Source organism: Bufo gargarizans, chromosome 4 (genome assembly GCF_014858855.1).
Source record: "Bufo gargarizans isolate SCDJY-AF-19 chromosome 4, ASM1485885v1, whole genome shotgun sequence".
NCBI classification, from domain to species: domain Eukaryota; kingdom Metazoa; phylum Chordata; class Amphibia; order Anura; family Bufonidae; genus Bufo; species Bufo gargarizans.
In genome coordinates this window covers 234,562,639-234,850,996 of record NC_058083.1, presented here as the reverse complement: position 1 = coordinate 234,850,996, position 288,358 = coordinate 234,562,639, and the positions used below count along the sequence as shown (strand labels likewise).

Here is a 288,358-nt window from a genome sequence, read left to right as displayed (position 1 = left end):
TGCAGCAAACCAGCAACGCAGGAGAAAGTGAGTGAGGACTGGAGGTGGCCCCTGTGTCCACTGTCCCTGCCAGACACTGAACTTGACACTTGGTATGTTATTTTTTTTTTACTCCACCCATCACCCCAGTCCAAAGAAAAAAGAAAAGAAAAGAAATTAATCACACATCCAGCTGCTATGCTTTGATCTCATCCCTGCTTCTATTGCAGAAAACAGCTCTAAATAGCGCATGTGTACTGCCTCCTATGCTACATGCTAAATGAGGCATTAGTGTACATTTTGATCACCCCTGTCCCCCTCTGGCCCTCCTGTGACTGGCCCTGGCCCACATTCAAGCAGTGGCGTAGCGTGGGTAGCCAGCAACCGGGGCAAGACAAGTATTGCGCCCCCCCCCCCCCCAACCAACCTGTGACCACGCCCCCCCTTTTTTTTTTTACAAATAATGTTATAGATGTCACCTGCAGTCCTATGTAACACCACAGATAACACGGTGATAACTCTGAGTTCAGATAATGTAGTAGATAATACCTGCAGTCCTATGTAACACCACAGATAACACAGTGATAGCTCTCTGAGTACAGATAATGTAGTAGATGGGTGCGAGGCCCCAGAATTCAGAACACACACAGTGTGACCTCAAGTCTGGGGCCAGGCTGAGGCAGTGTGGGACAAATTCTATATCCACCCCCCCCCCCCTCACTCTACTGTGAAACAGATATTTGGATGGACATTACATACATTGCTATGAAATATACAGGAGAATACAGCACCATACATGTTACATCCAGTGACATCTCCTGTGATGTAGACTTTCCTCAATGTACTCATTCGGAGAAAGGACACCTTCTTTCAGCCGCGTCTCGTCTCTGTAAAGTTTCGCAGAAAATGTTTTAGATTCCTCACTTTACTATCATCCTCAGATAACAGACGTCCCCTTCCGTATTATTATTATAATGACCACCTCTGTAGTATTATAGTAATAATTATGACCCCCTTTAGCCCATCCAGCATACAGTCCCATGTAAGATACAACACTCCCCCTGCCTTTAGTCCTTCTTGCAAACAGTCCCATGTAAAATACATCACTCTCCCTTCAGCTCCTCCAGCATACAGTCCCATGTAAGATACAACCCCCAGAGGATGCCATCTGCCTATCTCTCCTGCCCATATACCAGGCCTACCAGTATTACCCCTTCAAATACCGCCTTGTCACCCCACAACTAACAGTCTGAGTCACTTGTCTCCCTGAGTGTTAGGTGGGGTGACCAGGCAGGCAGCTGGTATATCAAGGGCTAATGCTGGTAGACCTGGTATATGGACAGCAGAGATGGGCAGATGGCATCCTCTGGGCAGTACTGTCTCTCTGGTCTTCCTTCACCAGCACCCTGACTGCCACGGTCCTGGCTCTCATGGCACTTCACTGCCTGGTGCTCGGCTATCAGCACTGAGTGACTCAGTCAATGTCGTAGTGTGACTGTCACTCAGCGCTGATAGCCAAGCACGAGGCAGTGAAGTGCCATGAGAGTCAGGCCAAGCAGGACCGTGGCAGTCAGAGTGCTGGTGAAGGATGACCAGAGAGACAGTACTGCCCAGAGGATGCCATCTGCCCATCTCTGCTGTCCATATACCAGGGTAGGCCTGGTATATGGACAGCAGAGATGGGCAGATGGCATCCCAGAGAGGCAGTACTGTCTCAGTGTCCCTGGTCATCCTTCACCAGCACTCTGACTGCAGTGCCATGGTGCCATCTGCTTGGCAGCCTTGGCCTGGCTCTCATGACACTGACTGGCACTTAACTCATATTATCATATATCACCCCTAAAGCCTGCCTGCCCTCAGCCCATGCCAACACAGTAAACTACTGACCAAATTACACACTCAGGGAGGGACTTTGGGACAGTGACACTGACTGTCACTCCCTCTGTCTCAGGGTCGCTTGAATCCAGGGCCGGTGCCACCCATAAGCAGAGTAGGCCACCGCGTAGAGCGCACTCTGCCTGGGGGCGCCGGTGTTCTGGAGTCCAAATCCCGACTAGCCGCCGCCCGCGCCACGCCCCCTACTTGTGATCCATCCATCTAAGTTCTAACATCTTCTCCTGATTCCTAGCCGCCGCCCGCGCCACGCCCCCTACCTGGCTGTCATCGATCTGACTGTCATCGATCTCCTGTTCCTGTACTTTCCGGCCGGCAGGATCATGGTGGATTGTGCGAGGGCATGCGTTTGTTCAGTCACTTAGTAGGGGCACTGGGGGGCAAATTACGTAATGGGCAGTGTGCAGTTAGTTGTGCACTGTCTGTGGGGGCAGTTAGTATTACTTAGTGCGGGCATTGGGGGGCAAATTACATAATGGGCACTGCCCATTACGTAATTTGCCCCCTAGTGCCCCAACAAAGTAATATTGCCCCCACAGACAGTGCACAAACTCACTGCACACTGCCCATTACGTAATTTTTCCCCAGTGCCCCCACTAAGTAATACTAACTGCCCCCACAGACAGTGCACAATGCCCTCCATTATGTTATTTGCCCCCCAGTGGCCCACTAAGTAATACTGCCACAACTGTGCACTGTCTGTGGGGCAGTATTACTTAGTGGGGGCACTGGGGGCAAATTACGTAATGGGCAGTGTGCAGTTCTGCACTGTCTGTGGGGGCACTGGGGGGCAAATTACGTAATGGGCAGTGTGCAGTGAGTTATGCACTGTCTGTGGGGGCACTGGGGGGCAAATTACGTAATGGGCAGTGTGCAGTGAGTTGTGCACTGTCTGTGGGGGCAGTTAGTATTACTTAGTGGGGGCACTGGGGGGCAAATTACGTAATGGGCACTGCCCATTACGTAATTTGCCCCCCAGGGCCCCAACAAAGTAATACTGCCCCCACAGACAGTGCACAATGCCCCCACTAAGTAATTCAAGTTGAATCACTGTCTCTAGGCTCATGGCTGGACTACAGTCTCCTACTGATTCAGCTGCAGCCATGATCTTCTGCTTCTTCTTGCTGCCTCCGGTTCCTGGCTCTGCAGTCTGCACTGTCTTTCCCGCCTGGAAGGTGGGCGGAGCCTATCTGGAACTGCCGTGCATGCCCCGCCCCCTCTCGCCTCCTCACTCTGCTCTGCAGCCGGACGCTGTGTGAAGAAAAAAAACACAGTGTCGGCGATTTAACTTGTGCCAGCCCCGCACACGGCGCCCCCCTGCAGAGTGGCGCCCGGTGCAACGGCCCCCCTGCCCCCCCCCCACGCTACGCCCCTGCATTCAAGTATTTTGCAGTCCGTGGATCGGCAAGATATGTATGTGGTCTATGTGCGATCCGCATATTTTTGCAGTCCCATTAACTTAAATGGGTCTGCAGTCCGCATTTTGTAGAGAAGTATAGGACGTGCCACATTTTCTGTTTTGTACAGAACGGACATATGGATATGGAAAGCATATATAAGTAATTCGTTTTCTGCATCCGTATGTCTGTTCCGCAAAGGATAGAAAATGTGACGTGTCCTATACTGGTCCCCAACATGCAGGCTAGTTAATGGGTCTGCAAAAAAAAGGTAGATGGCACACAAAATGCATATGGTTCGTGTCATGTAAATGGGTTAAAAGTGTTGCTCAGACACTCAGGGGGTCATTTATTAGGACCAGCGTTTTAGACCCCGATCTTAATAACCCCTATATCTGGAGGTGCTTCCGCCGACGTTATGGAGAGGCGCCGGTCTCTTCATAACTTTGGCGGATCCTCCGCCAGTTCTACATGTTCTAGATGTTCCAGTTCTAGATGTAGATCATTCTCTACCCCTAAACCAGGTGTAGAAAATAGTGAGCGGGGCAAAGTCGCAGATTGCGGCGACTGCACCTGAAATATAGGCGTATTTCAGGATAATAAATGACCCCTCAGGTTCTTTTGATCAGACACGGAAAGAGAGCAAAAGCATTTCCGACAGCCAACAATTATCAAATCAGAAGGGTCCATGTAGGATACTTGCTGAGCGTCACATGGTTGCTTTGTCTGGTGTTGCAAATGGCATGCAGCGGTGTCCCTCCACATGTGATGTCAGATTAAATCCTCTTTCAATAGCGAATTTTCCTACTGGATGCGATGTGTGCAACAAATGCATATCATCCAGACTGAATCCAGACCCATTCATTTCAATGGGTCTGTGTGAGGGGGCACATATCAGGGCATATTACTGTGAGGGGCACATATTTGGCATAACTACTGTGAGGGGCACATATCTGGTATAACTAATGTGAGGGGCACATATCTGGGTATAGCTACTGTGAAGGGGCATATATCTGGGCATAACTACTGTGAGGAGCACATATCTGGGCATAAATATTGTGAGGGGCACATATCTGGATATAACTACTGTGAAGGGGCACATATCTGGGCATAAGTGCTATGAAGGGGGCATAGTGTGGGCGTTACTATTATGTGCTTGCCTTGGAAGGAGTTAGAGGCGTGGCCTAGTATGAAAAAAATATCTAAACATATTGACCCATATTATCAAGATTTTTTTATTTTGCGCATATATATTTATATCTGTATTGGTGTTTTTTTTTGTGGGGGGGGGGGCAGGTACATACTTTGCACAAGGGCCCTCTGCTGTCTGTGTCCGCCCCTGTTTGGAGTGCATTTTAAATTATTCAGCATCTGGCTGAACTATTTAAGAAAAATATAGATACAGACTAAAGTCACTGCACATTTACCAATTCGAAAAATTGTAATTTGTGGTGCACTAAATATTGTTAGCAAAGTGATTACCTGATATCTTCTTATATTTATGGTTGCCTGGCAAACAAAATCCTACAAACACCTGAATCATGATTAGTAGCGAGCAGACCATAGCTATAGGTACCTGTATGCAAGAATTAAGCACTACTTTCTCACATTTAGATGGCATGTTGCATCCATCTCTGGTTCAGTACATGAAAAGTACATTTTAAGATTTCTTTTTTAGGACTGAACAGCTAACACGTTTATTTTAAAGCTATTTGGAGTAAAAAAGTGCCCATATCTCATTTCACAGAACAAGGCCCCTCTAAAATGATTCTTCTCCAGTCTTTCATCTCAATATCTGATTTCCATAAAGGATTTAGTTTTATTAGGCAATTTAAATGTAATAGCGTGCATTCTTTATGCTATAAGGTGCTATGATTTGTTCTGATTTCATCATAAAACTAAACAGTTTTTGAAATCAAGCTTTTTAAGTTAGAAACTATAACATCCCTTTAAAAGGGTATCTTGCTTTAAGTGTAGAATGTGCTTATGAAATATGCTGTATAACTATAGTCTCTATCTTAATGATAATGCATTCAGAAACATTTCAGACCCTTTCAATTTTTCACATTTTGGTAAGTTGCAGCCTTGTTCTAAAACAAAAAAAAAATACATTTTTCCAAATCAGTCTGAACTCAGTAACCCAAAAATATAAAGTGAAAACTAAAATCTTGCATTATATAAGTATTCATTCCCTTTACTTAATACTTACTTGAGGCATCTTGGGTATAATGCCACAAGGTTTGCACAAATGGATTTGGGGATTTCCTGCCTTTCTTCTATGCACATTCTTTAAAGATGGCTCAGGTTAGATGGGGAGCTATTTTCAGGCCTCTCCAGAGATGTTCAATTGGGTTCAAGTTGGGGCTATAGCTAGGTCACTCAAAGTTGTCCATAAGCCACTCCTGTGTTGTCTTGACTGTTTGCTAAAGTTCATTGTCTTATAAGAAAGTAAACTTCAGCTCAATCTTAGGTCCAGAGCACATTGGATATGTTTTTTTTATTAAGAATCTCTCAGTATTTTTCTCCATTCAGCTTTCCCCCAACCCAGTCTCCTTGTCTCAGCAACTAAAAAAACAGCCTTTATAGAATTATGCTGCCACCACCATGCTTCATTGTAGGCATGGTATTGGCTAGGTGATGAGCAGCACCTGATTTCCTCCAGACTTGACTCTTAGAATCGAGGCTAACAAGTTTAGTCTTGGTTTTATCAGACCAGAGATCTTGCTTTCCTGAATCTGAGAGTAATTTAGGTGGTTTTTTTTAAAACCCCAAGTGGGTGGCTTTTGATGTGTCTTTTATTGACGACAGGCTTTTTTTTCTGGCCACCCTACCATAAAGACCAAATTGGTGGAGTGCTGCAGTGATTGTCCACCTTCTGAAAGTTTCTCACATCACACAGGATCTCAGCCAAAGTGGCCATTGGGTCCTTGGTCACCTCTCTTACCAAGGCCCTTCTTCCCCAATTCTTAGTTTGGTGGGGCTGCCAGCTCTAGAAAGAGTCTTGGTTGTTCCAAACTTCTATTTAAAAATAATAGAGGCCACTGTGCTCTTGGGAATTTTCAATGTAGTAAAAAATGTGTGTACCCTTTTTCAGATCTGTGCCTCCACACAACTGCCTCTGAGATATACAGGCAGTTCTTTCCTCCTCGTGGCTTGGTTTTTGCTCTGACATGCATTGCAAGCTGCGAGACCTTATATAGACAGGGGTGTGTCTTTCCAAATAATGTCCAATCAACTGAATTTACCGCAGGTGGACTCAAATTAAGGTGAATAAACTTGTCAAAGATGATTAATTTTAGAAGAAGACTGCAACAAAATATAAAAAAAGTGAAAGGTTATAAACACTTTCCAAATAGACTATATATTTATATAGCTTTTATAACATCCCGTTCTTAGGCATTAAATATGGAATCGGTCCCCTCTTTCCAACTAAAACATTTTCCACTGTTCAGGAAAGGCTTTCTACAGGATTCTCGAGTGTGTCTGTGGGAACTTTTGCCCATTCATCCAGAAGAACATTTGTGAGGTTAGACAATGATGTTAGATGAGAGGGCCTGATTCACAATTCCATTCCATTCTAGTTCATTTAAAGTGTTTGATGGGTTTGAGACGAGGGCTCTGTGTGGACCAATCAAGTTCTTTCACACCAAGCTCCCATGCCTTTTTGGACCTTGCTTGGTGCATTAGGCCACAGTCATATTGGAATAGAAAAGGGCCTTCTCCAAAATGTTCCCGCAAGCTGTAAAGCACACAATTGTCCAAAATGGCTTTGTATGTTGAAGCATTAAGTTTTTTCTTCATTGAAAATAAGCAGCCTAGGCCAACCCCTGTATAATAATCCCATATAATTTTTCCTCCTTCATTAGACTTTACAGATGGCACAGTGCATTCAGATAGGTCATGTTCTCCTGTAATTCACCAAACCAAGATCATGTTTCACCAAACCAAGATTATGTTTCCACTGCTCCATGGTGCAGTGGCAGCATTTTCATCACTACTCCATCCTACACATGGCCTTGTGCTTGGTGATGTAAGGCTTGCATGTAGTTGCTTGGACATGGAAACCCATTTTTGTGCTGCTGTTAATGACAAAGGAGCTTTGGAATCAGCAGCACAGTGTTGATGACTTGTGACTCAGCACTCGGAGACCCCTCTTTGGCTGAGGTAATGCTTCCACTTTCTAATAATACCACTCACATATGATCCTGGAATATCTGGGATGAAATAAATTTCATAATCTGACTTGTTGGTGTGGTTGACATGACATCCTATCATAGTTCCTTGCTTGAAGTCAGGGTGCTTTTTAGAATGACAATCTTTGCAAATGTTTGTAAAGGCAGACTGCATGACTAGGAGTTGGATGTTATACAACTATGGCAATTGGACTAAATAAAACACCTGAATTAAATGATTTATCCCTTCAACCCCGGGCCTGTTTTCACCTTCCTGCCCAAGCCATTTTTTGCAAATCTGACATGTGTCACTTTATGTGGTGATAACTTTAAAACGCTTTTACTTATACAGGCCATTCTGAGATTGTTTTCTCGCCACATATTGTACTTCATGACAGTGGTAAAAATAAGTAAGAAATAAATCATTTTTATTTATAAAAAATACAAAATTTACCAAAAAGTTAGAAAAATTGGCAAATTAGCTAATTTTAATTTCTCTCCTCTTATAATAGAAATTACTTTACATTCCCCATATGTCTACTTCATGTTTAGATCATTTTGAAAATGACATTTTACTTTTTGGGGACATTATAAGTAGAGATGTCGCGAACATAAAATTTTCCGTTCGCGAACGACAAACGCGAATTTTCGCAAATGTTCGCGAACGGGCGAACCGCCATTGACTTCAATGGGCAGGCGAATTTTAAAACCCACAGGGACTCTTTCTGGCCACAATAGTCATGGAAAAGTTGTTTCAAGGGGACTAACACCTGGACTGTGGCATGCCGGAGGGGGATCCATGGCAAAACTCCCATGGAAAACTACGTAGTTGACGCAGAGTCAGGTTTTAATCCATAAAGGGCATAAATCACCTAACATTCCTAAATTGTTTGGAATAACGTGCTTTAAAACATCAGGTATGATGTTGCATTGATCAGGTAGTGTAACAGTTACACCCGCTTCGCAGTGACAGACCAAACTCCCTGTTTAACGCACCGCAAACAACCGCAAACAGTCCATTTGCACAACTGCAAACTCCCTATTTGCACAAGGTTGGATACCAAGCTAGCCATGTCCCGTTCCTTGTCCTCACTGATGTCATTGAAGGTCTTTTCCTCCACCCAGCCACGTACAACACCAAGGGTCACCCAAAGGTGACAACAAGCCCCCCTGGGACGCCTGCTGTGTTTGGTCTTCCACCTCCTCAAAGCCACCTTCCTCCTCTGACTCCTCTTCTTCAGACTCCTCTCTCTGCGTTGCCTCTCTCTGCGTTATTATAAGGTGTGTTAAGTAGTACTATTCCTATCAGTTTAATTCCTGTTACTTCCACTAGTATAATTATTATTAATATTATTATAAGGTGTGTTAAATAGTACTATTCCTATCAGTTTAATCCCTGTTACGCCCCCTATCAGGAGACGTGTATATGGCATTGATTTTAGGAACCGGGAGATGGAAAAAGATGCTTGGTCGGTCCTATTAATTCCAATTTGGGGCACTGCGCGTGTGCTGTGTAATGTACGGTGCAATCCCAATATGTGTGGTGTGTTAAGTAGTACTATTCCTATCAGTTTAATCCCTGTTACGTCTCCTATCAGGGGACGTGTATGGAATAGATTTTAGACAACCAGAAAGAGTTGTCAATAGTTGACACACTCATGACATAAATTGTATTCCTCTATGCGTCAATCTTGGTGTAGTGATGACTGTGCTCGTGCGCACGTTTGGGAGATTGCAGGCGATGGGGGTTTTCAAAACCTATGGTTGTGCTGAAGTAGTTCAGTGACAGTTAAGTGACCCAGAAAACAATGATTCTGCAGTGTGGGCCCATTGTTGGCCTAGTAGGCTTTAATGATCACCTTAGATGATCACAAAGAAAATGTTTTTTCTATGCAAAATTATCCAGCCGATCGCTTTTGGTCTGTTCACAATGAAGCAACGACCTTATCATCTGGGGTGTGCCAATATTGCCATTGCCAACACACTCATAGAGGTGGTTGCTTCATTGTGATACGCAAGCCCCTTCACCACAACAAGGTAACGATCATGAAGGGGAATTGACACATGTATGTGCCTTTTTTTTGTTTTGTTTTTGCAGCCACAGTGTAGCACCAGAGGCCAGAAAAATTAGGCATGTACACATGCCTGAAAAATTAGGTATTGTTGCAGCCACTGCTGTAGCAGCGGCCGGAAAAAATTGATGTTTTCCAGGCAGAAAGTGTACTAAAACATTGCGGCTTGAACCCTAGTGGCGGAGAAGTCACACAAATCATCTGGCATGCAGAGATAAAATACAGCAGCGTGGGGACCGTTTTTAGCCCAAGGCAGCTCATCTCAGTCATCAGGCCTTTTTTAGTCGAATGTATCTTAATAAAGGTGAGGTAATCTAGACTTTTTGACCTAGGCGACTTTTCTTCTCAGTGGCAATACCTCCTGCTGCACTGAAGGTCCTTTCTGACAGAACACTTGAATCCGGGCAGGCCAGAAGTTCTATCGCAAATTGGGATAGCGCAGGCCACAGGTCAAGCCTGCACACCCAGTAGTCAAGGGGTTCATCACTCCTCAGAGTGTCGATATCTGCAGTTAAGTCTGCTACCTGACGGTCAAATCGTTCTCTGAGGGTGGACCCCAAAGGGCTGTGGCGATGCGTAGGACTTAAAAAGCGCTGCATGTCCTCCATCAACAACACGTCTGTAAAGCGTCGTGTCCTTGCCGGCGTGGTCGTGGTAGGAGGAGGCTTACTTTCACCTCTTCCCCTGTTAGATTCCCGTTGTGCTGTGACATCACCCTTATATGCTGTGTAAAGCATACTTTTTAATTTATTTTGGAACTGCTGCATCCTTTCCGACTTCCGGTAATTCGGTAACATTTCAGGCACTTTCTGCTTATACCGGGGGTCTAGTAGCGTGGCCACCCAGTACAGGTCGTTCTCCTTCAGCCTTTTTATACAAGGGTCCCTCAACCAGCACGACAGCATGAAAGACCCCATTTGCACAAGGTTGAATGCCGAGCTCCTCATGTCCCGTTCCTCGTCCTCACTGATCTCACTGAAGGTCTGTTCTTTCCCCCAGCCACGTACAACACCATGGGTACCAGATAGGTGACAATGAGCACCCTGGGATGCCTGCTGTGGTTGGTCTTTCTCCTCCTCCTCAAAGCCACATTCCTCCTCTGACTACTCTTCCTCAGACTCCTCTTCCAGCGTTGCCGCAGGTCCAGCAAGCGATGCTGATAAGGCTGTTTCTGGTGGTGATGATGGTGACCACAACTCTTCCTCTTCACGCTCATCTACAGCCTGATCCAGCACTCTTCGCAGGGCACGCTCCAGGAAGAAAACAAATGGGATGAGGTCGCTGATGGTGCCTTCGGTGCGACTGACTAGGTTTGTCACCTCCTCAAAAGGACGCATGAGCCTACAGGCATTGCCATGAGCCTCCAGTAACGTGGCAAAAAAATTCCCAGCTCCGCAGAGGCTGTCCTAGCACCCCGGTCATACAAATACTCGTTGACGGCTTTTTCTTGTTGGAGCAGGCGGTCGAACATTAGTAGTGTTGAATTCCAACGTGTCGGGCTGTCGCAAATCAAGCGCCTCACTGGCATGTTGTTTCGGCGCTGAATGTCTGAAAAGTGCGCCATGGCCGTGTAGGAACGCCTGAAATGGCCACACACCTTCCTGGCCTGCTTGAGGACGTCCTGTAAGCCTGGGTACTTATGCACAAAGCGTTGTACGATCAGATTACACACATGTGCCATGCACGGCACATGTGTCAACTTGCCCAAATTCAATGCCTCCAACAAATTGCTTCCAGTTGTCACACACCACTTTGCCGATCTCCAGTTGGTGCGGAGTCAGCCACTGATCCACCTGTGCATTCAGGCGGACTAGGAGTGCTGGTCCGGTGTGACTCTCTGCTTTCAGGCAAGTCAACCCCAAGACGGTGTGACACTTATGTCGTATCCGGGATGTGGAATAGCCCCTGGGGAGCTGGGGGGGTGCCGTTGATGTAGAGCAAGACGCAGCAGCAGAAGAGGACTCAGCCAAGGGGGTTATTGAAGAGGATGGAGTAGGAGGAGTAGAGGAGGTGGCAGCAGGCCTGCCTGCAAGTTGTGGCGGTGTCACCAACTCCTCTGCAGAGCCACGTATTTCATGCTTGGCAGCCGTGAGCAGGTTTACCCAATGCGCAGTGTAGGTGATATACCTGCCCTGCCCGTGCTTTGCAGACCAGGTATCAGTGGTCAGATGGACCCTTGCCCCAACACTGTGTGCCAGACATGCCATAACTTCCTTTTGCACAATCGAGTACAGGTTCGGGATTGCCTTCTGTGCAAATAAATTTCGGCCGGGTACCTTCCACTGCGGTGTCCCAATAGCTACACATTTTTTGAAGGCCTCAGACTCCACCAGCTTGTATGGTAAAAGCTGGTGGGCTAAGAGTTCAGACAAGCCAGCTGTCAGACGCCGGGCAAGGGGGTGACTTTGTGATATTGGCTTCTTACGCTCAAACATGTCCTTGACAGACACCTGACTGTGGGCAGATGAGCAGGAACTGCTCAAGGCAAGAGGCGGAGTGGCGGGTGGTTGAGAGGGGGCAAGAAGGACAGCAGTGGTTGACGTGGCTGAAGATGCTGGACCAGGAGGAGGATGGTGGCTTTGAGTTTGTGTGCTGCTTTTACTCATGTGTTGATCCCATAGGCGTTTGTGATGTGAGATCATGTTCCTTCGCAAAGCAGTTGTACCTAGGTGGGTGTTGGACTTCCCATGACTCGGTTTCTTTTGGCACAGGTTGCAAATGGCATCGCTGTTATCAGAGGCAGACACACAAAATAAATGCCACACTGCTGAGCTTTGCTATGACGGCATTCTGGTGGTGGCAACAGCATGTGTTGATTGGCGTGCTGTCTGGCTGACCACGGGTGCCGATACATGCTGACTGTGCCACTAGCTCCTTGCGACGACCTCCACCTGCTTCCAACTCATCTCCTCCTCCTCTCTGTCTCCCCAACTGAACTTTCCCCCTGTTCTTCTTCTCTTCGAGCGGGCACCCACGTGACATCCACGGACACATTGTCATCATCAACCGCTTCACTTGTATCTGACAACTCAGCAAAGGAAGCAGCAGCGGGTACAACATCATCATCATCACACCGTACGTCCATGTGTGTAATGCTGCCTGACTGAGACATATCCCTGTTATCTACATCCTCTGGCAATAATGGTTGCGCATCACTCATTTCTTCCAACTGATGTGTAAATAACTCCTCTGACAGATCAAGTGAAGCGGCTGTGGTGCTAGTGTTGGTGGTGGCGGCAGGCGGGCGAGTGATAACTTGAGAGGTGCCCGAAGCTGAGCTGGAGGAGGATGGTGCGTCAAGGTTCCGAGCGGAAGCTGTAGAAGATTGGGTGTCCTGTGTTAGCCAGTCAACTATGTCCTCAGAACTTTTTGAGTTCAGGATACGTGGCCTCTGAACACTGAGCATTAGTCTAGGGCCAAAGGGAATCACAGCACCACAACCACGACGGCCCCTGCGGGGTGGCCTGCCTCTGCCTGTCATTTTTTTTAGATTAGTTAAGTTGTACTATGCGTGCAAGCTACTGTGACACAAGATATGAGTTGCGCTAAAGTGGCACTTTGCACTGCACTGGGCCTTAAACACACAAACACATGTGTAACTGACTGCTATTTATTCAGTCAAAAATTTTTTTTTTCTTTAAATGGAATCGAATGTGACACCAGATATGAATGGTGCTGAAGTGACACTATGCATTGCACTAGGCCTTAAACACACAAACACGTGTGTAACTGACTGCAATTTATTCAGTCAAAATTGTTTTTTTTCTTTAAATAGAATCGAATGTGACACCAGATATGAATGGCGCTGAAGTGACACTATGCACTGCACTGGACCTTAAACACACAAACACGTATGTGCAACTGACTGCTATTTATTCAGTCAAAATTATTGTTTTTCTTTAAATGGAATCGAATGTGACACCAGATATGAATGGCGCTGAAGTGACACTATGCACTGCACTGGACCTTAAACACACAAACACGTGTGTAACTGACTGCCATTTATTCAGTCAAAATATTTTTTTTCTTTAAATGGAATCGAATGTGACACCAGATATGAATGGCGCTGAAATGACACTATGCGCTGCACTGGGCCTTAAACACACAAACACATGTGTAACTGACTGCCATTTATTCAGTCAAAATATATATATTTTTCTTTAAATGGAATTGAATGTGACACCAGATATGAATGGCGCTGGTGACGCTATGCGCTGCACTGGGCCTTAAACACACAAACACGTGTGTAACTGACTGCTAGTTATTCAGTCAAAATATTTTTTTTCTTTAAATGGAATCGAATGTGACATCAGATATGAGTGGCGCTGAAATAACACTTTGCACTGCACTGGACCTTAAACACACCAACACACGTGTGTAACTAACTGCTATTTATTCAGTCAAAATTATTGTTTTTCTTTAAATGGAATCGAATGTGACACCAGATATGAATGGCGCTGAAGTGACACTATGCGCTGCACTGGGCCTTAAACACACAAACACGTGTGTAACTGACTGCTAGTTATTCAGTCCAAATTTTTTTTTTCTTTAAATGGAATCAAATGTGACACCAGATATGAGTTGTGCTGGTGACACTATGTGCTGCACTGGGCCTTAAACACACAAACACATGTGTAACTGACTGCTATTTATTCAGTCAAAATATATATTTTTTTCTTTAAATGGAATTGAATGTGACACCAGATATGAATGGCGCTGGTGACGCTATGCGCTGCACTGGGCCTTAAACACACAAACACGCGTGTAACTGACTGCTAGTTATTCAGTCAAATTTTTTTTTTTCTTTAAATGGAATCGAATGTGACACCAGATATGAGTGGCGCTGAAATAACACTATGCGCTGCACTGGACCTTAAACACACAAATACGTGTGCAACTGACTGCAATTTATTCAGTCAAAATTGTTTTTTTTACTTTAAATTATTTATTCAGTCAAAATAGTTTTTTTTTTACTTTAAATGGAATCTAATGTGACACCAGATATGAATGTCGCTGAAGTGACACTATGCACTGGCACGGGGCCTTAAACACACAAACACGTATGTGCAACTGACTGCTATTTATTCAGTCAAAATTGTTGTTTTTCTTTAAATGGAATCGTATGTGACACCAGATATGAATGGCGCTGAAGTGACACTATGCTTTGCACTGGGCCTTAAACACACAAACACATGTATAACTGACTGCTATTTATTCAGTCAAAATAGTTTTTTTTCTTTAAATGGAATCGAATGTGACACCAGATATGAATGGCGCTGAAGTGACACTAGGCGCTGCACTGGGCCTTAAACACACAAACACATGTGTAACTGACTGCCATTTATTCAGTCAAAATATTTTTTTTCTTTAAATGGAATCGAATGTGACACCAGATATGAATGGGGCTGAAATGACACTATGCACTGCACTGGGCCTTAAACACACAAACACGTGTGTAACTGACTGCTATTTATTCTGTCAAAATTATTGTTTTTCTTTAAATGGAATTGAATGTGACACCAGATATGAATGGGGCTGAAATGACACTATGTGCTGCACTGGGCCTTAAACACACAAACACATGTGTAACCGACTGCTATTTATTCAGTCAAAATTATTGTTTTTCTTTAAATGGAATTGAATGTGACACCAGATATGAATGGCGCTGAAATTACACTATGCGCTGCACTGGGCCTTAAACACACAAACACGTGTGTAACTGACTGCTAGTTATTCAGTCCAAATTTTTTTTTTCTTTAAATGGAATCGAATGTGACACCAGATATGAGTGGCGCTGAAATTACACTATGCACTGCACTGGGCCTTAAACACACAAACACGTGTGCAACTGACTGCAATTTATTCAGTCAAAATTGTTTTTTTTACTTTAAATTATTTATTCAGTCAAAATTGATTTTTTTTTTTACTTTAAATGGAATCTAATGTGACACCAGATATGAATGTCGCTGAAGTGACACTATGCACTGGCACGGGGCCTTAAACACACAAACACGTGTATAACTGACTGCTATTTATTCAGTCAAAATAGTTTTTTTTCTTTAAATGGAATCGAATGTGACACCAGATATGAATGGCGCTGAAATTACACTATGCGCTGCACTGGGCCTTAAACACACAAACACGTGTGTAACTGACTGCTATTTATTCAGTCAAAATAGTTTTTTTTCTTTAAATGGAATCGAATGTGACACCAGATATGAATGGCGCTGAGGTGACACTATGCGCTGCACTGGGCCTTAAACACACAAACACGTGTGTAACTGACTGCTATTTATTCAGTCAAAATTGTTTTTTTTACTTTAAATGTGACACCAGATATGAATGGCGCTGAAGTGACACTATGCGCTGCACTGGGCCTTAAACACACAAACACATGTGTAACCGACTGCTATTTATTCTGTCAAAATTGATGTTTTTCTTTAAATGTAATCGAATGTGACACCAGATATGAATGGCGCTGGTGACACTATGCACTGCACTGGGCCTTAAACACACAAACACGTGTGTAACTGACTGCTAGTTATTTACAGTCAAAATTGTTGTTTTTCTTTAAATGTAATCGAATGTGACACCAGATATAAGTTGCTCTGGTGACACTATGCACTTGCAGGGCTGTGAGCCTGACACACACGCTGGCAGGCAGGCAACTGCAATTTGATTACACAGGAAAATAAAAAAATAAAAAGCAAAGCAGACTGATGTTCTAGCCCTCAAAAAAGGGCTTTTTGGGGTGCTGTCCTTACAGCAGAGATCAGATGAGTCCTTCAGGACTGCAGTAGACACTGAATACACTGACCTAGCTATTGATTTCCATATTAAATCAGCAGCGGCTACACTGTCCCTCCTCTCACTGAGAATGCAGCTTCCGAATGAGTCTAAAATGGATGCTGTCCAGGAGGTGGGAGGGTCTGGGAGGGAGGGTCTGCTGCTGATTGGCTGGAATGTGTCTGCTGACTTCGAGGTACAGGTCAAAGTTTATTCAGTGATGATGTATAGGGAGCGGACCAAACATTGCATATGTTCACCCGCTGCGGCGAACGCGAACAAGCTATGTTCAGGACATCTCTAATTATAAGGTATGGAAGCAAATCAGTTCAGGTCTGAAGTCACTTTGTGAGGCTTACATAATAGAAACCACCCAAAAATGACCCAATTTTAGAAACTAGACCCCTCAAGGTATACAAAACAGATTTTACCATTTTTGTTAACCCTTTAGGTGTTCCACAAGAATTGATGGAAAATGGAGATGAAATTTCAGAATTTCACTTTTTTGGCAGATTTTACATTTTAATCCATTTTTTTGCAGTAGCAAAGCAAGGGTTAACAGCCAAATAAAACTCTATATTTATTAGGCTACTTTCACACTAGCGTTCGGGGCTCCGCTTGTGAGTTCCATTTAAATCCTCTCACAAGCGGCCCCGAACGGATCCGTCCAGCCCTAATGCATTCTGAGTGGATGCGGATCCGCTCAGAATGCATCAGTCTGGCACCGTCTGTCCTCCGCTCAGCTCAGCAGGCGGACACCCGCCTGGCTGTGTGGAGGCAAACGGATCCGTCCAGAGTTACAATGGAAGTCAATGGGGGCGGATCCGTTCGAAGGTGACACAATATGGTGTATTTTTCAAACGGATCCGCCCCCCATTGACTTTCAATATAAAGTCTGGACGGACGTTGCAAACGGTTCCGTCTGAACGGATACCATCATTTGCATTATAGAAGCGGATCCGTCTGTACAAATACCAGAAGGATCCGCTCCGAACTCAAGTGTGAAAGTAGCCTTACCCTGATTCTTCGGTTTACAGAAACACCCCACATGTGATCGTAAACTGCTGTACGGGCACACGGCAGGGTGCAGAAGGAAAGGAATGCCATATGGTTTTTGGAATGCAAATTTAGCTGAACTGTTTTTTTTCCTCAGTGTAATTTTTATTGAGAGTACAGCATTGGAAACATACACATATCAGTATACATCAATGTGTACATGTTTACATAATACCATATATTGCAATTTTGTTTTCCAGCTACACACTCAGAAATTTTTTCCTTTTATTTGTCATGTTTGGAGATCATACTTAACACTGGATCTAATATTAATACACCAACAACCCTAAACAGTGAGACAACCCTCCCAGTAAATTGAGTCTGTGCGTTCTTGCTATATGCAGAACCCATCCAATATCTCCACTGTTGCTTCAAGGACCTCTTTTGCAGACTCATAAAACACCCCCTTTCACCCTAGCTGAACTGTTTTTTAGATGCCATGTCCCATTTGAAGCCCCCCTGATGCACCTCTACAGTAGAAACTCAAAAAAGTGACCACATTATGGAAACTACTGGATAAGGTGCCAGTTTTATTGGTGCTATTTTTGGGTACATATGATTTTTTATTGCTCTATATTACTTTTTTTTTTTGTGGCAAGGTAACAAAAAAATGGATGTTTTGGCACCGTTTTTATTTTTACACAGTTTACATGAGGGATTAAGTCATATGTAGAGTTGAGCGAACACCTGGATGTTCGGGTTCGAGAAGTTCGGCCGAACATCCCGGAAATGTTCGGGTTCGGGATCCGAACCCGATCCGAACTTCGTCCCGAACCCGAACCCCATTGAAGTCAATGGGGACCCGAACTTTTCGGCACTAAAAAGGCTGTAAAACAGCCCAGGAAAGAGCTAGAGGGCTGCAAAAGGCAGCAACATGTAGGTAAATCCCCTGCAAACAAATGTGGATAGGGAAATGAATTAAAATAAAAATTAAATAAATAAAAATTAACCAAAATCAATTGGAGAGAGGTTCCATAGCAGAGAATCTGGCTTCCCGTCACCCACCACTGGAACAGTCCATTCTCAGATATTTAGGCCCCGGCACCCAGGCAGAGGAGAGAGGTCCCGTAACAGAGAATCTGTCTTCATGTCAGCAGAGAATTAGTCTGCATGTCATAGCAGAGAATGAGGCTTCACGTCAGCCACCACTGCAACAGTCCATTGGCATATATTTAGGCCCAGCACCCAGGCAGAGGAGGGAGGTCCCGTAACAGAGAATCTGTCTTCATGTCAGCAGAGAATTAGTCTGCATGTCATAGCAGAGAATGAGGCTTCACGTCAGCCACCACTGCAACAGTCCATTGGCATATATTTAGGCCCAGCACACACACAGGCAGAGGAGAGAGGTCCCGTAACAGAGAATCTGGCTTCATGTCAGCAGAGAATCAGTCTGCATGTCATAGCAGAGAATGAGGCTTCACGTCAGCCACCACTGCAACAGTCCATTGGCATATATTTAGGCCCAGCACACACACAGGCAGAGGAGAGAGGTCCCGTAACAGAGAATCTGGCTTCATGTCAGCAGAGAATCAGTCTGCATGTCATAGCAGAGAATGAGGCTTCACGTCAGCCACCACTGCAACAGTCCATTGGCATATATTTAGGCCCAGCACCCAGGCAGAGGAGGGAGGTCCCGTAACAGACAATCTGGCTTCATGACAGCAGAGAATCAGTCTGCATGTCATAGCAGAGAATCAGGCTTCACGTCAGCCACCACTGCAACAGTCCATTGTCATAAATTTAGGCCCAGCACCCAGGCAGAGGAGAGAGGTCCCGTAACAGAGAATCTGGCTTCATGTCAGCAGAGAATCAGTCTGCATGTCATAGCAGAGAATCAGGCTTCACGTCACCCACCACTGTAAGAGTCAATTTTCATAAATTTAGGCCCAGAACCCAGGCAGAGGAGAAAGGTCCCGTAACAGACAATCTGGCTTCATGTCAGCAGAGAATCAGTCTTCATATCATAGCAGAGAATCAGGCTTCACGTCACCCACCACTGTAAGAGTCAATTTTCATAAATTTAGGCCCAGAACCCAGGCAGAGGAGAAAGGTCCCGTAACAGACAATCTGGCTTCATGTCAGCAGAGAATCAGTCTTCATATCATAGCAGAGAATCAGGCTTCACGTCACCCACCACTGCAACAGTCAATTGTCATAATTTAGGCCCAGCACCCAGGCAGAGGAGAGAGGTCCCGTAACAGAGGATCTGGCTTCATGTCAGCAGAGAATCAGTCTGCATGTCATAGCAGAGAATGAGGCTTCACGTCACCCACCACTGCAACAGTCCATTGGCATATATTTAGGCCTAGCACACAGGCAGAGCAGAGAGGTCCCGTAACAGACAATCTGGCTTCATGTCAGCAGAGAATCAGTCTGCATGTCATAGCAGAGAATGAGGCTTCACGTCACCCACCACTGCAACAGTCCATTGGCATATATTTAGGCCTAGCACACAGGCAGAGCAGAGAGGTCCCGTAACAGACAATCTGGCTTCATGACAGCAGAGAATCAGTCTGCATGTCATAGCAGAGAATGAGGCTTCACGTCACCCACCACTGCAACAGTCCATTGGCATATATTTAGGCCTAGCACACAGGCAGAGCAGAGAGGTCCCGTAACAGACAATCTGGCTTCATGTCAGCAGAGAATCAGTCTGCATGTCATAGCAGAGAATGAGGCTTCACGTCACCCACCACTGCAACAGTCCATTGGCATATATTTAGGCCTAGCACACAGGCAGAGCAGAGAGGTCCCGTAACAGACAATCTGGCTTCATGTCAGCAGAGAATCAGTCTGCATGTCATAGCAGAGAATGAGGCTTCACGTCACCCACCACTGCAACAGTCCATTGGCATATATTTAGGCCTAGCACACAGGCAGAGCAGAGAGGTCCCGTAACAGACAATCTGGCTTCATGTCAGCAGAGAATCAGTCTGCATGTCATAGCAGAGAATGAGGCTTCACGTCACCCACCACTGCAACAGTCCATTGGCATATATTTAGGCCTAGCACACAGGCAGAGCAGAGAGGTCCCGTAACAGACGATCTGGCTTCATGTCAGCAGAGAATCAGTCTGCATGTCATAGCAGAGAATCAGGCTTCACGTCAGCCACCACTGCAACAGTCCATTGTCATAAATTTAGGCCCAGCACCCAGGCAGAGGAGAGAGGTCCCGTAACAGACAATCTGGCTTCATGTCAGCAGAGAATTAGTCTGCATGTCATAGCAGAGAATCAGGCTTCATGTCAGCCACCACTGCAACAGTCCATTGGCATATATTTAGGCCTAGCACACAGGCAGAGGAGAGGTTCATTCAACTTTGGGTAGCATCGCAATATAATGGTAAAATGAAAATAAAAATAGGATTGAATGAGGAAGTGCCCTGGAGTCCAATAATATATGGTTATGGGGAGGTAGTTAATGTCTAATCTGGACAAGGGACGGACAGGTCCTGTGGGATCCATGCCTGGTTCATTTTTATGAACGTCAGCTTGTCCACATTGGCTGTAGACAGGCGGCTGCGTTTGTCTGTAATGACGCCCCCTGCCGTGCTGAATACACGTTCAGACAAAACGCTGGCTGCCGGGCAGGCCAGCACCTCCAAGGCATAAAAGGCTAGCTCTGGCCACGTGGACAATTTAGAGACCCAGAAGTTGAATGGGGCCGAACCATCAGTCAGTACGTGGAGGGGTGTGCACACGTACTGTTCCACCATGTTAGTGAAATGTTGCCTCCTGCTAACACGTTGCGTATCAGGTGGTGGTGCAGTTAGCTGTGGCGTGTTGACAAAAGTTTTCCACATCTCTGCCATGCTAACCCTGCCCTCAGAGGAGCTGGCCGTGACACAGCTGCCTTGGCGACCTCTTGCTCCTCCTCTGCCTTGGCCTTGGGCTTCCACTTGTTCCCCTGTGACATTTGGGAATGCTCTCAGTAGCGCGTCTACCAACGTGCGCTTGTACTCGCGCATCTTCCTATCACGCTCCAGTGCAGGAAGTAAGGTGGGCACATTGTCTTTGTAGCGTGGATCCAGCAGGGTGGCAACCCAGTAGTCCGCACAGGTTAAAATGTGGGCAACTCTGCTGTCGTTGCGCAGGCACTGCAGCATGTAGTCGCTCATGTGTGCCAGGCTGCCCAGGGGTAAGGACAAGCTGTCCTCTGTGGGAGGCGTATCGTCATCGTCCTGCCTTTCCCCCCAGCCACGCACCAGTGATGGACCCGAGCTGCGTTGGGTGCCACCCCGCTGTGACCATGCTTCATCCTCATCCTCCTCCACCTCCTCCTCATCCTCGTCCTCCTCGTCCTCCAGTAGTGGGCCCTGGCTGGCCACATTTGTACCTGGCCTCTGCTGTTGCAAAAAACCTCCCTCTGAGTCACTTCGAAGAGACTGGCCTGAAAGTGCTAAAAATGACCCCTCTTCCTCATCCTCCTCCTCCTCCTCCTGGGCCACCTCCTGTTCCATCATCGCCCTAAGTGTTTTCTCAAGGAGACATAGAAGTGGTATTGTAACGCTGATAACGGTGTCATCGCCACTGGCCATGTTGGTGGAGTACTCGAAACAGCGCAACAGGGCACACAGGTCTCGCATGGAGGCCCAGTCATTGGTGGTGAAGTGGTGCTGTTCTGTAGTGCGACTGACCCGTGCGTGCTGCAGCTGAAACTCCACTATGGCCTGCTGCTGCTCGCACAGTCTGTCCAGCATGTGCAAGGTGGAGTTCCACCTGGTGGGCACGTCGCATATGAGGCGGTGAGCGGGAAGGCCGAAGTTACGCTGTAGCGCAGACAGGCGAGCAGCGGCAGGATGTGAACGCCGGAAGCGCGAACAGACGGCCCGCACTTTATGCAGCAGCTCTGACATGTCGGGGTAGTTGTGAATGAACTTCTGCACCACCAAATTCAGCACATGCGCCAAGCAAGGGATGTGCGTCAAATTGGCTAGTCCCAGAGCTGCAACGAGATTTCGCCCATTATCACACACCACCAGGCCGGGCTTGAGGCTCACCGGCAGCAACCACTCGTCGGTCTGTTGTTCAATACCCCGCCACAACTCCTGTGCGGTGTGGGGCCTGTCCCCCAAACATATGAGTTTCAGAATGGCCTGCTGACGTTTACCCCGGGCTGTGCTGAAGTTGGTGGTGAAGGTGTGTGGCTGACTGGATGAGCAGGTGGAAGAAGAGGAGGAGGAAGCCGAGAAGGAGGAGGTGGCAACAGGAGGCAAAGAATGTTGCCCTGCGATCCTTGGCGGCGGCAGGACGTGCGCCAAACAGCTCTCCGCCTGGGGCCCAGCTGCCACTACATTTACCCAGTGTGCAGTTAGGGAGATATAGCGTCCCTGGCCGTGCTTACTGGTCCACGTATCTGTGGTTAGGTGGACCTTGCTACAGATGGCGTTGCGCAGTGCACACTTGATTTTATCGGATACTTGGTTGTGCAGGGAAGGCACGGCTCTCTTGGAGAAGTAGTGCCGGCTGGGAACAACATACTGTGGGACAGCAAGCGACATGAGCTGTTTGAAGCTGTCTGTGTCCACCAGCCTAAATGACAGCATTTCATAGGCCAGTAGTTTAGAAATGCTGGCATTCAGGGCCAGGGATCGAGGGTGGCTAGGTGGGAATTTACGCTTTCTATCAAATGTTTGTGAGATGGAGAGCTGAACGCTGGCGTGTGACATGGTTGAGACGCTTGGTGACGGAGGTGGTGGTGGTGGTGTTGGTGGTACATCCCCTGTTTGCTGGGCGGCAGGTGCCAACGTTCCTCCAGAGGCGGAGGAAGAGGCCGAGGCGGCAGCAGCAGAATAGGCCGAGGCGGCAGCAGCAGAAGAGGTAGCAGGGGGAGCCTGAGTGACTTCCTTGGTTTTAAGGTGTTTACTCCACTGCAGTTCATGCTTTGCATGCAGGTGCCTGGTCATGCAGGTTGTGCTCAGGTTCAGAACGTTAATGCCTCGCTTCAGGCTCTGATGGCACAGCGTGCAAACCACTCGGGTCTTGTCGTCAGCACATTGTTTGAAGAAGTGCCATGCCAGGGAACTCCTTGAAGCTGCCTTTGGGGTGCTCGGTCCCAGATGGCGGCGGTCAGTAGCAGGCGGAGTCTCTTGGCGGCGGGTGTTCTGCTTTTGCCCACTGCTCCCTCTTTTGCTACGCTGTTGGCTCGGTCTCACCACTGCCTCTTCCTCCGAACTGTGAAAGTCAGTGGCACGACCTTCATTCCATGTGGGGTCTAGGACCTCATCGTCCCCTGCATCGTCTTCCACCCAGTCTTGATCCCTGACCTCCTGTTCAGTCTGCACACTGCAGAAAGACGCAGCAGTTGGCACCTGTGTTTCGTCATCATCAGAGACATGCTGAGGTGGTATTCCCATGTCCTCATCATCAGGAAACATAAGTGGTTGTGCGTCAGTGCATTCTATGTCTTTCACCGCTGGGGAAGGGCTAGGTGGATGCCCTTGGGAAACCCTGCCAGCGGAGTCTTCAAACAGCATAAGAGACTGCTGCATAACTTGAGGCTGAGACAGTTTCCCTGGTATGCATGGGGGTGATGTGACAGACTGATGGGGTTGGTTTTCAGGCGCCATCTGTGCGCTTTCTGCAGAAGACTGGGTGGGAGATAATGTGAACGTGCTGGATCCACTGTCGGCCACCCAATTGACTAATGCCTGTACCTGCTCAGGCCTTACCATCCTTAGAACGGCATTGGGCCCCACCATATATCGCTGTAAATTCTGGCGGCTACTGGGACCTGAGGTAGTTGGTACACTAGGACGTGTGGATGTGGCAGAACGGCCACGTCCTCTCCCAGCACCAGAGGGTCCACTAACACCACCACGACCATGTCCACGTCCGCGTCCCTTACTAGATGTTTTTCTCATTGTTATGGTTCACCACAACAACAAATATATTATTTGGCCCAATGTATTGTATTCAAATTCAGCGGGATATAAATTTGAGGCCTAGTATTTAGGCGCTGGGTGACCGGTATGGATTTAGTGACAGAATTAGACTTGGAAATGCACAGAAGCGTGTGTGTGAAGTTATTCTGAATGACCCTATGTGCACCTTCAATATTATATACCCTTTTAGGGATAGATTTCAAATAGCTCTGATATAGCAGAAACCACTAAATTATGAAATTGCTAAATTGGGAATTGTACTTCAACCCAGAACAAAAAATGTGCTTTGACGGACACTAAATATCTTGCCCAGCAACAACAGTACAGCGGTGGGTAACGAGAGATTTAGAGGGATTTAAATTTGAGGCCTAGTATTTAGGCGCTGGGTCACCGGTATGGATTTAGTGACAGAATTAGACTTGGAAATGCACAGAAGCGTGTGTGTGAAGTTATTCTGAATGACCCTATGTGCACCTTCAATATTATATACCCTTTTAGGGATAGATTTCAAATAGCTCTGATATAGCAGAAACCACTAAATTATGAAATTGCTAAATTGGGAATTGTACTTCAACCCAGAACAAAAAATGTGCTTTGACGGACACTAAATATCTTGCCCAGCAACAACAGTACAGCGGTGGGTAACGAGAGATTTAGAGGGATTTAAATTTGAGGCCTAGTATTTAGGCGCTGGGTCACCGGTATGGATTTAGTGACAGAATTAGACTTGGAAATGCACAGAAGCGTGTGTGTGAAGTTATTCTGAATGACCCTATGTGCACCTTCAATATTATATACCCTTTTAGGGATAGATTTCAAATAGCTCTGATATAGCAGAAACCACTAAATTATGAAATTGCTAAATTGGGAATTGTACTTCAACCCAGAACAAAAAATGTGCTTTGACGGACACTAAATATCTTGCCCAGCAACAACAGTACAGCGGTGGGTAACGAGAGATTTAGAGGGATTTAAATTTGAGGCCTAGTATTTAGGCGCTGGGTCACCGGTATGGATTTAGTGACAGAATTAGACTTGGAAATGCACAGAAGCGTGTGTGTGAAGTTATTCTGAATGACCCTATGTGCACCTTCAATATTATATACCCTTTTAGGGATAGATTTCAAATAGCTCTGATATAGCAGAAACCACTAAATTATGAAATTGCTAAATTGGGAATTGTACTTCAACCCAGAACAAAAAATGTGCTTTGACGGACACTAAATATCTTGCCCAGCAACAACAGTACAGCGGTGGGTAACGAGAGATTTAGAGGGATTTAAATTTGAGGCCTAGTATTTAGGCGCTGGGTCACCGGTATGGATTTAGTGACAGAATTAGACTTGGAAATGCACAGTAAGCGGTGTGTGTGAAGTTATTCTGAATGACCCTATGTGCACCTTCAATATTATATACCCTTTTAGGGATAGATTTCAAATAGCTCTGATATAGCAGAAACCACTAAATTATGAAATTGCTAAATTGGGAATTGTACTTCAACCCAGAACAAAAAATGTGCTTTGACGGACACTAAATATCTTGCCCAGCAACAACAGTACAGCGGTGGGTAACGAGAGATTTAGAGGGATTTAAATTTGAGGCCTAGTATTTAGGCGCTGGGTCACCGGTATGGATTTAGTGACAGAATTAGACTTGGAAATGCACAGAAGCGTGTGTGTGAAGTTATTCTGAATGACCCTATGTGCACCTTCAATATTATATACCCTTTTAGGGATAGATTTCAAATAGCTCTGATATAGCAGAAACCACTAAATTATGAAATTGCTAAATTGGGAATTGTACTTCAACCCAGAACAAAAAATGTGCTTTGACGGACACTAAATATCTTGCCCAGCAACAACAGTACAGCGGTGGTAACGAGAGATTTAGAGGGATTTAAATTTGAGGCCTAGTATTTAGGCGCTGGGTCACAGGTATGGATTTAGTGACAGAATTAGACTTGGAAATACACAGTAGCGGGTGTGTGTGAAGTTATTCTGAATGACCCTATGTGCACCTTCAATATTATATACCCTTTTAGGGATAGATTTCAAATAGCTCTGATATAGCAGAAACCACTAAATTATGAAATTGCTAAATTGGGAATTGTACTTCAACCCAGAACAAAAAATGTGCTTTGACGGACACTAAATATCTTGCCCAGCAACAACAGTACAGCGGTGGGTAACGAGAGATTTAGAGGGATTTAAATTTGAGGCCTAGTATTTAGGCGCTGGGTCACCGGTATGGATTTAGTGACAGAATTAGACTTGGAAATACACAGTAGCGGGTGTGTGTGAAGTTATTCTGAATGACCCTATGTGCACCTTCAATATTATATACCCTTTTAGGGATAGATTTCAAATAGCTCTGATATAGCAGAAACCACTAAATTATGAAATTGCTAAATTGGGAATTGTACTTCAACCCAGAACAAAAAATGTGCTTTGACGGACACTAAATATCTTGCCCAGCAACAACAGTACAGCGGTGGGTAACGAGAGATTTAGAGGGAATTAAATTTGAGGCCTAGTATTTAGGCGCTGGGTCACCGGTATGGATTTAGTGACAGAATTAGACTTGGAAATGCACAGAAGCGGTGTGTGTGAAGTTATTCTGAATGACCCTATGTGCACCTTCAATATTATATACCCTTTTTGGGATAGATTTCAAATAGCTCTGATATAGCAGGAACCACTAAATTATGAAATTGCTAAATTGGGAATTGTACTTCAACCCAGAACAAAAAATGTGCTTTGACGGGACACTAAATAACTTTCCCAGCTACAACAGGACAACGGTAACGAGAGATTTAGAGGGATTTAAATTTGAGGCCTAGTATTTAGGCGCTGGGTGACAGGTATGGGTTTAGTGACAGAATTAGACTTGGAAATACACAGTAGCGGGTGTGTGTGAAGTTATTCTGAATGACCCTATGTGCACCTTCAATATTATATACCCTTTTAGGGATAGATTTCAAATAGCTCTGATATAGCAGAAACCACTAAATTATGAAATTGCTAAATTGGGAATTGTACTTCAACCCAGAACAAAAAATGTGCTTTGACGGACACTAAATATCTTGCCCAGCAACAACAGTACAGCGGTGGGTAACGAGAGATTTAGAGGGAATTAAATTTGAGGCCTAGTATTTAGGCGCTGGGTCACCGGTATGGATTTAGTGACAGAATTAGACTTGGAAATACACAGTAGCGGGTGTGTGTGAAGTTATTCTGAATGACCCTATGTGCACCTTCAATATTATATACCCTTTTTGGGATAGATTTCAAATAGCTCTGATATAGCAGGAACCACTAAATTATGAAATTGCTAAATTGGGAATTGTACTTCAACCCAGAACAAAAAATGTGCTTTGACGGGCACTAAATAACTTTCCCAGCTACAACAGGACAACGGTAACGAGAGATTTAGAGGGATTTAAATTTGAGGCCTAGTATTTAGGCGCTGGGTGACAGGTATGGGTTTAGTGACAGAATTAGACTTGGAAATACACAGTAGCGGGTGTGTGTGAAGTTATTCTGAATGACCCTATGTGCACCTTCAATATTATATACCCTTTTTGGGATAGATTTCAAATAGCTCTGATATAGCAGAAACCACTAAATTATGAAATTGCTAAATTGGGAATTGTACTTCAACCCAGAACAAAAAATGTGCTTTGACGGACACTAAATATCTTGCCCAGCAACAACAGTACAGCGGTGGGTAACGAGAGATTTAGAGGGAATTAAATTTGAGGCCTAGTATTTAGGCGCTGGGTCACCGGTATGGATTTAGTGACAGAATTAGACTTGGAAATACACAGTAGCGGGTGTGTGTGAAGTTACTCTGAATGACCCTATGTGCACCTTCAATATTATATACCCTTTTTGGGATAGATTTCAAAGAGCTCTGATATAGCAGGAACCACTAAATTATGAAATTGCTAAATTGGGAATTGTATTTCAACCCAGAACAAGAAATGTGCTTGAACGGACACTAAATAACTCGCCCAGCTACAGCACTAGGGACAGATTTAGCTGGATATAAATTTGAGGCCTAGTATTTAGGCGCTGGGTGACCGGTATGGATTTAGTGACAGAATTAGACTGGGATATGGCCAAAAAATGAACAGACTATTGCTGGTTAAATGCACTTGGTGTGACAGCTTCACCCTGATGTAGGCTTTAGCCAAAAAACAACCACACCATTGAGGGTTAAATGCACTTGGTGACAGGCGCAGCTTGCCCCTGATTTTGTATATGGCCAAAAAATGAACAGACTATTGCTGGTTAAATGCACTTGGTGTGACAGCTTCACCCTGATGTAGGCTTTAGCCAAAAAACAACCACACCATTGAGGGTTAAATGCACTTGGTGACAGGCGCAGCTTGCCCCTGATTTTGTATATGGCCAAAAAATGAACAGACTATTGCTGGTTAAATGCACTTGGTGTGACAGCTTCACCCTGATGTAGGCTTTAGCCAAAAAACAACCACACCATTGAGGGTTAAATGCACTTGGTGACAGGCGCAGCTTGCCCCTGATTTTGTATATGGCCAAAAAATGAACAGACTATTGCTGGTTAAATGCACTTGGTGTGACAGCTTCACCCTGATGTAGGCTTTAGCCAAAAAACAACCACACCATTGAGGGTTAAATGCACTTGGTCGCAGCTTGTGCTGGCGCACCACAAGACACAAAATGGCCGCCGATCACCCCAGAAAAATGAGACTGACAAACGGTCTGTGCAGCCTAAAAACAGTGAGCAATTGAGGATCAGCAGCTCAATGATCCACAGCTGCAGATCGATCAGTTAATCAAGTCCTTTGGAGGAGTTAATCTGCCTAATCTCGCCCTACTGTCGCAGCCGCAACCTCTCCCTACGCTAATCAGAGCAGAGTGACGGGCGGCGCTATGTGACTCCAGCTTAAATAGAGGCTGGGTCACATGGTGCTCTGGCCAATCACAGCCATGCCAATAGTAGGCATGGCTGTGATGGCCTCTTGGGGCAAGTAGTATGACGCTTGTTGATTGGCTGCTTTGCAGCCTTTCAAAAAGCGCCAAGAAAGCGTCACAAAAGCGCGAAGAAAGCGACGAACACCGAACCCGAACCCGGACTTTTACGAAAATGTCCGGGTTCGGGTCCGTGTCACGGACACCCCAAAATTCGGTACGAACCCGAACTATACAGTTCGAGTTCGCTCATCCCTAGTCATATGACTTTTTTTATAGAGCAGATCGTCATGCACGTGGCAATACATACATTTTTTATGTATTTCACTTTAGCACAATAATTGCAGTTTTGAAACAAAAAAAATGATGTTTTAGTGTCTCCGTGTTCTATATATATTTTTTTTTTGGGGGGGGGCAATTGTCTTAGGTAGTGGCTCATTTTTTGCAGGATGAGGTGACAGTTTTATTCATATCATTTTGGGAGGCATACGCCTTTTTGATCGCTTGGTGTTGCACTTTTTGTGATGTAAGGTGACAAAAATGACTTTTTTTTTTACACTGTTTTTATTTTATTTTTTTCATAGTGTTTATAGGACAGGGTGGATCATGTGATATATTTATAGAGCCGGTCATTACGGATGCGTCGAGATCTCGTTTTTTTTTTACTTTATTAATTTTATTACTTTATAAATTTTATTAAAAACACTTTTTTTTTACTTTTTTAAACTTTACTTTATTTATGACATTCACTTTTAGGGGTCTGATCCCCTCTGCAATGCATTACAATACATCTGTATTGTAATGCATTGCCTGTTAGTGTATGCCACTGAGTCATACACTAACAGGTTGCCTAGGAGACCAAGCCTGAGGCTGGATTTCCTCAACTCTCGTAGAAGGCAGTTACCGATGCCATGCCGGGCTGCCTTGTGTCACATCGGGTCCCCGCCACTGCAGTGCGGGGACTCGATGCGATCGTTCACCTGACACTAACCTCTTCTATGTCGCAGTCAACGTCATAGAAGGGGTCAATCCGCCAGCATCGGACTGCCATGCCCCTGCAGTGATCGGGCACGCAACGCTCCGATGCCCGCGCGATCACTATGGCGTACTATTACGTCAAATGGCGGGAACTCAGTGGTCGGGAAGGGGTTAAGAGGTATGTCCCAAAACTTTTTCACATGCAGTATATCATCACCACAAGTAGGGACATCACAAAAAAGGACTCAATTAGTAATGAGCAAACCGGTTTTGGGCTGTTTTGACAAACCCAGCGGATCTTTAGAGCTGTACATAGCTTAAAATGTATTTCCTCCAATGAGGCTCTATCAAGATGACACCTTGTAACGTAAGATTTCAGTAGCCTCGTGCATGTGCCATAACTTTAAATTTCGTAATATCACTCATTAATGCATGCGCTGCCACTTACAGTAACGGGGTATGCACGAGACTACTGTAGTCGCCAGGTGCCATCTTGAGAGAGCCTCATTGGAGGCAATACATTTAAAACATGTATGGAGCTAAGAAACAGGGGTTATGTAGATAAACAAACCAGGTTAGTCAGAACAGTGCAAACCAGTTCTTTCTTCAGTTGCTCCAAACTTCCAGTGTCATCAATATACAGAGCAGCAAGTGATGTTTTAGGCAACCCTACCTCTTAAACTTATTGTTGCAGCCAAGTCAGTAGCTCATGGTGCCACCGATGCATATCACAGATGGACAAGTGTTAAAACATAACTTTTAATATTTATTATAAGAACATATAGAAATAATGTACATATATTACTAATTGAGAAAATACTGTAGGTTGTTTTATACACAGTTGATAAATGACAGCTTGATGGTTCCTATATAAAAAAAATATATATATATATGCCAAGTGTTCAAGAGAAGGGATAGGTCTCGATTAATTATTCCTAAACTGCATCTTTGCTAACCCCTTGAAGTGCAAGACTTAATAAAGCCAAACATCCTAGGGGACCCTCTTGGTAAAAAGTATTTTGTATTCCCAGTCCCAAAAGACGCAATAGAATTTTAAGATCAGAGCACACATTCTATTAACACATTAAAAATTGATGAGGAGGTCGACAAAGTTTATTTTAAGTTGTGGAACATTTGTCGCCTTCATTTTATTCTTAAATAAATATGATTGGGATGGTTATTATGTTATATTTTCTTTCCTTTATGATGTTGTAATAGCTGATAGATGTGTTCATTGTTCAAACACAGAACAACATTAAAGGGTACAACATTAAACGGTTGTTCAGTCGTTAGCTGTTAGAAGAGGATCAGCTGTTAGAAGAAGAGGCGCTACTCCATGTGAGCGCCACTTCCTGGTCATTACACTGCATCTCGTTTTCTGTGGAGTGGTGGCATAGTGTAATTACAAGCACTTGCTACATTTACTTGAAAGGAGCAAGTACTTGTATGACACTACACCTCAGATACGATGTGCAGTGTAATGAAGAGGGAGCGATGCTCGCTTGGAGCGCCACATCCTCTTCAAACAGCTGATTGACGTGGGTGCTGGGTGTTGGACCCCCATGATCAGATGTTGATGACCTATCCTGACAAAAGGTGATCAATATTAATGGTTGGAAAACCCCATTAAACACATTTTTTGTTCCTATTAAGTATGCACATGATACAATAGTGCTTAAAGGACCTCTAAACTAAAAAAAAAAAAGAATAACATGCAAAGTAAAGTTTGTCTATATGTCTTTTTGCATGGCCATCTGTAAACTGCTACAGAAAGCAGTTTTAGCAGATTTCCTGCAGTGAGAGAAATGCCTCCTTCCTTCCAGCTTCTCCACCTTCGGCAGGGGACCCACTCTGTATGTTATATAGTACTAAAACAAGTAAGTGCTACCCAGTTTCCCTATTTGCTTGAATGTCACGTTTAACTATATAGATAGATTTTCACAGTCTAGGCAAATTTGACATTCTTCATGTTTGAAAGGCATATTACAAGTCTTGTGGAGCTATACACACTGTCCATATATTGTTACCCTTACAGTGGTCTAGTAACTCATCTTTCCCGAGATCATAAAATAAAAGCTGCCTAGCTATGGCACTATTTAGGAGTGAGGAGAGGGATTTATCTTTGAAGATTTCTTATGCTGCAGTCTCTATTACAGTTCCACATGGTTGTACCCTAGCTTCTCCAGGACCCTGAAAGGCAAATCTGCCTAGCTATTCTACTATTTCCCAGTAAGGAGAATGATATATTTAGGTAGACTAAAGGTGCTTTTGCATGACCAAACAGGCAATTATCGGGAAAGGACCGTTCTTTCCTGATATTTGCCTCCTCATCAGTGGAGGAAAGTGCATGCAACAATCCCATCCACTGTATGGGGATGAGTGTCAGCTATTGCTATCACTCGTCCTCATACAAATTTACTTTTTCTGGGCACGAGAGTGCTGTTTATATAGCATGATCTGCTGCCCAGAAATGAAGGTTATGATATCCATGTGAAAGATCATTTCACCTGAAAAAACTAAAGAGTTTTATTTGTTCATCAGGTGATCTGAGGCACCTTTCACAGGCAAATTGTCTGGAACAAGAGTTTATACTAACATTTTTTCCTGATAATTAGCCCAACAATTGTGCAGTGTAAATCCACTATTAGTAGTTGGAAGTCTCTATAACAGCTCAACATGATTTGTTACCCAACTTTCCTGGAACTCTGAATGGCATATCTGACTAGCTGTGCTACACTATGGAGCATCCATGTTGTGTGCTGAAACAGTACATACGTGACAAACACCAACAAGCAAGTTTTAGGATGGGCTAAACGGCAGCAGCAAGTTTGTTAAAAGGCGTATAACTAAGAATATTTGTGTGGCTTGTTTGCAACTTGGCTATCACACAGTATTGATTTAGCTGTATAAAAAAATGCCAAATTACAAAAGGTCTTAGGTGATATGCATTGTCTATGATGACAAAATCACGTGCAAATCCAAACTGAAGCCACTGAAGCTACAGTTTCATCAGGTTGCATGCTGCATCTCAACCCCATAGACAAACATGAAATGCAACATCAACATTATCACTAACAAATGTTTGTAGTAATGCTTGTTAGCGATGATCTGGCTGCGTAATACTGCCACCGATTACTCATTCATGGGATCATTGAAATCTTTCAGCAGGCTTAAAAATCCTTGTCTGTGGCAGATTGTGCTGTGTAATCACAGTCTGCTGCTGGCAAACAATGATTCAGTATGGGTATGAGCAATGGCATTAGCGATCGCTCCTCATACACATACTGAGGAGGAGATTGCTGCATGAAATAGCAGTGGTCCCCACCGCTGACAAGCAGGCAATTGACGGGAGGGAATGTCTCCCTCCCGACAATCGCCTGCACAATCTGCAGGTGTAATATAAGCTTTACTCATGGCACTGATCCCCATGCCGTTTTCTCTCCTATACCCCTACTCCTGTTTCTTCAGTGTGAATTTAGCTGGTAATATTCCTTCAGCATAAACCATGCCTCCTTCCTTAAAGGAAATGTGTCACCAAAAATAGTTTCTGCCAGTAAAATCCAAAATAACAAAATGTATTCTATTTTTCTAATCTGTTAGTATTTTCTAACAAGAGAGAGAACCAGGGGCGGCACAGTGACGTTAGACAGTCTAACTGTAACAGCGGAGAGCATGTAGTAGGCTGCTTGGAATCTTCACATTAGCGGTGGTGCTCAGCTACTGACAGTGAAGAGGTAGTCACAAATGCTGCACTGACAGCCGCGAGTGCCGCTATTTAAAAGGGTGACGCGCAATACATGCTCCGACGCAGAGCCTGAGGAAGCTCTTGTCCGTGCGAAACGGACGTCTCTCTCCACATGCGTGCATAGATTTGTCTGCCCCCTGCTACCTGGAATAAAGTACCCGTTTTATTTTCATCACACTGGTGAGCGCCACTACTTATTCATTCTCCTTCACTGCATTTGTTATTATTTACTGATTACAGATTTTTTTATTCTATTTCCTGAACATTATTATGGGGGCGGCCATCTTGCCTGAGCTGTTCTTAACAGCATTTAGCAAGCATTAAGAAAGTTGCTTTACGGCAGCCACATGAGCCATAGACACAATGGACAGGAGGGACCTCATTGACTTTTATGGATGAGTTTTCTAGGCATGGTCTGTGACCTGTGTAGAGGTCATTGTACAAGGAAAAAATAGATAAGATTTGACAATCACCTACTGTGAATGGCGGATTCTGTCTTATCTGTCATTCTAATCCTGCCTGAAATGATATCACCTATATGTGTAGATAAACAGGTAACTGCAGTATAATGACCTGTACAGACCAAGAAGTGGCACCTATTATTAGGCTTAGTGGCCAGTGCCAAAACTGCAGGATTTTATGTTTTTTGTTTAAATATAAATATTGACATGGAAATTTTAAAATAAAGTCATCAAACTAATTTAAAGATATGTCAAACATAAAACCATGATTTAAACAATAGGTCATTTTCTGATGACACATTCTCTTTAAAGCCCAAGCAAAATCCCTTAGGCTCCTCTCATTGGTTTAGCTCTGCCAGTCCAAATGAAAAGCCTAAAATGTTGAAAAGTGATACTACTAATGGGAGCTAGAAATTAAACACAAATATTTTTATAAACCTTTTTCACCCTCTCAGTGTAATTACATTTTGATAAATGTAGGAAGCCATTTTATTTTTGTCTGTACATAAATTATTCATCACATTTTTTATTTAATAAATACGTAGTTAGTTAGATTTAAATAGTAGCAAATTTCAAGCATGTAAGGTACATATTTATTATGGTCTGAGAAGAATGAATCACCAGGGTCAGGGATTTTTTGTTATTTACCAGTGACATTTAAAATAAGTGAATTTTGGTACCTTAAGAAATGTGTGTGGTTAAAGTAAACTATTAATATATTCACAATCAACAATCTCGTCAAAATATCCTAGAGCAACAAATAGTATACACCCACTAGTATCCAAAAATAACTAGGAACCAAAGATAACAGTTAGTATGCAACTTCTTTTAAGCTTACCACTACTTTATGTGAGTGAGGGCAAGCATTTGCTTGACTATTTATTCTAAGATACATTACCGTGTATGGTTTGATTTTGATGAAGCTGTGTCTTATTTCAACATTTGAACACCCCAAAAAATGTGCATAAGCTTTTGTCATGATCTTAGAAGGATTCTTACTTGGCTGAAAAGATGAACATGACAAAATATGGTTTTGCGGAGTAAAGCAGTTATGATAAAAATGGCAAGATAGCAAGGGGACATTGTCAATGGTGCTGACACCAGAGTACATTAGAAATGTGATTTGGCTGGACTTTACCATCAAACTATCGTGAGTGCTAGTGTTGAGAGACGCAAAGCTTAGCATTCAAAACAGAAGTTGGCCTGAAGTTTAGGAAAACTTTGATTCACAACAAATCCAAATTTCCTTGCTCTTCTGGGGAACTAATCAGTTTTTCCAAAATGACAGCTACACATGTTACAAAGTGAAAGTAAGAAGCCTGGGAATGCAATATAACCCATAATGCCATGCAGCCAGCAAATCTGCAGATCCCCTGTGATGTCACAACCCTATAAAACCCTCATACTGCGCTGTCTCCTCCACTGTCCTGTGAGCTGAGCATAGGGATAGACGTGGCAAGTGCTCATGCGCTACGGACAGTGTTGTTGAAAATGATTAATCAAAAAATATTGGAGAGAGAGAGAGTGCAGGGAGAATTATTCTGCATCAGCTTTATTTATGTTTTCTAACATTTACTTATTCCTACATCCACAATAAATGTACTTTAATACCAATAAGATGGAAGCCTTTATTATTCCAATACCAGTGTTCAGAGCAAATATTCTAATAGCAAATTTTTATCTCGTATATCGCAACTTTGAGAATTCGCTAATATTTTTAATATAGTGCTATATATTCGTTATAGCGAATATTCGTCATTTTTTCCCATCTGAACACATGATTCCTCCCTGCTTCTTGATTGTGGGCCAATGAGTAATTGGCCCACAAGCATCTGAAGCAGGAAAGAATCATGACCTTGGATGGGAAAAATGACGAATATTCAAAAAAATGAATATATAGCACTATATCGAATATATTCGTTTTTTTAGAATATTCGTCTTTTTTTTTTTTTTAATCTGTACAGTTGCTCCACTTCGGCATACTCCTCCCTGACAAACGTCCCCATCACCATGGGAATGCCTGGGGGTTAGTATATACTATCGGATCTGAGTTTTCACAATCTCAGTGAGATCGTGAAAACTCAGATCCGAAGGTATATTCTAACCCCCAGGCGTTCCCATGGTGATGGGGACGCTTGCCTGGGGTTTATAATATACCATCAGATCTGAGTTTTCACGATCTCACTGAAATTGTGAAAACTCATCCTATGGTATATTCTGCAATATCTGCAATTAACAAAACAAGTGTGAAAGTAGCCTTACAGTTCAATTCCAGCTACCTTAAAAAGACTGTTATCGTTATAAAGACTGCTAGAAGTGTTACACCATCATTCAGTTCCTTCCAATATTAAGAGTGATAGACAATAGACAAATATCCATGGTCCCACCTCAGGGGAGGAAGTAGTGTATCCATAGCTCTCTCCATTTACTGTGACTTCAAAAAATAGCTGAGCGCACATCCTCCAATATTTTTGGCAGTCACATAGTACTGAATGGAGATAGCCATTAATGTGTGGCCTTCTCTCCATTCTTTATGGTGCATGATGGGTGATGGGGTCCCGTTCTTAAAATGGGAGCAGGTCACAGAAGTGGGACATGCACCTAGGGGACATTTATGGTACATCCTGTGGATATGTTATAAATGTCTAGATCAGGGGTTCTCAAATGGCAGACCATGGTCCAAATCCAGGCCGCGATTGCCAGCTGTCCGGATCCCTGTGCAGTGGCATGCTAAGGGGGTGCCAGAGTCCAGAAGCAATGAGCGCTTCCATGAATACAGATGTAAGCACTCCTTGCTGGAGTGCAGGGAGCTGCGGTCCTGTCACTCACAGCTCAGGTCTCCGCGCTCCTCCCCTCCTTCAGGCCAGCGGCGCTCTGAATGGTGAAGCAGGTAGACTTCTCCCCGCTCCATCATTCAGCCTGCATTTCTACTCTGGAGGGGGCACAATGGGCATTTCTACTATGGAGGGGGCACAGTGGGCCTTTATACTCTGGAGGGGGCACAATGGGCATTTATACTATGGAGGGGGCACAGTGCACAGAGGGCATTACTACTCTGCAGGGGGCACAGTGCACAAAGGGCATTGCTACTATGAAGGGAGCACAGAGGGCATTATTCTGTGAAGGGGAACAATGGGCATTACTAGCACTGAGGGCATTACTATTAAGGGGGCACAATAGGGATTTCTACTATGGAGGGGGCACAGAGGGCATTATTACTGTGAAGGGGAACAATGGGAATTACTAGCACTGAGGGCATTACTATTAAGGGGGCACAATAGGGATTTCTACTATGGAGGGGGCACAGAGGGCATTATTACTGTGAAGGGGGCACAATGGGCATTATTACTGTGAAGGGGCACAATGGGCATTACTACTATTAAGGGGGCGCAATGAGCATTATTTCTGTGAAGGGGCACAATGGGCATTATTACTATTGAGGGGGAACGATTGGCATTATTTCTGTGAAGGGGTACAATAGGGATTACTACTATTAAGGGGCATTATTACTGTGAAGGAGGCACAATGGGGATTATTACTATGAAGGGGGCACAATGGGTATTATTATTATGAAGGGGGCACAATGGGGATTATTACTATGAAGGGGGCACAATCAGGATTATTACTGTGAAGGGGGCACCATGGGGATTGCTACTGTGAGAGGGCATTTATTCATTTTCTGTGGGGAGGAGCTAAGGAGGCATCGCAATGTGTCAGGGGCACTAAGGAGCATCATAATGTGTGGGGGCAACAAGGGATCACCCTGCTGTGAGAGTGCACTTAGTGGTATCATACTCTTTGGAGCACTAAAGGGATATCATACTGTCTGAGGGGCAATATTGTTAGGGGACACTGAAAGGACATTTTTACTGTTTGGCCAGCAGAAAGAAGATTAGGTGGGCTTGGAGGTGTGGATTATTGTAAAAAAAATAATTTTGCAGATCGGACCTTCACCCTACAGCAGACTCAGGTATGTGGACCTTTCCAAAAAGTACTTTAGTACCCCTGATCTAGATGGCCCACACCTTTAACTGCATGATGTAATTATGATTGCCACCAATTAACCCACACCTTACAGTATCACCATCATGGAGGATGTTGGCATAAAGGGTTTTATATAAATATACAGTAAATCAAAAGAAGCTCTTAGAATTAGGGAATATATTTCTAAACTCCCAATACAATTTGACATAAACTAATGCAATTAACAATTATATTTATATAGTAGTCTAACATTTCACTTTCCAGCTTCTCTTAATAAATTACTATTAAAACAACTGTTGTTTACTTTCACTTCATACTGATTTCATCAACAGATAGACTAAGATGATGACATTTCTCAAATATTATTTGTGATAGGAGATTCCATTGACATTCCTGTATTCTTTTTAAAGTATGAGAGGGAGACTTTTCTGGCAAACCCCATGGATCTTATTTAAAAAAATTAAAATAAAATTCCAAATGTGGCTCTTCAAAAATGGGCACATTGATTCAGTGCCTCTCATTATTCCAAACTGATTCAATACTTCTGATCCGGTTAAGGCTACTTTCACACTAGCGTTCATAGGTCCGTTCGTGAGCTCCGTTTGAAGGAGCTCACGAGCGGACCCGAACGCCTCCGTCCAGCCCTGATGCAGTCTGAATGGAGCGGATCCGCTCAGACTGCATCAGTCTGGCGGCGTTCAGCCTCCGCTCCGCTCGCCTCCGCACGGACAGGCGGACAGCTGAACGCTGCTTGCAGCGTTCAGCTGTCCACCTGGCCGTGCGGAGGCGAGCGGATCCGTTCAGACTTACAATGTAAGTCAATGGGAACGGATCCGCTTGAAGATGTCACCATATGGCTCAATCTTCAAGCGGATCCGTCCCCCATTGACTTTACATTGAAAGTCTGAACGGATCCGCGCAGGCTACTTTCACACTTAGAATTTTTTCTAAGTTATTAATGCAGACGGATCCGTACTGAACGGAGCCTCCGTCTGCATTAATATGATCGGATCCGTTCAGAACGGATCCGATCGAACGCTAGTGTGAAAGTAGCCTAAAGCTGTCATCAATTTAATCTACGAGAAGCCATCTATTGTTTGTAATGTAGTCATTTTTTACCCCTTGCTCTTGATGTAAAACATATGACAATAATTTTTGTAATTATATTATAATTTCTTATATTTGAAATGCTTGGCATATGTCAAGGTTGATAAACAGAACAAGTTATTTTAGAAAGGGTTTAAGTGATTACATATTATGCACTCTTAGTTTTTTTTATCATCACTTTCTGGGATCCGCAGATACATTTTAATAACTTGTGACAGTTGTGTATTTATAGCTTGTTTTTACGGTTAGATATATTTACTTAAAGGAAAGAGACTCAGAAAGCATTAAACAAATAATATCTTTCATGTTTCAAAACTGACCACAGTTTTCCAGATGCTTCCCCGTTTCATTTTGCTATATTTCTTTTTTTGTGAATGCTAACCTGTTATTAAATAGTGGGACATCTATTGTGAATTATGAGCTCAGACAGTAAACCTACATTATTCTTAGCAACTGCAGTATGTGTTACCCTGCTTAATATACTACTAGAGAGAAGTAGTTCTCAATGAGATCAATAGCTGCCTGGTATCAAAAACACATTTTCATGCATCTTATTTGTGCATTTTGGGCCAGTTTTAACATTAGTATAGAATACACCACATTTGTGGTGTGAAAAAGTCAAACTGCACATTTGCAAAAAATTTTTAACTGTACTTGCACAATTGTTTTTGCACAACTGCTGTTTCTTCACCATCTTGATTAAAGATCTTGCACGAAATCCCATGTTCTGTGACATATGACGCTACCACACCGGCCGACGTGATGACGTCATCACTGGCCGTGCAAGATTTTGCGGTAGATCTTCAATCAAGATAACGGCTACAGGCTCGTTGAGATCAAATGGATGAGGCAAGTATGATTAATTTTTTTTTTTTTTTACACTGTGTTATTACTGTCAGACACCACAATCAGCTATGAATGTGGCAATCGCCGCTCCCTGTCATTGCGCCCACTACTTACAAAGAAATGCGCTTTGTGACAAAGTAATTAGTCATAAAGCAAACTTTTGTGTAAAATTTGGCGAAGCAGACAAATACTTCGCTCATCACTAACCTCTGCTATTTTTTCTGCAGTATATTTTTGGGGCATTTGGGAGCATAGCAGTCACAGTGTTGATTTGGCGCAAAGATGACACTGTTGGGGCAATAGGTTTGGGTTTTTGTGTTGAGAAGGTGGTTAGTAGAGATGAGCGACTCAAAGCTGATGAATTGGAATTCAATCCGAATTTCAGGAAAAATTAGATTCGCAACAAATGTGAATTTCCTCTTGCTTTGTGGTAACGAATTGCAATTTTTTCCTAAAATGGTGGCTACATGTGTGAGGACTGAGGACATGGGGCAAGGAACTCTGGGAAGGCGGGATCACCCAGATTGACATGCCTGTATGCAGCCAATCAGAAGCCAGCCAGCCAGCCCTGTGATGTCACAGCCCTATAAATACGGCAGCCATTTTAAATTCTGCTATTTTCAGGGACAGATGTGAGAAGGCGCTAGGGACAGCAATTGGAAAAACCTCTATGTTTAAGAAAAAAAAAACTGAAACAATCATTTGGAAGTGCAGGGAAAAATAGGGAGGACTCATTTCAAAGCATCTTAGTGCAGGGGGAGATGTCAGAAGGCACTAGGGATATTGATAGGAAAGCGATTTACAAGTGCAGGGAACGATTATTTGGGGATCCAAATAGCCATTAGACAGCTCTGTCATTACAGCTATTTGTTATTGGGGTGAAAGTGTTATGTTGAAAAGCCTTTAGTGGCTCTTATCTTAGTATCTTATTCAGTACGACAAGAAAAATATATACACATTTCACTTCTGCAGTTATTTCTGTTGAAAGCGTATAGGGGCGTATTTCAGTACAACAAGAAAAATATATACGCACTGCACTGTTGCCATTATTACTGGTAAAAGCATATGGGGCGTATTTGATTAAAATAAGAAAAATATATATGCAATGCACTGCTGCAGTTATTTCTGGTGAAAGCGTATAGGGGCGTATTACAATAAAAAAAATAAGAATATATACTAACTGCACTGTTGCAGTTATTTCTGGTGAAAGCATATAGGGGCATATTACAACTAAAAAAAGAAAAATATATACGAACTGCACTATTGCAGTTATTTCTGGTGAAAGCGTATAGGGGTGTCTTACAATTAAAAAAAGAAAAATATATACGAACTGCACTGTTGCAGTTATTTCTGGTGAAAGCGTATAGGGGCGTATTTCAGTCCAACAAGAAAAATATATACGCACTGCACCGTTGCAGTTATTTCTGGTGAAAGTGTATAGGGGCATATTACAGAAAAAAATAAAAATATATATAAAATATATACGCATTTTACCGGTGCACTTATTTGTGGCAAAAGCGTTCAGTGGCTTATTTCAGTACAGAAAGAAATATATATACGCACTTCACTGCATTTATTTCTGCTAAAAGTGTTTACTGGCCTATTTCAGTACAAAAAGAAAAATATATTCTCAGTTCACGTCGGCGGTTATATGTGTTGAAAGCATGGCTGGGAGTCAGCAGGGTGGCAGCAGTGGGAGGTCGGAAGCCAAACGTGCCCGGGGTGGGTAGAGTACCTGCTTCGCAGCAGCCTACCTACCCGGTAAGTAGTGGTGCAGGGGTTCACGGAAGTAGCGGCGGTAGCAGTCAGTCAGTGCGGCGGTTATATGTGTTATTTTGTATTTCAATACAAAAAGAAAAATACATTCTCCGTTCACGTCGGCGGCGGTTATATGTGTTGAAAGAATTTAGTGGCCTATTTCAGTACAAACAGAAAAATGCATTCTCAGTTCACGTCGGCGGGGGTTATATGTGTTGAAAGCTTTTAGTGGCCTATTTCAGTACAAACAGAAAAATGCATTCTCAGTTCACGTCGGAGGAGGTATTATGTGTTGAAAACGGTTAGTGGCCTATTTCAATTCAAAAAGAAATATACATTCTCAGCTCATGTCGGCGGTGGTTATATGTGTTGAAAGCGTTTAGTGGCCTATTTCAGTACAAAAAGAAAAATACATTCTCAGTTCATGTCATCGGTAGTTATATGTGTTGAAAGCATTTAGTGGCCTATTTCAGTACAAAAATAAAAATGCATTCTAAGTTCACGTTGGCAGCGGTTATAAGTGTTGAAAGCATTTAGTGGCGTATTTCAGTACAAACAGAAAAATACATCCTCAGTTCACATTGGCTGTTATATGTGTTGAAAGCATGGCTGGGATTCAGCAGGGTGGCAGCAGTGGGAGGTCGGGAGCCAAACGTGCCCGGAGTAGAGCACCTGCTTTGCAGCAGCCTACCTTCCCGGGAAGAAGTGGTGCAGGGGTTCTTGGAAGTAGCAGCGGTAGCAGTCAGTCAGTGCGGCGGTTATATGTGGTAAAATCTTTATTGAATTATTTTGGTCGAAAAACAAAATTTACTCAGTGGTCAGTGCTGCAGTTATATGCGGTTAAATCTCCATGATGTCTCCATGATAAATCTGCAGTGAGGGGGCCACATGTGGCTTCTACACACTTTAAAAATAATCCTTCACGGAGCAAATAGATGGAGGATGTCGGATGACCGGCAGATAGATATCGGATGACCGGTTCATTTCTGAGACGTCCATATAGTGCGGGGGGAATCCGAAGACCCTTTTCATCTCTGTGCTCCGTTATATGTGGTAAAATCGTTATTGAATTATTTATGTGGAAAAACTAATTTCATTCAGTGTTCAGCGCTGCAGTTATATGTGGTAAAATATTTTGTTACTTACGGTATTTCAGTGGAAAAAAATATTGTAATCAACGTTAAGTGCTGCACTTATATGCAATAAAATATTTTGTGACTTATTTCTGTGGAAAAACAAATTTTCACCTCCTCCATTAACTTCCTCCTCTCTTCATTCTCATCCTCAGCACACACACTGAATTGACACCCCCCAACCAGCTATATATATAAGTGGTGCCAGCACCACATAGGGGCAAATAAAGGTAAATGGCACTGCCAGCCTGGTAAAGGGAATTACAGCATGATACCACAATACATTTGATATGATATTTAGCAACCGTTTAAAGTGCCCACATATAGCACATAGTGGGACACTGCATCAAGACGAATCAGGCGTGGATCAGCCAGGATTTCCACATACCAATGCCTGATGCATCAGAGTAGATCATCTTTGGTGCCACACCAACACTTTGACAAAAGAGACCAGTTTCTTCTGGCTACCTGTCTCAGCTACTATTCTGATGCTGTTACCTGCCTGATGCCACACATCTGATGCCAAGTGCTCCTTCTTTCACACACCATCTTTAGCGGGTACTGGTATTGCCACAAACCTCCACACCTTGCCACTCTGTGGCCTCCTGATGCTGTCGCCACCTCCAGACTCTGTCAATGTGCCACTCTGTGGCCTCCTCCAAATGCTGCTGCTGCCTCCACCTCCAGACTCAGTCATTGTGCAACTCTGTGGCCTACTCATGCTGCTGTCACCTCCACACTCTGTCATTGTGCTATTCTGTGGCCTACACCTAATGCTGCTGCTGCCACCTCCAGACTCTGTCATTGTGCCACTTGGTGGCCTTCTCCTAATGCTGTTGCTGCCGCCACCTACAGACTGTCATTGTGCCACTATGTGGCCTACTCATGCTGCTGCCACATCCAGGCTCTGTCATTGTGCCACTCTGTGGCCTACTCCTGATGCTGCTGCTGCCACCACCTCCAGACTCTGTCATTGTGCCACTCTGTGGTCTCCTCATGCTTCTGCCACCTCCAGACTCTGTCAATGTGCCACTCTGTGGCCTCCTCCTAATGCTGCTGCTGCCTCCACCTTCAGACTCGGTCATTGTGCAACTCTGTGGCCTACTCATGCTGCTGTCACCTCCACACTCTGTCATTGTGCTATTCTGTGGCCTACTCCTAATGCTGCTGCTGCCACCTCCAGACTCTGTCATTGTGCCACTTGGTGGCCTTCTCCTAATGCTGTTGCTGCAGCCACCTACAGACTGTCATTGTGCCACTCTGTGGCCTACTCCTGATGCTGCTGCCACCTCCAGGCTCTATTATTGCGCCATTCTGTGGTCTCCTCATGCTGCTGCCACCTCCAGACTCTGTCATTGTGCCACTCTGTGGTCTACTCATGTTGCTTCCACCTCCAGACCCTGTCATTGAGCCACTCTGTGCTCTCCTCATGCTGCTGCCACCTCCAGACTCTGTCATTGTGCCACTCGGTGGCCTACTCATGGCCTTTTCCTAATGCTGCTGCTGCTGCTGACACCTACAGACTGTCATGCTGCTGCTACATCCAGGCTCTGTCATTGTGCCACTCTGTGGCCTACTCCTGATGCTGCTGCTGCCACCTCCAGACTCTATTATTGTGCCACTCTGTGGTCTCCTCATGCTGCTGCCACCTCCAGACTCTGTCATTTTGCCGCTCTGTGGTCTACTCATGTTGCTTCCACCTCCAGACCCTGTCATTGGGCCACTCTGTGTTCTCCTCATGCTGCAGCCACCTCCAGGCTCTGTCATTGTGCCACTCTGTGGCCTATTCCTGATGCTGCTGCCGCCACCTCCAGACTATGTCATTATGCAGCTCTGCGGTCTACTCATGCTGCTTCCACCTCCAGACTCTGTCATTATGCTACTCAGTGGCCTTCTCCTAATGCTGCTGCCACTTATAGATTCTGTCATTGTAACACTCGGTGGCCTCCTCATGCTGCTTCCACCTCCAGACCCTGTCATTGGACCACTCTGTGTTCTACTCATGCTGCTTTCACCTCATCCACTATTTCATAGGTCCACTCTGTGGACTTCTCATGCTGTTCCCACCCTCCCCACTTCATGACTGGTCCACTATTTTGGCTTTTGGCCTGGCTGACATAATCATTTATTTGACACTTCTTCTGATCTGTCAGAAGGAAGGAAAAATGAGACGTACAATGGAACCTGTCTGTGTAGCAGCTTTAAGGCCTGTATGGTCCCGTCAGATTTGGCTTATGATTTGGTAGCCAAAAGTAGGAGTGGGTAGAAAACACAGAAGGCATGCAAATATTCCATTCACGTGTCATCTATGTTTTAGATCCACTCCGGATTTTTTTGCCTTTAGCAATACAAATGGATTATTGAGAAAATGCTGACCGAGTGAAGGCATATGCTTCACAGATACGATCCGTTTTTTTTCTGGGTAATTGTTCTGACGGATCAGAGAATAGGGAAATTAATCAGTGACGTTAACAGAGACTTTCTGCTGACACCCTCTCCACTCTGGGGGCTCTACTTGTATAAGCATTTATTAGAACAGGTTCTGTAGACAACTATGTGGAATCAGCTGACGACGGTGTAAAAGGAGTGCGCTCCCACTTGACACTAACATCTACCTGTAAGGGCTCATGCACACGACCGTTGTTGTTTTGCAGTCCGTTTTTCATGGATCCCTTGTTCTGTATCTGAGTTTTTTTCCTCTGATTTAAGTCCTCTTCCGTTCCGTTATTGCACAAAACATATCTGTATGGTTTCCGTATTTAATCAGTTTTTTGTGGATCGTATACGAAGACAGTAACTTATTAATCACCAAACACATGAGCAATATGTGCTCGGCATAGCATTTATACAGTATGGATCCGCAAAATATGGATGAAATACGGATGACATACGTGTTTTTTTGGACCCATTGACTTGAATTTGCGGACAATAACAGGACATGCACTACTTTTTTGCGGAACAGCCAAATGGACAAACGAAAATGGAATGTACACGGTGTAACTTCCATATTTTCTACAGCCCTATTGAAGTTAATGGATCTGCATACGGGCCTCACAAAAAATGGAATGGAAGCAGAAAGAAAATACATTCATATGCTTGAGCCCTGAGGCTGAGTTCACGCTTGAGTTATTTGGTCAGTTTTGGCCCCGTGACCACCCAAAGTGAAGTATGCAGTGATTCTAAGAGCGACGCCTGTCATCTGCATGTCATACTGACTCACAGTATTATTTCACTACCATAGCAGACTTCCTATGTATGTTACTGCAAGGCACAGTGTTCTACACCACTATACAGGCTACACATTTTTTTAACCCAATTTGCTGCGAATAAATTCGTTTCGAAGCAAATTTTTCATAAAAATTTGGCGACTCAGTCGAATCGAATTTTTGAAAAATTCGCTCATCTCTAGTGGTTAGAATGATGGAAAAGTAAGGAATCTAAAATGTCTGTGTAACAACCTCTACTGATATGAGATGTGGCTGAAAGACGTTGTCATGGCAGTGGGTCCACTTGAAGAAAATGAGGAAAGAGAATGTTTACATTAGAGAATAAATCTGTGAATGATGGTATGACAAGGCGGACATCTCACCTCCTCAGCACTGGACACCAAGAAGCAGTAGATTCTGATGAAGTATTTTGAGATGCATTGTGGTATTTGAGTCTCCTGGGACAGTATTTTTATGCTGCATTGAGATATTTGGTAGGTTGTATTGCTAGCCCCACTGGCATGCATTGGTCACACCCAATTGCGTTTGTCCCATCGTCTGTCAGTTTTGACCCACATACAACATGAGTCCGGATTTCGTTTTTTTATTATTTTGATTTTTTCTAACAGGGTTTCTAGTTTGTGACCTGTGAATGTCCCAATAGTGGAATAATATAATAAATCTATAGTCAGGGAACAAGGAAGATTTCTATAATTATGCTCCTAGAGATTCTAGAAGTTGAGATATAATATGTTGTTTGATAGGTTACTTACATTTTAGTGCATGCCTATGGAATACCCTGTGGTCACTGATTATGCTGTAATTTTTACCTCTTAATGACTTTTCATTTTTGTTTTTTTTCCTCAGCACGTTCCAAGAGCTGCAACTTTTTACATTTTCAGTTCACAGCAATATGGCTTATTTTTTGTAGGACATGTTGTATTTGTTAATGGAACCATTTAATTTACCATATTTTGCATTGGAAAATGGGAAAAAAAATCTTTGTGGATTATAGTTAAAAAAACAACAACACAATTCTGCCAAGGTTTTTTTTAAGTTTTTGTTTTCACAGCATTGTCTACTAAAAATGACATGACAATTATATTTTGTGGGTCAGTACTATTATAATTATATCAAATTTATTTTATTTAGTATGTTTTGCTAAATAACACTTGCATCACCATATTCTGGCATGCATAACTTTTTTATATTTCCATCTATAGAGTTTTTTTGGGCGATTTTTTTTTCTGAGGAGAGTGTGGTTTTATTGGTACCAGTTGTATTGGGTACATACAACTTTTCAATCACTTTTTATTAAAATTTTTGGGGAGACAAGGTGACCTAAAAATCTTGTGCATTTATATTTGTTTGTTTTTAGTTATGCCCTGTGGGTGTCTGCTACCGTATATTACACAGCTCGTACCTGCGGTGTATGGAGCAAACAAACTAAACAGTATTACGGCATTTTGCATTAAAGGATTATAGAGGTGTTCCAGGATTTTTATATTAATGACCTATTCTCAAGATAGTCCATCATTATCAGATTTACAAGGGTTCAACATCCCACAACCTGCCAGTTAGCTATTCCTGAGTAGCCAGAACTACACAGTTCCATCTAGTGGATGGAACTATTTAGTGCACTGTTAGTCCTGTTGAAGTGAGAGCGGGATACGGAGCAATACCAGACATAGGCTGTGGATGAGTGGTGCTCTTTTTGGAAAAAATATACCCTTTTTTTTGCTTCTGACAATACCTTTAGACTTGAAAGAGTTGCATATTTTACACATATGTATTATTATACATATTATATCTGATGGTTTAAATACATTTTGTCTCAATATTGTAACAAGGGTATTCATTCTTAAAGCATACCTAAACTTTCAGATAACATTTCAGAATAAGCTACCATATTTGTTTACATGAGTGATATCACTATTAGAGATGGCCTTGCGGTTCGCCCGGCGGTCATTTCTCTGCAAACTTTACTCGTTTGCGGCAGGTGTCATATTCTTTTACATTGTGAAGAACTTTGACCCATGACACATACATCAGGTGGTAAAGGACAGCCAATTGAGGTGTTTCAGCACATGGACATACCACCTACTTTATAAATAATCCCATTTTACATTCAGTCTTTTGCCTGTGTAGGGAGAGGTTGCTGTGTGGAGCAGGGACACACTGTTCTGGGCACCAAATGCTAGCTAATAGGGCCACAAAAGTTCTTTTATGGACTGTTAAAGGTGTGCTATCGATAGGTGAGACTTACTGAGGGGTGTAATATACTTTCTAAGATAGAAGGAATATTATAGTGCATTTGTATTGTGCAGCAGTTGTGTGCGGTTCTGCTGCGATACTGCAGCTACACAGAGTGCCAAATGTTCTTGGAACAAATAATTTCTACTGGTGTGATATACCAGTTGCACCCCCCAAAATCAGGGGTGTTATATAAATATAATATACTTTCTGTATAGTGCATTTGGGTAGTGCAGCATTTGTTTGCGGTTTTGCTGCATTATCGCGTGACAAACGCTATTGGAACAAATAATTTCTACTGGTGTGATATACCAGTTGCCCCCCCAAAAACCTGATTGAAGCGGGGTGTGATATACCAATAATATACTTTCTATATAGTGCATTTAAGTAGTGCAGCATTTATTTGCATTTTTGCTACGTTACCGCAGCTACACAGAGTGACAAACACTTTTTTAACAAATAATTTCTACTGGTGTGATATACCAGTTGCCCCCCCAAAAAACTGATTAAAGCAGGGGTGTTATATAGCAATTATATACTTTATATTCAGTGCATTGAATTATTTTCCCATCCATTACAAGACCTTACCGATGCGCAGCCATTCTTGGCATTGATTCAGGATGAGGAGGTATCAATTGTCGCCACCCAGCGGTCTGACAACAGTACTCAGATCAGCCCAAGGAGGGTGGTCCCCTCTGTTGCTGCCTACTCCGAGATCTCTAATGTCAGTGGTGGTGAAGGTGACAATGATGACGTGTTGATGGACGTCACGTGGGTGCCCACAAGAGAGGAAGAGGAGGGGAGTTCAGAGTGAGAGAGCAGCAGATAGGTAAGTGAAGGAGGAGAAGCAGGCAGAAATTACAGTGCATAGGAGGCAAAAAGCAGACTGCTAATGTATCTGGAATTAATCATCCACCATGCACACTCACATCTGGCTCTCCCAGGATGCCGGCACATGGCTCCGCAGCATGGGCTTTTTTAAAGTGTCCGCTGCTGACAATAGTGTTGCCATCTGTAGCCTGTGCTTTCAACGCATAAGTCGCGGTAAGCCCAACACTCACCTAGGGACGACCGCCTTAAGAAGGCACCTGGCCTCCTATCACCAAACCCAGTGGGAGCAACACCGTCAGAACCCACAAAGCCACGCTCCTGGCGCTCCACGTCCTGCCTCTTCTCCTTCTCCTCTCTCTTCCCATTTGTCTTCCACTCCACCTTCCACCGTGTCGTTGTTGCGTTTGTCTGGCAAAAGGAAGTCTTCCATGGCCCAAATGTTCGAGCGTAAAAAGATGATGATGCCAGATAACCATCTTGCCCAACGGCTGACCCCTGGCTTGTCGGAAATGCTAGCCCACCAACTACTCCAATATAAACTGGTAGACTCTGAGGCCTTTAGAAAATTTGTGGCCATTGGCACACCGCAATGGAAGGTCCCCTGAAGGAAATATTTCTCCCAGAAGGGCATCCCGGAGCTATATGGACACGTTCAGCGGCAAGTTAATGTATCTCTGGCACACAAAGATACATTTGCTGATGTGCGGTGAAGTGAGAATATTACAGCCCTTTTTTGGCATGTATTACTGACCCCAAATTTTTTTTTGCCGTTCAGCTGTGCAGTTATATGTTCTAAAGCCCTTTTTGGCGTTTATTAGTGGCAAAAAATATATTTGCTGTTCAGCGGTGCAGTTATATGTTCTAAAGCCCTTTTGACGTGTATTAGTGGAAAAAATATATATATTATTTGCCGTACAGTGGTGTAGTTATATGTTCTAAAGCACTATTTGACGTGTATTAGTGGCAAAAAAATATACTGTTTATTTTTTGCTGTTCAACGGTGCAGTAATACTGTATGTTCTAACGTCTTTTGTGGCTTGTATCAATGGAGAAAGATAAGGGCCTATTTGCCGTTCAGTGGTGCAGTTATATGTACTAAACCCCTTTTTGGCGTGTATTAGTGGAACAAAAATATATATTTGCAGTTCAGCGGTGCAGTTATATGTTCTAAAGCTCTTTTTAGCGTGTATTAGTGGCACAAAATTATATATTTGCTGTTCAGCGGTGCGGTTATATGTTCTAAAGCCCTTTTTAGCATTTATTAGTGGCACAAAAAAATATATTATTTGCCGTTCGGCGGTGTAGTTGTACATTCTAAAGCCTTTTGTGGCGTGTATCAGTGGCAAAATTTTTTATATTATTTGCTGTTCAGTGGTGTAGTTATATGTTCTAAAGCCCTTTTTGGTGTGAATTAGTGGCAGAAAAATATATATTTGCCGTTCAGCAGTGCAGTTATATGTTCTAAAGCACTTTTTGGCGTGTATTAGTGGAAGAAAAAAAAAAAGCATTTGCTGTTGTGTGGTGAAGTGAGAAAATTACAGCCCTTTTTGGTGTGTATTTGTGACAAAAAAATATATATTTGCTGTTCAGCTGTGCAGTTATATGTTCTAAAGCCTTTTGTGGAGTGTAAGGGGAACAAAAATATATATTTGTCGTTCAGCTCAAATAATAAATATTATTTTCCGTTCAGCGCAGGTGCAGTTATAGCGTTTATTAGTGGCACAAAAATATATATTTGCTGTTCAGCGGTGCACTTATATGTTCTAAGGCCCTTTTTGGCAAGTATTAGTGGCACAAAAAAATATATTATTTGCCTTCAGAGGTGTAGTTATACATTCTAAAGCCTGTTGTGGCGTGTATTAGTGGCAAAAAATATATATTATTTGCCGTTCAGCGGTGCAGTTAGATGTTCTAAAGCCTTTTGTAGAGTGTATAAGCGGAAAAAAATAAGGGCCTATTTGTCGTTCAGCTCAAATAATAAATATTATATTCCATTCAGCGCAGGTGCAGATATATATTCTAAAGCCCTTTTTGGCATGTATTAGTGGCACAAAAAAAGTATTTGCTGTTGTGTTGTGAAGTGAGAAAATTACAGTTCTTTTTGGCGTGTATTAGTGGCAAAAAATATATATTTGCCTTTCAGCAGTGCAGTTATATCGGTTAAAGCCATTTTTGGAGTGTATTATTAGCAGAAAAATATATTTTATTTGTCGTTTAGCTGTGCAGTAATATGTTCTAAAGCCCTTTTTGGCGTTTATTAGTGACACAAAAATATATACTATTTGCCGTTCAGCAGGGCAGTGATATGTTCTTAAGATCTTTTTGGCTTGTATTAGTGGCAAAAAATATATATATTTGCCGTTCAGCGGTGCAGTAATATGTTCTTAAGCCCTTTTTGACAAGTATTAATAGCAAGATAATATATATTTGCTGTTCAGCGGTGCAGTTATATTTTCTATTGCCCTTTTTGGCATTTATTAGAGGGACAAATATATATTTGTCATTTAGCGGTACAGCTATATGTTCTAAAACCCTTTTTGGCATGTATTAGTGGCAATAAAATATATATTATTTGCCTTCAGTGGTGTAGTTATATGATCTAAAGCATATTGTGATGTGTATAAGTGGAAAAAAATAAGGGCCTATTTGCCATTCAGTGGTGCAGTCATATGTTCTAAAGCTCTTTTTGGCGTTTATTAGTGGCAAAAATATATATATTATTTGTTGTTGAGCGGTGCAGTTATATGTTCTAAAGCCTTCTTTGGCCTGTATTAGTGGAAACAAGGGCTTATTAGCTGTTGTGTGGTGAAGTGAGAAAATTACAGTATTTTTTGGGGTGTTCTTTTTTTTAGTAATTTGATCTAACAGTATGTCAGACAGAGAAGTGCCATGCCCTACACAGGGTAGAGGCAGAGGCCTAAATGGTCGCAGCAGAGTAAAGGGCTGTGGCAGCAGGGGTCACTTCGAGAGGCCTGAGCTCCCAGTGTCAGCTAGCGGTCGTGTCCAGCAAACCAGCGGTTCTTGAATGGTTGACTCGATCTTCGACTTCGTTGCAAGTGACATCAGACACCCCCAGCCAAGAGTCAGTGGGTTTGCCAGACACAACCCTTAGTTGGCATGGCCCAGGAGCAGGCCCTGTGCCCTCACCTGTCCACAACCTGCCTCTGTCCTTTTCTGTTCCCTCAGCCAGAGAAATATTGTATGCTGTGGGCTCAGCTCTACTATACAGTGAGAACGAACTACTAGAAGACAGCAGCTACTAGCAAGCCAATATGTGGAGGAGACATCCACTGCTTCCTCCACTAGGTGGGCAAGTAGTGATGAGGAGAGTGGAATGGGAGCTGGTGTTGTGAGCGGTCAGGCTCCTGACCCAGAGACGGTTGAGGAGGACATCATTGATGTGCAGACAGTACTTGATGATGATGATGTTACTGATCGCACTTGGGAGATGGGTGACGAAGGGGCTTCATTATCACTGGGAGAAGAGGGTGGCAGCTTTTCTGTAATCACGTTAAAAAATGTAGGTCCCAATTGACAATATTAATATCTAAAACCAGCAATCTGCCAAGCCTCTGATGGTTTGAAATATTTGCAGAAAAATAATCGGCCAGATGAAATGGTCAATGATACCCAATGTTCGATGGTATAAATAATCGATGGAAAAATTCTATAGTAAAGCTCGATAATCAAAGTTCGCAATAGAACAACAGGACCAAGTTCTTCCCAGTGTCTCGACAATATATCAAATACTTCTCGATTTTAAGCACAGGTAGGAGTTGATAGCATATGGAGCGGCTTCCCACTCATTCGATGCAAACAGTGGTATCCCGCTGTATATTAAACAGAATGCAATTGCTTTTTGAAAAGGAACTGACACAGTCTTACCGGGAGGTCAGGTTTCTTCTGCCTACCTGCCTCAGCTACTATTCTGATGCTGCCACCCACCTGATGCCACACATCTGATGCCAAGTGCTCCTTCTTACACTCACCATCTTCAGCTGTGGTCTCCTGATGCTGCTGCCACCTCCACACTATGTCACAAAAAATAATAATAATAAAAAAACTCAACCACTGGATGAAATACATTGTTTAGTCTTTTTGATAAAGTTGCAATGTACTAGTTTGTGCATAAGATTCACTCTTGATTGATGCCTGGGAAAGGACTTGGACCCATTATCCATAACATTAAACCGCCTACTTAATATTCTGTAGGTCCCCCTTGTTCAGCCAAAACAACTCTTAGCCCATTATCCTGCTGAAGGAGGCAACTGTCATTAGAGAAACAGTGCACAATGCAGAGTAGCACAAGAAGCTCAGCTATTTCCATAATCCTGACTACCTCTGTTTTCAATCACAGACTGAATGTGGCAGCCAGCCGCCGTTTGGACCTCTGTTCTTACAATAAGTGTAGATCCCTTAGGTAGGACCTGTATCCAGCTGACATTTATTGCATGTATGTGATCCTGAAAAAAAGAAAACAACATGCATATAGATAAATATACAAATTGGAAAAAGCCTGTTTTGAGATAATCATATAAATCCACTACTATTAGATGTGCAAATAAATCTGCTGTCATGTGTACCTTTATACAATATATAAGTTTACAATTTTTAATCTAACGAGGCACAGTTATCTTTGTTTTTTACATTAATATTTGGTGCTATTCCTTTCAATATCTAGTCTCATTCTAAAACGTGTTAGTTTCTGAAAACAAAACACTTGTCTGCCTTTTTATAGAAAGCTGAAGATACTGTGGCATTTCCCTTTTAAGTAGCTGTGTATACCTTGCCCCTTTAAGACGGATGTGATAGCATCTCTAGCTGAGCATGCCTATTGCAGAACTGTGATACAGTCAGGAAATCTGTGCAGGCAACCTGATGGAGTAAAACGTACACAGCAGATTACAGATCTGTATATTATGGGTAAGAATAAAAGCAAATACAAAGGTGATCTCTGCAATTCATTATCATAGAAAATTCAATTTACTATAATGTGTTGTGTATGCCTTCAGAGAGCTGAAGGAATGAGCACATTACAGAAAGATAAGGCAGGAAATAATCATTTTATTGGTTCTTTTTTTTTTTTTTTACAAGAGAGGTTTTCTTGGAAATCTTATAGAACAAAAAAAATATATTGAATTCTTAGGGTCCAGATGGAGCAGATCAGGGGAAGCTGAGCTGGAAAGTGATGCAGTGATGGCATACTAATTAGTGTGAGGCATTACAGGGCAGAAACCTACACATTCTTCAGGCGGTATTGGTGTAATCACCAGTGCTGAGAATTAGATTTCCACATTACAGGTATTGAAAATTATCAGAATGTTATACAGTATTATTCTGGTTTGTATACATCCTCCTAGGAATAAATGATTTCTTAGCTGTGAAGCAGATTGCAGCAGGTAATATGTTCTGTCATAATCTGTAGGTTGATTTTCTCACATATAACCAAGAGCAATTATATAACTCAATTTTCTATTCTAATTTATTTCAGTCATTTGCTAATTAAAACCTGCCTGCATGACTATACATTGTTGCTGATGGGTAACGTCCCAACTGCAGTCAAGCATTGTCTCAGTTACCAACACCTTCTAAAAGATCAGATCTGGCTTGGAGATGTGACAACCTCTGAACAGGTAGAGAACAGATTTAGTGTTTGTTCATGTACTGTTTGTACTTATGTATCTGCGTTTCTGTAGGTGATTTTGTACGTGTATGTACATCTGTTAATTCTATCAATGTGAATGAAAAATTGAGTTTTTCTGAGAAGGCATTTATTGAAAGGAATGAGTGTGGGGAAGTTTGTGGGAACTTTTGGGGAAGTTCACAAAATTGCTGCAAAATAATGTTATTTAACCATGACGTGAACTTACGCTATGAATGGTGTACCCATTTATTCAACGTCATACATCAGCAGGTGTATTTTTGCCATAATATGATTTCAATTTGATTTGATTGTCCCCACCTCAGTCTCCAATCCCAACACTCTGCCAAACAACAATTGCTCCCCCTAGTGGTTATGTAACACCCCAGAGTGGTGTTACCACTCCTGCACCCTGCTACTATCTTTATTGGGCTAACACCAATGTAATTTATGTATTTTGTCCAGGTCCTCCACACTATGCATTCCTAATCTGTTTGCAACTGTTATGTTCATGTAATGTGCCTGGTTCACCAGCAGGTAACAGCAAACACAGCAGAGCTGTACTTAGGTAGAATGGAACGTTCCATTCCATTCTAACTCCCCTCTGTATGGAAGTGGGCTAGCCCTACTTCCTAAAGAAAGGGTGGGGACTAGCTGGAGTCAGTCAAGCTTACCCCCTGCTAGGGGAATGGTAGTGCATCGACACGTCTCTGATGGACGTGCCCACACCAGCCAGAGCACCTTAAGCTCTGCTGGCGAGGCCAAAGCTTTAAGCCTCAGGAGCCAGGAGGAAAGTTCCCTTGCATAACATAGAGTAAATTTACAGAGAAGAAGTGCAGCATACAGAAGAAGCTGAGTTAAAAAGCCAGCCTGTCAGTACAGCAGACTCAGAGAGAAACAGAGATAGCAGAGTTGAGTTTGCCTGCCAGTTTCATGCCAAAGCCTGCTGGAACCAAAACAAAGGCTGTAAACCGTTTTGAAGAACGTTTATGCAAAGTAAAGCTGCCATTGAACTTCATCTCAAAGTCTGGGCTCCAGTTTATCTTTTATCCCTCAATTACTCCCCCTATTTATTGCTTTGGAGCCAAAGCCTGGGGTCCAGCGGTATCCAGGTAGGAGCACTGTGACATGCAATAAGAGACATTTTAGGCCCCACTATAACACTCGGCATTCCTATACCTAGGACACATTTCTTTTTATATATAGAGGGCCATGGGGGAAGGCTGCCCGTTGCAGTTATTTATTCTATTTCTACTCATAATGGTTGCACACATGTAGCAACCTTTTTTGGCTCAGTGGTTAAATGGGTTTTTCAGGCTCCTGATATTTATGACTTATCCTTAGAATAGGTTATTAGTATCTGATCAGTGATGGTCTCACTGACACCAATCAGCTGTTCCCTGCATCCTTCTGCACTACATGTATAGTGCTGGTTGGGAAGGGGTTAACCGGTTCCGGTTCTGGTGAAGAGCCTGTGAGATCCAGCCCCCTGGATCTCACAGGCCGGAAGCTATATGAGTAATACACACTGTATTACTCATACAGCCAATGCATTCCAATACAGAAGTATTTCTAATGCATTGTAAAGGATTAGACCCCCAAAAGTTCAAGTCCCAAAGTGGGACAAAAAATAAAGTGAAAAAAAAGTTGAAAAAATAAAGTTTTCCCCCCCAAAAAAACATCATTTTCCCCAAATACTGTAAAGTTAAAAGAAATTGGTAAAAAATAGGGGGAAAAAAAGTATACATATTAGGTATCACCGCGTCCGTATCGACCGGCTCTATAAAAATATCACATGACCTAACCCCTCAGATGAACACCATAAAAAATAAAAACTGTGGTCACCTTGCATCACAAAAAGTACAACAGCAAGCGATAAAAAGGCGTTTGCCCACCAAAATAGTACCAATCTAACTGTCACCTCATCCCGCAAAAAATGAGCCCCTACCTGAGACAATCGCCCCAAAAATAAAATAAAAATATGGCTCAGAATATGGAGACACTAAAACATCATTTTTTTTTTGTTTTAAAAAAGGTGTTATTGTGTAAAACTTACATAAATTTAAAAAAAGTACACATATTTGGTATTTCCACGTTCGTATCGACCGGCTCTATAAAAATATCACATGACCTAACCCTTCAGATGAACACCGTAAAAAATAAAAATTAAAACTGTGCTAAATAAACCATTTTTTGTCACCTTACATCACAAAAAGTGTAATAGCAAGCAATCAAAAAGTCATATGCACCCCAAAATAGTGCCAACCAAACCGTCATCTCATCCCGCAAAAATCATACCCTACCCAAGGTAATCGCCCAAAAACAAAAAAAATTATGGCTCTCAGACTATGGAAACACTAAAACATGATTTTTTTTTTTTTTATGATATTATTGTGTAAAACTTACATAAATAAATAAAAAGTATACATATTAGGTATCGCCGCATCCGTATCGACCGGCTCTATAAAAATATCACATGACCTAACCCCTCAGATGAACACCGTAAAAAAATTTAAATAAAAACTGTGCTAAATAAACCATTTTTGTCACCTTACATCGCAAAAAGTGTAATAGCAAGCTATCAAAAAAGCTATCAAAAAGTCACATGCACCCCAACATAGAGCCAATAATACCCTACCCAAGGTAATCGCCCAAAAACTAAAAAAAAATTATGGCTCTCAGACTATGGAAACACTAAAACATGATTTTTTTTTGCTTCAAAAATGAAATCATTGTGTAAAACTTACTAAATAAAAAAAAGTATACATATTAGGTATTGCCGCATCTGTGACAACCTGGTCTATAAAAATATCACATGATCTAACCTGTTAAATGAATGTTGTAAATAACAACAAATAAAAACAGTGCCAAAACAGCTATTTCTTGTTATCTTGCCTCACAAAAAGTGTAATATAGAACAATCAAAAATCATATGTAAGCTAAACTAGTACTAACAATACTGCCACCCTATTCTGTAGTTTCTAAAATGGGGCCACTTTTTTGGAGTTTCTACTCTAGGGGTGCATCAGGGGGGCTTCAAATGGGACATGGTGTCAAAAAAAACAGTCCAGCAAAATCTGCCTTCCAGAAACCGTATGGCATTCCTTTTCTTCTGTGCCCTGCCGTGTGCCCGTACAGCTGTTTACGACTACATATGGGGTGTTTCTGTAAACTAAAGAATCGGGGCCATAAATATTGAGTTTTGTTTGGCTGTTAACCCTTGCTTTGTTACTGGGAAAAATTGATTCAAATGGAAAATTTACCCAAAAATTTAAATTCATAAATTTCATCTCTATTTGCCAATAACTCTTGTGGAACACCTAAAGGGTTAACAACGTTTGGAAAAATCTGTTTTAAATACCTTGAGGGGTGTAGTTTCTTAGATGGGGTAACTTTTATGGAGTTTCTACTCCAGGGTTGCATGAGGGGGGCTTCAAATGGGACATGATGTCAAAAACAACGGTACAGCAAAATCTGCCTCTCAAAAACCGTATGGCATTCCTTTCCTTCTGCACCATGCCGTGTGCCCGTACAGTAGTTTACGACCACATATGGGGTGTTTCTGTAAACGACAGAATCTTTGCCATAAATATTGAGTTTGGTTTGGCTGTTAACCCTTGCTTTGTAACTGGAATTTATTTTTTAAAATCTGCCAAAAAAGTGAAATTTTTAAATTGTATCTCTATTTTCCATTAATTCTTGTGGAACACCTAAATGGTTAACATAGTTTGTAAAATCAGTTTTGAATACCTTGAGGGGTGTAGTTTAGAGAATGGGGTCATTTTTTGGTGGTTTCTATTATGCAAGCCTCGCAAAGTGACTTCAGACCTGTACTTGGGTTTTTGAAAATTTCTGAAAAATTTTAAGATTTGCTTCTAAACTTCTAAGCCTTGTAACATCCCCAAAAAATGCAAACATGAAGTAGACATACGGGGAATGTAAAGTAATAACTATTTTTGGAGGTATTACTATGTATTATAGAAGTAGAGAAATTGAAACTTGGAAATTTGAAATTTTTTAAAAAATTTAGGTAAATTTGGTATTTTTAAAAAAATAAAAATGATTATTTTTTACTTCATTTTACCAGTGTCATGAAGTACAATATGTGATGAAAATACACTCTCAGAATGGCCTGGATAAGTCAAAGCGTTTTAAAGTTATCAGCACTTAAAGTGGTCAGATTTGCAAAAAATGGCCAGGTCCAGAAGGTGAAATAGGGCCGAGGCCTTAAGGGGTTAAACATTGTTGCCTTCCAGCATTGGGGTCCTGGGTTAAAATTCGAAAAAGGCAACAGTTGCATGAAGTTTGGTGTTCTCTCTGTATTTGCATGGGTTTTCTACTGTGGTTTCCTTCCACACTCCAAAAGTATACCAAGGTAAATTGGCTTTCTGTGTAATTGAGTATAGTGGGTGTCGGGGATGAGCCTATATGGCAGCCACTGACTCCCCTACTCCACAAACGTCCCTGCGAATTGAATCCTTTGTATGAGAAAAGTACATAAAAAATATTTGTCATTATTGTTTTTATTTATATCGTCCATTATTTCTACTAATTAAAAAAATCTCTTCTCCTTAATTTACCATACTATAGACCAGTGATGGCTAACCTCCGGCACTCCAGCTGTGGTGAAACTACGACTCCCAGCATGCTCCATTCAGCCAAGCAAGTGTACATCTTGGTAGTCGTACTTTTGCCACAGCTGAAATGGGGCCACACAGTTTTTGTCATCACTGATTATTACCAGTGATGGCCAGTTCGCATTGTTCGCCCGCTAACACATGCGGGCTGCCATATTTTCTCACAAGTCTGGCGAGGTACAGGTAAGTCCTTACCTGTGCCTGTGCGCGAGTCGGTCTGAAATCAATTGCGGTCACCGGGAGCAGGCAGTTCCCAGAACAGCCGCTGGGGGCCTTCATCGGGCTGTTCTCGGAACTGGCTGCTCCCGCATTTGATTTTAGACCGCCTCCCGGCACAGATAAGGGCTTACCTGTGCCTCGCCGGACTTGTGAGAAAAGATGGTAGCCCGCATGTGTTCGCGGGCAAACAATGCAAACTGGCCATCACTGATTAATACCACTTCTCAGTAATGACATCCATTAATCCATTAATAAAAAAATAAAAAAAGTTTATTCTTAAAGGCAGTACTTGTCATAAAATAAAATGTACTTACTAATTTCACCCTCTGACTGACCCTTCCAGCTGCATATTTATGATCATCCCCTACACTGCAGTCAAGTTGTCATCATCTTGGTTGCAGCATTACCATATACTGTATATCCTGGATGCCACTGCAGCCAATAACTGGCCTCAGCAGTATACAGCACATGACTGCTGGGGAGGATCAAAGTGGCAATGCTCAAAATGTTGGAGGGATAAATTATTTTATTATTTTATGACAATTCCTGCCTTGGGGGATTTTTTTTTCATAACTTGAACTACCCATGGACATACACTTTAGATTAATATGAACCAGCTGACCATCTAATCTGTATGGGGTGGTCCTGAGTCCCCTTTCTCCACAACAGATGTCAGAGAAGAGAAAAACCTACTATTGGATTTCAACCTGTGAGTCCTTTCTGCTGTTCAGGGAGATAAACCACTGGTAGCGGCTTGTTCCCTCTCCACATTCAGTACATATGTGCTAGTGTGTTTATGTATGGAGGGGTGGCTGGAGGGATAGCTCTTAGTCTAACACCTGTCTAAAGTTTATGGCCAACCTTAAAAGGGTTTGTCTGGGAATGCATTGCTTTTAACAGTTGCTGGCATCCTGCATCCCGAACTGAAAGGATCATATTAAACTCAGGTCCTCCACGCTGGCTCCTGTGCAGGGGTGTACCTAGTCTTTCTGTTGTCTGAGATGAAGATTTAAACTGTTCCCCCCACATGCTGAATTCTCATCCTAATCCCTTCCTTCCAGCCCTACTGTTAAGAACATACTTGGAAAACTATACTACAATGATAGGGTAATACAGAACCACATACCTCTTACATCCAGTAATGTCTCCTCTGATGTAGATATTGTCTTTCCTCATCTTCTCCATTCAGACCAGACCGTCATGATGATTTCCTTCAGCCATCTCTTGTTTCTGAATAGGTTGACATACAGACACTACTATTTTTCTATCATCCTCCCACCTTCTTAATACACCATCCTACCACCCTCAATATTTTGCTCACTGCGCTCCCCAATACTATACTGCAGGAACAGATAATCCCCCTGAAAATACCATTACCACACAGACAGTGCCTCTTCAATAAGTATTGGCACACAGTGCCCTAAAAAATAAATGTACCCAGCAAATAGTGCCCTGAAATGAATAGTACCATACTGTCACGAGGGTGTCAAGAGCCATGCCTGACTCCGTTGTACCCGGGGTCAGGAGGTCGCAGCGGTTGGCTGCACGCTCTATGTCAGATAGGGAAGTTTCCTTATTGTAGCTTTCTGGGTTTGCTTTACAAACCCTTTTGGCTCACTCAGGGATCCGTAGCTCCTTCTCTCAGCTGTTCCTTGTCCAGCACTCCCAATCCTCCTTATATTCCCCTCTCACACTTCTCTGGTTGCCAGATATAGAGCCTCCTGCCTGGACATCTATTCTGACCCACTGGAGCTGTGTTGCTGCGTTCTCTGAGTGTTGCCTTAGAACGCTACCCTCCGGATCCCTGTTGGACCTTTGTGGACAATTGTTGCCGTCCACCTGGGTGTTTGTGTTTGTCTGTGTTTGTCTGTCCTCTCCCTGGTGTTTCCCTCTTAGTGCAGTGGTGAGGACTAGCGATCCCACCGGCCCGTTCATTATCTAGGGCTCATTTGAGGGAAAGCCAGGGTTTAGGCACGTGATCGCCGCACGGGTGAGGAACCCGTCTAGGGACGTCAGGGCAGGCAGGTGCCAGCTGCAAGGTGAGTTAGGGGTCACCACCTTTCCCTCTCCCTTGGGCAGGGCTTTCCCTGTTTTCCTCCCTGTGCGTGTTGCCGGTCATTACATTATATCTGGCCCTTATTTTTGTGTAGGTAAAAAAAAAAAAAAAAAAAAAAAAAAAATTTTTTTACCTACTTAGAATCCAGTATGGATCAAATTGCTGCTCTGTCCGAACAATTTCATGGCCTGTCTTTGGAGGTGGCAGGATTGAAGGCGTCGGTCCTCCAGCAACAGCAGCAATTACAACAGACCGCAAGCCCAGCGGTTGCTACTGGTAACCAGGTTGTTGCGGAACCCAAGGTCCCTCTCCCTGACAGATTTTCTGGGGGAAGGGACAAGTTTTTGACGTTCCGTGAGGCCTGTAAACTATACTTTAAACTGCGTCCTTACTCCTCTGGTAATGAAGAACAGCGGGTGGGTGTTGTTATTTCCCTGCTGCAGGGGGACCCGCAGTCCTGGGCGTTCTCTTTACCTACTGATTCCCAGGCTCTTCGGTCAGTGGATGAGTTTTTCGGGGCCTTGGGTCTCATATATGACGACCCTGACCGAGTCGCACTGGCTGAATCAAAATTACGGAGACTCCTACAAGGAGAGCGGCCGGTAGAGGAGTATTGCTCTGACTTCCGTAGGTGGGCTACGGATACCCAATGGAACGACCCGGCTCTCAGGAGTCAGTTCTGCTCTGGGTTATCCGAAAGGGTTAAGGATGCGCTTGCATTGTATGAGACCCCCTTTTCCCTTGATGCAGTTATGTCCCTTTCTATCCGTATAGATAGACGCCTTAGGGACAGGTTGAAAAAACCGGAGCCATTGGTAACCCCTCCCAAGCAGCAGTTAGTCTGTACGGACTTAGACGAGCCTATGCAGCTAGGAGGAACTACTCGTCAGGTCCGTCCTCCTGAGGTTCGCCGTAGGCGTGGGGGTTGTTTTTTTTGTGGGGAGAGGGGTCATTTCATTAACGTCTGTCCTTCTTTCCTCAGAAACAAAAAAAACCGTCGGAAAACTACTAACCCCAGGCTGTGTGGAGGATGTCAGCCGGGGGGTATACGTTTCCTCCATACGTACATCGCAATTTGTGTTGCCAGCGGTTATTGTTTTTGGTGATAAGACAGAGACTGTTTCTTTCTTTCTAGACAGTGGAGCAGGGGTAAATTTGATAGATGCCCATTTTGCCCGCACTATGGGTTTGTCTCTCTGTACGTTACAGAGACCTATTCCCATATTTGCTATAGATTCTGCTCCTCTGTCTCAGAGAAACCTCACCCACATCGTTCATAATTTACACCTTCGGGTAGGGGACCACCATAACGAGATGCTCTCATGTTATGTTCTGGAGGGGCTTCCCACTCCGGTGGTGCTGGGCCTTCCCTGGTTGGTAGCGCACAATCCAGTGGTGGATTGGCAGGCCAGGGAGATATTGGAGTGGAGTGAGCCGTGCAGAGAAAATTGCTTAAATAGCAATTGCTTAGTCGCCTCCATAACTACCCTACCTACATTTGTTTCGGACTTTGAGGACGTTTTTTCTGAAAAGGGTTGTCAGAAGTTACCACCTCATCGTCCTTATGATTGCCCGGTTAACCTTATTCCCGGCGCAAAATTACCCAAGACCAGGTTATATAATCTTTCAGGTCCAGAGAGACAAGCCATGAAGGATTATATCTCCGAGAGTTTGGCTAAGGGACACATCAGACCCTCTTCTTCACCCGTGGCTGCAGGGTTTTTCTTTGTTAAAAAGAAAGATGGGGGCCTGCGTCCTTGCCTAGATTTTCGTGAATTAAATCGGATAACCATCCGAGACCCATACCCTCTTCCTCTCATTCCTGACCTGTTTAACCAGATTGCGGGTGCTAGGTGGTTCTCCAAACTCGATCTTAGGGGGGCCTACAATCTGATTCGTATTAAAGAGGGGGATGAGTGGAAAACAGCTTTTAACACCCCTGAGGGGCATTATGAAAATCTAGTTATGCCTTTCGGCCTGACCAATGCTCCTGCCGTCTTTCAACATTTCGTTAATGACATTTTTAGTCATCTAATCGGCAGGTTTGTGGTAATATACCTAGATGATATTTTAATTTATTCGTCTGATCTGAGAACACATGAGGAGCATGTCAGACAAGTACTACAGGTCCTACGGACGAATGAATTATATGCTAAGATTGAAAAATGTGTCTTCGCCGTTCAGGAAATACAATTCCTAGGTTATTATTTATCTGCGTCAGGTTTCCGTATGGATCCTAGGAAGGTCCAGGCAATTTTGGATTGGGATCTTCCTGAGAACCTCAAAGCACTACAACGGTTCTTGGGCTTCGCGAATTTCTATAGGAAATTCATTAAAAATTATTCGGTGATCGTAAAACCCCTTACTGACATGACTAGGAAGGGGACTGATTTTTCTAAATGGTCTGACGCCGCTAAAGTTGCTTTTTCCTCTCTAAAAGAGAGGTTTACCTCAGCACCTGTACTAGTCCAACCTGATGTCTCTCAGCCATTTATTGTTGAAGTCGATGCATCAGAGGTGGGAGTGGGGGCTGTGCTGTCTCAGGGTCCGTCTCCTGGCAAATGGCGTCCTTGTGCTTTCTTTTCTAAAAAACTATCTGCAGCAGAACAGAACTATGATATTGGCAATAGGGAACTGTTAGCTATTAAACTTGCGTTTGAGGAGTGGCGTCACTTTTTAGAGGGGGCAGTCCACCCCGTCACTGTGTTTACGGACCACAAAAATCTGCTGTACCTCGAATCAGCTAAGCGTCTCACCCCTAGACAGGCTAGGTGGTCGCTATTTTTTACCAGGTTTAACTTTGTGATTACCTATCGTCCTGGGGTAAAGAATACCAAGGCTGATGCACTATCTCGTTGTTTCCCTGGAGGGGGTAATGTGAGTGATCCGGTACCCATTCTACAAAGAGGAGTGGTTGTTTCTGCGGTACACTCTGCTTTGGAGGGGAAGGTGTTAGAGGCCCAGGGGGACGCCCCGGTCTCTTGCCCCTCAGAGAAATTGTTTGTACCGTTGAACCTACGTCTCGAATTATTAAAGGAACATCATAATTCGGCACTTGCTGGGCACCCGGGTAGTAAAGCAACCTTAGAGCTATTGTCTCGTCATTTTTGGTGGCCAAGGTTGCGTCAGGATGTAATGGATTTTGTGTCCTCTTGTTCTACCTGTGCGCGCGCAAAAGTTTCACATACACGTCCTGCAGGGTCTCTATTACCACTCGTCATTCCCAATAGACCATGGACACATCTGTCTATGGATTTTATCACTGACTTACCTTTGTCTGCGGGTAAAACAGTGATTTTGGTAGTAGTGGACAGGTTTAGCAAAATGGCACACTTTATTGCGTTACCCGCACTACCTAATGCTAAAACTCTTGCTCAGGTATTCGTCAGTGAGATCGTGAAGCTTCACGGGGTCCCCTCCGATGTTGTTTCGGATCGGGGAACCCAGTTTATTTCTAAATTTTGGAAAGCTTTTTGTTCCCGTTTGGGGGTTCACTTGTCCTTTTCCTCAGCTTTCCATCCTCAGTCGAATGGACAGACTGAGCGTACCAACCAAAACCTGGAGACATATCTAAGATGTTTTGTGTCTGAAAACCAAGAGTTGTGGTCGTCATATTTACCGTTAGCTGAGTTTGCCATAAATAATCGCCGTCAGGAATCCACTGGCAAGTCACCTTTTCTTGGTGCATATGGTTTTCATCCCCAATTCTGTACTTTCAAAGAGGGGGGGTCTTCTGGGGTTCCCGAAGAGGAACGGTTTTCGTCATCTCTTTCATCAGTATGGCAGAAGGTGCAAGCTAACTTGAAAAATATGGGAGGTAAATACAAATGCATGGCTGATAAGAGACGGTCGCCAGGTCCGGACCTAGGAGTGAATGACTATGTGTGGTTGTCTACTAGGAATATCAAGTTGAAGGTTCCCTCTTGGAAACTGGGTCCTAGGTTTATTGGTCCTTACAAGATTGTAGCCATCATCAACCCCGTGGCTTTTCGCCTGGAGTTACCTCAGACTTTTAAAATCCATAATGTCTTTCATAAGTCGTTACTCAAAAAATATGTTCCACCTCTAGAACCGTCACCGCTGCCACCCCCTCCTGTTGTCGTGGATGGTAGTTTGGAATTTCAGATATCCAAAATTGTTAATTCTCGTCGGGTCCGCCGCTCTCTCCAATATCTGGTGCACTGGAGAGGTTACGGTCCCGAGGAAAGAATGTGGGTTCCTGCGTCTGAGGTAAACGCCGACAGGCTAGTCCGGATTTTTCATGCCTCTCATCCTGAGAGACCTGGTCCTGAGTGTCCGGAGGCCCCTCGTAGAGAGGGGGGTACTGTCACGAGGGTGTCAAGAGCCATGCCTGACTCCGTTGTACCCGGGGTCAGGAGGTCGCAGCGGTTGGCTGCACGCTCTATGTCAGATAGGGAAGTTTCCTTATTGTAGCTTTCTGGGTTTGCTTTACAAACCCTTTTGGCTCACTCAGGGATCCGTAGCTCCTTCTCTCAGCTGTTCCTTGTCCAGCACTCCCAATCCTCCTTATATTCCCCTCTCACACTTCTCTGGTTGCCAGATATAGAGCTTCCTGCCTGGACATCTATTCTGACCCACTGGAGCTGTGTTGCTGCGTTCTCTGAGTGTTGCCTTAGAACGCTACCCTCCGGATCCCTGTTGGACCTTTGTGGACAATTGTTGCCGTCCACCTGGGTGTTTGTGTTTGTCTGTGTTTGTCTGTCCTCTCCCTGGTGTTTCCCTCTTAGTGCAGTGGTGAGGACTAGCGATCCCACCGGCCCGTTCATTATCTAGGGCTCATTTGAGGGAAAGCCAGGGTTTAGGCACGTGATCGCCGCACGGGTGAGGAACCCGTCTAGGGACGTCAGGGCAGGCAGGTGCCAGCTGCAAGGTGAGTTAGGGGTCACCACCTTTCCCTCTCCCTTGGGCAGGGCTTTCCCTGTTTTCCTCCCTGTGCGTGTTGCCGGTCATTACACATACACATAGTGCCCCCAAGAATAATTCTAGTAATCATGCTCCCCATAGAACCACAGCAGTAACAAAGCCCACCATAATGCCTCCCAGGAGTAATAAACCCTCTTCTAGTATGACAGAAAAAATGACCCCTAATGTGTGCCAGTGCAATAAATACCACCTTATAATGTGTGTCATTACACAAATAACCCTTTATTATGTGTGCCAATACAAAAAAAATACCCCATTATAATTGTCTTCCAGTACAATAAATACCCTCTTATAATGAGTGCTGGTACAAAAATACCCCTTAAAAAGTGTGCCAGTACTAAAATGCCCCTTATAATGTGTTCCAGGACAAAAGAAGGCCCTCTTATGTGTGGCAGTACAAAAATACCCCTTATGTGTCCAGCTCCTGCTTCTACATTTTCTACATTTTCTTGTTTGTTTTCTTCCTCCCTGGCATGGGCATGGTCACCTGATTCTTCAGCTAACCGCTGACGTAATCCGTGATGTATCTCTTATTGACACGTCATTCATGTTTCATAACATCACATAAAGTTTCTTAAAGGGGTTGGCAACTTTCTGGCTACTTTTGACTAATCTGTTTGTAAGCTGACTTTATATCAATTGTTAATATAGCTTTTGTTGAAATTCTGCACCATTTTCTATATTTTATAAGGTATGCACCCTTGTTTGCCAAGTCTTTGGTGCTGTCCACACAGAGGACCTGTCCACAAGATGGCTGCTAATGGAGGTTCATATAACCAGACAAATCACCTCATGTGATGTCTCCTGCATTCCAACACGCTACACCTGTACCAAACTCCCAACAAGTGCAGTTTGCAGATGCAGTGTACAAACCGGATTCCAAAAAAGTTGGGACACTATACAAGTCGTGAATAAAAACTGAATGCAATGATGTGGAGGTGCCAACTTCTAATATTTTATTCAGAATAGAACATAAATCACGGAACAAAAGTTTAAACTGAGAAAATGTACCATTTTAAGGGAAAAATATGTTGAATCAGAATTTCATGGTGTCAACAAATCCCCAAAAAGTTGGGACAAGGCCATTTTCACCACTGTGTGGCATCTCCCCTTCTTCTTACAACACTCAACAGACGTCTGGGGACCGAGGAGACCAGTTTCTCAAGTTTAGAAATAGGAATGCTCTCCCATTCTTGTCTAATACAGGCCTCTAACTGTTCTTTGTTGCACCTTCCTCTTTATGATGTGCCAAATGTTCTCTATAGGTGAAAGATCTGGACTGCAGACTGGCCATTTCAGTACCGGGATCCTTCTCCTACGCAGCCATGATGTTGTGATTGATGCAGAATGTGGTCTGGCATTATCTTGTTGAAAAATGCAGGGTCTTCCCTGAAAGAGATGACGTCTGGATGGGAGCATAAGTTGTTCTAGAACCTCAATATATTTTTCTGCATTGATGGTTCCTTTCCAGACATGCAAGCTGCCCATGCCACACGCACTCATGCAACCCCATACCATCAGAGATGCAGGCTTCTGAACTGAGCGTTGATAACAACTTGGGTTGTCCTTGTCCTCTTTGGTCCGGATGACATGGCGTCCGAGATTTCCCAAAAGAACTTCGAATCGTGACTCGTCTGACCACAGAACAGTCTTCCATTTTGCCACACTCCATTTTAAATGATCCCTGGCCCAGTGAAAACGCCTGAGCTTGTGGATCTTACTTAGAAATGGCTTCTTCTTTGCACTGTAGAGTTTCAGCTAGCAACGGCGGATGGCACGGTGGATTGTGTTCACTGACAATGGTTTCTGGAAGTATTCCTGAGCCCATTCTGTGATTTCCTTTACAGTAGCATTCCTGTTTGTGGTGCAGTGTCGTTTATGGGCCTGGAGATTTACGGGCATCCAGTATGGTTTTACGGCCTTAACCCTTACGCACAGAGATTGTTCCAGATTCTCTGAATCTTCGGATGATGTTATGCACAGTTGATGATGATAGATGCAAAGTCTTTGCAATTTTTCGCTCTGGGTAACACCTTTCTGATATTGCTCCACTATCTTTCTGCGCAACATTGTGGGAATTGGTGATCCTCTACCCATCTTGGCTTCTGAGAGGCACTGCCACTCTGAGAAGCTCTTTTTATACCCAATCATGTTGCCAATTGACCTAATTAGTGTTAATTGGTCTTCCAGCTCTTCGTTATGCTCAAATTTACTTTTTCCAGCCTCTTATTGCTACTTGTCCCAACTTTTCTGGGATTTGTTGACACCGTGAAAATTTGAATCAACGTATTTTTCCTTAAAAATGATACATTTACTCGGATTAAACGTTTGATCTGTCATCTACGTTCTATTACAAATAAAATATTCACATTTGCCATCTCTACATCATTGCATTCAGTTTTCATTCACAATTTGTTTAGTGTCCCAACTTTTTGGGAATCCGGTTTGTATTTAAATGGAGGAGACATCACATGAAGGTGGTTTTCTTGATCAAATGACCCTCCATCAGCAGCCATCTTATGGACAGGACAAAAGACTTGGTAAGCAAGGGGCATAACTTATACAATATAGAAAATGGTGCAGAATTTTAACAAAGGCTATATTAGTAAACACAATATAATCATACAAACATATTAATCAACAGTAACCAGAAAGTGGCCAACCCCTTCCAAAATTCATTATGATTATTCAGTTTAATTGCATTAATTTTTATATTTTGCTAGGAGCCAAGTGCACGTGGTCTTCCAAACTATGTGAAAGTAGTAGAAGTTGGACCAAGAGATGGTTTACAAAATGAAAAGGTAACATATAGGAACTCCCTCGAACATTTTCATATTTGTTCTGTGCATCAATATTGTATGGTTATGGATTTAAAGAGGACCTGTCCTCACAATGTAATCTAAAAGCACCATGTTAGAGAGCAGGAGAAGCCAAGCAAATTAATATATATATATATATATATATATATATATATATATATATTAATTTTTATGGGAAAAGATCCCGTAAAATCTGTATTTTGTCCATTTACAGTACATCTTGTCTTTGCAGAAGTTCCATAGCAATAAATGCAGAGTATGCCGTGCATGCACAGTAGTGGTGGCATACCAAGCTTATTACATAAGTGCAGCACCAGAACAAAGTACGGCACATATATAAAACACCAGAACCAAGCTCATTAAATAAATACAGCTCCAATACCAATACAATGTATATATCCAGCACCAGATTACAAACAGCTCAATACAGATAACATTGGCACATTCAAGTTAGGCCTTGCTATGTAAGTATAAAAAGTGTGAAACTACAGGTCCCAGTATGACTTGAAAAGGTGTAAAAGTATGCTGGGAGTGTTAGTTTCAGAAAAGATAATGCTACCACCCATCATCACTCTGTAGACCATGCAAGTGACTACACCGCTAATCAGATACAGTACGTGGCAGAATAAACATTTGCATTTAGTTACAGGTGACGTCTTTTCTGGATCTCTTCTCTTTCCTTTTCTTTCCATCCAGTTCAGACACTGTGATGATTTTTCCCTGCCATGACTCTCTGCAGAGTTTGCCACCTCGATGTCTTCAGCTTCTCACTTTACCAACACATCGGCAACTTAAATACTAACACAAACTCATCTTAGTTCCGTGCAGGAATAAAAAAGAAAAAGTGTAACCTCTGTATCGGCGCTGTCAGCAGGAGTCTGATACCAGGCGAGTATTGGTACAAAAAGTTAATATTTTTTATTTTCAGTCGCTTTTCAAGAGCTTTTCTGTATCTGCGCTGTCAGCGGGAGTCAGATACCAGGTGAGTATTGGTACAAATAGTTAATAATTTTTATTTTCAGTCAACGCGTTTCAAGAGCGGAGTGCCCCCTTCATCAGGACAATAATCAGATGACATTCACATACAGCGGTATTTAAAACCATTTTTGGCGCGCAGGCCAGGGGGTGGAAGAGAAAAGAGCCCTCTCTCCTCTCTTCTCTCCTCTCTCCACTCTTTTTTCTTCCACCCCCGACCTACGCGCCAAAACTGGTTTCAAATACCGCTGTATGTGAATGTCATCTGATTATTGTCCTAATGAAGGGGGCACTCCGCTCTTGAAATGCGTTGACTGAAAATAAAAATTATTAACTATTTGTACCAATACTCACCTGGTATCTGACTCCCGCTAACAGCGCAGATACAGAGGTTCCACTTTTTCTTTTTCTTCCTTTTTCTTCTCGATGTCCCCATTCATGGCACGGTAGGAACCCAGGCAGCAGCACAGGCACCCCGGACGCTGATCAGGTAATATCAGCCAAGCCAAATATAGTTGTTGTGACTCCTCACAACAAAAGTTGGTAAGTGCAACTATTTTATCTAAATGAAACAGCACCACACATGAGGCGCTGCCTCCTTCTCCCTCCTTTTTCTCTCTACACAAACTCATCTTAGTGTTGCATGCTGTACCCTGAATAAAAAATCAGCACACACTGTGCCCCTAAACATAGTAATGTCACATACTATGTCCCCTGAAAATAAAGCACCACACACAGTGCTCATAACGGTAGTGCCTCCTTATATAGTGCCACACACTCTGTGGTCCATGTATTTATAGCCTCATGCCCTGTGCCCCCTGCATATAGTGCCATATGTGTTGTGCCCACTGGATACATTGGCAGGTTCTGTTCCCCCATATATAGTGCTAGAATCTGTGCTCCCTTTATAGAATGTCAGGATCTGTGACCTCTTTATTTAGTGCCTAGTGCCCACACACAGTAGATATGTGACTTAAGTGTCCTCAAAGAGTAACATGTCTCCTTAGTGTCCCTACACGGTAAAAGTCTGCCCCCATCCTGCCTGCTTAGTGCCCCCATCCAGTAGTGAGGACCGCTTAGTGCCCCCATCCAGTGGTGCTGCCTTTTATTACCTCCATCCATTATTTCTGCCCCCTTAGTGACCCCATCAGCTAGTGCTGCCTGCTTAGTGCCCCCATCCAATAGTAATGCCTGCTTAGTGCCTCCATCCAGTAGTGCTGGCCCTTAGGGCTGCCATCCAGTAGTGCTTCCCTCTTAGTACCCCCATCCAGTATTTCTGCTCCCTTAGAGCCCTCATCCTGCAGTTTTGCTCCCTTAATGCCCTGATCCAGTAGTGCTGCCTACTTAATACCCTATCTAGTAGTGCTGCTCCCATGCAGTAGTTTTGCCCTCTTAGTGCCTGCATCCAGTAGTGTTGCCCCCTTATTGCCCCTAATCCAGTAGTGCTGCCCTCTTAATGACCCCAATCCAGTAATGCTGCCCTCTCAGTGCCTCCAATCCAGTAGTTCTGCCCCCTTAATACCCCCATCCAGTAACCTGCCCTCTTATTGCCCCCAATCCAGTAGTGCTGCCCTTTTAGTGGCCAGAATCCAGTAGTGCTGCTTTCTTAGTGCCCTCATCTAGTAGTTCTGCCCCCTTAGAGCCACCAGTCAAGTAGTGCTGCCCTCTTAGTACCCCCATCCAGTAGTGCCACCAGCTTAGTGCCTGCACCCAGTAGTTCTGCCCCCTTAGTGCCCCTAATCCAGTAGAGCTGCCCTCTTAGTGCCCCCAGTCCAGTAGTGCTGCCCCTTAGTGTCCCTATTCAGTAGTTCTGCCCCATTGGTCCCCCATCCATTTTGTTCTACCCCATTGATTTCCCCAATCCAGTACAGCAGCCTTCCAGTGCCCTCATATAGTAGTTCTGCCCTCTTGGAGCCACCAGTCAAGTAGTGCTGCCCTCTTAGTAGCCCCATCCAGTAGTTCTGCCAGCTTAGTGTTACGAAAAAAAAAAAAATCTAATACTTACCTACCAGTCTCTTTTCCCCTATGAGTGAAGAACATCCCATGCTCTCCACATCACGCCTGCTGAGCTGGAGAGTAAACAGGCTGATTCCTAGCTTGTGCGCTCCATCTATACAGCTTGGCAGGCAGAATGTGCCACTGCATCGTGCCTGCACAGGTAGGCCAGTTTATGGTGAAGCAGGGAGCATAAACCATGGTATTTAACTATATATGCATCCTGTGAATACAGATACAATTGAGTGCAGGGAAGCCAGAAAAATGGGTAAATCGTTCCGTGACCAGGTGCCTTGAAAAGGGAACACTTTCGTGCCCCCTTCAGGAGCCCAGTGTAGTGTGCTCTGTGTGGTTGCACAGGTTGCACAACCCTAGGACTGATCCTGTTGACAGCTATCTCTGTATGCAGAGTTATGCACGCAATGCTGTCAATCACTGATAACACCTCCTTCATGTACCAATAGCAATTAATAGGAGGTGTAAAAAGCAAAGATATACAGTAAATGTATAAAATACAGTTTTTACTGAATCTTTTCTAACAAAAATATAAAATATTTATCCACTCAGCATGCAGAGGTTTTTGTGCAGCCGATTGTCAGCATATTATAGTTAATGGAAACGGTGGGCAATGCCGGATACAGAGCGCTCTGGCAGGCTGTTCTCTGCTGGATCTTATTTAAATACTTTTCCTTTTTATACTAATAATAATGCTGGAACATACTTTTTATAATGCTAAGCTGTGCTATGCCTCCTTTTTTTCGCTAGGAATGGGTGAAGAAATTGACAACTGCATGCTATGATTGCAGTCTACATATTTTCAGCATTGATTGGTCAATGACCGAGCATGTAGAGTTATTCATCCTTTCTTCTGAACAATGCATGCATAAACTGATTACTAAGTGTTCCTATTGAAAAAGGAACTAATAAAACCTAGTAGTAGAAATGAAATGCCACTGAAATTGAGCCCTGGAATTTTAAAACAGATAGGCCCACTTACTGTGTGGTGAATGTGAATTATGTATTGCCCCCAGTAGTTAAAGTGACCCTCTGCAGTGTCCTCAGTATTTATAATGTCCTCTTGTAGTGCCCCCAGTAGTTATAATGCCTCCTTGTGCAACGTGCCAGTCCGCAGGGGTAGAACACGTGAGGTTCATGGTGGGCCGGAATGTACATACAGTTCATTGGTTTCTCACGGTTTAGCAGATGCCTCCCTGGGCGTGCAGTGAAGGGGAGAACAGCACTGGATTCTCCGGGGCACACTCTATTACAGGGGACACCGGCCAGGTGGTGATCGAGGTGCCCTTTATGGTGATTGGGTTTCTGAGTGCTTGTGCGGCTGGGCCCCTGAATTAAGCAATGTTGTGACGCCAGCACCTTGAGGAATGAGGCAGGTTTAACTCCAATGATAAACTTTACTGTAACCAGGTTCTTGATAACAGTTTACATCCAGCAATAAAACAGTCTCTGATCTACAAGAAATTCACTTGTTACTCCTGAAGAATGAATGTAGACTTCCCTCTGCCTGTCTTCCTTCCTGGCTTTGATGCTGAGATGCACGATGGCTTCTCTGGGCCGTGGAGCTCCAGAGAGCTGGGAGGAGAGGGAACCTCTCCTTCCCCTTTAGCTCCTCACTTCATCTACTTCACACTTCCAACTCTAAACAGAGAGAACAACCCCTGACTAGGCCTGAACTGCACTATTTATACTATGGTGCTACCCCATCTAGTGGTGGATGTATGTAGTGTACCTGCCAGCCTGGTAAAAAGGAATATCACAGGATAACACAATACAGCATGATATTACAGATGATAAAAAGCTTTTGCAGTTTGCACATAAGCTAGTGGGACGCTGCACTTGCAGTGCCTCAGTACTTATAATGCCCCCTATATAGCCACTATCAGTTACAGTGTCCCCTGTAGTGCCCTCAGTAGTTATAGCATCCCCCATCCCCCTGTACACCTTCAATTACTTTTCAATGGCTTTTATTTCAAGATAATGTAATGAGTTAAAAAATTTGAGTAAAGAGTTTGCCCAGTACTTTCTTATAACAATAGTTCTGTATTGCCCCAGTATTTAAAATGCCTTCCTTTAGTGCTCCCTGTGTTTATAATAGGGCTGAAACAATTACTCGATTGAGTCGAGTAATTTGACACAAAAAATCCTTGATGCAAATTTTTTGCATCGAATATTCGTATGCGTCACTTGACCATGGAGCGGGAGTAGTCTCCTGCTGGCCTGCAATACTCACCATTGCAGTAGGGGACCTCCGGACACATGACAGCACATCTATGGTGCACTGACCTCCTGACATACACACGCCGTGACCTGACGCAATGTGTGACATCAGACGCAGAGCAGACCGGAACGATGGAGTGTCGGAAAGGTAAGTTCGTGCGACTAAGGCCGGGCGCTCGGAGTGCACAGCGTCATAGCAACCAATTACGCCATGCACTTCGGGTGTCAGAAGTAGCAGGGGGAGATGATTTCACAAGGGGAGGGCTGCTGGCACAAGGGGGAGGAGCTGCTGGCACATGGTGTTGGGGGAGCTGCTGGCACAAGGGAGAGAGCTGCTGGCACAAAGGGGGGAAAGCTGCTGACACAAGGGGGTAGAGCTGCCTGCACAAGGTGGGGGGAGAGCTGCTGGCACAAGGGGAGAGAGCTGCTGGCACAAGGGGGAGAGCTGCTGGCACAAGGGGGGGGAGCTGCTGGCACAAAGGGGGGAGAGCTGCTGGCACAAGGGGGCGGAGCTGCTGACATAAGGGGGAGAGCTGCTGGCACAAGGAGGAGAGCTTATGGCTCTGGGGTGGGGGAGAACTGATGGCTCTAGGGTGGGGGAGAGCTGATGGCTCTGGGGTGGGGGAGAGCTGATGGCTCTGGGGTGGGGGAGAGCTGAAGGCACTGGGGTGGGTGAGAACTGAAGGCACTGGGGGAGTGGAGCTGATGGCACGAGTGGGGGAGAGCTGAAGGCACTGGGGAAATGGAGCTGATGGCACTAGGGGATAGTGGAGCCGATGGCAATGGGGGCAACTGAAGCACTTGGGCTTATCACACGGGGGAACAAAGGATGTTGGGGAATGATGGCAGGGGTTCTGATGAGATTTTATAAAGGAAAGCAGTCTATTAATTCATTTTTTTCTTATTCGAGTACTCAATTAATCGTTAAAAATAATCGACAGAATACTCGATTTCTAAAATAATCGTTTACTGCAGCCCTATTTTATAATGTCCTTCAATAGCACCCCTAGTAGTTATAATGTGCCCCTGTATTGCCACAGAACCAATAAAATCATCCTGTGGTGTCCCCAGTATTTATGATGTCCCCCTGTAGTGTCCCCAGTAGTTATAGGGTCACCTTGTATTGCTCCTAGTAATTATAATCACCCCCTGTAATGCTCAAAGTAGTTATATTGCCCCCTGTAGTAAGCCAGTAGTTATAATGCCCATCTGTATTGCCTCCAGTATATTTAATGTTCCCCTGTAGTGCCCCCAGTAGCTATAGGCAAGTACTTATAATGTCACCCTGTAGTATCCTTAGTAGTTATACTGAACCTTTGAATTGACCCAAAAGTAACAAAAAAGAAAACTCAATCTACCTGTGGCCTGAGTAGCCTGCGTCCCAGTGATCTGCCTGAGACACAGCGCAAGTAGTATCACTGCTTGCACTGCTTCTTAGGCTTCAGGCCTAGTTAATGAGAATGGTTGACCTGCGAACCATTTTCTTTCTTTCAGGACCCTGGGCAAAACTTCCAGGGCCCAAGACCTGGATATTTTGGCTGAGCCTAAGGCAAAAAAAAAAATCACAGAAAACAAATAATAATGCACTAACACAATAGATGCAAGCATTATATATAGACTAAATCCTCACTCTGATATAATAAAATCTGAGACTCTTAGCCAATATATTTTGATCAAAACACATCTGTGCCCACCTACCCAGCGCCACGGTGGTCTCAGTCAGGCAGGTCCTACGCTAAAAGTACCTATGCCGTTGGGCATCTATGTTCAGGAAAGCAGACTCTGCACTGTGTACTACTCCTAGTCACCTCTATGTACATCCAGCAACCAATGAGAGGAGGGTCAAGCACAGCTATGTGTACCATGTATTTTCTGTGACTTTATAAATGTAGCCATACACATCCGCACATTTATTATCATATCGTGCAGGATGTTTTTATCTCTTTTCCGTGAATTTTTTCCATTTGTCTTGAAGGAGTGGCACCTTCATTTGTGAATACGCTCCTATTTTGGGAGTAGTATTCATGTGCACTTTCGCCCCTCCTATCTAATAGGCGACCTTGATTAAGGTGGTAACTAGGAGCAACACACTACTTGTGCAGGGTCTGCTCTCCTAAACATAGATGCACAAGTGCATAGGTAGGTATAGAGTAAGGACCTGCCTGAGCTAAGGCCACCTTGGCACTGGGTAGGTGGACACAGATGTGTTTTGATCAAAATATTTGGCTAAGAGTCTCAGATTTTATCATTAGAGTGAGGTCTTAGTCTATATGTAATGTTTGCATCTATTGCAATAGTGTATTATTTTCTGTGACTTTACACATGTGTTTTGATCAAAATATATTGGCTAAGAGTCTCAGATTGTTTCATATCAGAGTGAGGGCTTAGTCTATGTATAATGGATGTATCTATTGTGTTAGTGCATTATTATTTGTTTTCTGTTATTTTCTTCATAAATATAGCCATGGAAATCTGCATATTTATTTATCATATTGTGCAGGATGTTTTTATCTTTCTTTTGTGATTTTTGTCTAGCCTAAGGCAACCCATTCCGGCACCAGCCAATTTAGCATTTGCCAGAATTGTCAGATGGGTAGTCTGCCCCTATCTAGTAGTCACTTTATTCATACATTTTTCAAGAGGAATAACAGGAATGGCCAAATTACAAAATGATGGTACATGCAAGAAGTGTGTTAGGGTGGAAACAGATTTTTTTTCACAAAAGGAAACAACAGTGTGTATCTGTCACAACCAGACAGCTGAGAAGCTCTGACAGAAGCCTTTCAGAACCTCCTCCTTGAGTTTTCTTTGTTGTAGTGTTCAGTTCCTCATCTCGTTAGCCTCTCTCAGCTGTCATGTAGTTGGACTGATTGCTTCCCTTTAAATTCCTCCCCATAATGCATTACTGGGCGGCTTATACTTCTTCCTGGAGTGTGTGTGCATGCTGATCCGATTTCCCAGTCTGCTACTAAGTTAAGTGCTGTACATTTATCTGTTATTTTCTGTTTGCTGGATCCCGGGTGACGCTGACTCCCTCCGTGTCTGGTGTAGGGAGCCGGTGGTCGTGTCCCCTCACTATTGTAGGGTGTTCAGGTGTTATATAGTCGAGGTACGTGGATATGCAACCATCCACCTCTGGGATTTTTGCATAGGCTGAGCAGCCAGGGAAAGTGCCAGGTTTTGTGCAGGGGTCTCCCTTTTGGTTTTGGATCCAGTAAGTCATATATGCATGTTGCATTGTCTTGTTTCCTGTACACCTTCCGTGACATTATAAGCCGCCAAAACCGTCTCAAGCATGGATCCGGTTTCACTTTTGGCTGAACGCTTCCAGGGTCTTTCATTGGAGGTAGCTGATCTCCGTAAGACTTTTTCTCAGCTTCAAGTGACTGGTTCAGCTTGCGTTCATGGAGTTTGTTCTGAGCCTAAGATCTCGCTCCCGGATACAGTCTCCAGGGGTAATGAGAATTTTGTGCGTTTTAGAGAGGCTTGCAAACTCCATTTTTGCCTTTTTCCCCATTCCTCTGGTGATGAGGAACGGAGGGTGGGGATCATTATATCGCTGCTCAGGGGTAACGCTCAGTCTTGGGCCTTTTCGCTGCCGGAGGGGGCACGGCCTCTCCGTTTAGTGGATGAATTCTTTTTAGCCCTGGGTCAGATATATGATGATCCGGATCGTATTGCTCTGGCTGAGTCTAGACTACGTCTATTATGCCAGGGTAAACAATCCGCAGAGATATACTGCTCAGAATTTCGGAGATGGGCAGCTGATACTGGTTGGAATGATGCTGCACTCCGAAGTCAATTTTGCCATGGTCTTTCAGAGGGATTGAAAGATGCATTTGCCTTTCATGAGAGGCCTATTTCCTTGGACTCTGCTATGTCTCAGGCCGTTCGTATTGACAGGCGTCTTAGAGAGAGAGGAGAGATATCTCCTTCCTGTCATACTCAGTCCCAGGACAGTGCAGCAGTCTCATTCTGTGCGCAGGGGTCTCGGTCACTGTCAGCTCCTTCTGAGCAGGAGCCCATGCAGCTGGGGTTGATTGCTTCTGACAATAGAAGATTCAGCTTGCATGGGAGGGTTTGTTTTTGTTGTGGAGGTATAAATCATTTGGCAAATGTTTGTCCCTCTAGGAGATTCAGGCAGTTTTCTGGGAGTAATAAAGAAACAAACAGGAAAAAATCTTTTAAAAATGTTCCATCTGTTACTATTGGCAGGGTTGAGGCGGAAATTGAAGGTTTTCCGTTTGCTTGTAGTTCCCGTTTTGTCCTGCTAGAGAGCAAGAGCATTTTTTGTGAGATTTTTGTGGATAGTGGAGCAGCTGTCAATCTCATTGATAATCAATTTGCAATAACTCATGGTTTCCAGGTGCACACTTTGGGAAAGGATATTCCTGTTTTTGCTATTGATTCCGCTCCACTTTCTCAGAAATCATTAAAGGGCATAGTTCACAATATCCGTTTAATTGTGAGTGATGCTCATGTTGAGGATGTGTCATGTTTCGTCCTTAGCGGTTTGCCTACTCCTCTAGTGTTGGGGCTACCCTGGCTCACTAAACATAACCCCACCATTGATTGGCAAGCGAGGCAAATAAATGGTTGGAGTGAGTTTTGCAGAGAGAATTGCCTCACAACATCTGTTTCTGAGGTTGCTACAAAGACTGTACCATCTTTTCTCTCTGAATTTTCGGATGTCTTCTCTGAGAGTGGAGTTCAGGATTTGCCTCCGCACAGGGAGTACGATTGCCCTTTTAATCTAATCCCAGGCGCCAAGCTGCCTAAATCTCGTTTATACAATCTTTCCCAACCTGAGAGGATCGCTATGCGTGCTTATATCTCTGAGAGTCTGAGAAAAGGACACATACGACCCTCAAAGTCACCTGTTGCCGCTGTTTTTTTCTTTGTTAAGAAAAAAGATGGTTCTTTAAGACCTTGTCTGGATTTCAGGGAGCTGAACAGTATCACTATTCGTGACCCTTATCCGCTTCCTCTGATCCCGGACCTGTTTAACCAGGTTGTTGGGGCTAAAGTCTTTTCCAATTTAGATCTAAGAGGGGCATACAACCTGGTCAGGGTCAGAGAAGGAGATGAATGGAAGACGGCCTTCAATACCCCTGAGGGCCATTTTGAGAATTTGGTTATGCCTTTTGGTTTGATGAATGCCCCAGCCATTTTTCAGCATTTCGTGAACAGCATTTTTTATCATTTGATGGGAAAATTTGTATTAGTGTATTTGGATGACATTTTGATTTTTTTCTCCTGTTTTCAAAACTCATAAGGAACATTTACGTCAGGTCTTGCTCATCCTGCGGGAGAATAAATTATATGCAAAACTGGAAAAATGTGTGTTTGCGGTTCCAGAAATTCAATTTCTGGGGTTTCTTCTCTCCGCTTCTGGTTTTCGCATGGACCCCGAGAAGGTCCGCGCTGTGCTTGAGTGGGAGCTTCCTGAGAATCAGAAGGCGCTGATGCGTTTTTTGGGCTTTGCCAATTATTACAGGAAGTTTATTTTGAATTATTCCTCTATTGTTAAACCACTCACTGATATGACCAGAAAGGGGGTCGATTTTTCTTCTTGGTCAGTAGAGGCGCGTAAGGCTTTTTCTAATATCAAGGAGAGTTTTGCTTCCGCTCCCATCTTGGTGCAACCTGATGTTTCTTTACCCTTCATAGTTGAGGTTGATGCTTCTGAGGTGGGTGTGGGGGCGGTCTTGTCTCAGGGTTCCTCTCCTGCCAAATGGCGACCGTGTGCCTTTTTCTCAAAAAAACTCTCCTCCACTGAGAGAAATTACGATGTGGGAGATAGGGAATTGTTAGCCATCAAGTTGGCTTTTGAGGAATGGCGCCATTGGCTAGAGGGAGCCAGACACCCTATTACCGTATTTACTGACCATAAAAATCTGGCCTACTTGGAGTCAGCCAAGCGTCTGAACCCGAGACAGGCCAGATGGTCTTTGTTCTTTTCTAGGTTTAATTTTGTTGTCATGTTCCGCCCTGGAGTTAAGAATGTGAAGGCAGATGCCCTGTCACGTTGTTTTCCGGGAGGCGGGAATTTTGAAGACCCGGGTCCCATTTTGGCTGAAGGTGTGTTGGTCTCTGCTCTTTTTTCTGAATTGGAGGCAGAGGTGCAGGCAGCCCAGTCAGAGGCTCCTGATCTTTGTCCTCCTGGGAGGTTGTTTTTGCCTCTCGCTTTAAGACACAAGATTTTTAAGGAACACCACGATACGGTCCTTGCTGGGCACCCGGGGGCAAGAGCCACACTGGATCTCATCGCTCGGAAATTCTGGTGGCCTGCGCTTCGTAAGTCGGTTGAGGGGTTTGTGGCAGCCTGCGAGACTTGCGCTCGTGCCAAAGTCCCTCATTCACGGCCATCAGGTCCTCTCCTTCCCTTACCCATTCCTTCCCGTCCTTGGACACATCTGTACATGGACTTCATAACGGACCTGCCTCGTTCCTCGGGGAAGACTGTGATTCTGGTGGTGGTGGACCGTTTTAGCAAGATGGTGCATTTCATCCCTTTTCCTGGTTTGCCCAATGCTAAGACGCTGGCGCAGGCATATATTGATCACATTGTCAAATTGCACGGTATTCCTTTAGACATAGTCTCTGATAGGGGCACGCAGTTTGTTTCCAGATTCTGGAAGGCTTTCTGTTCTCGCTTGGGGGTTCGGTTGTCATTCTCTTCTGCTTTCCACCCGCAGTCGAATGGCCAGACAGAGCACGTCAATCAGAATCTGGAGACATATCTGCGCTGTTTTGTGGCGGAGAATCAAGAGGATTGGTGTTCTTTTTTGTCCCTTGCTGAGTTTGCTTTAAATAACTGTTGTCAGGAGTCCTCTGATAAGTCACCATTTTTAGGTGCATATGGGTTTTATCCGCAGTTTGGGACTTTCTCGGGAGAGGCGTCTTCTGGTTTACCTGATGAGGACAGATTCTCCTCGTCTTTGTCATCTATTTGGCAAAAGATTCAGGATAATCTAAAGAGCATGAGCGAGAGATATAAGCGTGTGGCAGATAAGAGACGTGTGCTTGGTCCGGACCTGAATGTTGATGATCTGGTGTGGTTGTCTACCAAGAATATCAAATTGAAGGTTCCCTCCTGGAAGTTGGGTCCTAGGTTTATTGGGCCTTACAAAATCCTGTCTGTCATCAATCCTGTTGCCTACCGTCTTGATCTTCCTCAGACTTGGAAGATCCATAATGTTTTTCATCAGTCCTTATTGAAACCTTATGTTCAACCCATTGTACTCTCGCCTTTGCCTCCTCCTCCGATTATGGTTGATGGGAATCTTGAATTTCAGGTCTCTAGGATTGTGGATTCTCGTCTTTTCCGCGGTTCTCTTCAGTACCTTGTTCATTGGGAGGGTTATGGTCCTGAGGAGAGGATGTGGGTCCCAGTGACGGACATTAAGGCCTCTCGTCTCGTCAGGGCTTTCGATAGGTCCCATCCTGAGGAGGTGGGCTCTGAGTGTCCGGAGTCCACTCGTAGAGGGAGGGGTACTGTCACAACCAGACAGCTGAGAAGCTCTGACAGAAGCCTTTCAGAACCTCCTCCTTGAGTTTTCTTTGTTGTAGTGTTCAGTTCCTCATCTCCTTAGCCTCTCTCAGCTGTCATGTAGTTGGACTGATTGCTTCCCTTTAAATTCCTCCCCATAATGCATTACTGGGCGGCTTATACTTCTTCCTGGAGTGTGTGTGCATGCTGATCCGATTTCCCAGTCTGCTACTAAGTTAAGTGCTGTACATTTATCTGTTATTTTCTGTTTGCTGGATCCCAGGTGACCCTGACTCCCTCCGGGTCTGGTGTAGGGAGCCGGTGGTCGTGTCCCCTCACTATTGTAGGGTTTTTAGGTGTTATATAGTCGAGGTACGTGGATATGCAACCATCCACCTCTGGGATTTTTGCATAGGCTGAGCAGCCAGGGAAAGTGCCAGGTTTTGTGCAGGGGTCTCCCTTTTGGTTCCTTAGCTTTGGATCCAGTGAGTCATATATGCATGTTGCATTGTCTTGTTTCCTGTACACCTTCCGTGACAGTATCCTGAGCGTCACATCTTTGTAGTAGCTTCTCTAACTGCTACAGAGGTAGTTTGGAGCCTGCAACTAGCAATTGCAACCCTAGTTTCTACACACCTCCCAACGGTCTGGACTCTGGAGGGACAGTCTTGTGATCCCAGAGCACCTGAGGTATGTCCCGCTCTCAGCTGTCTCTGTATCCATAAGACGCAGAAGCTGTTGCTTGTAATAGTAAAGCAGGGAGCCGTTCACTCCCCAATTTGCCATTCAGCTCAGCTGCCGGCACTCCCCAGCAGCAGGCAGGATACGGCAAACATCCCACTACTGGGCAGTGTAGGAGGAGCATGCAGGCCTGGGAATATGCCTGTTTACACCTCCAAAACAGCACAGCGGAGCGATGTGTGACTGCATGGTGTCTGTGGGGGAGCTCAAGATGAGCTCTGATGATCATCGGAAAAATGCTCAGGTGAGTATTTACGGTTTTGTTTTTTTACTTTATTAAGAAAAAGGGATGGGGGCACATAACTACTGTTAGGGGGGCATATCTTGGCTTAACTACTGTGAAGGGGACACATCTGTGCATACGTACTGTGAAGGAGGCACATGTGGATATAACTACTGTGAGGGGGCACATCTGGGCATGTCTACTGTAAAGGGGGCACATATAGGAATGACTCTTATGAAGGGGGCACATGTGGGTATACCTACTGTGAGGGGGCACATATGAGCACTACTACTGTGAATAGGGCACATGTGGGCATGTCTACTCTGAAGGGGTACAAATGGGCTTAACTAGCATGAAGTGGGAACACTTGGGCATAACTACTGTGAGGGGTCACAATATGGGCATAACTATTGAACCATTGAGATAGGGACACAATAACTACTGTGTGGTGGCACAAAAGGGGTATAATTACTATAAGCGGACACAAAAGGGACTGGGTCAGATTAGGTGTATATAGTTATGTTTTGTGCACAGTTCGAGGTGCCGCACATATTCTCCCTTTTTGTTATTTTGGGAAGTTGGATGGTATGATTTCTGTTTACTCCTTAATAGATTAACAACATAGTAGACAGCAGTGTAATGATCATTTTAGCTTGAGTTTTAAAATGATGACACTACCAGATGGGAATAAGTAGACAACACCTTAACACCCTATGATGTTCTATTACAGCATGGTAAGTGGGTTGTTCCCTCTAATTGATATAATTTAACATCTTGGTGATGGTGTGGGTACTGATCCTGCCCTCCCCTGCCATCACAAGTGCCTACTATTATGTAAGTATAATATAATAAAACATACAGACAGACTTCTGATGCAACAACTGTGATCTGAAATCATTATAATCCTAGTTGCATAACCCTTTAGGTGCTGTGGTCAATGCTGGCCATAACATAAATGGTTAGAATAAAAGGGTTTCCTCTGTCACCCTATTATCTCCTTTCCCCACCCCAATGTGTGTCATTACGGTAGAGGGCCTAATAATGGTCCTCAGGCTTACTACATCTATTAGGCCCTTATATCATGTCCACAACAATATAAAACTTATTTAACAGGTGTAAACTGCTACAAAAAAAAAAAGGTCAAACAGTCATATAAGCCAGAAAATTGTACCAATAAAGAGTACTCCTACAAAAAAATAGCCTTTGACTGTTATCCCCCTCCTGACACTCAGTAAAGCAAATTAGTATGGCATCCTGGTGCTCTACAAGCTACTTCCCTTTTTTGGCTCCTGCTCCAGCCGAAGAACAATTTCCTATGGCTGCTACTTCTTTCAGGTCCTCTCAGGGCCAATATCGAGTCTAAACTGGAACAAACTAGAACTGCAGCCTCTCACTTCTGGTAGGAAGCAGGACTGGACCACTTATGCCCAAAGGGGGGTAGAATGGAATGGTGAGTTTCATTCTATCTAAGTATAGCTCTGCCAAATACGCTGCCAACTGCTGGTGAACCAGGCATATTACATGAACATAACAGTTTCTAGATGATAATATCAATGCACACTTGTGAAGGAACTGGAAATAGCACCGGTGTTAGCAATATGAGACAGTAGCAGAGTGAAATTATAGTAACACCACTCTGGGATGTTACAGGTGTGGGTCCCAGATGTGGGACATGCACCTATCTGACATTGGTGGCATATCCTAGCGATACGTCACCAATGTCTCAGATGAGACAACCTTTTTAAGTTGAAATTCTGCATTCCACATCATTAACTTTACAGTGCACAGAAATAGTAACTTCTAATTTTCTGATATTGCATATCGTATGAAGGTATAGATGGCTGAATGACAATGACATGTAATTATAAAAAGAGGATATAAAATGATTATCTGTAAGAAATATGAGTAAAAAAATAGAATGCTGATGATAGATTTTTCCTTCTCAGGCATTTGTACCCACTGACATTAAAATTGAGTTAATCAACCGCCTCTCAGAAGCAGGTTTACCGGTCATAGAAGTCACCAGTTTTGTGTCTTCCAAATGGGTGCCACAGGTAAGATATTTCTGGATAGAAAATATTTCTCTTACTTGTATTATGATGCAAGGTTTATTAACAAAGGATCTTAAAACAGAATACACGGAATATCTAGAGATGCACGTTAGTGTAAGTGGTTAAATATTGCATTAGCACTTAAGTTTATCTAAACTATCTTATTTTCATTTAATTTTCTGTGGAACTCAATCAAGTAGCCGGAAACCTGGCTCCAAGGAAGTTATCTGTATTTTCAAATGGACATTGCACAATCTAGTTTGGCATGATAAGGCGTGCATGGCCAGAAATGTGATTATAAATGTCATAAAGAAAAAATTATGATTCTAATTATCAGACTTAACATACCTTCTAAACTAAAAAGTACGAGAAAATGAGCAAGAAAGAAACCAGTCATATTCCGACACAGAAATCCCATGTATCTTATGAAAGGTTTTATTAAATGATAACTATTAGTGTTGTTCAAAGCGAAGTGAAATTAATTGACTTAGATCCGAATTTCTGGAAAAAGTCGATTCACCACAAATCCAAATTTCCTTGCGTATCGTGGTAACAAATCATTTTAATCCCTAAAATGGTAGCTACAGCTGACATTTCACTATGAGCTGAGCATAGGGAGCGACGTGGCAAGTGCTCGGGACAGTGTTTTGGAAAGCTTTAAATTGTAGAATATTGGATAAGGAGAGTGCAAGAACAGAGTAGGGAGAACATAGGGAGAGTTTTTACACACTGTAGGGAGAGCATAGGGAGAGCATAGAGAGTCTGCATAGACAGTGCAGGCTCAATATAATCGCCCTGTGCATCTTGTTCAACTGCTGCGTCATTCATTCTTAATCTGTTCTGTTATACATAGACTTACTGTGCATCAGACTCAGTGTCAACAGGCACTCTAATATATAGGCATGTTTATCTAGTTCACCTTCATCGCCATTAGGAATTCTATGGGCTTTTAATATTGATGACCTATCCTCTGGATAGGTCATCAATATCAGATTGATGGGGGTCCCAAGCCTGGCACCCCCACCAACCAGCTGTATGAAGAAACGGTGCATGTAGTGTGCATATGCCGTAATCCGTCTCTTCCTGCCCGATGCTGCTTTTACTATGGTAAAGCAGTCGCGAACAGGAAGAGAGATGGAAGACTGCACATGTACACTGCATGCTGTTTATTTATACAGCTGATCAGCCAGGGTGCTGGGTTTTGAACCCTTATCAATCTGATATTGATTACCTATTCTGGGGATAGGTCATCAATATTAACAGACCAGAGAACCCATTTAATCTGTTATGTTATACAAAGACTTAGTGTGCATCAGACTCAGTGTCAATAGACGTTCTAATTAGAGATGAGTGAATTGAAGTTGACGAAGTGGAATTGAATCTTAAAGGGAACCTGTCATGTGGATATTTAATTATAATCTAACTAATTATATATAATCATTAACTACTAAAAAGTACCTTAGATGTATTCACTTACTGGTGTGACAGATGGTTACCTCATAATATACACACAAAGATGCCACATGCAGCATGCTAATGAGCTTATTTGAGTCCAGCGTGACACCACTGAGTCCAGCGTTTTTAAAATTCAGAGATATAGCCACTCCCCTGCCCACTTGCTGCTGATTCATATGGAAAAAAAAACTGTCAATCAGCAGCAAGTAGGCGGGAAGAGTCAGGAGCTCATAAATAGTCATGACTCCTCATTATCAGCTGGAGCTTTTCAATACAAGATGTTGGCAGATTAAATAATTAAAGAAAGTGACCCAGCATTTTGCTAAGAGAATCAGTCACTTATTGCCCTTAGTTAGGACACCATAAAACTGGTGACAGGTTCCCTTTAATTTCTGAAAAAATTCGATTAACACCAAATCCAAATTTCCTCACACTTTGTGGTAACTAATCAATTTTTTTTTCTAAAATGGCTGCTGCACGTGCTAGGACATGGAGCAAAGAACTCTGGGAACGAGGGGTCACCCACAATGCCATGCATGCAGCCAATCGGCAGCCAGCCCCTATGATGTCACAACCCTATAAATAGCCTCAGCCATTTTGGATTCTGACATTTTCCAGTATGCTAAGTGCAAGGAGAAACGCCATCTGGCACTAGGGACAGTGCTAGGAAAGACTTTATTGTGCTGAAAAAATTTGTTAGAAGTTCAGGGAAAGATTACTCAAGGTGTAGGGAAAGGATAGGGAGGCATCATCTACACTACAAAAGGAGAACAGGGTGCAATAGGAGAGTGTACAGCCTGGATAATAGGAGCGATTCTATTACACCTTGCTGCACTAATTGGGGATGAAAATTGGTGTTATACTGCTGATTTTAGGTTGTTTGCACTATATCATACATCACTAATTCCATCAAACCTTGCTTGTGATTGGGGTCCAAGTTCTGTGTGATACAGCCATTTACAGGGTGTACTAATAAGAAAGATACGTACATCCTATTTGCAGTTCTGTGTTCATTTTACATTGTTTTACTTATTTTTGTAGGGGGTGTATTAATAGGAAAAAAAAAGGGAAAAATATACACTCACCTAAAGAATTATTAGGAAGGCCATACTAATACGGTGTTGGACCCCCTTTTGCCTTCAGAACTGCCTTAATTCTACGTGGCATTGATTCAACAAGGTGCTGATAGCATTCTTTAGAAATGTTGGCCCATATTGATAGGATAGCATCTTGCAGTTGATGGAGATTTGAGGGATGCACATCCAGGGCACGAAGCTCCCGTTCCACCACATCCCAAAGATGCTCTATTGGGTTGAGATCTGGTGACTGTGGGGGCCATTTTAGTACAGTGAACTCATTGTCATGTTCAAGAAACCAATTTGAAATGATTTGAGCTTTGTGACATGGTGCATTATCCTCCTTGAAGTAGCCATCAGAGGATGGGTACATGGTGGTCATGAAGGGATGGACATGATTAGAAACAATGCTCAGGTAGCCCGTGGCATTTAAACGATGGCCAATTGGCACTAAGGGGCCTAAAGAGTGCCCAGAAAACATCCCCCACACCATTACACCACCACCACTAGCCTGCACAGGGGTAAGGCATGATGGATACATGTTCTCATTCTGTTTGCGCCAAATTTGGACTCTACCATTTGAATGTCTCAACAGAAATCGAGACTCATCAGACCAGGCAACATTTTTCCAGTCTTCAACCGTCCAATTTTGGTGAGCTTGTGCAAATTGTAGCCTCTTTTTCCTATTTGTAGTGGAGATGAGTGGTACCCGGTGGGGTCTTTTGCTGTTGTAGCCCACCTTTCTTTCCCATTCTGACATTCAGTTTAGAGTTCAGGAGATTGTCTTGACCAGGACCACAACCTTACATGCATTGAAGCAACTGCCATGTGATTGGTTGACTAGATAATCGCATTAATGCGAAATAGAACAGGTGTTCCTAATAATTCTTTAGGTGAGTGTATATATGTGATCTGCCTGTCATTCTGACACGCAATAACTGTTTCGCTGCCAGATAGGACTAGCTATGCATATAACTGCGCTGCACAGTAGTGTATATCAACATACATTCTCTCAAAGTTTCACCTGCAGCACGGGATAGACCTTATTTAGCATGCTTTGTGATTATTTAATTCGTAACAAAGCACATTTTTGGGAGAAATTCGGCAAAGTGACCGAATGGAATTTTTGAAAACTTCTCTCATCTCTAGTTATCACCAATGCAGCTAAATAGTGTTATCATTCAGCTTGTCCAAGACCCTGAAAGATTTGTAATTTAACAGTGTGGGTATACTTTCACATACTTCCCAGTATTTCAAAGCTACTAAAAGGCAAATCTGCCCAATTATGCCATGAAAGATGGAATTATAAACATATAAACAGTCAGATGTGCTATTCGGCTGTGTAGAAAACTTAGGTGAGTTTCCCTTTAGAGCTCTGATGGAAGCCTCATTTTGCCATGCGGACACTACTTGGTACTATGGCTGAAACTATATGCATACTACAGATGGTACTATGGCTGGCATTGTTTCCAAATCAGTTTCTTACTATTGCCAACTAGAAGATTCCCTTCAACATAATGACTACACACTGTGTAGACAAAAAGTATGTAGACTAAATCCAGCCCCTCTTCTTGATTCACATGCACTAGCACTGGTAGGGGCAAAGTGAGGAGGGAGATGACATGACTGCAGCCTGAGAGAACAATGCACTGCTTTTCTATTTTATTATTCATGGTCTACAATTATGGTCTAGGACAAAATCAGAGCAAGAAAAAAAACACCTGAGGATTAAATAGGTTTTGTCGATTTGTTTATTGTTAGAATTTTGTGTTTAATGTTCCTTTAATTATGGCTTTATCATAGACTAGAGTTTTATCATAGCCTATGCTATCCCCTATATTGCCTGGAGGATGAACCTAATTTATAATGAGGTACATGCCTTATTATAAATCCGGCACATCCTGTGACTGTTCTTTTTCCTAAACTGAAATGTACGCTTGCAAGGAGCTGGTGCAGATTTCAGTCTTCTTTTGCACCAGAAAACTGATGTAAAGAATATAAATGTGCTGGGCTGTCTTCTCTCACCACAGCCCTTTTTAGGAAAGTAGCAAGGGCAATGTAACATCACCACTTGCACCTAAATTTAGATGCAATGGCATTTAAAAAGTTGCTAACATAAGGTTTGCAACTATTCACGACAGAAAACTAGTGTGGAGAAATGATACATTTCCTATATGGGGTTCTGTATAAAAAGAATGCAGTTACAAAGACAAATCATGAGATTAATAAGGTTAAAAGATATTATTTTTAACCTGAAAATTGTGGTATAAATTAAATCAACTCAATATCTACTTTTTAAAATGTTAACAATAAAGCTCTAGTAATGTAGTCTCAAAAAAAATGTCTTTGAGATATTTACTACATTTTACATTTGCTGAATCATCGACTTCAAACTTTAATTTCTTTGACTGTCTGTTATATGTCTTCAAAATCTATTTTTATAGATATTAGGTGCTAAAAATAAATCTACCTGCAAATGAGGCAATATTGTATAGTACATATCTACAAAGGGAAAAACCTTTGACATGGAAACCTGAAGCAGGCAGGGCAAAAGGTTTAGTGGCACAGACAATAAGCTTTTCAATTGATTTTAAATTAGAGTTCTTGCCTTACTGAATACCTAGCTAGAAGGGGACTGAGAAGTTAACCTTGAGGTCAGGGAAGAGATATCATCTAACTCAGATAACAGATTACATTTTCAAAAACAAACATGCCTTCAGGTATGGGAATAGAGTAGCATTGACTTGACCGACTTAAGACTATGAACATACAGTACTTGTTTTTTATTTATCTAGCGGCTTTGACTTTTGTTCAATATCTGGTCAAATACAATGTAGGAAGCAAAAATCAAATCACCTTATAAATCAGACACAAATATACACTGTGCCATGCCAACATTATAACTTCTAGCTCCTTAGAAGATTTTTAAAATGATTCCATGATATCTGGTCAAAGATCACTTTATTTAGGCTTTCATAATAAATGTTAATATAATTTTAGATATGAATAAATATCCACTATACAGTTTTTTAATTGTTTATTAAATGATTTAAAGAAGACAAAAAGATAAGTCCTGTACATATGCTCTATTAGGACATATAGGTGTTACAGAGCAGAGATACCATGCTTGGGACCCACTCCTTTTACAAAGAACAATTTTTCTAGTGGATCTAGTTTATGCATATTTTACAGTCAGGCCACTGGGTTGATTTCACATCATATAAAACTAATTTCCCCCTGTAGCAGCTGTTGCCAGAAAGAGTATAGATGGATGTATAGATAGCGATCTTCAACTCCTTAGTAAGATAGGATCCTTTTTTATGCTTGCAACAATTCTGTAGGGTGGTATGGTCACATCTTTTAGGGAAAATCATTTTTTTGCACTTAGTGGTAGGCATTTTCCCCAGTATAGGATGGTAGAGGAAACTAGTTGAACACTGTTGTAACTTAACTTCTTCCAGACATGCATGCACAGAACAGTGTAAAGTTAGTTCCCACATTCTGCTGTACATGCACAGTGCGCTGATCAGACAGGATGTCTTAGATGGCACAAGCTGGGCACAGCATATTTGGGCAGTAATGTCCTATTTGTAGAAATTTTGCAATCTTCATATTGTAAAGTCACCTTCTCATTATTTTGTGCAAAATACCTGCCATGTCAAAATGTTGACTCTACCCATTCACAAGTAACTTGAGGGGTGTACTTTTCAAAATGGGGTCATTTATTGGGAGTTTTCACTGTATGGGTACCTCAGGGTCTCTGCAAACATGATGTAGCATCCAAAAACCATTTCAGCAGAATCCAAAAGCCAAATGGCACTCCATTCTTTCTGAGCCTTACCATGCACCCATACAGCAGCTTACGGTTTATGGCATTTCTATACTCAGCAGAACTCACCTATGACTTCAAGAAGTGTGGTGTGAGTCTCAGGTGGCACACACTGGGCACTGGGTATTGGGCATTGAAATGCCATATTTGATGAAAAATTTTCAATTTTTATTTTGCACGTTCTGCTGTGAATTCATATCTCAAAAATACCTGTAGCGTCAAAATTATCACTCCACCCCTTAATACCTTGAGGGGAGGAGTTTCCAAAATGAGGTCACTTCTCAGTTGTTTAATTTATTATTTTAATCCTAATCCAGATCCTATAGTTTTCAGCACAAGTGTTGTAAATCATCCCATTGGATCTCAAAATGTGCATGGTGGGGGTCATTTATTAGACAGAAATATGCCTATATTAGGCATATTTCTGGCGCAGATTGCGATGCAAAGGTCCTTCGCGCCGGAATCTCTGACTTTACCGATGACGCCAGGTCTGAAAAAGTGAGCATAATGTGGGCGGAAAGGGGACAGGCTGGCAGGCCCATCTCATTTACCATTTTATACACCTGTTTTAGGTGTAGAAAATTGTCTAAATGTAAGACAGCTTAGAAGATGTATTACATGTGGAAGCAATGGCCTTTACATAACTTTGGCAGATCCACCACCACTGCAGGGCCTTATTAAGACCAGCGTCTAAAATGTCTTATTAAATGTGCCCCGGTGTTCTTATTCTCCTGGACCCTCTCATACGTTTGGGCAAAAAAATAAGACAACATGTACAGTAGGTGTCACTGATAGTTCTGTGAGAAGGTCTATTAGACGTTCTTCTCTACCTCTTGCATAACGTTCTTTGTTTTGATTTCACTTTGTCATCTCCTTTCCTTCTCCCAGCTGTCACCTATTTACACTAAGTGTCTCCCTTTATATTACCTCCCATACGGCCTCACTTTGCGGTTTATACTTCTTCCTGGATGAGTTGTTCACTGCTGGAGGCTGCTACTGCTGATTCCTCAGATAAGTCGTTTTCCTTTATTTGTGTTTCCTTGCTGGCTTGATTCTAGGTGACCCTGACTCCATCCGTATTAAGTGCAGGGAGCCAGTGGTCATGTCCCTTCACTATGACAGGGTTTTCAGGTGTCACACAGTATTAGGTACGTGGGCATGCAATTGTCTAACATAAAGATCTTTGCATGGGCATAGCAGTCAGGGAGAGCTCTAGGGGTTTTATAGGGCTCACCCATATGCTTCTTAGTTTGGGATCAAGCCAGTCGGATGTTTATTTATAAGTTCCAGCTTTCTGCAACACCATCCATGACATTATAAACTGCCGTAACCGTATTAAGCATGGATCTGGTTTCAGCCTTGATTGACCGCATGCAAGGTCTTTCTCTGGAGGTAGCAGATCTCGGTAAAACTGTGTCTCAGTTTCAGGTGATCGGTTCTGCTGGCATTCATGGAGTTTGCTCCAAGCCTAAGATCTCGCTTCTGGATACGTTCTCTGGGGGTAGTGAGAATTTTGTTTGCTTTAGAGAGGCTTGCAAACTCCATTTTTGCCTACTTCCCCATTCCTCTGGTGATGAAGAGCAGAGGGTGGGGATCATCATCTCGCTGCTCAGGGATAACGCTCAGTCCTGGGCCTTTTTCGCTGCTGGTGGGGGCACGGCCCCTCCGATCGGTGGATGAATTTTTTGTAGCCCTGCAGCAGATATATGATGACCCAGATCGTATTGCTCTGGCTGAATCTAAACTGCGTCTTTTATGCCAGGGTAAACAGTATGCTATAGATATATTGTTCTGAATTTCAGAGATAGGCAGCTGATACTGGTTGGAATGATGCTGCAGTCCCAAGTCAATTTTGCCATGGTCTTTCGGAAAGATTGAAAGATGCATTTGCTTTTCACGAGAGACCAGCCTCGTTAGAATCTGCCATGTCTCTAGCTGTTCGTATTGACAGGCGTCTTAGATAGAGAGAGGAGACTACTCCTTCCTGTCATATTCAGTCCAAGGACAGTGGGGCTGTTTCATTCAGTGCGCAGGGGTCTCAGTCGGTCTCAATCCTCTCTGAGGAGGAGGCCATGCAGCTGGGTTTGCTTGCCTCTGATATTAGAGGATTCAGCTCTCAGAGGAGGGTTTGTTTCTGTTGTGGGGGTATAAATCATTTGGCTAATGTTTGCCCCTCTAGGAGATTCATGGAGTTTTCTGAGGGTAAGAAAAAAATGACAAAAAGAAAAAAAAACTCTAAAAACTTTCCATTTTCTACTATTGGCAAGGTTGATGCGAAGATTGAAGGTTTGCCATTTACTTGTAGTTCCCGTTTTCTCCTACCTGCCAGGGTGGCGCTAGACAGCAATAACATTGTTTGTGAGATTTTTGTAGATAGTGGAGCAGCTGTCAATCTCATTGATAATCAATTTGCAATAACTCATGGTTTCCAGGTATGCACTTTGGAAAAGGAAATACCGGTTTTTGCTATCGATTCCGCTCCACTTTCTCAAAGATCGTTAAAGGGCATAGTTCACAATATCTTTTTGATTGTGGGTGACGCTCATGTTGAGGATATGTCATGTTTCGTCTTAAGCGGATTACCTACTCATCTAGTGTTGGGGCTACCCTGGCTCACTAAACATAACCCCACCATTGATTGGCAAGCAAGGCAAATAAATGGTTGGAGTGAGTTTTGCAGAGAGAATTGCTTCACGGCGTCTCTTTCAGAGGTTTCTAACAAGACTGTGCCATCTTTTCTCTCTGAATTTTAGGATGTGTTTTCCAAGAGTGGTGTCCAGGAGTTGCCCCCTCACCGGGAGTACGACTGCCCTATTAATCTCATCCCAGGCGCCAAACTGCCAAAATCGCGTTTATACAATCTCTCCCAACCTGAAAGAGTCACTATGCGTACTTATATCTCTGAGAGCCTGAGAAAGGGACACATCCGACCCTCAAAGTCACCTGTTGAGCTGGGTTTTTTTTTTGTTAAGAAAAAAGATAGTTCTTTAAGACTTTGTCTGGATTTCAGGGAGCTGAACCGTATTACGATTCGTGACCCATATCCGCTTCCTCTGATCCCGGACATGTTTAACCAGATTTTTGGGGCTAAGGTTTTTTCTAAGTTGGATTTAAGAGGGGCATACAACCTAGTCAGGGTCAGGGAAGGAGACGAATGGAAGACGGTATTAAATACCCCTGAGGGTCATTTCGAGAATTTGGTTTTGCTCTTTGGTTTGATGAATGCTCTGGCCGTCTTCCAACATTTTGTGAACAGCATTTTTTATCATTTAATGGGGAAATTTGTACTGGTGTATCTAGATGACATTTTGATATTTTCTCCTGATTTTAAGACTCATCGGGACCACCTACGTCAGGTCTTGCTGCTTCTGCGGGAGAATAAATGTTTGCGGTTCCGGAGATTCAATTTCTTGGTTTTCTTCTCTCCGCTTCTGGTTTTAGCATGGACCCTGAGAAGGTCAGCGCTGTGCTTGATTGGGAGCTTCCTGAGAATCAGAAGGTGCTGATGTGGTTTTTGGGTTTTGCCAATTATTACAGAAAGTTAATTTTGAATTATTCCTCTGTTGTTAAGCCACTCACTGATATCACTAAAAAGGGGGTAGATTTTTGTTTGTGGTCGGTAGATGCGCTTAAAGCCTTTTCTAGTATCAAAGAGAGTTTTGCTTCCGCTCCCATTTTGGTACAACCTGATGTCTCTCTACCTTTTATTGTTGAGGTGGACGCTTCTGAGGTGGGTGTGGGTGCGGTCTTATCTCAGGGTCCATCTCCTGCCAAATGGCGACCGTGTGCCCTTTTTCTCAAGGAAACTCTCCTCTGCAGAGAGAAATTACGATGTGGGAGATAGGGAGTTGTTGGCCATCAAATTAGCTTTTGGGGAAAGGCGCCATTGGTTAGAGGGAGCCAGACACCCTATTACTGTGTTTACAGACCATAAGAATCTGGCCTACTTGGAATCGGCCAAGCGTCTGAACCCGAGTCAGACCAGAAGGTCTTTGTTCTTTTCTAGGTTTAATTTTGTTGTTACGTTCCGCCCTGGTGTTAAAAATGTGAAGGCGGATGCCCTGTCACATTGTTTTCCGGGAGGGGGGAACTTTGAAGACCCGGGTCCTATTTTGGCTGAAGGGGTGCTCTTTATCCTGATTTGGAGGCAGAGGTTCAGGCAACCCAGGCAGAGGCTCCTGATCTATGTCCCCCTGGGAGGTTGTTTGTGCCTCTCGCTTTACGATACAAGGATTTTAAGGAGCACCACGATACTGTTCTTGCTGGGCACCCGAGGAGTAGAGCCACAGTGGATCTTATTGTTCGGAGATTCTGGTGTCCGGCTCTTTGTAAGACGGTTGAGGGTTTTGTGGCAGCCTGCGAGACCTGCGCTCGTGCCAAGGTCCCTCATTCACGGCCATTGGGTTCTCTCCTCCCGTTACCCATTCCTTTGCGTCCTTCGACGCATCTGTCCATGGACTTCATTACGGACTTGCCTTGTTCCTCGGGGAAGACTGTGTTTCTGGTAGTAGTGGACTGTTTTAGCAAAATTCCGCATTTCATTCCTTCCTGGGTTACCCAATGCTAAGACGCTGGCGCAAGCGTTTGTTGATCACATTGTTAAATTGCATGGCATTCCTTCAGACATCATTTCTGATAGGGGCACGCAATTTGTTTCCAGATTCTGGAAGGCCTTCTGTTCTCGCTTGGGGGTTCGGTTGTCATTCTCTTCTGCTTTTCACCCGCAGTCGAATGGTCAGACCAAACGCGTGCTGCGATGGTCCTCCCATGTACTCATCTTGAAACACAAGTGGTTGAGTATCGGTGCACTCAATCTCTTCCACTTCTGGGGCAGGGCTAGTAGATGGCCCTGGGAAACCCTGTTAACAGAGTCATCAAAAAGCAGAAGAGACTGCTGCATGACTTGGGGCTCAGACTGCTTGGCTGATTTGCAAGGGGTGAGGTGACAGACTGATGGACATCGGCTGCAGGTGCCAACTCTGATCATTCAGCAGGAAACTGGGTAGGAGACAATGTAAAGGAACTGGCGCTTTCAGCAACCCAATCTACTATCGCCTGTTCTTGTTCCGGCCTTACCATACGTAGAGCCGCATTAGGCCCGACCAAATACCGCTGCAGGTTCTGTCGCCTACTCGCACCTGAGGAAGGTGTTTCACTTGTGCGTGTAACTGGCACAGATCGAGCACATCCTCTCCCTGCAACAGGAGCTCCACTAGCAGCACCATGACAGGGGCCATGTCCCTTATATGACACCCTCCTCATATTTCTCAAATTTAGTATCTTGCCCAAAATGTGTGTTTTTTTAATAGCAAAATATAACAACAGTATCTAAAGGGTGTATCTCACATGTACAGATGCAGACAAGGCCACAAATTAAGATTTTTGCCCAAAATTGGTGTTTATTTAATACCAGAATAGCACAGCCGTATCTAAAGATTGTATCTCACAATGACAGATGCAGAGAAGGCTGCAAAATTAATTTTTTTGCCCTAAATGGGTGTTTTTTTTAATAGCAGAATAGAACAACAGTATCTAAAGGGTGTATCTCACACGTACAAATGCAAACAAGGCCACAAATTAAATTTTTTGCCCTAAATGGGTGTTTTTTTTAATAGCAGAATAGAACAACAGTATCTAAAGGGTGTACTGCACATGTACAGATGCAGACAAGGCCACAAACTAAGATTTTTGCCCAAAATGGGTGTTTATTTAATACCAGAATAGCACAGCAGTATGTAAAGGTGTCACGCTGGGTAGGATAGAAAATACAAAAACACACAGAAAGCCACCAAACAAGCGTCTAGGCCAGAAGCTGGGAATAAAGGTCACCTCCTGCCAATTCCATACCAGCTCTCCCTGGACATCTGTGCCCACGTTCAGACTCTAAAGATGGGAATAAACGTGCCCCCGTGCCTAAGGCTGAAGATTCCCTAAAGTCCCTGAAATGGTGGAAAGGGGGAAAGAGGCAGCCTGCTTCCTCAGGACCTGGAGCAGGCAGGTGTCTCTCTAACGGCCTAGACAGACAAAAAGGAAAACAAAAAACAACTCATCTTGTATCTGAGCAGAAACAGCAGATCCACCTTTCCGCTGAGCAAGATAGAAGCTATTAACTGCACCGGACACTGGGAAGGGGTGTAATTTAAACTCACACAAACGACCCCACCCAGTGCACCTGAAGGGAGGCGGATACAGCTCAACTCCAAGCAAAAAACTACACACGTGCTGCTAACCTGGCAGACCTCTGCACATAATCTGAGCAGGGCATGACAAAAGGTTATATCTCACAATGACAGATGCTACAAAGGCTGAAAAATTTAGTTTTTTGCCCTAAATGGGTGGTTTTTTTTTAGTAGCAGAATACAACAACAGTATCTAAAGGGTGTATCTCACACGTAGAAATGCAAACAAGGCCACAAATTAAGATTCTTGCCCTAAATGGGTGTTTTTTTAATAGCAGAATAGAATAACACTATCTAAAGGGTGTATCTCACAATGACAGATGCAGCGAAGGCTGCAAAATTAAGATTTTTGCCCTAAATGGGTGTTTTTTTAATAGCAGAATAGAACAACAGTATCTAAAAGGTGTATCTCACAATGACAGATGCAGACAAGGCCAGAAATTAAGTATTTTGCCCTAAATGGGTGTTTTTTTAAACCCAGAAAATTGTAGCTGTATTTCTACCTTAAATTGCACACTGACTAATGCGGCAGAGGCCCCAGATGGAGGGTATTGCCAAAAATTTTTGTTTTTTCAAAGCCAGGAAATTATTGAAGTGTTTCAAGCTTGTTTTAACAATCACAGATGCAGCTAAGGCTGCAATATTAAGTATTTTGCCCAAAATGTTTTTTTTTTATAACAGCAGTATATGACAGCAGTATATAATGCTTGAATTTCACACTGACAGATGCAGACAAGGCCGCAAATTAAGTATTTTGCCCAAAATTTGTTTTTTTTTTTGAATAACAGGATATGACAGCAGTATATAACGCTTGAATTTCACACGTACAGATGCAGCAAGGGCTGAAAAATGTAGTATTTTGCCCAAAAAGGGTGTTTTTTAAAACAAAGAAAATTCTAGCTGTATTTCTAGCTTAAACTGCACACTGACTAATGCTGCAAAGGCACCAGATGTAGGATATTGCCAAAAATGGGTGTTTTTTTAAACCCAGATTATTATTGCAGTATTTCAAGCTTGGATTTCAATGTCACAAAAGCACATATGCTGTTCTGGTGCACTAAGATTGCATAAATTGGCCACTGCCACCCACCTAACTAACAGACGGATAAAAGTTATTTTTCTCTGTCACTGGGCTCAGGGCAGGGTAAAAAGATTGTGCACTGCATCCACACAACTAAATCTATGTAGATCGCTGAGTTCAATTGTAGTTCTGATTAAAGTTTCTTTCCTAGTCTCTCCCCCACAGCAGCAGCATCCTCTCCCTACACTAGTAACAGCAGAGTGACATGCACCGCTACGTGACTCCAGCTTATATAGAGGCTGGGTCACATGCTACACTGGCCAATCACAGCCATGGCATTTGGCTTCTAAGGGCACAGAGTTAAACGCTTGTTGATTGGCTGCTCTGCAGCCTTTTAAAAAGCGCCAAAAAATCACTGAACACCGAACCCAAACTTTTACTGAAAAGTTTGGGTTCAGGTCCGGGGTCCAAAACTCCTAAAGTTCAGTACTAATCCGAACTTTACAGTTTGGGTTCGCTCAACCCAGAATTAAGATCAATTACCCTATGGGGCCTATTTATATGCACTGAGCACCATTTGTACTTTGTAACTGCTTGAGAAAATTCCCAGTAAGAAGACTGTAACGTCACTTCTGGTGTTTAAAGAACACCACTTTTAATTTACTTTTTGGGGAGTGTCGTGGAATTTTTTTGAATATATATATATATATATATATATATATATATACATACAGGTGAAACTTGAAAAATTTGAATATCGTGCAAAAGTTAATTTATTTCGGTAATGCAACTTAAAAGGAATTGCATTAATGCAGCTTAAAATTAGAATATTGTGAAAAGGTTGAATATTCTAGGCTCAAATTATCACACTATAGTCAGCTAATTAATCCATACCCCCTGAGAAAAGGGTATATGAAATAAATGAACTTTGCATGATATTCTAATTTTTTTAGTTTCACCTGTGTGTGTGTGTATATATATATATATATATATTAGTATTTACAGTACATAAAAGCAAAGGCATTTCGCTTGTAATGGTTGGTTGGTCTTTAGTGTCAAGATTGGACGTTCTTTAGTAAATTAATATAAAATATATTAATAAATGTTATATAATATAAAGATTATTTTGGCTAGAGAATATGGAAATATAATAGATGTGACAATAAGTACTTTGTGAATAGGAAATCTATATATGCTAACCACCATGAACAAATCATAAATGTAACTGGGAAATAGTTATACTTCTGGGAAAACAGCCAGAAAGAATGATTTCCTGGGGATGAAAGGATTTCCAAGCCACTGGAAAATTAAACAGTGATGCAGAATATTAAAAACAAAAAAGGTGGGCCTATAATTCCTTCTAGATAAAAAGCGTGTATTCCTCCTTGTAGAATAAAGCACATGTATGATATATAACACATAAGACTTTACTTTTCATACAGACTATTTTGCTCCTGTTATTGAATAAGCAACTTTAGTGCTTAAAGAGAAATTTCTCTCGAAAGCAGAAGCATTGCCCTTATTTATCAAAACTAATGGAGAAAATGCCATGTTCACCAAAGCAGCCAATTAGAGCGTAGCCTTCATTTCTTAAATTGTTCTTGAAAAATAAGAGCTGCCCAGCAATTGTTTACCCATTAAAGGGTTTTCTAGCACATTACTAAAGCTCTTCCATGGCCTGCAAATGGTTAAACAAATAAAGAATCTGATACTGACCATGCCAATCTACACAATGACCATTTTCTGTCCTGTAAAGACAGGAAGTCAAGTGCAGTGAGACCCTGGTACCATTGAAACAGCAGAGATGGGGATCAGCGAGGTGAGTATAACCTCCTTTTTTAACCATTTGCAGATCATGAGAGAGCTTTGTATAGTGCTGGAATATCCCATTAATGGATCTTCTTGGGGTTTTAATGGGTAATTTAGCATTAATTTGTTTCTCGGTATAGTGGCTTCATAATTTCCCATTGTTTATAGCACTAAAAAGAGATTGTTACTTGTACTTAAGATTTATATGGAAAAATGGTTTTGGATAGAGGAGATCATTAATATTTTTATTCCCCAAAGTATAAATATATCTAAAGTCCACATCATTAAAATCACTAGGTCAACTTTAAATTCATTAAACTAAATCAACAATATAGGAATGATTTCATCAAGCCTCCTGCACCACAAAAATAGCATAAAAAAGTAACCAAGTTTTGCTCACTGCCTATATCTGGCCAGAACATGTATGACTTTTTGCCCATACAGGCTGTGCTCGGGAGATCTTTCTAAGACGTGGGTAGGGTGTGAGTGGGGTGTTGTGGCATCTATGTGGCCTGACAGATCCAAATTATTTATACCATAAACTTGGCATAAGTTACACCTAAAATCTATATAGGCTCCTAGCTGGCATATATTTCAGTTTCTGGTGCACGGACCTCAAAATTATTAAGATACATGCTCCTATTAATAAATTGGGAACATCTCACACCAGCACAATTCAGATTGGAGCATGAAAGGGCAGTCTGGATAAATGCCTCTATAGTCTTTTGAGGTGCATCAATCATTCACTGCCAACTAGTATCGGAGATGATGGAGTGGTTAAGATATAAATATATTACAATATGGCTATTAAAATATAACTGTTAGGGGGTACTAAGGACACTGTCCGAAGCACAGCCAGTGAACCCCCAAACTGATACCACCCTTCAAATACCACTCAGGGTACAACAGAGAACACCACAAGGCTGGATGGACAGTGTTGCTAGGGACCCAGATTATACTTTCAGAGCTGATAAAAGAAAGCTGGTGCTTACATACTAGTGGCAGACCTTCCAGAATGACCAAGGAGGTACAAAGGGGAGTAATCAAGCAGACAGACATAATAAATGTAATCCATGAGGGGTTAATCCTGGACAAGCTAAGGTCAATACCAGGAGTGTCCACATAAGCAGGAACAGCAGACACAGCGTAATTCACAAACAAGCCAGTAGTCAGTCCACTGAAAGATCAGTAGGAAGTTGCACAATAGCCCTTATACAAAGCACAACCATAGGCAATGTTTATAGCAATATGTAGTCTTAAATTCTATGCCTCGCTTTGGGATTGGACACAGAGTCAGAAACCTGATTGACTCAATTTCCAGAAACACTGGCAGGTCCAGCAGCAGGGGTTTGGCTGGTAGACAACATAACCCTCCAAGCACAGCCCTTCACAGTGGTTTGAGTTAATTACTGAAAATAATTCACTTCAACTATTGGCATTCAGTTTCCAAATTCTAAAAATTACTCCCTTGTGGGTTGACTTCATTAATTCATTTCTATCTCTTTACCCACTCTTTAGGTTAATGGTGCTGTCATAGTATGAATTAAGATGATGTACCTGTAATGTTAAATTCTGGCTATACAAATGAGATACCTGTCAGTTGAACACCTGTCCGCTGGACAGCTAAGTCTCCCAACCTACCCCTACACTTGCATTATGAACTTTGCCAAGCATGTATGCCTCCTGAATGGGAGACATCTGGTAGCCGCTTACGCAAGCCTGATTATCCTATTCTTATCACCACTGACTTCTGCTGGAGAGGGTGAGTCAAGAGACCCTGATTATACATTAGATGTTCGGCAAATCCCAGCAAAATTGACAGGTTTAGACGACATTTACCGAATATGTATGGCCTATTTTAAGGTCTGTTAATAAAGCTAATGACCTTTAGGGTACTTTCAGACTAGCGTTATTCTTTTCCTGTATTGAGTTCCATCCTAGGTGCTCAATACTGGAAAAAAAACTGATTCGTTTTATCCTAATGCATTCTGAATAGAGAAAGTACCTCTTACATATTTTCGCCGGAGAAAAAACTGCAGCATGCTGCAGTATTTTCTTCGTCCAAAATTCTGAAATACTTTCCGGAATGCCAGATCCGGCATAAATTTCCATTGAAATGTATTACTGCCGGATCCGGTATCAAGTGTTCCTGTAAAATGGATCCGGATTTTCCAGTCTGCACATGCGCAAACCTTTAAAAATTTATTTTTTTTATATATGATCCGTTTTTCCGGATGACACCTGAAAAAAATACCTTAATCTGTCAATGCACTTGTCAAACTGATCAGGATCCTGATCAGTCTGCAAATAACATGTGTTTGCATACAGTTTTCCTGATCAGGCAGGCAGTTCAGGCAACGGAACTGCCTGCTGGAATCCAACAACGCAAGTGTGAAAGTACCCTTACTTATACAGTACAGACCAAAAGTTTGGACACACCTTCTCATTCAAAGAGTTTTTCTTTATGTTCAGGACTAAGAAAATTGTAGATTCACACTGAAGGCATCAAAACTATGAATTAACACATGTGGAATTATATACATGACAAAAAAGTGTGAAACAACTGAAAATATGTCATATTCTAGGTTCTTCAAAGTAGCCAACTTTTGCTTTGATTACTGCTTTGCACACTCTTGGCATTCTCTTGATGAGCTTCAAGAGGTAGTCACCTGAAATGGTTTTCACTTCACAGGTGTGCCCTGTCAGGTTTAATAAGTGGGATTTCTTGCCTTATAAATGGGGTTGGGACCATCAGTTGCATTGTGGAGAAGTCAGGTGGATACACAGCTGATAGTCCTACTGAATAGACTGTTAGAATTTGTATTATGGCAAGAAAAAAGCAGCTAAGTAAAGAAAAACGAGTGGCCATCATTACTTTAAGAAATGAAGGTCAGTCAGTCCGAAAAATTGGGAAAACTTTGAAAGTCTCCCCATGTGCAGTCACAAAAACCATCAAGCGCTACAAAGAAACTGGGTCACATGCGGACCGCCCCAGGAAAGGAAGACCAAGAGTCACCTCTGCTGCGGAGGATAAGTTCATCCAAGTCACCAGCCTCGAAAATCGCAGGTTAACAGCAGCTCAGATTAGAGACCAGGTCAATGCCACACAGAGTTCTAGCAGCAGACACATCTCTAGAACAACTGTTAAGAGGAGACTGTGTGAATCAGGCCTTCATGGTAGAATATCTGCTAGGAAACCACTGCTAAGGACAGGCAACAAGCAGAAGAGACTTGTTTGGGCTAAAGAACACAAGGAATGGACATTAGACCAGTGAAAATCTGTAAAGATAAATGGGTGGTTGGCTCTCATCTGGTGGCTATGCCGGGTGCTGCTAACTCACAAATCGGGTGCCCGACACCAAAGTAAGATAAACAATGGAAAAAAGAAGAGGAGTGAGCACTCACAACACTTGGACCATAGGATATGGGGATATATTAATATATTTATTATAGTAGGACGTGCGACAACCAATAAATAAAACAATTGCAATCACACAAAATTCATACACTAAAATACAATAAAAAATAATTGGTACCAATACATAAAGGTATACTGATTTCGGGTGGGAACCCTTTTGCCACAACCCTTAGACAATTGGTGTTCCAAAATGTCTCTTTGAAATACCTAATTTCTGGCAATAAAAATCACTTGCAGTGAAAATCGTTATAAGAGCTTGTGGTGCCGCAAACCGCAAGTCAAATGGAAGTGTCCCAAAAGTGCCTGTAACAAGTCACTCCAAATATTGGTTTATCTTCTAGTGCATACAGATATTGAAAAGTTCTAGTGCTGTACCACAGTAAATACCTCCAAAGTTGTCTTCTCCCAGCTATTAGTATGACCGCTCAGGATGGTAAATTTTAAGCTGCTCCATGCTCAGATTAGCAATTCAGGTTCCTACCTGGTTCCTAGTACCGCATCCCGCTGTTGCATCTCACAGTCCTTCCACGAGAGGCGAGCGGTGCCGGCTGCTTCGCACGTCTCAGACCGATGATGTCACAATATCGCGGGACTACACAGGCAGGAATAGTACCTTATCAATAAAGTCTGTTGCTGTATGCTGGAACGGTGATAGTAACTGGAGATTTTAATCGCATGGTCATGCAATACTTTAATAGAGGTCCAGTAGATTAGGTGGGCGCGTTTCGGGGCGTCTACACCCCTTCCTCAGTGGTAAAGCGCCAACCATCCCTCTCTACCTTTTATAGTTCGTTTGGTAATCCAAAAATTCTGGATTGTTTAAATATAATCCCTCCAATGAGGTTTTAATGCGGTATAAGTGGAAATCTGTGCTTTGATCTGATGAGTCCAAATTTGAGATCTTTGATTCCAACCACCGTGTCTTTGTGTGATGCAGAAAAGGTGAACAGATGGACTCTACATGCCTGGGGGTGCTTTGCTGGTGACACTGTTGGGGATTTATTCAAAATTGAGGGCATACTGAACCAGCATGGCTACCACAGCATCTTGCAGCAGCATGCTATTCCCTCCGGTTTGCGTTTAGTTGGACCATCATTTATTTTTCAACAGGACAATGACCCCAAACACACCTCCAGGCTGTGTAAGGGCTATTTGACCATGAAGGAGAGCGATGGGGTGAATCGAGATGGTTTGGTGTGAGCTGTGAGGCAAAAGGGTCAACAAGTGCTAAGCATCTCTGGGAACTCCTTCAAGAATGTTGGAAGACCATTTCAGGTGACTACCTCTTGAAGCTCATCAAGAGAATGCCAAGAGTGTGCAAAGCAGTAATCAAAGCAAAAGGTGGCTACTTTGAAGAACCTAGAATATGACATATTTTCAGCTGTTTCACAATTTTTTGTTATGTATATAATTCCACATGTGTTAATTCATAGTTTTGATGCCTTCAGTGTGAATCTACAATTTTCATAGTCATGAAAATAAAGAAAACTCTTTGAATAAGAAGGTGTGTCCAAACTTTTGGTCTGTACTGTATATTCTACGGCAGCAGTCCCCAACCACCAGGCTACAGACTAGTACCGGGCCATGAGTACTTTGTTCTTTTTTTTTTAATTTGGTTTAGGGACACTACTTAGGGCACTGTATCTTAAGAGGCACTACTGGGTGGGGGGCTAGAATGAAAGACATCACAATGGGCAGGGGATAGGTCCCTGCTCATAAAACCGTATAATCTAAATGGAATAGATGAAGTTGTACAATAGGTAAAGGGTTCTAATATTTTTAGCAGGGACCAGGATTTTGTGTGATCAAAGAAATTGTAAATATCCTGCATGAACCAATCACCTAGTCAGTAAATGAGCCAACAAGAATATCAAATACAGAAGGATCCACCAATGGTAGGTAGCTGAGGACATAGCAGATCGGGTGGTGTATAAACCATGGACTATGGTTTTCTGACACGTGCCTACCTGACGATTTTAATAAATAAAAATAAAATATGAAATTAATCATGAAAAAAATAGGATACAAAACATCCTGCACAATATGATACTAAATATGCAGATGTGCATGGCTACATTTATAAAGTCACAGAGAATAATGCACTATAGTAATAGATGCAACATAACATATGGACTAAGCCCTCACTCTAGTAATAAAATCTGAGACACTTAGCCAATACATTTTGATTAAAATTCATCTGTGCCCACTTACCCAGTGCCAATGTGGTCTCAGTTCAGGCGGGTCCTACGCTAAACCTACCTATACCGTTATGCATTTATGTTAAGGAGTGCAGACCCCGCACATATAGTGTGTTGCTCCTAGTTACCTATATTTGCATCAGCAACCGGTGAGAGGAGGAGCACACACCTATATGTACCACCTTCTCAAGGTCGCCTATTAGATAGGTGGGGCAAAAGTGCACATGAATGCTACTCCCAGAGTAGGAGCGCATTCACACCTGAAGGTGCCACTCCTTCAAGACAAGTCAAACAAATCATGACAAAAAAGGGGATACAAAACATCCTGCACAATATGATACTAAATATAAGGATGTACATGGCTACATGTGGAGGAGCACACACACCTACTCTGGGAGTAGCATTCATGTGCACTTTGCCCCACCTATCTAATAGGCGACCTTGATTAGGGTGGTACATATAGGTGTCTGTGCTCCTCCTCTCACCGGTTGCTGATGCACACAGAGGTAACTAGGAGCAACACACTCTATATGTGCAGGGTCTGTGCTCCTTAACATAGATGCATAACGGTATATGTAGGTTTAGTGTAGGACCTGCCTGAACTGAGACCACCTTGGTGCTAAGTAGGTGGGCACATATGTATTTTAATCAAAATGTATTGGCTAAGTGTCTCAGATTTTATAACTAGAGTGAGGGTTTAGTTCATATGTTTTGTTGCATCTATTATTATAGTGCATTATTCTCTGTGACTTTATAAAACTGTTATTAAAACACTCTCACATTATGTACAAAATGAATATCAGAAAATACACAAGATGTTCTTACATTCTTATCACAAATAAGACATTTACAGTACTTTAAACAATCCTTATTGAAAGTTGTTAATACAAATTTGCTCTATTATCTCAGTAACAAAAGAGGATAGCTGAAGGAAATGAGACGGACCCATTATAAATTTGTACAAACAGAAATGTCATATGTAACTCATATAAAAATGAAAGCCAAGACACAAGTAGGAGAACAGTCTTTTATGAGTTTTTATAATTAAAGAAAAGGGCATCAAAGTGTGAATATATTTAAAGGGATTTTCCAGGAGTTTAATATTTATAATCCATCCTGACACCCTTACTGATTAGCTGTTAGAAGAGGCCATGTTGCTCCAGTGAGTGCTGTGGCCTTCTCACAAACTACGAAGCACATTGTATAGTGGCTGGGCTTAGTATTGCAGCCCAGGCTCTTACTTAAATGGGACTGAGCTGTACATAGGCTATGTGACCAATGAACGTGATATCACTGGTCTAGGAAAAGGATGCAGCACTCACCAGAGCGCTGTGGCCTCTTCCAATATCTTATCAGTAGGAGTGCTGGACATTGGACCCCCACCTATCAGATATTGATGATCTCTCCTGAAGATAGGTCACCATTACTGTACTTTTGGAAAAACCCTCTAATGCAAAACATCTACAGTCTATCTATCTATCTACAGCGCTGCCCATAATTATTCATACCCCTGACAAATTTTAACTTAAAGTTACTTTTATTCAAACAGTAAGTATTTTTTTTTAACGAGAAATGACATAGTTGTCTCCGAAAAGATAATAAGACGATGTACACGAGGCATTATTGTGGAAAAAACACATTTCTCAGCTTTCATTTACATTTGAGCCAAAAATATGAGATGTTCCGTACTGTGGAAAATCTCAGAGGACGTGGTCAGAAGCCAAAAGTGACACCTGTGCTGGCCAGGATAGTTACAGAGGTGAAAAAGAATCCAAGGATCACCACCAAGGCTATCCTGGTATATTTGGGCTCTGTTGGTGGCAATGTCTCAAGGCAGACAATACAACGGACACTGCACACTGCTGAGTTCACCGGATGCAGACCAAGGAGGATGCCACTTCTCCAGATAAGGCACACAAAATCTCACTTGGCCTTTGCAAAAGCTCATCTGGACAAAGTCTTCTTCTTTGGTCTTCTGTGTTATGGTCAGATGAAACAAAAATGGAATTGTTTGGTCACAATGATGTTTCCTTCATTTGGCATGAAAAAGGAGAAGCCTTCAACCCAAAGAACACCATTCCCACTGTCAAACATGGTGGTGGGAACCTAATGCTTTGGGGGTGTTTTTCAGCCAATGGACCAGAGAACCTAATCACAGTAAACAGCACCATGAAAAAAGAGAAATACTTGAGGATTATCAACGACAACATCAGGCAGCCTGCAGAGAAACTTGGCCTTGAGCACCAGTGGACATTTCAACATGACAATGACCCAAAACACACAGCAAAAGTGGTGAAGAAATAGTCAGCAGACAACAACATTAACGTAATGTAGTGGCCCAGAGTCCAGACAGAGTCCAGACTTGAATACAATTGAGAATCTGTGGAGGGAGCTAAAGATCAGGGTGATGGCAAGAAGACCCTCCAACCTGAAAGATTTGGAGCTCATTGCTAAAGATGAATTGGCAAAAATACCTGTGAAGTCATGCAAAAAGCTGGTCTGCAATTATAGGAAGCGTTTGTTTGCTGTAATAGCCAATAAAGGCTTTTCTATTGATTATTGAGAAGGGTATGAATAATTTTGGACTGGACACTTTTTTGCTCAAATGTAAATAAAAGCTGAGAAATGTTTTTTTTTCCACAATAATGCCTCTTGTACATCGTCTTATTATCTTTTGGGAGACACCTATGTCATTTCCCATAAAAAAATTACTTGCTGGTTGAATAAAAGTAACTTTAAGTCAAAATTTGCCAGGGGTATGAATAATTATGGACAGCACTGTATCTATCTATCTATCTATCTATTTGCCTAACTCACAGATATAACACTTTAAAGGAGTTTTCCAATATATATATATATATATATATATATATATACAGTACAGACCAAAAGTTTGGACACACCTTCTCATTCAAAGAGTCTTCTTTATTTTCATGACTATGAAGGCATCAGAACTATGAATTAACACATGTGGAATTATATACATAACATACAAGTGTGAAACAACTGAAAATATGTCATATTCTAGGTTCTTCAAAGTAGCCACCTTTTGCTTTGATTACTGCTTTGCACACTCTTGGCATTCTCTTGATGAGCTTCAAGAGGTAGTCACCTGAAATGGTCTTCCAACAGTCTTGAAGAAGTTCCCAGAGATGCTTAGCACTTGTTGGCCCTTTTGCCTTCACTCTGCGGTCCAGCTCACCCCAAACCATCTCGATTGGGTTCAGGTCCGTTGACTGTGGAGGCCAGGTCATCTGGCAAAGCACCCCATAACTCTCCTTCATGGTCGAATAGCCCTTACTTTCAAAGTTTTCCCAATTTTTCGGCTGACTGACTGACCTTAATTTCTTAAAGTAATGATGACCACTCGTTTTTCTTTACTTACTGCTTTTTTCTTGCCATAATACAAATTCTAACAGTCTATTCAGTAGGACTATCAGCTGTGTATCCACCTGACTTCTCCACAACGCAACTGATGGTCCCAACCCCAGTTATAAGGCAAGAAATCCCACTTATTAAATCTGACAGGGCACACCTGTTAAGTGAAAACCATTTCAGGTACCTCTTGAAGCTCATCAAGAGAATGCCAAGAGTGTGCAAAGCAGTAATCAAAGCAAAAGGTGGCTACTTTGAAGAACCTATAATATGACATATTTTCAGTTGTTTCACACTTGTTTATTATGTATATAATTCCACATGTGTTAATTCATAGTTTTGATGCCTTCAGTGTGAATCTACAATTTTCATAGTCATGAAAATAAAGAAAACTCTTTGAATGAGAAGGTGTGTCCAAACTTTTCGTCTGTACTGTGTATATATATATATATATATATATATATTTATTTATTAACCCCTTAGGGACCCATGACGTATCGGTACAGCATGGTTCCCGAGTCCTTAAGGACCCATGACGTACCAGTACGTCATGTGTTGTTACGATCACCGCCGCCCGGCGGGCGGTGATCAGAACAAGGTGCCTGCTCAAATCATTGAGCAGGCACCTCGGCTAAATGTGCGGGGGGTCCCGGGACACAGTATTACTCACTCAGCCAATGCATTCCAATACAGAAGTATTGGAATGCATTGTAAAGTATTAGACCCCCAAAAGTTCAAGTACCAAAGTGGGACAAAAAAATTTAGTTAAAAAAGTTACAAAAATAAAGTTTTCCTCCCCAAAAAAGAAAAGTTTCAAGTAAGAATAAACAAAAATTTCATTTTCCCCAAATAAAGTTAAAAAAATTGGTAAAAAATAGGGGGGAAAAAAATTATACATGTTAGGTATCGCCGCGTCCGCATCGACCGGCTCTATAAACATATCACATGACCTAACCCCTCAGATGAACACTCCAAATTAGCCCCTACCTGGGACAATCGCCCAAAAAAAAAAAAAAAAACTATGGCTCAGAATATGGAGACACTAAAACATTATTTTTTTTGTTTTAAAAATATAAAAACGCAAAAACACAAATGCAACCAGCACTCTGCCCTGCCTCTATGCTGGATGTTGAATGAGGCATTAGTGTACATTTTGGCCAAAGCGTACTAAGCCACTCACCACGTCAAGGTCGCCTCTATGAGTGGTACCTAACACTAGTTCCTACCTATTATGTGCCATGACAGCCACACAAAGTCCAGGGAGCGCAGGTACAGCATGCACACCAGGCACACTCTGCTTTTAACCCCGTGTGGTGCCATCACAGCTTTCATCGGATCCAGGGGTGCAAGTACCAACATGCATGCTGAGCCCACTATATACTTCTGCTGGAGCCAAATGGCAACTGGTAGGCGCTATATAAGAAGACTCAGTTTTATACTGACTTTAAAACCAGCCTCCAGGGCAGACTAACTGGTCAGGTGTGCATGACTGCATGGAGATCGCCACGCCTCCAATATATACTACAAAGAAAAAAATGTGGGGGGTTCAGTCAGCTATTCAGAAATGCTATTGCATTTGTGTTTTTACGTTTGTATCTGTATTTCGCCATAGCAATGTGCACCTGCATACAGGGTTGTGCTGACTGAATCCCCCACATTTTTTTCTATAAAAATATCACATGACCTAACCCCTCAGATGAACAATGTAAAAAATTAAAAATTAAAACTGTGCTAAATAAACAATTTTTTGTCACCTTACATCACAAAAAGTGTAATAGCAAGCGATCAAAAAGTCATATGCACCCCAAAATAGTGCCAATCAAACCTTCATCTCATTCCATAAAAAGTGAGACCCTACCTAAGATAATCGCCCAAAAACTGAAAAAACTATGGGTCTCAGAATATGGAGACACTAAAACATGATTTTTTTTAGTTTAAAAAATGATATTATTTTGCAAAACTTACATAAATAAATAACAAGTATACATATTAGGTATCATCGCGTCCGTATCGACCGGCTCTATAAAAATATCACATGACCTAACCCTTCAGATGAACACCGTAAAGAATTTAAAATAAAAACTGTGCTAAATAAACCATTTTTTGTCACCTTACATCACAAAAAGTGTAATAGCAAGCGATCAAAAAATTACATGCACCCCAAAATAGTGCCAATAAAACCGTCATCTCATCCCGCAACAATCATACCCTACCCAAGGTAATCGCCCAAAAACTGAAAAAATTATGGCTCTCAGACTATGAAAACACTAAAACATGTTTATTTTTGCTTCAAAAAATGAAATCATTGTGTAAAACTTACATAAATTTAAAAAAAGTATACATATTAGGTATCGCCACATCCATGACAACCTGGTCTATATAAATATCACATGATCTAACCTGTCAGATTAATGTTGTAAATAACAAAAAATAAAAACTATGCCAAAACAGCTATTTCTTGTTATCTTGCCTCACAAAAAGTGTAATATAGAGCAACCAAAAATCGCGTACCCTAAACTAGTACCAAGAATACTGCCACCCTATCCCGTAGTTTCTAAAATGGGGCCACTTTTTTGGAGTTTCTACTCTAGGGGTGCATCAGGGGGGCTTCAAATGGGCCATGGTGTAAAAAAAAACAGTCCAGCAAAATCTGCTTTCCAAAAACCGTATGGCATTCCTTTCTTTCTGCGCCCTGCCATATGCCCGTACAGTAGTTTACGGCCACATAAACTGTTTCTGTAAACTACAGAATCAGGGCCATAAATATAGAGTTTTGTTTGGCTGTTAACCCTTGCTTTGCAAAAGTAAAAAAAAAAAAATTTAATTTAAAATCTGTCAAAAAAGTGAAATGTTATCTTTATTTTCCATTAATTCTTGTGGAACACCTAAAGGGTTAACAACGTTTGTAAAATCAGTTTTGAATACCTTGAGGGGTGTAGTTTCTTTGATGGGGTAACTTTTATGGAGTTTCTACTCTAGGGGTGCATCAGGGGGGCTTGCTTTGTAACTGGAAAAAAATTATTAAAATGGAAAATCTGCCAAAAAAGGGAAATCTTGAAATTGTATCTATATGTTCCATTAATTCTTGTGGAACACCTAAAGGGTTAACAAAGTTTGTAAAATCAGTTTTTGAATACCTTGAGGGGTGTAGTTTATAGAATGGGGTCATTTTTGGTTGGTTTCTATTATGTAAGTCTCGCAAATTGGGTTTTTGAAAATTTCTGCAAAATTTCAAAATTTGCTTCTAAACTTCTAAGCCTTGTAACTTCCCCAAAAAATAAAATATCATTCCCAAAATGATCCAAACATGAAGTAGACATATGGGGAATGTAAAGTAATAACTATTTTTGGAGGTATTACTATGTATTATAGAAGTAGAGAAATTGAAACTTGAAAATTTGCAATTTTTTACAAATTTTGGGTACATTTGGATTTTTTTTATAAATAAAAAAGATTTTTTTTTAACTTCATTTTACCAGTGTCATGAAGTACAATATGTGACAAAAAACTTTCTCAGAATTGCCTGGATAAGTCAAAGCATTTTAACGTTATCAGCACTTAAAGTGACACTGGTCAGATTTGCAAAAATTGGCCAAGTCCAGAAGATGAAATAGTGGCGAGTCATTAAAGGGTTAAATTTGACAGATAACAGAAGACTGTATAAAATATAATGTCCTTTTAAATGTCCCACCGCTCTTGTAACCTATCTGTGATTCCTGTTGGATCATGCGCCGTTCACATGACCACTGCAGTCAATCACTGGCATCAGTGGGTGCATTCCATTCATGCAACATGACTACTCAGTGTAAAAGATCTCCTGGCACCCCGACCGGGTACCTCCATTAATGGATGCTCCCAGTGCCTCCCGAGGACTCCAAGCACTCCACTTGACACTGATACCACCACAGGAACTGGGAACAGGAACAGCTCTTATAAGAGCTAGGAGTAATAGCCAGGGGAGTATACACGTATAGCAATCCACACACATGAGGCGAGGCTCTATGTTGAATGTAAAATAGCAACTCTTTATTTGAACACACATCATTGATTTATACCCATCTTCCAACAAGGTTACCACCCACAGGGTTTTGTAAAAACAGCCAATCACATGCATTTACAGTACTGACACCTTCCCAGCAATTGTACACAAAACCCCCTTCCCTCTGTCTGTAACGCAATCAACAAAATACAATGAGCATTGTCTTTGACGCAATTAACTAACACACTGGCATTGTTTGAGACGCAATTAACAAAATACAATTACCAAACGTAATGGGCTGACTAAATCACTCACAGACAGAAACCACACATTTTTCCCAAAACACAGAAAATACCTCAAACCCCCACATATTCCCATAATGTATACATCCATTGATAGCTTTGATCTGGGTAAACAACATATCCAAAAATCACCCAGATCCGAGCAGGGGTTCCCGAATTCCATGGAAGTCACATTTGGCTGGCTGCAAGCATGGCTTTCCTGCCCAAAACAGTTCCACAGATTTAAGCTGTGCGGCCGGTCTACCTTCTCCTTCAAAGTTAGTATGGGCCATAATCCTGAGGCTGGCAAACAGGCCCCTCCAAAACCCAGTGGCGAGGTTGGTTTCGCCACACTCAGGCAAGTAATTGGCTACATTAGTAACGAGAATGATTGGAGTGAGGATTGGAGGCCCTAAAAAAAGTAAGCAAGGTTATTTTCTTAATTTTTTACCAACATTAATTACATAGAGATAGTAGAAATGGCAGTTCCTCAGCTGTTTTCCAATAATTATTGAATCTTCCAGAATATAGTGAGAATATTCAATTGTAACTTTTATTTCATATCCCATAAAAAAAAACTATAATATATATAGTCCAACTAACATTAATTTTCTATTTCTTCAGATTGTTAGGGAAGGATATTTAGCCAGCAAATCAGCAATGTATTCTATGGGTACCCTACTATAGTGCTTAGTGTCTCACTGAGTGTACAGTTGTGGCCAAAAGTTTTGAGAATTACATAAATATTGGAAATTGGAAAAGTTGCTGCTTAAGTTTTTATAATAGCAATTTGCATATACTCCAGAATGTTATGAAGAGTGATCAGATGAGTTGCATAGTCCTTCTTTGCCATGAAAATTAACTTAATCCCAAAAAAACCTTTCCACTGCATTTCATTGCTGTCATTAAAGGACCTGCTGAGTAGAGATGTTGCGAACATAAAATTTTCCGTTTGCGAATGGCGAACGCAAATTTTTGCAAATGTTCGCGAACGGGCGAACCGGGCAAACCGCCATTGTTTTCAATGGGCAGGCGAATTTTAAAACCCACAGGGACTCTTTCTGGCCACAATAGTGATGGAAAAGTTGTTTCAAGGGGACTAACACCTGGACTGTGGCATGCCGGAGGTGGATCCATGGCAAAACTCCCATGGAAAATTACATAGTTGACGCAGAGTTGGATTTTAATCCATAAAGGGCATAAATCACCTAACAATCAAATTTTTTTTTGAACAACATGGTTTAAAACATCCAGTGTGTGTGTATCGATCAGGTAGTGTAAGGGTTACGCCCGCTTCACAGACGTTGACAGACCAAACTCCCCATTTAATGCACCGCAAACCATCGCAAACAGTCCATTTGCCCAACCGCAAACTTCCTATTTGCACAAGGTTGGATACCAAGCTAGCCATGTCTTGTTGATGTCATTGAAGGTTTCTTCCTCCGCCCAGCCACGTACAACACCAAGGGTCCCGGAAAGGTGAATTGAATTGATTTTTCGAATGGGGAGATGGTTAAAAAATTGCTGGCTCCCTCCCCTTTGTTTGAATCCACGCCACGGTCACTGCGTCTCCGCCATGCAATTTACTGTCCCACCCGATATGAGTGCTATTTTCTGTAGTTCTCTCTTCTCATCAGTTTAATCCCTTTTACGTCCCCAATCTGGGGTCCATTTATTAAATAGATTTTACGAACGGGGAGATGGTTAAAAAATTGCTGGCTCCCTCCCCTTTGTTTGAATCCACGGTCACTGCGTCTGCGCCGTGCAATTTACTGTCTCACCCGATATGAGTGCTATTTTCTGTAGTACTATTCTCATCAGTTTAATCCCCGTTACGTCCCATATCAGGGTGGGATTGCCTTTTGTGAAAAAAATTTAGGCCGGGTATCTTTGACTGCCTTCACAGTGACAGACCAAACTCTGATACACCAAACTGAATTGTTTTTAGGAACCGGGAGATGGAAAAAGCAGCTTGGTCGGTCCTCTTACTCCCAAGTTGGGGCACTGCGCATGCACGGAGCAATGTGCTGTGACACCCTATATGAGTGGTGTCTTAACTAGTCCTATTCCTATCAGTTTAATCCCTGTTACGTCCCCTATCCAGGGACTTGTGTCGAATTGATTATCCATTGTCGAATTAACGAACCAATACGACATCCTGGAATAATTTAGTTCTGAGCTTTGTACTTGATTTGTATTGAAATTGTTGGGGATTTTTTAAATTGTCTGCATTATTTCTATTAGACTATTAAGAGACCTTATTGTGATTTTTTTTAATTTTATTATTAAAAACCCACCCATACAACTTAAAAAAAGAGAAATAATAAAATGTAAGTTTTTTTCTATGAAAAAACATCCAGCCGCCCGATCGCTTTTGGTCTGATCATAATGAAGCAACGGCCTTATCATCTGGGGTGTGGTAACATTTCCAACACACTCAGAGGTGATGATCGCTTCATTGTGATACGCAAGCCCCTTCACCACAACAAGGTAACGATCACGAAAGGGGAATTGACACTTGTATGTGCCTTTTTTTTGTTTTGTTTTTGCAGTAACAGTGCAGCACCAGAGGCCAGAAAAATTAGGCATGTACACATTCCTGAAAAACAATGTTATTGTTGCAGTTGCTGTTTTAGCAGCAGCCGGAAAAATTAATGTTTTCAAGGCAGAAAGGTGACTAAAACATTGCGGCTTGAACACTAGTTGGTGGCGGAGAATTCACGAAAGTCATCCGGTATGCAGACATTAAATACAGCAGCGTGGGGACCATTTTGAGGCCAAGGCATGTCAGACCTTTTGTTAGTTAAACGTATCCTCTACTGTCAGTCCCTTCGGGATCCATGCCTCATTCATCTTAATGAAGGTGAGGTAATCAACACTTTTTTGACCAAGGCGACTTCTTTTGTCAGTGACAATGCCTCCTGCTGCACTGAAGGTCATTTCTGACAGGACACTTGAAGCGGGGCAGGCCAGAAGTTCTATCGCAAACTGGGATAGCTCAGGCCACAGGTCAAGCCTGCACACCCAGTAGTGAAGGGGTTAATCGCTCCTCAGAGTGTCGATATCTTCAGTTAAGGCGAGGTAGTCTGCCACCTGTCGGTCGAGTCGTTCTCTAAGGCTGGATCCCGAAGGGCTGTGGCGATGTGTAGGACTGAAAAAGCTCTGCATGTCCTCCATCAACAACACATCTGTAAAGCGTCCTGTCCTTGCCGCTGTGGTCGTGGTAGGAAGAGGATTACTTTGACCTCTTCCCCAGTTAAATTCCCGTTGTGCTGTGACATCCCCCTTATAAGCTGTGTAAAGCATATTTTTTTGTTTGGTTTTGAACTGCTGCATCCTTTCTGATTTCCGGTAATTTGGTAACATTTCCGCCACTTTCTGCTTATACCGGGGGTCTAGTAGCGTGGCCACCCAGTTGCTGAGCTACTCATTTCCCGTTCCTCCTCCTCACTGATGTCATTGACTGTCTATTCTTCCCCCCAGCCACGTACAACACCACGGGTCCCAGATAGGTGACAACAACGAGCACCTGGGATGCCTGCTGTGGTTGGTGTTCCTCCTCCTCAAAGCCACATTCCTCCTCTGACTCCTCTTCCTCATACTCCTCTTGCAGCGTTGCCGCAGGTCCGGCAAGCGATGATGACAAGGCTGTTTCTGGTGGTGATGGTGACCACAACTCTTCCTATTCACGCTCATCTACAGCCTGATCCAGCACTCTTCGCAGGGCACGCTCCAGGAAGAAAACAAATGGGATGAGGTCGCTGATGGTGCCTTCGGTGCGACTGACTAGGTTTGTCACCTCCTCAAAAGGACGCATGAGCCTACAGGCATTGCGCATGAGCGTCCAGTAACGTGGCAAATAAATTCCCAGCTCCGCAGAGGCTGTCCTAGCACCCTGGTCATACAAATACTCGTTGACGGATTTTTCTTGTTGGAGCAGGCGGTCAAACATTAGGAGTGTTGAATTCCAACGTGTCAGGCTGTCGCAAATCAAGCGCCTCATTGGCATGTTGTTTCGGCGCTGAATGTCTGCAAAGTGCGCCATGGCCGTGTAGGAATGCCTGAAATGGCCACACACCTACCTGGCCTGCTTGAGGACGTCCTGTAAGCCTGGGTACTTAGACACAAAGCGTTGTACGATGAGATTCAACACATGTGCCATGCACGGCACATGTGACAACTTGCCCAAATTCAATGCCGCCAACAAATTGCTTCCATTGTCACACACCACTTTGCCGATCTCCAGTTGGTGCGGGGTCAGCCACTGATCCACCTGTACGTTCAGGGCGGACAGGAGTGCTGGTCCGGTGTGGCTCTCTGCTTTCAGGCAAGACAACCCCAAGACAGCTTGACACTGTCGTATCCGGGATGTGTAATAGCCCCTGGGGAGCTGGGGGGGTTCGGTTGATGTGCAGCCAGACGCCACAGCAGAAGAGGACTCAGCCGAGGAGGTTATGGAAGAGGATGGAGTAGGAGGAGTAGAGGAGGTGGCAGTAGGCCTGCCTGCAAGTCGTGGCGGTGTCACCAACTCCGCTGCAGAGCCACGCATTCCATGCTTGGCAGCCGTCAGCAGGTTGACCCAAAGTGCAGTGTAGGTGATATACCTGCCCTGACCGTGCTTTGCAGACCAGGTATCAGTGGTCAGATGGACCCTTGCCCCAACACTGTATGCCAGAGATGCCATGACTTCCTTTTCAATCACTGAGTAGAGGTTTGGAATTGCCTTATTAAAAAAAAAATTTGTCCGGGTACCTTCCACTGTGGTGTCCCAATAGCGACAAATTTTTTGAAGCCCTCAGACTCCACCAGCTGGTATGGTAAAAGCTGGCGGGCTAAGAGTTCCGTCAAGCCAGCTGTCAGACGCCGGGCAAGGGGGTGACTCTGTGACATTGGCCTCTTATGCTCAAACATTTCCTTAACAGACCCCTGACTGTGGGCAGATGAGATGGAACTGCTCAAGGTGAGAGGCGGAGTCGCGGGTGGTTGAGAGGGGGCAAGGAGGACAGCAGTGGTTGATGTGGCTGAAGAAGCTGGACCAGGAGGAGGATGGTGGCTTTGAGCTTGTGTGCTGCTTCTACTTGTCATCATGTGTTGATCCCATAGGCGTTTGTGATGTGCGATCATGTGCCTTCGCAAAGCAGTTGTACCTAGGTGGGTGTTGGATTTCCCACGACTCCGTTTCTTTTGGGACATGTTGCAAATGGCATCGCTGTTGTCAGAGGCAGGCACACAAAAAAATGCCACACTGCTGAGCTTTGCAATGACGGCATTCTGGTGGTGGCAACAGCATGCGTTAATTGGCGTGCTGTCTGGCTGACCCCGGGTGCCGATACATGCTGTCTGACTGTGCCACTTCTCCTTGCGACGACCTCCCCCTGCTTCCAACTCGTCTCCTCCTTCTCTCTGTTCTCTGTCTCCCCTTCTGAACTTTCCCCCTCTTCTTCTTCTCTTCGAGCAGGCATCCAAGTGGCATCCACGGACACATCGTCTTCATCAACCGCTTCACTTGTATCTGGCACCTCAGCAAAGGAAGCAGCAGCGGGTACAACATCATCATCACACTGTACGTCCATGTGTGTAATGCTGCCTGACTGAGACATATCCCTGTTATCTACATCCCCTGGCAATAATGGTTGCGCATCACTAATTTCATCCAACTGATGTGTAAATAACTCCTGGTGGTGACCAAAGCTGAGCTGGAGGAGGATGGTGCGTCAAGGTTCTTAGCGGAAGCTGTTGAAGATTGGGTGTCCTGTGTAAGCCAGTCAACTATTTTCTCAGAATTTTTTGTGTTCAGGGTACGTGGCCTCTGAACACTGGGCATTATTCCAGGGCCAGTGGAAATCACAGCACCACGAACACGACGGCCCCTGCGGCGTGGCCTGCCTCTGCCTGTCATTTTTTATTAGATAAGTGTTACTATGCGTGCAAGGTACTGTGCCACTCTATATAAGTGGTGGGCAGTAGGCACAGTACAGTCTGTGTGGGCCTGGCTGACACACACGGGTTTGCTAATGTGATTAGATCACAGTTAAATTTTAAATATAATTTTTTTTTCTGAAAGGTATTTGGGCGAATGACACCCTGTAACGATATGAGTGCAGGCCTAACCAGCCACTAGCCAGTGGACACAATAGAGTATGTGTGGGCGCCTGACACACACGGGCTTGCTAATGTGATTAGATCACAGTTCAATTTTAAATAAAAAAACATTTTCCTGAAAAGTATTTGGGCGAATTACTTGCTAATGTGATTAGATCATAGAAAAATATTATATCGAATTTTTTTTATCTGCAAGGTATTTTCTGTCACACACTGTATGAATGGTGTGCACGTGCTGTCTATGACTGAGCCTGCAGCCTCTCACACACGGGCAGCCAGGCAACTGCAATATATATATATCTGGAAAAAAAAAAAAGCAAACTGATGTACCAGCCCTGAAAAGAGCTTTTTGGGGTGCTGTCTGGATGCTGTCCTTACAGCAGATGAGTCTGTGGACACAGAACAATGCCCTAGCTAACGCTTTCCCTATTGAATCAGCAGCAGCTACACTCTCCCTCCTCTCTCTGTTAATGCAGATTCTGAATGAATCTAAAATGGATGCTGTCCTGGAGGTGGGAGGGTCTGGGAGGGAGGGTCTGCTGCTGATTGGCTGGAATGTGTCTGCTGACTGTGAGGTAGAAGGTCAAAGTTTACTCAATGATGATGTATAGGGGGCGGACCGAACATCGCATATGTTCGCCCGCAGCGGCGAACGCAAACAAGCTATGTTCGCCGGGAACTATTCGCCGGCGAATAGTTCGGGACATCACTACTGCTGAGATCATTTTAGTAATTGTCTTGTTAACGCAGGTGAGAATGTTGATGAGCACAAGGCTGGAGATCATTATGTCAGGCTGATTGGGTTAAAATGGCAGACTTGACCTGTAAAAAGGAGGGTGATGCTTGAAATCATTGTTCTTCCATTGTTAACCATGGAGACCTGAAAAGAAACGCGTGCCATGTATGTAACATCACTGCCTCACCCAGTTCCCTCCGACATACAGTCTCATGTAAATAACATCACTTCCTCCCACAGCCACCTCTAACATACAGTCATATTTAAATAACATAATCCCCTCCCACAGCTGCCTTCAACATACAGTCCTATGTAAATAACATCACCCTTTCCCAGCCCCCTCCAACATTCAGTCCCATGTAAGTAGCATCACTCCCTCCCAAAAGCCACCATTCAATATACAGCCCCATGTAAATAACATCACTCCCTCCCTGGCCCCTCCAGCATACAGTCCCATGTAAATAACATTACTCCCTCCTACAGCCACCATCAACATACAGTTCCATGTAAAAACCATGACCCCCTCCCCTGAGGACGGCAATACAGTTGTATCTAGCTAGCAGGCAGGACATTCGGGGCCTGGGACAAAACATCAGGCCCAGGCCCGAATGTTTTAAACTACTGTAGCAACGCCCCTGCATAGCGGATCAAGCTAACATTTTCATTTTGGTACAATTTATGCCAAAATCTAGGTGCACTCATATTAGTAGATGTAGGTCAATGCACTTTAAAGTTTTTTTCTCTTTGTTTCAGATGTCAGATCACACAGAAGTAATGCAAGGCATAAAGATGTTCAGCGGCGTACGCTACCCTGTTCTTACTCCAAATATCCAAGGGTTTCAAACTGCAGTAAGTATTACAGGCAGGTAGTTAATATCAACTTGTCTTCTTTCTTTCCTTGTAATGTATGTAATATTCCATGATTATGGCATAACTGAGATGACCCTCAAATGTATTATGGATAATAAATATTGCCTTCTATATTCCAGAAAGTGTATGTGAACCGTTACAAGGAAATGCTAGAAAAAATTCCCACTGACTACTATGACCTCCCCCCACCTCCCCCGCCCCCAAACACACACCAATTGCCTGGATAAAGTTTCAGCAGAAGCCTTTGTCTCCAGTTGGCTCTGTTCAACATGGGTTGACCATGCAGTCTCTGAAGGCTAGGCGGTTTTCCAGTAAGCAAGAGATCAAGGTGCAATCAATTGTTAGCAATCAACTTGATGTTATAGTGGTTTGACATTGGAGACATATACAGTATATGTGCAGTGGAGCCTGACAGGGGAGAGTGAGAGGACAGGACAGGAGTGGTGGTGTGGATGGTGGTAGTAGTACACATGGTGGCCATGGTCTTCTGTTGTGCTCCCTGGGCCAGTGCACAGTAAAGAGAAGGGTGTACTATTTCTTCCCCTCGGGACACACCTGCACAATGTAAAATGTAGTTCCCAGGTTAGAACAGTGCATCTGCCAGGACCTGTGATGACATCATCTTCAACATCACAGGTCCTGCAGGATCTAGCAAAGGAACTGCACCAAAAATGGTGTAGTTCCTAGGTTTAAAAGGTACATCTACCAGGACCTGTGATGACATCATCACAGGTCCTTCAATCCCTAACAGCAAGTATTAAAAGTTCACAATCAGCTTTGCATTGATCCATACAGACTGGAATGGAGTGGTAAGAGGAGGTCCTTGTTGTGGTAGATCTAGGGTCAGTCAAGTGATGATCGATCCATGTGTTCCAGGTGAAGGACATTGATGGAGGAAAATGACAGAAGCCAGCACACAGGTTAAAATCTGCCATGTTCCCAAATTGGGAGTGTCCTAGGCCCTTTATTTATACCTATTACAAGGGTGTAGCCTCTTAAAATATTGATTGGTTTACAAATATTCCAACAATAACTTATGATTGATACACAAAATAATACTTCTAATTGGTTAGAACTGAATCCATCTATTGAATGGTTAGTATCCTATGAGCTTCCTATTTTCTACTAACAGGTTAATTGCTGAGACCATGCTTCTTTAGCAAGAAATGCATATTGGCTACTTAGCACTTACAAACCTTATCTTATTTCAACACACATTACTAACTTTTAAAATTTAAGCTTACACATCATTGTCATCTTTTTATGGTGCACACAGAAATTGAACTCAAGTCTATCTGTAAAATGGAGTCTCAGAAAAGCTGAGCATCTCCCCAACATTTCCCTCCTCTTGTTTCAATTTCTGAAGGCACTGAAGAATCTCTTCTGTTTCCTCTGAAGGCTCCATTGTATCATTTGTGTATCTAACTACTAACCTACCTAAGCAAACAAATGACACATTAGACAGCCCGTATATCACAGAGTATACAGATAAGCTGCATAGACCATGCGATGCAAGCATCAATTCCTATCTGCCAAAGATGTGCCTCCATCCGAACTTCTACTTAGGTCCCGGAGCTACTTAATACAGATCAGAACACCACTATAGTGTCTCCATGCTGTTGAGAGTGTGCAGAGCTTGTGTGATCCTTAGGGTCTTCAGTATGTGGCCCATTATCTCACCAGTGAAGTGAGTTCCTCTGTCTGACTTTATCACCTCTGGAATACCATATCTGCAGACTACTTCTGACAATATTTTCTTAGCAGTGTTTTTGTCTGTAGCCGTAGTTGCTGGCTAGGCTTCTGGCCAACCTGAGAATACACCAATAGCTACAAGGACATACTCATATGTGCCCACCTTGGGTAGCTGTATGTAATCCATCTGCACTCTTTGAAACTGGTACAAAGGTTTGGGAGTGTGTTTCTTGGGGGTCTTTATGAACCTCCCAGGGTTATGTCTGGCACATGTAAGACAACCCTGAACCAACTTTTCAAAGAGGGTCTGAATTCCAGGGGCAAACCAATGTTCTAACACTAGTGCACTCACAGCTCCTTTTGACAAATGAGTAGGGCTATGTGCAAAATTGGCCATCATTGGATACAAACTCAGAGGCAAACATGTTCTGCCATTTACCTGCCAGAGCTCTCCTGCCTTTGTGGCCCCTGCCTCTATTTATACCTTTTTGTCTTGAGGCGTTAGCTGAGCCTATAGTTCTTGCAAGAGCAATAAGTCTGGCATAGTTGGCAAAGACATCGTCCGGAATGGCAGACCGGCTGCTTGTTTGGCTGCTTGGTCTGCTCAAGCATTTCCCATGTCTAGTGGATCATCTTTCTTCACGTGGGCTGGTACTTTAATAATGGCTACCTCTGTGGGCAGCTCTAGGGCCTCTATGAGGCTCTATACTGCTTCTGAATTCTTAATTGGTTTGCCTGATGAAGTCAGAAATCCCCTCGTTTTCCAGATAACACTAAAGTCATGTGCTACCTCGAAAGTATACCTGGAATCTGTGTAACCATTTATTCTCAGTCCCTTACCCAATATACATGCATCAGTGAGTGCCTTCAATTCCGCCTCCTGTGCAGAAGCACAGGATGGGAATGTTTTTTGTATAATTACCTCTTGGATTACCGCATACCCGGTGACAAAGTGTCCTTGTTCATCATTCCACCATCTGGAGCCATCTACAAAATACATCAGGGTTAGTTAATGGTGTTTCAGTAACATTTGGTAAGCCTTTTGCAATCATCAATTCATGACAGTTATGATTTGCAATTGGATCAGACATTTCTACTACTCCCACTTCCCCCTCCTCTTCTAAATCCACTGGCAACAAAGTAGCTGAATTTAGAACTGCATATCGCTGTAAGGTAATGTGGGGACTGAGTAGTGTCATCTCATATTTTATGATTCTGACTTGAGGCAAATGTTTAATCTTGGAGGGGTGTAGTAGTTCAGCAACTGAATGTGGTACTTGTAATTTAAGAGGGTGTTGTAGTACCAAGTCTTCTGTTTTTAGCACTAATTCAGATGCTGCAGCAAAAGCTCTGAAACATGTGGGTAGTGCTCTGGCAATACTATCCAAAATGGTAGAATAGTATGCTATGGGCTGCATACGGTCCCCGTATTTTTGTGTCAGTACACCTGAGGCAAATCCCCCTTGCTCATGACAATACAATATAAAAATGTGTTTGTAATTAGGGATATATATATATATATATATATATATATATATATATACACAATATAAGAAGAATAACTGATAGCAGCTAGGCCAAGAAGCTAGGAAAATGAAAGCAAGTCACCTCCTATAGCATCCCTAACTCCTCACCATATGAGTGGACCCCGATGGTAGGACGGCTCATACCCTAGAAACCTGGACCCTGAGTTGCCCATTTTGTGTCTTGTGGTACGCCAGCACAAGCTGCGACCAAGTGCATTTAACCCTCAATGGTGTGGTTGTTTTTTGGCTAAAGCCTACATCGGGGTTAAGCTGTCACACCAAGTGCATTTAACCAGCAATAGTCTGTTTATTTTTTGGCCATATACTACATCAGGGGCAAGCTGCGCCTGTCACCAAGTGCATTTAACCCTCAATGGTGTGGTTGTTTTTTGGCTAAAGCCTACATCAGGGTGAAGCTGTCACACCAAGTGCATTTAACCAGCAATAGTCTGTTTATTTTTTGGCCATATACTACATCAGGGGCAAGCTGCGCCCGTCACCAAGTGCATTTAACCCTCAGTAGTGTGGTTGGTCAAGCTGTCACACCAAGTGCATTTAACCAGCAATAGTCTGTTCATTTTTGGGCCATATACTACATCAGGGGCAAGCTGCGCCTGTCACCAAGTGCATTTAACCCTCAGTAGTGTGGTTGGTCAAGCTGTCACACCAAGTGCATTTAACCAGCAATAGTCTGTTCATTTTTTGGCCATATACTATATCAGGGGCAAGCTGCGCCCGTCACCAAGTGCATTTAACCCTCAGTAGTGTGGTTGGTCAAGCTGTCACACCAAGTGCATTTAACCAGCAATAGTCTGTTCATTTTTTGGCCATATACTACATCAGGGGCAAGCTGCGCCTGTCACCAAGTGCATTTAACCCTCAGTAGTGTGGTTGGTCAAGCTGTCACACCAAGTGCATTTAACCAGCAATAGTCTGTTCATTTTTTGGCCATATACTACATCAGGGGCAAGCTGCGCCCGTCACCAAGTGCATTTAACCCTCAGTAGTGTGGTTGGTCAAGCTGTCACACCAAGTGCATTTAACCAGCAATAGTCTGTTCATTTTTTGGCCATATACTACATCAGGGGCAAGCTGCGCCTGTCACCAAGTGCATTTAACCCTCAGTAGTGTGGATGGTCAAGCTGTCACACCAAGTGCATTTAACCAGCAATAGTGTGGTTATTTTTTGGCCATATCCCAGTCTAATTCTGTCACTAAATCCATACCGGTCACCCAGCGCCTAAATACTAGGCCTCAAATTTATATCCCGCTAAATCTGTCGATACCGCTGTACTGTTCTGGCTGGGCAAGTTATTTAGTGTCCGTCAAAGCACATTTTTTGTTCTGGGTTGAAATACAATTCCCAATTTAGCAATTTCATAATTTAGTGGTTTCTGCTGTATCAGAGCTATTTGAAATCTATCCCTAAAAGGGTATATAATATTCAAGGTGCACATAGGGTCATTCAGAATAACTTCACACACACGCTACTGTGCATTTCCAAGTCTAATTCTGTCAGTAAATCCATACCGGTCACCCAGCGCCTAAATACTAGGCCTCAAATTTATATCCCGCTAAATCTGTCGTTACCGCTGTACTGTTGTGGCTGGGCAAGTTATTTAGTGTCCGTCAAAGCACATTTTTTGTTCTGGGTTGAAATACAATTCCCAATTTAGCAATTTCATAATTTAGTGGTTTCTGCTATATCAGAGCTATTTGAAATCTATCCCTAAAAGGGTATATAATATTCAAGGTGCACATAGGGTCATTCAGAATAACTTCACACACACGCTACTGTGCATTTCCAAGTCTAATTCTGTCAGTAAATCCATACCGGTCACCCAGCGCCTAAATACTAGGCCTCAAATTTATATCCCGCTAAATCTGTTGTTACCGCTGTACTGTAGTGGCTGGGCAAGTTATTTAGTGTCCGTCAAAGCACATTTTTTGTTCTGGGTTGAAATACAATTCCCAATTTAGCAATTTCATAATTTAGTGGTTTCTGCTGTATCAGAGCTATTTGAAATCTATCCCTAAAAGGGTATATAATATTCAAGGTGCACATAGGGTCATTCAGAATAACTTCACACACAGGCTACTGTGCATTCCCAAGTCTAATTCTGTCAGTAAATCCATACCGGTCACCCAGCGCCTAAATACTAGGCCTCAAATTTATATCCGGCTAAATCTGTCTTTACCGCTGTACTGTTCTGGCTGGGCAAGTTATTTAGTGTCCGTCAAAGCAAATTTTTTGTTCTGGGTTGAAATACAATTCCCAATTTAGCAATTTCATAATTTAGTGGTTTCTGCTGTATCAGAGCTATTTGAAATCTATCCCTAAAAGAGTATATAATATTCAAGGTGCACATAGGGTCATTCAGAATAACTTCACACACACGCTACTGTGCATTTCCAAGTCTAATTCTGTCAGTAAATCTATATTGGTCACCCAGCGCCTAAATACAAGGCCTCAAATTTATATTCAGCTGAATTTGAATACAATACATTGGGCCAAATAATATTTTTGTTGTTGTGGTGAACGATAACAATGAGGAAAACATCTAGTAAGGGACGCGGACGTGGACATGGTCGTGGTGGTGTTAGTGGACCCTCTGGTGCTGGGAGAGGACGTGGCCATTCTGCCACATCCACACGTCCTAGTGTACCAACTACCTCAGGTCCCAGTAGCCGCCAGAATTTACAGCGCTATATGGTGGGGCCCAATGCCGTTCTAAGGATGGTAAGGCCTGAGCAGGTACAGGCATTAGTCAATTGGGTGGCCGACAATGGATCCAGCACGTTCACATTATCTCCCACCCAGTCTTCTGCAGAAAGCGCACAGATGGCGCCTGAAAACCAACCCCATCAGTCTGTCACATCACCCCCATGCATACCAGGGAAACTGTCTCAGCCTCAAGTTATGCAGCAGTCTCTTATGCTGTTTGAAGACACCGCTGGCAGGGTTTCCCAAGGGCATCCACCTAGCCCTTCCCCAGCGGTGAAAGACATAGAATGCACTGACGCACAACCACTTATGTTTCCTGATGATGAGGACATGGGAATACCACCTCAGCATGTCTCTGATGATGACGAAACACAGGTGCCAACTGCTGCCTCTTTCTGCAGTGTGCAGACTGAACAGGAGGTCAGGGATCAAGACTGGGTGGAAGACGATGCAGGGGTCGTGCCACTGACTTTCACAGTTCGGAGGAAGAGGCAGTGGTGAGACCGAGCCAACAGCGTAGCAAAAGAGGGAGCAGTGGGCAAAAGCAGAACACCCGCCGCCAAGAGACTCCGCCTGCTACTGACCGCCGCCATCTGGGACCGAGCACCCCAAAGGCAGCTTCAAGGAGTTCCCTGGCATGGCACTTCTTCAAACAATGTGCTGACGACAAGACCCGAGTGGTTTGCACGCTGTGCCATCAGAGCCTGAAGCGAGGCATTAACGTTCTGAACCTGAGCACAACCTGCATGACCAGGCACCTGCATGCAAAGCATGAACTGCAGTGGAGTAAACACCTTAAAACCAAGGAAGTCACTCAGGTTCCCCCTGCTACCTCTTCTGCTGCTGCCGCCTCGGCCTCTTCTGCTGCTGCCGCCTCGGCCTCTTCTGCTGCTGCCGCCTCAGCCTCCTCCTCCGCCTCTGGAGGAACGTTGGCACCTGCTGCCCAGCAAACAGGGGATGTACCACCAACACCACCTCCGTCACCAAGCATCTCAACCATGTCACACGGCAGCGTTCAGCTCTCCATCTCACAAACATTTGAGAGAAAGCGTAAATTCCCACCTAGCCACCCTCGATCCCTGGCCCTGAATGCCAGCATTTCTAAACTACTGGCCTATGAAATGCTGTCATTTAGGCTGGTGGACACAGACAGCTTCAAACAGCTCATGTCGCTTGCTGTCCCACAGTATGTTGTTCCCAGCCGCCACTACTTCTCCAAGAGAGCTGTGCCTTCCCTGCACAACCAAGTATCCGATAAAATCAAGTGTGCACTGCGCAACGCCATCTGTGGCAAGGTCCACCTAACCACAGATACGTGGACCAGTAAGCACGGCCAGGGACGCTATATCTCCCTAACTGCACACTGGGTAAATGTAGTGGCAGCTGGGCCCCAGGCGGAGAGCTGTTTGGCGCACGTCCTTCCGCCGCCAAGGATCACAGGGCAACATTCTTTGCCTCCTGTTGCCACCTCCTCCTACTCGACTTCCTCCTCCTCTTCTTCCACCTGCTCATCTAGTCAGCCACACACCTTCACCACCAACTTCAGCACAGCCCGGGGTAAACGTCAGCAGGCCATTCTGAAACTCATATGTTTGGGGGACAGGCCCCACACCGCACAGGAGTTGTGGCAGGGTATAGAACAACAGACCGACGAGTGGTTGCTGCCGGTGAGCCTCAAGCCCGGCCTGGTGGTGTGTGATAATGGGCGAAATCTCGTTGCAGCTCTGGGACTAGCCAGTTTGACGCACATCCCTTGCTTGGCGCATGTGCTGAATTTGGTGGTGCAGAAGTTCATTCACAACTACCCCGACATGTCAGAGCTGCTGCATAAAGTGCGGGCCGTCTGTTCGCGCTTCCGGCGTTCACATCCTGCTGCTGCTCGCCTGTCTGCGCTACAGCGTAACTTCGGCCTTCCCGCTCACCGCCTCATATGCGACGTGCCCACCAGGTGGAACTCCACCTTGCACATGCTGGACAGACTGTGCGAGCAGCAGCAGGCCATAGTGGAGTTTCAGCTGCAGCACGCACGGGTCAGTCGCACTACAGAACAGCACCACTTCACCACCAATGACTGGGCCTCCATGCGAGACCTGTGTGCCCTGTTGCGCTGTTTCGAGTACTCCACCAACATGGCCAGTGGCGATGACGCCGTTATCAGCGTTACAATACTACTTCTATGTCTCCTTGAGAAAACACTTAGGGCGATGATTGAAGAGGAGGTGGCCCAGGAGGAGGAGGAGGAGGAAGAGGGGTCATTTTTAGCACTTTCAGGCCAGTCTCTTCGAAGTGACTCAGAGGGAGGTTTTTGGCAACAGCAGAGGACAGGTACAAATGTGGCCAGCCAGGGCCCACTACTGGAGGACGAGGATGAGGAGGAGGTGGAGGAGGATGAGGATGAAGCATGGTCACAGCGGGGTGGCACCCAACGCAGCTCGGGCCCATCACTGGTGCGTGGCTGGGGGGAAAGGCAGGACGATGACGATATGCCTCCCACAGAGGACAGCTTGTCCTTACCCCTGGGCAGCCTGGCACACATGAGCGACTACATGCTGCATTGCCTGCGCAACGACAGCAGAGTTGCCCACATTTTAACGTGTGCGGACTACTGGGTTGCCACCCTGCTGGATCCACGCTACAAAGACAATGTGCCCACCTTACTTCCTGCACTGGAGCGTGATAGGAAGATGCGCGAGTACAAGCGCACGTTGGTAGACGCGCTACTGAGAGCATTCCCAAATGTCACAGGGGAACAAGTGGAAGCCCAAGGCCAAGGCAGAGGAGGAGCAAGAGGTCGCCAAGGCAGCTGTGTCAAGGCCAGCTCCTCTGAGGGCAGGGTTAGCATGGCAGAGATGTGGAAAAGTTTTGTCAACACGCCACAGCTAACTGCACCACCACCTGATACGCAACGTGTTAGCAGGAGGCAACATTTCACTAACATGGTGGAACAGTACGTGTGCACACCCCTCCACGTACTGACTGATTGTTCGGCCCCATTCAACTACTGGGTCTCTAAATTGTCCACGTGGCCAGAGCTAGCCTTTTATGCCCTGGAGGTGCTGGCCTGCCCGGCGGCCAGCGTTTTGTCTGAACGTGTATTCAGCACGGCAGGGGGTGTCATTACAGACAAACGCAGCCGCCTGTCTACAGCCAATGTGGACAAGCTGACGTTCATAAAAATGAACCAGGCATGGATCCCACAGGACCTGTCCGTCCCTTGTCCAGATTAGACATTAACTACCTCCCCTTAACCATATATTATTGTACTCCAGGGCACTTCCTCATTCAATCCTATTTTTATTTTCATTTTACCATTATATTGCGAGGCTACCCAAATTTGAATGAACCTCTCCTCTGTCTGGGTGCCGGGGCCTAAATATATGCCAATGGACTGTTCCAATATTGGGTGACGTGAAGCCTGATTCTCTGCTATGATATGAAGACTGATTCTCTGCTGACATGAAGCCAGATTGTCTGTTACGGGACCTCTCTCCTCTGCCTGGGTGCTGGGCCTAAATTTATGAAAATGGACTGTTACAGTGGTGGGTGACGTGAAGCCTGATTCTCTGCTATGACATGCAGATTAATTCTCTGCTGACATGAAGCCAGATTCTCTGTTACGGGACCTCTCTCCTCTGCCTGGGTGCTGGGCCTAAATATATGCCAATGGACTGTTGCACTGGTGGCTGACGTGAAGCCTGATTGTCTGTTACGAGACCTCTCTCCTCTGCCTGGGTGCTGGGCCTAAATATCTGACAATGGACTGTTGCATTGGTGGCTGACGTGAAGCCTGATTCTCTGCTATGATATGAAGACTGATTCTCTGCTGACATGAAGCCAGATTGTCTGTTACGGGACCTCTCTCCTCTGCCTGGGTGCTGGGCCTAAATTTATGAAAATGGACTGTTACAGTGGTGGATGACGTGAAGCCTGATTCTCTGCTATGACATGAAGACTGATTCTCTGCTGACATGAAGCCAGATTGTCTGTTACGGGACCTCTCTCCTCTGCCTGGGTGCTGGGCCTAAATTTATGACAATGGACTGTTGCAGTGGTGGCTGACGTGAAGCCTGATTCTCTGCTATGACATGAAGACTGATTCTCTGCTGACATGAAGCCAGATTGTCTGTTACGGGACCTCTCTCCTCTGCCTGGGTGCTGGGCCTAAATTTATGAAAATGGACTCTTACAGTGGTGGGTGACGTGAAGCCTGATTCTCTGCTATGATATGAAGACTGATTGTCTGCTGACATGAAGCCAGATTGTCTGTTACGGGACCTCTCTCCTCTGCCTGGGTGCTTGGCCTAAATTTATGACAATGGACTGTTGCAGTGGTGGCTGACGTGAAGCCTGATTCTCTGCTATGACATGCAGACTGATTCTCTGCTGACATGAAGACAGATTCTCTGTTACGGGACCTCTCTCCTCTGCCTGGGTGCTGGGCCTAAATATATGCCAATGGACTGTTGCACTGGTGGCTGACGTGAAGCCTGATTGTCTGTTACGGGACCTCTCTCCTCTGCCTGGGTGCTGGGCCTAAATATCTGACAATGGACTGTTGCATTGGTGGCTGACGTGAAGCCTCATTCTCTGCTATGATATGAAGACTGATTCTCTGCTGACATGAAGCCAGATTGTCTGTTACGGGACCTCTCTCCTCTGCCTGGGTGCTTGGCCTAAATTTATGACAATGGACTGTTGCAGTGGTGGCTGACGTGAAGCCTGATTCTCTGCTATGACATGCAGACTGATTCTCTGCTGACATGAAGACAGATTCTCTGTTACGGGACCTCTCTCCTCTGCCTGGGTGCTGGGCCTAAATATATGCCAATGGACTGTTGCACTGGTGGCTGACGTGAAGCCTGATTGTCTGTTACGGGACCTCTCTCCTCTGCCTGGGTGCTGGGCCTAAATATCTGACAATGGACTGTTGCATTGGTGGCTGACGTGAAGCCTGATTCTCTGCTATGATATGAAGACTGATTCTCTGCTGACATGAAGCCAGATTGTCTGTTACGGGACCTCTCTCCTCTGCCTGGGTGCTTGGCCTAAATTTATGACAATGGACTGTTGCAGTGGTGGCTGACGTGAAGCCTGATTCTCTGCTATGACATGCAGACTGATTCTCTGCTGACATGAAGCCAGATTGTCTGTTACGGGACCTCTCTCCTCTGCCTGGGTGCTTGGCCTAAATTTATGACAATGGACTGTTGCAGTGGTGGCTGACGTGAAGCCTGATTCTCTGCTATGACATGCAGACTGATTCTCTGCTGACATGAAGACAGATTCTCTGTTACGGGACCTCTCTCCTCTGCCTGGGTGCCGGGGCCTAAATATCTGAGAATGGACTGTTCCAGTGGTGGGTGACGTGAAGCCAGATTCTCTGCTATGGGACCTCTCTCCAATTGATTTTGGTTAATTTTTATTTATTTAATTTTTATTTTAATTCATTTCCCTATCCACATTTGTTTGCAGGGGATTTACCTACATGTTGCTGCCTTTTGCAGCCCTCTAGCCCTTTCCTGGGCTGTTTTACAGCCTTTTTAGTACCGAAAAGTTCGGGTCCCCATTGACTTCAATGGGGTTCGGGTTCGGGACGAAGTTCGGATCGGGTTCGGATCCCGAACCCGAACATTTCCGGGAAGTTCGGCCGAACTTCTCGAACCCGAACATCCAGGTGTTCGCTCAACTCTACTCTTGTCCTCACATGTGGATGTGATGATTAGTTGTGGACCTGGGGATGTGTCAAGGGGATAGTTAATGTTGAGGGAACTCACAGGATTGCCTCATTCAGAGGCCTGGCCTCTCTAGGGACATTTAAATGACTAATGCCCCTTTTTCCCATAATTCCAACATGTTACTTGGTCCCAGTTTCGTACCTTTGTCTGGAAGCTACCCTTTGGTTTGAAAGGTTGGTTAGCCATTATTGCCTTCTTTTTATTTTGTAAGTCTAGGTTAGCTCCCTTTGCTATGGTCACTAGGTGAGGGAATCGGCACGTCTGCCAATAAGGGCAAGCCTTTTTTACAGCATCCTGTATGGGTGCTTTTAATCCAGACATGAATGTATGTTTTAGTAGTCTCATGTCCTTCCTGTCTCCTGTCTCCTACCCATAGTCACCCCAGAGCTGTTCTAAAGCTGTGGCATAGTCGGCTACAGTCTGCTTAGCATCTTATGTTTGCATCATAAAGGTATCAGTCTGATTGTCCTGTTGCTCTTTCACCCAGGGCTTTAGGGCCATGATAAATCCCTGGCCCAACTGTGGCCTTATATATAGGGACAGCACCAGGGGCCTTTGCCAACATTTGATTCTTAAGTACCTCCCCTCCTTTTGTTTCTAGAAGACTTTCCAGATCCGCCCAAGTGGCTTTAAATGTGGTCTGGATACTTTCCAATTTATGAAGGAAGGTACTGGGGTGTGACAAAGAGTTACACATGGCCAGCAACTCACTAGGGGTCTATGGCTGATAAACATTTTAATCGTGTGTTTCCACTTGCCCAGCTCTGACTGTGGGGAGAGTCTTATTGACCAGTGGGTATGAGCAGGCCCGTCGCTAAGGGACAGGCAAAACAAGCAATTGCTTGGGGCCCCGAGCTGGTTGGGGCCCCGAGCTGGACGGGGCCAAACAGAGTAACTCAGAAGATTCGATGGTATATTCTAACCCCTTGCCTGGGGGTTAGAATATACCATCGGATCTGAGTTTTACGAGCTCAGTGAGATCGCAAAAACTCAAATCCAATGGTATATTCTAACCCCCAGGCGTTCCCATGGTGACGGGGACGCTTGCCTGGGGGTTAGAATATACAGGGCCACGCCGCTCACAGCAGTATATTTTAAACCAATCAGTAACTACTTTAACTTTATTCATTGCTCATTGCTGAGCTCTTACTTTGTCTTCGCTCCGGTAACTAACAGCAGGCAGCGGGGGGCGGCGCTCACTCACTGTCACTGACGTCAGGCGCCTGCTCCTCCCACTAGGCGGGGCAGGCGCGTGACGTCAGTGAGTGAGCGCCGCCTGCACTGCCTGCTGTTAGTTACCGGAGCGAAGACAAAGTAAGAGATATCCAAATAATCCAAGTTAAGAGCTCAGCAATGAGCAATGAATAAAGTTAAAGTAGTTACTGATTAGTTTATAAATATACTGCTGTGAGCGTCGGGGAGGGGGATCTGTGGATGGCACTGTAGGGGGATCTGTGGATGGCAGTGCCATCCACAGATCCCCCTACAGTGCCATCCACAGATCCCCCCCTCCCCTAAACAGTGCCATCCACAGATCCCCCTACAGTGCCATCCACAGATCCCCCCTCCCCTAAACAGTGCCATCCACAGATCCCCCTACAGTGCCATCCACAGATCCTCCCTCCCCTAAACAGTGCCATCCACAGATCTCCCCCCTAAACAGTGCCACCCACAGATCTCCCCCCTAAACAGTGCCATCCACAGATCCCCCCTAAACAGTGCCATCCACAGATCCCCCCTAAACAGTGCCATCCACAGATCCCCCCTAAACAGTGCCATCCACAGATCCCCCTCCCCTAAACAGTGCCATCCACAGATCCCCCTACAGTGCCATCCACAGATCCCCCCTCCCCTAAACTGTATGGCTATACTGTGGTTCCTGTAGGCTTTGCGTGCGTAAGGTGGGGAGGGCGTGGGGGGGGGACCTCCATGTCTATTTTGCTTGGGGCCCCCAAATTCCTTCAAACGGCCCTGGGTATAAGTCCACACAGGGGTGTGGCTTAGGCTCCCCACAGGCTGAGCATCTCTCTCTCGTGTCTGGGTTTTGTTGTCCACACTTAGGACATATCCACCCCTCCGGGCCATTATATGGAGGTGGTGTTGTTGGACACAGAGATTTTTGTGGGTTCGGGGCTAATAGACCGTACTTCATAAGGTATGGTTAATTCTTTTGTTGGCAATTTAATCACATCCCATATGTCATACACAGTCCTTTTGTCAGTGTATTTTGCCTTATGGGCAATTAGTAAGGGGCATTAGTAAGACCTTTCTGCCATACTGATTCCTCCAATGGTCACACCTGCGCCTAATTTCTTTAACATTTGTCTACAGTCTTTGGTTGCTTCAGTGCCATTTATGCATTGCATAATTTTAATTGCAGAGACCCATTTCTCTGCTTCCTTCTCAGAGGAATGCTTACTCTGTGTTTCCCCCACAGAATAAGTGTTTGGCTCCTTGAAATTCACTATCCAGGTACTCACACACCTGGTGAATTACACTTCTGAGGCAGCACTACCAGTGGTGCCATGGACACACTTCCGAGGCAGCACCACTTTTCTCAGCTACCAGTGGTGCTGTGGGCACACTTTCGAGGCAGAACTATGCATGGGTTGGCAACACTAAAGTATAGTCTTGCCCATACACAGAGTAACTCACAGGTCCTCTCTGGGGTTATGCGCTGGAAATCCCTTAAACCCCTCTACGTTCTTTCTATGGCACAGGAAGCACACAAACATTGCTATGCAAATTATTATAACTGCAACCAGCCAATTCAAACTGGTATCATAATATCCAAGCATGTATACAATATGCAGTACAGAAGTTAGCAGTAACTCAGTAATTCTTCCTCATACAGTATCAGCAGGCACTTAGTACGTGTGAAATCACACAATATGACATAACATTGGAACAACCCCTGACCTCTGGAGCCTTTTCAGGTATCAACAAGAAACTGTAGGGCCCCTATCCAATCATACTGGACAGCTTTATACACTGCCAATTCTTACAGCCTACTCTAAGATAAGTCTGTCAAACTTTTTCTCCACCAGAACCAGAGGCCTCCAGAGACATGGACCGGACAAGCCAGTCAGCGAGCTCTAGACTTTCAGCTTGGCTCAGGGGAGCAGGGTCAGACCCTTCTTAGCTTATCTCAGCCACTCACACATTCGTGCATTCAAACGCCTAGAGACAGTTTCCACATATAGGGGAATTAAGTAAACTTTTACCAAAACACAGGCACCACGTTCACACACTACATTGCAGAACAGCGATCAGAGCTCAGGAGACAGGCAGTAACACAATGGGTTACTTACCACGGTCTTCCTGGGTCCTGGTCTCCGTATCAGGGTCTGCAGCTAGGAGCGTTGTTGTGATGCACACATCCTCCACCAGAAAAGTTTGTGGCAGACCTGGGGTCAGAGACGTGATGATCGAGCCACGTGTTCCAGTTGAATGACATCGACGGAGGAAAATGACAGAAGCCAGCACACAGGTTAAAACTCTGCCATGTTCCCAAATTGGGAGTTCCCAAATTGGGAGGCTCTTTATTTATACCCATTCCAAGGGTGTAACCTCTTAAAATATTGACATGATTGGTACACAAAGTAATACTTCTAATTGTTCAGAACTGGATCTATCTATTGATTGGTTAGTATTCTATGAGCTTACTATTTTCTACTAATGGGTTAATTGCTGAGACAATGCTACTTTAGCAAGAAATTCATATTTGGTTACTTAGCACATACAAACCTTATCTTATCTCAACACACATTGCTAACAATTATAGTTTTACACATCATTGTCATCTTCCTATGGTGCACACAGAAATTAAACACAAAAGTCTCTGCAAAATTGAGTCTCAGAAAAGCTGAGTATCTCCCCAACAGTCCTCCACTAAATGTCATTTTCCCCATGCCGTTTTTACTCATTGCTCACTTATGTATAATACTTCAGTCACTTACAGTGACCACTACCTCATGTACCTCACACATACAGTGACCATAATGTATAACTGACCACATATTTCCGTAAACACTGCATCTATAGTATTATACCTTGTCTCACATCAATACACTGCTCTGTAAATATATATATATATATATATATATATATATATATATACACATATATATATATATATATATATAAACATATATACACACACACAAACTGCATATATTACACAGTATTATAGATGCAATGTGTACAGATATATAGTATATACAGCAGTGTACTGATATGTTAGGTACGAGGTACAATAGATGAAGTGTGTACAGATATACTGCATATACAGCAGTGGACTGATATGTCAGGTATAAGGTATAATAGATGCAGTGTGTACAGATATATTGTATATACCGCAGTGGACTGATATGTGAGGTACGAGCTGTAATTTATACCTCATATCTCATGTCAATACACTGCTGTATTTGCTATATAGGCCTGTACATACAATGTACAGTCAGGTCCAAAAATATTAGGACATCGACACAATTCTAACATTTTTGGCTCTACTTACCACCACAATGGATTTGAAATGAAACAAACAAGATGTGCTTTAACTGCAGACTGTCAGCTTTAATTTGAGGGTATTTACATCCAAATCAGGTGAACGGTGTAGGAATTACAACAGTTTGCATATGTGCCTCCCACTTGTTAAGGGACCAAAAGTAATAGGACATAATAATAATAATAATCATAAATCAAACTTTCACTTTTTAATACTTGGTTGCAAATCCTTTGCAGTCAATTACAGCCTGAGGTCTGGAACTCATAGACATCACCAGACGCTGGGTTCCATACCTGGTGATGCTCTGCCAGGCCTCTACTGCAACGGTTATAAGTTCCTGCTTGTTCTTGAGGCATTTTCACTTCAGTTTTGTCTTCAGCAAGTAAAATGCATGTTCAATCGGATTCAGGTCAGGTGATTGACTTGGCTATTGCATAACATTCCACTTCTTTCCCTTAAAAAAAACCTCTTTGGTTGCTTTTGCAGTATGCTTTGGGTCATTGTCTATCTGCACTGTGTAGCGCCGACAAATGAGTTCTGAAGCATTTGTCTGAATATGAGCAGATAATATTGCCCGAAACACTTCAGAATTCATCCTGCTGCTTTTGTCAACAGTCACATCATCAATAAATACAAGAGAACCAGTTCCATTGGCAGCCATACATGCCCACGCCATGACACTTCACTGCTTCACTGATGAGGTGGTATGCTTAGAATCATGAGCAGCTCCTTTCCTTCTCCATACTCTTCCCTTCCCATCTCTCTGGTACAAGTTAATCTTGGTCTCATCTGTCCATAGGATGTTGTTCCAGAACTGTGAAGGCTTTTTTAGATGTCGTTTGGCAAACTCAAATTTACATCTTTTGGTGAACCCTCTGTATTCATTTTGGTGAAGTCTTCTCTTGATTGTTGACTTTGACACACATACACCTACCTCCTGGAGAGTGTTCTTGATCTGGCCAACTGTTGTGAAGGGTGTTTTCTTCACCAGGGAAATAATTATTCAGTCATCCACCACAGTTGTTTTCCGTGGTCTTCCGGGTCTTTTGGTGTTGCTGAGCTCACCGGCGCGTTCCTTCTTTTTAAAAATGTTCCAAACAGTTGTTTTGGCCACGTCTAACGTTTTTGCTATCTCTCTGATGGGTTTGTTTTGTTTTTTCAGCCTGATGATGGCTTGCTTCACTGATAGTGACAGACCTTTGGATCTCATCTTGAGAGTTGACAGCAACAGATTCCAAATGCAAATAGCACACTTGAAATGAACTCTGGACCTTTGATCTGCTCATTGTAATTGGGATAATGAGGGAATAACACACACCTGGCCATGGAACAGCTGAGAAGCCAATTGTCCCATTACTTTTGGTCACTCAACAAATAGGAGGCACATATGCAAACTGTTGTAATTCCTACACCGTTCACCTGATTTGGATGTAAATACCCTCAAATTATAGCTGACAGTCTGCAGTTAAAGTACATCTTGTTTCATTTCAAATCCATTGTGGTGGTGTATAGAGCCAAAAATGTTAGAATTTGTGTAGATGTCCCAATATTTATGGACCTGACTGTATCTGTACACACTGCATCTATTATACCTCGTACCTCACATATTACTCTACTGTATATACTATATATCTGTACACACTGCATATATTATACCCCGTACCACACATATCAGTACACTGCTGGATATACTATAAATCTATACACACTGCCAATTTAGATTCTTGCTACGGGGCCCAGTGATTTCTATGTACACCCCTGTCCAAAGGGGTGAGATTTATCTCTCTTTCTCAATGTCTGTAATGCCCAACAAGTGTGTCACCTTCACTGCATATTTGTCCACACACTGTCCCTTAACATGGCCTTCAATCTACTGCAAAATTACAGTTTCTCTCTCACACAAAAGCTGGTCCTTCTTACAGTCACTTTCTTGGCTGCTTTTGGCTCACAGGGCTGGTATCCCCCTGTCTGCTGTGCAAACCTACTTACTACCCGCCCCCATTCCCAAGGAAGCTCTTTACTAGGGGGTGGGACTCTCCCACACTGGGCAATTGTCTCTGAGGCCTGGTGAATTTACTATATCCCCCATATACATGCTTTGGGGTACAAAATGCACAATAAAGACATGGTAGCCAATTTAGCAGTGAACACAATACTTTTAACCCTTATTGCAGTGAACCACCGGGTCACTGCATATGCACTACTAATGTTACTCCTGAGACTGTGTCAATGCTCTTACGTTCCATGACAAATTCACATGTTCCTTAGGTAATTGTCTAATGCACTACATAACCTCACAGAACTGCTGTAATGGCTAATGGTATCTTGGCAGAGCAATCATACAGTATGAATAGATTTTTCTATGCCTTTCTATTCTGTAACAATAACGCTACCAGGGAGGCTGCATGTACAGTAAAGGATGCCACTATGAGGACCTGCCTAAAGGACCCTGCTATATAATACCCCTAACCCTAAGGCCCTGTTATCTCTATTGCAAGGCATGAAGGGGGTGATGCGGTTCAAAGCACATCAAAGACAGGAGTCGTGCACTTTATCTTAGGCCCTAGACTATACATAACAGTGTGTACAAGTGTTTCCAGAAGTGTTTCTTCAATCAGAATACGAAGAGCTTTGCAGGATCAATGTTTCTCATGAGTGATAGAGAAGTGCTGATTTCCTGTGGCGAAAAAGCAACCGTACAGCCGTGCACTCACAGACACTCAAGTACCTTCATCCCTGTACAGTATATATTCCGGGCTGCCCTCCCAATTCCCTTCTTTTCATTTTCATCATTATAACCAGGATACTGAAGCTTCCAGTTTTGAGTCTAGGGTGTGATGATGGTCCCATAACAAGTAGGTATTGTGTATTAGGGTTATATGGGGTAGTTAACCTTCTATTAGTTGTAACATACCTATGACGTTCTGCTATGATGCATGTTATACCAGTAGCAATGCCACCCTGAATGTATGTGATGACATAAGTTTTCACCAGTAATCACCACATAGAAAGTCGCATTGTGCGTGATATTTCTCCTACATTCTCAGGAAACAGCTCGCACACTAGTGGTATTGGACACGACACAAGCATGAAATGTTGTTTAATCTGTTTTCAGTAAGTGAGGGCTTTTCCAATAAATTGGAGTGCTTTCTAACAGCATTGTTGAAATGTATCTTCCTAACTTTGTCTGGGTTTATTTTTATGCATGAAGAACTGAATCTCCTTTGATGCATGACTCCGCTACACTGTCTAATATCTTAGACACGTTAGCAATTGTAATGTTTTAAAACAATGGCACGGTTTGGTATCATTAAGTCCCAGATGTTGTGCACATGTGTTTCGTATTGCGCTGTACTGTACAAAACACAATTCTGCTCTTAGCCATCCAGGATTGGAAAACACTAGAAATAAAGAGAATGTCTGAATAGATTCACATGAATTACATTCTATTTTACTTTTTATTTTTATTTTTTATGTTCGCCTATAGGCCCTAGTACTGTAGATTGCAGAATGATCCAACATAATTGTATGTCTAACATTTCTACCTGCACAGGTAGGGCACACTATTCAAGGTGTAGTCTATTCCCATAGAAACCTTACAAGGGTATTCCCATCTGGAACATTGATGGCATATCAATAGGATAAGGCATCAATGTCACATAGATGCAGGTCCCACTTCTGAGACCCGCTCTTATCTCCAGAACGAGGCCCAAAAAGCGAAGGAGAGCACACACAGCTTGCCAAGTGAGCTATTCATTCAACACTATGGAAATGGATATGGCCATAGCATTGAATAGAGAGTGGCAATGCATGTATAGTTGCTCTCCCTTTCTCAACATTGGAGCAGGACACAGAGTTGTGAAACAATGAAAAAGACCACTTGTCTGAGAGAAGTGTGCCTTGGCAATACTCCCAGAGAACTGCACCATCAAAGTATTAAATGAGAGGGGCAGTAACATCAATAAAACATAACCTTTAATGGAAATCACGTAAAGTGTAGCCCCTACAAGCACTGACAAACAAAAAAATAGACAAAAACGCATACTGCACCCTTGGGACCTAACCTAGGTCGCCGGGCGCTAGACATGGAGCTCAACAAAAGGCCACAACCGGAAATGATTAGCAAAAATTCACCGTAAGGGTGACTGGCTGGAAACACCTATAAATACAGATGTTATACAAATAAAGAGAGAAGATTAGCCAAATTTCACCGTAAGGGTGACTGGCTGGTAATACCTATAAACACAGATGTTATGGAAGTCAAGATGTATATGGGTGGATATTACCAGTCAAGCTGAATGCTCTCACGTGGAAATGAAGAGGCAACTTGATTGTACTCGTTGGTCTCAGTGTAGGTCACAAACCGGGGTCGGGCAGCGGGAAATGTCCGCTGATGTGCCCTACTTGCACTGTGTTGTCCCTAGTTTCCTCCTAACACGGAGTCATCGCCCCGAAAACCTCGGCTGAATTGTCTATCCTAAGTACCTCCCTCGCTAGGTTTAACTGTAGCAGAGAGGAAAGACAAGCTATTAAGACACTCGAAAAGGATAAAATGATTACTGTTAAGCCTTCGAATAAGGGAGGGAATGTGGTAATCATGGACTCTTCGGCCTACAGAGAGATATGTCTGAAAATCCTTAAAGATAAGACAGGGTATGAAATCCTTTCCTCAGATCCCACTGTACAGTTTTAAGGGGAACTACGGGATATTCTCAGCAGGGCCAAAAACTAATGGCTAATCAATAACGAAGAATTTGACTTCTTTCCCCCCCCCCACCCAGTGACAGCCATGTTTTATTGTCTCCCTAAGGTCCATAAGGGCACCTCTCCTGTGAGAGGACGCCCTATGGTTTTGGGTGTAGTCAGTATCTCCCAGAACAGCCGAATATATACAGTGGAGGAAATAATTATTTGACCCCTCACTGATTTTGTAAGTTTGTCCAATGACAAAGAAATGAAAAGTCTCAGAACAGTATCATTTCAATGGTAGGTTTATTGTAACAGTGGCAGATAGCACATCAAAAGGAAAATCGAAAAAATAACTTTAAATAAAAGATAGCAACTGATTTGCATTTCATTGAGTGAAATAAGTATTTGAACCCCTACCAACCATTAAGAGTTCTGGCTCCCACAGAGTGGTTAGACACTTCTACTCAATTAGTCACCCTCATTAAGGACACCTGTCTTAACTAGTCACCTGTATAAAAGACACCTGTCCACAGAATCAATCAATCAAGCAGACTCCAAACTCTCCAACATGGGAAAGACCAAAGAGCTGTCCAAGGATGTCAGAGACAAAATTGTAGACCTGCACAAGGCTGGAATGGGCTACAAAACCATTAGCAAGAAGCTGGGAGAGAAGGTGACAACTGTTGGTGCGATTGTTCGAAAATGGAAGGAGCACAAAATGACCATCAATCGACCTCGCTCTGGGGCTCCACGCAAGATCTCACCTCGTGGGGTGTCAATGGTTCTGAGAAAGGTGAAAAAGCATCCTAGAACTACACGGGAGGAGTTAGTTAATGACCTCAAATTAGCAGGGACCACAGTCACCAAGAAAACCATTGGAAACACATTACACCGCAATGGATTAAAATCCTGCAGGGCTCGCAAGGTCCCCCTGCTCAGGAAGGCACATGTGCAGGCCCGTCTGAAGTTTGCCAATGAACACCTGAATGATTCAGAGAGTGACTGGGAGAAGGTGCTGTGGTCTGATGAGACCAAAATAGAGCTCTTTGGCATTAACTCAACTTGCTGTGTTTGGAGGAAGAAAAATGCTGCCTATGACCCCCAAAACACCGTCCCCACCGTCAAGCATGGGGGTGGAAACATTTTGCTTTGGGGGTGTTTTTCTGCTAAGGGCACAGGACAACTTATTCGCATAAACGGGAAAATGGACGGAGCCATGTATCGTGAAATCCTGAGCGACAACCTCCTTCCCTCTGCCAGGAAACTGAAAATGGGTCGTGGATGGGTGTTCCAGCACGACAATGACCCAAAACATACAGCAAAGGCAACAAAGGAGTGGCTCAAGAAGAAGCACATTAAGGTCATGGAGTGGCCTAGTCAGTCTCCGGACCTTAATCCAATCGAAAACCTATGGAGGGAGCTCAAGCTCAGAGTTGCACAGAGACAGCCTCGAAACCTTAGGGATTTAGAGATGATCTGCAAAGAGGAGTGGACCAACATTCCTCCTAAAATGTGCGCAAACTTGGTCATCAATTACAAGAAACGTTTGACCTCTGTGCTTGCAAACAAGGGTTTTTCCACCAAGTATTAAGTCTTTTTTTGTTAGAGGGTTCAAATACTTATTTCACTCAATGAAATGCAAATCAGTTGCTATCTTTTATTTAAAGTTATTTTTTCGATTTTCCTTTTGATGTGCTATCTGCCACTGTTACAATAAACCTACCATTGAAATGATACTGTTCTGAGACTTTTCATTTCTTTGTCATTGGACAAACTTACAAAATCAGTGAGGGGTCAAATAATTATTTCCTCCACTGTATATAGAGCATATTCTGAGACCAGGTTGGTTCCTCGAATTTGTGCTTTCCAAGAACTTCTTCCTTTTTGGCGGTAAGCTCTACCACCAGCTCAGGGGCACCACCATGGGCAGCTCGTGTGCGCCATCATATGCTAATCTGCAAACCTACGGTGACTAACTCTCTACTCAGCTGGAATAGCTGCCATCCTTTCCTGCTCAAACATGGGATACCAACAGGACAATACATGAGGCTGAGACGAAACTGCTCGGATGACAGGGAATTTAAGCGTCAGGCAAATTACCTCAGAACAAGATTCCATGACAGTGGTTATCCTGACAAAACACTGCTTTGGTCATTCCAGAAAGTACAGGGTCTTACATGTACCTCGCTGCTTCACCCTGTGGCTTGGCCTATGACAGACACACATAAAATCACATGGGTCATAGCCACTTTTGACTCGACAGAATCTGAAGTGAGGGACATCATAGTCAGCCACTGGGAGATCCTGTTGATGGATCCAGATCTAGTAGAGGTACTCAGCCCCCAACCATCATTGACATGTAGGAGGGGTGCTAATTTGAAGGTTTACCTTGTTCACAGCCACTTTGTTCTACCCATGATACCACAATCATGGTTAGAAAACCCAAGGGTCAACAGTTGTTTCAGGTGTGGTAACTGTAGTTTCTGCAATTTCCTAGTACCCGGAAAATCCTTTAGTGACACATCCATGGGGTACACGCATTATATACGGGATTTCATCAATTGCCACACCACGGGCATAGTATATCTGATAACCTGTGAGTGCAGCATGCGATATGTTGGAAAGACCTGCAGGGAATTCTGCAAACGCATGGGTGAACATTTGAATGACATCCGTAACAAAAAGGACTTACCGGTGGCCAGACACGTACGGACCATCCATGACGGATGGGTGTCAGCCATTAAGTTCAAAGGGATCGAACATGTTAGGAGATCACAGTGAGGGGGTGACTGGGATGAGCGCATTTTGCAAAGGGAATGCTGGTGGATATTTAAACAGACTACCTCCAGCCCCTCTGGCCTCAACGAACAACTTAACTTTGGATGTTTCATCTAGATGGGCCCGGCTTAATTTGTCCTCAACCCCTCTTTATCCCTTTGCCATAATGTTTTCCTTTCACTATTTCGCTGGAGGTGTTGCATCCCTTTATGCCATTTATGTCATTCTTGTATGATATTTTTCACATAATTTGCTCATATTTCTGTGTCCTCCCTCCATATGTTTTATATGTACCCGCCCTTATTATTCTGTATCCTGTGTCCTCTTGTCTTTCCTTCAGCATTTGGCATTTATTTTAATCTTTGTCAGTAGTCAGGGATCGTACCCATTAATTCCCCCTGTACGCCCTTAATATGTTAGGAGACCTTTACTTCATATTTGGCCCTCTTATTTTGTACATAGGTGGGGTTGGGGAGCCGTGCACACCTATTTCAAGGCCCTTCATACCCTTCTGTTTACATACATCCCTCTTAGCCGCGCCTTCCAATAGTGGTGCATAGAATTCACTCATTATACATGCGGTGCATGGGCTGACTTTCGTTCCTGGGCTCCGATGTTTTGGGCACTGGCAACTTCAATTTTTCTAGTGCGCAGGCGCGGGTATACATCACGGTTCACTGACTTTAGTGTGTATGTGCGTTCATACCGCTTGGCCCCTCAAGTCTTTAAAAACACACGTTGTAGGCACGTTTACTGCTGCCATACCACTAAGCCCTGCAGAGACACAACTTATTTTGTTGTCTCTGCTGACTGGAGCCCAGCCATATGCTTGCCTACAGATCAATACATGTAAGTACCGTATTGGTTATTTTCACTTTGATTATTCTAGGCAACTATATAGTTTATACACTTTGGACTCTGACTGCCTCCCCCCCCTTTTCTTGTTCCCACTAGGAACCGGGTGAGCATAGTCACCTGCATCGTTCCTCACCGATTCTCCCAGCCCCATGTCCCCTGATGCTTCGTGGGGCTTATTCTAATTGATGAAACGCGTTGGTAATCATTGTAACTGCACTTTTACTGTGTGAATTTCTCAAATGTTAACGAGATTTAAAAGTCATCTCAAAAGGGAACTATGGCGCTAACCGGCCAAATTTTGCGGTATTCATCCTCTGCATGATTTTTTTAGGGTACTCTTGGGCCGTTAGCTCAGGGGTAGGTTCCAGACGGGGCCGCCCCTTTTCAAGGCGGTGACTCTGTGTTAGGAGGAAATTAGGGACAGCACAGTCCAAGTAGGGCACACTAGGGATATAAATCTTTCCCACTGGCCAGCCCCGATTCCAACGAGACCAACGAGTACAATCAAGTTGCCTCTAGATATCCACGTGAGAGCATTCAGCTTGACTAGTAAGATCCACCCATATGTATATCTTGACTTCCATAACATCTGTGTTCATAGGTATTACCAGCCGGTCACCCGTACTGTGAAATTTGGCTAATCTTCTCTCTTTATTTGTATAACATCTGTATATATAGGTGTTACTAGCCAGTCACCCTTACAGTGAATTTTGGCTAATCATTTCCGGTCGTGGCCTTTTGTTGAGCTCCATGTCTAGCGCCCAGCGACATACGTTAGGTCCCAATGTGTTTTTGTCTAATTTTTGTTTGTCAGTGCTTGTAGGGGCTACGCTGAACACGGCACCGAGGACCATGGCGGTAAGAAGGGGAACAGCGGCGCACAGAAGCAATTCTACCGACCAAAATAAATTTTGGTAAAAATCGCTTAACACTAGAAATTGCACTTTTTAGTGGTCATAATTTCTATAGGGGAACTAGTCACCATTCGCTATTTATTACAAACCGAATTCCAAAAAAGTGGGGGAAATATACAACTCGTGAATAAAAACTGAATGCAATGATTTGGAGGTGCCAACTTCTAATATTTTATTCAGAATAGAACATAAATCACGGAACAAAAGTTTAAACTGAGAAAATGGACCATTTTAAGGGAAAAATATGTTGAATCTGAATTTCATGGTGTCAACAAATCCCAAAAAAGTTGGGACAAGGCCATTTTCACCACTGTGTGGCATCTCCCCTTCTTCTTGCAACACTCAACAGACGTCTGGGGACCGAGGAGACCAGTTTATCAAGTTTAGAAATAGGAATGCTCTCCCATTCTTGTCTAATACAGGCCTCTAACTGTTCAATCGTCTTGGGCCTTCTTTGTTGCACCTTCCTCTTTATGATGCACCAAATGTTCTCTATAGGTGAAAGATCTGGACTGCAGACTGGCCATTTCAGTACCCGGATCCTTCTCCTACGCAGCCATGATGTTGTGATTGATGCAGAATGTGGTCTGGCATTATCTTGTTGAAAAATGCAGGGTCTTCCCTGAAAGAGATGACGTCTGGATGGGAGCATATGTTGTTCTAGAACCTGAATATATTTTTCTGCATTGATGGTGCCTTTCCAGACATGCAAGCTGCCCATACCACACGTACTCATGCAACCCCATACCATCAGAGATGCAGGCTTCTGAACTGAGCGTTGATAACAACTTGGGTTGTCCTTGTCCTCTTTGGTCTGGATGAAATGGCGTCCCAGATTTCCAAAAAGAACTTTGAATCGTGACTCGTCTGACCACAGAGCAGTCTTCCATTTTGCCACACTCCATTTTAAATGATCCCTGGCCCAGTTAAAACGCCTGAGCTTGTGGATCTTGCTTAGAAATGGCTTCTTCTTTGCACTGTAGAGTTTCAGCTGGCAACAGCGGATGGCACGGTGGATTGTGTTCACTGACAATGGTTTCTGGAAGTATTCCTGAGCCCATTCTGTGATTTCCTTTACAGTAGCATTCCTGTTTGTGGTGCAGTGTCGTTTAAGGGCCCGGAGATCACAGGCATCCAGTATGGTTTTACGGCCTTGACCCTTACGCACAGAGATTGTTCCACAGTTGATGATGATAGATGCAAAGTCTTTGTAATGTTTCGCTGGGTAACAACTTTCTGATATTGCTCCACTATCTTTCTGCACAACATTGTGGGAATTGGTGATCCTCTACCCCTCTTGGCTTCTGAGAGACACTGCAACTCTGAGAAGCTCTTTTTATACCCAATCATGTTGCCAACTGACCTAATTAGTGTTAATTGGTCTTCCAGCTCTTCGTTATGCTCAAATTTACTTTTTCCAGCCTCTTATTGCTACTTGTCCCAACTTTTTGGGGATTTGTTGACACCGTGAAAATTTCAATCAACGTATTTTTCCTTTAAAATGATACATTTAGTCGGATTAAACGTTTGATCTGTCATCTACGTTCTATTACAAATAAAATATTGACATTTGCCATCTCCACATCATTTCATTCAGTTTTTATTCACAATTTGTTTAGTGTCCCAACTTTTTGGGAATCCGGTTTGTATTCCCAATGTATGGAAGTCAAGTATTCATCTTGTTTGTCTGAAAGAGAAAGAGAGTTAGAAGCGACTTTTTTTTAGGGTGCGGTGGTGGGAGAGATATAAAACTGTTAAAAAGGGGGAAAAGGGGAAAAAAAGGGAAAGCAAAATAGCAATAGTATGTAAGCAAAGCGGATTCCTGCTTTTACTTTACAAAGAACAAAAAACAAACGAGAAATTAATCTGATTGGTTACTATGGGTAACTATTAGGGTTGAGTGAATTCGAACTGCAAAGTTCGGGTTCGTACTGAACTTTGCAAGTTCGGGGACCTGGACTTTTTCACTGATGTTCAAGTTCGGTGTTTGGGTGATTTTTATTATTTTCCATTATAACGTGGTTATAACGGATTATAATACAGTCCTGATGAAAAGTTTAGGACCACTTAAAAAATGGCAAAAAAATCATATTTAGCATGGCTGGATCTTAACAAGGTTCCAAGTAGAGCTTCAACATGCAACAAGAAGAAATGGGAGTGAGACAAAACATTTTTTGAACATTCAATTTAATGAAAACAACAAACTGAAACAGGCTGTTTTTCAGCTGATCAAAAGTTTAGGATCACGTGCCTTTAAAAGGCCAAATCTGTGCAAAGATGTGGATTCATTGTCATTTTCTGTTAGGTAGTCACACGTTGTGATGGCAAAGGCAAAAAAACTCTCCCTTTTTGAAGGTGGTCGGGTTGTCGAACTGCATAAGCAGGGTCTCTCACAGCGCGCCATCGCTGCTGAGGTGGGACGCAGTAAGACAGTAATTTGGAATTTCTTAAATGATCCTGAGGGTTATGGAACAAAAAAGTCAAGTGGAAGACCGCAAAAAATTTCACCAGCACTGAACCAGAGGATCCAATTGGCTGTCCGTCAAGTCACTGGATGATCCTCGACCCAAATTAAGGCCCTTACTGGAACTGACTGCAGCCCCATAACTATCAGACGGCATCTGAGACTGAAGGGCTTCAAAAACAAAAAACGTCTTCAAAGACCTTGTCTCCTTGAACGCCACAGAACTGCTTGTTTGGACTTTGCAAGAGAGCACCAAACATGGGACATTCAAAGGTGGAAGAAAGTTTTATTCTCTGATGAGAAAAAATTTAACCTTGATCGTCCTGATGGTTTCCAACGTTACTGGCATGACAAGCAGATCCCACCTGAGATGTTTTCTATGCGCCACAGTGGAGGGGGCGCCATAATGGTCTGGGGTGCTTTTTCCTTCAGTAGAACAATGGAGCTTCAGGAAGTGCAGGGGCTTCAAACGTCCGCTGGCTATGTCCAGATGTTGAAGAGAGCATTCCTCATGACTGAGGGCCCTCGTCTGTGTGGTTACGACTGGGTTTTTCAACAGGACAACGCTACAATACACAATGCCCGCAGGACAAGGGACTTCTTCCAGGAGAATAACATCACTCTTTTGGCCCATCCTGCGTGTTTCCCTGATCTAAATCCAATTGAGAACCTTTGGGGATAAATAGCAAGGGAAGTTTACAAAAATGGACAACCGTTCCAGACAGTAGATGGCCTTTGTGCGGCCGTCTTCACCACTTGGAGAAATGTTCCCACTCACCTCATGGAAACGTTTGCATCAAGCATGCCGAAACAAATTTTTGAAGTGATCAACAATAACGGCAGAGCTACTTATTACTGAGTTCATGTTTGGAAGTTGGATTTCTGTTTTGGGGGTTTTAGTTTTTTTTGGGAGGTGTGGTCCTAAACTTTTGATCAGCTGAAAAACAGCCTGTTTCAGTTTATTCGTTGTTTTCATTAAATTGAATGCTCAATAAATGTTTTGTCTCACTCCCATTTCTTCTTTTTGCATGTTCAAGCTCTTCTTGGAACCTTGTTAAGATCCAGCCATGCTAAATACTATTTTTTTCCATTTTTCAAGTGGTCCTAAACTTTGGACTGTAGCATTCTTAAGACATAATGCTAAAAAGGCTGACAGGCTGTAGTCGGAGCACTCGCCCTTGCAAGGGCAACCCCAAGCTGCTGGAACCTCGGGTCTGATCTAAAATACCATGCTTCTCCTACCAAACTGAACAAGCATCTAAGCAGTCATCCAACGTGTTTCGCCAGATTTAATGGCATATCAGGGAAAGAAATTCTTAGTGCTTTGCAGCGCTCAGTGCAGTGGCAGCGCTACATTTGTTTGTTAGAGGCAGTGGCGGTAGTGCTCCGACTACAGCCTGTCAACAATTCTAGATTAGTATAGTAGGAACGGACAGGACTTGCAAGATAGTGAGCCTGGCACTCCATGTGACGTCCCCTCCCTCACCCGCAAACAGTAAGACAAGGCAACTAGGTCTGATAAGTTCCAGTATTTCTTCTCCTCCAAAATAAGAAACTTTTATTTAGATTTTAGTATGCCTCAATTCATTTTAATGATTAGATAAAGTAAAAGTTACATTTAATTTTTTCTTCAAGGTACAGTCAGTCATATTTAGTTTTTCATACCAGAAACTACTGAGGTGAATTTTAGGTCACAATTGACCTTTCAATAATTGTGCGACTCTAAGTTTAGATATATTTTCTCAATAGTATTTACCTTCAACTCATGCTTTCCAAATTGTTTTTATTCAAAGGGAAGTAGCACCTTAGCAAAACTTGTTATTTTCTACATTTTAGATAGCTGAACATGCCTGTAAAGATGTCTGTTAACTTTTAAAAGAGAAAGAGTCCTCATACAGTATAATGAATAAGATGTGATATTATCACTAGAGAGTACTTGACTGTTCTTGTTATATTACTAACATCCGGTTCTTCAATCAGTTTTGATATTTCAGACAATGCCTGAACACATTGTAAAAAGTGAAGTTCTATAAACAGAAGGTCAACATGGCAGCATGCAGAGACCTTGAGAATAATGAGGGACTGAAACCTAAAGTTGCAGAATATATACAGTTACACAAAGAAAACATTTTAATCACTTTTAAGGGATTGTCCCACAAAAAATATTATACATTTTCCAAACTAGCGCCTGGATCTGCATACTTTTGTAATTAAATGTAATTAAAAATGCATTATAGCTATTGAGTCATTCACTGAAATGTATATGTATAGTGCCCTTTTAAGTGATTGTCCCATTAAAAATATTCTACAGTTTTCAAACCAGCACCTGGATCTGAATACTTTTGCAATTGCATATAATTTAAAATTTTGCATACTGAGTTCTTCAATAAAATGTATCTGCAGGCTCGGACTGGCCCACGGGCTACAGGGGAATCCCCCGGTGGATGCCCTCCTTTATGTTTAATAAAGGGTGTATTGGAGTGCCGGGTCCTTGTAATTTTTGGCGTACTACTTGGACAACATCATTCCCAGCAGCGACCTGGGAGTCAAAGATGCATCCAGACATCCTCCCCATGCTGTTCCTGAACCATTTTAGCGGTGTTTCCATCAATTTCTGACCTTTTCCTATAAACCAGACACCCCCACCTCTTCAGAGCAGGGGGTACCTGGTTTAACCACTTCAGCCCCGCTAGCTAAAACCCCCTTCATGACCAGGCCACTTTTTACACTTCTGCACTACACTACTTTCACCGTTTATCGCTCGGTCATGCAACTTACCACCCAAATGAATTTTACCTCCTTTTCTTCTCACTAATAGAGCTTTCATTTGGTGGTATTTCATTGCTGCTGACATTTAACGATTTTTTGCAAAAAAATGAAATTTTTCACTTTCAGCTGTAAAATTTTGCAAAAAAAACGGCATCCATATATAAATTTTTCGCTAAATTTATTGTTCTACATGTCTTTGATAAAAAAAAATGTTTGGGCAAAAAAAAATGGTTTGGGTAAAAGTTATAGCGTTTACAAACTATGGTACAAAAATGTGAATTTCCGCTTTTTGAAGCAGCTCTGACTTTCTGAGCACCTGTCATGTTTCCTGAGGTTCTACAATGCCCAGACAGTAGAAAAACCCCACAAATGACCCCATTTCGGAAAGTAGACACCCTAAGGTATTCGCTGATGGGCATAGTGAGTTCATAGAACTTTTTATTTTTTGTCACAAGTTAGCGGAAAATGATGATTTTTATTTTATTTATTTTTTTCTTACAAAGTCTCATATTCCACTAACTTGCGACAAAAAATAAAAAATTCTAGTAACTCGCCATGCCCCTCACGGAATACCTTAGGGTGTCTTCTTTCCAAAATGGGGTCACTTGTGACATAGTTATACTGCCCTGGCAATTTAGAGGCCCAAATGTGTGAGAAGTACCTTGCAATCAAAATGTGTAAAAAATGGCCTGCGAAATCCGAAAGGTGCACTTTGGAATGTGTGCCCCTTTGCCCACCTTGGCTGCAAAAAAGTGTCACACATCTGGTATCGCTGTACTCAGGAGAAGTTGGGGAATGTGTTTTGGGGTGTCATTTTACATATACCCATGCTAGGTGAGAGAAATATCTTGGCAAAAGACAACTTTTCCCATTTTTTTATACAAAGTTGGCATTTGACCAAGATATTTTTCTCACCCAACATGGTTATATGTAAAATGACACCCCAAAACACATCCCCCAGCTTCTCCTGAGTACGGCGATACCAGATGTGTCACACTTTTTTGCAGCCTAGATGTGCAAAGGTGCCCAAATTCCTTTTAGGAGGGCATTTTTAGACATTTGGATGCCAGACTTCTTCTCACACTTTCGGGCCCCTAAAAAGCCAGGGCAGTATAAATACCCCACATGTGACCCCACTTTGGAAAGAAGACACCCCAAGGTATTCAATGAGGGGCCTGGCGAGTTTATAGAATTTTTATTTTTTTTTGCATAAGTTAGCGGAAATTTTTTTTTTTGTTGTTTTTTTCTCACAAAGTCTCACTTTCCGCTAACTTAGGACAAAAATTTCAATCTTTCATAGACTCAATATGCCCCTCATGGAATACCTTGGGGTGTCTTCTTTCCGAAATGGGGTCACATGTGGGGTATTTATACTGCCATGGCTTTTTAGGGGCCCTAAAGCGTGAGAAGAAGTCTGGAATATAAATGTCTAAAAATGTTTACGCATTTGGATTCTGTGAGGGGTATGGTGCGTCCATGTGAGATTTTATTTTTAGACACAAGTTAGTGGAATATGAGACTTAGTAAGAAAAAACAAACAAAAAATATATATATATATTTCCGCTAACTTGGGCCAAAAAAATGTCTGAATGGAGCTTTACAGCGGGGGTGATCAATGACAGGGGGGTGATCAATGACAGGGGGGTGATCACCCATATAGACTCCCTGATCACCCCCCTGTCATTGATCACCCCCCTGTAAGGCTCCATTCAGACGTCCGTATGATTTTTTACGGATCCACGGATACATGGATCGGATCCGCAAAACGCATACGGACGTCTGAATGGAGCCTTACAGGGGGTGATCAATGACAGGGGGGTGATCAGGGAGTCTATATGGGGTGATCACCCCCCTGTCATTGATCACCCCCCTGTCATTGATCACCCCCCTGTAAGGCTCCATTCAGACGTCCGTATGATTTTTACGGATCCATGGATACATGGATCGGATCCGCAAAACACATGCGGACGTCTGAATGGAGCCTTACAGGGGGGTGATCAATGACAGGGGGTGATCAGGGAGTGTATATGGGTGATCACCCCTCTTTCATTGATCACCCCCCTGTAAGGCTCCATTCAGACGTCCGAATGTCTTTTGCGGATCCGATCCATGTATCCATGGATCCGTAAAAATCATACGGACGTCTGAATGGAGCCTCACAGGGGGGTGATCAATGACAGGGGGGTGATCAATGACAGGGGGTGATCAGGGAATCTATATGGGTGATCACCCGCCTGTCATTGATCACCCCCCTGTAAGGCTCCATTCAGACGTCTGCATGTGTTTTGCGGATCCGATCCATGTATCCATGGATCCGTAAAAATCATACGGACGTCTGAATGGAGCCTTACAGGGGGGTGATCAATGACAGGGGGGTGATCAATGACAGGGGGTGATCAGGGAATCTATATGGGTGATCACTTGCCTGTCATTGATCACCCCCCTGTAAGGCTCCATTCAGACGTCCATATGTGTTTTGCGGATCCGATCCATGTATCCGTGGATCCGTAAAAATCATACGGACGTCTGAACGGAGCCTGACAGGGGGGTGATCAATGACAGGGGGGTGATCAATGACAGGGGGGTGATCAATGACAGGGGGGTGATCAGGGAGTTTATATGGGGTGATCATGGGTGATCAGGGGTTCATAAGGGGTTAATAAGTGACAGGGGGGGTGTAGTGTAGTGGTGTTTGGTGCGACTTTACTGAGCTACCTGTGTCCTCTGGTGGTCGATCCAAACAAAAGGGACCACCAGAGGACCAGGTAGCAGGTATATTAGAAGCTGTTATCAAAACAGCGTCTAATATACCTGTTAGGGGTTAAAAAAAATCACATCTCCAGCCTGCCAGCGAGCGATCACCGCTGGCAGGCTTGAGATCCACTCGCTTACCTTCCGTTCCTGTGAGCACGCGCGCCAGCGTGCGCGCGTTCACAGGAAATCTCGGGTATCGCGAGATGACGCGCTGATGCGTCCAGGAGGAGTAAATCAACCACCTCCCGGACGCATCGGTGCGTTAGGCGGTCGGGAGGTGGTTAATGCTCTGGTTCTCCCATTGATTTCCATTGTGCTTGGGTGCTCTGTAGAGCAGCCGAGCATCCTAAGGTGTTCTACTTGAGCACCCGAGCACTTTGGTGCTCGACCAACTCTAGTAATAATGCTGAGATATAATGTGTATATTAAAACATTATTTAAGTGATCCATTATAGCATGGTGAAGCCCCCTAAACAGACTAGAAAATAAGTTAAGTAAAGTTTTATTTAAAAAAAAAGTGTCCTCCTTAAAAAACAAACCATTTTTCAAAAAGTAACTGGCTTTGTTTTACAAAAGTATAAGAAACAAGTATGTTTTGCCAGAATGATAATGTCTCATAGAAAAACCAAATTGTCATATCTCACATTCCACCAAAACAAAAATAAAAGCTAAACATTACTTTAAATGCACTTCAAAATGATAATTTTGAAATATGCAAATCATCCCACAAACAACAAGTCTACTGTTATATACAGCTATCAATGGAAAAATAAAAAGTTATGGCATGCAGTAGTAAAACCTAAAAAAACTATACATACTCATACAAAATCATACGAATCTAGATGTAACATTATTTATGCTGTATGTGAATGGTCCTAAGTTTATAATGTTTAATTATATTATTATAATATAAACGATGGTGGAATAGTTTTTTTTAGTTCCCCACATATATGTACCCCAAAATGCTACCATTTCAAAATTAAGCATCCAGCAAAAAAAAAAAAAAAAGTTCAAAATGCTTGTGGATGAGAAAAAATAAATATGGGTAAAATATCATAAAGTCCAAAATTGGCTGTGATAGCCCAGGGTTAGTTACATATCATGGACCAAAATTTTCTTGCACTTTTTATTAAGATAGTTAAAGCATCAGTATTATAGATGTAGGAGGTCATTTATTATTTTATATTTTTATTTACGTGTTTTGCAACAAAATCTGTTACTTTAAACATTTCACGTAACTTTTTCAAAGTAGTGGAAAAAGTGGGCGTGGAGTGGGCAGGAAAGAGTTTATGGTGTGAAAAATTGCCATAAGCAAGCTGGCATAGATTAAACAATGTCACACGGCCGGTAGCAGCAAGGCACAGGCCTCTACATAACTTTGGCGCATCCACTGGCAGCAGAGAGCGATTAAGACCGGCATCTAAATTGGCGGTCTTAATAAATGTCCCCCATGTTCCCTTAAACACTAATTATGAATGATGGCCTGTATATTTTTTCAGTAGATTTCATAATATTAACTCCCTAATATTTGTTTTATTTGTGACTTGTCTTCCAGATTGTGGCAGGAGCTAAAGAAGTTTCTGTATTTGGAGCAGCATCAGAGTCATTTAGTGAGAAGAACATTAATTGTTCTATTGAGGAAAGCATGGAAAGATTTGAGGAAGTCATAAAGTCTGCTCAGAGTGTAAATGTCCCAGTGCGCGGGTAAGCATTTACAATTTCCTTACCCTTTTCCTTAACAGCCTCATTACTGGAGTGTTTATCCCCTTCTTTACCAGGCCATTTTTTTAAGTTGTAACAATGGGGCTATCTAATTGCAAATAACTGATTAATTTCTGAGCCAACCTACATGTATTTTACTATTTTTCACTGGTTACCTTAGACCTTTCTTTTGTGCCATTAGATGATGGATATAATATTTAAAAGAATATTTAAGGAAAAATGTGAAAATTATAAAAAAATACATATTTTACCTTTCTTATCAATTTGTATTCTATTACAAATGGTTTCAAGACATAGAAACATAGAAACAGAATGTGTCGGCAGATAAGAACCATTTGGCCCATCTAGTCTGCCCAATATACTGAATGCTATGAATAGCCCCTGGCCCTATCTTATATGAAGGATGGCCTTATGCCTATTAGTGATGTTCCGAACTATTCGCCGGCGAATAGTTCCCGGCGAACATAGCTTGTATGCGTTCGCCGCTGCGGGCGAACATATGCAATGTTCGGTCCGCCCCCTATACATCATCATTGAGTAAACTTTGACCCACTACCTCACAGTCAGCAGACACATTCCAGCCAATCAGCAGCAGACCCTCCCTCCCAGACCCTCCCACCTCCAGGACAGCATCCATTTTAGATTCATTCGGAATCTGCATTCACAGAGAGAGGAGGGACAGTGTAGCTGCTGCTGATTCAATAGGGAAAGCGTTAGCTACGGCAGTGTTCTGTGTCCACAGACTCATCTGTTGTAAGGACAGCATCCAGACAGCACCCTAAAAAGCCCTTTTCAGGGCTGGTACATCAGTCTGTTTTTTTTTCTGAGGCCTTCAAAAAATTTGTCGCTATTGGGACACCACAGTCGAAGGTACCCGGACAAATTTTTTATTCTAATAAGGCAATCCCAAACCTCTACTCGGTGATTGAAAAGGAAGTCATGGCATCTCTGGCATACAGTGTTGGGGCAAAGGTCCATCTGACCACTAATACCTGGTCTGCAAAGCACGGTCAGGGCAGGTATATCACCTACACTGCGCATTGGGTCAACCTGCTGACGGCTGCCAAGCATGGAATGCGTGGCTCTGCAGCGGAGTTGGTGACACTGCCACTACTTGCAGGCAGGCCTACTGCCACCTCCTCTACTCCTCCTACTCCATCCTCTTCCATAAGCTCCTCGGCTGAGTCCTCTTCTGCTGCGGCGTCTGGCTGCACATCAACTGAACCCCCCCAGCTCCCCAGGGGCTATTCTACATCCCGGATACGACAGTGTCACGCTGTCTTGGGGTTGACTTGCCTGAAAGCAGAGAGCCATACCGGACCAGCACTCCTGTCCGCCCTGAACGCACAGGTGGATCAGTGGCTGACCCCGCACCAACTGGAGATCGGCAAAGTGGTGTGTGACAATTTTGTAATTTGTTGGCGGCATTGAATTTGGGCAAGTTGTCACATGTGCCGTGCATGGCACATGTGTTGAATCTCATCGTACAACGCTTTGTGTCTAAGTACCCAGGCTTACAGGAAGTCCTCAAGCAGGCCAGGAAGGTGTGTGGCCATTTCAGACATTCCTACACGGCCATGGCGCACTTTGCAGACATTCAGCGCCGAAACAACATGCCAGTGAGGCGCTTTATTTGCGACAGCCCGACACGTTGGAATTCAACACTCCTAATGTTCGACCGCCTGCTCGAACAAGAAAAAGCCGTCAACGAGTATTTGTATGACCGGGGTGCTAGGACAGCCTCTGCGGAGCTGGGAATTTTTTTGCCACGTTACTGGACGCTCATGCGCAATGCCTGTAGGCTCATGCGTCCTTTTGAGGAGATGACAAACCTAGTCAGTCGCACCAAAGGCACCATCTTTCTTCCTGGAGCATTCCCTGCGAAGAGTGCTGGATCAGGCTGTAGATGAGCGTGAAGAGGAAGAGGAAGAGCTGTGGTCACCATCACCACCAGAAACAGCCTTGTCATCATCGCTTGCCGGACCTGCGGCAACGCTGCAAGAGGAGTATGAGGAAGAGGAGTCAGAGGAGGAATGTGGCTTTCAGGAGGAGGAAAACCAACCACAGCAGGCATCCCAGGGTGCTCGTTGTTGTCACCTATCTGGGACCCGTGGTCTTGTACATGGCTAAGGGGAAGAACAGACTGCCAATGACATCAGTGAGGAGGAGGAATGGGAAATGAGTAGCTCAGCATCCAACTTTGTGCAAATGGGGTCTTTCATGCTGTCATGTCTGTTAAGGGACCCTCGTATAAAAAGGATGAAGGAGAACGACCTGAACTGGGTGGCCACGCTACTAGACCCCCGGTAAAAGCAGAAAGTGGAGGAAATGTTACCAAATTACCGGAAGTCAGAAAGGATGCAGCAGTTCAAAACCAAACAAAAAAATATGCTTTAAACAGCTTATAAGGGGGATGTCACAGCACAACGGGAATCTAACAGGGGAAGAGGTCAAAGTAATCCTCCTCCTACCATGACCACGGCGGCAAGGACAGGACGCTTTACAGATGTGTTGTTGATGGAGGACATGCAGAGCTTTTTCAGTCCTACACATCGCCACAGCCCTTCGGGATCAAGTCTTAGAGAATGACTCGACCGACAGGTGGCGGACTACCTCACCTTAACTGCAGATATCGACACTCTGAGGAGCAATGAACCCCTTGACTACTGGGTGTGCAGGCTTGACCTGTGGCCTGAGCTATCCCAGTTTGCGATAGAACTTCTGGCCTGCTCCGCTTCAAGTGTCCTGTCAGAAAGGACCTTCAGTGCAGCAGGAGGCATTGTCACTAACAAAAGAAGTCGCCTCGGTCAAAAAAGTGTTGATTACCTCACTTTCATTAAGATGAATGAGGCTTGGATCCCGAAGGGACTGTGAGTAGGGGATACGTTTAACTAACAAAAGGCCTGACATGCCTAGGCCTCAAAATGGTCCTCACGCTGCTGTATTTAATGTCTGCATACTGGATGACTTTCGTGAATTCTCCACCACCAACTAGGGTTCAAGCCACAATGTTTGAGTCACCTTTCTGCCTTGAAAACATCAAATTTTTCCGGCCGCTGCTACAACAGCGGCTGCAACAATAACATTGTTTTTCAGGCATGTGGCCTCTGGTGCTGCACTGTGGGTGCAAAAACAAAACAAAAAAAAGGCACATACAAGTGTCAATTCCCCTTTCGTGATCGTTACCTTGTTGTGGTGAAGGGGCTTGCGTATCACAATGAAGCGATCATCACCTCTGAGTGTGTTGGCAATGTTGCCACACCCCAGATGAGAAGGCCGTTGCTTCATTATGATCAGACCAAAAGCGATCGGGACGGCTGGATGTTTTTTCATAGAAAAAACGTACATTTTTTTACTTATCTTTTTTTAAGTTGTATGGGTGGGTTTTTAATACATAAAATAAAAAAAATCACAATAAAGTCTCTTAATAGTTTATTAGAAATAATGCAGACAATTTTAAAAATCCCCAACAATTCCAATACAAATCAAGTACAAAGCTCAGAACTAAATTTTTCCAGGATGTCGTAATGGTTCGTTAATTCGACAATGGTTAATCAATTCGACACACGTCCCCGGATAGAGGACGTAACAGGGATTAAACTGATAGGAATAGGACTAGTTAAGAGACCACTCATATAGGGTGTCACAGCACATTGCTCCGTGCACGCACAGTGCCCCAACTTGGGAGTAAGAGGACCAACCAAGCTGCTGTTTTCATCTCCCGGTCCCTAAAATCAATTCAGTTTGGTGTATCAGAGTTTGGTCTGTCACTGTGAAGGCAGTCGAAGATACCCGGCCTAAATTTTTTTTCACAAAAGGCAATCCCACCCTGATATGGGACGTAACAGGGATTAAACTGATGAGATGAGAGAACTACAGGAAATAGCACTCATATCGGATGGGACAGTAAATTGCACGACACAGATGCAGTGACCGTGGATTCAAACAAAGGGGAGGGAGCCAACTTTTTTTTAACCATCTCCCCATTCAAAGAATCAATTCAATTCACCTTTCCGGGACCCTTGGTGTTGTACGTGGCTGGGTGGAGGAAGAAACCTTCAATGACATCAACGGGACATGGCTAGCTTGTATCCAACCTTGTGCAAATGGGAAGTTTGCGGTTGGGCAAATGGACTGTTTGCGGTGGTTTGCGGTGCCTTAAATGGGGAGTTTGGTCTGTCAATGTCTGTGAAGCGGGCGTAACCCTTACACTACCTGATTGATACAACATCATACCTGATTGTGTATACACACACTGGATATTTTAAACCACGTTGTTTAAAAAGAAATTGGATTGTTAGGTGATTTATGCCCTTTATGGATTAAAATCCAACTCTGCGTCAATTATGTAATTTTCCATGGGAGTTTTGCCATGGATCCCCCTCCGACATGCCACAGTCCAGGTGTTAGTCCCCTTGAAACAACTTTTCCATCACTATTGTGGCCAGAAAGAGTCCCTGTGGGTTTTAAAATTCGCCTGCCCATTGAAGTCAATGGCGGTTCGCCCATTTCGGCTGTTCACAAACGGAAAATTTTATGTTCGCGACATCTCTAATGCCTATCCCATGCATGCTTAAACTCCTTCACTGTATTTGCAGCTACCACTTCTGCAGGAAGGTTACTCCATGCATCCACTATTCTCTCAGTAAAGTAATACTTCTTGATATTTTACTTTTAAACCTTTGCCCCTCTAATTTAAAACTATGTCCTCTTGTAGCAGTTTTTCTTCTTTTAACTATTCTCTCCTCTTTTATCTTGTTGATTCTCTTTATGTATTTAAAAGTTTCTATCATATCCCCTCTGTCTCGTCTTTCTTCCAAGCTATACATAGTAAGTTCCTTTAATCTTTCCTGGTAAGTTTTATCCTGCAAACCATGTACTAGTTTAGTAGCTCTTCTCTGAACTCTCTCCAAAGTATCAATATCCTTCTGGAGATATGGTCTCCAGTACTGAGCACAATACTCCAAGTGAGGTCTCACTAGTGCTCTGTAGAGTGGCATGAGCACCTCCCTCTTTCTACTGGTAATGCCTCTCCCTATACACCCAAGCATTCTGCTAGCATTTCCTGCTGCTCTATGACATTGTCTGCCTACTTTTAAGTCTTCTGAAATAACATTTCTAAAACCATTACTATATGCTTGTACCCTGAAAATGGATGCTATTTATTTAATTTATCTATTGGCTGGGCCCACCACAAGACTTCAAAAGACTGTAGCGTATTTGATGGCCTATTTCGTATTGCTGGTTCTATGGCACCATACTGCCAGAAAACTGTTATACAGTGCCAAAACATTTCAAGCCCCTTCAAAGTGATTTTTTTGTATGTTGTTTCCGTAAGGTATCTTGGGGAAATGTGGACATTTTATTTTTTATTTTTTTAAATATTTTTTTTTTTATAATTGCAAAAAGTACATTTGTATGTGTTATGCAGAAAAAACACTGCTTTACAAAGTATTGCTAAAACGAATACCTGGATTTTTAAAATATAAAATGTGTGTATGTTTGTATATTTTACACTCACAAATTCCACTATACTGTTGCTAAAACTAATAAATATATAAACTAATACATTTTATGAATAAAAAAGGGGGGGGGGAGTTTGTATGGGTATACCATTGCTAATAGTAGTAACTATTGCTATAACTTTTTATTTTTCATTTTCTTTATTTCTCTTTATTATTTTAAAAAATATATATAATTATGAATTTATTTATTTTTTACCTTGTTATTTTTTTAAGTGATTTAACCCCTTCCTGTCACAGTCAGGGCAGAAAGGGGTTAATTCACATCCTGCAGATGAAAGTTCATTTTACAGCCACCAGGTGGCACTTTTACATAAGGAAAAGCGCTCCCTGACTGATTTTACATTTAACACTGTGATATATCCTTGTAGAAGGGTGCTGCAAGGATCTATCAAAGGCTGACTGCTCCTGCTGACTTCTGGAGTTCTCCCTGTGACTGCAGCTAAATGCAGCATGGTCACAGCAGACTGCAGTAGCAAGGGCCGTCTGCAGATTGCGATGTAACCTGGAACTTTTATACGTCGGGTTACAAATAGGAGCTCTTTATATCTTATACGTCGTGGGTACTAGGCAAAAGGTTAAAATAAGGAATTTTGGCCTCTACCTAACAGGATTTTTCGCTTTCCTCTGGATCAGCTTTGCAAGATAATAAGCTGAAGTAGATGACGTATGTCTTTTTTCTGCCTTACAAACTATAGGGGTCATTTACTATCCAGAAATATGCCTATATTTGGCGTATTTATGGGGCAGATTGCAACACAAAGCATGGAAGAGGCAGGCCGGCAGGTCCGTGTCATTCATCATTTTCTATGCCTGTTTTAAGCATAGAAAATGGTCAAAATTTAAGACAGCTAGGAACCATTCTAACATTTAGACTGGCGCTAGATGCACCTAAATTATGTAGAGGCTGGCACCTCTTCGTAACTTTGGCGGATCCATAGCCAATTATAGGGGTTATTAAGAAAGGAGTCTAAAATGCTGGTCTTAATAAATGCCCCCCCCCCCCATGTTACTATATTACTATTTGTCAATTCACAGATTATTAATTTAGGATTGATAGTGTGGCTCTATTCACACCATTCCTGGTGTATTCTGAACCACATCTGGTCCCAGAAGTCTCGTTGTTTTAGCAATCGTCACCTACGTGTATGCTGCAGATAGGTATAAAATATATTTGCATTGACAAAACTTATAAACCAGAATTAACAACACAATATCTCGAAAAATATTTCTAAAATGTTATGTTTTATTAAAAGGAAATATACATTTATGAGGTAATGTGAAACAAAGTACATTAATAGTTTGAAAAAAGATATGCCATTGAAACGAGATTAAAAAAAGTACATCTGCAAGTTTAAAAATTTTTCATAACATTTAACTAATTAGTTAAACTCTAAAGGTCATAACTCAATGAAGAATGAAAATTATAAATGTAAATTTATACAAGCACACAGAGCATTTAGGAAAGGTTCTTTACTTGTACAATGTGCTGCCCCCCAGGGCCAATCGCGTCCCAAGTTTATAGGATGCTGAGTGGTGTGGTGCGGCCTAATAGTCTCTGTGTATCATGGTGCTCCTCCCCAGGGCTTGGCTCCGAAGCAATAAAAGGGATGAGAAATGGTGGAGATGGAGAATAAATCGAGCCCAGATCTTATAAAGTTGAACAGCTTTACTTGAGTAAACTTGCATCTAGACAATATTTAGTCTTTCTCTTGGTTCCAGCAGGTTTTTGCATAAACTGTCAACCAAACTTGAGTACTCTGCTTTCTCTCTCTGCTGTGCTTAACTTGGCTTTATTCTGGCAGCTGGACTTTAGGACTGTTCTGGTATCTCTGGAGTGGGGTGCCTATGGCTGTTGATCCCCTCGCAATATTCTGTAGGTAAATCTGCAAGGAGTCATGGTACTGTATGAGCTGCTTCCCTCTGGAAGGACTCCTGCTGCAGGAGGGGGAACTTTCCTCTCATTGCTACATCTTGGCAAGCCTTTTCTGCTCTACTGTCTAAACTAGACAGGAATAAACTAGAACTGCAACCCCTCCCTTAGGTAGGAAACAGGACTGGACCACTGCTGCCCAAAATGGATAGAATGGAATGCAAGTTCCATTCTATCTAGAGATCTCTCTGCCATATATCTGAACCAGGCACATTACATGTACAAAGGGCCTTGAATAAATAAAAAGATAACATTATAATTAGAGTAGCAAGGTGAAGAAATGTTAATACCACTCTGGGGTATTAAACTTATAACTAACTGGCTTTTAGTCTAAACACGAAGTTGGGAGTGCATTGGCATTATTTAACTCACCTCATTGGTCCTGGTACTCTAGATGACTTAAAGGCTATGTATACCTTCGGAGGCAATTTTCTTATGATTTTATGATTTTACTCATTTTTGGCTAAAATAAATTTTTTAATTGACCTATATAAAAAATATTGAGATGTTCTCTCACAAAAGGTTAACTGTTTTATTAGCTTTGTGACTGGCACTTTCATTGTCATCTAATAAACCCTATCTCTAAACTACTGAGAGGTCATAAACACATATTAAAATCACATTCTTATCAGTAAGATAAGAACTGAGCTACAGTATAATGAGTGTTCATAATGTCAGTGAGCAGAGATAAGGAGTCCGTGAGCTCCCCAAATGATGGAAAATACTGAAAATCCAAAGGATGCTACTTGAGCATCTCAGCTCTGTACAGAAAAAGGACTCCATATTTTTAATAAAGATCAATTAAAAAATATATATAAATTTGTTTAAAATGAGTACAATGCAATAATAAAAAACATTTCTCCCATAGGTGTACATAGCCTTTAACATTATATGGAACTGGGGCCACTCTTAAGTGCCCATACATAGGTCTGGATGCCATATTTTTAACCCCATACAGGAAATATGTCACAACAATTTTGGACTATTATCTGAAATAATGCATGAGTGGTACCGCAGTCCAGATCACCATTTTTATTTTCCTTCTGCCCACCCACCTTCCCCCACTGTCATCACTCATAGTTGTGCTGAAATACATAGTCAAGACTGCTGTGCAGTGCTGACATAATGGAGAGGACTCCTGTGTGCATGCATAGCAGTCCTGTAATGTATTTAGCACAGGTCTAAGTGTGGGGAGGGCATACAAGGGCCAGAAGGAAAATAATATAAAATGTCAATCTTAATTATGCATATTTTATTGCAAATAATAGTCCAAACCTGGTTACAGACACCCTTCAAGGACCAAGGCAAATTTGGCACTGAGGTTATTGCTTTTCATTCTTACCTTCAAAGAACTCTAACTATTTGTCTATGAATATAGCCCTATGAGGAGTTGTTTTTGTACCTTATTTTTCTGACACCCATACCTACTTAGATATTTTTCTCATTTTCAGCAATAGAGATCTGTAGTTTGCAAAATAAGCTGTAGTTTCATTTTTTTTTTATATTGTGCCACTTTTGAATACCTGTACATAGGACTTTTTGATCTTGTTTTATTTAATTGCTCAGTTTATCAGATGGGGTAAATAATATCCTGGAAATTTTCAAGTGTGGTGATACCAGTTATGTATATTTTTATATTTTGTAATATGTTAATAGAGAATTTATTTTATTTTTTTCTAGATTTTTTTTAACATTTCTTAAAAACTTTATGAAATATATTATTTTTTACATCATGTCATTGGTTGCTAAGGTATTACAGCAAATACGGTAATTAGCCTATCACATCTTGCACCTATTTTTTGGGCTGGTGACTGACCCCAAGAATCCAACATGATTACTCACATCTGATACAATTCAGCTTCAGTCTTGAAGTACCGGAACATCCCACATGACCGCTGACATCAGTGATTGGCTACAATGGTCATATGGTGTAGTCAGGGATGTCAGCATTGCAGAACTGGAAACAGAGATTGCTGGAAGCAACACAGCAGCATTGCTGGAGTATTGGGAAATTGAACTGGTGAGTAATGCTTCCCTGTCTTTAACAAAATAGTTTGGGGTTTTGCTTTAAATTAAAATTTGTATTGACATTTTATATTGCCCCATATTGATGGGGTTTTTTTGCCACAAGAACAACGAAGACTGTCTGCATAATAATCTAATAACCCACCCCTATCAGCACACTGGTCTCGAAAGTGGCCAGCAAGCCCACACTGAACCAAACATGGAACAAATAGACAACCACAAAACATTGGGGTGACGCATGTGCTGGCCCCAGCTTTATTAAACAAAACCGTATAAAACATTTTCAACTTTATTTAATTAAAGTGCAAAAAGCAGCAGAGATTTATCTACTGTGCTATCCAAAACATGGCCTTATGCCAGCTGTCACTATAACATTGGGTACCATACTCTCTATGGCCCTTCAAGGGTTACCAACCTACTTGCTGTGACATTGAAAGCAACACTGACTGAATCACAAGAAAGGAACAAGGAAAAAAGGGGGCGGGTTGGAGGGAAATGTAAACCCTGGCCAATTAACTCCTGCCTTAACTCCCTAAGTAGCCCTTTCCGTGACTTAAAGAGATTTAAAGGGGACAATACCCAAATTGCTGCCAGTCATGGGCCCTTACGTTATTTGCTAATGGGCCCTAAATAATAATACAAATTTCAGCCAGAATGTATTTGGAATGTTTTTTTTTTTATGATTCTGGTAATTTTTAGAAATTTCCAAAATGCTGAATAACTAGAAAATCCAAATCCCATCTGTGCAGCTATTTAGGCACTTTCTGGAACATATCCAGGTCTTTAATCTAACATTTTTTATTGTATAGAATATTTTGAGACATAATAAGGAATAACACATTTCAGCCATCTGGACTGGTCTTCTGCTTCATGCTCTGACATTGTAAATTCTATTCTAACAGTACTTATTCTGTTGTAGTTTTTCTGTGGTATGCAAAACTGAGCTTAAAATATATGTTCACAACCGACCAAAATGTAGCAAGAAAAAAATGAGGAACTTTAGGTTCATCCAACTTCACCACAGACCTTTACACTTGTCGCTCTGGCATTAGTGTATTTCCTTGTACAACAAAGAATAAGGCATGAACAAATTCAGTCCTTGTTTGCCCCAACATCCGTCATCTAGGACAGTAGTGAGAACCTTGTTGATCTAATGGAAAAATCGGAAAGGTGTTGTCTATAAGCTGTAACAGGGAGCTGTCTTAATGGGTATATAAGGTGTGCACAGGGGTGGGATTAAAATTTTTAAGAACAGGTTCCCTACTCAACGGCAAATATGCGGCAACACAACACAGCATACATAAACAGACTATATAGACACTACACTCACATAAACACATATACAATATACACCATACAGTATATAAATGACCCCTAGGCTACACTTACAGTAGATTTACCTACACCATATACATTTTATACACATTTGTACCTAGCACTAAATACATATTTGCATACATATTATATTCTGTGCTATCCAGAATACAGCACCACATATCAAGTGACTTCTCCTCTGATGCAGACCTTCTCTTTCTTCATCTTCTCCTTTGAGAGCAGACCGCCATGATGATTTTTCACCCATCTCTTGTCTCTGCAGTTTGACAAAAGACATCTTAGGTTTCTACTTTTCCATCATTCTCATACCTTCTTAACAACTCACCTACCACCTTCAATAATAATAATAATGTGCACTAGTTCAAAAATGCTCCCGTTCTGTGTGCCAGTACAAAACATTTCCTCAGTGCCCCCAGTTGATCTAATGTCCCCATAGTGCCTCCATAATGTGTGCAAGTATAAAACACCCCTATATAATGTGCCTGGTAAATGCCCCCATAGTGCCCACATGTACCAGCAATGTTCCCAGTAGATGCCCCCATAGTGTCCACATGTGCCAGCAATGCCCCAGTAGATGCCCCCATAGTGCCCACATGTGCCAGCAATGTCCCCAGTAGATGCCCCCATAGTGTCCACATGTGCCAGAAATGTCCCCAGTAGATGCCCCTATAGTGTCCACATGTAACAGCAATGTCCTCAGTAGAAGCCCCCCATAGTGTCCACATGTGTCAGCAATGCCCCAGTAGATGCCCCCATAGTGCCCACATGTGCCAGCAATGTCCCCAGTAGATGCCCCCATAGTGTCTACATGTGACAGCAATGTCCCCAGTAGATGCCCCCATAGTTTCCCCAATGATGTGCCAGTAGATGACCCCATAGTGTCCACATGTGCCAGCAATGCCCCCAGTAGATGCCCCCATAGTGTCCACATGTGCCAGCAATGTCCCCAGTAGATGCCCCCATAGTGTCCACATGTGCCAGCAATGCCCCCAGTAGATGCCCCCATAGTGTCCACATGTGCCAGAAATGTCCCCAGTAGATGCCCCCATAGTGTCCACATGTAACAGCAATGTCCTCAGTAGAAGCCCCCCATAGTGTCCACATGTGTCAGCAATGCCCCAGTAGATGCCCCCATAGTGCCCACATGTGCCAGCAATGTCCCCAGTAGATGCCCCCATAGTGTCCACATGTGCCAGCAATGTCCCCAGTAGATGCCCCCCATAGTGTCCACATGTGCCTGCAATGCCCCCAGTAGATGCCCCCATATTGTCCACATGTGCCAGCAATGTCCCCAGTAGATGCCCCCATAGTGTCCACATGTGCCAGCAATGTCCCCAGTAGATGCCCCCCATAGTGTCCCCAATGATGTGCCAGTAGATCACATAGTTGTGGAGGGAAAATACTGGCCAGCATGAGAATTTTTCGCAAAGTCACAGTTGAATGTAAGTGTGGCAGTATGCAGGATATGTGGGCTGATGGTGATACACGGCCAGAATGCTAATGTAGGCACGTCAGCCCTACGTCAACACATTGAGCACCACCATAAAGTGGTGTGGGAAAACCATGCCACTCATTTAGTGTTACAGCCAGATGCAACAACTACTGCATCTCGTACCAGGCTGCACCCCTCTCCAGCTGGCAGGGCTTGTCAACGTCACAGAAGGAAGCTGTCATTCTTTCCCATCGACTTCAATGTCGTCTTTTGCTCTGATGCTCCTCCTTCTTCTCATCACTTGTTTCGACAGCAATCAATCACCGAGGCAATTGCAAAAAGGCAACAGTATGCGTGCACTTATCCAGTGGTGCAGAAGCAGAATGTGCACCTGGCCAAGTTGCTGGTATTACAGTCTCTCCCATCTCATGTACTATGGTTGTCCTCATGGCTTTAGTCCACCCAAGGTGGAGATTCCCAAGCTGACATTACTTTCCAAAAAATCTGTACCAACCCTGCACACGTACGATGAACAGAAAGTGGGCCAGTCCTTGGGTCTCTTGGTGTCTGGTAGAGTTCATGCTAGCGCTGACATATGGAGTAAATATGGTCAAGGACAATATAGGTCGTTCACAGCTCACTGGGTAAATGTCATTTTGGCCCAGTGACTTGGCCAGGTGATGACAATGCCGTGTTCTAATGCTGGGATTTCTACTCCATTGTCTTTCTCTGCCTCCCCATCCTCCACCTTATTCTTACTCCCTCCTCTAGGCACAGTTCACAGTGGTCTTCCAGCCTCGTCAGCCTGGCTGAATGGAGCCACACTGGGGAGGAACTGCTCAGTGTCATCAGTAAAGAAATCAAACACTGGATGTCTCCTTGCCAACTGGAGATAGGATTCATGGTTACTGATAATTGGAAGAACATTTTGTCTGCTCTGCATCAGAGGCTGACCCATGCACCCTGCCTTCAATCTCATTGTCACTCAGTTCCTCAAGTTTTCCACTGAACTACAAGAGCTGTAAATAATGCAACGTTTTCACCCCTTTGGAACTCCACGCTCCTTATGTTAGACCACTACCACTGCTGCTGCTGCCACCCACCCCACTCTGGCATGGGGCCACTACTTGAATATTGGTGCACTGCACAGTTATGTACATGGCAATAAATTGTAGCAGAGTCTGTAGTTCAGCAGTCTCCTACATACTCCCTGCAGTTTAAAAACCAAGCCTTCACACTGAGATTGGTATGGATATGATCAGTCAGATTGGGCTGGGTATACCAGATTTATAGCGATTTGTGACAAATTAATTTCGAACTAATCAAATTTCTGCATGAACTTTGGTGAAGCTGCCAAATCACATTTTTCAAAACTTCGCTCATCTCTAGTTGGCATGTCAAGCGAGAAACATCAGAAAACAAACTCCCTGCAATTATTGCTACAAGAACTGAAGCTGTTGGTGGCACACTCATCCATGTGGACAGCATTTTGAAATGATTTGGGTATGAATATATCCTTGCAGACCATGTACACCCATACATGCTGATTGTCTTTCACATAAAATATCCAACATTAGTAGGAATATCATGGTTATACTGTTTTTGTAAGCTTTATGAGAAACACCTAGGTTTTAGAGGAGAAAAAAAAATAGAAATAAAAATCAGACCTCAGATCAGACGACCATATCAGATTTCCATATCATGCCTTCTATGGGCTCGATGGAAATTTTCACCGGACCCATAGAAAATTAATGGAGGGCGGCTGCGCTTGTGCAGTGCACCCTCCTTTACTTTTGGGGCTCCATTCTCTATATAGGTGCGGGTCCCAGCGGTGGGACCCGCACTTATTAGACAATGGGGGCATATTCTAGCGATATGCCCCCATTGTCTATGATGAGACAACCCCTTTAATTAAGGTCTAATGATTTAGAAAGTAATGCTTGTAATTAGATGAAAAAATTGTATCCGGATATTCATCCTCTGAATGGTATACCGCAAGATAAAGTTTTGAGACCACAATTGCTCAACTTATTTGTTAATAATACAGAGAATGGGATTTAATAACACATTTTCTGTCTTTGCAGATGGCACCAAGCTGTGTAATGTTAGGCAGTCCTCAGTAGATGTCTGCAAGTTAAAAGCTGAGACAAATTGAATGTTTTCTGGTTTTATGTAAATAATACTTAAAAGTTGTATAAAAGAAGGGGACCGGAGCTAGCCGCATGCTGTGATGGCTGCCTGAGTTCAGAGCTCCTCACCATAGCTGCTGCTTATTTCAGCATAACGAGCTTAAATCCCTCATGACTAGTGATGAGCCTCAGGGGCAATATTCAAATTTGCTATATTTCGTGAATATTTGGTAGAATAATCGACATATATTCGTGAATTAGAGATTATTTTCTTGATCACGAAAAATTGGCAATGTAATGCGGACAAAATACAGACGTGAGTCACTATAGCTAAATTTTACAAGCTGCTAGAATTTTCCAGAGACTGGGGAAAATGGTTGGCACGGCAGAACATTACAATAGCTTCATATACAGTTAGAGTGCTCCAATATATTCGCAATTGCAAAATTGCCACTAATGATGCAAATATTTTGGGCAATACGAGCAACTACACATTTTAACAGGTCTGACTACTTATTAGTGATTGGTGCACTAAGTATTGTTGTGAACTTGGGACCTCACAGCACTATGTATGTATGTATGTAGCGTACATACATACAAACCGGATTCCAAAAAAGTTGGGACACTAAACAAATTGTGAATAAAAACTGAATGCAATGATGTAGAGATGGCAAATGTCAATATTTTATTTGTAATAGAACGTAGATGACAAATCAAACGTTTAATCCGAGTAAATGTATCATTTTAAAGGAAAAATACGTTGATTCAAATTTTCACGGTGTCAACAAATCCCAAAAAAGTTGGGACAAGTAGCAATAAGAGGCTGGAAAAAGTAAATTTGAGCATAACGAAGAGCTGGAAGACCAATTAACACTAATTAGGTCAATTGGCAACATGATTGGGTATAAAAGTGTCTCTCAGAAGCCAAGATGGGTAGAGGATCACCAATTCCCACAATGTTGCGCAGAAAGATAGTGGAGCAATATCAGAAAGGTGTTACCCAGCGAAAAATTGCAAAGACTTTGCATCTATCATCATCAACTGTGCATAACATCATCCGAAGATTCTGAGAATCTGGAACAATCTCTGTGCGTAAGGGTCAAGGCCGTAAAACCATACAGGATGCCCGTGATCTCCGGGCCCTTAAACGACACTGCACCACAAACAGGAATGCTACTGTAAAGGAAATCACAGAATGGGCTCAGGAATACTTCCAGAAACCATTGTCAGTGAACACAATCCACCGTGCCATCCGCCGTTGCCAGCTGAAACTCTACAGTGCAAATAAGAAGCCATTTCTAAGCAAGATCCACAAGCTCAGGCATTTTCACTGGGCCAGGGATCATTTAAAATGGAGTGTTGCAAAATGGAAGACTGTTCTGTGGTCAGACGAGTCATGATTCGAAGTTCTTTCTGGAAATCTGGGACGCCATGTCATCCGGACCGAAGAGGACAAGGACAACCCAAGTTGTTATCAACGCTCAGTTCAGAAGCCTGCATCTCTGATGGTATGGGGTTGCATGAGTGCGTGTGGCATGGGCAGCTTGCATGTCTGGAAAGGCACCATCAATGTAGAAAAATATATTCAGGTTCTAGAACAACATATGCTCCCATCCAGACGTCATCTCTTTCAGGGAAGACCCTGCATTTTTCAACAAGATAATGCCAGACCACATTCTGCATCAATCACAACATCATGGCTGCGTAGGAGAAGGATCCGGGTACTAAAATGGCCAGTCTGCAGTCCAGATCTTTCACCTATAGAGAACATTTGGTGCATCATAAAGAGGAAGGTGCAACAAAGAAGGCCCAAGACGATTGAACAGTTAGAGGCCTGTATTAGACAAGAATGGGAGAGCATTCCTATTTCTAAACTTGAGAAACTGGTCTCCTCTGTCCCCAGACGTCTGTTGAGTGTTGTAAGAAGAAGGGGAGATGCCACACAGTGGTGAAAATGGCCTTGTCCCAACTTTTTTGGGATTTGTTGACACCGTGAAATTCTGATTCAACATATTTTTCCCTTAAAATGGTACATTTTCTCAGTTTAAACTTTTGTTCCGTGATTTATGTTCTATTCTGAATAAAATATTAGAAGTTGGCACCTCCACATCATTGCATTCAGTTTTTATTCACGATTTGTATAGTGTCCCAACCTTTTGGGAATCCGGTTTGTACATACATACATACAGCACTGTGTGTAGCATGTATGTATGGACAGCAGAACCTATCAGCTACATTATATCACTATCTAACCTACACTGACTTTCTCCCATTAACTATCCGTATTATATATATAAGCTAACTAATTAACTATCTAATGTATCGACACAGTAAAGCAGAGAGCACAGCAATAACAATGCTGTCTCTCTGAGATCTGCAAAATACTGCATACAAGGGCTGCTGGGGAGGTTCTTATATAGTAAGGGGTAGGCAACTTTCCTATTGGTTGCTAGGGATGTTGCTTAACTCAGACAAAGACGTTGCAGCCTTCTCATTGGCCCACAAGTAATAAGGGAGGTTACTGATGAAAAAATTTTGGGAATATTTGAAATTACGAATATATATCACTATATTCTAAATATTTGTGAATTCTAGAAGTGCCAATGTTCGTGATTAATATTCGCTATTCGAATATTCATGTCCAACAATACTCTTAGCATGGTTAAATCTGCCCGGGAGAGGAACGAGAGCAGATTGGGAACATCGCAAGTGGGAAAGAACCTACCAGACATGGATAAATTCCTCAAGAAACGAGGTGCATCCCCAGCATGTAGAAGTAAGATGGCGCCAGGAAGCGGCAGACCTGCGTCCTCACACGAGGAGTCAGATGGTGAAAGTTCCTGCACCATGTCGGAAGCTGCCGGGGACACTCAAGACTTACCTCTCTCCAGAGCCACCACCTTCAAGAAAATCCTATATAAAGCACTATCTCCGCTACAAAGGGACATCGGGGGCATCAAAACCGACATCAAACAAATCGGGAACCGCGTAGTGGCGCTGGAGGAGGACCAAGCTGCCGTGATACAACACAGTGTATCATTGGAACTTTTATTACATTCATACCAAACACACCTCGAATGCAGTTTTATTGCAAATTGAGGATCATGAGACTAAATGCAAGAGGAAAAAGAGGCGTACCGGCACATGCATCAGTGGAGGGCCTACCTCGAGCGGTATCTACCATTTTTCCTCGCTAGTCGGAGAAGAGAGAGCTTACTAAATAGTGGTAGAAAGGTCCCACAGAGGATTAGCGCCTAAAACCCCTCCTGGTGGCCCGCTGAAGGATGTCATTTGCGGTTTATTAAACTTCCTAAATACAGCTGCCTTGCTACAAGCTGCTAAAGATATGAGGGCATTTCGTATAATCCAAATATTTCAAGATCTGGCCCCAAATACTGTAGCTAAAAGAAGAGCGATGAAACTGCTCACAGACGCTCTTAGGGCACACAAGCTCATAGTGAGATGGTTGTTTCCCTTCTGCCTGTCCACAATCAAAAATAACCAGTAAATCATTATTAGAACACCATCTGATCTAGCGGAGGCGTGGGACAAGTTGGGCATTAATCCGGCGGAAGTTTCTCCATGGCTTCTGGTGTCTTATGTTTCACAGCTGCAAGACCTACCCAAACCCCATCGTGGCAAGTGGTTCGGAAGGCAAAATCTCCCAAGACAAAGAAGATCCAGCATAAGCGTACTGTCCCCTGAGACATCAAACTGACTGGAAGGTGTAAAGCTGCTAGATATGTGGACTTTGAAAGTTCCCGTACAGTCAAGTCTCCATATCCTTTACAATTATTGTAGGACTAAAGCCTTGGTTTAACATGTTTATTTTACAATATCTCTATTATTTTATTTGCCTATATTCAAGAGTGCTTCCTCTTAGAGAAGGAATTAGTCCCAAGAATCTACCTTACTTTATAGTACATGTCTCTTGGAGAGGGTTAGGCATTATAGCACAGTCTTAACTTGCACAAATTGCTTTTCTGCTCTACTCTTTCTATCTTTCCTTTCTTCTTTTTTCCCTATCTAAAGTGCGTTATAAATGCAACACTTTATATCCACATGGATCCCCAGGCCCAAGTAAAAATGTAAATAGGCAGTCGACTATTAGGCTGATAATGGTTCCCCCCCACTTGGTGCTCGTTGTCTCTCTTGGCTGGGGCTCTGAGGCTATAAGTTTGGCTGTAGTTAATGGAAGAAGGAGATGGTGTCTGCTGGGAGAGATGAGAGTACCCTATATGTTTATCATATCATCAGCAATTCAATGCAGAATGCTTGGTTTGCGTTCTTGTATATATTTGTTTCTGTTTTCCAGAGTCGATGGTGATACCATATCAAGAAACATCACACAGTTGTTCGATGGCTGACTTACATATCTGGTCACATAATGTCAATGGCCTGAATGGTCCACAAAAACGTAGACAGATGTTCAACTTATTATATAAACAGAAGGTGGAGATTGTTTTATGGCAGGAAACTCATAATCATATACCAAGTCTCCCTTCTTCAGCATATTCCTAATGGTATCAAGTTACCCATTCATCAGCATCTAAGGGAGTTTCAATAGCAATCAAAGATTCTATTCCATTCAAACTATCCAAATTATTTGCAGATCCAGAAGGTAGACTCCTAATCATACAAGGGACACTTTACAACACTAAAATTACTATTGCTAATTTTTATGCGCCAAATAAAAACCAAGTCCATTGGTTAGTGGCTGTTCTGAGGACATTGAAGGAATATGCTGAGGGAGTGATTATTGTGGAACGGGATTTTAACATATCTTTAGACTCAACTTCACACAAAATTACAAAGATATCCAAAAGGCAAATGTTGAAACTGAACAGGGCAATAGCAGAAACACACTTGATTGACATGTGGAGGCTTGTGCACCCTGATGAGAAAGATTATGCTTATTTTTCCAGAGTACATAACTCATATCATCGCATTGATTATTTATTTTTATCTGAGCCCCACATTCAATCGATTCTCAAAGCAGACATAGGAGCCATGGTTATTTCTGACCATGCACCAGTGATGATGACTATATCTTTAAAATGTTTACCTAACAGGTCATGGACATGGAGACTTAATAATACCTTTTTGGAGTCACCCATATGTTTGCAAAACTTGGGCAAAAAAATAGAGGAATATTTCAACATCAACAATACTCCAGATGTGTCTAAACCCCTGATATGGGAGGCACCTAAGTCATTTATTAGAGGAGAACTTATAGCCCAGGGCACACATGTCAAAAAACAACGCACAAATGAGCTTTACTCTGTTATAGCCCAGATTCATAGACAGGAAAGGCTTCACAAGGCCACCCAATCAGAAGCCCATTTATCTGCTTTAGGCTCGCATAGGCGGAGGGTTAAAGATCTACTAAATATCAAAATAGCTAGATCCATGCAGCTTTTAAAATATAAATTGGATGCTCATGGAGACAAAGGTAATAAAATAATGTCTTGTTTCATAAAAAAGAGAAGGGCAAAGACCTTTATACCCACAATTAAAACTTCAGAGTCAAATAAGGCCTCTACAACCTTGTCCATAACGAAGGCTTTCCATGCATATTATGCCAAACTGTATAACCTTTCTGAAGGGGAGTTGGAAGAATGTAGTGTCAAGGAGACATTATCAGAAAGGATAACATCCTTTCTTCACTCCATTAAATCTCCTAGATTATCTAAAGAAGAGAAAGATGCACTTTTAACACCTTTTTCATATAATGAAGTAGAAAAAGTACTCAACTCTATCCCCTCAGGGAAAAGCCCAGGCTCAGATGGACTACCAATTATTTGCTATAAGAAATTTAGGAAACATTTACTGCCACACTTTGTTGATGTGTGTAATTCTCTCCTCAAAGGGGCTTCTCTACCACAACAAACCTTGAGAGCTTACATCATGGTTCTCCATAAGGAGGGCAAAGACCCAGAGGAATGTGGGAATTATAGACCCATTTCACTTCTTAATTGTGACTTCAAGTGGTGGTCAAAGCTCTTAGCCCATAGAATATCTGCTCTTTTATCTAAACTTATAGATCCTGAGCAAGTATGAAGTTTTGAACCAGGAAGAGAGGGGAAACATAATATATGTAGAGTAACTCATGTAATTTCTGCTGCTAAACAGAGGAAATCTCCCCTTCTACTCCTTGGGACTGATGCCGAAAAGGCTTTTGATAGAGTTAACTGGGAATTTATGGTTGAAACGATAAAGAAATTCAACTTCCCCAACAATTCATCACAACTGTCCTCTCGCTATACTCTCAACCCACATGGCACACTGTAAAACATTATTTGTGAGTGCCTGAGGGTGAGCTGACCCTGTAATACATTATATGCAAGGGCCTGCAGCTGAGCTGACCCTCTAAAAAATTCCATACGAGAACCTGTATGTGAGCTGACCCTGTAAATGATTTGAGTTGCGGGCCTGTAGGTGAGCTGACCCAGTAAAATATTTTAGGCGCGGAATATACTATCACTGAAGTCAACTACCTAAAATATAACTTTTAATGTAGAAATGCAAAAAAATCACAACGAGCCCCTCACATGGGGACTAATATACATACAGACAGACAAGCAATAAGGGGCTTGATCAGGACCAGAAGAGGTATAACGGTGATGGAGTAGGGGCAAGGCCATAGGGGTCCCTAGTATATCCCTAGGGTGTCCCTTACCTATTCTCTGCCCAGAGATGCACCCAGATGGTGGGAGCACTCTGTCCCCGTACCTAACCTATCTGTCCTTAAAACACCCTTGCAACAAATACTGACCCTTATGGATGCCTGGGTCATTTAATATAATCCAAAATATACAAGATATACATTTGTCTAAATGAATGGTTCTCGTCTCTACGCGTTTCCCCTTATGGATAAGGTTCATCAGGAGACAACCAGTGAACAACCAAGTCAAGCGCTGCCCTTCCGCAACAAATGCATATTGACAATCGAAAAACGGAACACAAAATAAACCAAAATGCTGGAGCACCCACAAGACGGTACTCAGCTGTCAGACATAAAATGAGTTGCACAACGATAATGCAGCTAAAGAGGAACTGTATAGACTGAGCTTGCAAAGAAAATGCAAATACCAATATATATATATAAAGATAAGCAGTGCTATACTCATCCGATGATGTGTGTCCTTTCTGAACAGCGGCTTGGAGTGCTCTAGGGGGCACTAAAATGAGGCCAGTTACGTATTTTTTCACCGTCGATAATATTTTAGGCGCGGGCCTGCAAGTGAGCAGACCCAGTAAAAGATTTGAGTTTTGGACCTGCAGGTGAACTGACCCTGTAAAAGATTTGAGTTTCGGGTCTGCAGGTTAGCTGACCCTTTAAAAGATTTTAGGTGCGGGCCTACATGTGAACTGACCCTTTAAAAGATTGCAAGTGAGCTGACCCAGTAAAGTATTTGAGTTGCGGGCCTAGAGGGGAGCTGACTCAGTAAAATATTTTAGGTGCGGGCCTGCATGCGAGCTGACCCAGTAAAAGATTGTAGTTTCGAGCCTGCAGGTGAACTGACCCTTTAAAAGATTTGAGTTGTGGGTCTGCAGGTGAGCTGACCCTTTAAAAGATTTTAGGTGCGGGACTGCTAATGAGCTGACCCTCTAAAAAATTATATGCAAGGGCCTGCTGGTGAGCTGACCATTTAAAAAATTGTGTAGATGAGGGCCTGCTGCCGAGCTGACCATTTAAAAAATAGGGTGGACGAGGGCCTGCTTCCGAGCTGACCATCTTAAAAATTTTGTGGATGAGGGCTTGCTGCTGAGCTGACCATTTAAAAACATTTGTGGTCTAGAGCCACAGCTCAGTCTGGTCCCTTATTCCCTGCCACAGCTTTGCGGCCGTGTGCTGTTTGTCACCTAAGCAAATACGTTTCAGCACCGCCTGTTGCCGATTCCTCACTGCAGTGCTACACTGCTTCCAGCTACTGACCGATGGCTGACTGGTGCTGCAAGATAATAAATCAGGTGGAAGTGGAAGAGGAGGCGGAGGAGGAGAAGGGGAGTTGCAGCCACTAACCTTGGTGGCGGCAAAAACCCTGATGGAAGTAGGGCACGCAATCTTTGGTGTCGGTAACACTTGTGCCATCCCAGGGTACGACTCGCCGCAAAGTTCCGGTCTCCACAAAGTTCACCCAGTGTGCCGTCAGGGAAATGTAGCATCACTGGCCAAAAGATTTTAGGTTTGGGACTGCAGGTGAGCAAACCCTCTAAAAAATTATATGTGAGGGCCTGCTAGTGAGCAGACCCTGTAAATAATTATATGTGAGGGCCTGCTGGTGAGCTGATCCTCTAAAAAATTATATTTGAAGGCCATATTTGCGAAGGCATTATATGTGACGAATAAGAAATGCTTTTTGATATGACAAAAAAGGAGGAGGAGGATGAGAAAAGGAAGATTCAACCATATACCCTTGTTTCTGGTGGAAGGGGTGCATGGGAATAAAGTCTATTAACTACACTAAAACCAGCACAAGTAAAGTGCCTTTATGTTCATCAGCATTCCCCTGGTGGAGTTGAGAAGTCATGGTCAATCCAGGCCTTGTTTATTTTTATATGAGTCAACCTGTCACCATTTTCAGTTGACAGGCGGATACGCTTATCTGTCATAATGCCACCAGGAGCACTGAATACACGCTCAGACAAAACGCTAGCGGCAGGGCAGGCCAGCACCTCCAAAGCGTAGATCGCCAGTTCATGCCACGTGTCCAGCTTGGACACCCAGTAGTTGTAAGGCACTGAGGGATCATTGAGGACACAGACACAGTCTGCTATTTATTGCTTCACCATCTTCTAAAATGTTTCTCTCCTTGTGGCAGTAGGCCGCACATCAGGGTGAGGGTGCTGGAAGGGTGTAATGAAACTGTCCCAGGCTTTAGAGAGTGTTGCCCTGCCTCTGTTGGAACTGCTGTGTGTTCCCCTTGTATCCCCTCCTCGGTTGGCCAAGGAAGTATGGCCTCTGCCACCAGCGTTGTCAGATGGAAAATTTTGGAGCAATTTTCCAACAAGGATCTTCTTGTATTGCACCCTTTTGCTTGTCATCTCCACCAGAGGAATGAGAGATAAGAAGTTCTCTAGCGGGGGTCGAGAAGGGTCAACAACCAGTAATCCGCATTGTTTAAAATGTGTATAACGCTTGGGTCGTGGGAAATGCAGCCTAACATGAAGTCAGCCATGTGTGCCAGAGTACCAACAGCCGAGACTTCGCTGTCGTCATAAGGAGGATCACTCCCAATCTCTTCATCCTCTTCCTCCTCTTCTGCTCACCCAAGCAGAAAAGATGGAATTAAACTTCTATGGGTACTACCCTCTGTAGCGGAGGCAACCATCTCCTGCTCCTCTTCAGCCTCCAATTCACGCTGAGAAGATGAACTGAGGGTGGTCTGGCTATCATCAACCTGTGTAATGTCTTCCCCATTTCCACCACTTCCACATGCAAAGTGTCATTCTTAATTTTAAGCAGCGAGCATTTGAGAAGACACAGAAGTGGTATGGTGACGCTGATAATACAATTATCGATGCTCACCATCTGTGTTGATTCCTCAAAGTTTCATAAAACCTCACAGAGGTCAGACATCCATGCCCACTCCACGCTTGTGAATAGCGGAAGCTGACTGGAAAGGTGATGACAATGTTCCAGCTGGTATTCCACAACTGCCCTCTGCTGCTCACAAAGCCTGGCCAACATGTGGAACGTGGAGTTCTAGTGTGTGCTCACATCACACAACAGCCAGGGAGCTGGCAATTTCAAGCACTGCTGCAGCATTGACAAACCAGCTGAAGCTGTTGGTGACTTGTGGAAATGTGCACACACGGGGCACACCTTCACCAGTAGCTCAGGCAAATTGGGGGATGTTTTTAGAAACCACTGAACCAAAAGGTTGGATACATGGGTAAAGCATGGGATGTGTCTAAGGTTGCCCAGCTCCAAAGCCGCCACCAAGTTGCGGCCATTATCAGACACAACCATGCCTGGTTCTAGGTTGAGCGGCAAGAGCCACAGCTCAGTCTGATCTCTTATCCCCTGCCACAGCTCTGCAGCGGTGTGCTGTTTGTAACCTAGGCAGATCAGCTTGAGCATGGCCTGCTGCCACTTCCCCACTGCAGTGTTACACTGCTTCCAGCTACCGACTGATGATTGACTGGTGCTGCATGCAGATAATTCGGAGGTGGAAGTGGAGGAGGAGGAGGCGGAGGGGGAGAAGTGGTGGTTGAAGACACTAACTTAGGTGGTGGAGGAAACCCTGATGGAATTGGGGCTCGCAATCCTTGGCATCGGTAGCCCCTGTGCCATCCCAGGGTACGAGTCGCTCCTGGCCTCCACAACATTCACCTAGTGTACCGTCAGGGAAATGTAGCGTCCCTGGCTGAATGCACTTGTCCATGTGTCCGTTGGTAAGTGGACCTTCCCAGTAAATGTGTTGGTCAGGGCACTTGTGACGTTAAAGGGGTTGTCCAGGTTCAGAGCTGAACCTGGACATACCTCCATTTTCACCCAGGCAGCCCCCCCTGACATGAGCATCGGAGCAGTTCATGCTCCGATGCTCTCCTTTGCCCTGCGCTAAATCGCGCAGGGCAAAGGAATTTTTCTGAGTTCCGGTGACGAACCGGGCTCACCATGGGGCTGACAGGCAGCCCGGTGACGTCACCGGCACTGATGGGCGGGATTTGGCTCTGCCCTAGCCAGTAAAACGGCTAGGGCAGAGCTAAAGCCCGCCCCTCAGAGCCGGTGACGTCACCGAACACACTGCTGGGCGGAAGTTACCGCCCGGCAGTGTGTTATTGAAAACACAAGAGCCTGTGCCCTGCGCGATCTAGCGTAGGGCACGGGAGCGCATCGGAGCATGAGATGCTCCGATGCCAGGCTCAGGAGGGCTGCCGGGGTGAAAATAAGGGTATGTCCGGGTTCAGCTCTGAACCCGGACAACCCCTTTAAGGGACACATGTTGGTGTAAGGCTGGCACGGCACACCTTGGAAAATAGTGGCGGCTGGGGACTGCGTAATGAGGGACGTCTGCCGACCTCATGCTGCGGAAGGCCTCAGTGTCCACAAGCCTAAATGGCAACATTTCCAGGGCCAGTAATTTGGAAAGCTGCACATTTAGTGCTATGGCCTGTTGGTGGGTGGCTGGGTATTTGTGCTTGCGTTCAAATGCCTGGGGTAATGACATTTGGACACTGTGGTGGAACAGGTAAGTGGATGTGGTCACTGATTGTGCTTGCAAAGGTCCAGGTGCAGGGCGGGAGGCATCCAGGACTCGTCCTGGACAGGGGATTGGCCAGCACATAACACGGGGAAGAGGAGGCAGTCGTGTGACCCACAGACACAGATTGTGGACCCAGGTGTTCGGCTCACCTATTAGGGTGCTTTGATGCCATGTGGCGGATCATGCTGGTGGTGGTGAGGTTGCTACTGTTCACGCCCCGGCTCATTTTGTTGTGGCACAGGTTGCAAACTACTATCCTTTTGTTGTCCGCACTTTCCTAAAAAAAGCGCCATACTGCCGAACACCTACCCCTTGGCAAGGGAGATTTACGCAGAGGGGTGCTCCGTGGAACAGTTGCGGGCCTGTTCAGTGGTGCCCGCCTTCTACCTTCTGCCACCCCACTGCCTCTTCCAGCCTGTTGCAGTGCTGCAAATCCCTCCCCCTCTGTACTGCTCTCCATCTTCCCAGGTTAGGTCAGTGACCTTGTCGCCCAGCACCTCCTCTTCCACTTCCTCACTCTGATCATCCTCCTGATTTTTTTACCTAACCCCAACAGTGATTGACAACTGTGTGCCATCCTCTTCCTCAACCTCTTGAGACAGTAATTGCGGTTGAGTCATTGGCAACTGTGCCTCATCATCATTTACCTCATTAAACACTAATTGTCGTTCCCAGCGTCATGTTCTTGTGACTCTGGATGCTCAAGAGGTTGGGAATCTGGGCACAAGATCTCAGGTCCCTCTTCAAGCGTGCTTGGCGAGTGGGCCAAATCAATTAATGGCAATGAAAAGAGGTCCTCTGAATATCCAAGTGTGGGATCACTTGTTTGGCCAAACTGTAAATGGTGGGAGGAAGGAGGATCAGGGTGAGGATTGTGTGGACCAGACTCCTGGCTACTGAGACTGGAAGCACTATCTGCTGCAATCCAACCGACTACCTGCTTGCACTGGGCTGACTATAAGAGTGATGTCCTGTGCCGCCCTGCAAACTGGGACATGAATCTAGGTATCTTGAATTGTTGTTTTTCTTGTGCTCTGGCAGCAGGCACAGTTTAAACGTGCCCAGGGCCACGGCCTCTGCGTGCACCATCAGCATCATGGCCACTTCCCCATCCTTTAAATCTTGCCTTCTTCATATTAAATGTTATATGCACGCTTGACACACAATCTGTGGCATGGATTTCACAGTTCACAGCAAGCACAGTATATGGAAAAAGTATGCAAAAGTATGAAAAACGGAAAAAAGATTTCATTTATATTTTTACTATCTCTTGTCCTGACACACACACGCTATTGCAGCGCAAATGTGACAATTCACTGCAGACACCGTTTATAGGCAAAGTGTGGATAAATTATGGAAAAAATATTTTTGTTTTCACTAATATTTTTCCCAATATCTGGGCCTGACACACAGACGCTAATGAAGTACAGATGTGACAATTTACTGCAGGGACCGTTTATAGGAAAAAATGTGGATAAATTATGGAAAAAATATAATTGTTTTTGCTATTTTTTTTTTTGCAATATCTGGCCCTGACACACACGTGCTATTGCAGCACAGATGTGACAATTCAATGCAGGGACCGTTTATAGGAAAATTATTGATAAATTAGGGAAAAATATAATTGTTTGCAATAATATTCTTTCTATCTCTGCCTCTGACACATAGAAGTCACTGCAGACACCCTCTTTAGAAAAAGAATTGCAAAGTATGGAAAAAATAATTGAAGACTACTTAAATTGCTGCCACCACACACATAGTTCTTAAAAGGACTTTTAGATCTTTTAAACTTTCTAAAATTGAATAAATTGCAATACAAACTCCATACACTATCTGTCCCTTCCTAAGCGCAGCTCTCCCTGACTCACAATGAGCCGAACCCGCTTCATTGGGTGTTATATAGCACCCGATGACGCATTTCGGCCGGCCAATCATTGTAATGCCAGTAGCCAACACGGCAACTAGCAATACAGTGATGGCAGTACTTACCTGCATGTTTATTGGCTGCTTAGCAGCCACAAAACGTGTGGGGAGGAGACTCAAGCATGGAGCTTGAGCACATGCGGTACTCGACCTAGTACCGCCATGTGCCGAGCATAGCGATGCTCGAGCCAAACAGGTGTTCGGCTGAGCATGCTCACTCAACACTACTAATAACCTATAATTAAAGATCAAACAGATTATGATGTGCAAGAAGTCTCTTGCAGAGGGTAGGCAAGTCTTCAGCGGGTAGTAGTACAGTTGTTCACCAAGCAAAATCTTAGAGTGAGGTTCACAGAGTGGATCGTGAGCTGCTGAGGACAAACAGCACACTGCCGCAGAGCTGTGGCAGTGGATAAGAGACCAGACTGAGCTGTGGCTCTCGCCACTCAACCTAGAACCAGACATTGTTGTGTCTGATAATGACCGTAACTTGGTGGCGGCTTTGGAGCTTCGCAAGCTCACACTTATCTCATGCCTTGCCCACGTCTTAAACTTAGTGGTTCAGTGGTTTCTCAAAACCTACCCCGATTTGCCTGAGCTACTGGTGAAGGTGCACCACGTGTGTGCACATTTCTGCAAGTCATAGACAGCTTCAGCCAGTCTCTCAAAGCTGCAGCAGCGCTTGAAATTGCCAGCTCACCGGCTGTTGTGCGACGTGAGTACACGCTGAAACTCCACGTCCACATTTTTGCCAGGCTTTGTGAGCAGTAGAAGAAAGTAGTAGAATACCAGCTGCAACATGGTCAATGCCTTTCCAGTCTGCTTCCGCTATTCACAAGCGAGGAGTGGGCATGGATGTCTGACCTCTGTGAGGTTTTAAGAAACTTTGACGAATCAACACAGATGGTGAGCTGTGATAACCCTATTATCAGTGTAACCATCCCACTTTTGTGTCTACTCAAATGATCGCTGCTCACAATTAAGGATGACGCTTTGCATGTGGAAGAGGTGGAAATGGGGGAAGACATTACACAGAGTGATAGCCAGACCACCCTCAGTAAGTCTTTTCAGTGCAAATTGAACGATGAAGAGGAGGAGGAGGAGGAGAAGCAGGAGACGGTTGCCTCCGCTACAGAGGGTAGTACCCATGGAAGTTTAATGCCATCTGTTCAGCGTGGGTGGGTAGAAGAGGAGGAAGAGAATGAGGAGAATGAGAGTCATCCTCCTGATGACGACAGCGAAGTCTTGCCTGTTGGTACTCTGGCACACATGGCTGACTTTATGTTAGCCTGCCTTTCCCACGACCAGTGAGTTACATGCATTTTAGACAACATGGATTACTGGGTATTCATCCTTCTCGATCCCCGCTACAAAGAGAACTCCTCATCTCTCATTCCTCTGGTGGAGATGACGAGCAAAACAGTGCAATACCAGAAGATCCTTGTTGAAAAATTGCTCCAAAAATTTCCATCTGACAACTCTGGCGGCAGAGTCCGTAGTTCCTTGGCCAACCAAGGAGGGGAGACAAGGGGAACACACAGCAGTTCCAAAAGAGGCAGAGCAACACTCTCTAAAGACTGGGACAGTTTCTTGACACCCTTCCAACATCTTGACCCTGATACGCGGCCTAGTGTCACAAGGAGGGAAACATTTTGGAAGATGGTGAAGGAGTACATAGCAGACTGTGTAAGCGTCCTCAATGATCCCTCAGTGCCTTACAACTACTGGGTGTCCAAGCTGTACACGTGGCACGAACTTGCGCTCTACACTTTGGAGGTGCTGGCCTGCCCTGCCGCCAGTGTTTTGTCCGAGCGAGTATTTAGTGCTGCTGGTGGCATTATAACAGATAAGCGTATCCGCCTGTCAATTGAAAATGCTGACAGATTGACGCATATAAAAATTAACAAGGCCTGGATTGACCATAACTTCTTTACTCCACCAGAGGAAAGCTTAAAGGAACCTTAAATGTGTTGTTTATAATGTACTGAATACACTGTATTCCCATGCACCCCTTCCACCACAAACATGGTTGAATCTTCCTTTTCTCATCCTCCTCCTCCTCGCATATAATGTTTTACAGGGTCAGATCATCTGCAGGCCCTTGTATATAATTTTTTAGAGGGTCAGCTCACCAGCAGGCCCTAACCTGCAATGTTTTACTGGGTCAGCTCGCCAGCAGGCCCTTGCATATAATTTTTTAGAATGTCAGCTCACCTGCAGGCCCATACATATAATGTTTTACAGACTCAGCTCACCTACAAGCCCTTGCATATAATTTTTTAGAGGGTCAGCTCACCAGCAGGCCTTCACCTACAAGTCAAGTCTCACTATCCAAGAGTCTGGTCAACACAATCCTCACCGCTGGGGGTCGCTTAACTAGTTATTACGGAGGAGTCTCATTTGTTATCGGAATTAACCAGACAAATTGCTCCAACAACCAAGAACGTCCATGCACCACCACCTACAGAATCTAGAAAGAGCTAATAATCTGTCAATCCTTTCCATGTCCAGGCCAGGTGAGGTTTCCCGTGTGGAATCAAATTAAGCCCCAGGCTCCACTCCTAGTTGTGCCCTTCCATCTATTCCTTTAAGTTTCAGCTTTGCAACCATACTCCCCCGGAATCCAAAGAATTTGGTTTCCCAGAAGCTGCTCGGCGGGTCATGGGAATAACGCCGCCCGGATCACCGGTCGTCATCATTTATTATCGGAACTACGACAGTATCTAATCGCCTTCGAACCTCCGACTTTCGTTTTTGGTTAAGGAAAACATTCTTGGCAAATGCTTTCACTTTGGTTCATCTTGCACCGATCCAAGAATTTCACCTCTAGCGGCACAATATGGATGCCCCCGGACGTCCCTCTTAATAATGGCCCCAGTTATGAAAACAAACAGGAGTCCTATTCCATTATTCCTAGCTGAAGTATTCAGGTGACCTGGCCTGCTTTGAACACTGTAAATGTTTTCAATGGTCAGCTAAGCAGCAGGCTCTCTCCCTTAATATCTAAAATGGTCAGCTCAGCAGCAGGCCCTCAACCATAATGTTTTAGAGGGTCAGCTCAGCAGCAGGCCCTTGCATATAATTTTTTAGAGGGTCAGATCACCTGCAGGTTATCACATATAATGTTTTAAAGGGTCAGCTCACCAGCAGGCCCTCACCTACAATCTTTTACAGGGTCAGTTGACCGGCAGGTCCTCACCTAATTATACCAAAAAGGTAATTTGCGCGCATGCTGCCTTGCTTGGAAGTGGTAGTTGTAGCTGTTTCTCAGGCTCCCTCTCCGGAATGAAACCCTGATTCCCTGTTACCCATGGTCACTGTGGTTTGCACTGAAAATAACATTGAAAGTTGATAGGGCAGACATCCGAATGGATCGTCGCCTTCACAGGGACCTGCGATTGGGTCCAGGTTATTTAGAGTCACTATAGCGGCAGCAGGCCCTCGGCCATAATATTTTAGATGGTCAGATCAGCAGGCCCATGCTTCAAATGTTTTTGAGGGTCACCAGCAGGCTATCAATCATAATTTTTCAAGGCTGTGTATGATGCCCTCCTTTATGTGTAACAAAGGGTGTATTGTAGTGCAGATTCCTTGCAATTTTTGGCAGCCCTTTCACATAGTACATAGGCTTTATGAATGTAGGAGTCCCACTACCTGAACAATTGTACCACAATGTGAATGAGGCCCTCCTTTATGTGATATACAGGTTGTATGGGAGTGCCTCTTCCTTGTAATTTTTGGCAGCACTTGCACTTTATATACAAGTAAATATACAGGAAAGAATGTTTCCTAACAATTTTATCTCTAAAATCTTATTTTATCTTTGGTTTTGTGCATATTATTGTCAGTCTGTAAAAGTGGCGTACTACTCGGAGAACATCGTTCCCAGCAGCGACCTGGTAGTCCAAGATGCATCGAGACATCCTCCCCATGCTGTTCCCAAACAATTTGAGTGGTGTTTCTATAAATTTCTGACTTTTTCCTATGAACCAGACACCCTCCCCTCTTCAGAGCAGGTTTAATGCTCGGGTTCTCCCATTGACGTCCATTGAGCTCGGGTGCTCAGTAGAGCACCCAAGCATCCCGATGTGTTTGGCCCGAGCACCCAAGCACTATAGTGCTCGATCAACACTACTATCTGTGTGTGCAACTGAGAGCACATTGCAGACCTGAGGTTTGTCCTGCATATTGGACGTATGGTGCATGCCTCCCAAGTTTCCTTTTTTTGCAGGGACCTCTTTTTGACCCAAGTTCCTCTGCCCTCTATGATTTTTGGTTGCTCTATATTAAATTTTTGTGAGGCAAGGTTACCAAAATTAGACATTCTGAAATTTCATCTCCATTTGCCATAAACTGTTGAGGATCATCTAAAGGGTTAATAAAGTTTGTAAAATCAGTTTTGAATACCTTGAGGGGTGTAGTTTCCTAGATGGGTTTACTTTTATGGAGTTTCTACTCTAGGGGTGCATGAGGGGTTCTTAAAATCGGACATGGTGCCAAAAAAAGGCCATCAAAATCTGCCTTCCAGAACCATATGGCGTTCCTTTCCTTCTGCGCCCTGCCTTTTGGTCATACAGCAGTTTACAACCACATATGGGGTGTTTCTGTGAACTGCAGAATCAGGGTAATAAAGGTTAAGTTTGGTTTGGCTGTTAACCCTTGCTTTGTTACTGGAAAATGTGCCCAAAAATAGCTGTTTTGGCACAGTTTTTATGAAAAAAAAATTCCGGGTTCATCTCAGGGGCTAGGTCATAGGGTATTTTTATATAGCAGATTCTTACGGACGCGGCAATACCTAATATGTCTACTTTTTAAAATTTATTTAGGTTTTACACTATATTATACTTTTTTAAACAAAAAAAATACATTTTAGTATCTCCATATTCTAAGAGTCAGTTATTTTTTAGTTTTTAGCCGATTAACTTAGGTAAGGGCAAATTTTTTTCTGGATGAGAGGACTGTTTTATTGCCACTATTTTGGGGGGCATATGACTTTTTGATTGCTTGCTATTACACTTTTTGTGATGTAAGGTGACAAAAGAATACCTTTTTTTGCACCGTTTTTTTTAGATCATGGGGTATTTTTTCAGAGCAGATTCTTATGGACACGGCGATACCTAATATGTCTACTTTTTAATTTATTTTAGGTTTACAAAATAATATTTTTAAAAAAAATATTGTTTATGTTTTAGTGTCTCAGGTTTGAGAACCATAATTTTTTTTCGATTGTCAGTGGCTAAATGGAATTAAAATTGGGGAAGGGGATTATAAATTTAGTACTCAATGGAAGTATGGTACTCCCTGTAGCAACCAATAATGCAGAGGCCGGATGATCGGGGCACGTGTCCCACTGAGTGGTGGTGTCCTTCCGTATCCCCCTCCTGTGACACACTTTGCACCTTTTTTGTGTCCGTCCCTTCTTTCCAGTATGGGGGACCACACCTGGAAAGTGTTGGCCAGGGACGATCCGGGCGCCTCCAGTTCCTGAGGTTCTCCGGCCTGCTCTTTACCAGTCAGAAAAGATCAGGGCCTTGAGGACTGCCTCATAGAACTGGAGGAATTTCCCTGTATTGCCAGTGCTCTGGGACAGAACAAAAAAGTTGTACAAGGCAACCTGTACCAAGGAGACCACAACTTTATTGTACCATTCCCTGGTTTTGCGCATGGAGTTATATGTTTGAGGACTTGATCAGAGAGATCAACTCCTCCCATATACCGATTGTAGTCGACAATACAATTGTGCTTGAGGAGCGTTGCTGCGGTACCTCGCACAGGGACAGATGTGATGCCGTTACCGTGAATTGTGGACAGTACAAGGACATCCCTCTTGTTCTTATATCTGACCAGCAACAGGTTTCCACTGGTAAGGCCCCCAGACGAAGGTACGCCGAAACGCGCGTTGGGGTTGGCGCCATCCTGGAGGAGAAACAGCATGGGTAAATGTCCAAATGTTTACTATTTATAATATATTCATCATTTTGCTGCACATGCACTTTAGTGAATGAGAATCATGTTAATAATGGACTTGGATCCGCTGTAGATCTCCTCCAGTGATGTCGTTTTTTATCTCCTGCACTTTGTTTTAATCATGTCTGTATTTAATCATGCAAACATATTGTGATTTTTGTAATAAAGAATTTGATTAGTATAAGCTGTCTGGCATTTTTCTGTGTAGGTTTTATATTCCACTGGTAAGGGCACGGGTCTAACCCCTGGGGATAGGTACCTGGAGGGGGTGGGTAGGGAGGCCGTGTAGATTTTTCTGCACGGTCCCACAAGCGGACGTGGATCTGGTGGCGAGGGACTGGAACAAGGGGATGCTAGTATAAAAGTTATCCACGTACAGGTGGAAACCCTTATCTAGTAGTGGGTGCAAAAGGTCCCACACAAATTTCCCGCTAACACCTAGAGTGGGGGGACATTCTGGGGGTTGAATACAGGAATCTCGCCCCTCGTACACACAAAACTTGTAAGTGTACCCTGAGGTACTCTCACGAAGTTTATACAGCTTCACGCCATACCTCGCCCGCTTAGAGGGAACATACAGGCGGAAAATGAGTCTCCCCTTGAAAGCAATGAGAGACTCATCAACCGCGACCTCCCTTCCAGGTACATAGGCCTCCAAATATTTGGCCCCAAAGTGATCGATGACCGGCCTGATTTTGTACAGGCGGTCATAGGCAGGATCACCTTGGGGGGGGACGACGACATGTTGCATTATCTGCATAATGCAGGCATTTCCGAATGGCCTCAAAACTGGAGTGTGTCATGGCCGTACTGTAAAGTGGGGTCTGGTAGAGGATGTCCCCACTCCAGTACAGCCTGACACTGTTTTTTTTTACTAGGCCCATGTGCAGCACGAGGCCTCAAAACATCCTCATCTTGGCTGCACTGACCGGAGTCCAGCCACTAGCCCTAGCCAAAAAGTTTGTTTGCTCCACCAACTGGTTAAGGACCCAGGAAAACTAAAAGAGCAAAAATGCACAAAAGCGTGTACAAATTACTCAAATTATACAAGTAGATTAATCAAAACAATGGTAAAGGGGTGCTTTAGCTTCACTCATCACTACACTATACATATGTATATGCAAATTAAGTAATATCTTAATATAAAATATGAAACATTTTATATATGGATTAACCTTTTTAAAGGGTTTCCCAGATAACAATATTTACAGCCTATGCTTAGGATTGATGGAAGTACAACTCGGGATACTCCCCATCATCTGAATGAAAAGACCATTGTACTGCAGCCTCGTCATTGCTTACATAACTCTGTGTACACATTGTAGCAGCTCTTCCGGGTATTAAAGCTTTGTCTTATTCACCAACCATCAAAAAACCTGATAGTGATATCCTATCCTAAGAATAGGCCATATTATTATCTAAGAAAAACCTTTTAATTATATTTTGAAGTAGGAAAACACTAGGAATATAATTCAGCATTCTCACCAGATGTCCACAATAAACATTTTCCAAGGAGGATATAAAATAACTAAAAACAGGCATAAGACTAAATGGAAATATTATAATGAAAATCATATTTTAATGTGTCAAAATAGATGACATCATCAGTGTAATGATGGCTTTCAGCTTACTTTGAGCTTTTTCAATAAGCAGTTTTGGTTGACACAGTGCACTTGTTTAACTAGCTATATGAACAAATTTAAAGGTGCATTCACATTGCTCTTGTTCTTTTTTATTTTTTATACAGTATTTAATTCTGTTTTTGTTTTGTTTTTTCGCTTTAGATTTTTTTTGTAGCTAATCCAACTCAATGGAATGAGGTGGCAATTTTGTAATACTGCATTAGCCAATATTTTGGGCCTGCTTCTATTTTCAGGAATTCAGGATCCAAGCACATAGTGAGGAATATGTGCACACTGAAGATTGATATAATTTGTTACAGTTTTAGGCTTGACTAAGGTTTTGTGTCTCATGCTCATTAACCAAAGGGAGATTAATAGAGTCCAATAAAGGCATTAAATAAAATGGTAAAGTAATAGGATCCTGAAAATAAAACAAACTAAGCTGATTTATTTTTCCATAATTTTACACCGATCAGTCAAATGGCAAAAGATTAATTTATGTTCTTTTTGTTTTTAATACTTTTTTAAAAGCAAGGATGTGAAAATGTGCATCATGTTTGATTAGGCCTCATGCACACGACCGTTGTTTTATTCCGTGTCCATTGCGCCATTTTTCGGGATATTCTGCGGACCTATTGATTTTCAATGGGTCCGTTGGAAACTTGGCTAATGCACCGTTTGCCATCCGTGTCCGTGATCCATGGTTCCAGTCCGTCAAAAAAATATTTAACCTATACTATTATTGTTGCTGAAAACGTTTTGCGGACCCATTCAAGTCAATGGGACCGCTAAAAAACCCGGAGGCACACAAGATTGTCATCCGCGTCCGCGCATCCGTTTTTTTCCTATCATTTGAATGGCAAACCTGTCTTAGACTTTTTTTTACATTCCTTTATGTCTGGTGGTCCTCCAAAAATAAAGGAAGACACACGGAAACAAAAACGGAAACTGAACACAGAACAACGGAACCCCATTTTGGGGAAAAGAACACAAGAATGGTCGTGTGCATAAGGCCTAAGGATAAGGCCACACTGAGCTGCCTACAGTGGGCAAAAACCACGCTAAACAGCATATGGGCATGATTCTCAAATTGATCGTTAATAGTCATGCAGTTTTGCATGTTTACCCGTAAAATTACACAGTTATTAATAAATGGACTCATAATGGTAGTACGATTTTGCTTTTCAGCATGATTTTCTACTGCATTGAGGCCTGCAGCTCAGCAGCTAGTTCATGTGTCCTTACCCTTAGGCCTCCTGCGCACGTGTGCGCCCAGTTGCCGTATTGCAGACCGCATTTGTGGATCCGCAATACACCGGTGCCGTTCCGTAGGCATTCTGCATCACGGATGCGGACCCATTCACTTCAATGGGTCCGCAAATCTGGAGATGCGGAATGGTAGGGGACGGAAGAACTGAACGGAACCCTATGGGAGCACTACGGAGTGCTTCCGTGGGGTTTTGTCCCGTACTTCCGTTCTGCAAAAAGATAGAACGTGTCCTATCTTTTTGCAGGAACGGCCGGATCGCGGACCCATTAAAGTGAATTGGTCCGCGATCCGCTGCAGCTGCCCCACGGGCGGTGTTCGTGCATTGCGGTCAGCAACTTTTGGGTCACAGCACGACCACGGGGCGCACACGTTCGTGTGCAGGAGGCCTTATCAGTATAGTCCTTAACTTTCTTCTGTGGTTGTATCATTTTGAAAACCTTGATTGGAGGAGTAATTTGAAGTTAGACTTAGGCCTCTTTCACACGACCGTTTTTTTTTTCCGTTTTGCGGGCCGTTTTTTGCGGTCCGTATACGGTCCGTATACGGAACCATTCATTTCAATGGTTCTGCAAAAAAAACGGAATGTACTCCGTGTGCATTCCGTTTCCGTATTTCCGTTTTTCCGTTCCGTTTAAAGATAGAACATGTCCTATATTTGGCCGCAAATCACGTTCCGTGGCTCCATTAAAGTCTATGGGTCCGCAAAAAAACGGAATGCATACGGAAATGCATCCGTATGTCTTCCGTATCCGTTCCGTTTTTTGCGGAACCATCTATTGAAAATGTTATGCCCAGCCCAATTTTTTATATGAAATTACTGTATACTGTATTTGCCATACGGAAAAACGGAACGGAACAACGGAACGGAAACGGAACCACAACGGAAGCAAAAAACGGAACAACGGATCCGTGAAAAACGGACCGCAAAACACTGAAATGGACATACTGTCGTGTGAAAGAGGCCTTAAGGCTACTTTCACACTCGCATTTGGTGCGGATCCGTCATGGATCTGCACAAACGCGTCTATTCAGATAATACCACCGTCTGCATCCGTTCAGAGCGGATCCGTTTTTATTATCTGTATTATAGCCATAAGTAGACATATTAGGTATCGCCGGATTTGCCACATACGTAACAACCTGCTCTATAAAAATACCACATATACCAGCCCTCAGATGAAGACCGTAAAAAATAAAAATAAAAAAGGTGTCAAAAGCCATTTTTTGTCACCTTACATCACAAAACGTGCAATGGAATGCGATCAAAAAATAATATGCACCTCAAAATGGTGCCAATCAAACCGTAATCTCATTCCACAAAAAATAAGCCCCACCTAAGACAATCACCCAAAAAATATAAATACTATAGCTCCCAGACTATGGAGACACAAAAACAGGATTTTTTTTTTCAAAAACACTTTTATTGTGTTAAATATAAAAAAAAAAAAAAAAATAGACATATTAGGTATCGCCGGATTTGCCGCATAGGTAACAGCCTGCTCTATAAAAATACCACATGACCTAACCCCTCAGGTGAACACCGTAAAAACAAAAGTGTCAAAAGCCTTTTTTTGTCACCTTACATCACAAAAAGTGTAATAGAAAGCTATCAAAAAGTAATATGCACCCCAAAATAGTACCAATCAAACCATAATCTCATTCCTCAAAAAATGATATTCTACCTAAGACAATCACCACAAAAAAATAAAAAAAATATGGCTCTCAGAATATGAATACACTAAAACATGATTTTTTTTTTAAATGATGTTATTCTGTAAAACTTAAATAAATAAAAAAGTATATATATTAGGTATTGTCACATCCGTAACGACCTGCTCTATAAAAATATCACATGACCTAACCCCTCAGATGAACACCGTCAAAAAATAAAATAAAAACGGTGTCAAAAAAGCAATATTTTATCACCTTACATCACATAAAGTATAATACCAAGCAATAAAAAAGTTATGCGCACCCTAAAATAGTACAAATCAAACCGTCATCTCACCCCGCTAAAAATGATATTCTACCTAAGACAATCGCCCCAAAAAATAAAACAATGGCTCTCAGACTATGGAGACACTAAACACAAAATGCTATTATTGTGTAAAACTTAAATAAATTAAAAAGTATACATATTATGTATCACCGCGTCCATAAGAGCCTGCTGTATAAAAATTTCAATAAACTAACCCCTCAGGTGAACACCATTATGATGTCATTATGATGTCACCTTACATCACAAAAAGTGTGATACCAAGCAATCAAAAAATCATAGGCACCCCAAAATAGTGCCATTCAAACTCTCATCTCATCCCACAAAAAAATGAGACCCTACCTATGACAATCGCCCAAAAAATAAACAAAACTATGGCTCTCAGAATATGAAGACGCTAAAACATGATTTTTTTGTTTCAAAAATGCTGTTATTGTGTAAAACTTAAATAAATTAAAAAAGTATACATATTAGGTATAGCTGTGTTCGTAAGAACCTGCTATATAAAAATATCAAATGAACTAACACCTCAGGTGAACACCGTAAAAAGAATAAAAAATAAAAACAGCATGAAAAATCCATTTTTTGTCACCTTACATCACAAAAATTGCAACACCAAGCGATCAAAAAGGCATATGCCCCCTAAATAGTTCCAATCAAACCGTCACCTCATCTCGCAAAAAATAAGCCCCTACCTAAGACAATCGGTCAAAAAATAAAAAGCTGTCACTCTCAGACAATGGACTCACTAAAATGTGATTTTATTTTGCTTCAAAACTGCTTTTATTGTGCCAAAGTGAAATAAATAAAAAAAGTTGACATATTAGGTATTGCCGCATCCATAACAACCTACTCTAAAATATCACATGACCTAACCACTCAGGTGAACACCGTAAAAATTAAAAAATTAAATACTTTTTTTGTCGCATTACATCACAAAAAGTCCAATACCAAGCGATCAAAAAGTCATATGCATCCTAAAATAGTACGAATCAAACCATCATCTCATTCTGAAAAAGATGAGCCCCTACATAAGACAGTCACCCAAAATTTATGGCTTTCAGAATATGGAGACACAAAAATATATATTTTTAAATGCTTTATTATGTAAAACTGAAGCAAACAACCCAAAAATATTTGGTATTGTCACATCCGTAACAACCTGGTCTATAAAAATACCTGTCAGGTGAACAATGTAAATAAAAAAATAAAAAATTGTGCCTAAACAGCAATTTTTTGTTACCTTGCTTTACAAAAAATTTAATATACAGCAACCAAAAATCATATGTACCCTAAAATAGTACCAACCAAGCTGCCACCTTATCCCATAGTTTCCAAAATAGGGTCTTTTTGGGAGTTTCTACTCTAGGGGTGCATCAGGGGTTCTTCAAATGTGACATGGCAGCTTAAATTGATCCCAGTGAAATCTGCCTTCCAAAAACCATATGGCGTTCCATTTCTTCTGCGGCCCTGCCATGTGCCCGTACAGCATTTTACGACCACATATGGGGTGTTTCTGTAAACTACAGAATCAGGGCAATAAATATTGAGTTTTGTTTGGCTGTTAACCCTTGCTTTGTTAGCGGCAAAAAATTGCCCAAAAAGTGAAATTCTGAAATTTCATCTCCATTTTCCATCAATTCTTGTGGAACACCTAAAGGGTAAACAAAGTTGGTAAAATCAGTTTTGAATACCTTGAGGGGTGTACAGTCATGGCCAAAAGATTTGAGAATTACATAAATATTGGAAATTGGAAAAGTTGCTGCTTAAGTTTTTATAATAGCAATTTGCATATACTCCAGAATGTTATGAAGAGTGAACAGATGAATTGCATAGTCCTTCTGTGCCATGAAAATTAACTTAATCCCCCCAAAAATTTCCACTGCATTTCATTGCTGTCATTAAAGGATCTGCTGAGATCATTTCAGTAATCGTCTTGTTAACTCAGGTGAGAATGTTGACGAGCACAAGACTGGAGATCATTATGTCAGGCTGATTAGGTTAAAATGGCAGACTTGACCTGCTAAAAGAAGGGTGATGCTTGAAATCATTGTTCTTCCATTGTTAACCATGGTGACCTGCAGAGAAACGCGTGCAGCCATCATTGCGTTGCGTAAAAATAGCTTCACAGGCAAGGATATTGTGGCTACTAAGATTGCACCTCAATCAACAATTTATAGGATTATCAAGAACTTCAAGGAAAGAGGTTCAATTCTTGTTAAGAAGGCTTCAGGGCGTCCAAGAAAGTCCATCAAGCGCCAGGATTGTCTCCTAAAGAGGATTCAGCTGCGGGATCGGAGTGCCACCAGTGCAGAGCTTGCTCAGGAATGGCAGCAGGCAGGTGTGAGAGCATCTGCTCGTACAGTGAGGCGAAGACTTTTAAAAGATGGCCTGGTGTCAAGAAGGGCAGCAAAGAAGCCACTTCTCTCCAAAAAACCCATCAGGGACAGATTGATCTTCTGCAGAAAATATGGTGAATGGACTGCTGAGGACTGGGGCAAAGTCATATTCTCCGATGAAGCCTCTTTCCGATTGTTTGGGGCATCAGGAAAAAGGCTTGCCCAGAGAAGAAAAGGTGAGCACTACCATCAGTCCTGTGTCATGCCAACAGTAAAGCATCCTGAGATCATTCATGTGTGGGGTTGCTTCTCATCCAAGGGATTGGGCTCACTCACAATTTTACCCAAAAACACAGCCATGAATAAAGAATGGTACCAAAACACCCTCCAACAGCAACTTCTTCCAACAATCCAACAACAGTTTGGTGAAGAGCAATACATTTTCTAGCACGATGGAGCACCGTGCCATAAGGCAAAAGTGATAACTAAGTGGCTCGGGGACCAAAACATTGACATTTTTGGTCTATGGCCTGGAAACGCCCCAGATTTTAATCCCATTGAGAATTTGTGGTCAATCCTCAAGAGGCGGGTGGACAAACAAAAACCCACTAATTCTGACAAACTCCAAAAAGTGATTATAAAAGAATGGGTTGCAATCATTTAGGAATTGGCCTAGAAGTTGAGAGCATGCCCAGTCAAAATGCAGAGGTCCTGAAAAAGAAAGGACAACACTGCAAATACTGACTCTTTGCATAAATGTCATGTAATTGTCGATAAAACCCTTTGAATCGTATGAAGTGCGTGTAATTATATTTCAGTACATCACAGAAACAACTGGAACAAAGATCTAAAAGCAGTTTAACAGAAAACTTTGTGAAAACTAATATTTGTGTCATTCTGAAAACTTTTGGCCAGGACTGTAGTTTCTAAAATGGGGTCATTTCTGGGTGGTTTCTATTATGCAAGCCTCACAAAGTGACTTCAGACCTGAACTGGTCCTTAAAAAGTGGGTTTTGTAAATTTTCTGAAAAATTTCAAGATTTGCATCTAAACTTCTAAGCCTTCTAACGTCCCCAAATATAAAAATGGCATGATTCAAACATGAAGTAGACATATAGGGAATGTAAAGTAATAACTATTTTTGGAGTTACTAGCTATTGTAAAAGTAGAGAAATAAAAATTTGCAAATTAGCAAATTTTTCTAAATTTTGGGTAAATGTGTTTTTTTTATAAATAAAATAAAATGTTTTGACTCAAATTTACCACTGTCATGAAGTACAATATGTGACTATAAAACAATCTCAGAATGGCCTGGATAAATACAAGTGTTTTAAAGTCATTACCACATTAAGTGACACATGTCAGTTTGCAAAAAATGGCCTGGTCCTTAAGGTGAAAAATGTCAAGGTCCTTATGGGGCTAATAAAGAGTCTGTTATTGTTCAAATATTTTATTTGACATATACAGTATTTGTTTTTCAGGTATGTATCTTGCGTAGTTGGTTGCCCATATGAAGGAAACATTGAAGCTCATAAAGTAGCCGAGGTAAGATTTAGTTTATAGTAGAACATTTATTTGTACTGCTAATAATGTTAGTACTCTTGTCTCGTAGCACTGGGGTCCAGGGTTCAATTCATACTAAGGACCACATTTACATAAGTCCTTGAGTGGGTTCCCTTCAGGAACTATGGTATCCTCTTCCTCTCCATTAACAAATTGACATGTTAATTGCATCTTATAAAAATGTCCCTAGAGAGTGTGTTTGGGATAAAGAAATTAGATTATAAACCCCACTGAAGTCAGGGACTGGTGTGAGCGTTGCCACTGCTGATTATGTTGCTGCTATATAAGCGTCCAGAAATAAATAATACATACAGTAAAATATTATGGCATTATAATATTGATGCAGCAATCTTTGCAATGTTTCCCGCAGATTCTGGGCATGATTAAGTATATGTTCTTACACAAAAGATTTGCCAAAATTTCTGCAATTGTCCATTTCATTTGAAAGGAGCTTGCAGATATCCATGCCCCAGTTGGAGAAACATCCCAGTATGGATCCCTACACACATGAATTTGTTTCTGTTTTTTAATTTTTATTTTATTTTTACCAGTAAAAAGACGATCTATGTTTTATTTGCTGCGTTTTTTTAGGCAGTTTTTCAATGTGTCGTGCCAGTTTTCTTCATGTTGTTTTCTGGATATAGAGAAGGTGATGTGAAAGCGCCTAAACAGCTACAGCATGCAACCTTTTTAAGGAGAACCCAGAAAGCTAAAAAAAAGCCACATAATTAGCAAAAACAAAAAAATTCAATGCTGTGAGTCCTGAGCTACATATTTTTCATAGACCTTCAGCTAACATCTGGAACTGGCGTTTTTACCTAAAAAAAATGCTATAAAAACATAGAAGTGCAGAAAAATGTCACAAGTCAGGCTGAAAATGTCTGCAACAAATTTGCCCCATGAGAACATACCCTAACACCTACCAATAGGTTTAGATGGGTATATGATTTAAATTACAGGAATAATACAGTAGGATGGTAATCCCTAGGAATATGGTAATCAGGTCTGGTCACTACTAACTTTCACACTAGCGGCAGCCTTCTCCGGCAGGCTGTTAAGGTGCACCGTGCTGCCAGAAGTCCGCTCCAGCCCCATTCACTATAATGGGGCCAGGCCGGAGGTCCGGCCGCAGCACGGCAAGCATGCCGAGAGGCGGCCGGAATAAAACTGCAGCACGTCATTTGCTTTGCTAATTACTATTCAGAAAAACCATGCACAATTTAGGGTGGGTTCACATCTGCGTTCTGGATTCCGTTATAAAATGGTTATAACGCAAAATAACGGAATCCATAAGATGGAAGGATGGATCCGTTATGCTGCTCATAGACTTGTATTATGACGGAATGCAAAACGGAAGCCTTTAAAAGGATAGAAGTCTAACGGATCCGTCTGGTTTCCGTTATGCAGAACAGAGAAAAAAGTCCTGTTTTCCGTCTTCCATAACGGGACCCAGATGGATCCGATATGATTCCCATAGACTTCTATTAAGACGGATCAAAACAGAATGCCTCTTAAGGCTTGTGTTTTGACTTCCGTCTTATGGATTCCGTCATTTTCCGTTATAACCATGTTATAATGGAAAGCCATAACGGAATCAAGAATGCAAATTTAAACCCACCCTTAGGCCTCATGCACACCGCCAAAACTGCGGCTCGGATGCGGACCCATTCACTTCAATGGGGCTGCAAAACATTCGGACAGCACTCCGTGTGCTGTCCACATCCGTTGCTCCGTTCCGTGGCCCCACAAAAAAATAGAACATGTCCTATTCTTGCCCGCGCTTTGCAGACTAGAATAGGCAGTTATATTAAAGGCTGTCCGTGCCGTTCCACAAATTGCAGAAAGCGCACGGACGCCATCCGTGTTTTGCAGATCCGCGATTTGAGGACCGCAAAACACACCATGGTCATGTGCATGTAGCCTTACTGTGGTTTTTCAATGCCGCTTGTTCCTTCAACTTGTTTCACCTATACAAGTCGTGCAGCCAAAACCATGTTGCAAAAACCAATGAAATTTGTAGTAAAATGCACATGATTTTGCCAGGTACTAAAATGATTGTGCCATTACACAAGCTTAATCCTTTCAGCCCTGGAGGTTTTTCATTTTTGCATTTAAGTTTTTCACTCCCTGCCCTTCAGGGGCGATACCTTTTTTTATTTTTCTGTTCACATAGCTGTAGGAGTTTTTTTTTTTTGCGGGATGAGTTGCACATTCTAATTCCACCATGAAATATTGCATTCGATATAGTGGGGAGCTGGAAAAAATTCCAAATAGGGTTAAATTTGAAAAAAAAAAAAAACATTTCTGCCAGTTTTACGGGTTTTGTTTTTACGGCATTCCCTATACGGTATAAGTGACCAGTTGCTTTCATTCTCCAGGGAAGTATGATTACAGCAATACCACATATAATGTATTTTTTGTCTGTGTCCTTTCTGATTTCTTTGTGGTCTGTATGCAGAACCATTCACTTTAATGGGTCTGCAAAAAAGGGAAATTATTCCATGTGCATTCTATTTCCGTATGTCTGCATGGCTCCACAAAAAACGGATGCAATATGGATGTGACACAGACATCTGTATTTTTTGCGTATCAGTGTTTTGTGGACTGCAAAATACATACGATTGTGTGCATTAGGCCCTAAGGAACAGGGAGCCCTCATAATGTGTTTAAAGGGAACCTGTCATGTGGATATTTGATTATAATCTAACTAATTATATAGAATCATTAACTACTAAAAAGTACCTTAGATGTATTCACTTACTGGTGTGACAGATGGTTACCTCATAATATACACACAAAGATGCTGCATGCTAATGAGCTGATTTGAGTCCAGCGTGATGTCATTGAGTCCAGCGTATATTTAATTCAGAGACATAGCCACTCCGCTGCCCACCTGCTGCTGATTCATATGGAAACAAACTGTCATTCAGAAGCAGATGGGCGGGGAGAGTCAGGAGCTCATGAATATTCTTGACTTATCATTATGAGCTGGAGCTTTTCAATACAAAATGCTGGGTCACTTTCTTTAATTGACCCAGTCAGGGTCAATTAAAGAACAAGATCCAGCATTTTGCTAAGAGAATCAGTCACTTATTTATGTTGCCCTTAGTTAGGACACCATAAAACTAGTGAAAACTTAGCTTTCCACCGCGATAGCTACTTCACTTAGTGTGCTGCTCACATACTGTACTATAAAAAGCAGTGCTTTTTTCTTAGCTTTTTTTTTGTAAAATACAGCATCCACATGTTAAATTTTTTTTTTTTTTAATTAGTTTTATCTAAGGCCTCTTTCACACAAATTTATTTTTTTCTGTTTCTGGAAACTGAATGTACTCCATGTGCATTCCGTTTCCGTATTTCTGTACATCCATTCCGCTACAAAATAGAACTTGTCCTATTATTGTCCGCAAACAACGTTCAGTCGATCCATTCAAGTCAATGGGTCCGCATACAGAACAAATACTTATGTCATCTGTATTTTGCAGATCCATGCCCACTTTGCCCATGTGTTTACTGTTTACAAACATTACAGTAAGGCCTCTTTCACATTACCTTTTTTTTCCGTTTACGGGCCGTCTTTTGCGTTCCGTATACGGTCCATATACGGAACCGTTCATTTCAATTGTCCTATTATTGCCGTCTCCATTCAGTGTCTCCATTCAAGTCAATGGGTCCGCCCAAAAAATTGAACACATACGGAAATGCATTCGTATGTCTTCCGTATCCGTTCCATTTTTGCAGAACCATCTATTAAAATTTTTATGTCCAGCCCATTTTTTTCGATGTAATTGCTGTATACTGTATATGCCATTTGGAAAAACGGAACGTAAAAAATGGAACAGAATCATAAACACAACGGAAACAAAAAACGGAACAATGGATTAGTGAAAAAAAGAACCTGAAAAACACTGAAAAAGCCATACGGTCGTGTGAAAGAGTCCTAATGATTACAAATTCTCTGTTTCTGTTTGCGATCCACAAAAAAGGATCGCATACAGAAACCAAACGAAGATGTTTTTGCGGAAATACGGAATGGAAACTGAAGCACGATGGAAACAAAAAATGGAACAACGGATCCGTTAAAATACAGACTGCAAAATACAGCAAAGTACATACAATCATGTGAAAGAGGCCTAAGTTTAAAGTACTTTTTTTTTTTTTTCAAATTGCAGCATTCTCTGATTGTGGTGCTTTTTCAGGTGTTTTTCCGTTGTCGTTTCTATAGCTTGAAATATTTGAAGAAAGAAAAACGTTGTGTTAAAACACTTAAACACCACATGAATGTCATGCTGTTTTTTACAAGCCAAAGCCCCCTAAAATTGTGTGGAAGCACGTTTATAAAATGTCAAAGGCTGCTTTCACACAAGCGAGTTGTACACTCTGGAGTGTGAAAGCAACCAAGCATGTTTTGTGGCCTGAGGAAAATGTGGTCCACATAGAAGTGCGTTGTCGTGTGTCCTTTTCTTAATGAATTTGGAATTTTGGAATATCAACAGCGCCGATTCTTTTTCTGCACCCAATATTATCCAGTGATCGTCACGGATGGCTAGCTCCATACCTGGCTGCAGCCGATTCTCCTTGCCTGAATTGCACAACGTTACAAAGTGGCCATAATATAGCCCCCCTTTCCCTTCTCTGCTGCTACAGTTCATGCGCTATGTTGCGCTGTGTATCTTTTTTCTTTTAATTACAAAGAGTACAAGTGAGCAGAGACAGAAACACATGTGCAATTTGATCTCATCTATAAAACTGTATGTAAGTAATGGAACATTTTGTACTGAAGTTTAACACATATGAACTACTATATTGACTACTTCCATTGATGACTAGCAGGGCAAACCTTAATGAGCACAGTAATGGACATGAATGTCAATGTATTTAATTGATGATGAATGCTAATGAGGAATGTTATTGATGAATTCTCTGAAAATATTGATTTGTAAGTAAAATGATCTGAGTCATTGAAAGTTCATACTTTTTATAGGATCAGAAATTACTATATTTTGAAAATGGCTTTGAATATTAAGTGCAAATATGTTGATTATGTCTGTTCCTATTTAAAGTAATATGTCAATGAAAATTAGGGATGGTTAGTTGATAAAAAATGTAATCAGTGTCAGATGTGTTGGGGGTCTTACCACTTTGGAAGTAGCCTATGTTGTGGTGCATCTGTGCTAAAATATTTCATTACAATCTACTGGTAGTACCATGTACTTTGACTACCATAAGGGTGCTTCGAGACTTTGTGTGTGTGTGTGTGTGTGTGTGTGTGTTGGAGGGGGGAAATAACTCAGCAACCCTACCACCCCTGGGAAGATCAGATCACAACTTGGTGCATCTTTGACCTGTACATAGAGAACTAGCTGTCACCCGCACAGTGAGGATATGGTTTGAAGAGAGACAGGGATTGTTTCAACACAACTGCTTAGGAATGTACTACATTAACTTTTGTGTGTACAGTACCCCAAAAAATAGTGAGGTACATCTATAACAAAATCCCTGGAATAACCTTGATATAAAAGATTTTCTCAAGTCGAATAAGACGGTCTATATATCAGGTGATAAGGAAAAGTTGAAGGATGTGACATTCATGGAGACATTCAGGAAAGGCCTCATGCACATGGCCGTTGTTTTGGTCCGCATCCGGGCCGCAGTTTTGGCGGCTCGGATGTGGACCCATTTATGTCAATGGGACCGCAAAAGATGCCTATTCTTGTCCGCAAAGACCGGACAAGAATAGGACATGTTATATTTTTTTTGCGGACCACGGAATGGAGCAACGGATGCGGACAGCACATGGAGTGCTGTCCGCATCCGTTGCTCCATTTCGTGGTCCGCAAAAAAAAATTACATGTCCTATTCTTGTCCGGTCTTTGCGGACAAGAATAGCCAGTTATATTAAAGGCTGTCCGAGCCATCCGTGTTTTGCAGATCTGCCGTTTGCAGACCGCAAAACACACAACGGTCGTGTGCATGAGGCCAAAAAATGATATATATTCGCAACAGTATTGAGATAACTAATTAACTAATTAAGGCCTCATGCACACAGACATTGCCCGGCTGTGGCCGTATTCACTTGAATGGGTCCCAAATCCGGAGCTGCAGTGTGGAATGGAGGCATGGAACCCCAGGGAAGCAATATGGAGTGCTTCCGTGGTGTTTCTGTCTGTGCCTCCGCAACATGTTCTATTTTTTTTCTGTTTATTTTTTTTTTCGCTATCCCCAATGCACAGAACGGCAGCACAACAGCTGTGTGCATGAGGCCTAAGAGACGAAAATTCTACATGGCTATATTCCTTTTGGCTATATTCCTGATACATGTTGAATGACTTGTGGTTGGTGTAACCAAAATAGTACCATCAAAGAGATTACAGTGGATATATGTTTTAAAGTTATATGTTGTTTTATATAATTTATTTGATATTTATTTTTTACTAGCAGAAGGACCCGGCTTCGCACGGGTATATTTCCATGTGTCGTAAAAAGATATCAACAGTTTTACACATAACAGTGACCGCTACAGTAACTGCCCCTTTAACAATTACCTCCACAGTGCCCGACCCTTTAACAGTGATCTTCACAGTGCTTTCCCCTTTAACAGTGACCTCCATAGTGGCCGCACCTTTAACATTGACCTCTATAGTGGCAACCCCTTTAACAGTGACCTCCACAGTGCCTGCCACTTTAACATTGACTTCCACAGTGCCCGCCCCTTTAACAGAGACCTCCACAGTGCCCCCTCCTTTAGCAGTGACCTCCACACTGTCCGCCCCTTTAACAGTGACCTCCACAATGCCCGCCCTTTTAACGTTGCCCTGCACAATGCCTGACCCTTTAACAGTGACCTCCACATTGCCCATCCCTTTAATAGTGCCCTCCCCTTTAACAGTGACTTCCACAGTGCCTGCTCCTTTAGATTTCCACCATAATAGTGACCTCTATAATACCCGCCCATTTAACAATGACCTTACCAGTGCCTGCCTCTTTAACAGTGCCTGCCCCTTTAACAGTGACCTCCACAGTGCCCGCCCCTTTAACAGTGACCCCTCTTTAGCATTGACCACCCCTTTAACAGTGACCTTCATAGTGGCCGCCCCTTTAACAGTGACCTTTACAGTGCCCGCAAGGGGGTGCCAGAGAAGGGACCTGCCCCGGGTGCCAAACACACTAGGCACGCCACTGGGAAGCATCATCCAATCTGAACTCTGGCACGGCAGGCACGTGCTACCTAGTTGCCAGCGTCACTGCAGGAATGTGAAGCAGGTGCCAAGAGAAGTTTCTATATTGCCCTTCCAGTGTCTGTCTCTCTGACCACCACATTGACGAACTCAGTGAGTAGCAAAGGCTGGAGGTCTGCTGCAGCAATCTTGATCACATTGTGTGTGAGTGACTGACTCTTAGTGTAATAATCACTCATTCACACTGTGCTGCAATTCCTTAGGGGAGGGAGCTGTTAACCATAGCCTCTGTCTGTTGTATATGTCTGTATACATATACACTTTATTTTCATGACTATTACAATTGTAGATTCACACTGAAGGCATCAAAACTATGAATTAACACATGTGGAATTATATACATAACAAAAAAGTGTGAAACAACTGAAAATATGTCATATTCTAGGTTCTTCAAAGTAGCCACCTTTTGCTTTGATTACTGCTTTGCACACTCTTGGCATTCACTGTGGAGGCCAGGTCATCTGGCACAGCACCCCATCACTCTCCTTCATGGTCAAATAGCCCTTACACAGCCTGGAGGTGTGTTTGGGGTCATTGTCCTGTTGAAAAATAAATGATGGTCCAACTAAACGCAAACCGGATGGAATAGCATGCCGCTGCAAGATGCTGTGGTAGCCATGCTGGTTCAGTATGCCTTCAATTTTGAATAAATCCCCAACAGTGTCACCAGCAAACACCCCCACACCATCACACCTCCTCCTCCATGCTTCACGGTGGGAACCAGGCATGTAGAGTCAATCCGTTCACCTTTTCTGCATCGCACAAAGACACCATGGTTGGAACCAAAGATCTCAAATTTGGACTCATCAGACCAAAGCACAGATTTCCACTGGTCTAATGTCCATTCCTTGTGTTCTTTAGCCCAAACAAGTCTCTTCTGCTTGTTGCCTGTCCTTAGCAGTGGTTTCCTAGCAGATATTCTACCATGAAGGCCTGATTCACACAGTTTCCTCTTAACAGTTGTTCTAGAGATGTAGCGCTTGGTGGTTTTTGTGACTGCACTTGGGGACACTTTCAAAGTTTTCTGACTGACCTTCATTTCTTAAAGCAATGATGGCCACTCGTTTTTCTTTACTTAGCTGCTTTTTTCTTGCTATAATACAAATTCTAATAGTCTATTCAGTAGGACCATCAGCTGTGTATCCACCTGACTTCTCCACAACCCAACTGATGGTCCCAACCCCATTTATAAGGCACAAAATCCCAGTTATTAAACCTGACAGGGCACAGCTGTGAAGTGAAAACCATTTCAGGTGACTACCTCTTGAAGCTCATCAAGAGAATGCCAAGAGTGTGCAAAGCAGTAATCAAAGCAAAAGGTGGCTACTTTGAAGAACCTAGAATATGACATATTTTCAGTTGTTTCATACCTTTTTTTATAAGTATATAATTCCACATGTGTTAATTCATAGTTCTGAGGCCTTCAGTGTGAATCTACAATTTTCATAGTCATGAAAATAAAGAAAACTCTTTGAATGAGAAGGTGTGTCCAAACTTTTGGTCTGTACTGCATATATATTTTTCCACATGCAACATCTCTCAAGTGCAACTATTAAGTGCACAGACTGAATTATACCAGAATTGGACCAGAAGGGGACCACAGGTAATTACAGACATAGTCAATGCTAACAATGTTTACATTTTTCCTCTTACTCCTCCTACTTTTCCACAACCTCCTGAAATACCCCCACATCCATTCACCCAGCAAGGAACTATTCATCTCTTCCTCCATCTTACCTTCTCATCTCATCGCTTGCACAAATCTGTTTGCCAACATAAAACACTTCCTTCCCAAACACACACAGACACCTCATGCTCTCTCTTATTCTCATCTATTAACACTTTCTCTGCTTCTCCTTACTGTTGGTGATATTGCTCCAAATCCAGGACCCCCTCTATCCCCACTATCACCTCCATGTCCCACTACAAATCTCCATCTGCAAATTTCTGCAACCCCTTAAACCTAATTACCATTCCTCTGACCCCTGCTCCTTTGGTTCCTCTTGCAGGAGCATTATGAAACGCGCGCTCCGTCTGTAACAAACTGTCGTACATTCATGAACTGTTCATCTCTCAAAACCTTTCCTTTCTTGGTCTCACAGAAACATGGCTGACACCCTCAGACACCTCCTTCCCTGCTGCACTTTCTTATAGTGGATTTCAATTCACTCACACCCCCCGCCCCGGCTGCAAACATGGTGGAGGAGTTGGTCTTCTCCTATCAGACACCTGCTCCTACAGCCCAACTCCACTGCCACCCTCCATTACGCTCACCTCATTGGTAGTACACTCTGTTGGCATCTACTCTCCCTCCAACATTCAAGTAGCAGTCATTTACCGCCCCCTACAGGCCCAGCCACCATCTTTCTTGACCATTCAACACCTGGCTACTACACCTTCTTTCTGCCGACATTCCCGCTATCATCATGGGTGACTTCAACCCCCTATTTACACATGCCACTCGGCCGCCTCTAAACTCCTGTCACTCTCTTCCTCCTTTGGCCTATCACAGTGGTCCTCAGCTCCCACCCACAGAGATGGTCACACTTTGGATCTGATCTTTACCCGCCTCTGCTACCTATCTAACCTTTCTAATTCGCCTCTCCCCCTATCCGACCACAACCTACTCACCTTCTCTTCATTGGTCTCTTCTGCAGCTCCCCCAATCCACACACTAGCACACCCCCGCAGGAACCTCAAACATCTCGACTTTTGCTTGCTTTCTGACTCTCTTCTCCCACTCTCTACCATCTGTTGCCTCCAAGACCCAGAAGCTGCTACCACCCTATATAACACCACATTAAGTACAGCTCTGGACACTGTTGCCCCCCTCACACACAACAAAATCCGGAAAATCAACAGACAACCCTGGCACACCAACCTGACCCAAAAACTCAGACAAGCTTCCAGGGCTGCTGAGCGGCGATGGAAGAAATCCCATTCTAAAGATCATTTCACCGCATACAAGCAATCCCTTCTCATATTCAAATCCTCATTCGCTGATGCAAAACAGGCCTACTTCTCCTCTCTCATATCTTCCCTGTCACACAGCCCTAAACAACTTTTTAGCACTTTTAACTCCCTTCTCCGTCTCCCAGCGCCCCCACCCTCTCCTCTCTTCTCGGCTGAGGACTTTGCCAAATATTTCAAACATAGTCCACATCAGAGAAAGCTTTACTACACAGTCCCCACAGACCCTCTACACAACTGCTCGGTCCTCTTCTCCCAAAACCCGCTTCTACACCATTACAGAAGAAAAACTCTCCACTCTACTCTCCAAATCTCATCTGACCACCTGTGCACTTGACCCAATCCCATCCCACCTCATCCCACCTCATCCCTAACCTCACCGCAGTGTTTATCCCAGCCCTAACTCATCTCTTCAAACTATCACTAAACTCTGGTGTCTTCTCCTCTGCTTTTAAACATGCTACCATTACACCCATCCTCAAAAAGCCTTCACTTGACCCATCTTCCTTGCCCAGTTATCGCCCCATATCACTTCTTCCGTATGCCTCAAAGCTACTTGAACAACATGTCCATTCAGAACTGTCCTCCCACCTCTCCTCCTGCTCCCTCTTTTACCGCCCACAATCTGGCTTCCGACCCCACCACTCGACCGAGACTGCCCTTACCAAAGTCACCAATGACCTACTGACAGCCAAAACCAAGAAACAATACTCTGTCCTCCCTCTCCTTGGCCTGTCCTCTGCCTTCAACACTGTTGACCACTCCCTTCTGTTGCAAACTCTCACATCTCTTGGCATCACTGACCTGGCCCTCTCCTGGATTACATCATACCTCATAGACCGGATGTTTAGCGTCTCCCACTTCCACACCACCTCCTCGTCTCATTCCCTCTCTGTGGGTGTCCCGCAAGGCTCTGTCCTAGGATCCCTGCTCTTCTCTATCTACACTTTTGGCCTGGGACAGCTCATAGAGTCCCATGGCTTTCAGTATCACTCCTACGCTGACGACACACAAATCTACCTCTCTGGTCCAGACATCACCACCTTACTATCAAGAATCCCACAATGTCTATCTTCTATATCATCCTTCTTTGCCTCTCGCTTTCTTAAACTTAACATGGATAAGACAGAATTCATAATCTTTCCCCCATCTTGTTCAACCCCCCCCCCCAACAGACCTATCTATCATGATCAATGGCTGCACACTCTCCCCAGTCAACAAAGCCCACTGCCTTGGAGTGACCTTTGATTCTGCCCTTTCCTTCCGACCGCATATCCAAGCCCTTTCCACTACCTGCCGCCTCCAACTCAAAAATATCTCCCACATCCGTGCTTTCCTTAACTTTGAATCTGCAAAAATACTTGTACATGCCCTCATTATCTCCCGCCTAGACTACTGCAACATTCTCCTCTGTGGCCTTCCATCTAGCTCTCTCACACCCCCCCAATCTATCCTCAACTCTGCTGCCCGACTAATCCACCTCTCACCCTATTACTCCTCTGCCTCTCCCCTTTGCCAATCCCTTCACTGGCTCCCCATTGCCCAACGGATTCACTTCAAAGTACTAACAAATACATACAAGGCTGTCCATAACCTGTCTCCTCCCTACATCTCTGAGCTACTTTCCCGATACACCCCCACACGCACTCTCCGATCCTCACAAGACCTTCTTCTCTCCTCTCCTCTTATTGCCTCTTCCCACAATCGACTCCAAGATTTCTCCCGTGCATCCCCCATACTCTGGAACTCGCTACCCCAACACATCAGACTCTCACCTACAGTGGAATCCTTCAAAAGAAACCTGAAAACCCACCTCTTCAGACAAGCCTACAACCAGTGACCATGCTGCCTCTATACCGCCATGACCAACTTAACCCGCACCTACTGTGTCCTTCTCCCATACCATGTAGATTGTAAGCCCTCATGGGCAGGGCCCTCTCTTCTTCTGTACCAGTTTGTAACTCATCTTGTTTATGATTAGTACAATTGTCTATATTATGTATGTGTACCCCTTATTATATGTACAGCGCTATGGAATTAATGGCGCTTTAATAATAAATAATAATAATAATAATATATACAGGGTGGGCCATTTATATGGATACACCTTAATAAAATGGGAATGGTTGGTGATATTAACTTCCTGTTTGTGGCACATTAGTATATGTGAGGGGGGGGGGAAACTTTTCAAGATGGGTGGTGACCATGGCGGCCATTTTGAAGTCGGCCATTTTGAATCCAACTTTTGTTTTTTCAATAGGAAGAGGGTCATGTGACACATCAAACTTATTGGGAATTTCACAAGAAAGACAATTATGTGCTTGGTATATCTTATATATATAAAAATGAGTGTCTGTCTAGACGTCTGTCTGGACGTTCTTTATGCGCGACCAAACGACCGCACACAGGTACATCAGGTGTCCGGGAAGGTTTTAGACTGGGTCTGACCTCTTTAGGACGTACCGTTCCTGAGATATTCCCAAACAATGAGCCCCCCAAATAGGCACAGTGGAGTTCACTGTTATTAAATGGGCGGGCACTGTGGAGATCACTGTTATTAAAGGGGCAAGCTCTAAGAAGGTCCCTGTTAAAGGGGCAGTCACTGTGAAAGTCACTGTTAAAGGGGCGGCCACTGTGAAAGTCACTGTAAAAGGGATGGTCACTGTTAAAGGGGCGATGACTGAAATTCACTGTTAAAGGGGCAGTGGCTGTGAAAGTTACTGTTAAAAGGGCTGTGACTGTGAAAGTCACTGTTAAAGGGGCGGTCACTATGAAAGTCACTTTTAAAGGGGCGGCCACTGTGAAAGTCACTGTTAAAGGGGCGGTAGCAGTGAAAGTTACTTTTAAATGGGCAGGCACTATTAAAGGGGCAGGCACTGTGAAGTTCATTGCTAAAGGGGAAGGAACTGTGGAGATCAATGTTAAAGGGGCAGCCACTGTGGAAGTCAATGTTAAAGGGGCGGGCACTGTGGAGGTCATTGTAAAAGGGGCGGGTACTGTAGAGGTCACTGTTATGGGGGAAACTCAATATCTTTTTACGACACACGGAAACATAAAATGAAATAGATTAGATTAAATATACCAGTGCGAAACCAGGTCCTTCTGCTAGTATTTTATACAGTTGCAAGAAAAAATATGTGAACCCTTTGGAATGATATGGATTTCTGTACAAATTGGTCATAAAATGTGATCTGATCTTCATCTAAGTCACAACAATAGACAATCACAGTCTGCTTAAACTAATAACACACAAGGAATTAAATGTTACCATGTTTTTATTGAACACACCATGTAAACATTCACAGTGTAGGTGGAAAAAGTATGTGAACCCTTGGATTTAATAACTGATTGAACCTCCTTTGGCAGCAATAACTTCAACCAAACGTTTCCTGTAGTTGCAGATCAGACGTACACAACGGTCAGGAATAATTCTTGACCATTCCTCTTTACAGAACTGTTTCAGTTCAGCAATATTCTTGGGATGTCTGGCGTGAATCGCTTTCTTGAGGTCATGCCACAGCATCTCAATCGGGTTAAGGTCAGGACTCTAACTGGGCCACTCCAGAAGGCATATTTTCTTCTGTTTAAGCCATTCTGTTGTTGATTTACTTCTGTGCTTTGGTTCGTTTTCCTGTTGCAACACCCATATTCTGTTGCGCTTCAGCAGGTGGACAGATGGCCTTAAGTTCTCCAGCAAAATGTCTTGATAAACTTGGGAATTCATTTTTCCTTCAATGATAGCAATCCTTCCAGGCTCTGACGCAGCAAAGCAGCCCCAAACCATGATGCCCCCACCACCATACTTCACAGTTAGGATGAGGTTTTGATGTTGGTGTGCTGTGCCTCTTTTTCTCCACACATAGTGTTGTGTGTTTCTTCCAAGCAACTCAACTTTGGTTTCATCTGTCCACAGAATATTTGGCCAGTACTGCTGTAGAACATCCAGGTGCTCTTGTGCACTGTAAACATGCAGCAATGTTTTTTTTGGACAGCAGTGGCTTCCTCTGTGGTATCCTCCCATGAAATCCATTCTTGTTTAGTGTTTTACGTATCGTAGGTTCGCTAACAGGGATATTAGCATATGCAGAGACGTTTGTAAGTCTTTAGCTGACACTCTAGGATTCTTCTTCCCCTCATTGAGCAGTTTGCACTGTGCTCTTGCAGTCATCTTTACAGGATGGCCACTCCTAGGGAGAGTAGCAGCAGTGCTGAACTTTCTCCATTTAAAGACAATTTGTCTTACTGTGGACTGATGAACAGCAAGGCTTTTGGAGATATTTTTATAACCCTTTCCAGCTTTATGCAAGTCAACAATTCTTAATTGTAGGTCTTCTGAGAGCTCTTTTGTGCGAGGCATCATTCACATCAGGCAATGCTTCTTGTGAAAAGCAAACCCAGAACTAGTGTGTATTTTTTATAGGGCAGTGCAGCTGTAACTAACACCTCCAATCTCATCTCATTGATTGGACTCCAGTTGGCTGACACCTCACTCCAATTAGCTCTTGGAGATGTCATTAGTCTAGGGGTTCACATATTTTTTCCACCTACACTGTGAATGTTTACATGGTGTGTTCAATAAAAACATTGAATTATGTGTGTGTTATTAGTTTAAGCAGACTGTGATTGTCTTTTGTTGCGACTTAGATGAAGATCACATCACATTTTATGACCAATTTGTGCAGAAATCCATATCATTTCAAAGGGTTCACATACTTTTTCTTGCAACTCTATATATAAAAATGAGCTTCTGTCTGTCTGTCTAGACATCTGTCTGAACGTTCTTTAAGAGTGACCAAACGACTGGACCAATCATCCCCAAAACAGGTACATCAGGTGTCCAGGAAGGTTTTAGACCATGTCTACGCTCTAGGATGTACCATTCCTGAGATATTCCCCCAAAATGACCTTCATTAGCCAATAGAAGCCAGCAAGCCTTTCACTTAAATCAGAACTGCCATTTACACGGTCACATGTCCCTTATTAGCCAATAGAAGCTCGCAGGTCCTACTCCAGGATGCCTGATTACAGGTTTTAGCAGTTCACAGACCCTTAAATATTCAGTCATATGACGTATGACGGCACAACAAAACTGCTACATGCATGGGGGGCAGGGGCCACTATTAAACGGACGGGCGTTGTGGAGTTCACTGTTAAAGGGGCGGGCACTGTGGTGGTCACTGTTAAAGGGGCATGCACTGCAGAGGTCACTGTTAAAAGGGCGGGCACTGTGGAAGTCACTGTTAAAGGGGTGGGCCCTGTGGAGGTCACTGTTAAAGAGGCAGGCACTGCAGAGGCCACTGTTAATGGGGCGGGCACTGTGGAAGTCACTGTTAAAGGGGCGGGTACTGTGAAGGTCATTATTAAAGGGGCGGCCACTATGAAGATCACTGTTAAAGGGGTGGTCAATGTTAAATGGATGGGCACTGTGTAGGTCACTGTTAAAGGGGCGGGCACTGTGTAAGTCGCTGTTAAAGGGGCGGGCACTGTGGAGATCACCGTTAAAAGGGTGAGCACTGTGGAGGACTCTGTTAAAGGGGCGGGTACTGTGGAAGTAACTGTTAAAGGGGCGAGCACTGTGAAGGTCACTGTTAAAGGGGCGGTCACTATTAAAGGGATTCTGTCACCTCCCCTCAGCCAAAAAACGATTTAAAAGCAGCCATGCAGCACAGCTTACCTGGATTAAGCTGTGCTGTTTAATCTTGAAATCCGTCCAGCAGTTACTTTAAAAAACGACTTTGATCAATAAGGAAATGCGTCCTGAAGGTGCCCAGAGGGGCGTTTTTTTCTTCCTAGTGAGCCCAGTACCGCCCCTCTTTCAGTGCCCAGCCCGCCTTCCTTGTACTTTCTAACCGCCGCCCCCAGCCTGCCACAGCCTCTCCTGCCTCTCCTCCCCCTCCCTCACGCCGAACGAAGTCTCGCACAGGCGCAGTACCCACTGAGGGCTGCGCCTGTGCGATCATCAGGAGACTGAGGGCAGCAGCTTCATCTTCGTCACTGGGCATGCGCCGAGCCCAGTGACGTCCGATGCTCGCTCTTCCCTCAGTCAGCAGGGAAGAGCAAGCATCGGACGTCACTGGGCTCGGCGCATGCCCAGTGACGAAGATGAAGCTGCCGCCCTCAGTCTCCTGATGATCGCACAGGCGCAGCCCTCAGTGGGTACTGCGCCTGTGCGAGACTTCGTTCGGCGTGAGGGAGGGGGAGGAGAGGCTGTGGCAGGCTGGGGGCGGCAGTTAGAAAATACAAGGAAGGCGGGCTGGGCACTGAAAGAGGGGCGGTACTGGGCTCACTAGGAAGAAAAAAACGCCCCTCTGGGCACCTTCAGGACGCATTTCCTTATTGATCAAAGTCGTTTTTTAAAGTAACTGCTGGACGGATTTCAAGATTAAACAGCACAGCTTAATCCAGGTAAGCTGTGCTGCATGGCTGCTTTTAAATCGTTTTTTGGCTGAGGGGAGGTGACAGAATCCCTTTAAGATCACTGTTAAAAAGGTGGTGAATTTTAAAGGGGCGGACACTGTGGAGGTCATTGTTAAAGTGGCGGGCACTGTGGTGGTCACTGTTAAGGGGGCGGGCACTGTGGAGGTCACTGTTAAAGGGTCGTTCATTGTTAAAGGGGCGGGCACTGTGGAGGTCACTTTTAAAGGGGCGGCCAATGTAGAAGTCACTATCAAAGGGGTGGGTACTGTGAAGGTCACTGTTAAAGGGGCAGCCACTATGAAGGTCACTGTTAAAGGGGTGGTCAATGCTAGAGGGGCGGGCACTGTGAAGTTCACTGTTAAAGGGGCAGGCATTGTTAAAGGGGCAGTCACTGTGCAGGTCCCTGTTAAAGATGTGGTCACTGTTAAATGGGTGGGAACCGTAGAGGTAACTGTTAAAGAGGCAGGCACTGTGGAAGTCACTGTTAACGAAGCAGACAATTTGGAGGTCAATGATAAAGGGATAGCCACTGTGGATGTCAATGTTAAAGGGGCGGCTACTCTGGATGTCACTGTAAAAGTGGCAGGGTCCTTTTTCTAGTATATATATATATATATATATATATATATATCCTGCATAATTATATTGAACCCCACAAAAAGGATTTCTGTGAAAATGGGGGGGGGGGGGGTGAAAGTATTTGCTTGCAGGTAGTTCTGCTTTTGAAGTGCACCTGCAATTCTGATAGCAGGCACAGGCAGCCACAGCTTCTGTCTCCTTTTTCCCTGTCTGTCAGCATCCCTGCTTCTCTCTATTGTACACAAAACACACAATTCTTCTTTGGAATCCTAGCCTTTCCCTTTACTTTCCCTGGCAATAAGCTTGATTGATTTCTGACTGTCCCTGATTGATTTCTGACTCTCCCTGACTCCCTAAGATCACACAGGAAAATTGTGATTATATGACAGCTCTTCAAATTCTTAGCTATAGGTGATTCAAATTCAATTCATGTAGAACCAATTTGCTCGTATCTATTTGTCAATAGAAGCCCTCTTCTAATTTCTCTCAGTAGTCTGGTTATATGCAATAGTACCTTCATAAAATACTAAGACTAATGCTAAGATGTCTGGTAAAGGTCTCTTCAATTTCGGAATAAACTAAATGTGATCTATTTAATGAGTTTCATCATGTCAATTAATATAACACTTTCTTTACAAATAGCAGAAAACAATGATATCATAAGCTTGGTACTTGTGAAACAATAAAACGTGTTATTTTACTCAGGTATCTAAAAGACTGTACAGTATGGGTTGCTACGAGATCTCACTTGGGGACACTATTGGAGTTGGGACACCAGGCAGCATCAGAAAAATGCTGGAAGCCGTTATGAAAGAGATTCCAGTGCATGCCCTGGCTGTTCATTGCCATGATACTTATGGACAAGCTCTGGCAAATATTCTTACAGCCATGCAGGTATAGTAAATTATAAATTATATAAGAATGTATGTCAATGTCACAGATACATTACATACCTTGTATAGAAAAAAAATATTTAAAGATGTTGTCTGAGTTTTTTTTTTTTGTTTGTTCTTTGTATGTTTCTATCTAGGCAAATGTAAGGACAATTCACTTACTTTATCTCCAGTTGCTGCTTTCTCAGATTTCACTGAGGGTCTCTTAGAACTGTATAGTTCTAAGAGATCAACACAAAAGTGTTTGTTTATTAAACAGAAATAAGCCTATATTAGGCATATTTCTGGTGCAGATTGCGGCGCAAAGGTCCTTTAGGCGGCAATCTGCGACTTTTCCCCACTCACGCCAGGTCTAAAAAAGTGGGTGTGACGTGGGAAGTCTCATTTACCATTTGCTACGCCTGTTTTAGGCATAGAAAATGGTCTAAATGTAAGACAGCAAGGAAGCTTTGGAACCGGCGGTCGATCTGCCAAAGTCATGTAAAGGCCAGCCCCTCTTCATAACTCTGGCGGATCCACCGACAGGTATAGGGCTTAATAAGGCCATCATCTATAACACCGGTCTTAATAAATGTTCCCCAAATTGTTTCTCTCCTGCTAAATTTCAAAATCATATACAGACGTGGACAAAATTGTTGGTACCCTTTGGTCAATGAAAGAAAAAGTCACAATGGTCACAGAAATAACTTTAATCTGACAAAAGTAATAATAAATTAAAATTCTATAAATGTTAACCAATGAAAGTCAGACATTGTTTTTCAACCATGCTTCAACAGAATTATGTAAAAAAATAAACTCATGAAACAGGCATGGACAAAAATGATGGTACCCCTAACTTAATATTTTGTTGCGCAACCTTTTGAGGCAATCACTGCAATCAAACGCTTCCTGTAACTGTCAATGAGACATCTGCACCTCTCAGCAGGTATTTTGGCCCACTCCTCATGAGCAAACTGCTCCAGTTGTGTCCGGTTTGAAGGGTGCCTTTTCCAGACTGCATGTTTCAGCTCCTTCCAAAGATGCTCAATAGGATTGAGGTCAGGGCTCATAGAAGGCCACTTTAGAATAGTCCAATTTTTTCCTCTTAGCCATTCTTGGGTGTTTTTAGCGGTGTGTTTTGGGTCATTGTCCTGTTGCAAGACCCATGACCTGCGACTGAGACCAAGCTTTCTGACACTGGCTAGTACATTTCTCTCTAGAATTCCTTGATAGTCTTGAGATTTCATTGTACCCTGCACAGATTCAAGACACCCTGTGCCAGACGCAGCAAAGCAGCCCCAGAACATAACAGAGCCTCCTCCATGTTTCACAGTAGGGACAGTGTTCTTTTCTTGATATGCTTCATTTTTTCGTCTGTGAACATACAGCTGATGTGCCTTGGCAAAAACTTCGATTTTTGTCTCATCTGTCCACAGGACATTCTCCCAGAAGCTTTGTGGCTTGTCAACATGTAGTTTGGCATATTCCAGTCTTGCTTTTTTATGATTCGTTTTCAACAATGGTGTCCTCCTTGGTCGTCTCCCATGTAGTCCACTTTGGCTCAAACAACGACGGATGGTGCGATCTGACACTGATGTTCCTTGAGCATGAAGTTCACCTTGAATCTCTTTAGAAGTCTTTCTAGGCTCTTTTGTTACCATTCGGATTATCCGTCTCTTAGATTTGTCATCAATTTTCCTCCTGCGGCCACGTCCAGGGAGGTTGGCTACAGTCCCATGGATCTTAAACTTATGAATAATATGTGCAACTGTACTCACAGGAACATCTAGTTGCTTGGAGATGGTCTTATAGCCTTTACCTTTAACATGCTTGTCTATAATTTTCTTTCTGATCTCTTGAGACAGCTCTTTCCTTTGCTTCCTCTGGTCCATGTCGAGTGTGGTACACACCATATCACCAAACAACACAGTGATTACCTGGAGCCATATATATAGGCCCAATGGCTGATTACAAGGTTGTAGACACCTGTGATGCTAATTAGTGGACACACCTTGAATTAACATGTCCCTTTGGTCACATTATGTTCTGTGTTTTCTAGGGGTACCATCATTTTTGTCCATGCCTGTTTCATGAGTTTATTTTTTTACATAATTCTGTTGAAGCATGGTTGAAAAACAATGTCTGACTTTCATTGGTTAACATTTATAGAATTTTAATTTATTATTACTTTTGTCAGATTAAAGTTATTTCTGTGACCATTGTGACTTTTTCTTTCATTGACCAAAGGGTACCAACAATTTTGTCCACGTCTGTATATGTTCTTCTTTTCTATCTCTGGCAGCGGAGTGCACTACCAATCTCCAACTCTAACCTGTAACCTGTATGTGTGCTGTTCACCATGTACACTGAAAAATGATCAGATAGGAAGTATAAAATCTGGAAGTTCCTTCAAATATGGGTTTTGTGGTCCCCAAGCACAAGTTAAAAGGAGTAGGATAATACTATTTAAAGCACCAATCTATAGCAGGCACTGTCCTTTGCAAATGCCATCAGTAGCGTCGATAATCATTTTTTGCATCATATAAATGGTGTGAAAAATGTATTCTTTAATAAAAAAGAATATTAAAGGAAAAATAAAGAATGTGGTATAATAGATGGATCTATGGAAAATAGCAGAAATCATACAAAGTGTTTTGTTATATATCACAATGCAATACTTTTATTTTATAATTGTAATTATATCCAAACTTGTAATCCAAAGCCTGTTTCTTTGTATACATGCTATTCTATTCACTATAATTTTCAGTGCTTATAGGGATGGATGTTTAAAGCATGATTTAATAGAATGTTTGAGAAATGTTGTAGTTCTACTTTATAGCTACTAGAGGGCAATGTTGGAACAAACATAGTACTGATGGTTTCCCTATAATTTGATACTTGTTCTTTATACTTTATTGTTATATTATAAATCATGACTTTGATTTTGAAAATGCTATTCATTCTTTTCAGTCTCCAAATATTTAGATTTATTGACAAAAGTGGCAGCTGTTTGAATAACTATACTGCACAGTCGAGTCAAATTATTATGACCACTTTCTACTTTCGATATTGGCAGCATGTAACTTCTGAAGGAAGTCAAGTGTCATGAGATAGATTGAGGTGAACATTGGCTATGAAGGACTGTGAGGGTGGACCGACATGCTAAAGGGGAGCAGCTCACCACCAAAATGAACAAGGTGGCTCAGTAGAGTGAAGTAAACTTTACTGTGTATGGGCTTCTGAAGCAGACAAATGGTCACTGCTCCTCTGCTAACGAAATTGAATCTGCAGAAAATCTTCAATTTTTATGGCAATATCAGAACTACACCTCCGCTGAAGTGTAGTCATGTTTTGTGCTTCATTGAATGGGAACACCCTACGACCATTGCTGGAAGAAAACAAGCTGGTGGTGGTAACATTATGGCATTCTCTTGTCCCATTCATCCATGTGGAAGGCACTCTCGACTGATTTGGATGTGAATCTGGAGTACCCCAGACCTGGGTGTTTCTGCAAAGTTTGGTTTATGTAATGTTTGTAATGTTCTGTCATATTTGCACTGTACACCAGCAGTTGAGATATGGTTGGCATAGAGGTGGGACTAGCCACCCCATTCCTCACCTATTGGTAGGAGATGTTGGTCTTATTGCCTAAACATCTAAGCCTTGTAACATCCCCAAAAAATAAAATGCAATTCCCGAAATGATCTAAACATGAAGTAGACATATGGGGAATGTAAAGTAATAACTATTTTTGTAGGTATTACTATGTATTATAGAAGTAGAGAAATTGAAATTGAAGTATTTGGTAGATTTGGTATTTTTTTATAAATAAAAAAGATTTTTTTTTACTCCATTTTACCAGTGTCATGAGGTACAATATGTGATTAAAAAAAACAATCTTAGAACGGCCTGGATAAGTCAAAGCGTTTTAAAGTTATCACCACATAAATTAACACTGGTCAGATTTGCAAAAAATGGCCTGGTCCTTGGGGTGAAATGAGCCTGGTCCTTAAGGAGTTAAACAGAACATAAAATCCTACCGTTTTTGCACTGGTCACTATGTCTAATAATTGGTGCCAATTTCTGGTTTGTACAGATTAGTTTACTGCAGTTACGTTAACTGATTCTAATCCTGCCTGTAATGATTTCACCTCTATGCAGGATCCACTATTTACAATAGGTGATTGCTAAAGCTTATCTATTCTTTCCTTGTACAATGACCTCTGCACAGGTTGCAGAGCATGCCTAGAAAACTCTCCTATAGAAGTCAAAGAGGTCCCCACCCTGACCATTGTGTATATGACCATGGGGCTGCCTTAAAGCAATATTTTTTTTTTGCTGTGTAATTGCAGTTAATGACAGTGCCCATAATCATTTTTAGGAAATAAAATAAAAAATCTACAATTAGGAAATAAAAAGAGAGTAGATAAAAAGAATATGTGTCACTATCAGGTTCCCTTACGTCCTACCAGCAGCACAGATGGGGTTAACTGCCCCTGTGGACTGGTAGGACCGGCGGAATTTTAATGAGCCCAAGAACCAATAAACGATCTTCAGCTCCCTGAAAAGGAGGAGATCACCCCCCAGCCCACCGTGTTTTTTTCTGTCCTCTGGACAGGTGGACTGGCGTATCGCTCCCCCTCAGGGAGCTGAAGAGTGCTTAGGGGCTCTTTTTTTCCCCTTAAGCTAAAGCATCGCTTTTTTTCCTGCTTTCAGTGCCTTTATATTAGGCCTGATCGCGGCGATTTTTTGTCGCTGGGGTACCGTCGGGGAAGGGGGTGTCCCCTCCCCTCTTCTTTCATCTCAGCATGCGGTGTCCCGTCTCTCCAACCGCATGTTCAACCTGACAGCCTGGAGGTTGATCAGTCCCTTCCCAACATAGAAGGGCTTTCCGAGTCGGTCCTGAGAACGTTGTCGCATTCCCGAGCAGAGTCTACAAAGAAGGCCTACTCCAGGATCATGAGAATCTTCGTGGCATGGTGTGATTCCAAACAGGTTGCGTCCGCAGATCCGCCCCTTCCTGCAATACTACAATTCCTTCAAGATGGATTAGACAGAGGCCTATCTCCAGCTACCTTGAAGGTACAGGTTTGTGCCATCTCGGCCTGTCTCAACAGGCCATATTCTCGGGACCCACTCATCAAACGCTTCCTGAAGGGAGCTTAGAGACTAAAGCCTACTATACTGAAACCTATTCCCCAGTGGGATCTTTCAGTAGTGCTCAGGGGGCTAGCATCTCCCCCCTTCGAGCCTTTGGAGGAGGTAGATTTCAAATTTTTAACTTTAAAGATGGTCTTTCTTCTGGCTATAGCTTCATCCAAAAGAGTCTCTGAATTGCAGGCTTTCTCTGCAATTCATCCATACATCATCTTCCTACAGGATAGAGTGCTCCTGAAGTTTTTACCATACTTCAGACCTAAGGTGCCTACCTTTCAAAACATCAACCAGGTAATCTCTTTACCAGTTTTGTTTACAACCTCCTCCTCTGATACTCCAGCTAGAGACCCGCTGGATATTTCAAGATGCCTCCAGATCTATGTGGATAGATCCAGAGAGTTCAGGATAGATGAGAATCTCCTTATCCTGTTTGCCGGTAAGTCTAAAGGCCGTAAAGCGTCTAAAGCCACCATTAGTCGCTGGATCAAGGAGGCCATTAGGGAAGCCTTTGTCTCCCAATCCTTAGATCCTCCCGAGTTTGTGAGAGCCCATTCTACTAGGGCGGTCTCCACCTCGGTTGCGGAAAGAAGCCTTCTCCCCTTAGAGTTGATCTGCAAGGCGGCCTCCTGGAGCTCTGAGTCAACCTTCATCTCCCATTATAGGATAGATGCTAGGATGGCAGAGTTTTCGGCTTTTGGGCAGACTGTTCTTAGTTCTGCCAGGCATGAGGACCCTCCCTAGGGGATTCTTCTTGCTATTTCCCCATCTGTGCTGCTGGTAGGACGTAAGGGAATCAGCACACAAATATCCCACCCTAGATACATTATGCTTGTTAAAAACACGGTGGGCTGGGGGTGATCTCCTCCTTTTCAGGGAGCTGAAGATCGTTTATTGGTTCTTGGGCTCATTAAAATTCCGCCGGTCCTACCAGTCCACAGGGGCAGTTAACCCCATCTGTGCTGCTGTTAGGACTAAGGGAAAACAAATTATCATTAGAAATTAACGATTTTAACTAGCAGATACAATTATGGGTGACACATTTCCTTTGAGGACTTGTTTTACAGTATATGATCTGGGTATTATGCCTGTTTTTGTTTAAACTTTACTGTTTCTTATTCTGCAATAACATTGTTGTGCTTTAGAACCAATTACTGTTTTTCCATAGAGTTATGGACTCAATCCCACTAAGTTACAATGGTTTCAACATATAATGCTCGTCCTTGAACTAATGAATATTGCAACTTGAGGGACCATTGTAACTGAGCTAGACTTAAATCAGTGGTCTGTAAAGCTGTCTCCTTGTATCTATAATTACTTATATTACAATAAAGACTAATTGTTAAAAATATTACATATTAGATTATTGACTATATATTTTTTTCCTAATTTTACCCTTTTCTGAATACAGTATGCGAATTGTGAAAAAAAAAAAAGATCTTTCTCATTTCTGTGCAGATGGGTGTGAGTGTTGTGGACTGCGCAGTTGCTGGACTTGGAGGATGCCCTTATGCAAATGGTGCAACAGGAAATGTTCCAACAGAAGAAGTATTATACATGCTGAACGGCCTTGGTATTCATACGGTAATCTCTTTACTATCCATTTTTCTGATTTTATTATTAAGTGCAGATATTGATATTTGAGTACAATTTCTAGCTACATATAAAATCTACATAAAATGTTTAGTAGCATTGCTAAACTTATGTTGTGCTGATGTGGAGTAGAGATGAGCAAATCGAAGTTGACAAAGTGGAATTCAATCCGAATTTCAGGAAAAATTCTAAAATTTTGTGGTAATGAATCACATTTTTTCCTAAAATAGCTGCTGCACGTATTAGGACATGGAGCAAAGAACTCTGGGAACGAGGGATCACCCACAATGCCATGCATGCAGCCAATCAGCAGCCAGCCCCTGTGATGTCACAGCCTTATAAATAGCATCAGCCATCTTGGAATCAGTCTTTTCCATTTAGTGCAGGGAGAGACGTTAGCAGGTGCTAGGGAAAGTGGTAGAAAATAATTAAAAACTTTTTTTTGGGCTGAATAGAAGTTCAGGGAAAGATCAATAGAAGTGCAGGGAAAGGATAGGGAGGAATTATTCCAAACTATAAAATGAGAACAGGGTCCAATAGGGGGGTTTACAGCCTGGGTAATAGGAGCAATTCTATTACACCTTGCTACACTGACAGGAGATCCAAATTGCCATCATACTGCTACATTTAGGTTTGCAATAGATGATACCTCTGTAATTCCAGCAAACCTTGCTTGTTATTGGGGTGTAAGTGCTGTGTGATACAGCCATTAACAGGATGTATTACTAGGAAATATTTGTATGTATTATTAAGCGTTGTGCGGTGCAGTTATATGTTTTAAAGCTGTTTTGGGGGTGTATTAGTGGAAAAAAGTGCTTATTAGCCATTCAGCGGTGCAGCTGTATGTTTTAAAGACTTTTTTGTGGTGTATAAGCAGGGGGAAAAAAAGGGCTTATTTGCCATTATCTGGTGAAGTGATAAAATAACAGCCTTTTTTGGAGAGTATAAGTGTAAAAAAAGGGCTCATTTGCCGTTTAGCGGTGCAGTTATATGTTCTAAAACCTTTTTTGTGTTGTATTAGTGGAAAAAAGGGCTTATTAGCTTTTGTGTGGCGAAGTGACAAAATGACAGCCTTTTTTCGGGTGAATTAGTGGGAAAAAAGTCTTATTAGCCGTTCAGCGGTGCAGTGATATGTTTTAAAGCCTTTTTTGTGGCGTATTAGTGAAGAAGAAAAACTTGTTAGCCGTTGTGCGTTGAAGTGACAAAATTACATCCTTTTTTGGGGTGTATTAGTGGAAAAAAGTCTTATTAGCCGTTCAGCGGTGCAGCTATATGTTCTAAAGCCTTTTTTGGGTTGTTTTAGTGTAAAACAAAGACTTATTTGCCATTCAGCGGTGCAGTGATATGTTCTATAGTATTTTTTGTGGTGTATTAGAGGAGAAAAAAAGCTTGTTAGTCGTTGTGCGGTGAAGATACAAAATTACAGCATTTTTTGTGGTGTATTAGTGGATAAAAAAAAAATCTTATTATTCGTTCAGCGGTGAAGTTATATTTTCTAAAGTCTTTTTTGTGGTGTATTAGTGGAAAACAAGGGCTTATTTGCCATTGAGTGGTGCAGTGATATGTTCAAAAGCCTTTTTTGTGGTGTATTAGTGGGAAAAAAAATTGTTAGCAGTTGTGTTAAAATTACAGCATTTTCTGGGGTGTATTAGTGGGAAAAAAAGTCTTATTAGTCGTTCAACAGTGAATTTATATGTTCTAAAGCCTTTTTTGTGGTGTATTAGTAGAAAAAAGGGCTAATTAGCTTTTGTGCGGTGAAGTGACAAAATTACAGTGCTTTTTGGGGTGTATTAGTGGGGAAAAAGTCTTATTAGCCGTTGTGCGGTGAAATTACAAAATTACAGCCTTTTTTGGGGTCTATTAGTGGAAAAAAAAGTCTTATTTGCCGTTGTGCTGTAAAGTGAAACAATTGCAGCCTTTTTTGGGGTGTATTTGTGGGGAAAAAAGTCTTATTAGCTTTTCTGCGGTGCAGTTATATGTTCTACAACCTTTTCTGGGGAGTATTAGTTGAAAAAAATGGCTTATTTGCAGTTCAGCGTTGCAGTGATATATTTTAAAGCCTTTTTTGTAGTGTATTAGTGGGAAAAAAAGCTTGTTAGCCGTTGTGCAGTAAAGTGACAAAATTACAGCCTTTTTTGGGGAGTATTAGTGGACAAAAAAAGTCTTATTTGCCATTCAGCGGTGCAGTTATATGTTCTACAGACTTTTTTGCAGTGTATTAGTGAAAAGAAGTCTTATTATCCTTAAAGGGGTTGTCCCACTTCATTAAATCGGTTTATCCTAATTTATTGTCCCCCAGTGAACATTTCTTCCTATATATGTGTTTAAAAAAAAAACTTTCCTTCACCCTAAAACAGCTTATATTACTATCCTTTGTTTACTAGGATCTCCCCTGGATACGGCCGCTTTTCGCCGGCCGCATCCTTTTGCCGCGCCTGCGCACTATAGTGGAGTAAATTTATCGTCCGCCCTCTCCACTACATGAACGCGCACGACCGCGCATGCGCAGTATATCCGCCGCGTCTTGGATAAAGCTGCGCATGTGCGGGCGTCACAACAGTTCGGGCGAGTCAGCGGAGTGAGCGGACGGACGTCGGAGGAACAGGATACTGTAAGTATAATATCTGCTGTCCCACTAATCGACCAACGATAATTGAATATTCTGCAATAAAGGGGTTTCATAGGAAATTCCATGGGGGCATTTTTATGTACACTGGGGGGGGCAAATGTATTCTATCTATGGACACTGGGGGCAACTATATTATATTTATGCAAACTGGGGGCAACTATATTATATATTTGGACATTGGGGGCAACTATATTATATGTATGGACACTGGGGGCAACTATATGAATTTTATGCAGACTGGGGGCCACTATATTATATCTATGGACACTGGGGGCAACTGTATGAATTTTATGCAGACTGGGGGCAACTATATTATATGTATGGACACTGGGGGCAACTATATGAATTTTATGCAGACTGGGGGCAACTATATTATATCTATGGACACTGGGGGCAACTATATGAATTATATGCAGACTGGGGGCAACTATATTATATCTATGGACACTGGGGGCAACTATATTATATGAATGGACACTGGGGGCAACTATATGAATTTTATGCAGACTGGGGGCCACTATATTATATCTATGGACACTGGGGGCAACTGTATGAATTTTATGCAGACTGGGGGCAACTATATTATATCTATGGACACTGGGGGCAACTATATGAATTTTATGCAGACTGGGGGCAACTATATTATATCTATGGACACTGGGGGCAACTATATTATATGAATGGACACTGGGGGCAACTATATGAATTTTATGCAGACTGGGGGCAACTATATTATATCTATGGACACTGGGGGCAACTATATGAATTTTATGCAGACTGGGGGCAACTATATTATATGTATGGACACTGGGGGCAACTATATGAATTTTATGCAGACTGGGGGCAACTATATTATATCTATGGACACTGGGGGCAACTATATTATATGAATGGACACTGGGGGCAACTATATGAATTTTATGCAGACTGGGGGCAACTATATTATATCTATGGACAGCAGGGATAACAGGGATATTACAGGTGTAGGACTGAGATAACAGGGATATGTAGCAGAGCTAGGTATGTGCTGGTACATTCTCAGTGATCGGTGAGGTGGGGATTATCAATATATGGCATATAAAGAATGGTGGAGAGATATTACAGGTGTAGGACTGAGATAACAGGGATATGTAGCAGAGCTAGGTATGTGCTGGTACATTCTCAGTGATTGGTGAGGTGGGGATTATCAATATATGGCATATAAAGAATGGTGGAGAGATAGTACAGGTGTAGGACTGACATAAAATGGATATGTAGCAGAGCTAGGTATGCGCTGGTACATTCTCAGTGATTGAAGAGGTGGGGATTATCAATATATGTCATATAAAGAATGGTGGAGAGATATTACAGGTGTAGGACTGAGATAACAGGGATATGTAGCAGAGCTAGGTATGCGCTGGTACATTCTCAGTGATTGGTGAGGTGGGGATTATCAATATATGGCATATAAAGAATGGTGGAGAGATATTACAGGTGTAGGACTGAGATAACAGGGATATGTAGCAGAGCTAGGTATGCGCTGGTACATTCTCAGTGATCGGTGAGGTGGGGATTATCAATATATGGCATATAAAGAATGGTGGAGAGATATTACAGGTGTAGGACTGAGATAACAGGGATATGTAGCAGAGCTAGGTATGTGCTGGTACATTCTCAGTGATTGGTGAGGTGGGGATTATCAATATATGGCATATAAAGAATGGTGGAGAGATATTACAGGTGTAGGACTGAGATAACAGGGATATGTAGCAGAGCTAGGTATGCGCTGGTACATTCTCAGTGATCGGTGAGGTGGGGATTATCAATATATGGCATATAAAGAATGGTGGAGAGATAGTACAGGTGTAGGACTGACATAAAATGGATATGTAGCAGAGCTAGGTATGCGCTGGTACATTCTCAGTGATTGGTGAGGTTGGGATTATCAATATATGGCATATAAAGAATGGTGGAGAGATAGTACAGGTGTAGGACTGACATAAAATGGATATGTAGCAGAGCTAGGTATGCGCTGGTACATTCTCAGTGATTGGTGAGGTGGGGATTATCAATATATGGCATATAAAGAATGGTGGAGAGATAGTACAGGTGTAGGACTGACATAAAATGGATATGTAGCAGAGCTAGGTATGCGCTGGTACATTCTCAGTGATTGGTGAGGTGGGGATTATCAATATATGTCATATAAAGAATGGTGAAGAGATAGGGTAATACACTGATATGTGGCCGAGTTCCATATAAGCTGGGTAATAGGTCAGTGATAATATCAGACACCGGGAAAGCTGGGTAATAAGTCTATAAGACTTATTACCCAGCTTTCCCGGTATCAGATATTATCACTGACTTATTACCCAGCTTTCCCAGTATCAGATATTATCACTGACTTATTACCCAGCTTTCCCAGTATCAGATATTATCACTGACTTATTACCCAGCTTTCCAGGTATCAGATATTATCACTGACTTATTACCCAGCTTTCCCGGTATCAGATATTATCACTGACTTCTGACTTATTACCCAGCTTTCCCGGTGTACAATATTATCACTGACTTATTACCCAGCTTTCCCGGTGTACAATATTATTACACCGGGAAAGCTGGGTAATAAGTCAGTGATATTACCCAGCTTTCCCGGTATCAGATATTATCACTGACTTATTACCCAGCTTTCCCGGTATCAGATATTATCACTGACTTATTACCCAGCTTTCCCGGTGTACAATAATATTGTACACCGGGAAAGCTGGGTAATAAGTCAGTGATAATATTGTACACCGGGAAAGCTGGGTAATAAGTCAGTGATAATATCTGATACCGGGAAAGCTGGGTAATAAGTCAGTGATAATATCTGATACCGGGAAAGCTGGGTAATAGGTCAGTGATAATATTGTACACCGGGAAAGCTGGGTAATAAGTCTGTAATAATATTGTACACCGGGAAAGCTGGGTAATAAGTCAGTGAATATATCTATCTATATCTAGCACAGATCATATGGCTACTAGCTAACATGCATTTGGGCTGTAGTGATTTATTGTTTTTGCTGCACAGAATGGGTTTGTAACACAGGTTTTATGTGTAAAAGTGTATTAGAATGCAGGACAGCCACAAGTTACTCCATTAGTTCACTAGCATTGGTCAGTGGTCACTGAGTGATTCCCCAGCAGGGGGATGGGCTTCACATACTCTGCAGGCTCCATGTGGATGACTCATCCACATGAACGAGCACAGACTGAGCTCTGAGGGTGAGTCATGAGGAGGCGTGGCCTTCACTCAACTGCCTGAGAACCAGGAAGTTATCAGGACATTTACTGCTGGTAAGATTGAAACAGCAAAGTGGGACAACCCCTTTAAAGCTATGACGTTATCTGTTCTAAAGCCTTTTTTGGGGTGTATTAGTGGAAAAAAGTTTTATTAGCCGTTATGGGTTTATTAGTGTAAAAGGTGCCGTTCAGAGGTGCAGTTATTTGTTTTAAAGCCTTTTTTGTGGTGTATTAGTGGAAAAATGGCTTATTAGCTTTTGTGCGGTGAAGTGACAAAATTACAGCCTTTTTTGGGGTGTATTAGTGGAAAAAAAGGGCTTATCTACCATTCAGCAGTGCAGTGAAATGTTCTAAAGCCTTTTTTTAGGTGTTTTAGTGGGAAAAAAAGCTTGTTAGTCGTGCTGTAAAGTGACCAAATTACAGCCTTTTTTGGGGTGTATTAGTGGAAAAAAAAGTATTATCAGTCGTTAAGCGGTGCAGTTATATGTTATAAAGTCTTTTGTGTGGTGTATTAGTGGGAAAAAAGGGCTTATTAGCCTTTGTGCTATGAAGTGACAGAAATACAACCTTTTTTAGGGTGTATTATTGAAAAAAAAAAACTTATTATTAGCTGTTGTGCGGTGAAGTGACAAAATTACTGATTTTTGGGGGGTGTATTAGTGGGAAAAAAAAGTCTTATTAGCCATTTAGTGTTGCAGTTATATGTTCTAAAGCTTTTTTTGCAGTGTATTAGTGATAAAAAAGGGCTTATTTGCCATTCATCTGTGCAGTTATATGTTCTGAAGCCTTTTCTGTGGTGTATTAGTGGGGGGGGAAAAGCTAGTTAACCGTTGTGACAAAATTACAGCCTTTTTTGGGGTGTATTAGTGTAAAAAAAAGTATTTTTAGCCATTGTGCGGTGAAGTGACAAAATTACAGCCTTTTTTGGGGTGTATTAGTGGAAAAAAGTCTTATTAGACGTTCAGCGGTGCAGTTATATGTTCTACAACTTTTTCTATGGTGTATTAGTGGGAAAAAAGGGCTTATTTGCCATTCAGCGTTGCAGTGATATGTTCTAAAGCCATTTTTGTGGTGTATTAGTGGGGAAAAAGAAAGTTTGTTAGCTGTTGAGCAGTAAAGTAACAAAATTAAAGCCTTTTTTGGGGAGAATTAGTGGGAAAAAAAAATCTTATTAGCCGTTGTGCGGTGTAGTGACAAAATTACATCCTTTTTTGGGTGTATTAGTGGAAAAAAGTGTTAATAGCTGTTGTGTGGTGGAGTGACAAAACTACAGCTTTTTTTGGGTGTATAAGTGGGAAAAAAGTCATATTAGCCATTCATCGGTGCAATTATATGTTCTAAAGCCTTTTTTGGGCTGTATTAGTGTAAAACAAAGGCTTATTTGCCGTTCCGCGGTGCAGTGATATGTTCTAAAGTATTTTTTGTGGTGTATCAGTGAGGAAAAAAGCTTGTTAGGCTACTTTCACACTTGCGTTTGGGCTTCCACTTGTGAGATCTGTTTGAGGGCTCTCACAAGCGGCCCCGAAGGGATCCGTTCATCCCCAATGTATTCTGAATGGATAAGGATCCGTTCAGAATGCATCAGTTTGGCTCCGTTCCGCCTCCATTCCTCTCTGGAGGCGGACACCAAAACGTCCTGACTTACAATGCAAGTCAATGGGGACGGATCCGTTTGACGTTGACACAATATGGTGCAATTGCAAACGGATCCGTCCCCCATTGACTTTCAATGTAAAATCAGGAGTCTATTAATATACCATTGGATCGGAGTTTTCTCCAATCCGATGGTATATTTTAACTTGAAGCATCCCCATCACCATGGGAACGCCTCTATGTTAGAATATACCATCGGATTTGAGTTAGATTGTGAAAAATCAGATCCAACAGTATATTCTAACACAGAGGCGTTCCCATAGTGATGGACGCTTCAAGTAAGAATATACTAAGAACTGTGTACATAACTGCCCCCTGCTGCTTGGCACCACCCGATCTCTTACAGAGGGCTGTGATCCGCACAATTAACCCCTGCCGCACCTGAGGGGTTAATTGTGCGGATCTCAGCCCCTTGATTGGGTGCTGCCAGGCAGCAGGGGCCAGACCCCCCTCCTTCCCCAGTATTAAATGCATTGGGGGCAAGTGCGGACCCCCCTCCCTCCCCAGTATTAAAAGCATTGGTGGCCAGTGCGCCCCCCCCTCCCTCCCAGTATTAAAAGCATTGGTGGACAGTGCCGCCCCCCTCGCTCCCTCCCCAGTATTAAAAGCATTGGTGGCAGTGGCCAAAGGCTGACAACCCCCCTCCCCCCCATCATTGGTGGCAGTGGAGTGGCATTTCCGATCGGAGTCCCAGTTTAATCGCTGGGGCTCCGATCGGTTACCATGGCAGCCAGGACGCTACTGCAGTCCTGGCTGTTATGGTTACTTAGCTTATACTCACCTGTGCTGTCTGTGGCCGGCCGGCGCTCCTCCTACTGGTAAATGACAGGTCTGTGCGGCGCATCGCCTTAGTTGTTGTGAGGTGAAGTTGCAAAATGACAGCATTTTTTGTGGTGTATTAATGGATAAAAAAATCTTATTCGTTTAACGGTGAAGTTATATTTTCTAAAGCCTTTTTTAAGGGGTATTAGTGGAAAACAAGGGCTTATTTGCCATTCAGTGGTGCAGTGATATGTTCTAAAGCCTTTTTTGTGGTGTATTTGTGGAAAAAAGGGCTAATTAGCCATTGTGCGGTGAAATGGCAAAATTACAGCCTTTTTTGGGGTCTATTAGTGGGAAAAAAAGTCTTATTAGCCGTTGTGCTGTAAAGTGAAAAAATGACAACCTTTTTTGGGGTGTATTCGTGGGGAAAAAAAGTCTTATCAGCCGTTCTGCGGTGCAGTTATATGTTGTCACGGCTGAGGATGGGGGAAATCCTCAGCCGTGCGATGATGTAAGATGTCCGGTCGCAACTAGGCCAGGACCACAGAATTAGGGAGCAGGTCACCTCCTAATGCGTCCCTAACGCTGACCCTGTCTCCTGTCTGCATGAGCCGACCTTGATGGTAGGAGGGCTCATACGCTGGAACCTTATAGTCCCTACAAGCCCTCAAGTCGGCCCTGAACTAGAGACAGAGTAAGACAACCCACTCCTCCTAGACACGGAGGAGCAGGAGTCTCACTGGCCAAGCAGCATGAAGAAAGGGGGAACACCAACAGTCTTATGGATATGGCAGGTGAACTAACTAGTTCCACCTACCTGCCACAGCCTTGCTGACTGGATCCCTGCGGACACAGGGATCCAGATCCATAAGCTGCACAAAAACCAAAGAGATAAGACATCAGCCATACATCAGGGAAAGGAATCTTATGACCGGAAGGGTGGCCCTTACAAGAAGGATGGAATACACAGGAGGCTGCTTCAGCCAAGCATGACTGAAAGCAACCTACTGAGCAGTGCTCCAGACACAAGCTTTATAGGGCTAAATGGCCACACCCACCGGACAGACACACCCAGTGACATCACACACACTGGGAAGAGGGTTAACCCTTCCAGCACCACAGGAAAGGAAAACACCAAACATACAGGGGAAGTGACCAAACTAAGATCACTCTGTGGCTGTTGCCGCTGGCAACGACATGGGTGGCAGCCGTCCTGGGAGACAGCCCAAAGGCCGAGACACTGCCACCACATGTACATAATACCAAACGTTGCCACGGGCAGCCACAGTAAAAGGACGATGTCCGTGCGCACCAAACATAAACTACAGTGCACACCAGACATACAACACAGAGTGCACACAGACATAACACAGTGCACACAACACACAGACACCTAACATAGAGGTTGCTAGGTGCAACCGCATGCACAGCAGGAAAGCTGCGACCAGACTAGCGTTGTCAGCGGCAACCACAGGTGAGGCAAATACCAGTGCCCTCACCTGTGATTGACAACAAAACCAAAACCGCTGACAACCACATGCGGTTGAAGAGTCACGGTCATAGCCATGGCCGTGACATATGTTCTACAACCTTTTCTGGGGAGTATTAGTGGAAAAAAATGGCTTATTTGCCGTTCAGCGTTGCAGTGATATATTCTAAAGACTTTTTTGTAGTTTATTAGTGAGAAAAAAAGCTTGTTAGCCGTTGTGCAGTATATTGACCAAATTACAGCCTTTTTTGGGAGTACTAGTGGAAAAAAAGTGTTATTAGCCGTTATGAGGTGAAGTGTCAAAATTACAGCTTTATTGGGTGTATTAGCGGGAAAAAAAGTCTTATTAGGCATTCAGCGGTGCAGTTATATGTTATGAAGCCTTTTTGGGGTTATATTAGTAGAAAACAATGGCTTATTTGCCGTTCAGCGGTGCAGTGATATGTTCTAAATCCTTTTTTGTGGTGTATTAGTGGAAAAAAAGCTTGTTAGCCATTGAGCGGTGCAGTTTTATGTTCTAAAGCTTTTTTTTGTGGTGTATTAGTACAGAAAAAAAGGCTTATTAGTAGAGTTGAGCGAACACCTGGATGTTCGGGTTCGAGAAGTTCGGCCGAACATCCCGGAAATGTTCGGGTTCGGGATCCGAACCCGATCCGAACTTCGTCCCGAACCCCATTGAAGTCAATGGGGACCCGAACTTTTCGGCACTAAAAAGGCTGTAAAACAGCCCAGGAAAGAGCTAGAGGGCTGCAAAAGGCAGCAACATGTAGGTAAATCCCCTGCAAACAAATGTGGATAGGGAAATGAATTAAAATAAAAATTAAATAAATAAAAATTAACCAAAATCAATTGGAGAGAGGTCCCATAGCAGAGAATCTGGCTTCACGTCACCCACCACTGTAAGAGTCCATTTTCATAAATTTAGGCCCAGCACCCAGGCAGAGGAGAGAGGTCCCGTAACAGAGAATCTGGCTTCATGTCAGCAGAGAATTAGTCTGCATGTCATAGCAGAGAATGAGGCTTCACGTCAGCCACCACTGCAACAGTCCATTGGCATATATTTAGGCCCAGCACCCAGGCAGAGGAGGGAGGTCCCGTAACAGAGAATCTGTCTTCATGTCAGCAGAGAATCAGTCTGCATGTCATAGCAGAGAATGAGGCTTCACGTCAGCCACCACTGCAACAGTCCATTGGCATATATTTAGGCCCAGCACCCAGGCAGAGGAGGGAGGTCCCGTAACAGAGAATCTGTCTTCATGTCAGCAGAGAATCAGTCTGCATGTCATAGCAGAGAATGAGGCTTCACGTCAGCCACCACTGCAACAGTCCATTGGCATATATTTAGGCCCAGCACACACACAGGCAGAGGAGAGAGGTCCCGTAACAGAGAATCTGTCTTCATGTCAGCAGAGAATTAGTCTGCATGTCATAGCAGAGAATGAGGCTTCACGTCAGCCACCACTGCAACAGTCCATTGGCATATATTTAGGCCCAGCACCCAGGCAGAGGAGGGAGGTCCCGTAACAGAGAATCTGGCTTCATGTCAGCAGAGAATCAGTCTGCATGTCATAGCAGAGAATGAGGCTTCACGTCAGCCACCACTGCAACAGTCCATTGGCATATATTTAGGCCCAGCACCCAGGCAGAGGAGGGAGGTCCCGTAACAGAGAATCTGGCTTCATGTCAGCAGAGAATCAGTCTGCATGTCATAGCAGAGAATGAGGCTTCACGTCAGCCACCACTGCAACAGTCCATTGGCATATATTTAGGCCCAGCACACAGGCAGAGGAGAGAGGTCCCGTAACAGAGAATCTGTCTTCATGTCAGCAGAGAATTAGTCTGCATGTCATAGCAGAGAATGAGGCTTCACGTCAGCCACCACTGCAACAGTCCATTGGCATATATTTAGGCCCAGCACACACACAGGCAGAGGAGAGAGGTCCCGTAACAGAGAATCTGTCTTCATGTCAGCAGAGAATTAGTCTGCATGTCATAGCAGAGAATGAGGCTTCACGTCAGCCACCACTGCAACAGTCCATTGGCATATATTTAGGCCCAGCACCCAGGCAGAGGAGGGAGGTCCCGTAACAGAGAATCTGGCTTCATGTCAGCAGAGAATCAGTCTGCATGTCATAGCAGAGAATGAGGCTTCACGTCAGCCACCACTGCAACAGTCCATTGGCATATATTTAGGCCCAGCACACACACAGGCAGAGGAGAGAGGTCCCGTAACAGAGAATCTGGCTTCATGTCAGCAGAGAATCAGTCTGCATGTCATAGCAGAGAATGAGGCTTCACGTCAGCCACCACGGCAACAGTCCATTGGCATATATTTAGGCCCAGCACCCAGGCAGAGGAGGGAGGTCCCGTAACAGAGAATCTGGCTTCATGTCAGCAGAGAATCAGTCTGCATGTCATAGCAGAGAATGAGGCTTCACGTCAGCCACCACTGCAACAGTCCATTGGCATATATTTAGGCCCAGCACACACACAGGCAGAGGAGAGAGGTCCCGTAACAGAGAATCTGTCTTCATGTCAGCAGAGAATTAGTCTGCATGTCATAGCAGAGAATGAGGCTTCACGTCAGCCACCACTGCAACAGTCCATTGGCATATATTTAGGCCCAGCACACACACAGGCAGAGGAGAGAGGTCCCGTAACAGAGAATCTGTCTTCATGTCAACAGAGAATTAGTCTGCATGTCATAGCAGAGAATGAGGCTTCACGTCAGCCACCACTGCAACAGTCCATTGGCATATATTTAGGCCCAGCACACACACAGGCAGAGGAGAGAGGTCCCGTAACAGAGAATCTGTCTTCATGTCAGCAGAGAATTAGTCTGCATGTCATAGCAGAGAATGAGGCTTCACGTCAGCCACCACTGCAACAGTCCATTGGCATTTATTTAGGCCCAGCACCCAGGCAGAGGAGGGAGGTCCCGTAACAGAGAATCTGGCTTCATGTCAGCAGAGAATCAGTCTGCATGTCATAGCAGAGAATGAGGCTTCACGTCAGCCACCACTGCAACAGTCCATTGGCATATATTTAGGCCCAGCACACACACAGGCAGAGGAGAGAGGTCCCGTAACAGAGAATCTGTCTTCATGTCAGCAGAGAATTAGTCTGCATGTCATAGCAGAGAATGAGGCTTCACGTCAGCCACCACTGCAACAGTCCATTGGCATATATTTAGGCCCAGCACACACACAGGCAGAGGAGAGAGGTCCCGTAACAGAGAATCTGGCTTCATGTCAGCAGAGAATCAGTCTGCATGTCATAGCAGAGAATGAGGCTTCACGTCAGCCACCACTGCAACAGTCCATTGGCATATATTTAGGCCCAGCACCCAGGCAGAGGAGGGAGGTCCCGTAACAGAGAATCTGGCTTCATGTCAGCAGAGAATCAGTCTGCATGTCATAGCAGAGAATGAGGCTTCACGTCAGCCACCACTGCAACAGTCCATTGGCATATATTTAGGCCCAGCACACACACAGGCAGAGGAGAGAGGTCCCGTAACAGAGAATCTGTCTTCATGTCAGCAGAGAATTAGTCTGCATGTCATAGCAGAGAATGAGGCTTCACGTCAGCCACCACTGCAACAGTCCATTGGCATATATTTAGGCCCAGCACACACACAGGCAGAGGAGAGAGGTCCCGTAACAGAGAATCTGGCTTCATGTCAGCAGAGAATCAGTCTGCATGTCATAGCAGAGAATGAGGCTTCACGTCAGCCACCACTGCAACAGTCCATTGGCATATATTTAGGCCCAGCACCCAGGCAGAGGAGGGAGGTCCCATAACAGAGAATCTGGCTTCATGTCAGCAGAGAATCAGTCTGCATGTCATAGTAGAGAATGAGGCTTCACGTCAGCCACCACTGCAACAGTCCATTGGCATATATTTAGGCCCAGCACACACACAGGCAGAGGAGAGAGGTCCCGTAACAGAGAATCTGTCTTCATGTCAGCAGAGAATTAGTCTGCATTTCATAGCAGAGAATGAGGCTTCACGTCAGCCACCACTGCAACAGTCCATTGGCATATATTTAGGCCCAGCACACACACAGGCAGAGGAGAGAGGTCCCGTAACAGAGAATCTGGCTTCATGTCAGCAGAGAATCAGTCTGCATGTCATAGCAGAGAATGAGGCTTCACGTCAGCCACCACTGCAACAGTCCATTGGCATATATTTAGGCCCAGCACCCAGGCAGAGGAGGGAGGTCTCGTAACAGAGAATCTGGCTTCATGTCAGCGGAGAATCAGTCTGCATGTCATAGCAGAGAATGAGGCTTCACGTCAGCCACCACTGCAACAGTCCATTGGCATATATTTAGGCCCAGCACACAGGCAGAGGAGAGAGGTCCCGTAACAGAGAATCTGTCTTCATGTCAGCAGAGAATTAGTCTGCATGTCATAGCAGAGAATGAGGCTTCACGTCAGCCACCACTGCAACAGTCCATTGGCATATATTTAGGCCCAGCACACAGGCAGAGGAGAGAGGTCCCGTAACAGACAATCTGGCTTCATGTCAGCAGAGAATCATTCTGCATGTCATAGCAGAGAATGAGGCTTCACGTCAGCCACCACTGCAACAGTCCATTGGCATATATTTAGGCCCAGCACACAGGCAGAGGAGAGAGGTCCCGTAACAGACAATCTGGCTTCATGTCAGCAGAGAATCATTCTGCATGTCATAGCAGAGAATCAGGCTTCACGTCACCCAACATTGGAACAGTCCATTGGCATATATTTAGGCCCCGGCACCCAGACACAGGAGAGGTTCATTCAACTTTGGGTAGCCTCGCAATATAATGGTAAAATGAAAATAAAAATAGGATTGAATGAGGAAGTGCCCTGGAGTCCAATAATATATGGTTAAGGGGAGGTAGTTAATGTCTAATCTGGACAAGGGACGGACAGATCCTGTGGGATCCATGCCTGGTTCATTTTTATGAACGTCAGCTTGTCCACATTGGCTGTAGACAGGCGGCTGCGTTTGTCTGTAATGACGCCCCCTGCCGTGCTGAATACACGTTCAGACAAAACGCTGGCCGCCGGGCAGGCCAGCACCTCCAAGGCATAAAAGGCTAGCTCTGGCCACGTGGATAATTTAGAGACCCAGAAGTTGAATGGGGCCGAACCATCAGTCAGTACGTGGAGGGGTGTGCACACGTACTGTTCCACCATGTTAGTGAAATGTTGCCTCCTGCTAACACGTTGCGTATCAGGTGGTGGTGCAGTTAGCTGTGGCGTGTTGACAAAAGTTTTCCACATCTCTGCCATGCTAACCCTGCCCTCAAAGGAGCTGGCATTGACACAGCTGCCTTGGCGACCTCTTGCTCCTCCTCTGCCTTGGCCTTGGGCTTCCACTTGTTCCCCTGTGACATTTGGGAATGCTCTCAGTAGCGCGTCTACCAACGTGCGCTTGTACTCGCGCATCTTCCTATCACGCTCCAGTGCAGGAAGTAAGGTGGGCACATTGTCTTTGTAGCGTGGATCCAGCAGGGTGGCAACCCAGTAGTCCGCACAGGTTAAAATGTGGGCAACTCTGCTGTCGTTGCGCAGGCACTGCAGCATGTAGTCGCTCATGTGTGCCAGGCTGCCCAGGGGTAAGGACAAGCTGTCCTCTGTGGGAGGCGTATCGTCATCGTCCTGCCTTTCCCCCCAGCCACGCACCAGTGATGGACCCGAGCTGCGTTGGGTGCCACCCCGCTGTGACCATGCTTCATCCTCATCCTCCTCCACCTCCTCCTCATCCTCGTCCTCCTCGTCCTCCAGTAGTGGGCCCTGTCTGGCCACATTTGTACCTGGCCTCTGCTGTTGCCAAAAACCTCCCTCTGAGTCACTTCGAAGAGACTGGCCTGAAAGTGCTAAAAATGACCCCTCTTCCTCCTCCTCCTCCTCCTCCTCCTCCTGGGCCACCTCCTCTTGCATCATCGCCCTAAGTGTTTTCTCAAGGAGACATAGAAGTGGTATTGTAACGCTGATAACGGCGTCATCGCCACTGGCCATGTTGGTGGAGTACTCGAAACAGCGCAACAGGGCACACAGGTCTCGCATGGAGGCCCAGTCATTGGTGGTGAAGTGGTGCTGTTCTGTAGTGCGACTGACCCGTGCGTGCTGCAGCTGAAACTCCACTATGGCCTGCTGCTGCTCGCACAGTCTGTCCAGCATGTGCAAGGTGGAGTTCCACCTGGTGGGCACGTCGCATATGAGGCGGTGAGCGGGAAGGCCGAAGTTACGCTGTAGCGCAGACAGGCGAGCAGCAGCAGGATGTGAACGCCGGAAGCGCGAACAGACGGCCCGCACTTTATGCAGCAGCTCTGACATGTCGGGGTAGTTGTGAATGAACTTCTGCACCACCAAATTCAGCACATGCGCCAAGCAAGGGATGTGCGTCAAATTGGCTAGTCCCAGAGCTGCAACGAGATTTCGCCCATTATCGCACACCACCAGGCCGGGCTTGAGGCTCACCGGCAGCAACCACTCGTCGGTCTGTTGTTCTATACCCCGCCACAACTCCTGTGCGGTGTGGGGCCTGTCCCCCAAACATATGAGTTTCAGAATGGCCTGCTGACGTTTACCCCGGGCTGTGCTGAAGTTGGTGGTGAAGGTGTGTGGCTGACTGGATGAGCAGGTGGAAGAAGAGGAGGAGGAAGCCGAGAAGGAGGAGGTGGCAACAGGAGGCAAAGAATGTTGCCCTGCGATCCTTGGCGGCGGAAGGACGTGCGCCAAACAGCTCTCCGCCTGGGGCCCAGCTGCCACTACATTTACCCAGTGTGCAGTTAGGGAGATATAGCGTCCCTGGCCGTGCTTACTGGTCCACGTATCTGTGGTTAGGTGGACCTTGCCACAGATGGCGTTGCGCAGTGCACACTTGATTTTATCGGATACTTGGTTGTGCAGGGAAGGCACGGCTCTCTTGGAGAAGTAGTGCCGGCTGGGAACAACATACTGTGGGACAGCAAGCGACATGAGCTGTTTGAAGCTGTCTGTGTCCACCAGCCTAAATGACAGCATTTCATAGGCCAGTAGTTTAGAAATGCTGGCATTCAGGGCCAGGGATCGAGGGTGGCTAGGTGGGAATTTACGCTTTCTATCAAATGTTTGTGAGATGGAGAGCTGAACGCTGGCGTGTGACATGGTTGAGACGCTTGGTGACGGAGGTGGTGGTGGTGGTGTTGGTGGTACATCCCCTGTTTGCTGGTCGGCAGGTGCCAACGTTCCTCCAGAGGCGGAGGAAGAGGCCGAGGCGGCAGCAGCAGAATAGGCCGAGGCGGCAGCAGCAGAAGAGGTAGCAGGGGGAGCCTGAGTGACTTCCTTGGTTTTAAGGTGTTTACTCCACTGCAGTTCATGCTTTGCATGCAGGTGCCTGGTCATGCAGGTTGTGCTCAGGTTCAGAACGTTAATGCCTCGCTTCAGGCTCTGATGGCACAGCGTGCAAACCACTCGGGTCTTGTCGTCAGCACATTGTTTGAAGAAGTGCCATGCCAGGGAACTCCTTGAAGCTGCCTTTGGGGTGCTCGGTCCCAGATGGCGGCGGGCAGTAGCAGGCGGAGTCTCTTGGCGGCGGGTGTTCTGCTTTTGCCCACTGCTCCCTCTTTTGCTACGCTGTTGGCTCGGTCTCACCACTGCCTCTTCCTCCGAACTGTGAAAGTCAGTGGCACGACCTTCATTCCATGTGGGGTCTAGGACCTCATCATCCCCTGCATCGTCTTCCACCCAGTCTTGATCCCTGACCTCCTGTTCAGTCTGCACACTGCAGAAAGACGCAGCAGTTGGCACCTGTGTTTCGTCATCATCAGAGACATGCTGAGGTGGTATTCCCATGTCCTCATCATCAGGAAACATAAGTGGTTGTGCGTCAGTGCATTCTATATCTTTCACCGCTGGGGAAGGGCTAGGTGGATGCCCTTGGGAAACCCTGCCAGCGGAGTCTTCAAACAGCATAAGAGACTGCTGCATAACTTGAGGCTGAGACAGTTTCCCTGGTATGCATGGGGGTGATGTGACAGACTGATGGGGTTGGTTTTCAGGCGCCATCTGTGCGCTTTCTGCAGAAGACTGGGTGGGAGATAATGTGAACGTGCTGGATCCACTGTCGGCCACCCAATTGACTAATGCCTGTACCTGCTCAGGCCTTACCATCCTTAGAACGGCATTGGGCCCCACCATATATCGCTGTAAATTCTGGCGGCTACTGGGACCTGAGGTAGTTGATACACTAGGACGTGTGGATGTGGCAGAACGGCCACGTCCTCTCCCAGCACCAGAGGGTCCACTAACACCACCACGACCATGTCCACGTCCGCGTCCCTTACTAGATGTTTTTCTCATTGTTATGGTTCACCACAACAACAAAAATATTATTTGGCCCAATGTATTGTATTCAAATTCAGCGGGATATAAATTTGAGGCCTAGTATTTAGGCGCTGGGTGACCGGTATGGATTTAGTGACAGAATTAGACTTGGAAATGCACAGTAGCGTGTGTGTGAAGTTATTCTGAATGACCCTATGTGCACCTTGAATATTATATACCCTTTTAGGGATAGATTTCAAATAGCTCTGATATAGCAGGAACCACTAAATTATGAAATTGCTAAATTGGGAATTGTATTTCAACCCAGAACAAAAAATGTGCTTTGACGGACACTAAATAACTTTCCCAGCCACAACAGGACAGCGGTAACGAGAGATTTAGCGGGATATAAATTTGAGGCCTAGTATTTAGGCGCTGGGTGACCGGTATGGATTTAGCGACAGAATTAGACTTGGAAATGCACAGTAGCGTGTGTGTGAAGTTATTCTGAATGACCCAATGTGCACCTTGAATATTATATACCCTTTTAGGGATAGATTTCAAATAGCTCTGATATAGCAGGAACCACTAAATTATGAAATTGCTAAATTGGGAATTGTACTTCAACCCAGAACAAAAAATGTGCTTTGACGGACACTAAATAACTTTCCCAGCCACAACAGGACAGCGGTAACGAGAGATTTAGCGGGATATAAATTTGAGGCCTAGTATTTAGGCGCTGGGTGACCGGTATGGATTTAGTGACAGAATTAGACTTGGAAATGCACAGTAGCGTGTGTGTGAAGTTATTCTGAATGACCCTATGTGCACCTTGAATATTATATACCCTTTTAGGGATAGATTTCAAATAGCTCTGATATAGCAGAAAACACTAAATTATGAAATTGCTAAATTGGGAATTGTATTTCAACCCAGAACAAAAAATGTGCTTTGACGGACACTAAATAACTTTCCCAGCCACAACAGGACAGCGGTAACGAGAGATTTAGCGGGATATAAATTTGAGGCCTAGTATTTAGGCGCTGGGTGACCGGTATGGATTTAGCGACAGAATTAGACTTGGAAATGCACAGTAGCGTGTGTGTGAAGTTATTCTGAATGACCCTATGTGCACCTTGAATATTATATACCCTTTTAGGGATAGATTTCAAATAGCTCTGATATAGCAGGAACCACTAAATTATGAAATTGCTAAATTGGGAATTGTACTTCAACCCAGAACAAAAAATGTGCTTTGACGGACACTAAATAACTTTCCCAGCCACAACAGGACAGCGGTAACGAGAGATTTAGCGGGATATAAATTTGAGGCCTAGTATTTAGGCGCTGGGTGACCGGTATGGATTTAGTGACAGAATTAGACTTGGAAATGCACAGTAGCGTGTGTGTGAAGTTATTCTGAATGACCCTATGTGCACCTTGAATATTATATACCCTTTTAGGGATAGATTTCAAATAGCTCTGATATAGCAGAAACCACTAAATTATGAAATTGCTAAATTGGGAATTGTATTTCAACCCAGAACAAAAAATGTGCTTTGACGGACACTAAATAACTTTCCCAGCCACAACAGGACAGCGGTAACGAGAGATTTAGCGGGATATAAATTTGAGGCCTAGTATTTAGGCGCTGGGTGACCGGTATGGATTTAGCGACAGAATTAGACTTGGAAATGCACAGTAGCGTGTGTGTGAAGTTATTCTGAATGACCCTATGTGCACCTTGAATATTATATTCCCTTTTAGGGATAGATTTCAAATAGCTCTGATATAGCAGGAACCACTAAATTATGAAATTGCTAAATTGGGAATTGTACTTCAACCCAGAACAAAAAATGTGCTTTGACGGACACTAAATAACTTTCCCAGCCACAACAGGACAGCGGTAACGAGAGATTTAGCGGGATATAAATTTGAGGCCTAGTATTTAGGCGCTGGGTGACCGGTATGGATTTAGTGACAGAATTAGACTGGGATATGGCCAAAAAATAACCACACTATTGCTGGTTAAATGCACTTGGTGACGGGCGCAGCTTGCCCCTGATGTAGTATATGGCCAAAAAATGAACAGACTATTGCTGGTTAAATGCACTTGGTGTCACAGCTTGACGAACCACACTACTGAGGGTTAAATGCACTTGGTGACGGGCGCAGCTTGACCCTGATGTAGTATATGGCCAAAAAATGAACAGACTATTGCTGGTTAAATGCACTTGGTGACGGGCGCAGCTTGCCCCTGATTTAGTATATGGCCAAAAAATGAACAGACTATTGCTGGTTAAATGCACTTGGTGTGATAGCTTGACCAACCACACTACTGAGGGTTAAATGCACTTGGTGACGGGCGCAGCTTGCCCCTGATGTAGTATATGGCCAAAAAATGAACAGACTATTGCTGGTTAAATGCACTTGGTGACGGGCGCAGCTTGCCCCTGATTTAGTATATGGCCAAAAAATGAACAGACTATTGCTGGTTAAATGCACTTGGTGTGATAGCTTGACCAACCACACTACTGAGGGTTAAATGCACTTGGTGACGGGCGCAGCTTGCCCCTGATGTAGTATATGGCCAAAAAATGAACAGACTATTGCTGGTTAAATGCACTTGGTGTCACAGCTTGACGAACCACACTACTGAGGGTTAAATGCACTTGGTGACGGGCGCAGCTTGCCCCTGATGTAGTATATGGCCAAAAAATAAACAGACTATTGCTGGTTAAATGCACTTGGTGTGACAGCTTCACCCTGATGTAGGCTTTAGCCAAAAAACAACCACACCATTGAGGGTTAAATGCACTTGGTGACAGGCGCAGCTTGCCCCTGATTTAGTATATGGCCAAAAAATGAACAGACTATTGCTGGTTAAATGCACTTGGTGTGACAGCTTCACCCTGATGTAGGCTTTAGCCAAAAAACAACCACACCATTGAGGGTTAAATGCACTTGGTCGCAGCTTGGATGCACTTGGTCGCAGCACCGCACAAGACACAAAATGGCCACCGATCACCCCAGAAAAAAGTGACTGACAAACGGTCTGGGCAGCCTTAAAACAGTGAGTGAGCATTTGAATTTCAGCAGCTAAATGATGCACAGCTGCAGATCGATCGATTAATCAAGTGAAGTCCTTTGGAGGAGTTAATCTGCCTAATCTCGCCCTACTGTCGCATCCGCAACCTCTCCCTATGCTAATCAGAGCAGAGTGACGGGCGGCGCTATGTGACTCCAGCTTAAATAGAGGCTGGGTCACATGGTGCTCTGGCCAATCACAGCCATGCCAATAGTAGGCATGGCTGTGACGGCCTCTTGGGGCAAGTAGTATGACGCTTGTTGATTGGCTGCTTTGCAGCCTTTCAAAAAGCGCCAAGAAAGCGTCACAAAAGCGCCAAGAAAGCGACGAACACCGAACCCGAACCCGGACTTTTACGAAAATGTCCGGGTTCGGGTCCGTGTCACGGACACCCCAAAATTCGGTACGAACCCGAACTATACAGTTCGAGTTCGCTCATCCCTACTTATTAGCCTTTGTGTGGTGAACTGACAAAATTACAGCCTCGTCATGGAGCACTGCTACTTAGTGCTCCATGGCGAGTATACTCGTCATGGCATTAAACTGTCACCATGTCTGCAGACATGTTGACAGCGCTGAGTGCCCGGCTTTTACACACAGCCAGGCACCCAGGGTCAATGCCGAGGTGGGTCGTGTGACGCCCTTCCCCCCCGTATCGGCGATCGCTGCAAACCGCAGGTCAATTCAGACCTGCAGTTTACAGCGCTTTATGCAGCCGTTTAACCCTTTCCATACCGCGGTAAGGAAAGGGTCAACAGTCAGGGAGCTCCCTCCCTCTCCCATCGGGGGGCTGCTGTGCCTTTGCAGCCCCCAGACAGGATGGGGTGACAGAGGGAGGGAGCTCCCCTCCTTCCCCTTCCCTGCCTTCTCAGGCATCCTGCTGTACATGGTGCTGAACAGATCTGTGCTAAAGGCATAGATCTGTTCAGACAAAGTGTAAGTAAAATACAGTGCAATACACTATATAGTGTACTGTACTGTATTATACAGACTTCAGACCCACTGGATCTTCGAGAACCAAGTGGGTCTGGGTAAAAAAAAAGTAAAAAAAAATGGAAAAAATGTAAAAATAAAAAAAAACATTTATCACTGAATAAAAAAATAAATACACTACACATATTAGGTATCGTATCGTATTAGGTATCGTAACGACCTGATCTATAAAATGGTCATGTTACTTTCCCCGCACGGTGAATGCAATAAAAATAAAAAAATTAAGACTGAGGAAATTGAAATTTTGCCCACCTTACTTCCCAAAAAAGGTAATAAAAGGGATCAAAAAAGTTGCATGTACGCCAAAATAGTACCAATCAAACCGTCACCTCATCCCGCAATAAATGAGCCCCTACATGAGACAGTGGCCCAAAAAATAAAAATAAACTATGGGTCTCAGACTATGGAGACACTATAACATGATTTTTTTTTGTTCCAAAAATGATATTATTGTGTAAAACCTACATAAATAAAAAAAAGTATACATATTAGGTATCGCCATGTCCGTATCGACCAGCTCTACACTACGTGCAGAATTATTAGGCAAATTAGTATTTTGACCACATCATCCTCTTTATGCATGTTATCTTACTCCAAGCTGTATAGGCTCGAAAGCCTACTACCAATTAAGCATATTAGGTGATGTGCATCTCTGTAATGAGAAGGGGTGTGGTCTAATGACATCAACACCCTATATCAGGTGTGCATAATTATTAGGCAACTTCCTTTCCTTTGGCAAAATGGGTCAAAAGAAGGACTTGACAGGCTCAGAAAAGTCAAAAATAGTGAGATATCTTGCAGAGGGATGCAGAACTCTTAAAATTGCAAAGCTTCTGAAGCGTGATCATCGAACAATCAAGCGTTTCATTCAAAATAGTCAACAGGGTCGCAAGAAGCGTGTGGAAAAACCAAGGCGCAAAATAACTGCCCATGAACTGAGAAAAGTCAAGCGTGCAGCTGCCAAGATGCCACTTGCCACCAGTTTGGCCATATTTCAGAGCTGCAACATCACTGGAGTGCCCAAAAGCACAAGGTGTGCAATACTCAGAGACATGGCCAAGGTAAGAAAGGCTGAAAGACGACCACCACTGAACAAGACACACAAGCTGAAACGTCAAGACTGGGCCAAGAAATATCTCAAGACTGATTTTTCTAAGGTTTTATGGACTGATGAAATGAGAGTGAGTCTTGATGGGCCAGATGGCTGGATTGGTAAAGGGCAGAGAGCTCCAGTCCGACTCAGACGCCAGCAAGGTGGAGGTGGAGTACTGGTTTGGGCTGGTATCATCAAAGATGAGCTTGTGGGGCCTTTTTGGGTTGAGGATGGAGTCAAGCTCAACTCCCAGTCCTACTGTCAGTTTCTGGAAGACACCTTCTTCAAGCAGTGGTACAGGAAGAAGTCTGCAAGGTAAGAAAAACATGATTTTCATGCAGGACAATGCTCCATCACACGCGTCCAAGTACTCCACAACGTGGCTGGCAAGAAAGGGTATAAAAGAAGAAAATCTAATGACATGGCCTCCTTGTTCACCTGATCTGAACCCCATTGAGAACCTGTGGTCCATCATCAAATGTGAGATTTACAAGGAGGGAAAACAGTACACCTCTCTGAACAGTGTCTGGGAGGCTGTGGTTGCTGCTGCACGCAATGTTGATGGTGAACAGATCAAAACACTGACAGAATCCATGGATGGCAGGCTTTTGAGTGTCCTTGCAAAGAAAGGTGGCTATATTGGTCACTGATTTGTTTTTGTTTTGTTTTTGAATGTCAGAAATGTATATTTGTGAATGTTGAGATGTTATATTGGTTTCACTGGTAAAAATAAATAATTGAAATGGGTATATATTTGTTTTTTGTTAAGTTGCCTAATAATTATGTACAGTAATAGTCACCTGCACACACAGATATCCCCCTAAAATAGCTAAAACTAAAAACAAACTAAAAACTACTTCCAAAAATATTCAGCTTTGATATTAATGAGTTTTTTGGGTTCATTGAGAACATGGTTGTTGTTCAATAATAAAATTAATCCTCAAAAATACAACTTGCCTAATAATTCTGCACTCCCTGTATAATAATATCACATGACCTAACTCCTCAGATGAACACCATAAAAAATAAAAAATAAAAACTGTGCTAAATAAACAATTTTTTGTAACCTTACATCACAAAAAGTGTAATGGCAAGTGATAAAAAAAGTCATATGCACCCCAAAATAGCGCCAATCAAACCGTCATCTCATCCCGCAAAAATCATACCCTACCCAAGATTATCGCCCAAAAACTGAAAAAACTATGGCTCTTAGACTATGTAAACACTAAAACATGTTTCTTTTTTGTTTCAAAAATTAAATCACTGTGTAAAACTTACGTAAATAAAAAAAACTATACATATTAGGTATCGCCGCTTTCGTATTGACCGGCTCTATAAAAATATCACATGAACTAACCCATCAGGTGAACACCGTAAAAATAAAATAAAAATGGTGTAAAAAAAGCCATTTTTTGTCATCTTATGTCACAAAAAGTGTAATAGCAAGCGATTATAAGTCATATGCACCCCAAAATAGTGCCAATCAAACCGTCATCTCATCCGACAAAAAATGAGATCCTACCTAAGATAATAACCCAAAAACTGAGAAAACTATGGCTCTCAGACTATGGAAACACTAAAACAGAAATGAAATCATTGTGTAAAACGTACATAAATAAAAACATTGTATACATATTAGGCATCGCCGCGTCCGTGACAACCTGCTCTATAAAAATACCACATGATCTAACCTGTTAGATGAATGTTGTAAATAACAAAAAAGAAACGGTGCCAAAAAAGCTATTTCTTGTTACCTTGCCTCACAAAAAGTGCACTATAGAGCAACCAAAAATCATATGTACCCTAAACTAGTACCAACAAAACTTCCACCTTATCCCGTAGTTTATATAATGGGGTCTTTTTTTGAGTTTCTACTCTAGGGGTGCATCAGGGTGGCTTTAAATGGGACATGGTGTCCAAAAAACAGTGCCCGTACAGCAGTTTACAACCACATATGGGGTGTTTCTGTAAACTACAGATTCAGGGCCATAAATAACGAGTTTTGTTTAGCTGTTAACCCTTGCTTTGTAACTGGAAAAAAAAATGTAAAATGTAAAATTTGCCCAAAAAATTTTATTCTGAAATTTCATCTCTATTTGCCAATAACTCTTGTGGAATACCTAAAGGGTTAACAATGTTTGTAAAATCAGTTTTGAATACCTTGATGGGTGTAGTTTCTTAGATGGGGTCACTTTTATGGAGTTTCTACTCTAGGGGTGCATCAGGGGGGCTTCAAATGGGACATGGTGTCCCAAAAAAAAGTCTAGCAAAATCTGCCTTCCAAAAACCGTATGGCATTCCTTTCCTTCTGCGCCCTGCCGTGTGCCTGAACAGCAGTTTAGGACCACATATGGGGTGTTTCTGTAAACTACAGATTCAGGGCCATAAATAATGAGTTTTGTTTGGCTGTTAACCCTTACTTTGTAACTGCAAAAAAAAATAGTAAAATGGAAAATTTGCCCAAAAATTGAAATTTTTAAATTGTATCTCTATTTTCCAATAACTCTTGTGGAACACCTAAAGGGTTAACAAAGTTTGTAAAATCGTCTTTTTGGAGTTTCTATTCTAGGGGTGCATCAGGGGGGCTTCAAATGGGACATGGTGTCAAAAAACCAGTCCAGCAAAATTTGCCTTCCAAAAACCGTATGGCATTCCTTTCCTTCTGCGTCCTACCGTGTGCCCGTACAGCGGTTTACAACCTCATATGGGGTGTTCTATAAACTACAGAATCAGAGCCATATTTGCCAATAACTCTTGTGGGACACCAAAAGGGTTAACGACGTTTGTAAAATCAGTTTTGAATACCTTGAGCGGTGTAGTTTCTAGAATGGGGAAATTTTTGGGTGGTTTCTATCATGTAAGCTTCACAAAGTGACTTCAGACCTGAACTGGTCCTTAAAAAGTTGGTTTTTGAAAATTTCTGAGAAATTTCAAGATTTACTTCTAAACTTCTAAGCCTTGTAACATCCGCAAAAATAAAATATCATTCCCAAAATGATCCAAACATGAAGTAGACATATGGGGAATGTAAAGTAATAACTATTTTTGGAGGTATTACTATGTATTATAGAAGTAGAGAAAATTTTGGGTAAATTTGGTATTTATTTATAAATAAAAATGTTTTTTTTTTACTCCATTTTACCAGTGTCATGAAGTACAATATGTGACAAAAAAAACTATCTCAGAATGGCCTGGATAAGTCAAAGCGTTTTAAAGTTATCACCATATAAAGTGACACTGGTCAGATTTGCAAAAAATGGCCTGGTCCTTAAGGTGAAAAATGGCCCAGCCCTTAAGGGGTTAATTTCCTATTTATTTATTTATTTATTTGATCTGACAGTATGTCAGACAGAGAAATGACAGGCCCTGAACAGGGGAGTGGCAGAGTCTTAAATGTTTCTGGTGCAGGCATAGGTCGTGGCAGAGTAAGAGGGCATGTTAGCAGGGGTCACTTCGAGAGGCCTTAGCTCTCGGTGTAATCTAGTCATTTATCAAGATGAATCAGGCGTGGATCAGCCAAGATTTCCACCTACCAATGCCTGATGCATCAGATTAGATTATCCATGCTTCCTCATCCAAACCTTGACAAAAGAGATCGGTTTCTTCTGGCTACCTGCCTAAGCTACTATTATGCATATCTGATGCCAAATGCTCCTTCTTTCACCCACCATTGTCAGTGGGTACTGTTATTGCCACCTACCTCCCCACTCTGTCACCGGGTCACTATGTGGTCTCCTGATGCTGCTGCCACCTCCCCACTCAAATATCCTCATGCTGCTGCTGCCACCTCCACACTATGTTATTGTGCCACTCTGTGGTCTCCTCATGCTGCTGCCCCCTCCACACTATGTCACCTTCCCACTCTGTGGTCTCCTCATGCTACTGCCAACTCACAACTCTGTCTCTGAGCCACTCAGTGCTCTACTCATGCTGCTGCTGCCTCCGCACTTTGTCTGTCAGGAATCATCCTGCTTTGTCTGTTTAGATCATATTGCCTTACCCTCAAGTTCTCCCTCAGTTAAGATGGTGGATTGTGTCTCAGCTGGGTGCCATCTTGCTTCCTGTTTTACATTTAAACCTCTCAAGCCTGTTACTAATTGCTTGAGTATTGTGTTTTAGCTTTTGCTTGTGCAGTCCTCTTGCTTGGATCTAGCTCTCTGGTTTGTTCCTCCTCCTTACGGTTTGCCCTGCTACTCTGTGACATCCTGCTACCTTCTGTTGCTGACCCGGATTGCCTGACTACGTTCCTGTGCCGCCTGCCCTGACCCATTGCTCATCTGACCTCGGCTCTACTGCATCCTTCTGTCCTGAACCGTTGCTACCAGTAACGGCTCTGCCAGCCTGGCTCTGCTGCATCCTTTGGTCCTGCATCCTCCTGTTCCAGACTCCGGTTCCTCCTGTGTTTAGGCCTTGTCCTTGCCATTGGATTCCAGCAGTATTCCACTAGTATCGTGACAGTGTCATTGTGCCACTCTGTGGCTTCCTCATGCTGCTGCCACCTCCACACCATGCCATCTTGCCTGTCTGTGGCCTTTTCATGCTGTTTTTGCCACCTCCACACTCTGTCATTGTGCCACTCTGTTGTTTCCTCATGCACATATTCCATTTACGTGTCATCTCTGTTTTGGTTCCACTCCTGTTTTTTGGGCTTTAGCAATACTGATGGATTACGAATCCGAAGGCGGATTCGTTTTTTGGGGGTTATTGTTCTGACGGATCAGAGTAAGGGCAAAATAATCAGTGATGTCAACACAAACTTACTGCTGACACCTTCTCCACTCTGTTGAGAGGTTCTACTTGTATAAGCGTTAAATAGAACAGGTTCTGTAGAAATCTATATAGAATCAGCAGACAACAGTGTAAAAGGAGTGTGCTTCTTCTTGACGTTAACATTGACCTGTAAGGCTGAGTTCACATGAGTTATTTGGTCAGTTTTGGCCCCATAACTTCCCAAATAAGTGAAGTGTGCACTGATTCTAAGAGCGACACCTGTCATCAATGTGTCATACTGACTCACAGTATTGTTTCACTACCACAGCAGACTCCCTATGAGTGTTACTGCAAGGCACAGTGTTCTACACCACTATACAGTCTTTCTGCAGCCAGGAAATATCTGTTTTTTAACGCAATTCGACACAAATAAATTCGTATTGAATCTTTTCAGAAAATTCGGCGAACTGGCCGAATCAAATTGGGAGAAATTCGCTCATCTGTTATAGTCTGCATTATAGACCAGAGCTGAATTTAAAATGGTGCAGGCTACAGAGATGAAATCTCCTAGAATTTATTTGCTGACTCAATGCCCGCTCAAATCTTGATTTGGTGATTTCATTTCTGGAAAGTATTATCTTTACTATCTTACTGAATTATAGGAGGTCAGCCATATTGTTAGGGTACCTGTGACAGGCTAGAATAGAATTGCTGTAATATACGCAGAGAATCAGGATCAGTACCTGACAATAAAAGCAATACATTTTATACATTGACTTTATTTCATACTCAGGTTTAGTGTTGAGCGTGAATATTGGAAAAGCTAATTTTTATCTCGAATATCACAACTTCGAGAATTTGCGATTATTTTGAATATAGTGCTATATATTCGTTTTTTGAATAATCATCATTTTTTTTCCATCTGAAGTCATGATTCCTCCCTGCTTCTTGCTTGTGGGCCAATGAGTCATTGGCCCACAAGCAACTTAAGCAGGGAGGAATCATGACTTCAGATGGAAAAAAATGATAAATATTCTAAAAAATAAATATATAGCACTATATTGAAAATAGTGCTATATATTGTTTTTTTAGAATATTCATCTTTTTTTTCCATCTGAAGTCATAATTCCTCCCTGCTTTTTGGCCAATGAGTCATTGGCCCACAAGCAACTTAAGCAGGGAGGAATCATGACTTCAGATGGAAAAAAAATGATGAATATTCTAAAAAACTGATACATAGCTCTATATTGAATGTAGTGCTATATATTCATTTTTTAGAATATTCATCTTTTTTTTCCATCTGAAGTGAACAGTGTTCAGTGTTCACTTCAGATGGAAAAAAAATGACGAATATTCTAAAAAAAACTAATATATAGCACTATATTCAATATAGTGCTATATACTGTATTAGTTTTTAGAATATTCATAATTTTTTTCCATCTGAAGTCATGATTCCTCCCTGCTTAAATTGCTTTTGGGCCAATCATGTGTTCAGATGGAAAAAATGCTGAATATTCTAAAAATTAATATATAGCACTATATTCTATAATGCTATATATTCGTTTTTGACCTACGCCTGTATTGATCACGTAATATTCGCATATTACACCATCATAACCTTGCCAATTTTCGAGCAAAAAAAAAAAGAATGTAGAATATAACGAATATTTGAATTTGTGAATATTCAATGAATATTCAAAATATTGCAAATTTGAATATTGCCCCTGCAGCTCATTACTACTCAGGTTAAATATAAATTAAAAGCTTACAATTATATTTAAAGATGGACCTATGGTTTATCTATGGTGAGAAAAGTTGCCACCTTATCCTTAATTTACTTTAAGCTATATATTCAATTAAAGGGGTTGTCCGGGTTCATATGCAGAATTTCACCCAGGCAGCCCCCTTGACAAGAGCAGGCTCTCCTTTGCCCTGCTCTGAATCGCGTAGGGCAAAGGCATTTTGTGAAGAACTGGGCTCTCCTTCGGGCTGCTAGGTGGAGGCTTCCGCCCTGCAGTGAGCCTGTAATACGGCTTGGGCAGCGCTAAAGCCCGCCCATCAGAGCCGGTGATGTCACCAAACACAGGAAGCCTCCACCCGGCAGTGTGTTATAGTAAATAAAAGAGCCCTTGCCCTGCGTGATACTGCACAGGGCAAGGGGGAGCATCGAAGCATGAAATGCTCCGATGCTCATGTCAGGGGGGGCTGCCTGGGTAATAGCTGAAATCGTTGCATTAGTGATAGAGTGCAAGATGTAATTTTGCCTTTAGTACAATATTTCAACCAGACATGGATTTGTTGTGGATGGGCATGCTTGACTGGGATGATATGGCTTTCACTGCATTGTATAATCGTACTCAGGTCTTGCTGGTTTGATGACTTTGTTCTGCACTTAGAATTTTTAACTTCATTTCTCAGATCATGAATTGATTTGAGGTCTGAGCACTATGCCATTCATTGCAGTAGGGTAAAGTCACAGGCCCTGAAAACTTTGAATATAGCATTTGGAGAACACTGCAGAGGTATAATCGTATATACTGTATGCTTGCTCAGCTATGCAAGAGCATTCAAAGAATGACATAGTAGCACCGAGATACCTAGGGCAACCTACTGAATGAATGCATGCACCAGGTGATGTCACAATTTGCAAGTGAATGCACACTGGATCCATAGGTTTGTTCAAATATTTGCATGCCATACTCACAGTAGGTAGAAATCTGCAGAACAAAGACATTGATCAAACAGCCACATGCACTGATCCTTTGCTTTTCAACATAATTTATAAATATGTCCATATGGAACTTTGTATACATTTTGATCAAAATACATAGGCTAGACTCTATTACAGATACAGGGAGTGCAGAATTATTAGGCAAATGAGTATTTTGACCACATCATCCTCTTTATGCATGTTGTCTTACTCCAAGCTGTATAGGCTCGAAAGCCTACTACCAATTAAGCATATTAGGTGATGTGCATCTCTGTAATGAGAAGGGGTGTGGTCTAATGACATCAACACCCTATATCAGGTGTGCATAATTATTAGGCAACTTCCTTTCCTTTGGCAAAATGGGTCAAAAGAAGGACTTGACAGGCTCAGAAAAGTCAAAAATAGTGAGATATCTTGCAGAGGGATGCAGCACTCTTAAAATTGCAAAGCTTCTGAAGCGTGATCATCGAACAATCAAGCGTTTCATTCAAAATAGTCAACAGGGTCGCAAGAAGCGTGTGGAAAAACCAAGGCGCAAAATAACTGCCCATGAACTGAGAAAAGTCAAGCGTGCAGCTGCCAAGATGCCACTTGCCACCAGTTTGGCCATATTTCAGAGCTGCAACATCACTGGAGTGCCCAAAAGCACAAGGTGTTCAATACTCAGAGACATGGCCAAGGTAAGAAAGGCTGAAAGACGACCACCACTGAACAAGACACACAAGCTGAAACGTCAAGACTGGGCCAAGAAATATCTTAAGACTGATTTTTCTAAGGTTTTATGGACTGATGAAATAAGAGTGAGTCTTGATGGGCCAGATGGATGGGGCCATGGCTGGATTGGTAAAGGGCAGAGAGCTCCAGTCCGACTCAGATGCCAGCAAGGTGGAGGTGGAGTACTGGTTTGGGCTGGTATCATCAAAGATGAGCTTGTGGGGCCTTTTCGGGTTGAGGATGGAGTCAAGCTCAACTCCCAGTCCTACTGCCAGTTTCTGGAAGACACCTTCTTCAAGCAGTGGTACAGGAAGAAGTCTGCATCCTTCAAGAAAAACATGATTTTCATGCAGGACAATGCTCCATCACACGCGTCCAAGTACTCCACAGCGTGGCTGGCAAGAAAGGGTATAAAAGAAGAAAAACTAATGACATGGCCTCCTTGTTCATCTGATCTGAACCCCATTGAGAACCTGTGGTCCATCATCAAATGTGAGATTTACAAGGAGGGAAAACAGTACACCTCTCTGAACAGTGTCTGGGAGGCTGTGGTTGCTGCTGCACGCAATGTTGATGGTGAACAGATCAAAACACTGACAGAATCCATGGATGGCAGGCTTTTGAGTGCCCTTGCAAAGAAAGGTGGCTATATTGGTCACTGATTTGTTTTTGTTTTGTTTTCGAATGTCAGAAATGTATATTTGTGAATGTTGAGATGTTATATTGGTTTCACTGGTAAAAACAAATAATTGAAATGGGTATATATTTGTTTTTTGTTAAGTTGCCTAATAATTATGCACAGTAATAGTCACCTGCACACACAGATATCCCCCTAAAATAGCTAAAACTAAAAACAAACTAAAAACTACTTCCAAAAATATTCAGCTTTGATATTAATGAGTTTTTCGGGTTCATTGAGAACATGGTTGTTGTTCAATAATAAAATTAATCCTCAAAAATACAACTTGCCTAATAATTCTGCACTCCCTGTATCATAAAGAGAGTTTATCAAAAGGGTCATCCCTAATAAATCAGGCACCGCACATCTTCCTACTGTGCATGTGCTGATTATGTCACCCTCTACCTAAATTAAATTGAACATTTACTTTTAAAGGTGGAGGATGACATCATTGTTGCATAAGCAGTAGTGTTCTGCAGTGCTGGGGAAGCGGAGGCAGATAAATGCACTGCTAATGTGCCAATTGTATAGACTGTGAGGCAGTTGCAAAATTGTAAATCAAGTGTATGTGGGGAGTGGCTCTAAGTGCAGAACAGAGGAGCTCTGGTGCTCCATAAGGCTCGTGCCCTCCACTCGGTGCACTAAAGACCTAATTTACACATCATTAAAACATACAATATTTTTCACTCCATAACACGCACCCCCCCAAGTGGGGGGAAAATGCCCCTGTGTCTTATGGGGCTAATGAGTAGTGTTGATTGAGCACCATAGTGCTCGGGGGCTCGGGCCGAACACATCTACTGAGCACCCGAGCATTAAACCAGGCACCCCCTGCTCTGTAGAGGTGAGAGTGCCTGGTTCATAGGAAAATGTCAGAAATTGATGGAAACACCACCAAAATGGTTCGCGAACAGCATGGAGAGGATGTCTTGAAGCATCTTGGACTCAAAGGTCACTGCTGGGAACAATGTTGTCCGAGTAATACGCCACTTTTACAGACTGACAATAATACGCACAAAACCGAAGATAAAATCGATACTTTCCTGTATATTTACTTGTATATAAAATGCAAGTGCTGCCAAAAATTACAAGGAAGAGGCACTCTGATACAACCTGTATATCACATAAAGGAAGGCCTTATTCACATTGTGGTACAATTGTTCAGGTAGTGGGACTCCTACACTCATAAAACCTATGCACACTGACCTGCCGAGCAGCTTCCGGGAAACCAAAGTCTTTGGGTTCTGGGGGAAGTATGGTTGCAAAGCTGAAACTTAAAGGAATTGACAGAAGGGTACCATTAAGAGTGGAACCTGTGGCTTCAACATGGGAAACCTCACCCGGGTCAGACACGGAAAAGATTGACAGATTGATAGCTCTTTCTCGATTCTGTGGGTGGTGGTGCATGGACATTCTTAGTTGGTGGAGCGATTTTTCTGGTTAATTCCCATAATGAACTCCTTCATGATAACTAGTTATGTGACCCCCGGTGGTGAGGATTGTGTTGACCAGACTCTTGGATAGTGAGACTAGACTTGTAGGTGAGGGCCTGCTGGTGAGATGACCCTCTAAAAATTTATATGTGAGAGCCTGCAGGTGAGGTGACCCTGTAAAACATTATATGCATGGGCCTGCCGGTGATCTGACCCTATAAAAAAATTGGATGTGAGGGCCTGTTGGTGAGCTGACCTTCTAAAAAATTATATGCAAGGACCTTCAGGTGAGCTGACCCTGTAAAAGTTTGTAGGTGAAGGCTTGCTGGTGAGCTGACCCTCTAAAAAATTATATGCAAGGGCCTGTAGGTGAGCTGACCCTGTAAAACATTGTAGGTGAAGGCCTGCTATTGAGCTGACCGTGTCAAACATTATATGCAAGGGCCTGCTTTTGAGCTGACCCTCAAAAAAATTATATGCGAGGGCCTGCTGGTGAGTTGACCTATAAAACATTGTAGGTGAGGGCCTGTTGGTGAGCTGACCCTCTAAAAAATTATATGCGAGGGCCTGCTGGTGAGTTGACCCTGTAAAACATTATATGCGAGGGCCTGCTGGTGAGCTGACCCTGTAAAACATTGTAGGTGAGAGCCTGCTGGTGAGCTGACCCTGTTAAACATTATATGCGAGGGCCTTCTGTTGAGCTGACCCTCTAAAAAATTATATACAAGGGCCTGCTGGTGAGTTGACCCTCTAAAACATTGTAGGTGAGGGACTGTTGGTGAGCTGACCCTGTAAAACATATTATGCGAGGGTCTGCTGGTGAGCTGACCCTGTAAAACATTATATGCGAGGGCCTACTATTGAGCTGACCCACTAAAAAATTATATGCAAGGGCCTGCTGGTGAGTTGACCCTGTAAAACATTATATGCAAGGGCCTGCAGCTGAGCTGACCCTGTAAAACATTATATGCGAAGGACATATATGCGAGGGCATTATATGTGACAAATAAGCATGTTGATATGATGAAAGAGGAGAAGGAGGATGAGAAAAGGAAGATTCAATCATATATCCTTGTTTGTGGTGGAAGGAGTGCATGGAATACAGTTTATTCAGTGCATTACAAACAACACATTTAAAGTGCCTTTATGTTCATCAGCTTTCCTCTGATGGAGTCGAGAAGTCATGGTCAATCCAGGCCTTGTTCATTTTTATAAGAGTCAGCCTGTCAGCATTTTCAGTTGACAGGCGGATACACTTATCTGTTATAATGCCACTAAATACCTGCTCAGAACAAACGCTGGCAGCAGGGCAGGTCAGCACCCCCAAGTCATAGAGCGCCAGTTCAGCTTGGAAACCCAATAGTTGTAAGGCACTGAAGGATCATTGAGGACGCTGACATGGTCTACTATGTACTCCTTTACCATCTTCCAAAATGTTTCCCTCTTTGTGACACTAGGCCACGCATCAGAGTGGGGGTTCTGGCTGGGTGTCATGAAACTGTCACAGGCTTTGGAGAATGTTGCCCTGCCTCTGTTAAAACTGCTGTGTTCCCCTTGTCTCCCCTCCTTGGTTGGCCAAGGAACTATGGATTTTGCCACCAGTGTTTTCAGATGGAAATTTTTGGAGCAATTTTTCAAGGATCTTCTGGTATTGCACCATTTTGCTTGTCCTCTCCACCAGAGAAATGAGAGATAAGAAGTTATTTTTGTAGCGGGGGTCAAGAAGGGTGAAAAACCAGTAATCTGTGTTGTCTGTAATGCGTATAATGCGTGGGTCGCGGGAAAGGCAGTCTAGCATAAAGTTAGCCATGTGTGCTAGAGTACCAACAGGCAAGACTTTGCTGTTGTGATCAGGAGGATCACCCTCAATATTCTCATCGTCTTCTTCCTCTTCTGCCCATCCATGCTGAACAGATGGAATAAAACTTCCATGGGTACTACCCTCTGTAGCGGAGGCAACCGTCTCCTGCTCCTCCTCCTCCTCTTTATCGTCCAATTCGTGCTGAGAAGACGAACTGAGGGTGGTCTGGCTATCACCCTGTGTAATGTCTTTCCCAATTTCCACCTCTTCCGCATGCAAAGCATCCTCCTTAATTGTGAGCAGCGAACGTTTGAGTAGACACAGAAGTGGGATGTGATGCTGATAATACCATTATCGCTGCTCACCATCTGTAATTATTCCTCAAAGTTGCGTAAAACCTCACAGAGGTCGGACATCCATGCCCACTCCTCGCTTGTAAATAGCGGAAGCTGACTGGAAAGACAACGACCATGTTGCAGCTGGTATTACACTACTGCCCTCTTCTACTCACAAAGCCTGGCCAACATGTGGAACGTCGAATTCCAGCGCGTGCTCACATTGCACAACAGCTGGTGAGATGGCAATTTCAAGCGCTGCTGCAGCGTTGACAGACCGGCTGAAGCTGTTGATTACTTGCAGAAATGTGCATACACGTGGCGCACCTTCACCAGTAGCTCAGGCAAATTGGGGTAGGTTTTTAGAAACTGCTCAACCACTAAGTTTAAAACGTGGGTTAGGCATAGGATGTGTGTGAGCTTGCCGAGCTTCAAAGCCGCCACCAAGTTACGGCCATTATCAGACACAACCATGCCTGGTTCCCGTTTTAGTGGCGAGAGCCATAGCTCAGTCTCTTATCCTCTGCCACAGCTCTGCGGCGGTGTGCTGTTTGTCCCCTACGCATATCAGCTTCAGCACGGCCTTTTTCTGCTTCCCTGCTGCAGTGCTACACTGCTTCCAGGTACTGACTGATGACTGACTGGTGCTGCACTCAGATAATTCGGAAGTGGAAGTGGAGGAGGAAGGGGAGGAGGAGAAGTGGGGGTTGGAGCCACTAACGTAGGAGCTGGCGGAAGCCCTGATCGACGTAGGGCCCACAATCTTTGGCGTAGGTAGCAACTGTGCCATCCTAGGGTATGATTCGCTCCCGGCCTCCACAACATTTACCCAGTGTGCCGTCGGGGAAATGTAGCGTACCTGGTCAAATGCACTTGTCTATGTGTCCATGGTTAAGTGAACCTTCCCAGTAACTGTGTTGGTCAGGGCATGTGTGATGTTACGGGACACATGTTGGTGTAAGGCGGCCACGGCACACCTTGAAAAATAATGATCTGGTAGTGTTGATCGCGAATATTCGAATCATGAATTTTCCCACTTCGAGAATTTGTGAATATTTAGAATATAGTGCTTTATATTCGTATTCGCAAATAGTGTTGATCGCGAATATTTTAATTGTGAATTCATCACAAATATCGGCACTTAGCAAAATCCCTAACAAACATTAGGAAAGTTACTCTTAGTGTTGATCCAGAATATTCTAATCGCGATTTTTATCGTGAATATAATACATTGCCAATTTACGCAATCAAGAAAATAATGACTGGAGATCACGAATTCTCGAATTTGCTAATTTATGGCGAATATTTGGCCCAAAATTAGTGAAATATCGCAAATTCAAATATTGCCTACGCCGCTCATCACTAGCTGCTGGGGACTGCATAATGCGCACGGCCACCGACATAAGGCTGCGGAAGGCCTCAGTGTCCACAAGCCTAAATGGCAACATTTCCAGGGCCAGTAATTTGGAAAGCTGCGCATTTAGTGCTATGGCCTGTGGGCAAGGACATTTGTACGCTGTGCTGGGACACGGAAGTGGATGGGGTCCCTGATGATGCTTGCGAAGGTCCAGGTGCAGGGTGGGAGGCATCTGGGCCTGCGCCTTCGACAGGGGATTGGCCAGCATGTAACACAAGGGAAGAGGAGTCAGTGGTGTGACCCGCAGACACAGATTGTGGACCCAGGCGTTTGGCCCACCTACAGACGTGGACAAAATTGTTGGTACCCTTTGGTCAATGAAAGAAAAAGTCACAATGGTCACAGAAATAACTTTAATCTGACAAAAGTAATAATAAATTAAAATTCTATAAATGTTAACCAATGAAAGTCAGACATTGTTTTTCAACCATGCTTCAACAGAATTATGTAAAAAAATAAACTCATGAAACAGGCATGGACAAAAATGATGGTACCCCTAACTTAATATTTTGTTGCGCAACCTTTTGAGGCAATCACTGCAATCAAACGCTTCCTGTAACTGTCAATGAGACATCTGCACCTCTCAGCAGGTATTTTGGCCCACTCCTCATGAGCAAACTGCTCCAGTTGTGTCCGGTTTGAAGGGTGCCTTTTCCAGACTGCATGTTTCAGCTCCTTCCAAAGATGCTCAATAGGATTGAGGTCAGGGCTCATAGAAGGCCACTTTAGAATAGTCCAATTTTTTCCTCTTAGCCATTCTTGGGTGTTTTTAGCGGTGTGTTTTGGGTCATTGTCCTGTTGCAAGACCCATGACCTGCGACTGAGACCAAGCTTTCTGACACTGGCTAGTACATTTCTCTCTAGAATTCCTTGATAGTCTTGAGATTTCATTGTACCCTGCACAGATTCAAGACACCCTGTGCCAGACGCAGCAAAGCAGCCCCAGAACATAACAGAGCCTCCTCCATGTTTCACAGTAGGGACAGTGTTCTTTTCTTGATATGCTTCATTTTTTCGTCTGTGAACATACAGCTGATGTGCCTTGGCAAAAACTTCGATTTTTGTCTCATCTGTCCACAGGACATTCTCCCAGAAGCTTTGTGGCTTGTCAACATGTAGTTTGGCATATTCCAGTCTTGCTTTTTTATGATTCGTTTTCAACAATGGTGTCCTCCTTGGTCGTCTCCCATGTAGTCCACTTTGGCTCAAACAACGACGGATGGTGCGATCTGACACTGATGTTCCTTGAGCATGAAGTTCACCTTGAATCTCTTTAGAAGTCTTTCTAGGCTCTTTTGTTACCATTCGGATTATCCGTCTCTTAGATTTGTCATCAATTTTCCTCCTGCGGCCACGTCCAGGGAGGTTGGCTACAGTCCCATGGATCTTAAACTTATGAATAATATGTGCAACTGTACTCACAGGAACATCTAGTTGCTTGGAGATGGTCTTATAGCCTTTACCTTTAACATGCTTGTCTATAATTTTCTTTCTGATCTCTTGAGACAGCTCTTTCCTTTGCTTCCTCTGGTCCATGTCGAGTGTGGTACACACCATATCACCAAACAACACAGTGATTACCTGGAGCCATATATATAGGCCCAATGGCTGATTACAAGGTTGTAGACACCTGTGATGCTAATTAGTGGACACACCTTGAATTAACATGTCCCTTTGGTCACATTATGTTCTGTGTTTTCTAGGGGTACCATCATTTTTGTCCATGCCTGTTTCATGAGTTTATTTTTTTACATAATTCTGTTGAAGCATGGTTGAAAAACAATGTCTGACTTTCATTGGTTAACATTTATAGAATTTTAATTTATTATTACTTTTGTCAGATTAAAGTTATTTCTGTGACCATTGTGACTTTTTCTTTCATTGACCAAAGGGTACCAACAATTTTGTCCACGTCTGTATTACAGTGCTTTAATGCCATATGGTGGATCATGCTGGTGGTGGTGAGGTTGCTAGTGTTCACGCCCCTCCTCATTTTTGTATGCCACAGGTTGCAAATTACAATTATTTTGTCGTCCGCACTTTCCTCAAAAAAGCGCCAGACTGCGGAACACCTACCCCTTGGCAAGAGAGATCTTTGCAAGCGGGTGCTCCAGGGAACCGTTGCGGGCCTGTATGGTCTGGCCCACCTTCTCCCTTTTGCCACCCCACTGCCTCTTCCAGCCTGTTGTGGTGCAGCAGATCCCTCCCCCTCTGTACTGCTCTCCTCACTCGGCTTTCCACCTTTATCGTCCACCACCTCCTCTTCCACTTCCTCACTGTGCTCATCCTCCTGACTTGTTGACCTAACAATTACCTCAGTGATTGACAACTGTGTCTCATCCTCTTCCTCAACCTCTTGAGACAGTAATTGCCGTTGAGCTATTGGCAACTGTGTCTCATCATCATCCACCTCATTAAACAGTAATTGCTGTTCCCCACCATCATCTTCTTGTGATTGTGCATGTTCAAGAGTTTGGAATTCAGGGCACAAGATCTGTCCCTCTTCAAGCATGTTTGGGGAGAGGGCCAAATCATGGAATGGAGCTGAAAAGAGCAACTCGGAATATCCGAGTATGGGATCACTTGTTTGCCCAGACTCTCCATGGTGGGAGGAAGGAGGATCAGGGTGAGGATTGGGTTGAGCAGACTCTTGGCTACTCAGAATAGACTTGGTGGAAGACAGGGTGGTGCTTAACCGACTGGAAGCATTATCTGCTGCAATGCAACCGACCAACTGGTCGCACTGGTCTGACTTCGAGAGACTGAGACACATGGGCGTACATAGTAATCACTGGGCCTCATACCAAGAATCTGAATTGGGACCCCTAACCCCACCCACTACCTATCCCTGGCCCATACCACCTTCTGTCCTGGCTCCTCCCCTGCTACACCCCTATTTGCCAATAAAGACATGTATACATGACCTACTGAAACCGTTAGGGATAAATATTTTTATTTATTTTTTATTCACCAACTTTGTTGCAGTAAGTTAGAAAACACATCACTGCTCCTGCCTGTCTGCTTTGGTAAAGCCGGGCATAAATGGGCTATGTCAGGCTTTAGCAGAGTGGGCACAGGACAGTGGACACAGGGCGCCATGTGTATGTGAGCACAGCTGAGAAAGTGCAGGGCAGGAGCCGGCATACACATCACTCCTCCTGCCTCTGTCCACTGTACTAAAACCCCACATCTTAACCCCTTTGCTACCAGCACCATTTTTTCATCACTTATCTTAGCCCCAAAAAAATATTATAAAATGTGATAAAAAAGTCACACATGCTCTCCAAAATGGTATCAATAAAAAAACTTGGCCTGCTATTAACTGCCCCCCCATGTCGCTGGATGTCGCTCATCTGCGTGATGCAAGGGAGGCAGTGGCGGCTGTGCGAGCATCAGAAGCAATGCGGGTGCCGGGGAATGAGGTAAGTAAGGTGCCCAGGCATTTTGGGGGCAACCCCTTTAACTCCTTGCTGCTGATGTTAGTGATGTGCTGGGGGGGGGGGAGGCTGTAGGCTCATAGAGGACTCAGGAGGTGCATAAATAAAATGTACAAGAAAAAAACATGAGCAAATATGAACATCTGTCAGTTCAAAAAAATGTGCAGATCAGTGAAACGTATGTATCACCTAAGTACTTACTCAAAATTCATACACAGGTAGGTGATATCTGAGGGGAGATTGGGTCTATGCCTCACTATGTAGTATCTGTTCCGGACAGCACGCTGTGCCGATTGTAATACTGCACATGTCCTAAAGTCACTCTGACCCCTTAACAAAATATATGGGCAACCATGGGACTTTGAAGAAATTTTATAATGATTTATTATTTATTTCATTATTTTTGTTTCATTGTTTTAATCCATCCTCATAAATAATCACTGGCCAACGTTTAGGTCATACATAGACCTTGTTCACGGCCTTTGTTTCTTAAGTAATGTAGTAATGTAGATGGCTGATCAATACTGCTACTCCCCTTACAACTGAGCACCACCTATCTCCTAGAGGAGTGCCGTTCAATTCTCTTGCTTAAAATGTATGGGCAAACCGGAGGTGGTTTAGAATGTATGGGCAAACGGGAGGTGTTTACTAGAATGTATGGGCAAACGGGAGGAGGTTCAATAGAATGCATGGGCAAACAGGAGGTGGTTCAATAGAATGTATGGGCTAATGGAAGAAGGTTAGGTTGGCTGTCCGGACTCTGCATCACCAGGGGATAAGTAGAAAAGAGTTAGTTCCTGGACATAGTGGGAGAATTCAAGTGGTTGGGCCACCGGCCGCCTCAAGACCCCATGATTAAACTGTGTCTTGTACAGAGTATACATAGGGGGCAGGGCCTTCCATGCGCTCCGGCCCCCCTGTCCGCAGGCCCCATAGCAACGGCGTGGTCTGCCTATATTGGCGGTACGCCACTGCTGGGACATGAAGCTAGGTATCGTGGATGATTGTTTTTCTTGTGCTCTGCGTGCACCATCAGCATCACGGCCACTGCCCCACCCCTTACTGCTTGCCTTCTTTATATTAAATGTTATATATAATTGAAAGTATGTCACACATACAGTAGTGTAGGATTTGGAAGTGTATGTGCTGTAGGGATTTGCTCTGGTAAGCAGGGTAAGCAGACACAATACAGAGGCAAGACCGTGGTTGAATTGAAAAACAAAAGTCCAGTGTTTATTCACACAGAAAAGGCAGAAAAGAAAAAAAAAAACAATGCTTTACAGGGTCCTGGTGTTAGTTCACACAGCAAGAGTCCCCAGAACAACATAAATCACCTGGCAGACCACAACAGGCTTTACGCTGGGTTCAGACCTGAGCGTTCGGAAACGAGCGCTCTGTATGCGCGATTGTACGGGCGTTTACAATCGCGCATACAGAGATTGGCGTTCACATATTGTCGCGCGTTCCCGAATTTCTATGTGCGGGAACGCGCGACAAACGCCCAAAAAAAAGCTCAAGCACTTGTTTGAGCGTCGGGCGTTTTACAGCGCGATCGTACGCGCTGTAAAACGCCCAGGTGAGAACCATTCCCATAGGGAATCATTGGTTCTTGCCTGTTGTGCATTTTACAGCGCGTAGGAACGCGCTGTAAAACGCTCAGGTGTGAACCCAGCCTAAGGACACCTGACTCCAAGCAGGCGGCTCTCATGCGGCTCTCAGCCTTGCAGCATGGCGGATCTCCTCAGCTCCCAGAAACACAGAGCTTCCACAGCTTCACTATCACTTGGAGGATCATTCCACACCCAGCTGAGCTGCTGGCTGGGTTTTTAAACCCAGCCCGAAACCTGGCCTGGACATGGGGAACAGCCACCCACCCTCTCTTTGGCTGCTCCCAATAAGAACCGGACGGATTGGCTTTACAGCCACACTAAGTAAAACAGTGTCAGCGAGCACTAGCTGCCGCTGACACACAAAATTACCGGTTCCTATCTCACCGAGGCCAGGAACCTCGGTGACACGTACCTTCTGTCAATCACGGACCCTTGCGCCTTCCTACAGTGCAAACAAATTTAAAAAGGTATTTGAGATGTGGAAACGTCACACAGGAGATATCACGCAGATAATGTCAATGCTGTCACCAGTGGCTAATGAAAAATTACAGGGAATGTCACAGGTATTTGGGATGAGGAAACATTATACAGGAGAGGTACCACCGGTAATGTCACTGTACGCAGTGTATACGCAAAAAAGTACACTGTATGTCACAGATACATTTTTGAAGCGCACATGTTACACTGCAGATGTGGCCCTGGTAATGTCACTGACAGAAGCGGACACCGTTTATTGACAAAGTACACTGGATGTCACAGACACATTTTTTAACCGCACATGTTACACTGGAGATGTGCAGCGTAAACCGTGTACGAAAAAAGTACACTGTACGTCACAGATATTTTTGGGATGTACACACTTTACACAGGATATGTGGCTCAGCTAATGTCACTCTCCACAGCGGACACCGTCTACGGAAAAAGTACACTGGATGTCACAGATATTTTTGGGATGCGCACACCTTACACTGGCTATATGGCGCAGCTAATGTCACTGTCTGCAGCGGCCTAACTATTGTATGCTATTTAGCGCAGGACGCGCTAAAAATAGATATTGATGCCACACACAATAGTCCTTAGAAGGGCTTTTGGGTCTGTAGTCTGTAAAGTTTTAGCTATTTAGTGCAGGTTGCGCTAATAATATAGATTGCTGCTGCCACACACATTAGTCCCTATAAGGGCTTTTGGGTCTCTGAAAAGTTATTATTAACTTCCTGTTTGTGGCACATTAGTATATGTGAGGGGGGAAACTTTTCAAGATGGGTGGTGACCATGGCGGCCATTTTAAAGTCGGCCATTTTGAATCCAACTTTTGTTTTTTCAATAGGAAGAGGGTCATGTGACACATCAAACTTATTGGGAATTTCACAAGAAAAACAATGGTGTGTTTGGTTTTAATGTAACTTTATTCTTTCATGAGTTATTTACAAGTTTCTGACCACTTATAAAATGTGTTCAATGTGCTGCCCATTGTGTTGGATTGTCACTGCAACCCTCTTCTCCCACTCTTCACACACTGATAGCAACACCGCAGGAGAAATGCACACCTCGTATCTTTACAGCATAGACAATTGCCTTCAGATGATCCCAAAGATAAAAGTCTAAGGGGGTCAGATCAGGTGACCTTGGGGGCCATTCAACTGGCCCACGACGACCAATCCACTTTCCAGGAAACTGTTCATCTAGGAATGCTCGGACCTGACACCCATAATGTGGTGGTGCACCATCTTGCCGGAAAAACTCAGGTAACGTGCCAGCTTCAGTGCATAAAGAGAGAAACACATCATCAGTGTGTGAAGAGTGGGAGAAGAGGGTTGCATTGACAATCCAACACAATGGGCAGCACATTGAACACATTTTATAAGTGGTCAGAAACTTGTAAATAACTCATGAAAGAATAAAGTTACGTTAAAACCAAGCACACCATTATTTTTCTTGTGAAATTCCCAATAAGTTTGATGTGTCACATGACCCTCATCCTATTGAGAAAACAAAATTTTGATTCAAAATGGCCGACTTTAAAATGGCCGCCATGGTCATCACCACCCATCTTGAAAAGTTTACCCCCTCACATATACTAATGTTCCACATACAGGAAGTTAATATCATCAACCATTCCCATTTTATTAAGGTATATCCATATAAATGGCCCACCCTGTATATTACATTGCTGATTTTCGCAATTAAGAAAATAATGACTGGAGATCACCAATTCTCAAATTTGCGAATTTATGGTGAATATTCGGCCAAAAATTCACAAGATATTGGGAATTCGAATATTTTCTATGCCGCTCATCACTACTCATTAGTACAGTAGGAACAGGAAGCAGTGAAGGCTCTGTACTCACCGCATCCTGGTCCTCGGCTGTTGGCTGTGAAGGCTGTGCACAGCGTGAGGGCGCTCTGTGATCTCACGCTGTGTGTGCCAGTTCACAGCACAGCCGACAGTAGGAGGAAGAGGATCGCGATGTGAGGAGCGGCGGCATCCAGGAGCAGGAGAGGTTAGTAGGTTTTTCATTTTGTGATCTGAGGCTGAATTACGGCTGGGGGCTGAGTACATATGGCTGGGGGCTGATTATATGACTGGGGGCTGATCACATATAGCTGGGGGCTGATATGAGGCATGGGGGTCTCATCTGAGGTCTGATTGGGGGTCAATCACAATGGGTTCTGATCTGAGATCTTATTAACATTGGGGATCTGATTGGGGCTGTGAGCTGAGGTTTGATTAACATTGGGGGTCTGATTGCTGATCTGAGGTCGAATGGAAAATCTTTTTTTCTTATTGTCCTCCTCAAAAAATCTTATAGGGCAAAAAATACGGTAATTTCTGGCTGAGATATACTCATAAATATGAAATTGAGAAAAAATATAACTCACACAACATACACGACATAAAGTATCTTATAAACACTTATATCTTATATCTAAACACTTATATATGTTTGACATCACATAATAATAATAATAATAATAATATTATTATTATAGTTGTTATTATAGGCAATCATACGGTTTGGTAAACACATGAAAAGCTTTTAGTCTATTTCCTACCTTTTGGTCCTAGTGATGTTTTTTCGATGATTACAGTTTCAGGCATTCAGCCTTGTATAAGCCAAATGTTTTTCGTTACAAACAAGTCGAATCCGTACTTTATGTTCAGGACAATTCATATAGAAATTGTTGAAAGTCTCAAAGTGCCTCATTTCATGCCTGACTGTGTGTGTAATCTAAGTGTATCTGTGCTATATAACATCTCCATCCTAGAGTATATTTGATGATTCTCACTGACAGTAATACACGACCATTCTGTTGAACACTCATCTGACCAATTTATCTATTTGTTCTGCCATTATAATTGTAGCTCTCTCTCAAGCTGTTAATGTGTAGAAAGCAAATATTGCCTATCCATATTCGCCACTATATCTTCTGGTCATAACACAAATATTATGAGCTGCCGGTTACAGCACACACTGTGTAGTAATGAAAAAGAAGCAGCTTTTATTCTCAAGACAATGCCACCTTATGCCAGTTTCTTAGCACATAAGCTCCACATACACACCCAATATCTTTCTTGTGTTAATGTGCCTAAATTGTCATAAGTGCTTTCTATATTTACGCCAATCAACCATAACATTTAAACCATCTGCCTATTATTATATACAGTAGAGTCCTCTTGTCCTACCAAATTTGCATTTGCTATGATTAATTGAGCCAGGGACTTGAAAAGACCTCTGAAGATGTCCCGTGGTATCTTGCACATTAGCGGCAGATCCTTTAATCGTTGAATAGAGTGAGGTGGGATCACAACAGATTTGGACTTTGCTGGTACAGTATTTAAAGTACAAATAAATACCTTGAACTCGTATATTTTACAAATCATTCCCAAACAATTTTTGTAGTTGTGATGAGTGGCATAGGCAATATTATTTTTTGTGATATTTCACAATTTTTTTTGCATAATATTCGCAATCAATTCTAGAATTTGTGATCTCCAGTCATTATTTTCGCGATTTCGCAAATCAGCACTAATGACGCGCATATTATTGCGCAATACATGCAACTTCACATTTGATCAAGTCTGAGTAGATATTATTGATTGGTGCACTAAGTATTGTTGTGACATAACACCACTATGTCTGTAGCATGTATGTATGGATAGCATAGAAACAGTAATTCCTATCACACTACCTAACACCCTGCACTGGAACTATATCACTATCTAACTTACACTGACTATCTCCCACTAACTATCTGTATTATATATATGAGCTAACTAACAATCTAATGTAATTGGATAAGGAATAGGGTCCAGATGAAAGCACAGAGCACAGCAATGTCACTGTGCCCTCTCTCTCTCTCTCTCAGAACTGCAAAAAAAAAAAAAAATGCAGAAAATATAGTAAAAGGGTAGACAGCTTTCCTATTGGTTGCTAGGGATGTTGCTAAGCTCTGACAAAGATATTGCATCCTTCTCATTGGCCCATAAGCAAGAAGGGAGGTTACTGATGAAAAAAAATCTAGAATATTCGCAATTGCAAATACATAGTACTATATTCTACATCTGTGCAAATTCTCGAAGTGCCAATATTCGCAATCAACTATAGTATTGAACGGGCCACAGTATTCTGCTGAAAGAGACTACTGTATGTAACGGGGCGCCCTCGATCTCCCATCAGCCGCAGACCTGCTGCTTAGCTTCGGGAGCGAGGATCTGTGTTTGGCCTTGCTCCCAGGGCAGCTTTGCTAGCTGGGAGGCTCCCTGCTCCTAGGTCTGCCTTGAGCGCCGAGCTTATCACACGATGCTCGACTCGCCTGTCTGTCGGTCATGTGACGCCGGCCACGTCACATGACCCTCACTCCCCATTATAAATACAGGCAGCCTGCTGGCCACAGGTTGCCTGTGATTTTCGTCTCTAGGGCTGTGTGCACTTTTATTATTGCTTCTTACTTGACCTCTGGTATTGACCTTGTTTGTTTCCTGACCTCGCTGTGCCCGCTCACTTGGTACCTATGCTATCTCTCGGATTTGACCTTTGCTCGTTCTCGGATTTCATCTCCTGCCTCATCCCTTGCATTGACGTGACCTCCCGGACCAACCTCGGCTAGTTGACCCGCCATTGCCTTTCCCATCACTAGGTACTGTCTTATCTACCTCCCTGTCTATCCGTTTGCCTTAGTCTTGTGTACCGCCTTCTGCCTTGGCTGTCTGTTCCTCTTCTTCTCTGTTCGCTCTGCTCTACGCTTACGTAGATCAGGGACCGTCGCCCAGTTGCACCCCGTCACCTAGGGCGGGTGGTGCAAGTAGGCAGGGACAGTGTTGAGGGTGGCAGTTTAGGGGGTGCACTTCCTCTCTACCTTCCTTACCCATGACACTGTAATTAGGGAATACCATAGCCAAAAAGGGTTGTATTTGGTCTCTAACAATGTTTAAGCAGCTGATACATGTCAAAGTATCACCCATATGAATGCCAGGACCCAAGGATTCACACTAGAAAATCTTTTCTCCAAGTAAGTGCTACACTGGATGTCCACATGGTGTAAAAGAAAATTTTGTAGCCTAGGTTCGTTTGTTCTATTGCACCAAGGTTCAGTTCTGATTCTCCCAAGTTCATTGCAGGCACTGTCAATGGTGGACAGGAACCAGTAACTGGAGTCTGACCATTGTATGTCTATGCAGCTTCGTACTCAGCTGTGTGTTCTGACATCTTTTTATGGTAGCAAGCATTTTTCCAGCAAATTGTACTACATTAGTTTTTTAGTAGGACTGAACCAGATGGGGTAGCCTTTGTACTCTATATGAATCAATGAGCCTTAGGCACCCTTGACTTTGTTGATAACTCACTGGTTTTCATTCATTGGACAATTTTTGGCATTTACAAATTATTGAACACCAAGAACACTTTAGAGAACCTACTTTTGTTTTGCTCTGACCCATTCATTTAGCCATGACAATTTTGCCCTTGACACGCAGATCAGTACTTTTGTCCATTTATTCTGTTTCTAAAACATCACTTAAAGAACTAACTGTTCCCTTGCTGCCTAAAATATCCCACCACTTGACAGGTACCATTGTCACAAAAATCTATGTTTTTCACATCACCTGTCTGTAGTTTTAATGGTATAACTAATCAGTATATATGCACATTTATGACTGGTTCTTTGCATACTGTGTACTATACAAATTGACTAAAACTTAACTTTTATTGACAGATTAAATAATTTCAACTCAAACTTACCACCTCCATTTGCTCGCGACCGGACAGCTGCCTGCATTTTGCTTGAAGATCTTAGCAGAAATCCTGTGCAGCGTGTTTGCGAACTGTACATTCGTGGCGGGCCCCGTTTACTTTAATGGCAGGCGAACCTGAAAAACCTTTAGGTCTTATTTGCAGCCAGCAAACACTTTCTAGAAGTACACAAATAGTCCCACAACATGGACAGTGATATACCAGAGGGGGATCATTGGCAAAAATTTCCACCAAAAATATGTATTTTAATCAGGGGCCATTTTTATGCGTCTTAAAGGGAAACTCCCAAAAATGTGCCCTGCTGGAGCCTAGAGATGTTTTATTTCCTATCGGTTTGATATATACAAATGTGCAGCACGCCATGTTTTTGTATCCTGCAGAGTCCATTAAAAAAATGCATACGTTAACGTAAATTTCTTTTCTACCATGGAACTATATGGTGAACGGACGCCACTGCATGGCATCAGTCTGAGGCATCTGTTAACACATACATTTTTGTTATGTATTAAATGGATGGCAAAAATAGGATGTGAACAGCTCTCGTGTCAGAATAAGCACCAGTACACAGCGGAGCAGCCTGGCGGAGAGGGGAGGCCGCCATGTACAGCCAGAGTGCTACCTGGTCCTGGTGGTCAGGGATGAGGACTGTGTTTCCCAAGGTTAATTTTCTACTGGGAAATACAGGGCACAGTATAATACACTAGAATCTATATAATATAAAGATATTAGACCTACCCCCGAATAATAATACAATTAGGTAACCCTATAACATTAGAAGGTCCTTATGGTAAATGCAGTTCATACACTACCATAATGAGAGGCAGAGGAGTGAGACAAGTGTGTGATTATGTGGCTAGAGCTAAAAAAAAATTAACTGTCGGCCAGTACAGGCCCCAAAAATTTGCCAATAGTCATTTACCTGACAGCAAATAACTTTGAATTCTGTGGCTGGAGGTGCATTATGCGGTCACAGGATTAATATGTAACTGTCGGCCAGTACAGGCCCCAGAAATTAGGCATTCATCTGACATAAAAGACCTTTTATGCCGCTGTATATACATAAGGCAAGGACCATTCTTTGTTCTGGGTGGTGGTAGATATGTGTGGACTGGCATAAGGAAATTCAAATACACGTGGCCATCACATGTGTTGAATTCCTCCAAGATCCATGCCTCATCCATTAAAAAAAATGTGAGGTAATCGTGATCTAGGTGAGTGAGCTTATTGGTCATGATCACCCCTGCTGCGCTGAACGTCCTTTTGTACAGGACACGTGACGAGGGGAAAGCCAAGAGTTCCATGGCAAATTGTACCAGCTCTGGCCACAGGTTAATCCTGCACACCCAGTAGTCAGTTTCTCAGAATGTCCACATCAGCCGTTAACACGATGTAGTCGGACACCTGTTGGTCTAGGCATTCCCTAAGGCTAGATACAGAGGGTGGCTTTCGATGGGTTGGCTGCAAGAATGATCTCATAATCGAAGTGACCAATACATCTTCAAACCATCCTCATTTTGCAGGCACGGTAGGATTGGCACCTGCTCCTGTTTTGCTGTGGGTGGAAATTCCTCTGCCAGTGGCCGCAATAACAGAATGCAACATCTCTCGCAGCAAGGCCTGGATATGCTGCATTCTGATGCTGGTAACATGTCCGCTATTTTGTGTTTGTACCGGAGGTCTAAGTACGTTGCCACCCAGTATAGGTCCTTGACTTTTTAGCTTTTTATACCGTGGTCCCTCTTCAAAACCTGGAGCATGAAGGCCCTCATTTGCACTAAATTGGAAGCAGTGACGCGCCCTGGCTCCTGCTCATCGCCCAGGAGAATGTCGTCTAAGGTCTCCTCCCCCCAGCATCGGACAACACCAGGAATCCCCAAAAAGTTTAAAGCCTGCTCTTCTTGCTCCTCCTCCTCCCCCCAGCCACCATCCTCCTCTGACTACTCTTCAGACTCCCGCTGACTTGTCTCAGATGGAGTAGCCCCCCTGGGAATTCATTCAGCATTGCGACTTCCTCATCTTCTAGCTCCGCAAGTGGTGTCTCCGCTGAACATCAGCAAGGCAAGGCATGGCAGTGTAAGATCTAAAATGTCGTCCTGGACCCCGGGGTATTTGACAACGAATCACTGCACGACTAAGTCCAGAACGTGTGCCATGCACGGCACGTGTGTCATTTTGCCCTGTTTCAGCACGCTCAGCAGATTTTCACCGTTGTCGCACACCACTTTACCAACTGTCAAATTGAGCGGGGTTAGCCACTGATCGCCTTTGACCGCAGAGCTGAAAGCAGTGCAGGACTGGTGTGGTTCTTGGCTTCCAGGCACAACAGCTTCAGCACAGCATGGCAACGTCTCACCTGGCATGTCAAATAGGTTCTGGGGATCATGGGGGGTTCAGCGGAAGAGGCGGTAGCAATAGAAACGGAGGATGGAGTAGGAGGAGGAGAAGAAGAGGCCAGCCTGTATGAAATTCGTGGTGGTAACACCAAATGCATACGGGTGCCACGGGTTAGATACTTGATGGCCGTCAAAAGGTTCTCCCAGTGGGCAGTAAAAGTTATGTATCTTCCCTGCCCGTGTTTGCTAGTCCACGTGTCTGTGGTCAGATGTATCTTGGCACCCACACTGTGTGCCAGGGATATATTAACTTGCCGCTGAACGTGGCCATATAGTTCAGGGATGCCCTTCTGGGAGAAATATTTCCTACTAGGGACCTTCCATTGTGGTGTGCCAATTGCCACAAATTTTCTAAAGGCCTCTGAGTCCACCAGTTTATATGAGTATAACCGAAACAATCATCAAAAAGATGAAGAGCTATGTGTGAAAATATACTCAATATTACCAAAAAAAACTGAAACACACATGTATGATAATAATACATTTTATTAGATAAAAGACAACATATAAATAAAAAATTGTATGAATATTGAATAGCAGCAATGCAGTTAACGCTGCAAATCAGCTCACCAGTAGGTGCACATGGTAACAACACCCTTTAAGAACCAAGATCCTTATGGCTTAGCAGCAACATGCATAAGAAGACTTAAAAAACTCCTCAACAAACCAGAGGAGGGAGTATGTTGTAAATGGTCCAGGTAAAAAAAACTATGCAGGCAAGAACCAGAGAAGTTTCAAAAGCCAAAGAAGGGTAACAAAAATGATAGCATAGAAAACCAATTGCATAATGAGACCTATATAAAGCCTAATAACAGCAGATAACAGATCAATACCCGATGAAGTATAGTAGGGGAAAAAACCTTGGACCTCTGGAGAGCGCACCCCGACGCTCATTTCGCTTGGCTTTTTTAAGGGGCGTGTCTAACCTGCCTTCCTAATCCTCTCAAATAGCCCTGCAGCTGGTGAATCTAACCACTCACGTCCCGCAATGTCATGTGCAGATCCGCCGATGACTTCACATCCGTTCATCTCGTCATGCTGGAACTGAAAGATGACATCTCGCGTGAGTTACTTGCGCTCAAATGATCAAACTGGTCACATGATCGGTAAAAAACACCCGATCACATGATCAAGGTAGGCTGTTGCTATTCTATAACAGGGTGGCCATGGCAACCAATGATGTCATAATGACAGCACCAAGCGGCCCTCGCCTAGCAGTACTAACCGAACTAAATCCTCCACCATAGACTCAGCTATAAGTCTACATAGGTAAATGTGCAGGGGAAACACCGGACGTCAACACAATGGCAGCGGGACATGTCACCAGCTATAACTAAAATACATAAATCACATCTCCAAGACTAACCTCAAGGAAAAAAAGGGGGGGGGGGGTTTGGGCTATATTTATTAAACCCCACAAAGTGCAAAAGCATATCCAAATTACCTGGACCATTTACAACATACTCCCTCCTCTGGTTTGTTGAGCAGTTTTTTATGTCTTCTCATGCATGTTGCTGCTAAGCCATAAGGAGTGGTTCTTAGGGGGTATTGTTACCTTGTGAACCTACTGGTGAGCTGCTGGTGAGCTGCTGATTCGCAGCGTTAACTGCATTGCTGCTATTCAATATTCATACAATTATTTATTTATACAGTGGGATGCGAAAGTTTGGGCAACCTTGTTAATCGTCGTGATTTTCCTGTATAAATCGTTGGTTGTTACGATAAAAAATGTCAGTTAAATATATCATATAGGAGACACACAGTGATATTTGAGAAGTGAAATGAAGTTTATTGGATTTGCAGAAAGTGTGCTATAATTGTTTAAACAAAATAAGGCAGGTGCATAAATTTGGGCACCACAAAAAAGAAATGAAATCAATATTTAGTAGATCCTCCTTTTGCAGAAATTACAGCCTCTAAACGCTTCCTGTAGGTCCCAATGAGAGTCTGGATTCCATTTGAAGGTATTTTGGACCATTCCTCTTTACAAAACATCATTAGTTCATTCAGGTTTGATGGTTTCCAAGCATGGACAGCTCTCTTTAAGTCACACCACAGATTTTCAATTATATTCAGGTCTGGGGACTGAAATGGCCATTCCAGAACATTGTACTTGTTCCTCTGCATAAATGCCTTAGTGGATTTTGAGCAGTGTTTAGGGTCGTTGTCTTGTTGAAAGATCCAGCCCCGGCGCAGCTTTAGCTTTGTCACTGATTCCTGGACATTGGTCTCCAGAATCTGCTGATACTGAGTGGAATCCATGCGTCCTTCAACTTTGACAAGATTCTCAGTCCCTGCACTGGCTACACAGCCCCACAGCATGATGGAGCCACCACCATATTTTACTGTAGGTAGCAGGTGTTTTTCTTGGAATGCTGTGTTCTTTTTCCTCCATGCATAACGCCCCTTGTTATGGCCAAATAACTCAATTTTAGTTTCATCAGTCCACAGCACCTTATTCCAAAATGAATCTGGCTTGTCCAAATGTGCTTTAGCCCACCTCAAGCCGCACTTTTTGTGCTGTGGGCGGAGAAAAGGCTTCCTCTGCATCACTCTCGCATACAGCATCTCCTTGTGTAAACTGCGCCGAATGGTTGAACGATGCACAGTGACTCCATCTGCAGCAAGATTATGTTGTAGGTCTTTGATGCTGGTCTGTGGGTTGACTCTGACTGTTCTCACCATTCGTCGCTTCTGTCTATCCAAGATTTTTCTTGGTCTGCCACTTCGAGCCTTAACTTGAATTGAGCCTGTGGTCTTCCATTTCCTCAATATGTTCCTAACTGTGGAATCAGACAGCTGAAATCGCTGAGACAGCTTTCTGTATCCTTCCTCTAAACCATGATGGTGAACAATCTTTGTCTTCAGGTCATTTGAGAGTTGTTTTGAGACCCCCATGTTGCTACTCTTCAGAGAAAATTAAAAGATGAGGGAAACTTACAATTGAACCCCTTAAATACTCTTTCTCACAATTGTATTCACCTGTGTATGTAGTTCAGGGGTCACTGAGCTTACCAAGCCAATTTGAGTTCCAATAATGAGTTCTAAAGATTTTTGAATCAATAAAATGACAAATTTATGCACCTGCCTTATTTTATTAAAACAATTATAGCACACTTTCTGTAAATCCAATAAACTTCATTTCACTTCTCAAATATCACTGTGTGTGTCTCCTATATGATATATTTAACTGACATTTTTTATCATAACAACCAACGATTTATACTGGAAAATCATGACGATTAACAAGGTTGCCCAAACTTTCGCATCCCACTGTATATTGTCTTTTATGATGTCATCTAATAAAATGTGTTATTATCATATATGTGTGTTTTTGTTTTTTTGGTAATACACCAGTTTATATGGCAGTAGTTGGCGGGCTAGCAGTTCCAACAAGCCAGCAGCAAGAGGATTATCTGGCGTCATAATTTTTTTACGCTCGAACATTTGGGCCACGTAAGCCTGCTGTTACAGATGAGGTATAGGAGGAATCACCAAACTAACAACCAGGAGGGAAAGGGAAAGCCACTAGTCCTCAACACTAGGGAAAGGAAAAGTTCACCTCCTAGTAACCCTACCCCTTGAAGGTAGAAATGGCCATACCCTTTAACCTGGGACACTGGAGACCCTAAGAATATTGTCAGGGCTGAGGCAACCCGTTCCTTCTCCGATGAAGGAACAGGCGTCTCCCTGAGGCCTAGTAACAAAAGGCAAGGAAGGGAAAACAAAACACAAACAAATGAGACACTTAACTTATGTAGTGATGGAAGAGCAGGGACACCAGAGAGGACCACACATCAGCTCTGCCAAACCCAAATGAAGCTTTCTACCGCACAGTCATAAGGGTGGGGCAACACTATATATGGTAGAGTAATGAGTACTAAGCTAGACCTGAAACAGGGGATGAGGTAACAAACAAACACTGAATATCAGAGTAATCAAAGAGGCTGTTAGATTCCTCCATGCTCCGCCAGTCTCCTTGATCTCCTGACATCTGTCACAGAAGGGACCGTGACAGTACCACCCTTCTACGAGTGACCGCTAGGTACCCAGGACCGACCTGATCAGGATGAGCCCTGTAAAATACCTTCACAAGACAATTAGCATTAACATCGGCCCCTGGAACCCACATCCTTTCTTCTGGTCCATACCCTTTTCCAGTGGACAAGATACTGGAGGGATCTACGGAGAACTCGGGAGTCCACAATCCTGTCCACCATGACAGGAGCGGGATGCAAGGAGGACGGCTCAACAGGTTCGACACATTTTTTCAATGACTTATGAAATATGTTATGAATTTTCAAAGCCTGAGGAAGTTCAAGACTTAAGGCTACAGGGTTAACAATGGCAATGATCTTATTTGGACCAATAAATCTTGGGTCCAACTTCCAAGAAGGTGCCTTAAGCCTAATGTTTCATGTAGACAGCCACACAGAATCACCCACTTCAGGTCCGGACCATTCATACGTCTCCTGTCAGCCACACACTTATACTTGTTGCCCATCTTTTTCAGGTTATTTTACATTTTCCTCCAAATAGAAGACAAAGAAGAGTAGGTTCTTCAGGGACTGGGCCCTCCTGAATGTGAGGCGGGGTCTCTCTGGCAGAATTTTGTTAAGGATGGGGTCTCGTTTTGAGAGGATCTCTATAATCATGGTATGGTTGCTGGTAAAAGTAGTTAAGAAGTTGGTACTATAACTTCCCACAGGAGGGTCCTTCTTGATGGTCATGCTTTCTTTACCCGGTAGTCAATCTTCCTGTGTGAGAGCACGGGCTCTATTGAAGGCCGCTTCTATTATCTCAGGGGTAAACCTTTCTGTGTGAATCTGGGCCATGTGTGAATCTGGACCAATCTCACTCTGTGCCATAAAGTCACTGTCTTCTGAGCAGTTCCATCTGACACGTTTGAATTGGCTAAATGGAATATTAATCTTCCACTTCTTATAGTGGTTACTGGAAAAGTCGAGGTAGCTGTTACAGTCGACTTTCTTGAAATATGTATAGGTGATTATTCTTCCACTGGTACAGTTGAGCTCTAGATCCAGATATTCGGCAGTTGAGTTGCTGTGGGTCCCTGAGAGCGTGATGCCCCAGCTGTTGTTATTAAGATGTTTAATAAACCCTTCCACCGACGCAATGTCGCCTTCCCATACAAACAATCAGGTTGGTCCAGTCTCCTGAGTAGTGATGGTCTTGCGGTTCGCCCGGTGGTCGGTTTGCGGCAGACTTTGCTCGTTCCCGATTCGCCGAACATGCGAACATATACCGATATTCGCACCCGCCATATTCTTTTACATTGTGAAGAACTTTGACCCATGACACATCCATCAGCCAATTGAAAAGTTTCAGCACATGGACATACCCCCTACCTTATAAATAGACCAGATCTGGCCTCCATTTTACATTCAGTCTTTTGTCAGTGTAGGGAGAGGTTGCTGTGTGGAAGCAGGGACAGACTGTTAGGGACAAAAACACTATCAAATAGGTCCACAAAAGTCCTTTTAAGGACTGGTATAGGTGTACTATTGATAGGTGTGCAGTACAGAGGGGTGTAATACACTTATAATATACTTTCTAACATAGAAAGCATATTATAGTGGATTTGTATTGTGCAGCAGTGGTGAGCGGTTCTGCAGCAATACTGCAGCTACACAGAGTGACAAACAAAATTATAATAAATAATTATAACTGGTGTGATATACCAGTTGGCCCCCCCAAAAAACTGATAGAAGCGGGTGTTATATACCAATAATATACTTTCTATATAGTGCATTTGGGTACAGCAGCATGTTTTTGCGGTTTTGCTGCGTTCCCTCTGCTACACGCAGTAACAAACGGTATTGGAAAAAATAATTATAACTGGTGTGCGCATGCGCGTAAGCGAAGATTATATTGCCGATATTTCGCATTGAAAAAAAATTATAATGGAGATCGCAAATTCGAATAATACATCTGGTATGTCACTGTCCATGTTGTAGGACTATTTGTGCAATTCCAGTAATTATTTCTTGGCTGCAGATATGAGCTGAAGGTTTTTCAGGTTCCGCCGCCGTGAACTTGTGTTTCACGAATATTTGATTGCGTTTGCGCGGTCACATTCACAAACCGTCCCGGCAGATGTTGGTCCATCACTACGCCTAAGTTGTAGATGTAGGTCTCCTTAAACACCCCCATAAAAAGGTTGGCGAAACTGGGCACGGAATGCGTGCCCATCACGGTCCCTTTGGTCTGAATGTATAGGGTGTCTTCAAATCTGAAAACGTTGTGGGTGTAGGATAAAATGGATGCATCTCAAGAGGAAGGATCTTTGTTCTTCAGGCATGGAGTGCCGAACTTGGATGTGTAATGGGTTAAAGTTCGGCGCAATGCAAAACATTATGGCACGTGCGGACATCGCCATATGTCCACATGTTTTAATTATCGCGAACGCGCAAAGTTAACCGCAAACCGCAAGGTCATCACTAATCTTGATGTCCCCATTACATTTCCATAACTCCAATACATTTCCATTTCCCTCCTTTGCCAACATTGCAGCAATTCTGACCACATACCTGTTCAGGTTCACATCTCTCATTAAAACAGGAACATGGCCTCCATGGGCGCAATAGCAACTACAATCTGCAAGTGGGTTTGTTTTTCAATGAACTATGGTGAACCACTTCAGGCTCCTATGGTCCACAGATAGACAAGTCTGACTTGACTGAAATGTATACATAGTTTAGAGCAGCCTAGGCATGTATTATATCCTACAAAGACAGTGGGGGGAATTTGCCAAATCAAATTTCATCATGAGCTTCACAGACTTTTGCCTTTTTTCTGCTACTCGTTCTACTTTTTCAAAAATTGGCCATGGCTTAGTGAGATTTTTAACAGGATATCAATTAGACATGTCAACTAGGTCATCTTCATAGTTAAAGGGGTTGTCATAGGATATTTATATTGATGGCCCATCTCGAGAAAAGACTATCAATTTTGGGTTTAGATGCGGTCTAACATCTTGCACCACCACCTATCAGCTGTTCTACAGTCCAGTGCCAGAGGTTTATGCCGAAACTACCCAGCTCCATTCATCATGTGGTGGACCAAACCAGTAACTTAAGCGCTGCTCCCACTTGACAGTTACCTGCTACATTTATTACACAATGGGCAGAGCTGTGCATTTCTGATGCTGACTCTAAATCAGTTGGTCGAGAGGTTTGCGGGGTGTCAGACCCCAGATGATCGGATATTTATGTCCTGTCACAGGGATAGGCCATCAATAGAAAATCCTAGGGACCACTTTAAGTGTCAAACTCTCCTAAATCTGTATAGTAAACTAATAAACTGTATAATGGATTAATGAATGTAAGATTCTCTTTTTTCCTTTTTTTTTGCAATTACTAAAGAATTGGTCTCTTTCTGTTTCCAGGGGGTTGACCTTTACAAAGTGATGGAAGCCGGTCATTTTATTTGCTCTGAATTAAATAAGAAGACAAATTCTAAAGTTTCATTAGCAACATATTCACTATGAATATTAGTGTACCTGCTTAACGTACCTGCTTAAATAACAAATCTGCTATTATGTTACATTCCATGAACTGAAATCTATTTTAGGATATATTATATATACATATTTTTTCTAGACTGAGAAAAACATAGCTATAAATTATGTTTAGTGTAGCTTCAATATTAAAAGTATTTTCCTGTTATGGTTATGCTGTTATATGCAGCAATATGAATGTAAAAAAGCTTCATTGAATGCTAATTGATTTTAGTAGCATTGGAAAACAATAGCTAGAATAAGCCAAATGTATACATATTCTAGTGGCTGCCCATACTATATATTATATTAAAATTTGTATTGTGCTTTCAGGTTTAATACTCTTGGGTAGTCTATAAAGTGTTGGAGTGTATGACTAAAATATTGGGACCTTTATGTTGTTTGTGACACATCAGCTAGGCAATTTACATAGCATATTGCCAAGCCTAAGCTGGGAGATTCCTGTAGTCGTAATTGGTTTTCTAAAATTCTATAGTGACATTATTAAAACCCACAGGAATAGAGCAGGGGACATGTCAGATAAATTGATTCCCCTCTACATTGAAAGATTTTAACTGGAGCCAAGTCTGCTGACGTATTCCCATAGGTTTAGTTTACACATACATTGTGAACTCCTGTAGTCTATTCCGGCACAAGAACAGACTACTGGAGTTCATCGTATCTGCCATAGACATATATTGCCTCACAAAGCCGGATCCCCGTTGACTATCATAGGATATGACCGGGATCCTGCTGCTTCCCGGATAAATGCCAGACTTCGGCAAGAGAAAAAATACTGTATGCAATATTTTTTGTCAGGCCAAAAGCCAGCATTTATAACCAGAAACCTGCCAGATCCCAGTTGTATTGCAATATAGTCAATAGGGATCCAGTGGTGAGTGGCAATATCCGGCTATGCCCGATACGATGAACTCTGGTAGTCTGTTCCTTTGCTGTAGTTCAAAATGTGCATATAAATGTACGCTAAAAATGAATGCACTGCAGTAGAAAAACTAACTCCAATTGTAAGCAATTTATTTATTTTTTATTAGGGAATCTAATTCAGTTATAGTGATGATCTGGTTTGCATAGCCCCTTGCTAAATAAAGAAAAATGTCCTTCAACAATTATCTGATTACAGGAGGAAAGTGGTCAGGAACTTATTTTACCAGCAACAGAATGATGCACTACATCATGGCCAAAATAGGCAATAGAGAGGTGATCATAGAACAGACATCTACTTCAATTTTCAAGTCTTGAAAGAGAGCTACTTGAAATGTGTGAATATCAAAAAGACAGCCACTATTGTATGGTTAAATATAGTGTTCAAGGGAGGGCAAAATTACTAGCATGGCTCCTGGCTCTTCTGTCTATCTATCTATCTATCTATCTATCTATCTATCTATGGTCTATCTATCTACCTATCTATTTAAATACATTTTCCTGATTACTGAATACAAATTTGGTTTAACAGTTTAAAAACCAGCTTTAGTCATTCTGTATTTATTTAATTTGTTTGAGTAGTAATGATTTGAGCATTATTCTTTACTTATGATTATTTATTATATGTCGTTGTGAAAACTGTCTTTTATTTTGCTATTACTGAACAATTATTTAAATCCTGTATATAAAACAGAATATAGCAGTCAACATCTTGTCCTGTGTTTCTTTGTCCTATTTTATCAAGCCGAAAGCTACTAAATACCGATAAGATACAGTTTTCTTTGATAGGTAACTGATGCTTTCTTGAGTTTAGTCTTATAATCTTGCTGTAGTTGAGCATCGAAGGCTCATTTTTTTCAGGTGGCTTTTTACATAATTGCAATAAAACAAATTGTGCAGAACTATCAGTTTTACTGAAGCATTTTCCTCCTAGCAGAAGATTTATTTGTGCAGGCTGAATGTTACTTAGAAGCTGGCATAATCAGGAAGTGCAGATGACTAGATGGCATTAGGAGATGTCACTCCCGTACACTGCTCTTTTATTGACACTGAGAAAATGACCCGCTGTGAAAGCTTATTGTGCACTTCTGATTTGTCTTTTATGCGAGCACTTACAGTTTGCACTTATTTGAAATGACCTTATTGTGACTCATCTCTGCCTAGTCACTGTAGAAACGCTTGTTTTCTGTCCATTAAACCATTACAACACCAGAGAGATTCTCGGATCACACCGGCTCTCAACAGTTACAATTTCTCCAAAGGGTATTTTAATCTATAAGACCATTAAACACCTAAAATGGTATAAGTAATTGTGTTGTAAAAAAATTTTTTTTAACGTATTTATATTCAATACAAAATAGGAATTTAGTTCCAGTAAAATCTGATCAGTGGGGTCCGACACCTGGGACTCCCACTGATCAGCTGTTTTGAGAAGGAGAAACGCCGCTGCCTTCTTGCAGCTTACCAAGCACAGTGCTGTATATTGTATGGCAGCTGTGCTTAATATCGTGCTCAGCACCATTCATTTGAATGGGGCTCAGCTGCTCCTAGGCCACGTGACACATGAACGTGTCACAACTGGCCTAGGAAAAGCACCTCCCCACCTTCCAGAGCCATAGCCTTCTTTTTGGGAGGGATAAGTATTAATTTCTAAGGGTACCATATAATATTCTATAAAATGTATTACAAAGCTTGAAAAAATATTAATGAGTAGAATAGGGTGTTTTATTTTTCCAAATATGTGATTTTCATATGACTTTGCTTACGCCCTGAGTCTCAGTGATGTAAAAGATATATATGCCACATTTAGTAACATAGTACATAACATAGTACATAAGGCCGAAAAAAGACATTTGTCCATCCAGTTCGGCCTGTCATCCTGCAAGTTGATCCAGAGGAAGGCAAAAAAAAACTGTGAGGTAGAAGAAGATTGAATAATATTTAGGGGTTGCACACATTGATCACTTTTATTACTACTCTCACTCCTGTACCTAGTAGGTTGGTCTAAAAATGACTTCAGTTTCAGGATCCCAGTGGCTCTGCATCAAGCAAGGCGGATGGTAAAGGCAATATATGCACTTAAAATTGTCCTCTTTACTAAATAGTTGAATATTCCTCTACGAGAATTGAAAGGAATGAAATGGGTTGCACATTTTGTCAGCCTCATATATGTTCACTTTTTGCACGAGGAAATTGCACGTCAATGGGCTCCAAAGAAGGATTTGGATATGCTACAGCTTCTGAGCACTCACCCAGATGCAGACGTAAAAAAAATGCTCACACAGTTACTAAGAGACACCTTTGGTATCTGTCAGAAACAAATGTAGGATTGGCTTTTTTGGACGAACGTATTACTTAGGCTGTTAAGAAAAATGTGACTAATAATTTAGAAACCAAACCTGCAAAGAAAAAGGAAATGAAACGATTAGAGGGTAAAAACCTAGTTTTTGAAGGAAAAGACCTGAGCCAATTCGTTACTAGTAAAACAAAGACATTCTTTGAATTGTTTGCGATCCACGACCTGACAGAATACTGCAGTGATTCTCTAAGAAGCCATGTGAACGCTCTTAAGGTGGTCAATGATACCACAGAAAGAGGAATTGCTCTGATAAAAAAGTTTAAGGAATCGGTCAGGACAAACAACAAAAACAATTCTTGTTGAGGGTAGTTGAATATCACAGAAAAGTCGTCACTAAGCTGACAAAAGAAGGGATTGCATCGTTCAAAGTTGATTAATATAACACGTTTTACCTATCATACTACCTATTAGGCTATATGCACACGAACGTTGTTTGTTTCTGTGTCCGTTCCGCTTTTTTTGCGGATAGGATGCGGACCCATTAATTTCAATGGGTCCGCAAAAAACGTGTGATTTCCGCATTAGTATGTCCGCAAAAAAGTTGCCCCGCAAAAAAAATTGTGCATGTCCATTTTTTTTCTAGTTTGCGGACAAGGATAGGCATTATTACAATTGATCCGCAAAAAAAACGGATCCGCAAAAAAAGGGATGCCATACTGAATGTCATCAATTTTGTTTGCGGATCCGTAATTTGCGGACCGCAAAACACATACAGTCGTGTGCATGTAGCCTTAATCTTAGTGTCTAGTTTTAATATTATTTTAAGTTTGTGATTTCTAGTTTTCCCAATAAAAGTAATTTTAGCATTGAAAAATCATATTTTTTGCCTACTTTTACAAAACTGATCAAAATGTGCAACCTCTAAATATTATCCAATCTTCTTGACATTTGGCATATACAGGTCATTCTAAAAAAATTAGCATATTGTGATAAAGTTCATTATTTTCTGTAATGTACTGATAAACATTAGACTTTCATATATTTTAGATTCATTACACACAACTGAAGTAGTTCAAGCCTTTTATTGTTTTAATATTGATGATTTTGGCATACAGCTCATGAAAACCCAAAATTCCTATCTCAAAAAATTTGGATATCATGAAAAGGTTCTCTAAACGAGCTATTAACCTAATCATCTGAATCAACTAATTAACTCTAAACACCTGCTAAAGATTCCTGAGGCTTTTAAAAACTCCCAGCCTGGTTCATTACTCAAAACCGCAATCATGGGTAAGACTGACGACCTGACTGCTGTCCAGAAGGCCATCATTGACACCCTCAAGCAAGAGGGTAAGACACAAAGAAATTTCTGAACGAATAGGCTGTTCCCAGAGTGCTGTATCAAGGCACCTCAGTGGGAAGTCTGTGGGAAGGACCGATTCCAGACCTTGGGGGACCTGCGGAAGCAGTGGACTGAGTCTGGAGTAGAAACATTCAGAGCCACCGTGTACAGGCGTGGGCAGGAAATGGGCTACAGGTGCCGCATTCCCCAGGTCAAGCCACTTTTGAACCGGAAACAGCGGCAGAAGCGCCTGACCTGGGCTACAGAGAAGCAGCACTGGACTGTTGCTCAGTGGTCCAAAGTACTTTTTTCGGATGAAAGCAAATTTTGCATGTCATTCGGAAATCAAGGTGCCAGAGTCTGGAGGAAGACTGGGGAGAGGGAAATGCCCAAATGCCTGAAGTCCAGTGTCAAGTACCCACAGTCAGTGATGGTCTGGGGTGCCATGTCAGCTGCTGGTGTTGGTCCACTGTGTTTTATCAAGGGCAGGGTCAATGCAGCTAGCTATCAGGAGATTTTAGAGCACTTCATGCTTCCATCTGCTGATGGAGATGAAGATTTCATTTTTCAGCACGACCTGGCACCTGCTCACAGTGCCAAAACCACTGGTAAATGGTTTACTGACCATGGTATTACTGTGCTCAATTGGCCTGCCAACTCTCCTGACCTGAACCCCATAGAGAATCTGTGGGATATTGGGAAGAGAAAGTTGAGAGACGCAAGACCCAACACTCTGGATGAGCTTAAGGCCGCTATCGAAGCATCCTGGGCCTCCATAACACCTCAGCAGTGCCACAGGCTGATTGCCTCCATGCCACGCCGCATTGAAGCAGTCATTTCTGCAAAAGGATTCCCGACCAAGTATTGAGTGCATAACTGAACATAATTATTTGAAGGTTGACTTTTTTTGTATTAAAAACACTTTTCTTTTATTGGTCGGATGAAATATGCTAATTTTTTTAGATAGGAATTTGGGGTTTTCATGAGCTATATGCCAAAATCATCAATATTAAAACAATAAAAGGCTTGAACTACTTCAGTTGTGTGTAATGAATCTAAAATATATGAAAGTCTAATGTTTATCAGCACATTACAGAAAATAATGAACGTCATCACAATATGCTAATTTTTTTAGAAGGACCTGTATATCTTTTACATACAGACTCGGGGTGTAAGCAAAGTCTGCAAAAATGTAACATTTTATTTTTTTCCATTACAAAATGAAACACCCTACGGTGGAATTAGATAAAAGTGCAATTTTTATGTGATTCATTTTATGACATTTACTGTGGGGTAAAAAAAATATTCTTTATTCTGTGGGTCTCAGCACAATAACAAAGATCACATAACATGATCATGACAGCCAGTCATTTTTAGAGATGAGCAAATTTCTTAAAAGTTCTATTCGGCCGATTAGCCGAA

General features: G+C 43.2%; 1 protein-coding gene across 2 annotated transcripts; it reads left to right on the top strand.

The window, feature by feature from the left end:
• Positions 1–54,383: 54,383 nt before the first annotated feature.
• On the top strand, positions 54,384–283,878 carry HMGCLL1 (3-hydroxymethyl-3-methylglutaryl-CoA lyase like 1). Of its 2 annotated transcripts, XM_044291494.1 has the most exons (11): positions 54,384–54,418; positions 54,987–55,128; positions 69,716–69,793; positions 85,419–85,526; positions 88,650–88,706; positions 121,735–121,830; positions 156,818–156,966; positions 199,172–199,235; positions 217,163–217,351; positions 223,942–224,067; positions 282,243–283,878. In XM_044291494.1, the coding sequence occupies exons 2-11, from the start codon at positions 55,033–55,035 to the stop codon at positions 282,342–282,344; spliced, it is 1,065 nt and encodes a 354-aa protein (XP_044147429.1). In that variant the 5' UTR covers positions 54,384–54,418; positions 54,987–55,032; the 3' UTR covers positions 282,345–283,878. The 2 variants fall into 2 exon arrangements, with proteins under 2 accessions (XP_044147429.1, XP_044147430.1); XM_044291495.1 differs by lacking the exon at positions 88,650–88,706.
• The last annotated feature ends 4,480 nt before the right edge of the window (positions 283,879–288,358 follow it).

Excerpts from the sequence above, each read along its gene's own strand:
- HMGCLL1 (XM_044291494.1), top strand. The coding sequence starts at position 55,033 with ATGGGTAACGTCCCAACTGCAGTCAAGCATTGTCTCAGTTACCAACAC. Across the intron at positions 55,129-69,715 it reads ATGTGACAACCTCTGAACAG|GAGCCAAGTGCACGTGGTCT; the intron begins GTAGAGAACAGA and ends ATATTTTGCTAG. Across the intron at positions 224,068-282,242 it reads ACGGCCTTGGTATTCATACG|GGGGTTGACCTTTACAAAGT; the intron begins GTAATCTCTTTA and ends TTCTGTTTCCAG.